The sequence below is a fragment of the Denticeps clupeoides genome, chromosome 19, assembly GCF_900700375.1.
Source record: "Denticeps clupeoides chromosome 19, fDenClu1.1, whole genome shotgun sequence".
NCBI classification, from domain to species: Eukaryota; Metazoa; Chordata; class Actinopteri; order Clupeiformes; family Denticipitidae; genus Denticeps; species Denticeps clupeoides.
The window spans coordinates 4,567,796-4,856,153 of record NC_041725.1 but is presented as its reverse complement, the minus strand read 5'-3'; the positions used below and the strand labels follow the sequence as shown (position 1 = coordinate 4,856,153).

General features: G+C 41.8%; 5 protein-coding genes, 1 long non-coding RNA gene, 1 other non-coding gene and 1 pseudogene across 11 annotated transcripts; 4 read left to right on the top strand and 4 right to left on the bottom strand.

Moving 5' to 3' along the window:
• Window positions 1-41,011: 41,011 nt before the first annotated feature.
• LOC114769607 (nuclease-sensitive element-binding protein 1 pseudogene) lies at window positions 41,012-42,079 on the top strand (annotated as a pseudogene).
• Window positions 42,080-88,775: 46,696 nt separating this feature from the next.
• Window positions 88,776-90,015, top strand: LOC114769304 (mRNA decay activator protein ZFP36). Its single transcript, XM_028962196.1, has 2 exons — window positions 88,776-88,892; window positions 88,976-90,015. Exons 1-2 carry the CDS (start codon window positions 88,863-88,865, stop codon window positions 89,876-89,878), a joined length of 933 nt encoding a protein of 310 aa, XP_028818029.1. The 5' UTR covers window positions 88,776-88,862; the 3' UTR covers window positions 89,879-90,015.
• A 17,719-nt stretch (window positions 90,016-107,734) lies between these two features.
• On the bottom strand, window positions 107,735-110,724 carry LOC114769489 (mRNA decay activator protein ZFP36L1). 2 transcript variants are annotated; one of them, XM_028962552.1, is made up of 2 exons: window positions 110,528-110,724; window positions 107,735-109,768 (listed from the first exon to the last, which is right to left on the bottom strand). In XM_028962552.1, the coding sequence occupies exons 1-2, from the start codon at window positions 110,579-110,581 to the stop codon at window positions 108,632-108,634; spliced, it is 1,191 nt and encodes a 396-aa protein (XP_028818385.1). In that variant the 5' UTR covers window positions 110,582-110,724; the 3' UTR covers window positions 107,735-108,631. The 2 variants fall into 2 exon arrangements, with proteins under 2 accessions (XP_028818385.1, XP_028818386.1); XM_028962553.1 differs by having other exon boundaries at window positions 107,735-109,765.
• Window positions 110,725-128,535: 17,811 nt separating this feature from the next.
• trappc6bl (trafficking protein particle complex subunit 6B, like) lies at window positions 128,536-134,250 on the bottom strand. Of its 2 annotated transcripts, none has more exons than XM_028962094.1 (7): window positions 134,094-134,250; window positions 133,871-134,015; window positions 133,620-133,687; window positions 133,417-133,534; window positions 132,263-132,346; window positions 132,047-132,140; window positions 128,536-130,143 (listed from the first exon to the last, which is right to left on the bottom strand). In XM_028962094.1, exons 2-7 carry the CDS (start codon window positions 133,955-133,957, stop codon window positions 130,112-130,114), a joined length of 483 nt encoding a protein of 160 aa, XP_028817927.1. In that variant the 5' UTR covers window positions 133,958-134,015; window positions 134,094-134,250; the 3' UTR covers window positions 128,536-130,111. The 2 variants fall into 2 exon arrangements, with proteins under 2 accessions (XP_028817927.1, XP_028817924.1); XM_028962091.1 differs by having other exon boundaries at window positions 133,871-133,981.
• On the bottom strand, window positions 133,160-133,266 carry LOC114769798 (U6 spliceosomal RNA). Its single transcript, XR_003743258.1, has one exon. It is a non-coding gene; the product is annotated as a U6 spliceosomal RNA (small nuclear RNA).
• Window positions 134,251-134,553: 303 nt separating the features above from the next.
• On the bottom strand, window positions 134,554-140,699 carry LOC114768810 (uncharacterized). Of its 3 annotated transcripts, none has more exons than XM_028961102.1 (4): window positions 140,603-140,699; window positions 139,535-140,000; window positions 138,603-138,863; window positions 134,554-138,095 (listed from the first exon to the last, which is right to left on the bottom strand). In XM_028961102.1, the coding sequence occupies exons 2-4, from the start codon at window positions 139,944-139,946 to the stop codon at window positions 137,572-137,574; spliced, it is 1,197 nt and encodes a 398-aa protein (XP_028816935.1). In that variant the 5' UTR covers window positions 139,947-140,000; window positions 140,603-140,699; the 3' UTR covers window positions 134,554-137,571. The 3 variants fall into 3 exon arrangements, with proteins under 3 accessions (XP_028816935.1, XP_028816936.1, XP_028816934.1); XM_028961103.1 differs by having other exon boundaries at window positions 139,535-140,065; window positions 140,603-140,683; XM_028961101.1 differs by lacking the exon at window positions 140,603-140,699 and adding an exon at window positions 140,411-140,527.
• A 50-nt stretch (window positions 140,700-140,749) lies between these two features.
• On the top strand, window positions 140,750-141,852 carry bloc1s3 (biogenesis of lysosomal organelles complex-1, subunit 3). Its single transcript, XM_028962489.1, has 2 exons — window positions 140,750-140,822; window positions 141,128-141,852. Exon 2 carries the CDS (start codon window positions 141,135-141,137, stop codon window positions 141,714-141,716), a length of 582 nt encoding a protein of 193 aa, XP_028818322.1. The 5' UTR covers window positions 140,750-140,822; window positions 141,128-141,134; the 3' UTR covers window positions 141,717-141,852.
• A 5,128-nt stretch (window positions 141,853-146,980) lies between these two features.
• LOC114769538 (uncharacterized) lies at window positions 146,981-252,358 on the top strand. The gene is made up of 4 exons (XR_003743230.1): window positions 146,981-147,074; window positions 178,384-178,416; window positions 250,228-250,309; window positions 252,246-252,358. It is a non-coding gene; the product is annotated as an uncharacterized LOC114769538 (long non-coding RNA).
• The last annotated feature ends 36,000 nt before the right edge of the window (window positions 252,359-288,358 follow it).

The following is a 288,358-nucleotide window of genomic DNA, read 5'->3' as shown; positions in this document are numbered from 1 at the left end:
TGTACTTCCCTCACCTTGTCTCTTGCATTCTTCACTTTCTCTAGCACACATATTACCATTCCTAATTTTCAGGTCCCACTAACTCACTCATTTTCCATATCCACTTGTAGTCCTGTTATTCAGGGTCACAGCTGCATCCCAGGACACTGGACACAGGGCTGGGACTCACACTGGACCCAATTCACGTAGTTTACCAACCTTTTGACAGTTGGAGGAATCTCTCATCAACACGGGGAGAGCATGCAAACTCCACACACACACAAGGTCTGGTTCAAACTCACAACATTAGAGGTGTGAGGCCTTGTCGCCACCAAGTGGCCAAGGTACATTGTAGAAATTGGTGCAGTGGTGGACTAGCGTGTAAGGAAGTGGACTCGTAATCGGAAGGTTGTAGGTTCAAATCTCGAACCGCCAAGGTGCCACTGAGGTACCGTCCCCACACACTGCTCCCCGGGCGCCTTTCGTGGCTGCATCACTGCTCACCAAGGGTGATGGCTTAAATGCAGTGGAGATTGTGTTCACCGTGTTTTCTGCATGAACAGTGCAGTGTTTCAGCGGGCAACATTCTGGTTATGACTCCGCTTCCTTACCCGCTTGGCCACTACTGCCTCCTATATTCACATGTACATACAGCTAACCAAAGCTCATGGCTGTAATGGCACACGATGCGCAGAAAATCCTTCTCCCTCTCGTTAAAACAGGAGGGTGAACTGAGGACAGATGGGAAATGCTGAGAAATATGATTGAGATCAGAAGGATTAACAGCAAACTTGCTGCCTCTCCCTTGTTGCCAGAAAAAGAAATGCTAAGTGTCATTCTCAACCAGGCACAAAAGTGGTGGCTTAATAATGCTGGAACAGAGGGGAAATGCACAGCTCTCCAAAAGCAATCATGGAGTGTGAGAGTGTGTGTATGTGTGTGTGTGTGTGTGTGTGTGTGTGAGCGTGTGTGCGTGTGTCTGTGTGGGGGGGGTTGTATGTAAACAGAATGTCATCATCAGTCATAGCTTCAAATACCACAATGGACATGTCCCACTTTGTAATGCAGTATGTTGCTTTTTGATGCCCTTTTGTAACCCTAGAGGTTCCAAAAAAAGCACATTGTTGGACGCTACTTCAAAACGTGGCCATGTGCCGAACAGGAACTTTGATCTCGACTGTTGTCATAAATTCCCAGATGCTAAACTAAATTATTCAAAAAAGGTAGACTGCGTAATTTCAAACAGCCGCACGCATGGATTAGCCAACAGGCAGCTCTGAACGGGACCTTCAACATACCAGTCTGCTCAGTGGTTGCAGGAGCAAAGCAAGCTCCTCAGCTGCCTTGCCAGGTTTCAGTGAGCGTGCATTTGCCGCACCAATTTGTCTCAGATCATTAGCATGCAGAATCGAATGCCACAGTGCGGGGCGCATCTGCTATTTACCAGCAAGAGGATCCTTTATCGTCTTCTGCATGAATTATGCGCTACACGTTGAGGGATAGGATTTCAATGAGTTAGTGTCCGGCGTGTGACCGGAAGATTTGAAAGATATGGCAGTTTAGCTCAGAAAAGACACATGCTGTTTTGCACTGACTAGAAGCCCCATGCCACATCAAGGAATTACCGGGACTAAAGAAGTGACAAAAATACATGAGATATTTAGAGAAGTTGATATCACCACTTAAGAAGCTCCAGATTGAACGAATGAATGAACTTACACACATGATGGTGATAAAGAAACATTGATACTAAGGGTCGATTTGCAATATAATTTTAATTGCTGTGTCATGTTTCCCCGCAAAATACCTTGTGACCGAGGGAGCAGAGGTTGAGATAAAATATCACAATGGGACAGTAGCAGCGAATAGATGATACTTGATGAAGAAAGAAGAGATCTCTGAATGGATAGAAAATTTGGCAAATCATGATGGTAGAGGTGGGACATGGGTGGGTCTAATCACCTTCTTGCCTGTGCTGTTGCTGGTGTGTGGTTGATGGCCAGGCTAAATATTGAAAACCGCAAGACTTTTTCCCACCTCTTAATTTGTGTAGTTCTAAATCGAGTACTTCAAGATGACCGGGCTTGTGACGAATCACAAATAATTATTTTTGTCACACTTAGTGGCAGTGGCTTGTGATCCTTAATATTTAAGAGGTAGCTGTGAATGATAGGCAGGGAACAAAAAATCTGACCCCTTTCTGTTTACAATTGGGACAAGAAGACACCCGTGAAATCAACACGGCCATCAGGCCTTAACTGAAGGCCATACAAAGTGCCACTGAGAGATAATGAGCACCCAGGACTTCATTAAGCACATTAGAATCACCAGCACTGTATCTAGTGTCTGCTTTGGAGCATGATTGATTTGAATTACACCCTGGGACAGGAGAATTAGGATGTCACTGCACTATAATATTGACCAACAAAAAAAAGGTGAGGACAATAAATACTCGCAAAGCTTTACTCCTAATAGGGTTTGACAAGAAAGTATTTATAATTGTAGATAGATACAAATTTACATTTACAGCATTTACAGCATTTATCAGACGCCCTTATCCAGAGCAACTTACAATCAATAGTTACAGGGACAGTCCCCCCCTGGAGTAGCTTAGAGTTAAGTGTCTTGCTCAGAGACACAATGGTAGTACGTGGGTTTTGAACCTGGGTCTTCTGGTTCATAGTGTGTTACCCACTAGGCTACTACCACAAATTCTACATATACATAAACATAACATGTAAGTATATAAACATGTACAATTATCATAAGAATGTGAAAAAGCACAGGGACAGATGAAGGGTGGCCATCAGTGATTGTATTGACCTTGTTAATCTGACTCCATTAATTATGAGTAATGTATTTAAACTAATCTGATGTTACAGTAATTAACAGTTTCTAATTTATTACCACAGGTAGATTACTACTGCAGTTAGATTGAAATATTGAATGTAAAATGGTACCAATGTTACAGAAAACCCTAAAATAAAGAAAATGAGAGAAAGAGAGAGCCTTATAGAAGCTGGACGGGGAAGAGGAGCAGAGCCCAGAAGCTAGGGGCGAATGAGGTGTGAACACCTTCCTTTTTAATGGACATGTGACTCCTAAAAAAGGTTGCCAGAAACCGATCAGATGGTCCTTTAATGTTTTTGATTTGTCCAGAGAGAACGCCTGATACAGGAAGGTAGTGGTCATCCACGCCCAATAAGACTTTCCCATCATGGCGCCCTGCTTAATACTTCTTGTTTGTTTGTGGCAGGCAACACCTTTGACAGCTTCACAACACATGAAAAGTCACGGACCAGCAATAATGGAAATAAAGAAAGAAAAAACAAACAAACAATAAATAAATAAATAAATAAAGTGATTACTCTTTCACTTTCCATAACTGCTGAGTCCAGATCTGAGTTGCAGATTCCTGGGCACCTGCCAACAGCAGGGCACACTGACACACAAACACACACACACACACACATCTGAACAGTTTAGAAGAGTCACCAAATCCCCTTGTGTCTGTGCCTTTGGGCAGCAGGATTTCAGAGAACCTGGAAGTAACCCAGGCCAACACCGATAAATTATGCAATCTCTGCACACAGTCTTATAAAATTTCATCAAATAAAACTTATGAAGGACCTTGGAAATCAAGTTGATTTCTTTATGGCAGTGTCACATTACCATCTATGGGGAAGGAACGTGGACCACGTGTAGCAGGTGGATGCTGGGAAGGAGAAACACACGGGCCAAACCAAAGTGCAATAAGTATAACATATACACTTTTTAATATATACGGATAAACCAACCAGTGCTATATACACCACCACAAAACCCTCAACCCAGAGCCAAACACACTAACAGAAGGGAATACACGCACATACAAATACACACAGGGGCAGAGGAAAACACAATGCACAGCAAACAACTCCACTTCTTTCTTTCATTCATTCATTCATTCATTCATTTATTCATTCATTCATTCTCTCTCTCTCTCTCCACCAAACAACTCCATTTCAAATTTCTCTGTGGCTTACCGTTTATACTGCCACCAGACCATGCGTGGAGCCGGCCACCAGAAGCCCCTCCTCCATGCCTAAAACGAAAACGCACACACACACACACAAACACACACACACAAGCAGAGGGATAACCATTAACACACTCCAATGGTGCTAAGCACTCAGGGATGTAACAGCGGGGTCAGACACTTGTATTGTAAATCCCAAGCTTTGAAAAGTGGCTCAAGGTTACCGGTAATATTACAATATTAATAAACTGCATTAACTTTATGAGCCTCTATTTCAGGAGTCATTTGTAAGCATTATTGATTGCTATTGTGAAATAACTGCAATCAAGGTAGACTCATTAATTAACACGTCATGACAAAAATTGCTGTAAATGACTCTCCAAAATCTTTATATTGCTCTATTCATTTTAAATGGATGTTCACATTTGTTGCCGGCCCCCAAACTCAAACCACATAGATTTTGAGACAGTCTGCAATACACACATACAGGTGACATGTGATAACATAACCAGAAACAAATTCTGCAGCATCCTGCTAGAAATACCCGGGTTCAATAAGACAGGAATAATAAATTATGAGATTAATATGTTATTATTAGTTAGTAAAGGGCACATGTTCTTTAATTAAAGATTAATCACTTCTTAACATTTTTTTAACATATAAAACAATGTATGTTTGCACAGCAATCTTCCTAAAACTTGGACAAGTACAATGAGGCATTTAGGCTGCCTGAGTGAATTGAGTTGACACAAGAAAAATGTCTTTCATGTGGTCAGCAAATTTCAAGCAAATTAATTGAAATTTGGGAAGTATTTTCACACTGTGCCAAGTAATGACTGCCCTGGTGTGATCTATGTTCTAATAATGTTCTAACTAATTATGCACAGTGTTCTTTCTCAGTTGCGCTTTGATGGATGTATGAGGCTGGTAACATTAGGTCTCCTTACCTTTCCAGTTTTACATGAATTACAGGGTGTTTTTGGTTTTTGTAGTACTGCTAGCGGCGGCAGTGGTGGCCTAGCGGATAAGAAAGTGGACCCTTAATCAGAAGGTTGCCGAACTGCCAAGGTGCCACTGGGGTGCCACTGAGCAAAGCACCGTCCCCACACACTGCTCCCCGGGCGCCTGTCATTGCTGCCCACTGCTCACCAAGGGTGATGGTTAAATACAGAGGACACATTTTGTTGTCCCTTTGACTTTTGCACTATAAATGCTGGGAGCATTTCAATATGACCATATCAATATTTCAGATTGTCCTTGAAGAACACATGAAAAATAGGAGGATCAAGAATATTAGCGATTAAATAAATATGGAAAAAGAAAAGTTATCTTGTGCTCTCCTGGTTGGCTCAGACTGCCTTGTAGAAAGACACCTCTTCAAAAACAACATTAAGTTTTTGGAGGCAGAAGAATTATGTTTCTGGTCTGAAAAATACAAAATGACAAATATTGGGTTTTCAATCCCTGATTACACCAACTCTCAGTTGACAAAATAAGCATTGATCAAATAAGATAATTATTTTATTAATCCCTCAATTACGAAATTTGCAATTGGTTTGAAGGAGTTGTAAGTAGAACAAATGGAAATTGGTTTGGATTTGTTTTTACCAGACTGGTCCTGCAGCTATCATCATCTGTGCTTACCTGACCCACTCCAGAGGTGCTGCTACTGTCAAACCATCTTAGGTTTCTGAATTTGTGAAGTTTAGATGAAATATTCTTTTTGATTCAGCCTCAGGCTTCACACATCAGTTACGCTTCCCCCATTTCAGCCTTCCACATAGAGGAACAATCATTACGCCGCAGTGTCCCCCATTATGGAGACCACTGAACTGCGGTGCAGGTGCACAATCTTTCACACCTACGAGCTGTCCATCAACACTTACAGCGCGGAATGCAAATTAGCGCCAGGCGCCCTGAGTAAAACAGTTTCTAAATGGCTCAATGGCTATATCATGGGTATGGGATTCAAATTCAATTATACGTCAATGTTAGGCTCCTCATAGCACACTTATAACAAAACCATTAAGTGAAATGAAAGTGCAGTTTTGTTAAATTTTTACTTTTGTTTTGTAAACCCCTTGCATTCACTGGGTTTAAAGACATGACCACTTACAGGATCACGAAAGCGTAAGAAATGGTGCCTGAATCAGCGTTTCATGACTGTTTTTCTATCTAAGATACACTCTAAAATATTGTGTATCTGGTGTGTGGTCACAATAAAAAGCGGTCCGGCATTTAAACCACGCTTTTACAACACCACTCTCATTTCAGCCTTCTTGGACGTCCTGCAGACGTCTGCAATTCAGCAGGCCAAAGTCCGGTTAGTTCATTAGGAAAGTAATGAACGAGCAGATTGCTTTAAATTGCAGGTCAGTTGCATCTCATTCCTGTCTTGCCAGCTGTGACTTCGCACCTCCGTTTTCGCCAGACCAGAATACTGCCTGCAGAAGCCACCACCGCCGCCATGAGGGTGGGTCTCTGCAGCACTGGAAAAAAAACAAAAGGTTTGCGGGTGAGGGACCACTGGGCACATTTTATTGATGCGATTTATTATTGATGTGCAGTTTGTGGGCCTGTCTGAGCAAATATTCCAACGGCCATGTGCAGGATGACCCATTTTATGGAGGTCGTTCTATTGTTTCGCTTCAGAAGGAACCTTGAAGCTACACTATTCCAAAGAGCAAGGGTGGCCGGGTGCAAGAAACTCCTGGGCTTCAGCCAAAAGAAATGCTCACGTCAAAATGATCCGAGTTTAATGGTGGTTTGTGCACCTGTTTATGTATTCCAATCGGTTCTTTCGCAGGCTGATGGATGGCGACTCGATGGCAATCTGACGAGCGGAGGAATAAACAAATCACCACAGTAATAGGAAGGACAAGCTGAGCAGCGGTGGGATTCTTAATCAGGCTAAAATATTCTATAAACAGCTTCCACTTCTTCTAAAGATGAGGTGGGAAAGTGTCATGATTTGAAACCCTACATGGCAGAGTCGCCATTAACAGAAATGAATGTGTTAAAGGGCACTTCACTAACATCTTGAGTGAACAGAAGGGCCTTTTTTCCCTTATTATATGTACATTAGTAGACACTGAGTAGACGGAGAAAGCTCAATAAATGACCCCTTGAGGTTAGGAATCATCAGGTATGGCTGATGGCTGATGGCCACCGTAATGTCAACAAATTCAGAATATGACCTTTTAACACTCGTCTCTTCGATGCTCAATGCTCAGTGTTTTGAAAGGATGTTGGTATTGTGTGCATATGTCATGAGACGTCACTGTACTGCAGTGGGACAGTAAATGAGTGGAATCTGGAGCATTGCATATTTTAATTCTACTGTAACCATATAGTCAAGATATAGTCAACACAAATATTGGTTTTCACACAGTTTTCTGCTTCCGTTTTTATTATGGCAGGTTGCATATACTCCAGAGTGTTATGAAGAGCGATCAGATGAATTGCAAAGTCCCACTTTTTTCAGTGATCATTCTGTCATGCTGATTGAGGTAGAATAGGAGAACGGATGGTTTAAAAGGAGGTCGATGCTTGAAATCATTGTTCTTTTTCTGTTAACCATGGTTAGTCAGTATTGCTGCTACTAAGATTGCACCTAAATCAACAATTTATCAGATCATCAAAAACTTCAAGGTGAGAAGCTCATCTGTTGTGTAGATGGTGTCAGGGCGCCCAAGAAAGCCAAGGAAGCATCGTCTCCTAAAGATGATTCAGCTGCGGGATCGGGGTGCCACCAGAGCAGAGCTTGCACAGGAACAGCAGCAGGCAGGTGTGAGGGCATCTGGACCCACAATGAGGAGAAGAATTTTGGAGGATGGCCTGGTGTCCAGAAGGGCAGCAAAGAAGGCACTTCTTTCCAAGAAAAACCTCAAGGACAGACTGATTGTTACGTCCCTGTCTAGGGGTCAGGAAACATGACAACAAACGAGGGGAATGTGTGCGGTGGGAATACACAGAACTCAAGCCCAAGTGAAATATTGTGCTTTTATTTTTTATTTTATTAACAACAAACCAAACCAAAAGTGCTATATACAACAACTACACAACAATTCACAGGAGGACAACACACCATGAAAGGAGAGACTATACCCAACAAAGCCACAATTAACCACACTAATCACTCTATTACACAACAAAGGCTTATCTGTAACTCTACAACACTCCAAAATGCCAACTCCAAAACTCTCCTCTCACTTCCTCCTCCTCCGGCTGCACAACAATGAGCCCTGAATGGTGGCCGGAATGGTCCTTATGTAGTTCTCGGTCCTGTGCGTTGATTGGCTGCCAGTTGACGAGGGAATTGGTGGGTGGAACCATAATCCAAATCTCCTCCCCCAGCAGACAGCCTAAAAGAGAACACGCACAACACAGTACACCCCAAGCCATTCTACAACCTAAAGGACGTAACACTGATATTCTGCAAAAAGTACAGGGATTGGACTGCTGAGGTCTGGGCTGAAGTCATGTTCTCTGATGAAACTTGATTCTGATTGTTTTGGGCATCTGGAAAAATGGTTGTTAGGAGAAGAAAAGATGAGTGTTACCATCAGTCCTGTCTCGTGCCAACAGTAAAGCATCCTGAGACCATTCATGTGTGGAGCTGCTTCTCATTCAAGGGAGTAAACTCACTCACAATTTTGACTAAGAACACAGCCATGAATAAAGAACGGTACCAAAACATCCTCCAACAGCAACTTCTCCCAAACATCCAAGAGGTTTGGTGAAGAACGATGCCTTTTCCAGCATGATGGAGCACTGTTCCATAAGTCCAAAGTGACAACTGTGTGGCTCGGGGAACAAAACATTGACATTTTGGGTCCATGGCCTGAAAACTCCTCGGACCTTAATTTAATTGAGAACTTGTGGTCAACCTTCAAGAAGCAGATGGACAAATAAAAACCCACAAATTCTCCCAGCACTGATTATAAAAAAATGGGTCGCCATCAGTCAGGATTTGGTGCAGACGTTGATTAATAGCTTGTCAGGGCAAATTGAAGAGGTCTTGAAAAAAAACAGGCAACACTGCAAATTATTGACTCTTTGCAGAAACGTGATGTAATTGTCAATAAAACCCTTTGAAACTTATGAAATGCTTGTAATTATACTTTAATACACAGAAACAAATGACTAAAAGATCTAGAAAAAAACACAGAAACAGCAAACTTTGTGAAAATCAGTCTATGTGTCATTCTCAAAACTATAACTGTATGTCAGGAATTGTCCCATTTATAGTTTGATGATTCTAGCAGATCATGCAAACTAAACAACTGAACTGAAAGCAAATGAAATTCTTTATATTTAAAGCTGAATTCATGCAGAATGCAGCAGCACCAAGTTTTCATTGGCAGGTTCAGGCTCAGAATTGCTTCATGTGTAGAAAATTATGCGTAGAAACCACATTTCCATAGGGGTCAATACATTTAGCAATATTTTTACACAACATTTGTGTAAAAAACACAGTACATGTGTGATCCATTAAACAGACATACCTGTAAACACATTTATCTGTGTTGGTGTATGATATATAGTTTTTGTCATGATATGATATGTCCCAAGTGTATATTTCTGCCACATGTTGAATATTAGATTAGAATCATCCTGCAGGCTTTCAAACCCAGTTCGATGTTTTTCTAAAGAGGAAAACAAAAAGAAAGGACGATGCATTCTTATTAAATGGATGATGCTTAAGTTTAAAACAGCTCATGGTTACAACTGTATCATCATTTGTAATCATCATGCATTGATGTCATGGGAACTGCACCATATCGAACCCTACAGCAGATAGTGAGGACAGCTGAGAAGATCATCTGATTCTCTCTTCCTTCCATAATGGACATTTACCACACACACTGCGTCAGGAAAGCCACCAGAATTGTGAAGGACTCTACACACCCCTCACATGCACTCTTCACCCTCCTACCATCCGGAAAAAGGTACCAAAGCATTCGGGCCATCACTGTCAGACTGTGTAACAGCTTCATCCCACAGGCCATCAGAAACCTGAAAACTCAGGGACTTTCCACTCTGGACTGAAACACTCACAAACACACACACACTACCTCTTTTATGTCTCATTGTTGTTTACATGTTCTTTGTTAAATGTTAATCTTGCACTGCCAGTTTGTCTGTGTTGCACCCAGTATGTGTCAGTATAAGTGAAAGTGAAGTGATTGTCACATGTCATATACAGCAGCACAGCACACAGTGAAATTTGTCCTGTGCATTTATCCCATCACCCTGAGTGAGCAGCTGGCAGCCAGGACAGGAGCCCGGGGATGTGAGCAGTGTGTGGGGACGGTGCTTTGCTCAGTGGCACCTCAATGGCACCTTGGCGGATCGGGATTCGAACCGGCAACCTCCTGATTACAGGGCTGCATCCTTAACCACTAGGCCACCACTGCCCCACCAACAGAGCATGTCAGAAGTGGGATATGAACCCACGCCTGTTAGAGTCTGGCGCCATAGACCGCTCGGCCATTCTGACTGTTTAGAATGTATCTACCCTGCGCCTTACCCGTGCTCTTTATGTCAGTATGTATCTTTGTCTAATCAATCATCATTTTACAAGTAGCACCAGGTTCTGGAGAAACGTTATTTCGTTTCAGTATGTGCTGTCTAACATGTATGTAGTTGAAAGGACAATAAAGCTCAACTTCAGCTTCATCCGGAGCATTCCCGGAGCACTGAATGCAAACCACGTCCCCCTTAACTCTTCCACCTCTATAAAGGCTTCCCAGCACCAGTGCACCGAGTTCAGGTTCAGAACCACGACCCACGGAAACTAGACAGAAAGGTTGAAGTCTTGCATTTCTCTGTGTTTTGTTTCATTTCAGGTTGACGTCTTTGGACATCGGAAGAGTGGAGTGTACCTCCATGTGAGTGTGTTCCTTTCCTTTTCCCCGTGTCCCAGTTCCGAAAATAAAAATAAGTGGCACGTACCATACCCGCGCTTGTGTCCTTCCTTTCATTTCTGCATCACCAGCACACTTGATTCTGGCAAATTTCCAGTCCTGTGCATATATAACATGTTTAAGGAATAATTTGGTGGAATGGAATTAAATTGATAAACAAAGAACGCTAGACGCCCTACATTCTGCTCTTTTGATACCTTAGGCCATGTGCTCTTGGAGGTGTGTACATACATGTGACACCTGTCTACACAACCTGAAAGCTGAACAATTCCGTTGTGTTGTACAGTTCAAGTTATAATTACTTTGATTAATAAAGTAGTCTTATAAAGGCTTAAAGAAAGTCTTCCAAATAAGAAAAAATTTAAGTGATACATGCCTACAAGGGGATGCTGATATTTTGCAGGTCTACTTTTCCATATTTAACCACAGCATCCTGCTAATTGCCTTTTTTCCCAAAACGTTTTGTGTGTGTGTAGGTGTGTGTAGTTCATTATTTATAGACACATTATTTATATGAAGCACCGATCCCATGAAGGAGCGAATCGGGAGGCACAGAAAAGAGCTCCGGCCATATAGTGTTCACGTTAATGTTTTGATCTAATTAAGCCCTAAAAGCATCATCGTTAAACTCTTTGAGTGTTTAATTGCAGATTAGAGCTGATGTGATGGCTAACAGTGCTCCTACTGGAGTTTTAATATGTCGGTGGGAGCTTTCAAACATAGTCTCACACAGGACATTTTCTGCACGCACCCAGTGTTGTCATCTTGTGTCCTGTCTCTCAGCGGCCTGGAGGTCACAATGCTGGCAATGCTGGCATGTCTGATTTATTTAAACATCAAGGATGTTTTTGTGGGTGTGTGTATGTGCCAGATTGGCGACCGTCTAATGTCTGCTGCTTTTCAAAGTGGAAGATATGCTGATGTAAACTGTTCAAGCTCTGTTCTTTGTATTATTTATTCTTTATATATAATTCTAAAAAATTGTCTTCACAAAGTAAAATTCTGATATGTTTACAAGACTTGGAGTTTCAGATTGATCAGCAAATTAGATCTACATTTTTATATTAATATATATCATTTAATTTGTTGCTTTATTGTTGTTTTCTCTCAAAAATGGCTACTTTTTGTCTCCAATTAGTTAATTTTTGAGTGATAATAAAAACATAAGGATATAGTAATTTAAAAAAAAAACCTGATGAAGACCCAAAAAAATATGATAAAACTGCAATAAATGTGTTGAAATTATTCATTGCTGTTTTTGTTAAGCTCCATCTGTTTTAGAATATCTCCCAAAAATATGGTCGTAAAAAACTGTGTTTTCTAAAGTCTACTGTTACATTACTATTAGACTATACATGAGACGGCTACATATACACTGAACAAAATATTTGCTCCCATTTTTCATGCTCAAAGATCTGAAACATTTTATACCTACACAAAAGACCCATTATTCTCAAATAATGTTCACAAATCTGTCTAAATCTGTGTTATTGAGCACTTCTTCTTGGTCGAGATAATCCATCCCACCTCACAGGTCTCGCATATCAAGGTGCCGATTAGACAGCATGAATACGTGCCTTAGACAACCCACAATTCAAGGCCATTCTGAAACGTGCACATCACATCGTGCAAAGCTCATATTTCTAATTCAACTTTGACCGGATCGGTCGTGTCGCTTTGCCAAGATCCCTCCTCAGGTGCGCATGCTGGTAACTTCTGGGGGGTCGTGAGGGTGGTGCATTCCAGTGTTGCTGTTAACCAGACCTACGTTCTGCTCTGAAGAATGAAGCATTGACTGGATGTTTGGTTTGAAGCTGACTTAACAGTGTTCAGCATATAAGTAAATTACATTGGGTGGGACCTGGGCATGGTTCAGGATAATTATTTGTTTTACAGGGTTGGGCACTCAACTAATCTGCAACGCCTTCCACATGCTTTCCATAGTTCACATAATTCCCCCATGACACGAATCGCCTCTATCAATTAATTATCCCTGCAAAAACCAAACCAACATAAAATCATTATTTTCACACTCTTGTTCCAGCTTCTTCCAAGTTTTTGTCTTGTGTGAGATTTTTACTGACAGTAGTTTTAATAAAGATTGGCTCCCATTCGTCACACTTCACCTGTCATGTCTCCTTGCGCGTTTCTTGACCGAAACTCTGGGTGCGGTCTTGTGAATACATTGTTCACTTGTGAGGAGACCGTGCCAAAACATCTCAGCCGGTTGACAAATTTTGGATTTTTCACCCATGCAACATCTTATTTACCCTGTGCCAGCTGATCCTGAGTTGGATCAACAGCACCTATAGTGGAAGCATCTGTGGTATGGTGATACCCGGGGGGCACCGTCACTGCAGTTTCATATTGATGTGGCAGTCCCCTGGCAGATAGTGTATCGGTGCATGTGCTCAGGTGTGGGTGGGCTCGGTGCCAGGAGGCTGCTGGGGAGGTCACTTTCGAGATGGCACTGAAGCCTCCTGAGATGACTAAACAAATGAGACAAGTGGCAGGGTCATATTTAGGGCATACTTAGTGTCAGTAGACGGTAGACGTAGAAAGCCTGACAGTAGTGATAATTAATGGATGATGAACCCCTTATTTCTATGCTCCTTTCACACAATGGAGACACAATGCTGTTTTCTTCATGACACTTTAAAGTTTATGTGAATCTGCACCTACGCTCTGGGAATAAATATAAAATCTCTCATTGCAGTGACATTTGAGAGCACAACTGAGTCTGATCAATGGTCAAACTATTGGTAATATGTAATCACATCACATCACACATCAGGTCCGCCATATTTGTATTTTGTTTGAAGAACAATTTGTCACATGCTGACAGAAAAGTTTCTATTTGTTTTCTCTTTATAAGTGTGAACCATATTTCTTGTCCATTTTAGAAATATGGTTTTAGCTTATTTATAAATTATAATATATATGTTAGCTGTTATATGTTAGATGTTCCTCTAGACTATGTATAATACCCTGATAGTAACATGTACAGCCAAAAAATCACTCCTGCAACTGTGACAATAAAGTTACAAAAAAATGTACTTTAAATCCAGAGACTAAATTACATTATATTTCAGAAGTTTCAGTCAAAGTCCTTTCAGTTGTCCACCTAGATCTGTACAGCCCTCACAATTCAGTGTAAGTTTAGCCCAATGTGAATTTATTGCAGTTGTGACAACAATGATGTTGTTCCGGTGAGTAGCAGAGTGTGTTGGATGGAATTTCTTTGTTCCCATATAGACTGCAGTGGAGGATGTGTAGCTTCTCCTGCAGTGGTGGCAGCAGACAGGCTTTGTGCCGAGTCCAAAGTTAAGCAACTGTTTCCTGTTGAAGTGGGCGAGATTGGGCTGTCCTGAAGAATGGCAGAAAATCACAGGTGGCAGACATGTGCCACTCTCTTCGAGGTCTATTATTTTATTGGTCTCTTGTTTTGTACAGGGCGCTGCGCTTCCTTAAGAACAGAAATCCATGCAGCTTCAGTATGTCTTGATGCTATATTTGTAGATAAATAGAAAATATGTAGATTAAAAAAAAAAAAGTGTACATAGTACGCTATCTCAAGAAGGGCTCTGGCAGCTTGAGCAGGGCCCTGAGTAACTCTTTGTAGTAGTGTAGTTGTGTAGTGAGTTAGTAAGTGCAAGAGTAAATATTTTTTCATTATATGACAATTGAGCATGAAAATGTTTGAGAAAGCTTTGCCTTGCCTTGGTGTGACTCTCTAGGTCGGAATTAAACTGGAACGGTTTTGTCTTCACTGTACCATCCATTTTAAGCTAAGGGTGCACTGACCTTTGTATGTCACAAGACTGAGTGATATGGAAAATATCCCACAAAACATAACAGACATCAAATTATTTCATTTTTGAATCATTTAATTTGGTTCGGAATGTACAGCTTTTAAACCAAACATGAATTTTCCATATAATTTTATACTTATAAAATAAATAAAAGGATCAGGTTCAAACATGCAAAAAAGTCAAAAATTATTTTCCCCTTACCATAACATGATGGTTAAAACTGTTGCCGGAATGTTCTCAGCAGCAGGTGGTAGTAGCCTAGTGGGTAAGACACTCGACTGTGAACCAGAAGACCCGGGTTCAAATCCCACTTACTACCATTGTGTCCCTGAGCTAGACACTTAACCTTAAGTTGCTCCAGGGGGACTGTCCCTGTAAATACTGATTGTAAGTCGCTCTGGATAAGGGCGTCTGATAAATGCTGTAAATGTCAACGGTCAATGATTGGCCTTCGCCGTATAATCACTGTTTACTTTTCTTTCAGTAAAAGTTCCCTGATGCTGTGAAGTGCATACAATAATGTGAAACATTTTAACAGAGATTGTAGAGATTGTCTCAGAACAAGTGAGGATGTGATTGCGGTGATGCTTTCATGGCATGGAACTCCTTGAAAGGCGCTGGACGGGCAAAAAACGTTCAGTTCGATTTTGGCAAAGCCCCCCAAAAAAGTGCCAGGATGTAGTGATGACGATGTTGGTTCTTGCTGCAATTTGCTCTAAATTATGGGATGGGTAGGGAAGAATCTGGAGCCACAGTGAGCACCACACCAACCATAAATCAGACTTTATTCTCACTGGCCGAATTGATGAACGCTAACTTTTGCTTTTGGTGAATAAATAGAGCAATGCACCCAAACAGTCTGATTGGCCTGCCTGGGGTGGCAGGAACCATTTGTCTGTGTTAGAAGGACCTTCCAAGACCTGTAGTTTGGAAGATGGCAGAAAAGTGATAAAAAGAAGTGGGGAATGGGGGAGGATAAGAGCTGGAGGAAAAGGAGATGATATTTATCAGAAGAGAGGAGCCGGGGTGAAACGTGGAATAGAGGTGTAAAGAAAGCGACGGCATGGTTCACGCAGGCGTTCTGGTAATGGCCATCTCCTGCATTCAGGCTTCACAGACGGTCTGTTCAGCTCTATTACAAAGACTGAGCTGACGACCCCGGTGTGAAGGTGATTTAAGACTGACATACGATTCCTTGCTGGTTAATTGAAGTGAAAGTGTGACTCAGTGTACATTTAATCACGGCTTAAAATTAGGGCCCTTTTGATTGCCGTTTGGCCTCTATGCACTTCAGAGAGTTGATCTGTTTGCCCTTGCGTTTCAGACAACTGTACTGGCTTTGGATGCCATACAACAGCCTCAACAGCCACTGACGCAAGTGCAAGCTGAAAATTCAACTTCAACTTCCATTGCTTTCAGTCTAACGCTTTGGAATTCTAAAGGCGTAACAGGACTGGTTTTAAAAGCATCTCTATTTGGCAGATAGTCGTTTGTGGCCATGCAGCAGTGTGGTGCTGTTACCACCAAAGGTTCAGTTAGCAAAAGATGAGCCGATCGCCAAGATAAGCCGATCATCGAATTTCTTTAATCACTTCCTCTTCAATGCCCTGCCCTGTCTGGACATAGAGAAAACTTCCACATGAGGCTATAACTACTGTTCTCAAACACTATGTACTTAATTACAAACGTAATTAAGAAAGGAAAATTGTAATAGCTTGTAACTTGGATTCTGAAAATCAGACCAATAGAAAGTTTAACTTGATGGAACACTTCCAACAGAGTACAGAGTAAAACTGCATTTTATTTTTTTATCTTAAAAAAGGATAAACATCACGTAAACATCACATTCTGGAGCTGTAACGCAGGAAGAAGACACTGTTGTGGGAATTTGAGACCGGAGTGACTCTTTGTTTTCTTCGTTCCACGTTGACTCTCTGTTCCTCAAAAACAGGGAAATGGGCCCAAAAAAAGAGAAAAGAAAGTAAGTATGAACCGCAATGCAATACCGTACAGTGCTCTAAATGCACCAATATCTCAATGCCTTCAATAATCTCAAACGCAACTGTGCTTCCTTCATGTCAACGTGCATCTTCATATCAACGAGCATTAATAATTGACTGTCAATGGCAGTAAACCTGCAAGAAAACTGGAAAAAAAAGGCCTTTAGTCAGATTCTGTCTCCATTGTGTCTGTCTTTCTATTCTTTCTTTCACCCCCCCCCCCTCCCCCTTGCCCCCTTCTTCTTTCCACCCTTTTGCTTTCTCAGGGCTTGCCTAACACTCATTATGCTCCCAAGGCGCACAGCGTCTCCCCCCCTCTCGCAGTCGTATAATTCTCACGCACACTTCAGACAAATTGCGCTCTGCATATTGCCAGCTATTTTTATCTGCAAGGTTAAAAACAAGCTTCGCTCGGCAAAGCAGAAGCCACAGAGGCTCACGGGTGGATCAATGCTGGATTACATCTGGGGTATCTAATCCTCATCTGGGTCGTGGAAAAAAAAAAGAAAAAGTGATTTAAACGGTCCAGCGCTGGATTCCGAGCAATGCCAGAGACATGCATGAAACTATAGTCTGATCCTCAGCAGATCTGGTTACGTCAGGATGAAACGGGAAGTCGTATCTGTTCGGTGTGGCCGCTCATAAGAACGTGATATTTCCCCTCCGGCTCTTCGTCCATGCAGTGTTACGTTACCTTGCCGCACGTCCAGGAGGGATGGACAGCGCTTCGGCTGGCCCGTACAGAAAACGGCGTTGGTGACGTCACCCAGTGTGCCGTATGCCACAACCAAGGCTTTATACGTTCGCCTCAGTCGCCTCATGGCAGAAAGCGATGACACTGTGCGCAGCCTTGGCGCTGTGGAGGGGGCTGGCATTTGGAACTGGTCACTGGTGCTTAATTGCTAATGATCAGAGAGATATTATGGGGTTTATCAGTGGTACAGTGACAGCTAATTGCCCCGAGGGACATTATGAAAAAGGGAGTTCATATATTTTGTATTCCTACTCATGTTGGCAAAAAAAAAAGAAGAAGGGCAGAGGTTTCATTTGTTTTAAGGCCGCTGGAGCCTTCTGCCTCGGGACGACTTGACATTTTAACGCAGCATCAGTTTTAATTAACATTTTATCATGTGGCAAAGAGCTTGTCAACAAACCCCAAATGGAAGACTTTTATGGCCATAGTGCATCTCTCTGCCACCATTTTACGGGGCCATCTGCTAGTGCTGATGTGTCATCATTGTAAAAAGTAAAAAGACCATGGCCTTTACTATACCTTTAAGCAGCCAGACAGTCAATCTCAATGTCGTGAACATGTCTGAGATATTTACACAATTATCAGGTCACAGTTTAGACGTTCTTTTGAGATTTAATGACATGGTAAAGTTTGTATTACATGCATTACCATTAGCATTTATTTTGAATGTTCCTTTTACAGGGTAGAATAAGCTTAAAGCTTTAATGATTTAATATACATACACACACCCACCCACACACACACACACACAGGCTGATACACTGATATTCTGGCAGTTTCCAGTTCATGGCAGTCTTGGGACTTCTTGAACTTTGGCAAAGTGGCAACACCTTTTAAGTTGATCTTATGTACACAGTTATTTGCAGACCTTGGGTGAATTTCCAGTTCTACAAATCTACAAATCTCTGACTGGGCTAATCCAGAGAGCGAATCCTCTTTCTCTGAAGCATTCCTTTGCAGTTTTGCTGGAATGCTTTGTGTCATTGTCGTGTTGCATAATCTCTTTTCGTCCAAGCTTCAACTTCCTGACTGATGGCAGGAGATTCCGGTCGAGAATATTTCGATATGCCAAAGAATTCACGGTTCCTTCGATAATATGGAGTTGTCTGGGTCGAGAAGTAGAAAAGCAGGCCCAGACCTTCACATTTACACCACCATACCACATACTGGAAGGAGGTTCTTTGCTTCATATGCCGTGTTGGCTTTCCTCCAAACATGTCAGTTTGGATTGTGACTAAATAATTTTTACAGAATGGACTTCCGGAAGGCCTATGGTTTGTCCAAGTTCTCTCTGGCGAAGTTGTAATGGGCAGCTTTCTTTTTTGAAAGCAGAAGCTTCCTTCTAGCAACCCTCCAATGGATGTCATGGCTATTCAATTTTCATCTGATTGTAGACACATGCTGCCAGAGAGGTCTGCAACTCTCTCGGCCTAGATGTGTGGGTTGGCCTTTACCTAATTTATTATTTTTCTGGTGATTCTAAGTGATCTTTTTGATGAGCGTCCACTTCTAGGCAAAGTTGTAGTCATGTAAATTGCCTGTCTTACAGTGAATATTTTGGTGATGGTCTCATAGCCCTCCCCAGACTGATGGGCTGTCCTCAGACATCTCCTTTGACCTTGGCATTGTTGGTTTCCTCTCTTTTAATTAACGCAGGTCAAACCCTTTCTCATTTCATTGGTCCGCTTAAATGGGTGATTAAGCACCCAAATGAGCCTGTCACCTGCTTGACTCACCCATGTTTCATGTAGTTTTTGGGCTACTTTAACAAGTCCCATTAAACAAATACATGCAATTGATAAACATATATGTGACATTTCATACATAAAAACCAGTGGTGAAAAATGAAGAAAATCAATTAAAAATGTATTTAAGGTTTACGATGAGTGTCCTGAAACTAACCACAACAGTATAAGTACAGTCCCAAAATCTGCATAGAGCTATGTATTAATAATGTTACCTATTGAATGCAAAATAAGATAAAAACACAGATTTTTGCAGTCCATGCAAAATCATAGACTACAAAGGAAGCGGAAGGCTAATGGCTTCCTGACCTGCTAGGCAGAAGAGATTAAAGTTAAAAGCCCCAGGTTCCAGGTAAATGACTAACTTCTGTACGCCATTCAGCTCCATTACTCACTTGAAACACCTACTTAATAGCTGCTGCGAGCCAGAGAACCAGCAGGTCATTCTCTCCACAACAGCAAAATCTTTTTATTATTACTGAGGTAGAATCATTGCACACAGGTTCGATTCAGTTGATGTTCAATTAAGGATATGGGGAAACTGTCCAGCACTGCATTGCTTTTATTTACGTGCACAGTGCACAGATGACTTTTTGCAATATTTTTACTTTTGACAATTACATCAATTTAAGTTCATGCAAAGAGTCAATATTTGAAGAGTTGTACTTTTTTTCAAGACCTCTGCAATTCGTCCTGGCATGTTGTCAGTCAATCAAATTTCTGGACAAAATCCTGACTGATGGCAATCTATTCCTTCATAATCAGTGCTTGAAGATATTTTCAGAATTTGCATGGGTTTCAATGTTTTGTTCTACCCGAGCCACATCATATATAGCCCAGTCATTGCTCCATCATGCTGTAAAAGACATTGTTCTTCACCAAACTGTTCTTGGATGGTTGGGAGAAGTTGCTGTTGGAAGATGTTTTAGTATCATTCTTTATTCATGGCTGTGTTTCACCCAGTCAGCATGACAGAATGATCTCCAGCCTTGTGCTGGTCAACACACTCACATGTGTTAATGAGTGGGTCACTGAAATGATCTCAGCAGGGCTGAAATGCAGCGGAAAAGTTAGTTTTAATGGCAAAGTTGGACTTTACAATTCATCTGATCACTCTTCATAACATTCTGGAGTAAGATAAGATAAGATCAACCTTTATTAGTCCCATAAGTGGGAAATTGCGTTTGTTACGGCAGAAAGTGGATAGAAGCAAAAGTAATAGCAGCAAAACAGTGGTAAATAGCAGCAGCAAAAAAAAAATATGTATATGTATATATTTACAAATGTACAATTGAGATCTACACATGTGCAATGGGTAAAGTAATGGGTAAAATGGGTAAAGTACAATGGTACACCTGTACAGTTGATAATTTCCATGATGTATTTGAAGTGTGTGTTTGTCTGTGTGTGTGTGTGTGTGTGTGGTCAACTGTGAGGTCTTTGTTATAGAGTCTGACAGCGGTTGGAAGAAAAGACCTTCTGAACCTCTCCTTCCCACATCGTGGGTGCAGTAGCCTGCCACTGAAGGAGCTGCTCAGTGCTGTCAGAGTTACCTGCATGGGGTGGGAGATGTTGTCCAACAGGGATGACAGCTTGGCCACCATTTTCCTGTCATTCACCACCTCCACTGGGCCCAGAGGGCATCCTAGAACAGAGCTGGCCCTCTGGATCAGCCTTTTCGGCCTCTTCCTGTCCCCAGTAGAGATGCTGCTACCCCAGCAGACCCCTGTACTCCAAAAGACCTGAGCCTCCGCAGCAGGTACAGCCTGCTCTGCCCTTTTTTGTAGAGAGCATTTGTGTTATGAGTCCAGTCCAGTTTATTGTTCAGATGAACCCCAAGGTATATGCAACCTTCCATAATAAAATCAGAAGCAGCAAACTGTGTGAAAACCAGTATTTGTGTCTTTCTCAAAACTTTTGGCCATGACTGTAGACCACACCAAATAAGACAGAGTCACACATACACAAGAAAGTCCAAACCAAATAAAAAAACCTCATGTCAGTTGTCATACTGCACCCTGGGAGGCTGTCACACACCAATCAGTCACCTACTTCAGTTCCATATGGCACTAACGCCACATCACCATAACATCAGCAAACTGACCTGACCTGATCTTTCTGTGTCTGTCTCCTGTGGTTCCTCCCTCAGGCACACTTTTACTTGCTGCATATTCCACATGCTATGGTGCGTATTAATATACGTCCAACCTGTCAAATTTTTGGACGTCCCTGTGTGGAGTATGGCGGCAGACACAATGCAGCGCAAACTAACAGTGACATGCAAAGGTTTAAGCACTTGTGGTAAATATCTGCTGCTGTGAAGTCACATAGATCTATTTTTTTTTTTGTATTTTCAGTATTTTAGTATTTTCAGATTCAATACCCCTAGTGTCACGACTACGGACTTACGGGGGAAGGAAGCGCAGAGGTCTGACATGTTGGGAAGGGGTTTTATTCATATATATAAACAAATACAAATAAACAATGGCGCGGTGGCCAAAAACGGGAAATAAAAGGGAAAAAACACAAACTAACCCGTAGGCGTGTGGCGATTGCCAGAACTCAAAACACATGAAACTAAACAAGGTCAAGTTCGTGCAGCGAGTTCACGAAAATGCCAGCGACCCCGAACGGGCGGAAACTTCCGGCATTTATGGGGCGTCAGGATTGGATTCCGGTGTGGAACCCAGCTGCAGGCAATCCTGACACCTAGAAACATTTTGCAAAAATGTTCACTGTACTTTCACTTTACTTTGCACATTTAAACACCTTCAACCTACCTGTTACACATATTTTATGTTTAAAAACATAACATTGTAATATATGGTTATTTTGGCAATATTTGCATATTGATTCCACTCTAATACTTGCAATATTTGCAATATTAAGGTCTATAGCAGTCGCAAAAGCATTTTACTGCTTATCATATGGTATGACTGTGTACGTGACAAATAAATTTTGAATTTGAATTACATTTTTTTTTTGTGGTGCATTTTTTCGTATGTGTGATGTTTGCTTCCAGATCATTTCGCAAAAAAAGAAATTCTTTTTTTGTTTTTATCAGACCAAAGGACTTCTTTCTAAATTGCATCAGTTTAGATGTAAAAAATGGTCCAAGTGCAAGTGCTCGAAGGAAGGCATGGCTTCTGATTAGGATGTTGGTGAAGGTCAAAGAGGGTATGAGGGACATATGGACATATTTTGCATGTGGACATATATCTGCATAATTTATTCCCTTTGTAGCTTTTCAGAATAAAAAAAAAAACACCCTCATTGCTACCCATTTTATTAAAAAGAACAGTGTGTACTGTTCTACTCCAAATGAACGTGCACCTCTACGACACTAATTAGACGATTTGAACTGCTGGTGCATGGCTGGTGCACGATGACGTCGGCGAGTTTCTGTCACCCACCGCACATGCACACGCACACATGGACGCAGGTAAATAGTCTCACGTCCTTCTGCCTTGCACGCGCCGCATCTGCTGAATCTGCGAACAAGTGGCACATTGTTCATCAACGTGGCGCAGAAACAAGCAGGGAGAGACTCATATTTCTGGCCCCGATTGCATCAGCTTTGTCCCGGGGACGCACGCTGAAGCGAATGGATCCGTGGCAGAAGCTTGATCGATTTGTACCTCTATAAATATACATCTGCCCCCCCCCGCCGCCACCCCTTCAGACATCTCGAAGCTGCTTAGCAGTGCGGTTTAAGATGCACAAGAACAGGCCCTACGTGTTCCAAATTTCTTGCGCACGTATTATATTCACGTTCTGCAGTCCTTTTTTTATTATTATCATTAATTTTTTACTTGTGGCGTGGCCTGCCTTGTTGTATGCATGTCCAACAGCCGATTACCTACCTTAGGGCTTAGTCCCGTCGGTTATTAGTGCAGCTAATGTGTTTACCGTGGGATGGAACTGGTTTACCCTCGACAGCTCAAGTCTCTTTTCTGCCGGGAAAAGGAAGGGGGGGCGACCGTAATCTAGTTCAGGGAGGCCGCGCGTGACAAATCGCCAACAGTGCGGAGCACGCGATCGTTCACCAGCCCAAGCTTGCGCGGCGTCTGATCTGTAAAAAGAGTCTAGATGACAATTTGCCGCCGGTATTCTCAGCGGCCGCTTATGCAGGCAGCAGCTGCTGTCTCTGTTCGAAGGAAGCGCCCGGTACCTTGTCACACGACTCCGGACGAAACCCGAAGGCAGACGCTCAAAGGCATCGTGCTTATGCTTTACCGATCACCGGGTCACGATTCAGCGGGTCGTTTTACTGGGCACAGATAGCGAGCAGTCCATTTAGGACGTGGACTATTTTCCACACAGTAATGATTCAAAATACGTTTATTTTTTCATGTTTTCTTTCTTTTTAAACTGGAAAAACCCTCAGAGCAAAGTTTTCAATATTAATCAAGGAAGAATTTTCTGCAGATCCTCCTGCCTAAAAAGGCGCAAACGCTTGCATTCAAATATTTAGTAGATGAGCAAAACGTCAAACTGTGAAAAGTACCCCGACCTTCGTCGTCGAACTGCAGAAAATCATGAATGAGTCAGCAGGGATTTTTATTTTTTTGTATTCTTTCCCGAATTTGCTGGGAATTGTTTATGAATTATAAACAGCATGACTGGCATTTGAAAGGCCGCCATTGTGAATGCTGGCATTGTTTTCCCTCTGAATTCCTCCTTAGCAGCAAAACCGTCTCATTAGTGAACGGTTCCCATTTTAACCCGCTGCACTGACGCGGCAAGATACCGTGCAGCTAGGACTCCAGAGGACTTGTTACATGAATTTATAAAGCATTCATAAAGGGCACATGTTTTGTCCAAATATTCTGGAAAAAAAAACTTCTACATAGTCAAAATAAACACGGGCTTTCATGTAATTCTCACTCACGCCTACTGTCACAAACATGTGGCAATAAAACCGGTTTTATTAAAATCAACGTGGCTCAAGGCCCAACCTGAGAGACGCATCTGCGATCCTGGTGGGAATGATGGAGGACAGAACCAGGAAGGGACATGGATTGGATACACATACTATTAATTATAGGTGAGAAAGATTAAGGTAAGTCAGGGAATCACAAGACAATATGACACGGGAATGTGACCCCTACGGACAACTAGTCGCCAAATCACCAAGTGTGCGTTCCTTTGGCTGGAAGGAGAAAACCACAGAAGCCTGGATGAAACTCGCTCTGCACACTCAAGGTCTGAGACAGGATTCGAGAGAAGAAAACAAAGTGGACAGCGCTATCCTGAAAAAATTTGTCCATAATAAACTATGTCCCACCTTTAGTGTATCCAACAAAATCTGATAAGGAAAAAATAAACGTGCGCACTCTTTAAATAATTACGGAAATCCCTAGAGGTCATGAATTTTTTTTTTTTCTTTTGCTATCTCAAGATAAGAAGTTTTTATCCCAAGATCACAACATCATCTTCCCATCACTTCACGAGAGGCCAACGTTGTCGATGTTACTGAACACGTTAGTGGAGACGTAACCCAGTAAGTCTTCTCCACTGATATGAAAATTGTCTTTCACTGTAAGAAACAATGCCATTTCAGCTTGTGTGCTGTATCTAGCAATGAGTTAACTCAAACTAAACAGAACAGAAAAAAAGTGAAACTGCATGTCCTCTACTTTTGCAAGTAAAAAATTTTTTTGAAGTGTAAGATGGGAAATTCTAGATCTATGACTTTAATGAAGACCCGCCATTTATCTTCAAGCTGTGACTTTTTGTTTGTGAGCAGAAGTCATCACTGGGGAGCGGGCAAATAGCCTGAGGTGCCATGACGGGAAAGTGTTGTTGGGGGTGGATGACCACTAAATAATCTGCTTGGACAAAGCAGAAACACCAAAGGACCATCTGATCGATCTGTGGCAACCTTTTTGGGAGTCCATTGCAGAGCATAATATATATATTTTTCTGTAACATTGGTACCATTTTTACATACAATATGTAGTTTTATCGCAATAGTAATCTAGTAATAATAATCAGTGTAGACAGATAAACAATTCTAAGCAATTTTTTTGATGTCTACCCCTTCTTCATCCACCGAGTTGGAGTTTCATTTAGATGCTTTTTACAGAAAGACCTTTTTTATTTAATTACAGTATTCAGTCTTCTTGGGGTCTATTAGTATGGCACATTATATGATATGACAAAGGGGTTTCAAATCTGTCAGACTGAAATGGATTTAGGACTGGACTGCAGCTGGACAGATCAGAAACTTAAATTTATCCTATGACGAAACCGTTCTTTTGCTGATTTGGTTGTATGCTTGGGCTCACTGTCATGTTGAAAGGCCAGATTCCTCTTCATCAGCTTCTTAGCTGAGGCCTAAAAGTAATTGTTATTTTGAACACTTTCTATTTCAATCCACCTTGACTAAAGCCCCAATTCCAGCTCAAAACAACCCAGAAGCAGGAAGTTTTTGCCTCAAACGTACCTTTTGGAAATGTGGCTCATATTATCTCCACTTTTTGATGTTCTGTGGTCTTTTCCACGGTATATACACCGTTCAACGTTGAGATCCCTTTGATGCTTTGTAAGCTTTCTGTAAACCAGGGGTTCTGCTGTAGCAGCAACTGAGTAAATGTCAGGAAAATCCTACTAGGCCAGCTAAACTGTATTTGTGGTCTCCATCAGAGTCTCTTTAATTCATAAGCAGACTGAACACTGTAATTAAATCACAAGGTGCTTCAGCAAAGTATCAGCTTGTAAAAGTAAAAAAAATGTATAATTTATACGTAAATGAGTCTCTCCCGTATAAAATCATCATAAACAATCCACACCTACATTTACTGAATTTGAATGTGCTTTTCTTATATTTTATATCCTCTTACGTTCTGAAGAATTACATCGGCTTAATGTATTGTTTGCCATATCTGCTTTCCTCTGCCATGCCACACGATGCTGGCTCCAAATTGAAAGAAAAAAAAGAGTATTAAAAAAAATCCATGGTTAATTTATGGAAAAGTGTTGCCAATTCTGTTCCCCATGATGCATTTCAAAACAAAAACCACATACTTGTTTTATGAAGCATTTCAGAGTTATGTTTCTGGTTTAAGATTTTGTTGGTTTATCTGATTTGGGTTTGTTTAGTGCCATTGTTTGTGGTGTTGCCTTGAGCCTGATCATGGTTCTTTCTGTGTTGTCAGGCCCAGCTTATGTAACTTATGTAATGTTCTCCTTGGTTTCCTTTAATATGTTCTTCTGGTCTTCTCCCAGGAAGCATGCAGGTCGGTTGAAAGGTCCGCGGTTTTTCTGCCTACTGTTGATGGATTTAATGGGATTATGGAAAAAAAGTTGAGCAAATTCAACTAATACCAATACTAAAACCAATATAAAACATGTCCAGGAGAGACGGGGTCTGAAGCATAAGCAAACAGCATTGATTAGCGTGTCCATTTTGCCACATCGACTAGATTCTTTGAACAACTACGAAAAAAAAAACGAATGCACCCTCAGTTTTTGAAAGGCCACTGCTTCAATATAATTTACTAATGCCCCACTGACGTTTTTTGTTTCTCATTTTGACCAATGTAATCAATACGCACTGACAATGTGCCAAGCAAAAAAAATTAAGAAAACAATTGCACCTGTCATTGTCCCCAGCGTCACCTCCAGGAATGCAAACAGCATGGTTTGGATGTCACCTTATAACAGCTCCTTTGCCAAATTTAGTTTGCTATGAAAAATCTATAAAAGCTAGGATCTCCACGACACAAAGCACGTGGCCCTGCAGTATGTGGACCGGAGGAACGTGGCACTTCCATGTATAATCTCAGGGTACTGCGCGTTATTTATGACGAGGTTCCAGGTTTCTCCTCACAGGTGCAGATGGTGCTTTCTCCAGTTGCATTAAAAGAGCGACGTGACGGGAAAAGCAGCCTCCAAGATGTTAGTCATTAACACGACAGATACGCCATGCATAATTACCCGCGCGGCGCTCCAGAAAGTTCTTCTTCTCTCCCAGTACTGTCTGGGAACAGTTTGTTTCTTCCAGCAAATTTTAGTCAAGAGACAAGTTTGAATATATTCTTCTTTTCCCGTTTTGGAGTCAGTTTTAGCATTTTCTTCTATTCATTATGCTTATGGGGCAGTGGTGGCCTAGCGGTTAAAGAAGCGGTTGCCAGTTCGAATCCCGATCAGCCAAGGTGCCACTGAGGTGCCACTGAGCAAAGCACGGTCCTCACACACTGCTCCCCGGGCGCCTGTCATGGCTGCCCACTACTCACCGAGGGTGATGGTTAAAAGCAGAGGACACGTTTTGTTGTGTCACTGTGTGATGTGCTGCAGTGTTTCACAATGACAATCACTTCTCTAATGCTTTGTGTCCTCAGTATAAATGCTTAACTCATGGTCCTGTCATCTTTGCGGAGGGCATTCTTCACTAATGAATCAGAGTTTATGTTACAGGAAGCACAGCTTTGGAGAAGTGATATCATTTCTCAAAGTCTGATTTGCATGGATGCTCTTCAGGACCTTCGGAGAGAAATAAACAAAAAAATATGAAATAAAGCATGCAACTGAGCCCTATTTGTCACTTTCATGTTCCTATTAATGTCTCTGTTTTATTGTTTGATTAAGGCATTACATTAAAAAATCTACAGTCGGGGTCAAATGCTGGGATTTCATGCCTGGTTAAAAGCATTTTAAAAAAATGAATGCATGAATGAATGATGTTCTCAATCTTCAGGCCCTTCCCCCCTGAAGCATCAATATTTGCTTGAATATGCAGGTCGTTCCAGCAGGTTGAGCGTCAATCGGATGTGTGCATCCTTGATAATACACTGTACTCACACAGCAGATCTACAGGGCTGCTGCATTTCTTTCATATGAGGCTTATTACATAAACACACCAACACTGAGGAGGATGTGCGGAGTCACAAAAACTGCATGACTGCGTGTGAGGTACATAAGAGTCCGGTTACCATCAGAGGTCTCTCTGGAACTGATATCTTGGCAGGGCACCATGAAAACATGTAAAGCGTTTGCTCAGCGAATCCTTATTTTAAAATGAATTAGAAGCGCACATTAATGTAATGTAATTATGACACAGTTTTCCACATTTCCCTTATGGAAGACACATCATGCATCAAAAACATGAATTGTTATCAAACCAAATAATCTATTTATATTATAGATCTAGTTTTAGAAACATTGAAAATGCTATTTTTTCTTAGAAAATGTTTATTTCTTATACCATTTTTGGTTCCCTGTTCTCCATTGCGTGTTACCTCAGACTATCCTGGTCATGTCCCAGATCTTATTAAAAGCATGTTGGGGATGGTAGTTGCCTAGTGGGTAATATAGAGTAAAAACTGTTGCATCCTTGCCATAGCATTTATGTGCCACTAGTGGCCACTATTAGAATGTTTTCATTAGCAATAAAAATATCAGGTCTGTCTGTGTCTCCCACTTCTAGTTTCCTGGTTCACCTGAGCCTTGTCTACCTCTCAACTTTTAAAAAGTGCCTTAGTTTCCTTAGTCCTTTTTTTTTTTTATGCGTTCTGGCTACATCCCTTCGATTGACTCAAATATTGTTATTGACTACAAATGTACCACAATGTCTATCACAGTCGTAACCTCAGATTAATCAATACATACATCATCTGGGCCCTAATAGACTAACGCCGCTGGTCACTGGGACTCTGAATGTCACTCTTTTCAGACGCTGGTAGCATCAGAGAAATTGGGCGAGGTAGAGCAGCCTCACCCACTGCTTACATAACCCACCCAATCCACAGGCCCTGGGAATAAAAGCCCGGATCGGCACAAGGTCATCATGGGTGAACGCGACGCGGCGAGAGGGAGGGAGAGGGGTTGGGCCGAGGGATTGTAAACAGGAAAGAGGGTCACTCTGGGTCGATGGCATGCAGATGAGGGGAGCAGCTTTCATAGCGTAAATGTTTCACGGCGGGGGGGGGAGGGCAGGGTTCCAATGCATTTGTATGAAGAGAAGGAGGGGTAAAAAAAAAAATAAAAATCATTTTTTAAATGTGAAGCGTGCAGGATTTTGCTGGAGAAAGGAACGGAGATTGGAAAGAAAACTCAAGGCAGACCTCTGAATGCACACATAAAAATAGTTGAAGGTTACTCGTATTGAATTTGTATTGAAGAGTCCCCCACCCCCCCAGTTGCTTATTGAATTCTTGCATAGGTGCAGTCCTTGGGAAAAATAATCAGTTCGCCTCAGACAAACAAAGTTGAGGTTTCACCTCTCGGCTTCATTCCCACTCGTCACTGCAGCTTGGCTGGCGTGTCTCCTCGTGATGTTTGTGAAGTTCTTTGATGCAAATGTGTCTTGATGCCAGACGTCCACCAACACCCAATGCTGCACTGGCACACATGCCCCAAGGCAGATGCAACAAAACGGTGTTTATTGTTCACCAAAGGCCATCTGCTTCAGCCCTAGATGAAAGTCGGCGAGAAAACATCAGTCATCCTTGCCCTCCTTTTCTCATGCTGCAGTCTCCAACAGACAGAGAAAGAAATGCATTTTGATGTCGTGGCAGGACACTTTGTTTCAGTGTCTTATTTTGTACCTAAGATAAAAAGATACTCACTATTCTTAACAGAAAACAGAAAACTCTCTTGATACCTTCATGCCACCTTTGATGATCTCCAATGTAGTTTTGATCAAAAGAAAAGAGACTTAAAACAGACAGCAGCTCAGATGGCAATGAGTGGATTATTACTGCTTTTAATTGACTCTTCTGACGTTTTCCTTCTTATCTGACAGTGACCTGCTCACAGTGTTGAAATCTCAGTTATATCATTTAAAATATATATAATAATTACATTCCCTTCTCTTTCTCCTGCTATTTTGTAGCAGATGTGCAAAATTCATTAAAAGTGAATGGCTTGGTGCAAAACTACAGGTAGGTGTACTGTAAGTAGTTGGATTTCCAAATGGCAATATATTAATTCAATTTGAACAAAGCAATATATTGTTAGATTAGGTTGTATTGTTTAACATTTGTGATTGTGATATACAACAGCACAGCCCAGAGTGCAAACAACAAAATATGAATCCTGCATTTAACCCAGGAGTAGTAGCCAGCCATTATGAATGTGCGGATTGATCCTAAATATCGACCCCTCACCAAGGGACACACCTTCTTTCCAAATCACATGTAGTTTTTGTATATAGTATCACTATCGGATCGGTACTTGGTATCGAATTGAAAAGAAAATCCATTGTATGTATCGCACATCCCTACCAGCCGTGAACAGTGTGTGCAAATGGTACCTTTGTCAGGGGTACCTCAGTGGAAGCTTGTTGGTTGGTGGCTATCATTCTGCAACCGTGTGGTGATATGGTCATTTCCTTAATCACCATGCCAGTACTTTCTGGCCCATTAGCATGATCGGGCTTCATTTATTTAATTTGTCCTAGAAAAAATTCCCGTTCAGTTCTGTCACATCACATATCCAAATAGGATATTAGACAATATTACATTTTTCATCAATGGTTTTACTCATTGTAGGAAATCAGACCTTCCTAGGTCAGTTTCTGACTTTTCTTCAAATATAAAGCTTACCAAACCAAAAGCGGATTTACAACATCCTAGACATATTCCTATTTCTGGCATAATTACTGATATAATTATACATGAGACAGACTAGCCAGTGAAGCTAAGATGACCACAATGCCATGGGGTCACTGCATTGCTTTAGGAAAGGGCAGTCACCCACTTCTTGTTTGTTTTTCATGTTACACGAAATGCCGCAACGCATGGCAAATGATGATCAATGCACAGGCAGTTCCTGACATGAAACATGCATGAACAGACCTTAAGTCAGTTTAAAACTCAGGGTCGCTCATTGGCTGTGATACCTGTCACTCAATTTAAAAAGTGCCATTGTAAGCCAATGGGATATATCTGTAGTAAGATCATGTTGCATTTTATGGAGCGCACATCCATGCAATCCATGTGTGTACTGTATTTTTATTTTGCATTCTCAGCCTATCAATGGATTCAAATAGGTTTTCGGACCCTTCATGGTTTTTTGACGGCAAAAATCCTGAGATTTTAATACTGTAAACATGTTTGAATGCTGACGGGGTCCTGCTCCTGTTAGATCTCCTCCTGTTAGACTTTGGAGAGTGAAACTCTGTTGAACCTGAATTGTATGGGGTGCTCCGGATCCTTGTTCTGGACCTGAGTTTTGTGTTTGTTCAGAATCACCTTCATTACCCGATTGTTGACACCAGACACCAGTGTTAATATCCAAACCAATCCCGATGTGTCAATCCTGATGTGTCATGTCAGTGTCCAGTCATTAATGTTTTATCACTGCCCTGCCCCAATGTTTCTATGTATTGGTCTTTTGAGTTTAGTAACTTTTTTGTTGGTTGAGCATTTACGTCCTTTTTTTTCCCCAGCCCTGCAACGATTCCTGGCATATTCATCACTGCTCAAATCAGCTTGAAAATTTTATTTGCAGGAAGTGAAGATAGATCTATAAACTGTGCCATTGGTGATTTTTGGTGAAATATACTTGCAGTGTTTTTGTGTACATCAAGAGCATAACAGCCAAGTATTATTTAGACACCAACCTTTTACACCAGGGGGCGCAGTGAACAAAAGGGTTAAGATTTGCGTTCTCAAGCTGTCTTGTGTCTTTGCATTCTCAAGTTTTAGACTAGACTTTATGAAATCAAACAAATATTACCAATTCATTAGCACGTAAAAAATCCTGCAAGATGTTCTCCTTGCTGCAGGGATTGCAATAAAAAAATGTAAAAGAGTGAACGTGTACCTTATTGAAGAATGAAGCATGTTTTACATTAAATAAAAAAGACTTCAAGTGAAATGTGAACAGTTTTCATTTCACTAGTTCATGACGCAGTTGATTTATTACATGTGTCAGTAAAGAAAGTCAGAACTAATAATTGGAAGTTCAGCATCAGTAATGAGAGCTTCATACCTGTTATGTGTGGACTCGGCCTAAAGTAGGTCAGCCAATCAATTTCATTTTTCTTTGGTTAAAGCGCACAAAATAAAACACCACTGACTCTTATTCAACTGCAATAAAACACATCCAGGCATCATTAGGCTTCTGAAGAAGTTAATAAAAAAAAGGTACTTTCTGTTTCCCCCCCAGGTCATGGTACCTGAGACAAACATAAATATGCGGCAGTTTTTAAATAATACATTGCATTTCTGTAACATCACATTATTACAGAGTACCCTGAGCAGATATGGAAAGTCTCATAGCAACTACGTCAAGTTCCAAGCCTGCTGAAACCTTCGGCGCAAAGCTGACCGCTGCCAGTGACTTAAAATAAATAGGGCCGCCCGCACACCATCATCAAACTCGCTCTACAGCAATTCCTGCATGATTCCTTCCACACATCACACTATCTGCATTTAGCCCCTGAACATGGTCATCCATACACAAATTATTTGATGTATTTCCTCAGAAGTGACAGAGTTTAAATACTTGGATTAAAAAAATACAGTTTTGCTACTAGGTGAAAGTGAAGTGATTGTCATTGTGAAACAATGTCCTCTGCTTTAAACCCACCACCCTTGGTGAGCAATGTGTGGAGACGGTGCTTCACTCAGTGGCACCTTGGTGGTTCGGGACTCGAACTGGCAACCTTCTGACCACGGGGCCGCTTCCTTAACTGCTAGGCCAACCACTGGCCCATACAGGAAAATGATTATAGTGTTTTTCAATTCCAATTTTCACTCACAGCAAATATATTAGATATTGTAAATGTAATTGTTATATCCAATACATTAATAAAGCACTGTGTGTATGCAAAGTGTCATAAGCAAAACAGCTTCCCCTAAAAAGGTGGAGAAACGGCTAATTTGTGCGTACAGACAGGGAGCCCAGAGAGAGTTTGCCATCCACAACCTCTATCCACAAGCTGCCATTACACCCAGTGACCAAATGTCAGTGACCAACTGTCAAAGCCCAGTGGTGGCCTAGCAGTTAAGGCAGCAGCCCCATAGTCAGAAGGTTGGGGGTTTGAATCTTGATCCGCCGAGGTGCCATTGAGCAAAGCACCGTCCCCACACACTGCTCCCCAGGTGCCTGTCATGGCTGCCCACTGCTCACCAAGGGTGATGGTTAAAAGAAGAGGACACCCGACAGCACCCGAAGAACATCACCTGATCACATCACACACAGGTCTGCAGAAGCGTATGTTTGTGTGTTATAGATCAGACTGTACCAGTATCAGCAAATACCAGTATAAGTAAATGCTACAAATTATTTGCTGCTACTAATCAGCTAGTTATCAAACTGTGTGCCATCATTAAAGGGCGCGTGCATTGCATATCATTTGATTAATACATTAATAAACTGTATGCAGAGATATCCTGAGATTTTTTACACACCATTATATAGGTATGGGGAAATATGATTTGAAAAAAAAACATTTAGTTATTGTAGCCACTGGGCTACTGAGGGACATTTTATTATGATGGTAAAAAGCTGGTAAAAAATAGCAGGGGGAAAGGGGACTATACATTGTTTGATGTTAAGGAGGGGAATGAAGCTCGGGGGAAGAATGATGGTACAGAAGGGGAAAAAAAATATTTGTGGAAAGGGGAGGCTGTGGGTGATAAGGGGATTGGGGAGAGATTAGGGCAAGGAAAGTATGAGTGAAGGTAAGGTAGAGGGTCAAATGAATTCCCATATAAGTGCAAAATGTCAAATATGTGCTATACATTAGAAATAAGTACTAGGGTGATGATAAATTTGTAAAATGAAGCTTGTGTTATAAATCAGGATGTAAATAGGTGAATACATCTATTTTAAAGTGAAATATATATATACACAGAATGTGAAATGTAGGATTCAGTTGAAAGTGCTAATAAGGATTGGGGTCAAGGGTTATGATAAGTGTATGGAGAAAGGTTTAGGATAACCTTAGTGTTACTATGGTTACTGCACCATTTTACACTTTTTCTTCCTCCATTAGTGGGACCCTAAGCATTCCAAGAACTAGTTAAATGACATTTTGACCTGACTTAAGTAAGAATGGGTCACTGTTAACAATGAGTTGGACAACCCAGTAGTCATCCTCATCATCCTGAAACGTCAGAAAAAATAATCATGGATGGTCCGGGTTCTGGACGGATGCTAACTCTATTGGTTTATGAATTATTTTTGCTCTGACTGTTTGGACAATGAAGTTGATGAAGAGATTTCCTGAATCAAAATTTTTGATGACTACGTCCGACGTGTCAGCAGTACAATGTCGACCTCTGCTTACAGCTTGAGAGGATCTGCTTTCTGGGGTTCCATCAGGGTTAAAAGCGCCTAGAGAGATTCTAAAAGTTAACTACAGGGTCAGACTTCAAATGCTCGTTATTCTTTCATGTTTTATAGTTCATAGTTCATATTGAACATTTAGAATATTTTATTCATTTGCATTCTTAGTGCTTTATTTATTTTTATTTAGTAAAAACTTTTCAGTTTTTCACTTTTAGTTTACTTTACTTTACTTTACTTTACTTTATTTAGCAGACGCTTTTATCCAACGCGACTTACAAGAGGAAGACACCAGCAATTCTCGTTCAATTTCTATAGAATATTGAGTTTACAAACTAAGAGCCCTGATATGGCTCAAACTTGTCAGTGAGGAGCATGTTCAGAGATTGTTAGGTGCTAGACGAAGAAAAATTATAATACATTTATGTATTGTTTGTGCAATGTGTACGCATGTGCGTGTGTAAGTGTTAGATTTGTCTCTAATATTTTTTGAACAAGAGGGTTTTCACCTGCTTCTTAAAAGTGGTGATAGTCTCGGCTAGTCGTGTGGAGGAGGGCAGGTTGTTCCACCAGCCAGGGACAACAACGGAGAACAGAGATGATTGGATTCGGAGACCCCGTGAAAAAGGAATTTTTCGTTTGCTGATCTGAGAGTGCGTGCAGGAGTGTAGCTAGGTAGTATTGTATTGATGTAGGAGGGCGCAGTTCCATTTACAGCCCTGTAACATTTTTTTTTTTTTTTAAATGTAGAAAAAAGACGACCATATTGTTCATAAACAAAAACGAATAAGGTTCAAAAATACCTCAAACCACTGGACAATTACAGGAACTGCGTCACAGACTCAATGATGCCCCTCCTCATACTTGCTCTCTCCATTCACAGTCTGCTGGTTTTGTAAGTTTCTGGAAGTCTTCTCAACTGAATGAAAAACATTAAAATTATGGAGCAGTGAAATGGCCCAAAAAAAAGAACCTCAGACTTCAGAATAAGATTTTGGTTTTTAAACAATTTTTGGTGTTATTAGTATGTAACGCTCACAAAAAACAATATTGGTACATAAGGCACACCCATTTTCAAATAACTAAACGACAATGCTGCTGCACCAACAGTGCATCATGTTATAGTACTTTCTTCCTTTGCTTAAGTTTAAATTAACTTTATATAATTTTACTTCTGTAATGGCACAACTTTTCCACAGCTCTCTAACAGCAAGTGCTATGACTGAATTTATGCGTCTCCTAACCACATAATGCATAATGCAACCCTTCAGGATGAGTCATTTAATGCGGCCATAAACAGAGCAGTGTGATTTCTTTTTCATTCTTTACAGTTGAGGAAATTATTATTTGAGCCCTCACTGTTTTTGTAAGTTTACTTGCTGACTAAGAAATGAACAGTCTCTGATTTTAATGGTACGTTTCTTACATTTGTTTTAAAAGCAAGAAAGAAAATATAGAAAAGAAAATCCATAAATCCCCTGTGGGCTTCAAGATCATTAATAGGCTCCACCAGTGTAGTTCTAGGCTGATCTCTCACCTTTCTCATGATCGTTGAAACCCCATTATCTTGCGTGGACCCAAGGTTACTTCCATTTTTGAACACCTTCCCCAACAGTTATCTCCTTCTCACCAAGTCTTGAGTGGCACAGGCTGACGCTGTTGCTTTGTGGTGCAGCATGCAGATATCATGGGGGACAGGTAAAGGTCGTCATTGACGAGCGTGATCAAGGTTTCTATGCAGAAGACTAGCGTCTCTGAGAACTAAATTCGCCAAAGAGTGGGCAGCATCCCACCTGACCACCTTCATGAATCCACGAAAAGGACAATACATTGTACTCTGCAACAGAACAAATGACGTATTATTAGGTTAAATGCCCAGATTGGTGGACCTACAGGCTAGAACAGGAGAAGAGGAGTCAACAACCCTGGTCTTGGAGGACACCAGCCCTGCACAGCTTAGATCTTTCCACATTCCACCACACCTCATTTAGCCCAAGAACTGTGCAAAAACAAGTACAGAAGTTGAATCAAGTGTGCCAAATATAGTTAAACACAAAAATATGCTATAAAAATGTGACCCCTGCTATAGAATATATAACAACTTTAATGTCTTAATAAAATGAAAAAAAAACAACAACCAGACTGATGGTTTATCAATGTGCTTTAAGCTTCTGGAGTCGGGGGCTTGTGAAGCATCTTGTCTGACATTTTAACCTACTTCACCATTGCCTGAGTCAATGACTTATATTCAGGTTCTTCAGGTTCACTGGCTGATCTTGCTTCCTCTGGGGGGCTGGAGGTGGTATGTTGTCCTCTGCATTTAAGGTGAGCAGTGGGCAGCCATGACAGGCGCCCGGGGAGCAGTGTGTGGGGACAGTGCTTTGCTCAGTGCCACCTCAGTGGCAACTTGGTGGATCGGGATTTAACCGATCCGCAACCTTCTGATTAATCGCTTCCTTAACCGTTAGGTCACGACTACCCCATTGATGCTCCCATTCCCAATGGCTTGGTCTACAGAAAGCATGAAGTGAAGTGAAAGTGAAGTGACTGTCATTGTGAAATACTGCAGCACAGCACACGGTGACACAACAAAATGCGTCCCCTGCTTTTAACTATCACCCTTAGTGAGCAGTGGGCAGCCATGACAATAACTTCTTTTTACGACAGGCACCCGGGGAGCAGTGTGTGGGGACGGTACTTTGCTCAGTGGCACCTTGGTGGCTCGGGACCCAATGAGAGGAGAAGTCCAGGCAGCACAAACAAAACCAAAATTCCACAATTCAGTTAATGAAAATCTTTATGCCTGTATATTTAAAAATAAACACAGGCTATAAACAGGCTATAAGAGATAAGATAAGATTGTCTCAAATAAACATTTCCATTTGCTTAACCAATCGTAAGTTTGAATTCCAGTGATAATGTCTTTTCTGTGAGTGAAGAAGGCGGGCCATCTTCTTCTCAGTGCATTTGGCATTACTGAATAATTCTGTCTACATTTTCTTTAACTCATCTTGTGGTTGATGGTTGCCAGTCCTGTCTTGGTGGTTGCCAGTTGATGCCTTCACTTGTGGTAGCCACACCGAGCAAAGAAAGAAAAATTTAAATGCTCGGAAATTTCAATAAATAATTAGTAATAACAACCAGAAATGGTTTGGAACAATGGACGCAGGTCCAGAAGATATCTAATGTTTAGTAGGAAGATCTTTGTTAGAGATTATTGTTAGTGACCTCCAGCCTCTGTCCACATTTGATAGGTTTCCAGGGATTTGTGAGAGCTCTTGAACCAAAATATAAACTCCCAGGAAGGAACAAACTGACAGAAACTTAACTTTTATATATGTTTGAGTGTAAAGGCAAAGTAAGGACATCTTTGCACAATCCTTTGAGTGTCACTGACGGGGACCATGCATGCAGGCATATAGCAGGTTTTATTAATTAAGCTAATGTCATATTAAGGTTCTTAAAAGCGGTCAAAAAAATAAAAATACTTAAAAATGTATTTAAATAAATTAGAAACATTTATTACAACTAAGAAAATCTACTTAACTAACCAAACTAACATAAACTAACCAAATATTTTATTCAATCTGACCCAACGAATAAACACACAGAGGAACATAGATTTCGTTTTCAAAACAGTTAAAACTCAGTCTGTAGTGTGGAAGGAAAATTTAGTAGGCCTGGACTCTCCATGTGTTTCACCTTTGGTCATGGAACAGTCAGAAGAAAACAACTGTGTATCTTAGGTCTGACCTTGTTGATGCAAAAGCTGGACATAATCTGATAAAGGAAAGGTTCTGTGACGCTGATGGGCGCCACTGTCCAAAGTGGTGCGAGCTTGTCATTACCAGATGAATGAATGCTTGTGAACTGTAATCAAGTGGGGGGAAGTTCTCTTGTGGGTCCCCCTGTGCGCCGTAAAATAAACTTGGATAATCAATTCAGTTGACTTCCTTTATTGCAGCTCCCCAGACGGCAGAATTTCCACCACAATTGGCATCACGAACAGGATCCGCGTGAATCCACCAGGACCTGACCGGAGTGGCTGATCACCCTGGGTCACCAAGATCCATCTCCAAAACCTCGTCTTGGAGTTCCAGAGTGACTGGGACTTTGGTCAGTGTCCTTGGCCGATTCCGCCAGGATTTTTCTCTTTTCTGTCGTCTGGGGACACAAACACGGTGAGCTAAAATATTCCACGTCTCAAACATTTAATGAAAACAGAATTTAGAAGATTAATAAATCCAAAATCAAATTGATAAGTGAAATTGCATATTTGCTGTATTCTGTAGTCAACTGAGTTGATCCAACTTTTTATTTTGTTTAATAGAGGTTAAAGTCCTCTGAGTAAAGGATCTTGGAGATCCAGTGTGGGATAATAGAGGTTAAAGTCCTCTGAGTAAAGGATCTTGGAGATCCAGTGTGGGATAATAGAGGTTAAAGTCCTCTGAGTAAAGGATCTTGGAGATCCAGTGTGGGATAATAGAGGTTAAAGTCCTCCGAATAAAGGATCTTGGAGATCCAGTGTAGGATATTAGAGGTTAAAGTCCTCTGAGTAAAGGATCTTGGAGATCCATTGTGGGATAATAGAGGTTAAAGTCCTCTGAGTAAAGGATCTTGGAGATCCAGTGTAGGATATTAGAGGTTAAAGTCCTCTGAGTAAAGGATCTTGGAGATCCAGTGTAGGATATTAGAGGTTAAAGTCCTCTGAGTAAAGGATCTTGGAGATCCATTGTGGGATAATAGAGGTTAAAGTCCTCCGAATAAAGGATCTTGGAGATCCAGTGTAGGATAATAGAGGTTAAAGTCCTCTGAGTAAAGGATCTTGGAGATCCAGTGTGAAATAAAAGTGTGAGCCTTCTTTACAAGATAAAAAATAAAAAGGAAAACGTGAAACGGGTAGAATTGTGAGCCATTATTTATCTGTGAGGTCTCTTAGTAAGAGCAGTTGTTTTCGTTAGGCTGTGAATTCCCAAACTCGAGAAAGCTGTGTGCGTAAAAAAAAAAAAAAAATGGGAAATAAAAGTGGGAAAAGTGACACTCCTATTAGTCCCGAAACTAAGTTAATGATACAGATGAAACAGAAATATGGTGATGATGTGTGTAATCATCTGGTGGACTGGCAAGAAAATTATGGTTTTCCTGCGGGTGGGTCTCTTAGTCAAACTCAGCTAAAAATGCTGAAGGAGGGGCTAGAGGGCAGCAGGCGAAAAATACTGCAGTCAAAAAAAGTTAAAAGTAAAGTAATTCGTAAAATGCTTATAATGGAAGACTGTTTTAAAATATGGGAAGCAGAGAGCGACCGGAAAGACAGACAAAACACCCAGAACGCTCTGACCGCGCTGACTGTGGGAAAGAAAACAGAAGGGGACACCACGCTGAACCTTGATACCAAAAAAAAATTCTCTGATGCTGCACCTGCCTCGTTGTATCCGTCATTACAGGGCGCGCGGGTCGACCTGAGTTTGGACTCCACCCCTCCGTCCCACCCCCAACAGCAACCCCCACTGGAACAGCAGCAAATCCTGCTGGAGGAACTGTTACAAGAACAGCAGAAACCACCACAGCATGATGGCGTCACTGCTTCAACTTCAGAGGGAAAAACCACCACCAGAGCAGCCGTCCCATATTCTCCACCCAAGACCTGGTCTGCCACCGCATCATCTGAACCATCAGGACCCTCAACTGCAACATGGCCTGCGTTTGTATACAGACCATGGACAACGGAAGACCTTCTGAACTCTTCTAAGCACCTCCCAAATGCAGATCGAGGGGGTGCGGCCCTGTCCAGAGCCGTGAATGATTTCATCAGAGAATTCACACCGACATCCACCGAAATGGCCCGAGTCCTGCTAAGGCACATGACCCCTGCGCAGTATGGTCAGCTACGTGAACATTTCACTGCCCATCATCAGCCCTGCACCCCTGGTTGGGCAACTGCTGATCGAAACGACGTTGGTGCAGTGCGGGGAGATGCAGATTACAGATGTTGGGCTGAAGGACTTGTGACCGCGATCGCTGGCAACTTTCCTACTGCCTGTGACCTTTCTAAAATCAGCACGTGTGCTCAGCAGCCTTTGGAGTCAGCAGAAGATTTTTTGATTCGACTCCAAGTTGTGTTTGATGACCACAGCGGCCTTGCTCGCCCCCATGATTACCCTGGACAAGGTATGACACCGTACGAAGCGCTCCTGAAAATTACCTTCATTGATGGCCTTCTCCCCCCCCTCAGTGAAGCAACAAAGACTTCCTGCATCATGTGGGCAGATGCTACAGTGCGTCTCGCTGAAGTTCTGCGCCATGCGCGCCACGCCCAGGCCAGACAGGCGGAAGCGAGGATCAAAGAAGACAACAAAAACAAAGATTCAACCCACAGGGCACAACTAGCTCTGTTGCAGCATGCTGCTGCCAACTCCACTTCATATCGCGGACCGGATGTGTGCTTCAGGTGTAACCAAAGGGGACACTGGGCACGAGACTGCACCAAAAGAGGGAGAGGACAGTGGAGACCACGAAGCGAGGAACAACCGGATGGGTGCTTCAACTGCGGCCAAAGCGGACATTGGTTACAAGAATGTCCCAATGAAGAAAGAGGATGGAGCAGAGGACGTGATGTTCCCTATGGCGAGAGACGTGGACACAGAGGAGAACACACCCACCATGAACAATCCCAAACAGAATGACGGGTGAAGCGGGGCGGAGCTCCAAACGAAGGTGCAGCTGCAGCCCTGAAGGAGGTTCCAACCAAGGTCATGCACACCCACACAGACACACTCACACACATTCCAACAAAGGTCCTGGGGACAGTGAAGTGGTTCAACGTACGCAACGGCTACGGTTTCATCAACAGGAATGACACAAAAGAAGACGTTTTTGTACACCAGACTGCCATAAAGAAAAACAACCCAAGAAAATACCTCCGCAGTGTTGGGGACGGTGAGACTGTGGAGTTTGATGTCGTTGAAGGGGAGAAGGGTGCCGAGGCGGCCAATGTCACCGGTCCAGGGGGGGTCCCTGTCCAGGTCAGCAAATACGCTGCTGACCGGAACCGCTACAGGCGGTACCCACGAAGGAGGGGACCCCCGCGCGACTACCAGGATAACTACCAGAGCGAGGGGCGGGAGAAGAGAGAGAGCCAGGAGATTGTTCCTGAGGGGGTCGCACAGCCACAGCAACGCAGAACTTTGTTCCCTGGCAGGCGGCGCTATCTACCGTACTTCGTCCGCCGACACTATGGCCGCCGCCCCCCATATACCAGCGCACCACGAAGGGAAATGACAGAAGGAACTGAAGGTAGTGACAACCAGGGTGGTCCAGACCAGAGCAAACCAATGAGGCAGAACTACTACCGAGGCTTCAGACCAAGGAGTCCCCCACGTCCCAGACTGGTGAGGGAAGGCGAGGAAGACAAAGAGAACCAGGGCGAAGGCAACCAGTACCAGGAGCCCCGCCAGCGGCGCTACAGACGCAACATCAAGTACCGCCCAGACCACCGAACCTCAGGATGGCAAAGAGAGCAAGACAGCCGAAACATCCGCTGAGAAAACGTCCGCTCCTGAGGCTGAGCAGGGCGGGGCTGAGTAAACACCGGCTTACCATCTCTACCATCGTCCGTCCGGTAAAGTCAACAAGAAGAAACATCAAAGATCTGAGCAATAAGAAACAGATTTGACTTGACAATCGTCTAAGCTTGCAACATGCATTTGACCAGATCGCCACCAATTGCCTGCAGAATCTATGCAGACCGGTTCTTCTCCATTATTTTTATGTGACAGTTAAACATTTTGGGGAAACGGCAGATATTTTTCTAAATCAGTCTTAAGTTTTTTACACCAAATGGTTTTTAAAGGGAAAAATAATTTGATATTTGGTCTGTTTTGAGAGTTTAAAAAATATATATATATAACTTGGCCACTTGCATTGTATGTTTAGGACCTCGCCCATTGTTGAAGATTGTCCCCACTCCACCTGAACTGAATTTTACCTGTCTTATCCAACTTATGACTGAAGATAACCTTGATTCTTTTTGCTCTTTTTGGGATCTCCATTTTCCTGTAGGAAAAAAGTGATGTTCCCCCTGTTTTTGATGCTGAAGTAGCTCGTAACAATTTTACTTGTTTTGTTAACCCTTCCCCTGGTAATATCCATGTTGGTACTGTGAATGTTCAAAAAGTTCCCCCCCTTCTCTATTTGCGACTCCCCCAACAGAACCCCCAAAAAAACCCCAATGATGTAACTCTTGTTCATAGTGGTCAATCATGCTTTGAATCAAACTCCTCCTCGGATGAGACCAATGCGGACATATAACACTATATCTTGATTGATATACTTGTTGTTGATTTTCATTTTAAATTGATAGTTTTTTTAATATTTTTTTCTCCTTTAGTTTTGAGTTTATATTTTAATTTCAATACAACTGCCTGTGATGAGTTACCTTAAACCCTTGATGGAGTTGTATACTTTGATGTTTCTGGTTGTATATTACGTTACTTTGTAATTTTGCATCAATTTGCTGCGTACTTTTTAATCATTTTTATAATCATTTTTTATCCTTTGAATTTTGTGTTATTATGAAATTATGTACTCCTCACCTTACGTACACATCATGTACATTTTTGTCCCTATAGTAGAGATCAATTAATCAACTCAAAAAAAAAAAAAAAAAGTGTGGAGTGTGGAAGGAAAATTTAGTAGGCCCGGACTCTCCACGTGTTTCACCTTTGGTCATGGAACAGTCAGAAGAAAACAACTGTGTATCTTAGGTCTGACCTTGTTGATGCAAAACCTTGATGCAAAAGCTGGACATAATCTGATAAAGGAAAGGTTCTGTGACGCTGATGGGCGCCACTGTCCAAAGTGGTGCGAGCTTGTCATTACCAGATGTATAAATGCTTGTGAACTGTAATCAAGCGGGGGGGAAGTTCTCTTGTGGGGTAAAATAAACTTGGATAATCAATTCAGTTGACTTCCTTTATTGCAGCTCCCCAGACGGCAGAATTTCCACCACAGTAGAACGCTCACTGGAACGCTCTCTTTTACACGCTAGAGAGGCTCTGTGAGGAAAATGAAGGCTGTGACCACAGCCCGCTGCCTTTCAATGCACAAAAAGTGCACTGTGCCGAGATGTGGGACAATTATCCCTCATTAAGCAAAACAGTTGCTGCGCTGCGGCCATTACAAGCAAGTTCATCTGAAAAAAACATTTCTGCTAAGTGATTCGCAGCACTCACGCACACGTGAGGCGAGGAAACAGAAAGGAAGAGCGCGTGTTGGAGGAGATGAGAAGCCCGGCATCACGGGACAGGAGGAGGGTCTAGCTACCCGGTACATTTTCTGCATGTTCAGTTTAAGGACCATGGATTTCGAGATCCATGGTCCTGGAACTTCACCCTATTTTCCTGATGAATACCAATTATCAAATGACCAAAAAGAAAAACACTGAAATGCAGGAAGTCCATCAAACAGGACAGTCAGCACCCACTTTACCTCAAAACACAACACTTACTGTTAGCTTTACCTCAGGGTCCAACCAGAGGAAACGTTGATTCCCCGAGATGAGGAGCCACTTGTTTGGTGGCAAAAGCTTGAACAAACCTTCCCAGTCCTAAGTAGACTTGCATTGAGATGCCTGGGAATTGTTGCTGCTTCTGTACCTGCAGAAAGAATCTTTACAAAAGTCAGTAGAGGTTGTGAAGCAGACTTAAGATGCTGTTGATCCCAAATAAAAACCTGTGAATGGTGAACCTGTGAAAGCTTGAATGCGTATATACCACCTGCCACATGCGCACCCACCGGCCCGAACCACCTACAGTTACCACTATATATATATATATCATGATATATATGTGTGTATATATGTGTGTGTGTGTGTGTGTGTGTGTGTGTGTGTGTGTGTATATAGAGGAGGCAGCAGAGGGACAAAAGTGCACTTCTGGCTTGCATTTCCTGGTCACTTAACTGGACCAAAAACAGAAATAAAAGTCTCAGAAAAGGAGTAGAATAATTCTTATTAGTCTCCTCAGCTGTTGAACAGCCTGTTTGAGTTGTCAGGAAATTGCCTACTTTTTAATTTTGGTCTCTTGCATTTTGATGATTTAACATCAGCCAACATCAGCCAATGCTGTTATATTGCACCATGAAATTATAGACCCATCTTTTTTATTATTATCAGGACTGACTGTAAATCCTACCCCAGAACATGAAGTTTTGCATATCGGTCTGAATCAATTCAAAAGATCTCAACTGGTTGCAAGAGTCAAAAAAAAAACCTTGCAAAGAAGATAAAAGAAAAACACAAAATCTGAAACCTTACATGCTAAACCCCTAGAGCAACTTGTTTTCATATGTATCTGGCATTCATCCTAAAGGCACAAAATAAGCCATGCAAACACGCCATAGTCTATTATCCAACATGCTCCATGCATTACAGATAAATTACATCAGAGGCAGCTAAGCAAGATAATCACCACACAATCTGCCTATGCTGCACAAGCATTCTGCCTATAAAAGGACATATAGTCTTGACTGTGAGAGGTTTTATCTGAGAATGGATGGATTTAATCAGCAATCTAACCAGCCAATGGAGGGAATCAATGGCGCATCACACCAAGTTAGTCTCTGTTCCTCTGTTCTCTGTGACACTGTTATTTGTGGATGGAAATGGAATTATTTTTATACATCGGTTGACAGCTTTAAAGTTTTTAGGCTAAGTTGAATAAGCTTGTGAAAGGTAGCATGAGAAAGACAAAACATGTAAAGCTCAACAACAATCTTTATGTATTTTGATCCTGAAAGGCATATAGCATGTAATGCCACTGAACACCCCATTAATACTTTCATTGTTCCCTTTAAAACTGTTCTACACCCATAAATGTTTTGTTCATACATACGAAATATCATCATAGCCCATAGCTGTTAATTTAACAATTGTAACTACATTGTCAAATGTTTCATGTAGTATCTGTATGAAAAAAAACTTGATTCATGTCACAGTGCACAGGAAGTCAGATTACAGGTGAAAAAAAAGGGCAAAATGTCAACTTTACAGGCAGTAAATATATATATATATGTTCTTATGTGCTTAATGTATTTGCCCTGTAATGGTTACACACACATAAAGACCATTCACTACTGTGTCCTACAGCGGTCTCTGGTGGCCGAGTCCTGCCAGAACAGTGTCATTGCAGTGTCTCAAAAGTACATGTACAGCCACTGCTTTGTGTGTAGGCATTGGCATGTGAACAACTTATCCTCACAGGAACCTTCATACAGCACAGTCAGCAAGGTTTTTACGAGGCTGTCTTGATTCAACAAAATGTGATAATTGGTATTCATCAGGAAAATAGGGTGATGTTCCAGAAATTCTGGTTGAAATAAGTGACACTAGCGTGATGAGGCGTCATTGTTTGGTGATGTTCCACTGTCCTGTTTATTACGTATTAAACCCCTGACATTGTGCATATGCGTCCCCCTTTTTTGCCATGTCCAGACAGAGTGACAGCACTATAAAGTTAGGATTTTACACAAAAATGTACAGCTCCATTTGCTTAGGTCTGGGCTATGTGGGCACTATAAGGCTCTATTAGCCACCATATAAAACAGAAACTCCCTGCTGGTCAGTAGGTACACGTCCCTTGAAAACTTTGGCCATCTAGATTACAATGTTTCACAATAATGATAATTATGCATTCAGAGGAATAGAGTTTATACAATTGATTTGAGCTGATTTAATCCTTTTAAGGTAGTTTTTTTTGGTACGAAAAACATACATTTGTGACCGCTGCTATGGCTTCATTATTTTGATAAAAGTTGAGACAAGATTGAAGCCATAGGCATGAATTGAATTTTTTTAAATTTTATTAATTCAGTCACTATCTATGTCATGTTGTTTTGAGACCGAGTGGCGGCCAGATCCGTACCCCGCGAGAAATGTGTTCTCGCATAAGCCGCTCACGGCATCTTATCACATCAGCTTTAAAGAGCCTTTGTTACATCTCACCTGACACAGAAATGTCATGGAAATTGCCAGCTGCGGGTCGGGCCCGGCTCGTGTTGATGCCGGCATCTCTGCCATGCTGTTTTTCTTCTGCCCACAATGCTGGGGTGACCTTGATGTGTTCCTGTCCCACAGGACCAGGAGTCAGGTGGAGCACTGCAAAGCAACTGAAGACGAGGTAACTCATGTAAATCACTCTGCTGTCATGAAATACTTCAGAGATGGTGTGTGTGTGTGTGTGTGTGTGTATGTGTGTGTGTGTGTGTGTGTGTGTGTGTGTGTGTGTGTGCACAAAATATGAGCTAGTTTCCCAGGGTTGATGTCATGGTTTAAAACATCTTGTAGATGCAAATAATCTGAATCCCACTGAAACGTTATTTGCAGGATGCGGAGAATAATATAACTGTCAGCCCATTTCAAGTTAGCATAAATTCACATTTCAATCAGTTCTGTAAGAAAAAGGTGGTGCTACAGATAACTCCAAGTTAACTCCAAGATCATTCTATGGATGCTGACAAGAAATTGGGAAAACATGGTATCATATCTGACTTTCAAGAATGCATGAAAACAGCCAACAGAAATAAATGATGCTGGATCTATGTGTGTCATTAGCTCTTGGACCTGGGACCTGGCGTTTTTCACTGTACCGCTGTTTATAGAATGCATGCATAGTGTTGGTAACACAACACAAGTGAGTTATTGTGTACTGAGCAGGCTGAGGATATGTACTTAAAAAAAAAAAAAGGTTAAGGAAACGGCCCCGTAATCACAAGGTTTCCGGTTTGAATTCCGTTCCGCTATGGTGCCACTGAGGTGCCACTGAGCAAAGCACCGTCCCCACACACTGCTCCCCGGGCGCCTGTCATGGCTGCCCACTGCTCACTCGGGGTGATGGGTTAAATGCAGAGGACAAATTCCACTGTGTGCACCGTGTGCTGTGCTGCTGTGTATCACAAGTGACAATCACTTCACTTCACTAGTACTTTAGAAGCTCTCAGTATTCAGGCATTTAACACCAGTTCTTTAGACTTCAATTTAGCATTTATCAAGAAGTTTCATCTGCTCCTGTACATCCCATCGTTGCTCATAGTGTTTTAGTTCTGGAAAAGCGACAAAATGGAAAACAATAAAAGCTTCTTATAGCAAGCGAGGAAGACGCCGTTTGAACGTAACCCTGTTCTGTGTTACCTGCCCGCAGTTTTTTTTATCCCAATTTTTTCTGTGAACTTCATGTAAAAGGATGTTTCTATAAAGGGGCAGTGGTGGCCTAGCGGTTAAGGAAGCGGCCCCGTAATCAGAAGGTTGCCGGTTCAAATCCCGATCCGCCAAGGTGCCACTGAGGTGCCACTGAGGAAACCCATACACTGCTCACACTGTCATGGCTGCCCGCTGCTTACCAAGGGTGATGTTTAAAAGCAGAGGACACTATTTGTTGTGTCACCGTGTGCTGTGCTTCACAATGACAATCACTTCAATTTCACTAAAGAATAAATAATTTGACCAGTGCCCTGACTGGTGAATTTAAATAAGTACGTTTTAAAACTAGCCCAAAGTGGCCTGATACTGGGTGCATTATTACGAGTAAAATATATTTGATGGATACTTTTTATATTTAGTATGTTTAATATTGCATTGAATAACTGTAAGAGGGCAGCACCCCAGTGCCCCCTATTGGCCTGTCACCACTACTACCTATAGTAAATATCCAGCATCTGACCCAAAAAAGGCTATATAGAAATGGGGGTGGGGCACATCTAAGAGACAGACGTGACTATAAGTGTGTCGGAAGTGCATGTGACACTTATACCAAGCGAGTGCAAGACATTTGGTCAGTCTTTGCAAAAATATGTGCAAACATTCTAGTGTAAACATCAAACAGTATGGACTGTTGTTTCCGTTGAATTATGGAAATATGGGGGCGGGGTGCAGGGGATCAGACACAATACTGGTGGATGCAACAAGAGATGCAATCCTTTTTGAATCCTTTGAAGAGCTCTGTGGTCAGAGGCATGGCAGAAACTATGGCAGACTCTCCTTGGTGAGGATGGCCGGGGGAGGGGGAGATTCTTCAGCCTTCTCGCAAAGTTTTGATGCTGCTCTTTTTAGGACCTATTGATGGTCCATGAGAGGTCTTCTGTGATATGAACACCCATGTTCCACTTGCTCCACTGTAGCATTGGAGTTTCTCTTCTTCAGAAAACAACTAAGTTGCAGATAAAAACCACATGTTTCTTTCTTGATTTATCCATTTATGTAAATCCTGATGCAGTACCAGTTTAAAAGTAATTCCCCATGTACTCAGGGGTGTATTCAGTAAGGATATTTTGTTATCAAATGCAGAAATCTAAATGGAATTTTTTTTATGCACATGTCTTGATTGCCCTGGGAAGCTTTAAGGCAATTGATGCAAATGCATGAACATTATCTGGTCATGGGAAAATAAAACAAACGCTGTAATGTAATCTCAGATATGTAGTTCAAAGGCAGACTTTACGCTTTACAGAATTTTCAGCTATATTCGCTAAAATTATAATGCCAATGTAGGAGTTTAGCAAGCCAGACATTAGCACAAATGGAATACATGGAATGAACCCCGTAAAATGAAATTGTATTTATTGTATTTCCAACAGAAATTGATATTAATGTTGCCATATGTGGTGTAGAATTCCACCACTTCATTGTCTCTGACTCTGAACGTTCAGTTTTTGACCAGAAATATTTTTGATGGTGTCCTGCTGCGATGGTAGTTTGGAGGTTTCTGTGTCTAATAATGCTGCATTCATGTATAAATATCTATGTAACATATCATGTCAGCATCATTTTGCTTCTTCAGACTTGTTATTCAGTATGATATTGACGCCACTCCATTGCGACGTTCCCTCCACTGGCTTCCTGGCTTCTTCCTGGCCTCAACTGACACGGTCCTGACTCTAGGGCAAGTTTGGCCACACCCGGCCCGTTGGTCTTTTAAATCCGGCCCGCTGAACATGGGCATAGAACTGCCGAAATAAAGTCACAATTATGACAGCTCTCATTTGAACTTGTCCTGCAATGCCAGGCACTCCACCAGGTGGCACATTAAGCGCAGACGGAGCTGAAGATCTTCGCCAAAACCCGGACTGACTGGCGCAGTAAATGAGCGGTCATGTGATGCGTTTCAACCAGTGAGAAAGATGCAAAAATGGTGAGGAGGTGCAGAGTTGAAACCGGGTCTAGCCTCTGGAGATAATATTTTGGCTAAAGTAAAGTAAAAGAAAAAAAAAAAAGTAAAGTAAAGTAAAAAAAAGTAAAAGAGCTGTGTGCATGCGCATATTTGAATCATGTGGCGAGCTTCTTCGCTTTTTCTGGCTGGGATAAGAGTTTTTTATTTGTACAAGCCGGTAGTCGAAGTCAACAGTACAACATGGCCGTTTTCTTAATGTCTGACACCACACAATGGAGACGGTGCCTAACCGTACACCTACTGTAAACTGTGTTTAACCATGTAACACACATCTCAAAGTGAAAAATTCAACTATTTGCCGACCCCTGCTCTAGGGGTTGCTCCAGCTCTGTTTTTCCTGTCTTTTTCAATGTCGTGTTTCCTGTTGTCAGTGTCTTTGTCCTGATATACAAATGATTTGCTGCAATTTACTGTAGTTTAACTATTAGAATTTTTTAATTCATGAACTATCATGAAAGTAGATAAAACTACTATTACATGTCCTTTAAGGATTTGATTGGGTTCCCATGTCTATACAGCAATTACTTTCTATTTATATATATATATATATACATATCTGCCACAAGGGGAGGAGAAAAGGCAGACAGGCCATGCCTGACTATATAATCACACATAGAACTGAGCCGCTGAGGTCTCACCTCTGCTGAACCTCAGTCTCTTATTAAATCATCCAACTAATCTGCAAGGAGTTCAGAAAGTGGATTTTTGGGGGGGGCAGGAGTCCCTTGGGATTGAACCTGTGAGGCACCATGGAGTTCATCTTACTCTCACAAAGTGACTCAATTGTGGCAACGTGGACAGCGCCGGGGCGTCAAGCAGCTTAAGACATGAATGGAAGCCCTGGCAGGAGTGGGAATACATAAATAAGCATGGGTGAAGAGAAAAAAAAAGCCTTTTCCCATAATTCCCTGCGAGAGCATGGGGTGAAGACTAATGGAGAGACCCTCGTGCTTCTATCATCAAATGGCAGCGTGTGGATTAACCCCCAGGTCCTGCTAATGGCAGGAAGTTCTCGTTCTAATCCCCAAGCACAGATCACTTCAACTCAAAGATATTCAATTTTTGGCCCGAAATGCTGTCGTAGAGGAGAAGATATTTCACTCCACTTGTCTTGATTTTGTTGCAGTCCTCCTCCCAGATCAACACATCTGTACAACAGCAGCACATGGGTGTGTGTGTGTGTGTGTGTGTTTAGCTACACATGAACAGAATTGATCCTGTGCTGGATCAGGATTCGTGGCCTCTGAAAGAAGGCGTCTTGTAGATTTGCCGGCTTGACAAACTTGCCCTGGGCTTTAGGTTTTGGACCTCATGGATATTATTCCCTGGGAAACGAACAGCGGCCATGTGCTCTCTCTTTCGGTACAGGCAAACAGAGGCATTCGCATACAGTTAGCACGTTATCCACGAATGGGTGTGAAGCAACTCTCCAACATTAGAGACGAGGGCCGGACATTTTCTGAGAGCACTCCACAGACTCTTCCTCCACTTCCCAGCTCTCATGGTGAGTGGACCAAGATCCGTCCCCTTGACTTGTTCGCCATCCTCCCCCTACTTGCAGTTAGGAACAAATTAGAGGACCCAGTCGTCTCTACGTTGTTAGGGAGATGGATTATGGGTAGATTCAGGAAAAAGAAAACTCCAAGGCAGGCCATCTGCTCATGGGGAAACCCAGGAAGGATGCTGCCAAAGCGAGACTCTTTCACCGAGCCTCCCCTCTCTCTATTAGCTCTCCACAGATGGCGAGGGGCACAGCCAAAAGTCACCCACACACACATGCAGTTTTCAGCAGATCTGCTTAAGCACCAGCAATTAAAAAAAAAAGGTTGAAGATGTGGATTTAAACATGAAAAAGCATGAAAAATACATATTGTAATGTAGCTAAACATCAGTAATGCCTGACAAGCTTTACAATACAAAAACTTCATTCAGGGTGGTCCCACTGAAGACATTTTATAATACATGTCAAAAGCATTTTGACACTGGTCATAAATTTGCATTGATGGATTGACTGACTGTTGGGTTTTAGTTCATTATCCTTTTTGCATCACCCAGTTTCATAGTTTCAAGATGACTGGGTTGATGTTTTCATTACATACTGGGCCTTGTTTACACCCGATGTTGTGCTGCATGTTCTTTCTTCATGGTGTCCTGCTATAGACACACTGCTTGTTGAATTTATTTACGTACTGTAGACTTTATGAACACAGACATTAGCCAGTTCCAATGTTGACTTAAATGTTCTGGATGTCACTCAGAGTTGGTTCTTTGTCTCATTGATGAGTCTTCGTCCTGTCACTCCATGGGTCACTTTGACTGGGCGCCCACTCATTGGTAGAGGAGCCACAGTGCCAAAGTATCTTCATTTGTACATTGTTAGTTTAACTGTAAAACTGGTGAATTCCTAATATCTTTGGAATTTCTTTTTTCTTTTAGGCTAGGCATGGCTTCTTATGTTGCGCAAATTAAAAAAGAGGGTATTTTATCAGTCAAAGTGTGGTCCACTACTCTGAACTGATTTTCATTTTCTAGGTATGCTAAAATCTGACTAGCTTTATTGAGGTTGTTAACTCAAGGGACATCAATGATCATCACATGGTTTTATTATTTTAGACAACATTATTTTGTCAATACCATTGAAGATCTGATCATATTTTTTGAAAAATAATGCAGAAAATCATGAAACTCAAAAGGGTTCACTTTTGAACATGTATGCAACTGTGATTTCCTCAGTTCATAAGCAGTATGAATATATACTACTGTATATGATGCTTATATTAAACCTGGTCAAAAATGTAATGTGAATACTTATAATGTAATGTGAAATAGATATGTCTATAAGTAGAATGTAAATAGTTATAGGCTAATGTTAAAGTGATTTAATATGTTATACTGACTTGCATCAAGCTCATGCCTGTTTAATACAGCAATAAAGTAATGTTAGTTACAACTACACATCTGTTGATTCTGTAGGTAAAATCGTGCAATTATTGTAAGGTGATAATTATGTTGGTAAGTTGGTAATTTTATCATAATTGCAGTGCTTTTTTTCCCCACTTTCTAGTCATTATTCCCAGTGGGGTATATGGGCGTAAACCCAACTCAGACTTCCCCATTAAAAAAAAAAAAAAAAAAAACTACCCATAAACCAGCTGGTGTTTAGTCTTGTCAGCATTACTAAATGTAAATTGAACCTAATTACATCTTTTATGACAATTTTGTCTTAAAACCTTATTTCTAACTGTAATTATGCCAGAAGTAAAAAAGTTTTTCATTAAGTAAATGCTCGAATTAAGCAGCTGTTTACTAACAATTTGCTACATTAACTTCACATTTCCATACCGCCAATAGATTGTCCAAGAGTTATGATTTAAACTTTACCAAGTGGTGTAAACACGAGGATAGATAATATCGCAGCATGATATTAATCTTAAGCATGCATTTGAAATCCCTTACCATGGTCACGACTTTTACTTCGGTTTATAGTTGTATTATTTTTTTGCCTTCGAATTCTTGAAACTCATCATTTTCACACATGCACCCCTAAACCATTCTTTTAACAGTTGGAGCCGGATGCCTGTAAAAATAGTAGTGAAAACCACATAATGTTGCTGAACTGACCAGCTGAACCAACCCCAGATCATAACACTGCCTCCACTGGCCTGTACAGTAGGGACGTCTTTCCCTGATAAATCAGGATAAATCTGGACTCAGCAGATCCCACGACCTTTATACATTTCTTCAGAGTGTAATCGTTAGAAAATCGGAGCCTTTTTTATGATTAGCCCCACTAATCTTATTCTAATGTTTGTTTTAGTGACTGTGGAAATGCGTTTTCATATGCAGGTTAAACTGTTGATTTTGTATGAGGCAGTGGTGGCCATTTTCTAGTTAGCGTATCCAATTTCAAGCCTTTTAAGTGTACTGTGTATTTTAGTTTCTGAATTTTTTAGCTAATGTTTAGCCGTACATTTAATGCCTCCAAGAAGCAACTTCATGATCTGTGATTTTAATATGAACTGATCTATGGACAATGAGATGCTTTCCCCCAGATCAGAATGTTCTATGTTACCCGCAAATTATTCACAACCACAAACATCTATAAACTATACCATAAGTCTATAAAATCACACTAATTGCATCAACTGTTCAGATTAAAAGGTTCTAGCACAGAACCGACCTTTTTGTACCCAACCCTAGATTTTACCATTGGTCTTCAGAACAATATCAGAACAATAATGGCAGTTTTTATTATTATTATTTAGTCCCTGCCTGCATTGATTTCTTATATGAGATGTGGCTATAAGTATATCTAACCACATCCATGTTAATGTCTTTAATGAATTTGTGTGCCGAGCAATTAATTCACCATTATTCTCTACTTGTCTGTGTATTTCAGATCTCAGCTGTATAAATATTTTCCCACTTTGCTCAAGGACACCGTGTGAGGTTTTTTTTTTTCCCTTCTCTTAAATAACAGGCCTGTTCTGGCACTCTGAGGGGAAAAAAAACACATACACGAGCACAATAATGTCATTACACCTCCTCCTGCACTTCTTCCGCATTCTCTGAAGACGGGGCTGAAGTGTCTCCAGCTAATGCCTGACTAACGCGCAAATGAATGTGTGCGCAGTGAGTCATGGTTCTGTAATCTCCTTGCGGCACGGACTTGTGGCTTCACAATGCGCTATTTCAGTGCGCAGTGGCTTTTGTGCGCTAATCTCAGCCGGTACTTACTGCTGTGCGGAGAGAAGCGAGTAAGGGAACCAGAGAGGGGGATGAGAGGGACGTGAGAATTGAATAACTGTCGTTAAGAAGTGACAAAGACGAAAAGTGCCAGAGTTTCTGTGTTTTGATCTCTTTCATGTTAAACCTGTGAAATTAATCACGAATACATTTGGGAGGAAGGGCAACACAAAAAAATGGGCTAAACACCCCCTCTAGAGTGCAAGATATTGTCTGGGATTAAAGAAAGTGGTGGTGGTGGTACTGTAACAGAGGGTTGGTAGGGTGGTAGTAGCCTAGTGGGTATGAACCAGAACACCCAGGTTCAAAACCTGAACAATGATGCTCCAGGAGGGGACTGTCCCTGTAACTGCTGACTGTAAGTCACTCTGGATAAGGGTGTCTGATAAATTCTGTAAATGTAAATGTTTGACAGGGCCAAGGTTAGAATTGGGGGTATTGGATGAGTCTTCAAGAGTCTTGAAGTATTTTGTATAGATTTGATTGAAAAGCTATGTGCTAAAATGACACATTGAGTGACTGGCTGAACAAAATGTGAAAGTGGTTTAATGTGAATGTGAAAGTGGTTTAATACCGTCATTTTCACACCACTTCTTTCCCAGCCACAAAGTACAATATGAAAGTGAAGTGATTGTCATTGTGAAACACTGCAGCACAGCACACAGTGACACAACGAAATGTGTCCTCTGCATTTAACCATAACCCTTGGTGAGCAGTGGGCAGCCATGACAGGCACCCGGGGAGCAGTGTGTGGGGACGGTTCTTTGCTCAGTGGCACCTCAGTGTCACCTTGGCGGATCGGGATTCGAACCGCCAACCTTCTGATTACGGGGCCGCATTCTTAAACGCTAGGCCACCACTGCCCCAGTAAATGCCGACATATATTTTAACTAAATTCAGGAGTCCCATATTAGATAAGATCAGGAAATTGTAACAGTCAATCCAATACCATCACTGGTATTTATTACTTCTGTAAAAAAACATTTGTACAATATCACAGTATCTTTTTATTGGAATAAAATGTGGTCAACAGTTCATAAAATACTAGTAAACATGACAATCTCACTCTTACAAATTGTGATGTTGTCTACCTGTGCATTTCATTATTGCTGCAGGGAGGCTGAACCTGTAATTAGCAAATGCATAAAAGCATCAGATAATGGAATAAATGTAGCTGCCTCAGCTCGTACGGGCTTTAACTGTTAAAAAAGACCAGAACAGGACAAAAATACTCATCAGATTGCTTTTACCCAAGAAGGAATTTTATGTCCCATTACAACCCATATTTTGCTAAAAATCACATTCTGTTTTAATTAATTCCTAGGGCACTGAGTGTCATTTTTTTGTAATGCATGCACACAAGTGCTGCTGAATAAATGAAAAAGTTTGATGAATCGAGCCACTGCCAGTTTAGAGGCAATTTACTCCACACAAGACTTTCAGTTAGTAGTGCGGTCTGCATATTAGATCCAATAAAAACACATAGGACCCTCCCCGCAAAGTTTCATATGGACCCCCATAGATTGTAAACGTCTACGTAATGGAGCCGCCTTCTATTTCTCACAATCAAGTACATTGCTCTGAGAGCAAATGAGGCAAGTTTACAGCACTTTACCCTTCCTTATGGGGTAATGTTTCTCACATTGCTGTGCATTATTGAAATTTGTGAAGGGGCTCGATTTCTGTGATGCCATTTAAAGAGACCTTGTTTATCATCATCGGTTTCTTTCAGCCATTGCCAGGCTTTAGAATATATTCAGTTTACGTCATTGTTGCATTTTTAGTTTTATTACTGTTGTCTTATTATGATTTGTGGACCCATATTTTTTTATGATGTGCTGATTTGTCAAATTGCACAGATACATCACTCACTTTATCATGCACACAAGATCACACACGTTTAGTCACTTTCGTTCCTTCAGACAAAGTTGAATGTGGCCAGAATTTCATGTCATCTGCTGACATCACGGCCTTTCCCTGAACTGGAACAGCGCCACCTGCTGGTCTATATGAACCCTGCAGACTAAAAGGCATTAAAGTGCTTGGTTATAAGAAGCGCAGATCTCATTAGAGCTCATTAAATCACTGAATTAGTCCAACACAAAATGTATTACTATTTCAAATGCATGCTAATGCTATTCATGTGCCCCAAGGTAAGACTAAATATAAACATATTTCCATAAAAAATACATGGATAGACAGACTGACAGACAGATTAAAGGTATAATGAATCACATTCATTACAGGGATACATTTAATGTCAATGTTCAAAAGTTTAGAAAATTTGACTAATACTTGCAAATATTTAAATTTAGATTTAGCTTTGCATAAACCTCATTGGCTGTATTGCATTATTGAATTGTGCACAATACTGTATCTGCTGAGCTCCATGGCATATTTAAAGTGCATACAGAAGTGCATCTGATAAAGTTGTGGAAAAGAGAGCAGGACATCTGAGCGCTCTCGCCTCTTCAGCTCACTGCATGGGATTGGGAGAATGAGACAAACCACGGCACAGGCTTGTTAAACAGGTGTGTGTTCATTTGAACATGTGCTTTGGAACCTAGGCCAGTATTTAACTGAATCCATGATGCCCTGCAAAAGAAGGGCCTTTGCAGGAAAAAACGCAACAGAAAGACTTTTTTATTTTACTGTTGGGATTTTTTTCTATCCCTTATTGACATCCTTGTTTTAAGAATGAATCAACCTTGAGAATAACACTCTGGATGATGCCGAATGAATTCATAAGTGGACGTATTATGCCTTCCTTTTTGGGTTTGTGTTCCCATGAACATTGCTTCATATTATTTTATGACTTACATACTTCAATCGATTCAATTGTTTTGTAATTCATTTTTTGTAAAACATTTTTGTCCTCTCTGAATTAACATTAGAACTCCCAGAGAGGGGAATTTCAGTTTTTTTTTACTTTTTTTCAGGGCCAGGTGAGGCTTCTTCAGGTTTATGAGGGCACTGTTTAATCCTGCGCTTAAAAAGCAGCCTGGATTTCCAGACTCATTACAAAAAATAATAATAATTCTCAATAACTAATATAGAAAATTTTGCTGAGTTGTTTGTTTGTTTGTTTGTTATTTTATATGAAATAGAATTTAATTGAGGATTATTGATTCACACTTCAAAGAGAGAGAATTATGTGCATTGTGCATTGAAACACATCTTGTAATAGTTTAATATCATGATGCCCTAGGGTACAGTCTGTTTCCAGTATGGTCTTTAGGGCTCGCTCCTGGTTCTTCATTTAGATGAAACAAAATAGATCCAAATCTATAGATAAAACTGCTGATCCTTCGAGAGTGCAGATCTGCTGCTTTTAATGTATTACGTTCATTGATCCCTTCTTGGAAACTACTCAAATGCAGACATCCACTTTACATTAATAATCCCTTCAACCTCTGTTAAGCTTGGAAACTAATCTCTGATATTTCCCATTTTAAATAATAAAGTGCTCTTGCACTTTAGAAAGCAATAATTCAAGTCACTAGCAAGTCACTTGCCACAACCAAGGAGCTGGATGCAAAAGCTGAAAGGAACGTTACTGCCATCCACTGGCAATTTCAGTATTATTCAAAATTTGTTTTTATTACATTCTTAAATGGTTTGCATTTTATTTACAGGTTTGCTGTTTTTCTGTTTTTTTTTTTATTTATATTATAATCCTAGAAAAATATTTTTTATTTTATAGGATTATAATATAAATAAAAAAAAACAGACTGCCAGAATATGCTGAGATGCTTTTATGTAAATATTTTAGCATATATTTGTAATTTTAATCCACCAATGCACTTATTAAAGGGTGCAGCTAGTGCCAAGTCATGTTGGTCATGTTTTTTTATTAAAAACAAAAAATCTGCATACAAAATGATGTCGTATTTTCTTCACACACATACAAAGAAAAAGAAGTCGAATTTAGTAATGTATTTTTTTTAATTTCAGAAAGAAATAGCTCAGCTAGTTCACCTCTTACTAAATTATAGTGACTAACAGCTAAGATTACAATATTCAAAGCCATTCTGCAATGTAATCTTACCAATAACTCGAAAGCACGTTGTAAGTCGCTCTGGATAAGGGCGTCTGCCAAATGCCGTAAATGTAAATGCAATAACAGTTCATTAAAGCGCTACCCTGACAACACACTTGCAAAACCAAAAGTTCATAGTGAAAATGCCTTAAAGTACTGAATAAACTCATTTGAGGCAACTGCAAGACATATTACTTAAGATAAAGTGGTATATTAGTTTTAAATTCTTACTTTTAATATATTTATTAATAATAATAATATTGAGTTAGGTGCTGCGTTTGCTATTCTTGTCAATTCATTTAGAGTTTGTTGTCCAGTTTCCTTTCACAGCAGGTTTATTTTAAGACATGCAAATGAAGTGAGTTGCCAATTGCAAAATTAGCCTGTGCATGTGTGTGCGAAGGTGTGTGTGTGATTCTTTGTTCCTACCCAAAATGTCCCAGGAGGATTTTTTTTTATGCATTTTGGGGACAATTGTCATTTAAAGTTGTTTTTAAGTCATCGTAAATTTTGCATAAGAGACAGGTAATCATTCACACAACTGTACTGTGTTTAAGTCAATACAAGTGTGTGTGTGTGTGTGTGTGTGTGTGTGTGTGTGTGAGCATGTATACTATTTTAGTGTAGGCCTGAGTTTGAAATGGCCTGACCATAAATATGGAATGCAGACAGCACGTAAGGGAACAGAAAAGGGCATTTTAGAGTAGAGGGATTACCTTGCATGGCGGAGGGTTACCTGGCGAGTTGGGGAAAAAGAGAGTGCGGGGGAATTGCCTGAACAATGGTGGCCTAGTGGTTAAGGAAATGGACATGTAATGAGAAGGTTGCCGGTTCTAATTTCGAAGTGAGGTGCCACTGAGCAAAGCACCGTTCCCACACACTGCTGTTTCTCTGTGTGCACCGTGTGCTGTGCTTTGCAGCGCTAATCAAATTCACTTTGCTTTTAACCAGCAGTATCATCAGAGGGGTGCCTTATGGTGTCGACAGGACAGTATCATGTGGTCCCAATCTTAAGATGGGAGGTATGCAAGGCAACATTTAAAGTGTTAAAATTTGGTCCTTGCCAAAGTCTATTTGTCTATTTCACTCTTCTCATTAACTCTATAGAGTGGTTTAGTTTAATCAGCCACAATATAATCCAGATAGGGTGTGACTGGTCATATTTCCAGCTGTTAGTGAGATGATTAGTGTTACCACTGTTGCTTAATGTCTCGCCAACTTTTAATGGTTCTAATGCTGTTGTTGATTTGTGTTGCTGATTTTAACAGATATGCCCTGGTCTTTGTGTAATACTGATTTATTTATTTTTTAAAAAATACTCTTATTATATTATATTGGTTATATTATATAACTTATTATATTAATTTATGTTAAAATGAGCATCACTGTGGGGTCTTGAATGGCACCTAGTATAGAATCCAGTATATTCATGACTGAAATCTAAATCAGTCTTATGGAGTGCATGTCTGAAAACACTCCAAAGGGTGAACATTTGTAACAAATGACCAACTTAAAAAAGGGCAAACTTAACCATGAATTGATTTTGTTTGAAGAAAGAGCCCAAGATCAAGGATGCGGATTGGCCTGCTGATAAGCTATGCAGGTGCCGAAAAGGAAATCTTTTACCATGAAAGTTTCTCAGTTAAGATTTTCATTGTCACACAGTGCCCACACACTCACTTCCACACCAGAATTCACCAGTGTACATGTCTTTTTTGTTGTGTGTTGCTGTATAATGTACATTTTTTAATTAATAATTGTAATAAATGTAAACGTGATGTGAGGACTAAATGTAACTACAGTAATGGTTACATGTCAGCAGAAGGCATGATTTTGCATTGCAAGGTCATGTCAACTTATAGAGAGCAGTTCAGAGCTAGACTAGGCTTAAAATAAAGTGTGGAATCCAACTAGATTTTTCTCCAAACTTCAGGGCAGAAACTGCACTTAAGTGTTTAAGATGAAGCCTATGGAATTATTTTTACAGTGTAGAAAAACCACTGACATCTGCCTACAGAGTGGAGCAGCGGAACGTGTCTGCACCAGCGGTCAGTCTCACCCTTTCCATAAAGGTTGTCAGCACCCAGTTGACTGATTCATACAATAATTCATCAAATAATTTTTTTTATAAGGGAAAAAAAAACATTGCATGCAATGCTATGTCATGTGAACCAGACACAGGAGCAGTATGTTTCGCCTTACAGCAGGGACAAAACCAGCCGCCTTCGTTTTCTGCCATTCTGGGTTTTGTGTAAGGAAGGGCACTGGGTTGCAGGTTCGGGTTTCATTTTCTGTTGTGGAAATTGCCGCTGGTTGACTAACACTGCTGAGCAGAAGAGGAAGTCTTGGTATGAATATATGGTAAGTGACGTGGCAGGGTGGCTGTAAGTGATGCTGTATATCACGAGAAAAAGAATCACTTTCGCACAGGTCCACAGACCCCCCCCCAAACATACAGACAAAACTGCAAGGTATACAGAACCACTCACACCTCTAATAATGACGTGCTCTATTGTCACTGTCACTGAGATGAGAATACATGCCACCGTTGGATGAGCCGAGTACGGTGGTGCCCATTTAGTGACTCAGATACTGTTTCTCACAAATTACGGTATTAAGTGGCTAACTGTCATGGAAATACCAGGAGGCAAAACTGTTTGTCCTTTTACAATAAATGACAGTTTTATGGGAAACATCCTATATTATGAATGCAGGTGTGGGGAAAAACCTAATATGCTATTGTCTCGCTGTTATATAATATGCGTATTATTATTATGTATTGGTTTCAATATTAGTATTACATATTACGTCTATTACGTATGAAGTTATTCGTCATGAAATGGAGAGCCTTACTGCAAAGTCAGTGTGAATAGACATAACAAGTAATATAACAGCAACTACATATATATTTGGAAACCAAAAAATGTGAAAACATATCATTTAAAAAATGATTGGTGATATATGAAATAACAGAATTTTAAGGACGCAGTAAATAATAATATTGAATTGTTTTACATTACTTCGTTAGAGAGTAAATTTTTCTATTAGAAAAAAGTTCTATTAGAACATACAGTACATCAATAAGGATATACATTTATTTAGTTTCTCAAATCATAACTTATAGGTTATGTAGGTGAGATACAGAGGACACCTTTGAAATTACTGGTGACTGTGAGGCAGAGGTGACTCCCTCAGGCACTCTGCAGACATGTGAGAAATCTCAGACCAGTTCAGGAACTTGGACTCGAGTTTCCCGTACACCGAAGTTGCCAGTGTGCTCATCGACAGGAAGTCTCATTATAGGCAATTCCAGTTGCTTGTGATGTACGTGCAGAGTGTACCTGAAACGTGAGAAGCCGTCTTTCACAATTTCCATTCTTAGCCACGCTTAGTTTCTGTCGTGGTTTTCTCTTTGTTGTATATTATCGCCCATGGAAAAGAACAAAATTTGAACTTATTCATTAACATCCAGATTTCAAAGGCAGAGGTCCAACAAGATTCAGACCAAGAAGGCTATCAGCTTTATATATCCAGTGCAAAAGTGACCCAAGGCGGACGTAATTTGGAGTTGTTTCATCTGGAGGTTTACATTTACATTTACCGCATTTATCAGACGCCCTTATCCAGAGCGAGTAGTTACAGGGACAGTCTCCCCCTGGAGACATTTAGGGTTAAGTGTCTTGCTCAGGGACACAACGGTAGTAAGCAGGATTTGAACCTGGTGTTACCCACTAGGCTACTACCACCCTAGGTTTCTTGTAGGACCTTTCCAGGTCGGCTTCTTCAAAGTTCATGGGATCCTTGGTCAGGTCAGGCATCCTTGGAAGCCTCTTCGAAGAAAGGAATTGGTCTTTAATAGAGTGTGAAGAATGCTCAGGATCCTTCCCTTACCTGCTCTGTCCACAAGGTGGGGATATATGCACGTCAACCCACGTCACCCATGACCTCCTGCTTTCTGTGGACAATTTCCTTTTTGTCTGAGGTTTAAATCAGTTTCTCCTCTTATTTCATCCTTCGGCACAGGACAGCTGCCTCTAGGGCATGGCCATCCACGCCGCCTTACTACATTACTGCAGCAGATTATGTTAATTCGGGAAGCACACACAGAAACTTCCAATTTAAACTCTTTACGTGCCCCCTAAGCCTTGAACAGCCCGAATGGAGAGGACAAAAGCCAGCGAAACCTACACGCTAATGGTTGTTGACTATCATGTTCATCAGTTTTTCATTCTGCCTGCCAGGAAGAAGCCAAAAACTCACGCTGATGACTCAAACTGTGACAATAAGTCGACTTCTCGTTCAGCCAAGGCCGGGAGAGGAAAGAAATGTTAATCAGTGGATAGGCCTTGCCAGAAGCCTCTGGGCTGACCATAATGATACCAGAGGAGAAGGCTGGTGGCAAAAAAAAAAAAAAAACAGAGGAAAGCCAGAGGTTTTGCCCGACACATTCACATTAGTGTCACGTCAGGGCCTATGTTTAGACATCCGCCCCTATTTCAGTGCAGCCATTTTCTTTCACTGCTGCCTTTAAAACGCAATCAGTGACGCATTGTCCCCCGTGCGAGGTTGCCTGCAAAAGCTCGCTGAGATAAATGTCACCTGTCTGCGGGGAGGCGGTGAGGTGGGCTCTCCCTTTCGGCGGGCAGTCGGGTCGGTCCTCACATCACTGGCACAGAAGCATGCATTTCCATGGCCTACAGCCTCACAAATGAAGATGAGTCATTAGGTTGATGGAGCCGTGCACAAGAAGCAGAGCGCGGGTGACAGTGATGACTGGGGAGGCACGGTCTCCAACTCTAGCTATTATATCAACATTTAATACAATTGCTTACTTTATGAATGGCTGTCATAACAAGAGAGACAATAGAAACAGACCGACAAATATATATATATACTTTAAAGAGCTTAAACAGCTTCCAAAGTGAAAAAAACAAGTCCCCGTGCGATCGTGCAGACGCTGCTGTTACCAAGCAACATAATAATGTCAGTAAACATTAAAGCATGCAGCCAGACAGCTTATATTGTTCAAAACGGTATGGTGTCAGCATGGTGCGACTTACAAAAACACAAGCTCGCCTGGAAATGTAGCTTTTGTGTCGCGTGATATATTGGATTCTCTGTATATTTACATTCCGATTTACGGCATTTAGCAGACGCCCTTGCCCAGAGTGGCTTACAGTCAGTAGTGACAGGGACAGTCCCTCTGGAGACACTCAGGGTTCTGTGACATGCTCAGGGAAGTGTGGTTTGAACCTGTGACTTTGCGGCCTTCTGCTTCATAGAATTGTGTACATATGCCAATGTTGTGCCTTTATTTGTCCTTTGGCAGAACATTATTCTCCATGAACCGGCAGTTTTGTGCAATTTGGCTTTCTCATCCATGCGTAAAGGCAATCCTCTTGTGTGATTCTTATGTGGCTGTTAAGGTGTCTAATGAAAATGTTACCGACTGCTGTACTAGCTGCAGGCTGCAACTATTAAGTATAAAATGTTTTTTTTTTTCGGTTTTTTCACAGCAACATGCATGCTCAAGCATGTCACTAGACAAGTTGTGCGCACCAGAAAATTGGGCCCTGGCGTAATTGGAACTACGCCTCTGAGGCCGTCACAACATGGCTATGGAACTAGGCCTGACTTTACTGAGCAGGCAGCATGAGCTCATTCTCTTGTTGACTCGGTGGGCAGTTTATTCCTGCTGGAAAGCAGAATTATTCTTGCTTGTACCCATTTGTTTCTGCAAATATACATACTTAATGTAAGATAAGCACACATGTCCCTGTAGCTATGTCAGGTAAATACAGGCCTAATTTGGTTGTATATACAGTCATTGTGCTAATGAGTTTTTCTCTCCCTAGTTGCCTCAGAACAAAAAAAAAAAGAGAGAATTTTTATTCTTCCGAAAAAACACTCCAGCAGCCCTTTCATTCTGCGGAGGCTCGTCATGTTTTCGGTGACTGGAAGTGGCAAGCACGATGGGAAAGTAGCATTTACACAACTGCAGAGGAAGTCTGGAAGGGCACACAGGCAACTTATTACCCAAGGCCAAAAAAAGCTTTATGATTTAAACATTTAAAGATAGATTATTATGTAGCTGTTTAGGTTGTTGCAGACAATGTCTGTCCCAGCTGGCCAGTTTAGTGGAGCCACCAATTTTTCAGTTGTCTACTGTTGTCATCATGTATTTCCTATAACTCCTAACCCCTCTTGCATAGTGGTTGAGACACTCACCTAAAAAATCAAACCCGACTTATTACCATTTTTTCCCAGAGCAAGATGCTTAACCCTGAGTGTCTCCAGGGGGACTGTCCCTGTCACTACTGATTGTAAGTCACTCTGGATAAGGCCTGCCCAATACCCTTATTAAGTGTAAAGGCTATGCTGACAATAGATGTGATATATGATATATGAGTAAGAGAAATGTATGTAGGCACGTTCAAGTTCACAGGGCTTGACACGGGGTAAATCTCTTTTTTTATTATTATTATTATTATTATTATTAATGGTTAACTCACATGTAAGGCGGTCGTCTGTGTTTGTGGGCTGAAGTTTTTGTCGTTGCACCATTACACCTGTTCAGAGTGACTTTTTTTGCAAAGTGCATGTTTTTGCTCCATTTCCTCTAAATGGTTTTGGATTTCCTGTTCTGTAATGTCAGCATGAGGTGATGAGGTGTGCAACAGCTCAATATGGTGGCAAAAATGAAAAAAAAAAAAAAAACACATTATTCCACTAATATATGTATTTTGTTTTCTGGTCTATACTGTGCTTCATTGTTGCCACTCCAAGTTAGCCAGGCTGGAATCTTGAGTGATTGCCAATGAAAAATGAAGGCTTTCTGTGGAATCTGCACGATAAGGATTTTGCCGGGAGTGGCCGCCCTCAGAATCACACCGCTGCGGCGGACTCAGGATGCCCAGGGGGCTAAAAATACCGCCACTTTTTACCACTTGTTTGGCAGGCGTTGAAGGCAACAATATTCAGCACCACCTGAAATGACAAAATCCGATCCAACAGCAGCACCCGGCCGCCCCACCAAGGGCATAGCTGGGATCATCACGGAAGCCTCATGAAAACGTAGCGATTGTTGATTTATTTGGTCTTCGGTCGCTCGCGGTGCAATTTAAGCCGTGTTTTCATAACTAGAAGCCTAATGTGCTGTGGATGTGCTTACAATGTCTGACAGCCTACAGAATGGCCCCCTCCCTTGGGGTTACCTAAATAAACACTGGCTACGTGCTTTCTGCTGATCATGTGACGCGTCCGACCTGCGGGCTGAGTCAGGACCGGTTGGACAGGAGCCAGCAGGTTGCTGCGGAGACCAATTCAAACGGGAGAATCTTCCTATATCCTATAGCCTTCCTGTATGCAAAAGGAGGATGTTGACTGCACTTGGCCACACAGAGTAAAGCAAGCCCAGGACAGTGTTCGACAAAAATTACACTTATTCACTTCATAACGTGGGACATTTCCAGCCATCTCCAGCCAATTATAGAACAGAACAGTACAGATTTTTCTTTTAAAATCATATTCAAGAAAAAAAATATGTTAATGCATCAACATACATCCACATTTTTTATAGGCCTGTTGAGTCGAATGCAGTTGCATTACTTTAATCTTTACTGGCACATTAATACCATGATGGTACAATGTTATTTGAAATAAGTCTATGCACAGTGGTTCGAATCGGTATTCAACTGAGGTGAGCAAAGCGCCGTCCCCACACACTGCTCCATGGGCACCTGTCATGGCTGCCCACCGCTCACTAAGAGTGATGGGTTAAAAGCAGCGGACACATTTCGTTGTGGGCACCGTGTGCTGTGCTGTGTATCACAATGACAATCACTTCACTTTCACATGAGCAATCCTGAAACTCACTGTCAAATATATTAGGTGTGACAGATGGAAATACTATGACTGTACTTTCAATATGCGTTTTATAACATCTATAGCAAAACTGGTTCACCGTGCAGGTGCTAAGACTGGTTGTGTGTGTGGGTGTGGGTGTGTGTGAAAGAGGTGGTTGATTAGAGATTACAGGCCCACGTGTGATCTGTGGGAAGTTAAACTAGTTTCAGCTCACTTTTTTAATCATTCTAAACTTTTTTTTTTTAAATAAGCACTGGCAATTTTGGACCAAAGTAAAATATTTAATTCATATGTGAAATCATCTCTAAGCGGTGTAAACTGAAGACTTCACTAAACCAAGCTTGGTTTCCGCCAAAACATTTACATTTAAATCGCCATCAAAAGTATATCTTAAGCTTTGTTGGTTAATCTGAACTGAAGACCAGACTTTTCTATTGAATTTCTGACTTCCTTTCAAACAAAAGCTCTCAAAAATGGCACAATCTGTGCACATGCCAGAAAGCGCAGCAGTGGAAACAGCTATTGCCGCGGGTTATTTTTAGCCCCGAAAACAAACCCTCAGACGGAAAGAGAGCCCCTACACTTTGGTATAGGAAGATCTCATCTAGGTCACTTATCAACCAGATCACACTGTACATCTCTTAAAAGGTCAAACCAGAAGGGAAACAAGGAAACGGTGTCTCCACTGGGCGGTCAAAAGCGCCTCGCCATTGTTTGGGTAGGAGGTTGAAGAATGGAAAATCTGTGGTTAAAATGAAACATAAAAATAACAAAATTAAAAATGGAGTCCTACGCGCCAAGTGCACATCTACAAAAAATCGGCTTTGTGGCTTAAAGAACGCATTTTGCGAACCTTTGCTTGTTAAGCAACGTGATATTTTCTTACACTGTTAATATTTACAGTCTGTGGGGGAGGGGGTGGGGGGGGGGTGTATTTGATTCGTTTATTACATTTTTTACATCTCCATGGGTATTGGACCTGCTTAAATATTTAGATGGCAAGTACCGTCCCCTGACATTTTTATGAGCAGACGGCGAAATCCGCTTCATTTATGCGCTACTTTAACAATGTCGCTTTCAGAGGAACTGCGTCTGGTCAGCCTGCAGTCTACAGGTTCTACAAGTTTTGATGAAGCCTGCAGCAGTCTGCGCCAGTTTAATACGCTCTGCGTGCACCCTGACATTTCACAAAAGTCCCAGTCTTAATCAGGCCTGAGATCCGTGTCAAAACACGTCCCGTGTCAGAGATCAGCCGCTCCAACAGTGAAAGATTAGAAACAGATGATGAAATAGTGGTGAAATGATACAAATGAATAATTGGGCCTGTATAAAAAGAGTAAATTGCTGTTGAGTACATCTACACCCTGCCATGCTGTAAAGGAAGAAATGACTCAGTGTCGTCAGAAAAACCTTTTGGAGTTTTGGGGTTAGTTATTTGTTAAATATGTTAATTTCTACTGGCCTATATTTTGCATAACAACCAGTTTGTTCCCAGAAAAAATACAGATATATTTTATATAAATTTTTTATATACACACACACACACATATATGTGTGTACTGGTTTACTTGTTACCAAAGTCATGTACATTTTCATATAGAGAAAATGATAACACCCTTTTATTGCTATTAAAATTGTTCTAATATTCAGCCTTTATATAAACCATTGAGATACATGATCAGTAAATGTCATTGGTTTAGCAGCATTTATGCAAATGTAGTATTTTTACAGTACCAGTCAAACGTTTGGACGCGCCTACTCTGTGGTGTTATGGAGACTAAGATGGAGCCATTTTGAAGAAACCAATGTTTATTGAGTCGCCTCTTTCACCTTCATGGATGCTTTGCTTGCTGTTGTCATCATCAAAAGCCGCTTCATGAGAAGGTAAGAAAGTGTTCAGGAACTGTTGTCGAACTTAAGGTGGTGGAGAGAAGTCAAGAGTGTGAAATGGTGCCATAAACAGCAACAACGCCCTGCTTTGAAGAGCCACTAATATTCAACTTTTTATCTTTTATTATTTCGTTTGTTACATAATCTCACGTGTGTTGTTCATAGTTCTGTATCTTCAGTTTTGCTGTATAATGTAAAAATAATGCATGACCCATAAATGCGTAGGTGTGTTCGAACCTTTAACACATTCAACAGCTTATCATTGCATTTTTTTCAGTCGTTATTACCCGTAAAATATACCGATAGACAGGGCACATGATACTACTGTTGATAGCTCATGACTTCTATAGGGCCCTCTGTCTTGCGGAGTGTTTACACGCAATTCGCATGTAAAGCTTAGGAAAGGTGTCAATGTCTCAGTGGCTGTGTGCTGAAAAGTGCCACTTGTGGGTGACTCAACGGGGAACACTCAAGGACCTGACACCGCACAATGTGTCCTTCACAGAAATCCAATTCCAGGGTTTCCTGTCCTCCGTAAATCTGCCTCTCTCCCCGTTCCCTTGTCAGGCCTGGAATTAATGCTGAGATTCGGCACATGTGGGGAATGTGGGCCGGCAACCAAAGCCACGTTTCCAACCACAGGTTTCCTCAGTGAATAAATGAGCAAGAAGGAGCTTTTCCTGTAAAAGGAGCACCTTGGATCAGCTGAAATACTCCCAGCGCTCACTCCTGCAAACATGTTCTCCGTCCTGTGTTGGAAACGACGTAGAGGACTTGATCTGAAGTGGAACCATATGGCCCTGGGTCCTGTGGAATGCACGTCCCCAGCACCCCTCCAAAAAGATGGAATGCCAAAGAAGAATAAAATCCATCACAGCAGCCGAAATGACATACAACTGGACTGAACAGCCGGGGATTTGCCATAAATGAGCCAGTTATGTCAATTCATAGCACACCAACGCAAAGAGGGAACGTGCCAATGCGCTCAAAATGGGAAAAAAAAATTCTCAATGGCCGTTATTACGTTATAATAAATAATTGCATCCTCTCGGTCAGAACGTTGTCAGGGTTCCGGGTAAAAATCTGCCTTTCGGCTCACCTGCTACGGGCGAGGTTCACACCAACCTTTTATAATGCCAATCTTTATCTTTCCGAAGAATCTCAAAAGTAAACACACTCGTGCTCGACCTCACATAACTTCCTACGGCGTTCCCCTATCCACTTTCACACTTTATACACACAATTGTCCTGAGAAACCTGGGCGCGCTGCGAAGAACAGTGACCTCCTTCAAGAAAAAAGAAATAGGTCGAAGGAAAAAGGCGCGTCCAGGCTCGGTGGTAGTAGCCTATGAACCAGAAGACGCAGGTTCAAACCCCACTTACTACCATTGTGTCCCTGAGCAAGACACTTAACCCTGAGTTGCTGCAGGGGGGGGGGACTGTCCCTGTAACTCCTGATTGTAATAAATACCGTAAATGGGATGAAGAGAGCTGTCTGATTTCTGCTACAAAGGGTTTGGCGGCGAACAATGGCGGCAGGATGCTGCGGCTGGCGCCCTGAACGCACTCGCACATACAGCGCCGTGACGCGAAAAAAAAACGCCTCCGGGCGTCACCCCCTCCCGTGAAGGAAGTAAAAACTTTCCGCGCCCCCGAGCACTCGACCAGAGTCACCAGTCAGAGTAGACAAGTCACCTTTTATTTTTTTTGCACGATAAAATGCACCTGTTTCCAGACAAGACGCAGGCAGGATAATAAGGCTAATTTTTTTGGACAAGGCCTCCACGCAGCTAATGAAATGAGGGCTTCCCTACATGAAGCCCACAAGCCGACACAAACAGTCTAAGATGGTTCTCCCCAGACATTGACGTCAAAATAGCAATAAAAGTTCCTGCCGTAAACTGAGCAAACCTAATAAAAGGTTCAATAAAAGGCAGAGGAGGAGACCTAAGTCCACTACCAAGGAAAAAATGCCTGGGTTTGACTGGGGTTTATCTATTATTTATCAGTGATTTGTGAATTCATCCTCCTCAAAAGGATTTAAACTCAATCGGAAGCGATTGTCCCTCTCGAATTCAGACGCTGCTGCCGTCACATGCTCAATTCAGATTTTATTAATGATCAGACAAAAGGTGTGGCATATCACAAAAAAAAAATCCCTTAAACATAATCCAAGTAGTTGTATGTGTGAGTAATAAAATGAAGGTGAAAATGATGAAGGAACGAGTCTGTCTGTCACGTCCGTCCGCATTCTCCGCATTGCCTGGTCATGGTGTTTTCGGTTACAATTCGCCGATTCATTTAAAGATAACAGACCACGTTTGGTCCAGCCATGATGTCATCGTACCTGGCCTGCCTCGCCACGTCCCGGTCCCAAGACGCGCCATTTCCTGTCTGAAGTGGGTTGCCCGTCCCAAACTGGGAAGGGCTAAAAGTATTTTTATTTAAACTCCATGACATTTCACTCTCTTGTGTAACATACTGGCTGATCATTAACAGCGTTTCATGCGTGACATTGGCACGTATCTAGGAAAATGAAAGAAAATAAAGACTTAAACAAACATTTATACCCTTTTTTCACCCTTTAATCGTGTTTTCCGTTGCACAACCCGTACACCACAGAAGACCTATTACCAAGATGGAGGTAAAATGTCACTTCAGAAAAACAACAAGGTGGCCCACAGCCACAGAAAGCACATGACAGCAGAAACCCAGCGCGGGAACCGGCACGGGAAACCGGCCGGTCGAGCGCCTTGAGCGGGGTTGTTCAGGCGACGAGTGCTAATGTCAGGCCGTGCGTGCGGGGCGTGTGTCGTGGGACTACGTGGAAGCCGGCGATTCACCAATGACTTGCGAGGGGACGGTGCCTTTGCCTGAAGAGGCTGCGGCCCGATAAAATGCAGAGACGCGAGGGCGACTCCGGCCTCAGCCACCTCTGCTCCATCCCGCTGGGGTTATTACTGTAGAGCCGTGGCTCAGGGCTCGAGACGCCCCTCCTGGCCTACTCACGCAGGGTTGAGCTGAGACATGTGACCGGTTTACAGCATTTACCAGACGCCCTTATCCAGAGCGACTTACAATCAGTAGTTCCAGGGACAGTCCCCCCCTGGAGACCCCTCAGGGTTAAGTGTCTTGCTCAGGGACACAGTGGCAGTAGGCGGGGTTTGAACCTGGGTCTTCTGGTTCATAGGCGAGTGTGTTACCCACTGGTCTACTACCACCTCTAGATGCTTGTTAAGCTGCTTGATCTGATTATTTAGAGAACGGCGGTTAAGAGAGAGGAGGGATTTTTTTTCTATTTTTTATACTAAACCACACGTCTATTTTTATTTTTTTGAGGCAAATCTAACCCTGCGCTAGCCACACGGAGGCTAACTTATTGAAGTAATAAAAGCACAGCGTGAAGGTCATGAATAAATACGACTGCATAGTATAGTGTGAAAAAAAAGTCTGGGCGGGAAGATATTGTCTGTCATGGAGGTGAAGACTGAACCATTTCACACTCTGACTCATTGTGGCCTGTTTTTTTTATTTTTTCATCTGCACTTCCGTGTGCTACTCGTGACTGTTTGTCACTGCGGTTTGGCAAAAACATGAGGCGTAGGTTTGAATGTAAAAAAAAAAAAAAAAAAAAAAAAAGGAGTTAAAAAAAAAAGAGCGATAACCCTGCTTGAGCCGAACGTAGGGATTGCAATAGACAGAATTGGGTTGATAGAATCCGTTATCCCAAAGACGACCATCAGTCGCTGTTTTTTTGTGTGTGTGTGTTTGCTTTTTGCGGTTGATGTTAACCCACGGAATTTTTTTTTTTTTTTTTTTTTTCATTCCAGAAGCCTAAGCACAGAGCGACATAACACAGAGCTGTTCTTATATGCAATGGGTATTAATAGAAGATTAACACAATAACCACAGCACGGTGCAGACACCCAAAATGAATCGCCGGTTTTGGTGTGGCCATGGCTATTTTCAGGGCAGGTTACCTGTTTTTTTGTTTTTTTTTTTCCCTCTCGAACATTCGGTGCTTTTGTGAACGCAAACACAAACTGCTCGGGCCGGTTCATCGCATGCGCTCCTTTCTAGTGTTTGCAAGCACCACGCCGCTGTCTGCTAACGTGTTGATTGCCCACAGGCCATGCGTCTGGGCCCTGGTTTCATGGCAGTCAGCACTTGTTTCAGAATAAAATTCACAAACGACGCCGCATACGGTAAATTCCACTGGTCACATTGCTACGCAGCATAATGAACTCACGAATTAATAGATGTAGCAGAATTATAAGCATTACAATTGGTTTTATTATCATCATAATTGATCGCAAAGGTAAGCAAAATAAATATCAATGGAAAGTTATTCGCTTGATCATCACGTGACACCAAATTTCCATGCAAAGCATTACCAGCAAGTTTGCCATTTTATGCTAATTAATACAGCCTTCTCTAAATCAAATCTGTATTAAAACAGATTTCACAGAGCAAAATGTTCTTTCCCACAACATCCCGCAAATACTTCCTCATTTGTGTGCACATCCCATTTCTTAGACCCCTTGCGCAACGGAACACCGAGTTACCAACAGGCGTACTGCAAAGTCATGAAATGACCATACGTTACTGCACCCTGCTCGGAATGTGTTATTTTTGCCCCACGTAACAGTCATTTTCCTCATCCAGGTAACGTAATATTGTTCTCTTTCCATCTTCCTGGTTCCCCCGTTTCACCGGAGCCCCCAGAAGACGTGTCGTTTGCGCCCAAGGCGATGTGGCACGTCAGCACAGCCCTGCATCCTATTCGGCATCCTCTGGGAAGTGTTTTCGCTTCCACGGGTCTGGGTGATGACTTCGTGAGATAGCAATAAACAAGTGTCCGAGCTGTCTGCGGGGAAAAGCTGGACGCGTCCTGTTTCCCTGTAAAGTCAAACATTAGGGCTGCTCAGAGCCCTGGCTGTTTCAGATGGGCAAACACCAGCCACCCCGAACCAAGCTGTTTACTGCAAACACTGTGGGCATGAAAACCGAGTTTCTAGGACTCATGTGTGACTGTTTGCTAATGACACATTTGGCACTGAACCACGAAAAACAGACTCGTACGGAGGTACGGAGGAAAAAAACGGCACTTCTTCAGAAACTCTTCGGTGATTTGAAATTGAATTTTGAAAATTGATAGTATTTGGGCAATGAGTCACTTCCTGTTCTTCACGGCCTCCTTTCTGATTTCAGTCACCCCCCTCCTCACCGCGGTGGCACTCCTGCGTTGTTCCCTGGAAGCGTGGGTCTGTGCAGGGGGAATGCACAGTTCAGGAGGGCGTGGAAATAGGCCGGCCATCCTGTTCTCTGTACAGACCTGAGATTTGCACAGAGAAGGCAAAGTAAAATGTTTTAGCTTCCGATGGAACGTCCTTCAAATATGTCAGTGGCACTTCTGGTATCAGTTCACGGAAAGGACAGACAGACAAACGTCCAACAACTGGTATGGGGGTTCACTGCTTTTTATTGAAATGGAAAGAAATTACACAATATGAGTCCTCTCACCAACAGGGAAGTATTATGAAAAGTTCTTCAAAGTTATTCATTTGCCTGTTCCTCTGTTACTGTTTGACAGTAGAAAAGATTAGCCAGATTAGCTCCAAGGAATGGCATGCTTAATAGAGTAACATAACCAGCAGGTTTCGTTGTTGATTCCAGGCTGAGAAGCGTGCTGATGTGAAGATGCATTTCACACATGAACTCACTTTCCATAAGAGGTCGGGGTTGCGGCTGCCGCAGCCCATCTCGGGGCGCTGGGCCCAGGAGGTCGCACACTCATGCTCAGACCCACAAACAAGAATGCAAAAGTTGCCCGTTCATCTAATGCACATGCCTATCGACAGCGGAAGGAAACCGGAGACCCCGGGGAGGACCTGTGCGCCAACACGGGGAGAGCATGCAGACTCCACGCAGATCAGGTCTGAGCCGGGATTACAACCTTGCTTGCTAACCACTGCAGTTTTCGGAAGGTTACTTTGGAAATGTAATTCCTAAAATGTAATAGTAGTGTAACAATTTCATTTAATATGTAAAAGTAATGTAACTAATTACATTTTATTACTTGTTGATTACTTTTGTAATTTTTGAATGAATATTCTTATCTGTTTAACCATTTTGAAATGTAGACTTCTGTCAAACTCCTTTCAATATATGAATTAACATCATTATAGGGGATCGATTTAATAAAGATAATATAATAACAGCCACCACAAGGTCAGACTTCAGGCCTCATTTTACTGTAAGATGGAAAAAAAAACCATTCAAAAAACATTCAATATATTGAATAATGTGAGGAATTTTAGGGTTGGTTGGGAGTCTTTTGCCCTTCTCCACCTCCGTCCCAGGAAAACAGCATTCGCTCATCGTCAGAATGCATCTGGCAGGCCTGTAGCCGACATTTTACGCCAGCAGACCGCCTTCCTTGCCGTGTCAAGGTAGGATGTATTTCAAGTTAATTAAATTGCTGTAATCAACCGCCACTATTATTATACATATCGACAAGTATACAATATTAAGATGCACTTAAATTGCAATGTATTTACATATTTCCTCCAGTAACTGTAATGGATTACACTTACAATCATATTTCTCAATAAATGACATAAATCTGTTGCATGTTACTCATTACTCCCCAACACTGCAGAGGAACCGAATGAAAGATGCTGCTCAGATACAACCAGTAGCTAAAATGACCCTAAATTCATAGATGGATGCAGTACCACCTCCATTGTTCCATTGTGCGTTCAAGGTGGAAGGAACATATCTATTTATTTTTCATTACTGCATCTTCTTATCTAGAGATACATGCTGAAGAGGCTAAACTGTTTCCTTTGAAATACCAATATTCTTTGTGTAGTGACACCTCCCTTCAGGCAACTGCACTGTCCTTGTCTCTGTGACTCATAATCAGAATGGAACGAGGGATTTTTTTTTTTTTTTTTTTTTTTGGCCACTGAGGAATCTCTTAAAAAGAAAGTGACAAATGAAAGAGTGCTTTGTCTGGAACATCTGGTGTGGATTTGAGCACAGTGTCCTCCACTGACCACATGCCAATGGGCTGTGACTAATGTTGCCCATCTGCATTTCTCTGACAAATAAAAAAGCTCTGTCGGATGATGGACAGAGAGTGAGAAAATTGAGAAATAAGGCACACGTGACATGTGACAAGTGGCAAGTTTTGACTGTAGCCTCATATTATCCAATGTCATTTTAAGGCAAATGCCAAAACTGTTGCTTTCCTGCTTTCCCATTAAGTCGCCTTATTTCTTTCCCCAGCAATCTAATGAAAGTGAAGTGATTGTCATTGTGAAAGACTGCAGCACCATGTGACACAGTGAAATGTGTGCTCTGCATTTAACCCATCACCCTGAGTGAGCAGTGGGCAGCCATGACAGGCGCCCGGGGAGCAGTGTGTGGGGACGGTGCTTTGCTCAGTGGCACCTCAGTGGCACCTTGGCAGATCAAAATTCTGGCCCAGTCTAGCAATGTGACCAAGATAATTTAACATTGAAACGAAAAAAAAAAAAAAATTAAATACTGTTGGTTCAGTCCTCACTACTTGACTGAGAATGCACAATTTTTTATCTCTTTCCTGCTTCCACTATGTCGTAGGTTTTTCAACGCCTCTTCCTCACATATGGCTGGGGTGACACACTTACCCCCGCTGATGCCAGAAGTCAGCATGTCATCAGTTTTACTGAAGCTGTGAGCTCCTGCTCGCCTGCAGGAGATGAAACTGGGGCTTCCCAAATCCACCCCGTGAAGCGCGATTTGTGTTTAGGCGGGAATGTCCTTAAATAAGCCAGGGGTCCGCATGTGCCGGGACAGAACGCCGCTCTGACTCAGAGGGAGCAAGAAGGGAGGCTGCCGCGGCTGATTCACACCACGGTGACTAAGCAGCGCAACTGGCCGCGAGGACCTCACAATTTACCCTGCCGTCGCTGTCCCCAGGGCAAACACTTCCCAGATGTTCCCGTAACTGTAACACTTAACAACACTCAAGAGCTTCTGAGGTAGACTAGAACGAGGTATAACTCTGACAAACGTCCTTTTTCTGCTGCCCTATTTCACAGTTTTTTTTTTTTTTTGGGGGGGTGGTTTACATCATTTATGACATTATGGCGCTCATCAAAGTGAAATTGGGTGCTATTAGCCTGGTGGGTAAGACACTCGCCTACCAACCAGAAGACCACAAAGTCACAGGTTCAAACTCCGCTTGCCAGCATTGTCTCCCTGAAAAAGAAACTTGATTGTCTCCGGGGGGATTGTAAATGTAACTAATGATTGTGAGACGCGCTGGATAAGGGCGTCTGTAAAACGCCGTAAACGGAAAATTACCAGGCTGCGCTGGGGATGAATTCCATTTGCTCATACTGGTTTTCTTGTCACGGTGCAGAAGTTGCCTGTGAACTATTACCTGCCCTGACATCGCTGCTTTATTCCAAAGTGGATTAAAGTGCAGTTTGTGCAATGAATGACACGCCCGTGTCTCATGTGGCCTTTGTTATTAATTGCAAGGAACGTCTAAGTCACTCTGCTTAAGCTTAAAGGCAATCGTGTTCAAAGTCATGTCATGCTGAACAGACCCAACGGCTCATCCAGAGATCACACCCGTATGACCGTAGCATCCAGTCCATCAATCATGTTGAGAACTTATAGGACGAGACCGCCGCGATTGCGAAAGCGATGTGTTGAGGCGTGTAGGCCAAAATCATGCTGACGCAGATGAAAATCCGGAATGGTGACGTCATCACAGTGGTCGTGTGGGATGTGTGAACGATGAAGCCTCTGGTGGAGTAAGAAGGTGTAATGTGACTATAATAACACACGTGCAGTCAAGTGATGTAAAGGACTGATCCGAAGAAAAAAAAAAAACTGAACTGAACTGAAATTCTTCGTTCCTGTTCTTGGCTCTGAATAATTGGCTCTGAAGCCATGTTCTAGCGAACAGAACTTCGAAGCCATACTTTTTTAAAACCATTTGCTGACAAAACAACCCATTGAGGCACAGACTGTCCTGTAGCATCTACTGTGACTTTAGCAGAATCTCCTTTAAGTCCAGAAAGTTGGGACGTTTTGTTTTCCAGCATGCTGAATTGAGGTCTGGGGACTTTAAAAGGTCAAGTCAACTCTTTGTCATGTTCCTTAAACAACTTTTAAATGGTTTGCAGCGTGACAGGGGGGCATTGTTCTAATGAAAGACGTCCCAAGCGGATTAAACCTGGTCTACAACAGCTATTGGCCCATGCCAAAATAACATCTGCATGGGTTTTCCAGCAGCCTTCCTTCTTCCCATGGTGCATCCTGCTGTCATCTCTTTCGCAGATAAGAGAAGCCGCACATGCCCACACGATTTAAACGGGAACGTGAGTAGATCCAGGCAGGTAGCTACAGTAGTTCCTCTGTGGGACTGAACCAGGTGGCCCAGCCCTCCTCACATGCATTAATAAGCCTTGGGCTCATATGACCTGTTTTGGTAGGTTCCAATTACCGTGTGCTGCTCGTGCCGAGTTGCCTGGCTTCGTCCACATTTCCCCCCCTGTCAGTCACACAAATCCTTCAGCTTGCTCATTATTTCTGCTGACAACACATCAGCATCAAGGACTCATTGTTCATTTGCTGCCGAATAGGTCCAACGCCTCCACAGAGCTGGTCCCATAGGCGGGACCGGTTCTACTCTGGGGCGATGTCCCCCTACATCAGACTTTGAGAAGTTGAGAAAGAAAATAATAGCTTAACCCCCGAACTGAAAATGAATAAGATTTAATCGAGTAGCTCGGTTTTGGTCCTCACTGCGAATGTGCGAACACAGACCTGATGTTCAAGAAGCAGCTCGTGGAATCTCGGCTCGTCCCGCTGTGGCAGACGCCAGAGAAGCTTTTTAACGTGGTCTCACCTGCTCATCATGACCGGAACAACGGGAAGGAAAAGTTATTTGTAGTGGAAGTTTCGCCAAATCTTTTTTGATTTTTCTGCGCACCAAATGGCCAAAGCAGTGCTTTTTGACAGTTTGAGCTGGGTGTTTAACTCACGACAGGAAATGACCAGGGAAAATTGCACGGTGATTGATCACTGTAAACATCAGTATTCGGTAACCACCATAAAAACTGTATTTTTTTTAAATGATAACGTTATTTATGTCATCCTATTATGACCATCCCACTTCTGAAAAAGATTTTCTAGGGCAGCGGTGGCCTAGCGGTTAAGGAAGTGGACATGTAGTCAGGAGGTTGCCGGTTCGAATCCCGAACTGCCAATTTACCACTGAGGAGCCACTGAGCAAAGCACCGTCCCCGCACACTGCTCCCCGGGCACTTGTCATGGCTGCCCACTGCTCATCAAGGGTGATGGGTTAAAAGCATTTACATTTACATTTTACATTTAAGGCATTTGGCAGACGCCCTTATCCAGAGCGACTTACAATGATCTTCAATGTTACAATCAATGAAGTGATCAGTTCTAGTTCAAAAAAACCCCCAACTAGGACCCCCAACTATGAATACAATCTTTTTATTCACTGTTGTAGTTTCTATACAGAAGTCAGACAATGAATATTCTCTAAAGAGGAAGGTCTTGAGCTGCCGTTTGAAAGTACTCAGTGACTGAGCTGTTCTGACCTTGAGGGGAAGTTCATTCCAGAACGAGGGGCCAAGACAGAGAAGAGTCTAGATGAATGAATACCTTTCACCTTCAGAGATGGAGGGACCAGGCGAGCAGTACTGGAGGCTCGGAGTATACGAGGTGCAGTGCGAGGTGTAATAAGGGCTGTGAGGTAGGATGGTGCTACTCCATGTCAGTAAATGTAGAGGACACATTTCGTTGTGTCTCTGTGCTGTGCTGCAGTGTCTCACAATCACTTCAATTTTACTTTCATTTTTGTACATTTCTAAATTTTCTGGAGAGTCACTGATGTTCCTTGCAACTTTTTATCAATGACAAGCTAGAAGTGACATTTTAAACTGACACACATTGTTGTACCTAAAATGAAGTAGAAGTGCACATCCTCATTTCTTGGCTCCTCGCCGTGACAGATTGCTGCAGAATCTTTCGGTGGTTCCAGAGACAGCAGGCTTTGTGATGGCCCTCTGTGACACATACCACTTACCACATGTCCTGGTTTAATGCTAGTACTAGTCTACATACTTTTCACTGTCCCCACACTCTGCTACCCGGGTGCCTTTCATGGCTACCCACTGCTCACCAAGGTGATGGTTTAAATGCAAAGGACACATTTCGTTGTGCACTGGGTGCTGTTCTGCAATGACAAAAACAATCACTTCCAAATCCGCCGTGAAAGAGTTTTTGCTTAATTACCACCGCAATGTCAGTGTTCATCATTGTTTATGGCAGTCTGACTTTTGTTAGTACTTCCTGTACATAATTTGTGTAGAAACACACAGCCCTATAAGAGCTGTCCAAGCTACTGAAATTAAAAACAGTGCTTATACAGTGCTTAATAAATCCTTTTAAATATTCACGTGATTGTTTATCCACACTGAAAGTGCAACTTTCCTCATATCGTATATGGCAAGTGACCGCAACAACTAAATTCTGACAAATGCAATCACGGACGGTTTAGTGTGGAAAAGGGCCTTTAGCATTACCATATGATATAAACTGCAAGGTAATCAACATTTCACACTCTATAAAATGGCCTGAGTCTGATAAATGAACCATGATGAATATGTTACTGCAAAGTGATAAACTCTTCTATTATTTTTTAGCACTTTTCTTCAGTCTAGAGCTAATATGTCTGGTGACTTCAGCACGTCGCGGACGTTTCAGGTAAATCCAGGTAAAATACAAGGCAAGGAACGTTTACTGAGGATTTTAAAATGCATGAGCCAAACGCAAGCGCATTGCAAAGTCGTTAATCCCAGGTAAAAAATGGCAGTTGAGAAGACCTGAACCAGGCCTCCATTTCATGTGTCGGCCCGAGCCACGGGTTTAGCTGCTCACACGCCACGTTTTCCGGCTGAGCGGCCATAGCGCCGAATGCGAAGTGGCTCACAAAGAAATTTATTGATTCATCATCATGGCGACTAAACAGCCACCTTGCTGGACTCCAGAGAGGATGTAGAAAGTCTACAAGGCTTAAAAGTGAAAATGATTTATGATGACCAAAATATATAAAATCGGTAACAAAAAAAATGTAGAGATATAACTTTAATATTACATTTAACTTTAAGAGATCAAAACAAATTTACAAGAATACTTGTCTGCCAGCAGACTAAATTTGGCTCTAATAAGGTTAATAATCTCCAAATGGTGGAAGCATTTACTTAAAAAACCACATATCATGGAGAACCAGAGGTCCAAATGAGACATTTTTGGATACAGTGGAGATTTCAAATAAATGCTTTTCATGATCATTAATAGTCCCACTACTGCAAAAACAGATTGACGGTAAACTCTTAGTCAGTATACAGTACACTTTTATGGCATTTAGCAGACACCCGTATCCAGAGTGACAATTAGTAGTTATATTAGTAGACTTGACTAAAATGAATATGCAAATTAAGATAAGATTAGATAAACCTTTATTGGTCCCACAAGTAAGAAAATTTGCTTCGTCACAACAGAAAGTTGACAGCACACTTTTAAGAGCATCAAAAATGGTGAAATAGAATAGAATAAAGTACTATATCACTTTACACACACACATATATATATATATATTTATATATATATAGAGAGAGAGAGAGAGCGAGCGAGAACTACACACACACATATATATATGTTGTATATGTACAGTCAAAAAATATATATAATATGAATATCTGTAAATATATGCATATATATATATAAACTGTAAGATCAAGCTACTGTCATTTTTTTTATGCAAAGAAGAATAATCACTCACACCACGCTGTCTTGTGTCTATATGAATTCTGTTTTTCTAGTTAATATCTCTGCACTTGGCCAAAAACACTTATATTTTATTAATGGAAAGGTGTAAGAGCCAGAAATCAGGAGCACAACAGAAACATTCATATATATAATGTTCATATTCAAATTAGAGTGTTTGTTCACTTAGTGGACTGCATTTGGATTGTGTGTTTGCATGTTAAAATGATATGCATGTGCAACAGGACAGAGTGTAGGATGGGTGTGTACATTTTCTGCATACGGCGCCGTTCCTTTTAGCTGTGAGTGTCAATAGAGTGCTGGTGGGAAATACAGAGAGTACATGAGAGTGCCACTGCACTGACCAGCAGCTGCAAACACAGACAGAGAAGGGACTCGAGGGCAGAAGAAAGTCACTTGTCACCGGCAGTGTGACATCCATATGACAGATGCACTGTACGCGGCCAGAAGCAGTGATGGGCTCAATAGTGAAGTTTAAAAAAAAAAAAAACTCTAAATTCTGCATGTGCAGAAGTCGTTTTTTTTACTTTTTTAGAAAGGTCAGTGTGGTAACTGCAAGGGGAATTAGGAACAGAGTTTCAGGTGTTGTAGAAACAGAAAGCCATTGGGGCCAAGTAAAGAACTAAATGTGACAGAAAATCACAGTGTAGGCACCGCTAAATTCATTACATTTATACATACAGTCATGGGCAAAAGTTTTGACAATGACACAAATACTGATTTTCACAAAGTTTGCTGCTTCAGTGTATTATTTTTTTGTCAGTTGTTTCTGTGGTGTATTGAAGTATAATTGCAAGCATTTTATACGTTTCATTCCTTCATAATCAGTGCTTGGAGTTTGGGTCTTGTTAATATCGGCTGTAGTGAGAAGGGTTATTGTTGGGTTAAAATATATTTAATATATTCTATCCGATTAATATACATGTTTTTTGCTAATATCTGATCAGGAATATTTTATTTTTTTGTTTCGCCACTGAGGTATTGCTGCCTTGTCGTGGCCGAGGGTTTGTGTGTCTCAGTGACCCTAAGGTCAGCCTTCAGGTGGGACACCCAGGTTGGACTGGACTTAGGGTAGAACCCTAAGTGCAATCCAGTTACATGGCAAAAACAGTTATCCAGAGCACCCCACCCCACCCATTTCCCCATTGCCACCCCCTTCACATTTCTGTCTGCCCCCTAAATTATGTCTGTCTAGAACCGGCCATGCCCGTAGGCATCATTGCTTTCTGTAACAAGTTCTCATAAAACCCTTAGTTTGTCCACCCACCTCTTGAAGATTGACCACAAGTTCTCAAGCACGGTGCACGATGCTGGAAAAGGCATCGTTCTTCACCAAACCTCTTGGATGTTTGGGAGAAGTTGCTGTCGGAGGATGTTTTGGTACCGTTCTTTATTCATGGCTGTGTTCTTAGTCAAAATTGTGAGTGAGTTCACTCCCTTGGATGAGAAGCAGCTCCACACATGAATGGTCTCAGGATGCTTTACTGTTGGCACGAGACAGGACTGATGGTAACACTCATCTTTTCTTCTCCGGACAATCATTTTTCCAGATGCCCCAAGCAACCAGAAATGAGTTTCATGAGAGAAAACGACTTTACCCCAGACCTCAGCAGTCCAATCCCTGTACTTTTAGCAGAATCAGTCTGTCTGTCATGTTTTTCTTGGAGAGAAGTGGCATCTTGCTGACCTTCTTGACACCAGGCCATCCTCCAAAAGTCTTCTCCTCACTGTGGGTGCAGATGTCCTCACACCTGCCTGCTGCCAATCCTGAGCAAGGTCTGCACTGGTGGCACCTCGATCCCACAGCTGAATCATCTTTAGGAGATGGTCCTGGTGCTTGCTGTACTTTCTTGGTCTCCCTGAAGCCTTCTTCACAACACTTGAACGTCTCTTCTTGAAGTTTTTGCAATTTTAGTAGCAGCAATATCCCCGCTTGTGAAGGCCTTTTATGTAACACGATGACGACTGCATGTGTTTCTTTGCAGGTAACCATGGTTAACAGAGGAAGAACGATGATTTCAAGCATCCCCCTCCTGCTATTCTACCTCCATCAGCGTGACAGAATGATCTCCAGCCTTGTGCTCCTCAACATTCTCACTTGTGTTAATGAGAGGATCACTGAAATGATCTCAGCAGGTACTTGTGTGGCAGGGTTGAAATCCAGTGGAAATAGATTTTTGAGATTAAGTTCATTTTCATGGCGAAGATGGTCTTTGCAATTAATCTGATCGCTATTCATAACACTCTGGAATATATGCAACCTGCCATAATAAAAATGAAGCAGCAAACTTTGTGAAAACCGGTATTTGGCCGTGACTGTACATTACCTTCATAATTACACTACTGATCAAAACTTTTCCAATAAAAATACTTTTGAATGATGACTGAACCCACATCTGCCGAGGCACTGGATACAGTACTAGTGTGAATTTGTCTTTTAATCACTTTTTTAATAAGTGCAACTGTTTTATGCTGTATTAAGATTGATGCAAAGGGTTTTGTTAATAATAATTTAACCTTAGTGACAATTAACTTGGTGAAAAATGGCTAATTAGTAAACACAACATCATTCCATTGGAACTTCAGACTAATTGTTGCTTATAATGTTCCTTTCTATATGTATGCCTATATTCCATTACTTCCATTTTACTGCAATTCATTGGTAAATTAATCCACAAAATAAATGATTTCTACGAAAAATTAGCAGACATTATTCTCCTAGTTTTGTAGGAAATATTTAATGAGTGTGGATCTCAATCATCTGTGGTACTGAGTGTTTAAGCCATTGCACTATGGGAACAATTACAACCGTTTATTACAGAGTACCCAAGCAAGGTGGGTGTCAGCAGCTGTTAGAAGGGCAGAAAAAAAATGCATTAACTGTAGAAACGTTTTTCATCCTTTGTTAGGATCATATTAATTAGACTGAATATACTGTGCATTTGCTCTAAAACTCCACATGAAAAGCTGGCTGTAAAACACTTCTCAAGTTTTCTGTAGCACAGAATCACGTTTGATCCATTGGATCACCTACGGAAATACAGACTTTGAAGACTTTCATTCTATGCATACTGTATGTGAGTATTTAGGACGTGTCCTAACAGCACCCTTTTCCATTTGAAAGGCACCCACAGCGAACATCAACTTGAGGCCGCTGTAAGGGCACCTTTTAGGATGCTGGATCCCAAATCCACACTTTTGTCACAAGGAAAAACTGGAACGCGCGCAACTCTACGAAACTATGACAACATTTTGTCCTGAACTTTGTCCTTAAAAGGAAGGTGCGTGTGATTGTGAGTGTTTGCAAGATCGAGGGAGGGAGGGAGAGAGACGGCCAGAGAGAGGCAGGGCCTGTTATCAGAGTGGTGGGGAATGTTGACAGACAGGATAGTAGAGAGATAGCGCCTGGACTTCAAAGAGGTCAGAGGCTCGCCGTGACGCACAACAGCCTTCCACGCCCCACTCCTCATTTTCACTCAGCCCCCTACACCTCCCTTACAACCGAATTTTGCCCTTTTTCCTTTCCTCGGTCTTCACAGGAAGTTTGCACCTCCACACTCATGCAAAAACGTGACTGACGAACTCGTCTTAGAGTTGGTGTGATGATGTGGGATTATGACATAATATGTCATTATGTCATTATGCATTGAAAAGTGTCAATTTCTACCTGAACATGTACAAATATTAATAATAATAACAATAATAATAATGGGGGCAGTGGTGGCCTAGAGGTTAAGGAAGTGGCCCGCCAAGGTGCCACTGAGCAAAGCACCGTCCCCACACACTGCTCCCCGGGCGCCTGTCATGGCTGCCCACTGCTCACTCAGGGTGATGGGTTAAATGCAGAGGACAAATTTCACTGTGTGCACCGTGTGCTGTGCTGCTGTGTATCACATGTGACAATCACTTCACTTTACTTTACTTACTAATAATGTAATTAATTATAGTTGTCATCTGGATCCATTTTAGAGTGAGACATCACTGTTGGTCAGCAATGCCATGGCATGCAATGTCACAATGCCAGGCATCCTGAGACTCGTGTGGTGTCTCTCTCAGACCTTTTTTTTTTATCGTTGTGTCCTCAAGGACATTATTCACAGCTGGCTGTCCTCCGCCAGCCCCTCTCTGACACCTCAGGACTGCGGAACTGCGGAACCCAGGTTCAGAACTCAGCTTCCCACAAGTGACAGCCTCCTGTTCTCGCTTTCCTGCGCGCCTCCATTCCAGGCAGGAAGACGGAGGGGGAAACGGAGAGGAGAAGTGAAATAGTCAAAGGGAGTGGGTGGAGAATTACGAGCATGGTGGGAGGGGTAGGTGCAGCACTGTTTACTGTCAAAAGTCAGAGAGATTGATGGAATATATATCGGTGACACACGTTAACTTTCAATCTACCCGTCTCTGAATGACATTACAACTCTGCAGAAGAATCTCAAAGAAACATGATTACATAAAAAAAAAAAAAGTGCAAATCCCAAACAATTTACATGGTGAACTTGAACACTGAGAGCTTTACCCTGACCCCCCGGGCTCGGTGTGGGTGTGTGTGTGTGTGTGAGGGAGAGTGTGAGGGAGTAAGGCTCCCATAGCTGAGCTAAATACTACAACTCACTGGAAACTGGGAGATTCTGCACCCAGCCTTGACCACAATACCGCGCTCGTCTGTGATTGTACACATCCACTGTTCCCACGCAAAGCCGGCACACTTTCCACTGTAACCCGCGGGAGACTAACACAGATATTCTACGTTTATATTGAACCGATACTGGTGAATAATGCGCTACTAAATGTTATGTACAACTCTTGTACTGTACAATAAACCCAGATCATTCATAATGATGCATTGACTAATTGGGAAAGTGTAATGCAAAATAAATTCAGTTCTTGGCAGGAGAAATGACCACAAAATTGAGAATGAATGAACCGGTTCATCCTAATGGTTCTGTACGGCAATGTTTCTGAGCCATTCATCCCTGCCACCTGTACCACTAATGTGAAGTGTTGCAAACTCTCCTGCATCTCTTCTCATCAGCGGGCCTGGAGTCGAGGTGTGGAGACGTGCGCTTCCTTCGTCCACACGTCATCGTCTCAGCTGGCTAGGACTGGAACGCCACGAGATTCTGCGATTACGGATTCAGCCAGATACCGCCGAGCGGGGCGATGGTTTCTTTGAAAGCCTGCCAGCGTGACATGGGAGTTTAGAGGTGACTTCCTCCGCACGACTGAAACCGAGGCTGGCGCTCCTTTAAGTGCCCTTAACAGCACACAGAGCTCCAACCATGTCGGCGCACAGCGGACAGCTGGCTGTTTGAGGAAGGCCTGGGCTGCATAAACAGCGGGGCCTGCCAGGACGAACAGACCGGCAGTGTGAGAGGAGGAGGAGAGGTATTTGGTGTGTGAGTCCGAGTCTGCTCCCGAGGGAATATTTCTCACCGAGAAAATGTGTTTCAGGTGGACGTGTAAAATCTGCTGCTCCGCGGTGAAAGCAAAGTCAAAGGAACCCGGCGCAAAATGTACATCCGCACCGCCAGTTCTCTGTGGAGGGCCGGAGGAAATTAGCTTTTTGGCAACACTGGCCATCTTCTCTAATGATTCAAGGAATTAAATTTTTTCACATCACTGACAGAGAAAAAAAAAGTCTTTTGAAAAACACAAATGATTAATTTTTAGGCCAAATTACATCATCAGTTGAACAGTCTGACCATATCTGGTTTGTTCCGGAACTGTAAAAAAAAAAAAATACTGAACTGTTTTGTAATACACTGTGGATTGTCATTATAATGCACCCAAAGTGAAAGGAGCTCGGAAGTAAAAGTAAAATGAAGTTGCGTAAGTGAGTCCACTTTCTTACCACTCTCTTCCTGGAAATGCACACTACAGGACAGGAGGGTGGAAGGTTTGCATGAATCCACCACAGGACACACCACAAAATCCTGACCAGATGAGGTTCACTGAACCTCTCTAAGCAGATCGGATACCATGTAATGCTAGCAGAGCCTGCAAAAAAAAAAAAAGAAAGAAAGGAAGGTACTTTCCCTCCACGGGATGGGCCAACATAGGCTCACACTCGCCACCTATGAGTTCATAGGTGTGCAAAGTAAATACGCCGTCCCTGGAGCTGATTGAGTGCTATGCGCAGAAGGGAATCTGAAGCCTGGTGAAGTTAAAATTGTCATTTGTGTATTTGCAAGATAATTACATGCAAGATAATTTTACACACACACACACACACACACACACACACACACACACACACACACATATATATATATATATATATATATGTGTGTGTGTGTATATATATATGTATATGTATATATATATATGTATAATTATCTTGCATTAACCAATATTTAAATGAAGGGCTTATTAGAACGGCCAGTACTCGGGATGCTACACATTAGCACATGCAGTGCGTGGGGGAGAAACAGGAGCGATCCAAGTAAAGAGCGTACTTGGCTGAGCTGGTGAGCGATGATGAATGTGTTTTAATGTACACATCCTGTTCCTCTGAAATATCTGAACCCACACGGTTGAGTAACGTTACACATGTCACCCGGCCGAGCTACGCGCTGTCTGGACGGCCGGAGGAAACCCCCCCATCGTCCCCATACGGCATCCTGCATTCAGGCTCTTTGTCACATGCCCCTAGAGTACATAATGATGTTATGTGTGTGCTGTGTGTGACAAAATATGCTGAGTTGTGTGTGTGTGTGTGTGTGTGTGTCAGAAAGGGAGAGAGCAGAGTGAGTAAACACACCCTACCTCTCCCAGTTATTGAGTTTCTGAAAGCCAGAAAGGAAATTTAGAGTAAGTACTAACAAACCTGACCAAAGGCTTTTCACTGACTAAAGTGGGGTAGGTGGGGCGGGGGCTTCTTTCCATTTCTCAATGGCTATTTTTAAATATCATTTCCAGCCAAATTAGACAAACAGCTGGGCAGAGGAGGTTATTTTTACGTGGACCGGAGTGGCCGTGCCTCTTGCCTGCCAGGGCAAATGACGCTTTTCATGGCAAAGACGTAGACTGGGAAGATGCAGGAAAATCCCACCACCACTACACTGCAAGAATCATTTTGTTCGTGGAATCAAACGGGCAAGGTGTGTTTACGTCACAACCCACTCGCATCAAGCTGTCAAAACCATGATTATTACTCTTGAATAGCATGTGTGAGATATTTATATGTACTTTTATGCTACGCAGACAGTAATGGGCGTGATTATAAAGCCAACTTCAATATTGGTCCATTACATCATGTGGTAATATTCATATTTCCAGAGGCCGCATTAAAAAATAATAATATAGGTGTCACATTAGGCAATCTCGCCCACGTCCGGAATTTTATACATATATATTTATGTTTTTTTTTTATTGTTTTTGTCCTTTTGTTAAAATAAACTGCGTTATGTCACCAGTGTCGCCAAAACCAAAACAAAACGTGAGTCCCGATCCCGTGCGAGCGTCCTGAACCGCGAAGGCAAAAAATAATAAAAAAATAATAAAAAAAAAAAAAAAGACCATTAAGCGTCTGACGGCGGGGACGCCGAAAAGCAAGCGAAACCGGCGCCGCTCGGCGGGGGTCAGGGTGCCTGGAACGCGGGGTGGGCGTGGCGTCCGGGAAGCGGCCCCGCCCCTCGCGGGCATAAAAGGCGCGGCCGCCGCGGCGCGTCGTCGCTCCTCTCTCGCCCTTCTCCGCCGAGCCGTGCCGTGCCAACCTCGCCGAGACAAGCGCTCGTCCGACATGTCCGACATGATCGAGGACATTGTTAAGGTAGGACGCGGCGCTCCGTCCCCGCGACGTGGTCTATTACGGTGTACTTGTACTATAACGCGCTTCTCCTTTCCTCCCAACAGAACCTCACCTTCTGTTTAGATGACCCCTTCGCCGAACAGCAGCTGAAACCGATGGTACCTCCCTTCACTCGGCCCTTCTTCGGCCCCAAGTCCCTCAGCCTGAGCTCGGAGGACCTGAGCGACCTGCCCGGCGACATCTGGAGCGAAAAAGGCCCGTACCCCTTCCGGCCCGACCGCTCCATGAGCCTGACCGACAACAGCGCCGCCCTGTTCGGCAGAGCGAGGCCGCTCGACGTGGCCCCGCCGCCCGGCTTCCCTCCCCTCAGCGCCCCGGCGCACTCCAACCGCTACAAGACCGAGCTGTGCCGCAGCTTCCAGGAGAGCGGCAGCTGCAAGTACGGCGGCAAGTGCCAGTTCGCCCACGGCGAGAAGGAGCTGCGCGGCCTGCACCGGCACCCCAAGTACAAGACGGAGGCGTGTCGCACCTTCTACAACTTCGGCTACTGCCCGTACGGGACGCGCTGCCACTTCATCCACGAGGAGAAGCTCTCGGCAGCTTCGCCCAACCCGCGCCTGCTGCGCCAGAGCGTCAGCTTCGCCGGCTTCCCGGGCTCCCGCGGCTCCCCGGCGCCGCCCGAGCCGCTGGGCTTCAGCCGGGCGCCGTCCGTGTCGCCGCCGCCCGCGGACCTGCTCCTGTCGCCCGTCTTCCCGCCCAAGGCCGCCCGCTGCGTCTGCGGCAACGGAACTACTTTCCCCTCCGCCGCCGCCGCCGCGGTCGCCGCGAACGCGCCCTTCGGCTTCGCCAGGCAGCCGAGCATCCACCGCTTCTCGTCCGAGGAGTCGCTCTCGGACCGGGAGAGCTACAGCAGCACCAGCAGCCACAGCGGCTCCGAGTCGCCCACGTTCGACGTGTCGGGGAGCAAGCGGCTCACCGTGTTCGAGCGGCTGTCCGTGTCCGACTGAACACGTACTGTCCACAGGCGTCAATGCCGTTCCGCAGAAAGGACGTCGATGCACAGCTAGTAATCTAAAGTATATATTTTTGTAATTGTGTATCCATTTAAAAAAAAAAAAAAAAAAAAAAAAGAATCTTTGTCTTCCGTATGCTTTTTGGCAGGACAATGTCAGGCCAGCCAGTGCCACAACTCAGTGCCTTCTAAGTGTCTCTAAAATGATGTAAAACTACGAGGCACAAAGTGTTCAAGCTTTGTTTTAAGACGATGTACACCATTCCTCTAGTCATCAAACGTAATTTTTTCTTCCGTCAATGTTCAAAGAATTGTCAAACTGTACAGAAATATTTACATGTCAATGTGACAAACTTGAAACGCAGAGAACTAGACATTCTGTGTCATGCACTTTAAAATTGGTATTGGGAGAGGACACGTCTCCATGTAGCAAATAACCAAAGCATTATACTTTCTTTTTCTTCTTCTTCTAAATAATACTTTAAAGTTTTGTATCTATCTTGGTCAGGGCGGTTAAACCTCATTCTGTCGCGAATGTGAGACCGGACCGGTGTCTGCCAAAAAGAAAGCCCTGTTTTAAGAAGCCCTGTCAAGTTGTGTCATTTTGACAACCCTGTTTGTATTCTTGGTGACTCAGCAGGGACAGTAATTTGCAGTATTTCTGTACATCCTAGGTTACTTCATTCGTGTTTTATAATTGTATGTTTCGTGTCGCTTTATTTATTATTATGTATTTATTGAAGTGAATAACAATGTATTTTGTACTTATTTATCAGATGCCAGGGTCTTTAATAATGTGAGAAGTATACGAATGCTTTAAATCTAAATGTTGGAGATGAGAAATAAATGCAAATCACGTAAAAAAACTGTTTCTCTTGCCGAGTTCAGGGTTGTGCAACGCGGCCGCATCACGTCTGCCATCTAAAAGAAAGCACCATATTGCCACACTCCCAGGCACACATGAGAACCGGCCTTTGCACGTACTTCTCACAAACCTCGATGGCCCTCCACGTATCCGGCGTCACGTCCTTGTCCAGGGCTCGGCCTCGAGTCCTAATCTGGAAAGCTCAGTCAGGCCCTGAGATGTGCTGATACGCTGCGATGTCAACACGGTGACACAAATACGGGCCGCGGTTATTTGAAGTGCTTACAGAAGTGATAAATTCAAGGAAACATTGACCCGTCCCATCTACACCCTTCCTGGCGGAGTTACTATAGGTTAACACTCAGGACGGGAACTGAGTCCCTCTGTCTCAGGCATATTGAGGATTCTTTACTTGGGAAATGGTAATCGTATGCTCTTGCCACGTTATGACTACAGACGTACATGTTTTACTACAATTTTTTTATGTGTATATACTACATAGTAGATATGTTGTTACCACACGCACATATAACGTAAGAGTTTTTGTGATAGTGAGACAGGTAGACAGAAATCACGTAGGTTTGTATGTAACTATTAGTGAAATGTCTGAGAAATAGTTGCTTGCTACTTTCACCTTTGCCACTTTAAATACTTTTAAGTTTAATGATTTAAAACATACGTAGGGCGATGTGACGGATGTTACATTTACGGCATTTATCATGCGCCCTTATCCAGAACACCTTGCAGTCAGTAGTTACAGGGACAGTCCCCCCCTGGAGACACTCAGGGTTAAGTGTCTTGCTCAGGGACATGATGGTAGTAAGTGGGGTTTGAACCTGGGACTTCAGGTTCACAGGCGAGTGTGTCACCCACTAGGCTACTAGCACCCATATACATTAGTATACATGTTATGAATGTATATGCATGTGCCAGATACAACTTTACGAGAAGTTTACTATACTTTCGCCATGGTGACCGGTGCACCGTATTCCCTTTTGTGACTATTTAACATATACACGTTTATTATCTGTCAGGGCCTTAACCTACACCACTGTAACCCTGAACAGATAGGAAGATGAAAGCCTGCATCTCGTGCTGGGTAGATGTACCCCACATCTGCTGACCAACTACAAATGGCTCCATTTAAAGAAACCGGACGTTCGCTCATTCGTTTTATCGCTTATGTAATTGACACGTTAGTTGTCATAAATAATCAGGCGAGATCGTCCGGTCCTCGGATTCCCGCAGACATCGTTTCACGTCGTCTTCTAGCGCCATTTTCACTGCCCACCTGCCTTACTTCCGACTTTATTACTGCGGTGACTGCTACCGAGGGGTTAAATTCATCTTAGAGTCCATTAGCCGCTCTCGTCGCACGAGTCAGAATGGACAGGATGCGTTACCATAACTACGGCGGCGCCTTGGCCGTAACAAATAAGCTGCAGAAAGCAGAAACGGGACATGGGGACGACCGGTGGATTGGCTGAGCCCCCCCCACCGCCGCAAACAGTGACATCTGCTCTGTGGCTCGCCTCCGTCAGCTCTCATTCCTCTTTTCTTTTTTTTTTCTTTTTCTCCCTTCCTCTGTCTCTGCGCCGTTCTGAAAAGCGGCCCTGCCTTTTTTTTACCGGACGCATTTCCTCTTTCAGGGTCTGGGCTGAACATGAATATGTTCTTTAATGCATCAAAACAGGTGCCGCTTGAGTACGATGCCTGAGCGAGTGTTCAGAATGAATCTTCAACCTTCAAGACCGGGCCTGAGCCCTCCGGCCCGCCAGGGAACCCGCGTACGCCGTGCAGCACGGCCATTACGGTGGGCCGTAGAACCTCCATGGTGACGACGTGCCAGGGTCCTGGCGGGGACAGGAAACCGCTCACAGTGGTCCAACATAGCGTTTGGGAGGCACTTTCTGCTGTTACCAAATGAGATATGACATATGCGTCTTTGCTCAATTGATTGCTTGTGTATTTTTATTTTTCTTTTCCCAGAAAGTGCGTCGGTGCAAAGGCCGCGGCGGGTTTTATTTGCTCGCAGCTTTAACAGGGAAAAGGGTCGTTGTGTAACCCGGCTTGCGCCGCCACGGTAACGTCCGAATCGAGGATCTACGGGCCCTGCCAGAGGCTCGGCCCGAAGTGTGCGCAACACGTGCGGCCAGGGCCGCGCTTAAATGGAGGGGGAGGTTTCTTAAATCCCAGCCAGGGCCTGCCAGAGTTTTTGCATATGCGGTAAAGTGTTTTTTTTTTTTTTTCCGCTGCCGGCCAAGAACGCCCGTCGCTTGATAGCAGACCTCTGGCAGCCAAGCGGCTCGTGAAGGAATGTTCATTTGTGCGATCACAATAAAAAAGGAAAAGCACCGGGAGGACGGCCGAAAACCAGGTTCACCTATAATGCGGTAAAAAGAAGTTCAGTTTGTGCAAATCTGCAATCCCCATAAAAAATGGCGCAGGAGCCACAATTCAGGCTCATTAGGTTTAATGTTTCAGTGCCATGTAACCAAAAGCACATTTCAAAGCTTATGGTGAATTAGAAATGGAATTTCTTTGTATCAAAAAAAGCTCTGAAATGATAGTTTTATTACTTCTTAAAGAAATTAGTTTTTACCGCTTCTTAAATAATTGATGACTAGAAGTCCCAGGTTCAAATCCCACTTACTACCATTGTGTCCCTGAGCAAGACACTTAACCCTAAGTTGCTCCGGGGGGGGGGACTGTCCCTGTAACTACTGATTGTAAGTCGCTCTGGATAAGGGCGTCTGATAAATGCTGTAAATGTCCATGTAAAATGTAATATATGCAGATATTCCATTCCTCAACGCCATTTATAACATTAGCAGTGCTTGAATAGGATTGTTGATCGGTTTTATGACAAATTTAATGCCTCTGCAGGGTTGCATGCTGCAGTGGTGGTTGCATGGTGCAGACGGCGGTGCACAGTGTAGAGCAGAACTGTAAAGGGCCTAAAGGTCCGGACAAATTACCGATTTTCCAACCTTCCTCCGTCTGCGAGCCCGGTGAGATCTACCCTCATGGAAGGAGTTTAAGGGGAAAAGTGGTCCAGAAATGAACGTGACCCTTGGTGAAGGCAGACAGGTGATCTCTGGATCTCTTCGTGCACGTGCGGGTCGACTTGATCGAGAATGGTGGCCTGCGTCCAGCACTAGTTATTGGGTGGAGGCACCATGCGAACCGAATGACGGCAGGGCCATGTCGCCATCTGACTCCACTTTCTCTGCCCTCTCGTTCTGTGGGAGGGTTTCCTGGAGTAGTAGTAAAAGCTAAAAGAGGGAATTTTTCGAGCTTCCCCCCCCCAACCCGCCTAGGCCGCGGCGGGCGGGTGCCAAGTTCCCTGAGCGAGTGCGTGTGCGTCATTGTCCGGCCCTCCCTTCTCCCCTGCCGCGGAGGATACTGCGCCGTTGTAAGGAATGCGCTCGCGAGCAAACGTGGCTATAAAAGGCAAGCACTTCCACTCTCGGGGCGCTGACGTCAGCGGCCAGCTATTTCCCCCTTTCCCCGCCCCGGCCCGGCCTGCTTTATGTTACCATGGAGCAAAACCCAAAGAGACCCTGTGTGCTGCGTCTTTAAACAGCGCTAACAAAATGCGAACGGGTTCACCCCATCAGGAAGCCCCTTAAAGTCGTCTCAGCTTCCGGAAAAAGGAGGCCTGGGGCCTGAGACTTGGATTTATTCTTTACACTGGGTGTATTTTAGTTTTTCTCATTGTGGAACAAAGATAAGCTAACGCTAATGCCCAGTTCTGAATGTGTGTGTGTGTGTGTGTGTGTGTGTGTGTGTGTGTGTGTGTGTTTTGCATGAGGTCGTATCATGCCTCGAGCCTCCGACTCGTACAAGCAACTCCAGCTTCCAGCTTTCTTTGTTTATCAAGATCATGCTCACTTTAATACTCCTAAACTGCTCATTTTTTTTACGGTTTTCACACAGGAATGGGAAAAAGTGGAAAAACACCATAAAGATGTCTGTGTGAGTGCGGACATCCTTTTTTGTGCATTTTGCCAGAGTCAGTAAAAAGTATTTTTTTTGGATGCTACCACTTTTCCACAATGGCCGATATGCTGCTTCTCTACATTCTGTAGTCGTGGCCAAAAAAGGACACAAGTACTGGTTTTCACAAAGTTTGCTGCTTCTGTTTTTATCACGGCAGGTTGCATATACTCCAGAACGTTATGAAGAGCGATCAGATGAATTGCAAAGTCCCTCCTTGCCATGAAAATTAACTTAATTTCCACTGGATTTCAACCCTGCCACAAACCCTGCCATTTCAGTGATCCTCTTGTCAACACAAGTGTTGAGGAGCACAAGGCTGGAGATCATTCTGTCACGCTGATGAAGTTAGAATATCAAACTGGATGCTTTAAAAGGAGGGTGATGATGGAGCACCAGCATGATGGAGCACCGTGCCGTAAGGCCAAAGTGACAACTAAATGGTTGGGGAAGTAAACATTGAAATTTTGTGTTCATGGCCTGGAAACTCCCCGGATCTTAATCCAATTGAGAACTTGTTGTCAGTTCTCTAGAGGCGGGTGGACAAACAAAAACCCCACAAATTCTGACAAACTTCAAGCACTGATTATGAAGTGTTTTTGGTGCAGAAGTTGATTGACAGAATGCCAGGGTCAATTACAAAGATCTTGGAAAAAAAGGGCCAACACTGCAAATAACCCTTTGAAATGTATAAAATGCTTGCAGTTGTACTTCAATACAGCACTGAAGCAACTTACAGAAAGATCTAAAAACACTGAAGCAGCAAACTTTGTGAAATCCATGGAACTCCAAAGTGTTCAGAATTATATAAATAATTATGACATAATAAACCAAAACATAAGAAGAAATAAGAGAATGAAATACAGAATAAATGCAACATACAATTTTTTATATAGAGCTAATTGTTGTGAAATATATTCCATTCTGCTATCTAAATGTACTTATTATTGTGAAATATTATTTCATTATTTTTACCCAGCAACACAGATTGTTTCAGAGGCTTTTTATTTAATTTCAGCAGTTTTTATTCCAAAATGTCATTTTATTTGTTTCAAAATGACATTTTTCCCAGTGGTCTTTTTTAATTCATAATGCGACTTTTCAGCAGAATGACTTCATCTGTAAATCAGTGCCAGTGGGTTGGACCTGCACACCTATTGGCTGATCATTCTTCATCTGTTAGTTCTCCTGGATACCTGCTGGCCAGTCTAGCAACAACGTGCTAGTTCAAAAGTCACGGAGGATGGCGGACTGGCATGAACTTTGCTCAGTTCCGCGTATTTTAGCAGCTCAAATAGAGAGGGATCATTTACAGGTAGATGCCGTTTTAAGTCATTTAGATCACTGTGTCTGAGTGCGAAACAAATGAAACAGCAGTCGCAGGCTATATAGAGTCTATATAAGAGCTGTAATAGGCCCTAAAAAGTTAGACCCGACCTGGCCCGGGATTGACAGAGTTCAGCCTGAGCCCGACCCGACTGTCATGCCATGTGGCACAGTCAGCATGGGTTTTTCGACTCCAACTTGACTGCGCCATTTCCATACGGCCATGACCCCGTGAGCCATTTGTAACAGTTTGGGTCGGTGTGTGGTCGGAGAAAATATGGCGAAGCACGTAGAGAAGGGATTCTGGTCAGGAACAAAGACAATCTCACACACCCGCTTGGGTTTCTCTCTATATATTTGACCCACATCATTGCAGGTCCACCACAATACACGTACCAAACTTACGTACTTACACACATACTGGTTTATGTGTGAGATAAAAGGAAATAATAAAAAAAAGAACTCAGGAGCTTGTCTACTGGGTTCCTCTGATTGGTGAAGAGTCAATCTGCAGCAGGACCGGGGCAGACAACTAACTGTAAGGTCTAACTTACAACGTGCAGCTTATTTAAAGCCCGACTTTCTTTGCATGCCTTACAAGTGTTAAGGGGAGGAAATGTGCGGTTTGCTCCCATTTCAGCTCTTCAGTATTGATTTTCGTATCCCTCCCACGATAATAAAACGCATCACCTGACAAAGTTCATTTACCGCACGAGCTGGACTCGACCAGAGCTGAACCCGAGCTCGACTTAGAGGGTAGAAATTGAGTATGAACCCAGACAAGATTTATACAGAGTTTTGATGATCCTATTGGGTGTGTTATTGGGTTTTTAAAAAATCTAATTTCGGTAACCTTAGCTCAGATGAATATGTGCAGACCACCGGGGATCTCTGGTTTGGGAACAACAATTCAAAGCTCTCCGAGTAACTCAAAAACAGACTTTTGTCCTGCAGCCATGACCTTCACAAACGTTATTACACGTGTATTTTCCTGCTTACATTTTTTTTTCAATAAAATATTTATTGTAGAGGAGAACGCATTGCAGCAGAAGACCTACATCGACACTTCATGTGCTATTGCTCATGTTTGATCAATCACTCAACTAGCGCCGCCCTGTCTCTGACGAAGTCATTCTGCTGAGAAGTCGCATGGTGGAAAAAAATGGCATTTTGAAATAAAAAAGGAATAAAAAGTGAAGTGAAGTGAAATAAAAGGCCTCTGATCTAATCTGTGAGGTTGGGTAAAAATAATGACCACGAAATAATATTTCACAATAATAAGTACATTTACGAAGCAGAATCCAATACATTTCACAATTATGAGCTGTACATCAAAAAATAAAATAAAAGAAATAAATATGACGTAATGAAATAAATTACCATTTTGTTCCTATGGTCATTTATTTAATTAGACATAGACAACCAGTATTTGTGTGATTCTCAAAACTCCTGGCCATGACTGTAGTAGAGGTCTGAATGATTAGGACGAATGTTACGCAACCAAATGCTCGTTCTTGGAAATGAGACTAACAGATGATTTGCCAGCTAGTCTGCAAGGTCGGGTGATTCTAATATGTTGATTCTGGTTGTGGTTCTTCGGGAAGGGCGTCTGAACAGCATGCAAATTTTTCATGTCCTGATTCACATCAAACTGTGCTCATCAGAAATAACTGTGCATGAATGCAGTTGCTTCCAGGATGCTGGCATGGACGCCATTTTACTGTAAAACTGGCCAGCTTCACATTTTAAGAGTCTTTGCTGTCAGCATGACTTAATCAACAACTTATTTATTCATTTTTATTCAAAACCTTGTTCCGTAAAAAACACCACGCTCTCAGCTTGTTTCACATCACTTTATTTAGAAAAAGAATACCTTGTGCAAGCTAATATGAGGAACTGCGAGCTTCGGGCAGTTCTTTAAGTTCCTGTTTCAAGTTCCTGAAATAGGACTGTATGATTCTGAGACACAAAGGAAGCACGATCCCCCGTTGCAATCTGCCGTTTGACAGAGATGTGAAGGTACCAGTTCACTCGTTGGTTTGTTTGCCGGGCCTGTTGATTAAGCTGGTCGAAATTCATGGAGGCATGAAATGGTTAACTCAACGTTAAGCTGTCTGAGGGGTTTAGTAAAGGCTACGGTTACTATGGTTAAGTGTCAGCATTGGCCCCTCTAGACTTTCAATGAAAATTCACCAGAGGTTAAAGGACGGGGCAGCTTCCATCAGGCTGCTGACATATAGAAGGTTGACCTTTTGTATCCTAAGCATGTGCCGGCAAGTAACAGATTAGCAATCAGCCCGGCAAAGCCGACCGATCTGTTCAGTTCACCCGAGCGCTGAACAAATAGTTTCGCTCGATTTGGATATTTCATTGAAAGCTTGAAATGATCCGCTGAAACACATTCTTCTCAATGACACAGACACTACGGAGTCGAAATCCTGGGAAAGAAGTAAAAGTCCTGTCAAAAATCAGACCCTGGTCCGAAGAGACGCGTCAAACAATCACGCTTTTCATGCACACACACACACACACACACGCAAACACACACACACTCGCGCAGCTCTTGCTGAAAGCGCAGTTCTGTAGCGCCCTTGATGAAAAACAGCCTTGGCATGGCACAGATGGTCAAACTTTAAAGAAGTAATTACAATTCCCTGTTTTTGTTGAGTCTAAAATAAGTTCCCACCGGCTGGTTATGAATACTGCACATGACGGTGCAAGTGCGCGCCGGCGACGGACAATTCCCCTTTATGGGCCGAGCGGTCGGGCCGAGTATTTGAACAGGTGTGTGAATTTTGCGAGGGAAGTATGAAAGTGACTGTGGTTTGAACGGAATACCCTTTTCGCAGACCTCCCCTGGCATACCGGGGCAATTTCTCTGCCTAGGGCAGCAAAATACTGGCCTTCCGCAGTGAAAATATTTTTGCTGTGGAAAATGAGGTGGGGAATAAAATGTGAATCTCAGCAGAGGACGGAGTTTGTCCATGACTCTCTAGTCTGTGCCATTTGCGATGTTCGCGTTCGTTTTTCCTTTACTAATGCATGTTCTGCCTTGACATCACAGTGTTATTTGTCATATTTTCTGACAATGAGCTCTTTTAATTTTATCCGCATCGAGTGAACTCGGGTGGTAACAACAGGCTGCCCTGAGATAAATCCCACACTGATATACCATCTGAAGGACTGTTCATAGGACCACAAAATAAAAAAAAAATGAAGTGGCACCACATAACAGTGAACTAGTGTGACTCACGCCACAACATGTGATTTGAAAGGTCAGATCCTTCCACTAAAATAGGCTACAATGTGTTGATTTAATGCTGTATATTGGAGTATATGAAAGAGCACTTCCTCAAAAAAAAAAAAACTTACTTACCATGGAGAAATGGGTATTTTAACACTGCCAGAATCACATGAACGGCCAGAAGGCCTTTTCCTGCTTGGCCTCTCCACAAAACGAGTCTCAAGCCAATATATATATAAATTAAATACAAACAATTATGAATGGCACAAGATTATTATTTTTATTGCTTATACAATAAGTGCATTTCAGCTAAACAAATGTCTTTAGGGGAAAAAAGAGACACATTAGTGACCACAGCATCCTTCCACTGGAACTCAGGACATATTGTTGTTGACAAAGTTCCTCTCTGCATGTATGCAGATTTTCCATCATTAACAGAGTCATTTTACCGCTGTCTGGCCAGGACTTCATATTTAATGGACAATGGCATTTCCATCCATAACTTTTCACAGGTATACTTTATATGTAAATACTGGCGAAACCGGATAAATTAGGAGCTCGGTGAACAAGGTGTGATTGTGCAAATGCTGACGTGAAAAAAAAAAAAAAAAGCCCGAATATCCCCAATGAATGAGTGGAGTTGAAGTTGCTAAAGTGAGACTGGAATGCCCTGTCTTTGATTTTTCAACATCTGGTCGGCCTTTGCTGTTCTTAATACTTATTTCTTTTTAGGCTTCACGTTTGCATGTGGATCTGCATACGAAGAATGTTCCAAAATATTTTCTTTTCCCATTTCAGCTCCCCCTTCCCCTCGCATGTTCTGGACGAGACGCAGCGACTCCTTTCTGAGCAAAAAATCCATTAGGGGCTGATTTCTTATCCAACAGCCAGAGTGCCAGACTCTCTGGGGAGAGGAGCCGCGCAAACAAGCCCGGTCTCGCCTGCTCCGTCAAGTGCTCTAAACACATGCCACATAACTCTCCGCTGCAGACCTGGCGCTGAAACTGGAACCAATTCGGCAGGACACGGACATAGGAAAGTATGTGCTCGACTTCGATGCAAGGTTGGCCACTGCGTGCAAAAAGAAAAGGAGGCCGAGCGAAGCTCAGCTGAGATTTGTCTGCAGCGCTGTCTGTGGTGACATTTTTTCACACCAGGGTGTGGCCAAATCTGCTGGAACGGAGTTGGGGAGTTTCAGCTGCTCGACGCGTTTCTACAGGAAATTCCGTTTCAAAGGAGAGACGTTTCACGCGTTTCTTTTGGAATGTCTGCCCCGGTCCCCCCAAATCATTGCTGCTTGTTGTGGCCCAAGCCGTTCAGAGAATTCCCAACTGAGAGGGCATGCCTTACTGTTCTCCTCGCTTATCCCACTGCTTTGAATTAGACCCAGTCAGCAGTTGTGTGTGTTTACGGCTTGCGAGAACATGAGAAATGTGATGGACTGGGTTTTACTTTTTCACGTGCACATTTACATTTTACATTTAGGGCAGCTGGCAGACGCCCTTATCCAGAGCGACTTACAACGTGCTTCCATGTTACCATCGATGAAGAGATCAATTCTGCTTCACTAGGACATATCCACTGATGTGTTGCTGGTTTTTGCTTGGTTGGTTGGATGGTGGTTTATATATGCTTCATTTCTGTCAGAGTGCTTGGTTAATTTGGCCTTTCCCATTCAAGTAAGAATGATACCATGGTACTAATTGGTACTAATCCTTGGAGGGGTTAGTTGTGCTTGTGGCCAACAGGGGGCATTTACCTTGTGATCTCGGTGGATCATGACTCCCCCGTAGACTTTGCTTATCAAAAGATGTTGTCCCTAAAATGGGGGCTGACCTCTTTTTTTAACATACTAACAACCTCCTTCATCACACACTGCTGAGTAACCTGCTCAGGGTCACGGCTGCCAATCCCAGGACACCGCGTGCAGGGCAGGGGCTCGCCACATGCACAGTCACCAATTTGCCTGGTGAGGTGGGAGGAAACCGGAGAACCCAGGGAAAACCCATGACAACATGCAGAGGGCATACATACTCACACACACACACACACACACAAGCTGGGTTTGCAGTTGTACTCACGACTACGGAGGTGCTTGTAACCAGATCATGTTTTTCTCCAGAGCCATTGGCAGAATACAATGCAAATGATTTGATTGTTTAGCACACTGGAATCAACCACGGAAGTTTGCAATCTGTTCTAATTTATATAATAATGTTGCAATGCTGTTGTTTAAACTAAGTAATAGCTAAGGTCTTTTCTTATTATCACAATCGTTAATTTCAGTATGCAAATATTTAAGGGAACCACAGGGAAATATTTTGAAAATCAAGGAAATAAAGTTCGATCGTTAAGCAGCACGGACGAAGTGTTGGAAAACTAGCGGGAAAAAAGAGGTGTGGCTGAGAGAAGTTCAACTTTGCCCCTGCAGGTTCGTGGTCAGCCCGATGAAAGAGCTCTCAAATGGCACCAAAGAGAACGGAACACAGCACATGCCCGGGGTTCTGTTAATCATGTAGACAGACGGAACACAGGAATGCATTACACTTGGCAAAACAAGACCTAATGGTCTGGCGCGTGTCCAACGGCTCTGAAAAGGTCAGTCAGTCTTCTGACGGACCATCATTTCAAGCCGAGGTCATTAAGGGGCTAACCGCATTAGGCTGCTTTTACGTACGCGCGCATGCAGTCAGCTGAGTTCTGAGTTCCTTAAGTTCTTAAGGATCCTTTGGCCTTTAAGCTCTCATTGACGTACGGCACATTTACAGCAGCATGTTGGTCATTTTGTGAGGCTGCGTGAGCCACACTTGGAATCTGAAATCAAATTATTTGTAGGGACTGATGCAACATTTGCTAAAGAAGATAGAACTTTTGACTGCATGGACAAAAGAACACTGGCATTCTCAGTAAAAGGGGCGGGGCACAACAGTCGCTTTGGTCATTTCGTGTAATAAAATCAAAAAATCCAAACGTCAGCGGTTCAGCAGCAACCGGGAAAATGTGAAATCTGGAGAGGGTGACGGAAACAAGCCGCGCCAACGTCAGACTCTGGTTCCAGGGGAGAAGGCGTGTGGGGACGAGTCGGCGCTGGCAATGGCCTCCACGCCTGCGGCTGAGAAGCCCGGCTCCCGGGGACGCTCATCCGTCATAATAGCTCATCTCCAAGATAACAGTCCTTGTGTTGTATAATGTGCCGCTTCGCTCCTCTGACACACGCTGGAGCAATACCTGCTGCTAAGCCCCGATGGCCGCTAATCACGCTTGCGCCACATGCGTGTCTAGAACGTTCAGCTCGGCTAAGACACGTAGAGCGGTCGCGAAGTGGCGAGCAGTCGGATTTTAAAGCTCAGTTCCTGCGTCCGTGGCGGGAGAGACGCCAGACGGCTGTTTTTCGCTCACTTGTTTGGGCCTTTTCGAGGCAGCCCAGGTCTTTGCGTAAATGTCGCTACGGCTGTGTTTAAAAAAGCCCAAACGTCAGCATTTTGGTGCCTAAACAACGTGACCTACTTAGACGGCGTAGCGGACGGGCTGCTCGCTACACAGATATTTCTCCGTTTACGCAGCGACACTGGCCTGTCTAAATAGAACGTCAGCATTGTTAGCATTGCTAGGCAGCGGGATAGAACTTGCCTCACACTCTTGCACAACCAGGCGGGGAAATAAGGCCAAGTTTTCTCCGTCGACATGGTACGCCTATACTAAAAAAAAGATTCATTATTAATAAATGACAGCTATTAATAAAAATGCCTTCTGGTATTGCTATTGTGTCCTTGTGTAAAAAAAAACAGAATGCTATTAACATTCTTAAAGCTGGGTCCACAAAAGGGTTTAAGCTCTCTTTGAGGCTTTGAGTTCTAAGCTCGTTCTCGTACAAGTGCCTTTTAAATGCGCCAGAACTCGAACTGGCCCTTGGCATTCTTTCCCGGTTGTGGTTCCTCAGTAAATATTGCTAGCACAGGCTATAGCGGACACACGTCCTTGATAAGTAGGTTTAGAACGTGCGTAATTAGAGCTGGGTGGGTTTAGAACGTGCGGGGATGAATGGTCCGAGGAAAGCCACATGCACGGTCGTACTTGTGCACTTCACAAAGCCGGGGTTGGAGAACAGAAACGAGAAGGCCGCTTACGTTTAAAGTCTAGATTAGTGGCTCGACGCCAGTAGATGGCGCCAAATGTGATGTTTTTTGGGGGGGATTTAAATTTACATTTACAGCCTTTATTTACATTTACATTTGCAGTATTTTTCAGACCCCCTTATCCAGAGCGACTTACAATCAGTAGTTACAGGGACAGTCCCCCTGGAGACACTCTGGGTTAAGTGTCTTGCTCAGGGACACAATGGTAGTAAGTGGGGTTTGAACCTGGGTCAACTGGTTCATAGGCGAGTGTCTTACCCACTAGGCTACTACCACCCAGATGTCATCCTATATTAAGTCCTGCATGGCAAGATTTTGTGTGGAGTCAAGACGACAGATCCACAGCCACAGTTTTCGACCCTCTCTTTCTCTGGCGGGGTGTGTTTCCAAATTCCTCGCCCCCCGTCTCCCCTCGATCAGGTTAACACGCGGACGGGGTTCTTTGTGCTTATCTCTGGCACGAAGTGGGAGTAGAAGTTGAATACGTGGCTGCTCCAGGAAGGGACGTCAATGAGCTGTTGCGCAGAAACCCAGCCCCCCGCAGCACCGCTGGGGTTAGGCAAAGAGCGCCGTGTTTTTCTCAGCGTTTCAGGAACCGAAAAAAAACAAAAATAATAATTGTGCAATCCGTCAGTGGAAAAGTGCCCGGGGTGCCGGGACAGATCCACACATGCCAGGAGTGGCTGTGCCAAGCCGGCTCTCTGCCTGCGGCTCCCTGGGGTGATTCTGAGACACAAACAAAAAAAAAACAAAAAAAAAACAGCGATGAGTATTCATTATCAGACGCGGCGAAAAGAAAAAGCGCCTAATCATCAGCTTGGACCGCTTCCTCTCCGGCCCTGAAAGCTGCGCGGCAGAATGTACCCCTCGCAACACTTCCCTGTAGTATAAAAAGCTCTGAGTCAGTGTGTGTACCCTGCAATTACAGCCATTTTCTGGCATGAGGCGGCTGGCCCGGCCCCGCCGCGTTTCGCGGCACGGATGCGTGTGCTCTGGGGAGCGAGGTTCCCAGCTCCCGTTAGGAACATTTTGTTCGAACCCCCCCACATTAGTAATCCCTGGTACTAAACAACACCTGGCCAGCTGCTGCGTGCTCAGACGTCACCGTAGCACCCGCCTTAGAACCGGAGGACCACCAAATCACAGATTCAAGTCCGGGGGACGACACTGTCCCTGTCACCACTGAATGGAAGGTGCTCTGGATGGTTTTCCGTTTTGACGGGCTGCCTCTGTCCTGATTTCTGGCCAAGCGAGCCCCAGATCGCATCCGAAACGGCTGTCAAACCCTGCACCACATCACATGGCGGTGGGTGGGTGTTCAGGGAGCTTCCAGGAAGTCATTGAAAAAAAAAAAAAAAAAACATTGATGTGGCCTTGCAAAACAAACCGTTGCATAACTCGCGGAGCCGGCGATGTTGCAAAACCTCGCTGAGTTAAAGACGGGAACTCCCGCCACCCTCTGACCCCTGAGGCCCAACACCTTCGGAAGCATGAAACGGCACGGAAGTAAAGTAAACCCGGCGCGGCCGCTGTGCTTGACCCAGGGTTTCTCTGGGAGTGGGGACAAAAGAACGGATCAGTGGTGGCGCGTCGCGGGGGAAGTACGGGAAGAGGAAGCGAAATAGGCTCGGCGGGACGAGGCATCTTATGCGCGCGCACGTGGGACAGGGGCGCCCTGAACCAGGTGTACCGTCCCCGACAGGGGCAGAGGAAACACGCCCGAGGCGAATTCCACCGGCCGGAACGGGCCTGACTAACCTGCACAAGCATCTACACACGTGCAGCACAGCTGGCCAGATGTGTCACTACAATGCGAGCAGAACGGGGACGTCGTGACTCGAAACACATGTGAAACACAGCAGCACATCACACGGTGCACACAGTGAAATGTGTCCTCTGCATTTAACCATCGCCCTTGGTGAGCAGTGGGCAGCCATGACAGGCGCCGGGGAGCAGTGTGTGGGGACGGAGCTTTGCTCAGTGGCACCTCAGTGGCACCTTGGCGAATTCGAACCGGCAACCACTGCCCCTACTGAATAAGAAGGCCGTGAATACTTATTTCTCACGCTGTCAACTCTGCTCCGTCCCCATCCGTGCAACGGGATCTGCACGACCTGCCGACCAACAACTACGCCAGAAAAGTCTGCAGTGACATTAATAGAACTTCGCTGGATTGTCTTTTATTCTTCAAACAAATATGTAGAAATCCCCACTTTCACAAAGTCATGTATGTCTGTGAACTCACACACACACACACACTGTTTTTTTCAATCGCTGTAGCCGACGAATTGTGAAAATGTGAAATAATACGGCCATTCTTCTGCTCTTTTGGCGGCATGCAACGTTTCAAATTAAAAAAAAAAAAGTTCCCATGACTTTACACACACACGACTTTGTGAAAGAGGAGATTTGGGGGTTGTTGTTCGATGAGTAGGTCTGTCGAGCACAGAACTCCGCTGAGGCCACCGTATAATGCACGGGGTTCACGTTGCCACTCGGACCTGACGAAGGCACGGCGAACTGTCGGCAAGTCAGCGGGCCCAATAAGCTGGGGGGGTGACGTGCATGTGGATGTAACGAAATGCTGGTGCTGACCGCCACCTGCTGGCGGGGTGGAGCTCTGCGCTGCAGCGCCCAGGAGAAGCCTAATTAAGGCCTGGTTACAGAGGCAATTCCGGGCAATAATGACTTCAAGTCATGTTGTCCGTGTTTAGGGCTGTTTGTTTACCGCGGCGTATTTAACTCTGTTTGAGAAAAGAACCGTTTCGAGTTGCGTGGGACAACACATTTCCACGCGCAAGCGATATTTTCTCAACTATGAACCTCTATTCAGCCGCATTTGGTTAGCAGGTTAATGCACCCCCCACCCACCACCCGCCTACGCTTAGAGTACAGTACCGTGGCCGGCAACGACGAGACACGCCCCCACACCCACACCCACACCCCGAAATGAAAGGAAAAAAAAAAAATTTTGACCCTTGCCCTCCCCCCCTCTCCCACCCTCCTTCGGAAGATTCCTTTCTGCGAGGGGAGCATATGTTTGACCCGTTGTGTGAGTGAATGAGGCCATCTGCCCGGGCTTCCAGATGATCCGGGGCCTGTGTGAGGGAATGCGGGTTGGCCTTTTGTGCACGCTCACTGGGCGATGTGGGAGAATTCCGTTCCACAATGGCAACAAACAGTAAGACAAGTTTAACCCCTACCATCCCAAGAGGCCTCTTCAATGGGCCGCCATGCCCGTCCTTTATTTTTTTGTCCCCTGGGCTGACAACTGAATGATGAACTGTATCGGTTTTCCTGTAACTGAACAGAACCCCAGTTCGGCCCCGCCCCAGCATTATTTTTTTGCCTGTTCTTCTGCTGACCCACAGCTATCAGCGATGGATAATGGCGGCAGGCAGGTCAGCATCATCACTACTATTGGTAAGAAGAGATATGGAAAGACGGCTCCTTAGGATCAGATCACAAACTGTTCACTGTTCTTGCCGTTTGGTGGCTGAAACCATATACGAGTAATTATTGTATTGCATAATAATTAAAAACCTACAATGTACATTGAATCATAATATAGATTGAAGTACACAAAAAAAAAAAAACATTTATAAAAATGTTAGCTTTTTGGGCTTAAGCATCTGTATAGAAATCAACTACATGAAAGCATAATTATGGTTTGCATTGATTCGGCTATTTTCTAGAACAGGAACGGTTCAGGACAACAATCAGCAGCCATCTGAAGGTCTTGCCTTTCATTGAGAAGCAGGAAGGAGGTGCTGTGAAAGCAGCACAAAACAAAGACCATCTGATTTCCATGTGAGTTCCAACCTGTTAACTGCCCCCAACCCCCCCGCTTTTAGTTCTGCTTGGTGACAAAGAGCCATGCATCCAAAAGAAGGAGCAGGCCCACAGGCACAAATGTAAAGGCAGTAACGTCTACAGACAGTCAGCCATTTTCTGAGATGCCTCTAGAGACACTGCTGTTCTAATGCCCAGCGTAAGCAGCAAAACCACCAAAAGGAGGTTTCAAGTCGTGGTTTCCTGGTTGCAGGTCTTATCATTTCAGCAAAGGCTCAAATGTTTTATTATATAAAAAAAAAAAAAAGTCCTCTTTGCATCTGAACAAAATAACATTGAGTGATATGGGATTACAGTAAATGAGTTTAAAAACCTCAGAGCGCAATAGAAAACCACACCTAGATGTGATAAGAAAAAAAGAAATGGTTTTATTTTCAGTACAAAAAAGAAAAAAAAAATATATTAAACAATGGAACAATGCTTGTTTTCTATAAATAAAATAAAATAAATAAAAAATTAATTTACTAAAAATCTCACTTTAAACACTAAAGCACGCAACAAGTCAGCCACCAACGGGCACTTTATACAATCAACTGGGACCCATTTTTCCACAAACATCTACAACTTTTCCAGAAGGTGTGGGGAGCGGCGCATCAGAGGACACACCCTACAGAGAGACAGATTAATGCTAAACGGTACAACACTTAATCAAAAACAGGACATGGTCTCGTTCAATTCCACGGAGGTCCAAACTTTGGTCTTTGGGCCCCCCCCCCCAAAAATGAAGGATTGTTAGAATTCCTTTGAGAAACAGTCCAGTATAAATAGTTTTACCTGTGGAGAAAACTAGATTCATCCTCAACGCAAAGTCAAAAGAAAGTCAGAAAAGGACACATATATATGTATATAAAAAAAATGGTCCCATGACAACTTACACTGATATTGCAGCTTATCACAACTGGTCAAACACATAGGCACTTTAGTATTTTTAAAACGGCAGCCATATTGGAACGGGCCTCCAGCTTGGGTACGCGTGAACCAGTACAAAATAGAACAGCAAAAAGCCTTTATCCAGCATATAAAAAGTAGCACATGGGAAAAAAAAAAAAAAAAAAAAAAAAACTAACTTTTGGACAACTACGGAAAACAGTCTTTGGCTATATGGTCTCTTTTAGAACACGGAACACTCCGTTTCGGAACGACGCGCCTCCTCGGCCGCGACTTCAGTGCTTGACACCTTACCGGGGACCTTGAAATCACAGCATACAAAAATTGCTGCGGTTCAGTAAGTGTTCGGTTCGAAGCTTCTCATCGAGTTTACCGTAGAGTTATAAAGAGAGGAGAGGTGAGGGGAAAAAAAAAAAAAAAAACGAAACACCGCGGGATCTACAGGAAGAAGCTGGTGCCGCCGCCGGGGCCGCCGCTCTCGCCGCAGAAGGCGTCGTCCGGCACCGAGAGCTGGCTGAAGATGGGCAGCCTCCGGCCGGCCCCCTCGTAGCCCGAGGCGCAGGAATCCGAGCCGCTCTGGCTGCTGGCGGAGCTGCCGCAGCCCCCCTCGTGGTCCGAGAGCGAGGTGTGGGAGAGGCTCCGGGACACCAGGGCGGGCGGTGCCGCGGGGCTCCGCCTCAGGCACCCGTCGAGCGGGGTCGGCGCGGCCTGCGGGGGGCTGGGGAAGGTGGGCGTCAGGCCGCAGCCGGAGTCCGGGGACGGCAGGAAGTGCGGCTGGGGGTCGCGGCCGGCGTCCGGCGTGCCCTCCATGTCGGGGAAGGCGAGCAGGAGGAGGTCGGAGAACTCGGAGGAGGGGACGCGGAGGAAGGCGGAGGACAGGGGCGGGTCCGGCGCGGCGGGGTTTGAAGGGAAGCCGGCGAAGCTGTAGCTGTGTCGGAGCAGAGGCGGGCGCTGGGGGTGCGGACGGGGCGCCGCGGCAGGAGCGCCGGCCTGGGGTCGGCCGTGGGCGTGGTCGTCCTCGTTGTTGTGCACGAAGTGACAGCGGATACCGTAGGGGCAGAACCCGATGGAGTGGAAGGTGCGGCACGGCTCGGTCTTGTACTTGGGGTGACGGTTGAGGTCGCGGAGCTCCTCCGGGCCGTGGGCAAACTGGCACTTCTCGCCGTACTTGCATATTCCCCTCTCGGCGAAGGTGCGGCACAGCTCGGTTTTGTAGCGAGAGGAAGTGCTGGGTGCGGCGCCAGAGGACGTGGGGACGGACGCGGCGGTGCCGCCCGAGGCCTGCCGGGTCGCGCCGGGCTCGGCGGAGGCCCAGCCCAGGCCGCCGGTGCTGCCCTCCACCATGCTGACCGATCGCTCGGACCAGAAGGACGTCTTGTTCCAGCCGGGAGGGAGGGACGTCTCGCCGTGCTGCTTCCAGTGGCCGGAGGACGCCGGGGCGCCGGCTCTGGAGGTGCCGGGGAACACAAAGTCTGACGAGGAGAAACCGTGGGACCTCAGCTTCTTCTGGCCGATGGGGGAGAGCGGCAGCGGCGAGGACTTGGGTGGCTCTCTGAGATCAAGACTGAGGAGCTGCTGCAGGGAAGAAGTGGAACAACAAAAAAATTTATAAAAACGAATGAATGAATTAATAATAAAAACACACAAGATCTAATGCATGGGTGGTAGTAGCCTAGTGGGTAACACTCTCGCCTGTGAACCAGAAGACCCGGGTTCAAACCCCACTTACTACCATTGTGTCCCTGAGCAAGACACTTAACCCCGAGTGTCTCCAGGGGGGGGGGCTGTCCCTGCAAGTCACCCTGGATAAGGGAGTCTGATAAATGCCGTAAATGTAATACATGAGTTTTGCACCATTTCCAGCAAGAAAGACAGAATACAGCCTAAAGTATCATTTTTGGGGGGGATTTGTGAAACTTGGGGCTGGGGGGGAGCTCCTCTCCCTCCAAATATTTATGTTTTTTCAGCAGAAAGAAAACGGGAGGAGGGAAAAATAAAAGAGAGATTTCAAAGAAAAATGCCAAGCGCGGCCGTAAAAAAAAAAAAAAAAAAAAAAAAGTCATGATACCAGCCTGCTAAAGAGTATTTTTCAAACCAGACCGTACGATGCGCGAAAGCCGCCGCAGAACAAGGAAGGTCGACTTCCAGCAGCCATCTTTACGTCGGGTTGCAAAAAAAAAAAAAAAAGTTGCAATCCGGTCGCACCACGCGATCGCTCGTAAACGCGGCTACAAAACTTGACGTAAAAAATAATACGACAGTCCGATGAATTCATCCGACGGAAGCCGAAACGTGAAACTAGTCGAAACGAGTGCAGCCAGAGGGTAACGTTACCTTGCACAAAACTTCGTCCAGGTCGATTAAGTGGTTGAGGGCGTACGACGGCATGTTCGCGCTTGGCCGAGGCGGAGATCGGAGCGACCTGTTCCGAACCGAGACGCTCCTGAGCCGGACCCCGCACAACTTTTCTGGAGTTGACCTGAAAACTTGTCCTCGACCCACGTGTGGTTTTAAAGCGGCACTGTCCAGTGGCCACGCCTCCCGCAGCGCCGAGCTGTGTGCGCATTCGCACTGGCCGCCCCGCCCACTCCGCGGCTTTTCAGAAAGCTGTGTTGCCAGGATTGACTATTTTAAACTGCCTCGAGGCTCGTTTTTCACAAGTTATTAAGTACAAAGATCAAATCAAATATATATGCCAAACATATATACATATAATAAATACATTCGAAATACAGTGAATTGTCTGTTCTGTATATATTTTTGTTTGTTTTTGTATTTCCGCTGTAATAGTGTTCAATATCAAAGGATTTTGCACATTGTTTTCTAAAACGAAATCAATAAACACACATGTAAAACAAAGTTTGTGCTCCCGTAAATGCAGCAAAATTAAGCAGCCTTCTTTCTGCCTTTCGGTCTCCCCAATTTCAGGGTTCTTTTGACTGACAGATAGCCTCGTCACCAGACCTGGCAACCTGGCAGATGACGACCAGGCGGCGCAGATGTTTCCTGCAACGCGACTCAGTGTGCAGGCATGCTGACGCACAGCTTAGCCTGCAACTTGGTGTTTTTGGTCTGTTTGTTTCTCAGCACGCTCTAACGTTTACGTGTATCTCAACCTCTTGTCAGTTCGTAATAAAAAAAAAATGCGTTTCTTATTAACACCTATCACAACACAGGAGCCACGATGGCTCTGTTTCAACAATGCATGGTTGTGTTGTTTTCATTCAATTTAAAAGTAGGCAAAGTACCGGTTTCTAAATCCATTTTGTATGGTTTACAACAACATTTTCAGATATTTACTTTTTCTACAACTATTATTATTATTATTGTCATTGGTAGTAGTTGGTGTAGTTTCATTGGAACTAAAGTGTGAATTGCACAGGCAGCTAAAGAAGAAAGAAAGTTTTGGGTCACACAGTCTGACCCCATCACCGCAACCGCCCGAGATGCAGACCCCGGTAAAACGCCTTTGATGAGACCAGACTAACAGTGTGAAAAGTTTTCTTTTCCTTCAAAAGTTGACAAGTGACATTAAAGGGTCTTTGTCGGCACCCCCTCGCCCTCAGTTTCCCTTGGTGATTTGGTGACACGTTTCATCTCAGCTTCTCAGCACTGTATGAGAAGAGCAGGACAGAGGCACTGGCACGGATCAACAGCTGCCTTTTGACAACAGTCAGTTTATATTATTCCTGAAATGGCACAGCCACTTTGAGCATCTTATATGTTGTTGGCCTTGTTTAGCGTACATAAAGTTTTTATAGTCATTATAGGGTATTTAAGTTTTAGTTTGACTTCAGTGCATTTTCTTTTTCTTTCGCGATCGGACTGTGGGGGGTCTGTGTGAAACAGCATTTCAAGACACCATATACTGTCTATACCCTTGTACTGACAATAAAGCTCGTATGCAAGATATGTAGTTTTGTATGAGATGTGCTGTTTCAAAGCCTTATGCATTAAGTAAAGAAGTCTGCAGACAGAGAGAGAGAGAGAGAGAGAGAGAGAGGATTCCCGAAACTTGTTAGTGGATTTTGAAGACTGTAATTTTACCCCATCACCATGTTGAGCCCTCCACTAACAAGGTTTCTTCTTTTGTTAAAGGGAAAGAGAAAAGCCAGTCGAGGTGGAGGAGGGGCTGGGCCAAAATGTCAGCGCACTAAGGGGCTTGTTCAGACACAAGGGCTCTTGTGAACTAGCTGACTTTAGTTTGAGTCCTGTGCTCTGGAACCCAGAGCAGAGGACCTCAGCTGGAAAGAAAAGCCACCCATTGTCCAACAGGCCGAGCACCCATGACAACAATAGAACACCATTAATATGGACTGTTACAGTTTAAAGTGTAAACAACCGTCTTTTGTGTGTGTGTGTCAGACTTATAAACTCTTTTGGTTTGATTTGCATTACATTCCTACTGAATAGTGACATACTACACAAGAGGGCATAAAAATATTACTAAACCATGCCATGAAAAACCAGTGAGACCTTTAACGTTTTTACAAATCTCCAGAGCGTTTCTGCACTGAGTCACGCCGAGCTTTGGACCATGTCTGATCAGAAACACAAACACCTTAAGGCCCCACGCTTCCATTAATCGTTGATCTTAAGGCCATTAAAGAGCAGTAAACAGACATCTGGTAGGTTTGTTTTGGGTGAGCTGAGGGGAACATTGAGGGGTTGGGCCAGTGTGGAAGGGTGTGGGTGTGTGTGTGTGTGTGTGTGTGTCAAAGATGGCCTTTAAAGCGTAATGAGTAAAAAGTTCTTGGGCTAACAAAGCCACCCCCCTCCCCATCACCACCTCACAGGCCCAGGCAAGGCGAGGGGGATGGGCTTGTTTAGGGGGGGGGCGGGGTAGATGGCCATAGGCCCTTAATCACGACAGTGTCAGGAGGCTGTGAAGGACCCGTTCCTCCCCCTCCCACAGTCACTCACACCAGAGGGCCACACAGCACAGATTTTTTTTTTTTTTGGGGTGGGGGGGTTAATATTCCCGATTGCCCATTCTACACTTTCAGTGATGCCCATTCATATGAAAATGAACAGATTCATCAGGTATCAGCAAATCCTCTGGTCGTTTTCGGCTACCGCAACAAAACTGACGTACTATCCCACGTTTCAGGACTAGCCAACTATAGCGCTTGATGTAAAATGAACTGTTAAGTCAGCAAGCCGGTAGCCCCTGACAAAGCACATAAGTTATACAGCCCTCAAGCAGGAACTTCGCATTAAAGTGTAACTGCAGTGAATAACAAGCTGCAAAAAAAGCTCTCTGCCCATAAAATACTAAATAAATAAACCGCACACAGCCAAACAAAAGAATCAACACAGGCTCGAATTGACAGGCATCTACGTTCCTGTTCGTAGCATGAAAAGGCCATTTCGCACCCTCCACGAAGCGGCGTTCTCATGCTAATGAGCCGTGCCTGGGAAAGTAGGGGTGGTGATGTGGACAGGCCCATCATGACCACACTCTTCCGGGGAATTTGGGGGAGTGCTGGTTCCGACCTGTTGCTGATCTATTGATTTTGTTTTGTTAATTTGTCAATATAATAAGACAGCAACATATAATAATATATTCGAATAGAATACATGTGTAGAATAGAAGTCTTTATTGTCACTGTTGCAGGAACAATGAAAAAGAGTTTGTTAGCTCTTCTTCCTGGCAGCATAATAATTAAAGACATAAAATAAAATAAAGAACTTGTAAATATACAGAAACCATTACAAAAAATGCACAGTAAGAAGTCTGTTCATTGTACGTAGGTTTCTTTGTATATATATACATACATACATACATACACTATATATATATATAGTGTATGTATGTTTGTGCGTTTGTGTATATATACATAATTCTCATTATACATAATTGCTTGTTTAGTAAATATTGATTCGGAGATTAAATAAAGTTTACTATTTGAATTTGTATGAGCAATAATATACCACGGGAAGGTTATTGATCTTGTCCAAAACCAAAATGGCGTGAGAAGGCCCTTAAGGAGGTCCCACTCATTGAACTGTAGATTCATTTGTCATGTTGAACTCACATCCCAGGCGCTCACCAGTTGATCCCCAAAGAGCCAGAAAGCTACGGGTCAAAGGTCAGCCCCCTGTGATCCTCTAGTGAGCCATTTGCATGGGTCCGGAGCAGGGCCGGCGGGTCTGCTGCCATGTTTCGTTTGCTCTCTCCACGGTTAAGCTGTTTTGATTTCATTTGCAGGTGACGAGCTGCACACCGATTTGCGATGCCTCACTACAGGGGAGCCCAAAGGGGGCTGGGGCTTTTTCGATGGGGAGGGATAAAGGGTGAAAGTGCCCCCCTAAACTCCACAAATCCAGACTTAGGTCATTCACCCATCTGGTCACGCTGATGCCCTTTGCTTTGGACGCCAGCACTGAAATGGGGGTCCTGTGTGTTCAGAGATCCGTGCCGAGGCCTGGCTAGATATAATCTCTCACACACACACACTAAATGATACAGACTATGGGAAATGTATGGTACATGCACAAGCCTTCAGAATGTCCCACAGTATGAGTCAGGTCATTACCCCAAAACTTTGTGAGAACCAGCATTGGCCATTGTAGGGACATTCCCTGTTAACCTCAAGGTCACACTTCAAGCTTTGAAAGTTTTATTTCCCCTTCTGTAGACATGATCATAGTTTTCATTCAAATTCTACAAACACCGTTCAGACGAACCTGAAAGGAAATGGTATATCGCTGTGTTGTCATAAATCTCCTGGTTTCCTGAGGTCTGACCTAGAACAGAGAATGCACCAGAAAAGCCCCATCAGTTTACCCTCGCACTATCAACGTGTGTGTGTGTGTGTGTGTGTTCATAGACATCCAGGTGTTCTAAGTTAATCTACAGCATATGAAAAGGGTATGTGTGTGTGTGATAGATAGGGGACGGGGGTCTAGTTTACTCAAACACAGTCCTGGGGGGACGAGGTGTCCAATTACCCAAAAGGAAAACAAACGGGCCGAAGGCCAGGGCGAGTCTGCAGAAAGCCACAACAGGGGCCAACTCAGCAAAGGAAACACTGCAACAATAGGAACCACTTAGGTTTGTCAGGGAGTTACGGATGACTTACAGAACGGCTGCTAATTCTGCCCGTTCGTCTTTGGCCTGGGCGGATGTGCGTTTCCACCCAGGCGATGACATACGGCAGTAGGATGGCAGATGCGGCCCGACGAGCCCGGCTGAGCGGTCGGAGGACGTGTGATCCGACACTGTTTGGAGTTGATGGTAAAAGCACATGGCCTCCAAGCTGCTGGCGCACCCAGACGTATTATTTTCGCTTAGGATGTCAACCTGGGGAAAATTAGTCAGAAGTGTCAGTCGCCTGAGCATGCCAGAGATTGGATAATGACCCGTCAGCCATGCTGCTGAAACCGTAAAACTTTTTCTTTAGCTAAAGAGCACCTTGGAACATAAAACTCTGAGTCTGGTAAGTGACGTTGACCAGCACGAAATGGCAGGTCATTTCTCAAAGGTGTCCGAACGGATCAGTAACCCGACCCACAGGGTCAATTGGGCAGTTTGGAGCATTGGTTGAACTCGACTCTGGGCAGGAGAAAAGGACCAGAGGGCCCTCTAAAAAGACATTAGTCTTTTCCCAAATTCCACCCTTATCATGCCAGGCATTTCAATCTTCCTCAGCCAGGATGAAAACGGGATCTCTATATTACTTCTATCTGGACATTTAAGGCCTGGTATATGTCACAAGCGTTGAACCCTTCAACTCTACAGTGGATTGCAGTCCTGTCTCAAGTCAAGTCAAGTAGGTTTTAGTGTCCTGTACGCTTACAGGAAATACAGTTATGTACACAGGTACAGAGTTATGTTCGTGCAGGTCCACAGGTAGGGCAATAGATAGTTCCAGGGCTGAAATGCCCATGAAATGGAACACAATAAAACTTTACGTAACATGGAATAACTTTTGATTCAGAATTGTTCTTTGAGGGACCATGTGGACAGAGGGACAGTCGGTTTCACAACAAGCATTTGTTTCAGTATGTGTATCAAGTGTATAGTAAGTTTATTTGGACAATACTTTTTCATGCACAGAGGACAAAGTGTAGAAATGTAATGCTAGATTTTTGCCCACGACTATCTGTATGTACAGTTTTGCAACGACTAAAACTGGGTGACAATAATTCTATTTCTGATACGTATTCAAACCTGTTTGATTATCAACTGTCTGTCTCCCAAAGTCTGTTGACAATTTCTCAGAGCAAGACCTTCATTTCTGCTAGAAGGTACCTGTATGACCAAACTAGACTGCTATTTCCATTGGACAACGATAAAACGTGGATAGATCAAGGTTCCAAATAAGCTAAGGTGATAAAAAAAAAAAAACTCCACTGAGTTTGACTACTGATTGGTCAAAGAAAACCATTGCTGGGTGGGGGTGTTATAGTAGCCTGGAGTTTAACACACTCGCCTATGAACCAGATGGCCACAAAGTTGCAGGTTCTCCAGGGGGTCTGTCTGTCTGTAATTCATTGACTGCAAATCACTAAAACACTTTAGTATGTTACAAATCACACAAGCAGAGTGCAGCAGAGCTGGTGCGGTTGCTCCAGGATCGAAATGAGAGGAATCCTAAAATATATAGAGTGACGTTCATGCTCTGAATGCAAATTAGCACACTGTGCGTGTTTTCTGATGAAAACATTATATGTAAAAAGGTAAAGTTTCTCCCTCGGGCCAGCGAAGGAAGAGAAATATAAGTTCATACGCAGGTGATTCATATGTATGCTGCTTTACAGTGCCTCGAGGAACCCTGAACCAGATGGTTTTACGGAATAGAAACACGGGGGAGAGGCGGGGGCAAACCCATTCCTTATGACTTCTGAAGTATGGAGAACGGGAAAAGCCTGTCTGCCTTCATCCTTCCACGAGCTGGCGAGTGTTTTTTGATTTTCCGGCCACGGCCCCACAGGAAGCCTTCTTTTGGCCGCGTTATTGTGCGCAGCAGCCCTGCTCCGCTCCCTGCCGGGGGCCCTATCTCGCCTCTCATCGGGCAGATTCGCTTTCAAAGCCTCGCCCCTGCTGGTCCCCTTTTTTACAGCCGCTCCTTTAAGGGCCATTCAAAAGCATGGAAATGCGCGCTTATAAAAAAAAAAAAAAAAGAGAGAGAGAGCGAGGGGGGGAGTAGGTGGTGGGGGAGGAGCTAAGAAAAATAAAAATAGAAAAAAAAAAACAGCAAAGAGAGGGGTGCAAAGCCCCGCTGAGGGGAGGTGAGAGGGCAGCGTAGCCACCGCCGCCGCGAAGGCTGTCCCTGTTTATCGGGGCCATGTTGGGCCAAGGAGGAACATCTGCTGGCTGCCCGAGCAAAGCACTAGGTCCTCCTGTCCATCCTCCTTGTCCCACCTCCCCCAAATCGCCTCTCCATCGGACTTTTAGGCCTCCTTCCGTCCCTTTCACCAGTCCTGGCCAATCATAATAAACTTTAGAGGCTCTTAATGAGATTCCCCTCGTTTCAGTGAGCCCGGTCTTTTGGTGCATGCCTAAGCACCGCGAACAAAGGAGCCGCAACTTCTGCCGAGGCCCCGCCTCTTATTAACGACTGTGACTGTCGAACCTCCTCTCACGGAAAAAACAAAAAAAAAAAAGTCTGAAGGCCAAGACCTGAAGAGCGCTGGAGAGGGCGGACAGTGGCCGAATCCCGTCCCCTTCGCTGGCGGGGACGCGCGGGCCTGTTTCGGCAGGAAGCGGGGCGAGCACGTGGGGATTTATCTGATGGTGTGTGATGCATCGCGCAGAAAGTGAGTTGGGAGATAAAGCAGCACTTGTGCGCGGTTGTCTCGATCTTTACTTGCATTTCTGTTTCAGAAGATAGAAATAAGTTAAATCGCCAGGGAGGAAGAAAGGAAGGGAGGGGAAGGAGAGGTAGACTGTACTTTTTTTTTTTTTAAATCCACTTTTTTAAAAGTGGAGTCATATTTCTCTGTCGGGGGGGGTCACAGTTCTGTTGGTGAGACAAAAACAGAAGCAGGGAGAAAGGGGGGGGACGAAGAATGATGGTGACAGGGTCTGTGAAAAGTCCAATTGGTGACTAATGAGAAAGAGAGCGAAAGAGGGTACTTGCACCCAGAGAGGAACTGCGGCATCACAGAACATCATGACATTGCCCCCTTCTTTTCACAGACTGCTGTTTCCTGAACAAGGAGACACCTTCTGTTCGAAACGGGAGTCAGATTTTAAAACACTGGCGGCTAAGCAACAGATTCCTGCACTTGAAGGTATCTTCCACGACCTCAGCTGTATGTCTGAGGTTGTTGTCCCGCTGCAGACTACATTTGGGCTCAGCCACACGCAGCCCTGATATTGCAGGACGGATAAGTATTCGCCCGTATTTCTCAGCATTGAGAACACCATTAATCCTGACCAACTCCTTTTTGCAGCCTGCAAGGAACCTCCATCCACCACTGTTGCCTGCAAACACTCGTTATTGCAACGTTCTCCGGACCCTCAGTGAACAAGCTGCCCTTTGCTACGGTCAATTTTTGAACAAGAAATCAGTCCAGAGCGCCTGCACCCCTGTTCCTCAGTTTTTGTGCATAGTTGAGTTGCTTCCATGTTGAAGGAATGGCTTTGTGTCTTCAACATTTCCACAAAGACCACATTAGGCCAGTCTTCTCTAAACAGTAGATGGGCGTATCTGGGTCTCAACCGAAATGATGAAGTCTGTTTCTTTGCGCTTCTTTAAAAGCAGCCTACTTTGAAATCTTTGTCCAGGAAACACCTTGCTGATGCAGTGCAGCCACCTCGTGTCTTGTTGCTGTGTCCAGTCTTGCCATGGTGTATGTCCTGTGCTTACCGCAACCTCACCTTGGCAGCAGAGTCTCCTACATACACAGCAGTTTCTGTTTCAGTAAATGACTGTGTTTCATATTGAAGATCATCAGAACCTGGTTGGTATAATTGACTTTGACACACCTTCTTTGTTTGCTCTGTTTGCATTTTATTTTTGCATTATTATTTAGAATTGTGAAAGCTATCTTACAATTTTTTTACACACCTGCTTAAAACATTTTCACAGTGCTGTATATTATTTTACAATTTATGTGTATATCAGCTATTCTGCTCTGCATTTTAGTTCATCTTTTGCATCTTCAAATGTATCTATATGTATTCTATCCTAATTTTGTGTTTGTTTTACCTCATCTTTGCAGCTTACAATACCTGCAGCCTGTAGTACAGGGTGGCCCATTTATGTGGATACACCCTAATAAAATGGGAATGGTTGGTGACATTGAACACATTTTATAAGTGGTCAGAAACATGTAAATAACTCATGAAAGAATAAAGTTTTTCTTGTTTTTCTTGTGAAATTACCAATAAATGTGATGTGTCACATGACCCTCTTCCTACTGAAAAAACAAAAGTTGGATCCAAGATGGCCGACTTCAAAATGGCCACTATGGTCACCACCCATCTTGAAAAGTTTGCCCCCTCACATATACTAATGTGCCAGGACATTAACAGGACGTTAATATCACCAACCATTCCCATTTTATTAAGGTAAATCCATATAAATGGCTCACCCTGTACTTTTCATTCAACTTGATTTCGAGGCCACACTGCTGATGTTATCCAAGCTACGTTTCTGGAATTTACCACTAGTCATACAAGTAGAAGTAAACCCCATGAATTAACTTAAAGACAGAATCAGTACAGACTTTTCTCCAAGCATTGTTTTTTCCAGATTTAACTTTACTACTATGACGTTACTACTATGTTATCTCAAAATGCAAGAAAGTGACCCACAATATAGGAGGGTTCAAAGAAAATTATGGGGCATTTCAGTAAGGTACCAGACAAATAAGTGCTTCAATTCTTCCTGTCAAATTATCCAGTACCTGTTGGACTGCTGTCGGGATGGACCAAAACATATATTACATGTCTTCCAAAACATATATTACATCATTTTGAATTTTCATAGTGGTGGAAATGATGACTTTTCATGCTTTCATACTATATACAACGATTCATGTGCCGCAGAGCATCATCAACCCAGCCGACACTGCTCCCATGAGGCTAGAAATATTTCATCATAGGATGAAAGCGACTCTAAGAGGACCCTAGTGGGCCCAAACCATGCAGAAAAATCTATTCAACTTTACAAGAAACAAAGCCACTACCAAACTCCTTGCAGCCCCTTATACAGAACTCCTGTACTTTCAGTAGCTTTCAGTTCTGAGAGCAGTGTGTGTTAAGCAGATGTATGGGAATGTGTGACCGAGCAATTAAGTTATGTGCACAGCATTTGGTTCCTAGGTGATCCAAACGAGACAAATCCTCCAGTCCCTCCCCCAGCCCCAACAAAGTGGACGACCTTTAAGCAGCTCCAGACCTGCTCTGTGCAGGCTTATCCTAAGGCCCTGTTGTTTATTCCTCTCAGGGAACACTTGACAAATAATCTGGTTATTGCTCTGATTTGTGGTTCCTGAGGGTTTGGAGGAAGGGCCGGGAGGGTGGGGGCACACCGCACCCGAAACCCCCAAGCACCCCCCCTCCCCTTCCCCAAACTCGCAACCACACCCCACCTACCCCCGGCTGGGTTGTGAGGATAGGCCGTGGATGAAAACATGTGGCAATGATTATGTGTTAATATGCTGTCAGAAAAGCAACCCCCAACCCAACCTCTTTCTTTTTGCAGTGTGAAAAGATCATACGTTTTCCAGAAAACAGAACCACTTCATAAAACTTTATTGTAGTGGATTGGTCACAAACCATAGACGCTCCAGCAACTACACTTCCTGGCAGAACTGCTCGCAAAACAGCTTGTCCGGGATCTTGAATCTCACTGCTGCATCTGCATGCATAACTGAATATGAACACAACATGGAAACCTGAACAAGACTAATGTGCTGCCTTAAATGTTTACAAGAACACACACGCGCAGAGAGGGGTCCTCGCCGTAGTACTTTTAATGGACGGATCTCCTCCACAATTCTCCCAACACTAGAAAAACAGGCCTGGTTTCCAGCTGGGGTCCATTATCCTCCCAAGCTGAATTCATCCCAGAGCTCAGGGCTGCCCATCCGTCAGCCGTGCCCAGCAGGTACTGCGCCGGGGTCAGGGGTGACGACCCCTTCTCTCTTGCGCTCTGACAGAATTGCTGTTGATTCAATTTAGAGATGGAGAATGCTGCGATGCTCCCCCACAAAGAAGGGCACTACGACAAGCCAGGGACAGAAGGGAAAGGGAGGGGGGCAACAGGGATCTAGCGGAATGAAGGAACAAATGCACTGTTGCCATGGTGAGGGCAAATGGGGGCAAGGAGGGGCTTACAATAAATGAAAAAGAAAAAAACAAGTCTCAGTATTGTCTAAGTAGAGTCCAAGTAGATGGACCACAATCCACAATCAAGGTACAAAAAAAAAAGTATGAAGTATAAATGTCATTCCATTTTCTTTGTCTGTGTCCAGTGCCATTCATTGTCTTCAGTCCATCTCTTATGACGAATTTTAAGGCCCGCTTGATGTTGACGGGAGTTGCATGAACCATGAATAGGTTAGAGGGTCTGGAAACCTAAAGCCCTCACCCTGCCCAGGTAAATTCGCATTCTTTTGCGAGGTGTTCCTGACACAAAGCGCACAGTATCTCCAACTGAAATCAAGCCTTCAAAAACACACCTCGCAGGCATTCGGCCCCATTGTCTCGCTCGCATACAACAAACAACAGCGTGCACTGCTGAAAACTGATAACAGTTCATTTGGAGACGGCCGAGCCACGAAATCCAACACTGTAAGCCCCAATTACCTTAGAAGCAGAGGGAGAAAGGTAAGACTAGCCCAGAGACTCGGAGCAGAGTGGTCATGTGGTGATTAGAGCAAAATATCCACTTTTCTCCTAATCCAGGTGGACTTTCCTAAGACCCCAAGGCTGAAACGAATGAGGGATAGATAGTGTTCTTTCATGCTTGTGAACCCCTTCTGCTGCCACAAAGTTAGAATAATCCACTTAAATTCCTTTCGACCCAACTTCCAGTTTCTAAGGCATTTCATTATCTTATGTGCATGTGTGAAGGAATGCACCGAGGCCAATTTTTCTTATTAAAATGAATATGCTCGGGTTTTGTAAAGCTTATTGGACAAGTATTCATTGGAGTACAGGTGTGCCTTATATTGGGGCCAATACCAAGAGACAACCTTTCTTAATGTGCCACCATTCTGTGGGTATTTAAAGCTGGTATTGTTCCAAGTTCATCATTTAAATAGCCATGAACACACAAGGTCACTTAACGGACGAGCAGCGTCACCTGGACATGGCGTGCCTTCGGGTCGGTGGCAGGCAGTCAGATGTTGCTTGTGAACTACTGGAAGTTCATGACAGGCCCATGAGTGGAGCCCCAGGAGTGACAGACCGCAATGATGTACCTGAGGACCTAAGGATCGATATGCAACTGCCACACAGCTGCAGGCCCGTTTACGAGATGTGGAGGTACTGGGGTTTCCAGACAAACCATTCGCAACCGACTCCGCCGCTTTGGCTCGAATGGCAGATGACCGTTGCAGGTGACTCAACTGACACAGAGACACCACCGTGAACATTTGCAGTGTGACCTGGACAATGCAGCCGTGGTCTACCGTCCTGTTCACTGATGAGTGTCGTGTCGGCGTTGCTGGAGATACGCTGAGGTCAACATGGTTTGCTTTGGTGGAGAAGGTGCAACAGTCTGAGGAGGCATCACCAGTCACCGCAAAACAGATTTGGATATTGTACATGACTCAGTCACTGCACGTTCTTACCTCAGAGACATAATAGAACCCATCATGATCCCCCAATTCCACCAGCACACCCCCAACTTTCTGTTCATAGATGATAATGCTCCACCACATTGTGACAGAATTGTCAAAGGAAGTTGGAGTGCCTCATATGGTGTGGCCATCAATGTCCCCTGACCCGAACCCCATTGGGCACGTCTGGGACCAATTGAAGCAGAGACTGAATGATCGTACCCCACCCCCACGTGACCTGGCAGAACTGCGTGTAGCACTTGTGGAAGAATGGAACGCATTGCCATAGAACAACATCATAAGGCAAGTAAGGAGCACAAGATGTGTGTGAGAGAGACATAACATCTATTTATTCCCATTCTTATTCATTTCCCAGTATCATTCTTCTCACCGCCAACATACTATGAAAAAATGTAGGTCTCCCATTTGTGAGAAAAAAACGTTTCCAGCCAATAAAAACCAGTTTCAGTTCGCATTTTCATTCTCATACAGTGCCCAAAACACGTAAGATTAGCTGCTATGTCTTTATGGCATTAAGCACAATGAGTTAATGGCAAAATAAAGCAGAACATATACTGAATTAACCGCTCATAAACTCTGAATCTTTTCCAAGATGACCTCTCCTTAAAATGGCTAATTTTACGGCACTATGATGCAAAGGTATAGCGCAAGGGGAGTGTTTGCTAATGTCACATATCACGTTCTGCTGGTGTGTAATTATTTAAAGAAGGGGAAGATCCCAGAGAGATGACTGACAGCTCTCACGCACCCTACTTCCGCAGAAGTGTACCCCTCCTGTCTTTCTCTAAGCGTGCAATACCACTTGTACAGTCTCCCCGGACCACGTCCACGACCAAACCAAACATTCATGTAGATTCCAACGGCATTCTGGTCTGACAACTAGTGAACCTGACGATGGTGAGTTCAAGGCCAGTGTGAGGTATCCTCAGGATCTCTAACGATCGTACCACATTTGTGACGTGTTGATCCAGAATAAAGAAGTGGAACGTGTGTGAGCTGTCAATCAAAAGCCTCGTCCCATTTTAAAATCTGTTTATGAAAAAAAACCTCATGACCAGGGCTCTGGGCCCAGCAAGAGTATTTTCAACTGAGTGCTGCATGGCAAGGCTTTGCCCCCTGTGCGCCAACCTCAGTCCTGAGTTATGAGCTGCCCACCGCTTTCAGGCGGCAATCTCGCCTTCTACTTTAACCAAGAACGAGCGTGTTGATTGATGACAGCCGTCTTCGGCACAATCTAATTTATCATGGCGGCGATCAGCTGAGTTGCACTCAGCCTCCTATTTTGCAGAGACGTTATGCTAAACGGCACCCCGCAGTCAGGCCTCTCTGAAGCTTTGTTAACTCCCTGGCTCTCAGCTATTTCTTCTGTAATAATGAAAAACACGGCCACGCTGACCCATCAGTCAGAGTTTCCAGCAAAGCCTTTAATAACCTGCTGCTGCTTAAGTATTTAGCACTTTGGTGCCTGATGTACCTTCCAAAATGCAAAGAAGTTGAACCAAAGCATCAGGGGTATCATTTGGAAACATCCCACTAATTAAAATGTACTTGGAACAATTGGGTTATTTTAATATTTTTAAAAAAGCCTGTCATTGTAATTAAATTAGAAAAAAATGAAAGTACAATATGAGCTGACCTTTGGATATCGGCTTTGGCCTATTTCACACTCGCTGTGTAAAAAACTTTCCAGGACCAACACCACATGAGATGCCTTCACCATATTATTATAAATGAACGCAATCGGTGTTTTATTAATGCAATTGTCTTGCAATATAAAACAATTATAAAGAGAACCAAGTTTAACAAAATATTTTGCTATCAGCATCGTGGCAAAAGAGCTGAACCCGCTGGTAAGGTCTTTTGGTGAATTTCCAGTTTGCCCAACCATTGAACCTTTTACTAGCGGTCAACCTGGGCAAATATGCACAATTCGATCCCCCATACACTGGGAGCTGCCGTTGCTCGGGCTCGCCCAACAATCACACTTGCGTCACACCCAGTCACACCTTTGACCCTAACACACTTTGGCTAGACGTGTTTGGCTCAGTGATAAAGCCTCCTTTGACCGCTGAACCTTTACGCGAAAAAAGTAAAAAGAAAAAGCAACGAAAAAGAGGAAAAAGGAGGAGAAAATGTCCGCCCCAACCCCCACCTACATAATGAGCTCTAAAGCCTTGGCTGTCAGGTAACCTGCGCCCCCTCCCATCCCAACTTCCGTATTTGGCCCATACCCTTCTGAGAACCCCCCCCCCACACTTTTAATCAAGAGGGGGGCCTTACGAGGGGAAGTGATTAGGCACAGGGCTTCAGGTTCTCTTCTTTTTTTTTTTTCTTCTTCCTCCCCCTCCATCTTAATCCTTTCACTAAACGAACAGAGAGAAAGAAGGGAAAAAAAGGGCTGCACAGATGTCTCCGCATTGTGGACCAATTTCCCCTTCCTTCGGCCACAAAGAAACTGTCATATTTAGCTTTCGGGGTGGAATTAAACCAGGCAAATTGAAAGTTCTTGTTACTTTTCTTGCAAGCTCAGGCCGCGCCCTGCCCTCCCGCCAGACGTACGACAGTCTCTCCCAACGCGAAAAACCCCCCCCCAAAAAAACAATGGGAGGAAAGTTGCTTCACCTCCACCCGCCACGTATTTCAAAGAGTTTATGGAAAATGTCAAAGCGGGGGCCGAGGCGACAGAATCCCGCAATCGCAACAGGACAACGTCGTTAAGACGTCCGGGCCCGTAAATCTGCCCGTTGGCTGCGGCCGCCGGTGAGAAAGGGAAATACCTGCTTGAGGAAGGACTGTAAATTTCACACGTATGAGCGTGTTGGCTTTTGACGCCCGGCTGGCTGCAGAGGTAAATCTGTAGGGCAAGGGTTCGGTGGGAAACGGTCAGGAAAACACGGCCGGGGTTCGGGCTCGGCCGCAGTTTACTTGCCCCTTTCTGGACGCCCGATATTTATTTTTCATAGTTTTCGGTGTTTTTTCAGGAGACACAACGCCCGACTGAAAGCTTCGCCTCGCACTGGGAACCTGGGGAACGTCTGGTCAGGCAGCAGCAGTAAAGCCTCGACACCATCAGGCCCTGTCGTGGTGGAACGCACACACACACACACACACACACACCCTCAAACAACCCCAGGGAGCTGCTTGATCATTCAGGCGAGATGTCTGATAGCGACGTGACAGCGTGCTTTGCCGCGAGAGGCCAGCTCTTTTGAGGGGGACCTTCGTCTTCGTCGCGGTGGATGACTGCGGTAATTGTCGCTTTCGGAAAAATAAAAGTCCCCCCCCCCCCTGTTTGTGGTGGCAGCCTTGCGTGTTTGTGCGAGTTAACAGAATAGCACAAATTGGTGTGATGTGCCAAATTCGCAGAAAGATGCGAGCGGCTGGGTGTGGTGAGTAAACACCAAGACCTTTGAGCGGCTCATTTGAAAACTTTGGCTAACTCGCCGTCCTGATTGTCGGAGGATTATTTTGGAAATTCATCCAAAATCTCAGATTTTTTTTTCTTTTTGTGAAAGTGACACATAAGGCTCAGAATAAAACTACTTTGGTTGGTTTCCATCCGTTGCTTGTAGGCCGTTACACTAAAGGGACACGGGCCATCCAGGAGGACAATGACCTAATTCACTGGATGGCGAACGGACGAGCATGAAAACGTCGATCATATGATACGGCCTCAGTCACCAGCAAATTAACAGACACGGGACACTTTGTAACACTGAAGCTATTCTAGTGCCTCTTGGTGGCCCAGCACACGGCTGAAACCCTTTTACACCTGGTTACTACACGTTCTGAGGAGAGCCGGAAGACCGACAAAGATATCGGTTCAAATAGTGAATATGAGCTCTGAAATGCACGTTCAAAACAACGGCCGGCGGATTTGTTTCTATTGTGTTTTTGAATTGTTGAGCCATATGGCTAAAATCGTATTTGGATGCAATCAAGATATGCCAATGCAAGTAATACTAACATCACGTCGATAGTGTCTGACTTGAGTCTTAACATGAGTGAATGATAAAGTGTTCAGTATAAACCTTCAGGACTGTTAGAAGGCATCCCTGTTGTCTAATTTAAGGTGGTGGACAGAAACCGAGAGTGCAAAGTGCTGCAATCACAGCAAATGCTCCCTGCTATGAAGAGACGTTTTGCCTTATATGCTTTTTTTTGGTTTGTTTATTACATAACTTTGTCATTTTTTTGACATATGTAAAAATGTAAGACTAACTAATGAGTAGGTACATCTAAATTTTGGAGAGACAGAATGCAGATCAACAGGTGACTTTTTACTAACTATCACTGCTTGGGCTTTTTATGAGAATATGGACTATGGAATATGAAGCTTGTTTTCATTTATTCTGTGGTTTGCTTGGAACCGCCCATGAGATTGTGTAACTAATAGCAAAACAAAAAAACACTACAAGGTTAGTTAGTTTCACCTAGCTAACTAAACAACAAAACACACTGCAATTGTAGTTAATTTCTCCAAAATCCCAACTATCTATAAAAAAAAAAAAAAAAAAAGGAAAAAAACTGTGAGCATAGTTTCTCCTAACTGCCAACTAACTAAAACACTGCAATGGTAATTCGTTTCTTCTAATTCCCAACTAACGTAAAACAAAACAAAAACACTGTGATGGTAGTTACTTCCTCCTAACTTTAAATTAGCTTAAAACAAAACAGTGTGACGGAAGGTAGTTTCTCCTGATTCCTAGTTAACTAAAAAAACAACACAAAAACACTGTAATGGTAGATAAGTTTCTCCTGGCTCCCAGCTAACTCAAAACAAAACACTGCAATGGTGATTGGTTTCTTCTAATTCCCAAAAAACCTAAAAAAAAAAACAATGTACATAGTTTCTCCTAACTCCCAACCCACTAACTCAAAACAAAAACACACTGTGAGGGTAGCTAGTTTCTCTTAAGTACCAACTTAATAACTAAAAGGAAAACACTGTGATGGGAGTTAGGAAAAACAAACTAGCAACTAACTAAAAACTAAACAAAAACACAGTGAGTGCAGTCAGTTTCTACTAATTCCCAACTAACTAAAAACAAAACACTGAGCAGGTAGTTAGTATCCTGTTATTCCCAACTAACTAAAAGCAAAACACTGTGAGGGTAGTTAGTATCTACTAACTCCCAACTAAAAACAAAACACTGTGAGGGTAGTTAGTTTCTTCTAACTCCTAACTAACTAAAAACAAACCACTGTGAGGGTAGTGAGGAGGAACCGTGTTTTTTTGTGTAACTATTTTTGACAGGCCATCAGTCTTGTTATTGTCAAGACCACAGGAGTTGTAAAAAATGGATTTATAACTCAAATGGATTTTACAAATGGCAAAAAAGTTATGTTTTTCTAGCAGGAATTACCTAAACTCATATTGGACAATCAGGTGGTTGACTTATCTTGAGGAATCCTGTTAGAACACCCACCCACATCTGCATCAAAAAACACAGACAAATTATCATCATGTTAATTAGAGCATTCTATTTTATTAATCCGGCATTCGCAACCCCTCCCAATGCACTACGTTTTAAAAATAAACCCCAGAATAAAATAAAAGTTGAGAAACACAACAATTTGTTTTCTGCATTTATTCAGAATTCAAGTCCAAAAAAAGTTAATTTGCACACTGATGACAGGTCCAAGAAAAGTTTACGTTTTGTCCATATCAAAAATGCATAGCTTAGAAATGGAAAATAAATTAAAATATAACTTCTACAAAGTAACAACGTACACAGTGCTTACAAGTACAACCTTCAGTGGGAGAGACAAGTAGTTAGTAAAGTACCACTGAACTTCTCCTGAGCTAATGGGTATTAATAGGAGGGCGAGGGGAAAAAAAATCTCAATGTAAGACTAATAAAAAAAATAAAAAAAAGATGTTGCTTGAATGCAAGAATGAGGATTTGTGTGCCTGTTTGATGTTGGTAAGGCTTCATTCTCAGGCGCCCGGCCCATTCCTGCACTTCTTTTATGGTTTTGCAAAGGAGAAATGAGACAGCTGGGGATCTGACCAACTGCATTTATTTACCTCCACAAAGGAGCACTGTGAATGGAAGCACTCTTGGCAGTCCTTTCCTACTTCTCCTTTTGTGCACCTTTGTTCAGTGCCTGGTACAGACGTGGACCGCTCATTTGTGTCCCCAGCCAGGACAGAAGTGTGGGTGAGAGGAATTGTGGCACACTACATGGCATTTGGGATTGAAAGTAATGCTTTACTGCTCAATAGCAATGGAACGTGTTTTTCTATTAAGGAGAAAAGAGCTTAACTGCGGTACATAAAATTACGCGCAAAGAGTAATAAAGGGATCAATATCCAACACCCACGTTGTACAGTATTCATATAAGAGAATCTATCACACACAACGACCAAATGTAACTACCCCACATTAACAGCATATTTTTGGCATGTACGCTCACACCATATAGTTAAATGTTGTCTGTTATGACATTTAGGCTGCTGTTATATCACACACATACACATGTAAGAAAACCTGAATATTTTTTTTTTTTTTTTTTTTTAATTGAGGTGAACTAATCAATTTGTTGACGAATAATTCTCACAAAAAAAAAAAAAAAAGTTTGCCTCAGGAAATTACTACATGGTAAGAAGCAGAGACTGCCCTCTTATGGTGAAGAAAGGAACTTTCCTCCAACATCACACCAGGTGTTAGAAAATCTTAAATATGAAATATAAGCAAAAATATGGCTTATATTTACAAATTGTTCATTTTGTTTTTAAACATGAATGTGGAGTTAAGCAGCATTTTTGGCCACTACATAACCCTGGCAATAGTTTTTTTGGAGAAAATGTGCCAATAAAGCACACAAATATGTCTTGTATGTATTGTTATCCTGAAGAGCAAAAAAGGTGACGAGGATAACAATAATGCCACTACTGACAAAAACAGGAGTGGATAGCCACTGTCTATTTGGCAACAATTGAAAAGATTTTACAGCATATTTTCATTAGATTAAATACAGTGGCTTCATTAAATATATATAGTGGACAATTTAAAGGTTCCATGCAATTTGCATTGGAGCATGAAAAATACATGTAAATACAAGTAAACCAGCATTTTCTGTAAACATTCAGGTGCTTTGTGGTGACATTCATTTTACTTGAGTTGGTGGAGGTGACAAAGGTTGATTCTAGTTCTTCTGAATCACAACTTGAAATTTACCTAGAAAAACAAAACATAACATGGAATTAAACATTCAGGTTAATGTGCATCTCTGCATGTTAACAATGTTCTAATTTCACTATACAGAACCGTAGTGTAAAATGAACATAATCATGTGTGGTGCTATATAAGTTATACAGGGAGTGCAGAATTATTAGGCAAGTTGTAGTTTTGAGGAATAATTTTATTATTGAACAACAACCATGTTCTCAATGAACCCAAAAAACTCATTAATATCAAAGCTGAATGTTTTTGGAAGTAGTTTTTAGTTTGTTTTTATTTTTAGCTATTTTAGGGGGATATCTGTGTGTGCAGGTGACTATTACTGTGCATAATTATTAGGCAACTTAACAAAAAACAAATATATACCCATTTCAATTATTTATTTTTACCAGTGAAACCAATATAACATCTCCACATTCACAAATATACATTTCTGACATTCAAAAACAAAACAAAAACAAATCAGCGACCAATATAGCCACCTTTCTTTGCAAGGACACTCAAAAGTCTGCCATCCATGGATTCTGTCAGTGTTTTGATCTGTTCACCATCAACATTGCGTGCAGCAGCAACCACAGCCTCCCAGACACTGTTCAGAGAGGTGTACTGTTTTCCCTCCTTGTAAATCTCACATTTGATGATGGACCACAGGTTCTCAAAGGGGTTCAGATCAGGTGAACAAGGAGGCCATGTCATTAGTTTTTCTTCTTTTATACCCTTTCTTTCCAGCCACACTGTGGAGTACTTGGACGCGTGTGATGGAGCATTGTCCTGAATGAAAATCATGTTTTTCTTGAAGAATGCAGACTACTTCCTGTACCACTGCTTGAAGAAGGTGTCTTCCAGAAACTGGCAGTAGGACTGGGAGTTGAGCTTGACTCCATCCTCAACCCGAAAAGGCCCCACAAGCTCATCTTTGATGATACCAGCCCAAACCAGTACTCCACCTCCACCTTGCTGGTGTCTGAGTCGGACTGGAGCTCTGCCCTTTACCAATCCAGCCACGGGCCCATCCATCTGGCCCATCAAGACTCACTCTCATTTCATCAGTCCATAAAACCTTAGAAAATCAGTCTTGAGATATTTCTTGGCCCAGTCTTGACGTTTCAGCTTGTGTGTCATGTTCAGTGGTGGTCGTCTTTCAGCCTTTCTTACCTTGGCCATGTCTCTGAGTATTGCACACCTTGTGCTTTTTGGCACTCCAGTGAAATATGGCCAAACTGGTGGCAAATGGCATCTTGGCAGCTGCACACTTGACTTTTCTCAGTTCATGGGCAGTTATTTTGTGCCTTGGTTTTTCCACAAGCTTCTTGCAACCCTGTTGACTTTTTTTAATGAAACGCTTGATTGTTCGATGATCACGCTTCAATTTTAAGAGTGCTGCATCCCTCTGCAAGATATCTCACTATTTTTGACTTTTCTGAGCCTGTCAAGTCCTTCTTTTGACCCATTTTGCCAAAGGAAAGGAAGTTGCCTACTAATTATGCACACCTGATATAGGGTGTTGATGTCATGAGACCACACCCCTTCTCATTACAGAGATGTACATCACCTAATATGCTTAATTGGTAGTAGGCTTTCGAGCCTATACAGCTTGGAGTAAGACAACATGCATGAAGAGGATGATGTGGACAAAATACTCATTTGCCTAATAAATGTATATAATGGGGCAGTGGTGGCCTAGCGGTTAATGAAGTAGCCCCCCCTTAATATGAAGGTTTCCGGTTCAAATCCCGATCCGCCAAGGTGCCACTGAGCAAAGCATCCGTCCCGGGGAGCAGTGTGTTGGGACGGCGCTTTGCTCAGTGGCATCTTGGCAGATCGGGATTCGAACCGGAAACCTTCTGATTAACCGCTAGGCCACCAATGCCCCACCATCGCCCCTGTCAGACACACTTACATGCAGGCATCAAGGACACCTCTGCAGTCACCACACTTTCCAGGCCCAGGTTCGAGAGAGCACCTCTCAACAAGCCACAGGAGAAAGCCAGAAACTGCAGAAGAGAACACAGAACATTCATGCTTATTGAAATAAAAAAAAATAAAAAAACAATACTTCTGCCGAGACATTTGCAACACATACATTATGGCCAAAGGAAATATTTAAATCTCATACTTTAGGGGCTTCTTCCAAGTACTGCTTCCCACTGGATATCTGTGTCAGGAGTGCAAATTTATTGTCTTGCAAGACATAGGTGCCCTGTGTTAAGATAAAGTTAAATTAAATAAAGTTATGCAAATCGCAACAAGCATTTTACGTCATTGAGGCATTTATCCCCCATCATGAAAATGTCACATTATGAGTTCCCCTAGCCTGTCTGTGCTCCTGCAGTGTCCAGAAATGGTAATAGGTGTAAAGAGTGTTTTGGTCATTCTGCCTCGCCATTCAAAGAGCGGCAGCTCAGATGGAATTTGATGTCATCATAAGGGGAAAGGTTACCTCCCCTTTCTTATGCTTTCTCCGCCCAGAGAATTTCCCACCCCTCCCCTAAAACATTATCTCCACCTACTGTCATGGCTTCCAAATGTGCAAAGCATTGTAGTTGCTCGGTGATTGGACGTAAAAATGAGCACAAATGTATTTTTTAGTTCAGTCATGCGAGAATCTGAAGAACCGGTGGGTTCATTTTATTTTTTTCTGGAAAAACAACAGCGTGACTATGTCTGTGCCAGACAGTGTTCCTGGTGAACGGTGTTAATGACGTCATTTTCGCGAACGCCCGCTCAACGTCTATCGACCGCTCTCCCCCTCATTAGCATTTAAAGCTACAGACATTGAAAGAAAGTGAAGTGATTGTCACTTGTGATACACAGCAGCACAGTGCACACAGTGAAATTTGTCCTCTGCATTTAACCCATCACCCTGAGTGAGCAGTGGGCAGCCATGACAAGTGCCCGGGGAGCAGTGTGGGGACGGTGCTTTGCTCAGTGGCACCTTTGGCGGATCGGGAATCGAACCGGCAACCTTCTGATTACGGGGCCACTTCCTTAACCGCTAGGCCACCACTGCCCCAAAAATATGGAACGCTTCACGAATTTGCGTGTCATCCTTGCGCAGGGGCCATGCTAATCTTCTCTGTATCGTTCCAATTTTAGTATATGTGCTGCCGAAGCAAGCACATTGTGGGACTGGATCAACCATGGCTGAATTTTGGAAAGAGGCTTCAGTATTAGGGGACCACCAAGAACAATATAAAAGCAAAAAAAAAAAACGTAAAAAGTTTTTAAAAAATTTAAAAGTTCATGTCAGGGGACCTTTAATGCACAAACCTGATGATTAGTCCTCAGATTGTCAATTTGCTTTCTGAAGACGTTAGTCCAAAAATCTTTACAGACGAACTTCATGATGTCCAGGTCATCTTTAAAACTTGGGGAGTCTTTTGTAAACCTAGACAAATAAAAAAAGAATGACATGAACATAAGTGTCTGTCCCTACGGGCTTTACATCGAAGCTCCAGGAGTCGGCACCGTACTTTTCTATGAGGCCTTGTCCCACCCTGAAGCCCATACCCTCCAGCGCCGAAAGGGACGAGCTCCTCTCCTGAAAAACGAAATGGCACATTTACAGCATTTACCAGACGCCTCTCTCCAGAGCGACTAACAGTCAGTAGTTACAGGGACAGTCCCCCCCTGGAGACACTCAGGGTTAAGTGTCTTGCTCAGGGACACATTGGTAGGAAGTGGGGTTTGAACCTGGGTCTTCTGGTTCATACTCGTCCCTCACCTTCTCGGTGTCTCCCCTCTGCGCCTGCTCCTTGTAGACGTGGGCCACGATCTCCGTGTGGAGGAATTCGAAAAGCGCGTCGGCCATGCCTGAAGCGACGGCCGCTTACATCTGGATACACAAAAGCACAAGATGTCGGCGCCGCCTGCCCACGGATCGCCTCGTTAATCGGGCGCAGCTAAAACTCTGTTCCAGGACGCCAGCAAGAGGACCGGGTACTCACTTGGTTTCGGTGCGTCCGCGGTTTAAATGTCGGCGACGCGTCCAGACCCTTCTCGCCCTGTCAGCGTCTGCGTCCTCCTGCGCGTTTCACCGTCGCTTCCGTCGCCGAGCTCGTCCGCGTCGCCATCTGGTGTTCGGGGGGAACGGCGCCCTGCTCTACATGCGGAGAGCCCGGCTTGGGCAGGAAAGCCGACTGCGCATGCGTGCTACTCCATCCGTCGCGCATGCGCAAATCGTTTTTTAATAGTTTTTATTTCGCTGTGTATTTCTTCCACTATTAAGGTGTTTAAAAAGAATACAAAAATGCAGAACATTTTGCTGCAATTATTTTAACTTTAACAATTGCTTAATCTGCTCGGGCAATTCTTCATTCCACATTTACAGATAAAGAACAAATTGAGCAGGAACACACACACACACACACATCATTTTCAATTGAACAAAAAAATGAAATACGTTAGTAATATATAAAAATATTTGTATTTATTGATGTTGTCATCACTGGAGAAATTACCTTCAAAACACAGGTCAGTGATCAAATATGTCTAACATTAAGTATGAAAGGTACGATGGGCAATAATGAGGAATGAGGTTATCACTAAACCAATTTACATAATGCACATGCTTTATTTGCTGTTTACGACATAACAACGTTCTCCTTCTGTGTGATCCTTTATTACAACAGTCGGTCACCGTCAACTACAGCAGCACGGAAACGAGCCATGTGCCCTAATTCCTAAAATGTCAGGTTATGAAACGGTAATAAGTCTGAGTTAAGCACCATGTACATTCAGGTATAGGCATAACTTTCCTATTGCTTAGTCAGTCTAAACAGCTATTTACGAAATAATTACACATCAACTTTGACTTCTTAATCGTTTCTTTTCTTTTTTTTTTTTCTCATTTGATATCAGCGTCTTTTTGCATCCAAATGGACACAGTGACTCAAAAAGTCAAGAAGTCTATTCTCCTTTCTCAAAGTCCACGCACATGATACTCCAACCAGGACATCATCCTAAATATGAATCTCGAGATGCTTAATGCAATGCAATATATACCAATCAGCCTTAACATAATGACAACGTGCTTACTACTGCGTAGTAGCCAAAAACCGGCCTGAGCCGTGGGGGGCACGGCCTCCATCAGAAGGTGGATCCAATGGATCATGCAAGTTCCCTCCCCCTATTGCAAATCCCACGGATGCTGCCGTTTGGGAATTCTGTTTCCATGGAAGTGTGTTCATGTAGGCGGTGGAAAAGAACAAGTCCATATTCAGCCTCCAGCGGCTTCCCTGCTTTCTATATGGCCTCCTGGTGCAGGGTCTTCCCCAGGTAAGCACTCGTCAGTAACTCAAGTTCTTACGCTCGCTTCTTCTGCCTCTGATACCACAACTTACTGGACAAGGAGACATAGAATTCCACCCACTGAAACAAGATATTCAATTACTGCTCACTTCACCTGTTATAATGTTATGGCTGATCGGTATACATCTCTGGTAGAGGTGTGCAGTTCCCAGTATAGAGGGATCTGAGAACGATTGATTTCGACCCAATTTAATATTATCAGGCATCTGGTCTAATTTCCAACACCCGGGCTTCAAACGATATATGGACAGTATCGTTTCTGCAGTCCAGTGTTTATCACCGCCATTCCACACATTATTCAGTCTGTGCTAACTGTAACGTTCCATTATAGTTCTTAAACATTAATTTGACACATTATTGTAATGAAGGTGGGGTTACAATTGGGGATGAAATTAATAATTTCCCTGCTCCATCTGGAAAGAAATGACGCCACTTTGTCCATTTTCAATCCTTTCTTCTTCCAGTCAAAGTTTTAACCAAGTGATAATGTTTTCACTCATGCCAAAGAGTTGATACCACTGATTAAAACATCAGGGCAATAAATACTGGAAGAAATTGCATGTGTTACCAGTTTTCTTTCTGACCAATGGAAATGCAGTAAATGCGGACTATAATATGAACAGAATATAAACTTTTTATAAACAGAAGCACCGTGTAGAAGACTGTAGAAGACTGCGTGTAGGTTCTGTTTTTTTTTCTCTTCAGTAATCGATTATCAGCATAATCGAAAATCTAATCATGGTGCAATGACACCGACAACTGCAATTTGGGAGTTATTTAGGTAACAATTTCTCTCCTCAAGCAAATCACACAGCAATGCTATACTATTTATATTATTAAAATATATCATATCCTGTCGCTGTTTCTTTCCTCTCCATACAGGTTCAAATGACTTATTACATTATCTGTTTTGCACATACAGTAGTGCATTAGTGCTATTACTATTCAACTACATACACTATCCAATTCAACTCTTGGCACATGAACTATTACTGTTGGATTTTTTAGTCAGCTGCATGGTGCGTTGCAGTGTTTACAGTTAACTGGATTTAACGTGTAATCTTCTACCATCGTAACACGGTCCTCATTGTGAAACACTGCAGCACAGCACACTGCATTTAACCCATCACCTTGGTGAGCAGCCATGAAAGACACCAGGGGAGCAGTGTGTGGGGACGATACTGTGCTCCTTGGTGAAATACTGGTCCGTTTCCTTGCCCACTAGGCCAACCACTGTCCCATGTCCTCGAGGGACGTTATCGGATTTAATTGGGTATATGGTTGTAATGTCAATAAAAAAATTAAAAAAAACTTATATTTCAAAAGCCATAGTCTACAGGTGACCTACTGGAACAAAATGTGCATAATATTCATTAGCTAATGAACAATTGGAATAACTGGATGTTGTTGCATTTTGAAGTTGTAATGGAGTATAAACAGCTTCAACATGAAAAAATTTAAATATTTTGAGCAAGAGTGTCAGAGCTATTCAATCTGATTTTACAGTGGCAAGGACTTTCATGGTTTTCTGCATTCATTTGTAATTAAATATTATCTTATCTAAGTCAAGGGTATTGACAAATATAATATGGGAAAAGTATGTGAACCCTTCAATATTTACCTAAAAAAAAAAAGGCTAAAAAGAGGTCAGGTGTTGGAATACCTAGAGGTCTACACCAGAATAGCTTCACAAAAACAAAATGGTTCTTTGGAGTGGCAAAGTCAGAGCCCAGACCTCAACCCAGTAGAGATGTAGTGGAATGACCCAGAAGAATATGACAGAGATACAGCAGTCCTGCCAGAAAGAATGGGCTAAGATTCCTCGTGAACGATCTGCAGGTCTGATCCACAGATTCAGGAAATGCCTGGTTGAGGTTATCGCTGCAAAAAGGGGTTCAACCAGTAATTAATTCCAAGGGTTCACGTCCACTGGCAATATGAGTTGTTTCTGTTGTATTTCCATTAAATACACAAAAGATCAGCTTTTAGGTCAATACCCTCGACTTAGATAAGATCACATTTTATGACAAATTAATTTAGAAAAACATAAAATTTCAAAAGGGTTCACTTTACCAATCAAAGAAGACCTAAAGGATCATATCCTCATCTGTACCATTAGTTGCCATAGTTGGTTCCATCTATACCATTTACCAATACGCTGCTACTCGGGGAGGTTGGGCACTCCGAGTCATTAGACTGGCCAGAACTGCCTTCATCTGGTGCCTTCGACGCCTCATTTTCACTGATTGATGTCCGCTTGGTAGATGGTGATCCCTGGTGGACTTCCACAACAGACAATGTCCATGATGGAGGAGGGGTGGGGTTTGAAGGTGAAGGTGGGGTTTTGGACAAGCACGGCTGCAGGGCCTGAGCCTGGGCGTGTCCCATACTCTTTAAAATATGAACCAGAGCGTCATGCACCTTTTGGTTAATTGAAGAGTCGCTGGTGTCCATTGAGTCTGGCTTAGGCTGGTGGACCCTGGTGAAGTTGGACAGCTGCTCCAGGACTTCGATCTGCCGGTCCATCATCCCTAGCATGCTGCAGTGAAAGGAGCGCTGTTCAGCGAGCTGCTCACTGAGCTGGTGGTTAAGAATGGTGAGTTGGTGGAGGATGAGTCGACTGGTGTCCTCGCAAGTACCTGTAAGGCATCATTTTTGATAATTTCGATAATCTTCTACAAACACTTATTCGGGTCAAGGTCGTGTTCCAGAATAATCTAAGAGACGTTTAACATACTAAATTTTCAATACATTGGGCTCAATCTACTCTGCAAGAAAAACAAGTACATTTAAGTTTGTACATGTATTCAGATGCAGGGATGTTTAAGGTAGCATGCTAACCAGTTAGCTGTTACACAGCAGTATGAAATATGAATATATTTCATGAAATGGGTTCCGCAACAGGTGTTGGTGTGTTCCTTTAGTGCAAATTCTACCATTAATCCAACTTCAGAGGAGAATTAACACTCTAGTAGTTTCTTCTCATTGAAGTAAACAGCTTTCTGTTGAAATACTGCCCCCTATTGAATGGAGTTGATATTCTTGACACTTTACGCATTGCACCTTTAAGAAAACTTGCATTCATATATTAGAATTTTGCAGGCCATTTCAGAACTTTTAAGATTAATTCAAAATTCACTGCTTACCTTGAAAACCTTCAGCCCTACAGCTGATTGGCTCCCTGAGGTCCTCCAAGTCATGCAGAGAAGAGTCTGGCACTGGCTCTGCTTTAACAGAGCAAAGGTATTCCCCAGAAAGGCCAAGGGTCATCACCTCATCCGTCCCGGGTGGCCAGCCTAGTTGACCCTCGGTTGTCTCATCCGGGCATAACTTCTCCTGCTCATTCAATTCGAGTTTCGGAATGAGCGTTCCCTGCCAAGAAGCAGCAGCGGGCTGAGTGCCTTCGCCTAAGGAAAGTGATATGAGAATGAGCCAAGACTATTCTCTCTGCTGAATTAAACGATAACTGGAATGGATATCATGTTTTCAGTAAGCATATATTTGACTGTCTTCATTTATTAAAGGTCCCCTGACATGAAATGTATTTTTGTTTCTATATCGGTCTTAATGGTCTCCTAATACTGTTTCTGTAGTCTGTTTCCGAAATGCAGCCTTGGTGCAGAACAACAGACACTTTTAGCCAGTCCCACAATGAGATTTCCCCAGGACACACCATTTTGGGGACTGTAGTTTTAAATGCTAATGAGGAGGAGAGCGGCCAATGGAAGTTGACGTCATCAACACCATTCACCAACCACAATGTTTGGCGCAGACAGGAAGTCATGTCGGCGCTTTCCCCACAAAACAATACAATAAACCCACTGGTTCTTGTCTTGCATGACGGAACAAAAAAAGCTAATTTGTTCTCGGGAGGTAACCTTTCCCCTTATGACAACATAAGGGGACAAATTGCAGATCATATCGGCATTTCTAGCCACTGCAGGGCCATAGACAGGCCAGGGGAACTCGCATTAATGTTAAATAATCTCACTAAGTGAAAATTTCATAATAGGGGACATTTAATGAAACTTTTTACTTCCTGCATTCAGAAGAAGCAGCAGTAAAATGGCACCAGTACTGTCAGAATGATCCTCCAAGTCTGAAGGAGACAAAAGCACATGGCCATGACCCCCTTCCATGCCCTCTGCCTGGGCTCCTTCCCTGGGCCTGCGAGCCAGCATGCGATCCAGCCTGCGGAAGTAGCGGAAGGACTCGATGGCCGAGAGCCGGGCTGCAGGGCTGCGGTAGCTGGCCGTCTTGATCTTGCGGTACTTGTGCTTCAGGCTCTTCCAGCGGTTGCGGATCTGGTTGACGCTGAAGTGGATGCTGCGCTTGGCCAGGCTGTGCCGCAGCCGGCGGAAGTGGGAGTCGTTGCGCTGCCGCTTCTTGTCCAGCTCGTGCACCAGTTCCAGCTGCTCGATCAGGGCCAGCATGGTGAACGTGTCCGTCTCGGTCCACCACTTGTTGGGCCGCTTGTCAGTGAGGTTCATGGTCCGCTCCCTCAGAATGCAGCCTATGTCTTCAGCAGCCCCTGGGCCACAGCACTTAATAATAAATGCAAAGAAACAGAATCTTATGAAAATGTTTCACGCATCAGGTGTCCCACAGCCTATGGGATCACAGAAAATGGGTCATATTACTGCATTTAATACGGTTATTAAGCAGATCATAAAAAAAAAAAAACACAAAAACGTGTGGTTCACGTGCAGAAACATAATTCATTACTATTGCATGTAACGAGACAACACGCCACTTATAAATATTCCAAAGCTGTCGGATGCATTGATATCTGCATCGGTATACGCGGGGAGAGTTTATTGATCCTCATCGCTTGATGGATGTTGCAATGCAGACATTCTTTTCGTGGTAAGAGTATTTTTTAAATTAAAGTATTTAAAAAAATGTTTTGGTAAGCAATTCCACCCGACAACATCTTAAAATGTACAAAACTGACCAAAAACGACGCCAAACGTGCCGGCAGACGACACATTTACTTCTTTAACCTGGAGCACGCTAGCACGCTGTGTGAGAGCGGGGCTGCTACTTGCTATCTAGTGAACCTCGCCGCCCAACGCGGTCCCACCGGGCTGCGGCGCGTCCGCCCTCCCCTTCCGCGTAGCAGGAAGATAGTAAAAAGCGCGCTTACTGTAGCCAGCTAACAAATTCGCTCATTCCCCTCGCCGCAGTTCACGCCGCGCTCTGCCTGCGTCAGACACCATATTTACGCACCGTATCATATGACCGGAGCTTGCTGACGCAGCCCGGTCACGTGCTGTCGCGCCGCGATCCTGATTGGCGGAGGGCGGGCGAGGCGGCGCGCTTCCGCGTCACGTGACAGTCCTTCGGCGAAGCCCTGCGAGCGAGGGGTAACTATGGAGTAACGAAACGAACGTTTTGCACACTGGAATGATAAAAAAAAAAAAAATCGACCCATTATTTGAGTTCGTATGTATTGTGTGTTTTTATCGACATGAAATGCGGTGCAGCTCTTCAGGTTTCCGGTGGTTACATGTCCACGCCACTGCTGTGTTATTTAGAGCTGCTTGCGTAACTCTGCTTAAGCCAAATCTGGAGCGTGGGGTTGAGGATTCGGTCTGCATGTAACAGCAGAATAACCTGGGTTAAGATATGCCAGCCACTGAGATTGTGATATTTCTTTTTCACCCTGCAGTGGCACAATGGCAAGCAGCAAATTCAAGATTGTGGTGCAAGGAGAAGCGTCCGAGACAGACTCCGATGAGGAGGTCTACATCACCTCCATGCCTTCGGTGAGCACGTCTTCTGCCGGGCTCAGGGTCCCGGGCGAGGCCTCGGAGACCGACAGCGAAGGGGAGGTCGAGAAAGCATGCAAGCAAGCCTACGCCGCAAGCTCCGAGAACGCGCAGTCGCTACGCAGAGACTTACCTGCCCTCATCGTGATCAGGAACACCCCCGAGTCCCCTCCTGTCCAAGAGGACAGGTGGTCCTTGAAGCAAGAATGCCGAGATGCCACGCTGCTCCAGCAGAAGCTTCAGGAGAGCAACGCGCGGCTCTCCGCCGACGTCGCGCAGACATTCAGACAGGTTTACCAGAACGCCACGAGAGACATCCGAATGGCCACAGCCTGCCTCAACAACTCGCAGAGCGGCATCATCAACGCCTCCCACAGCATCCGCCTGCTGCTGGAGGATTTGAAGTCTGTCTCCGAAAAGGTGGACATTATTACAAGTTGCAATCTCCTTCCAGACATTACTATTCCACCTCCCATATCGGGGCAGTAAGGTTCTTCCTGTCTGTTGTGTGCAGGCTACTGTACTTTAAACATTTAAAGTCATCTTGCTGTTTGTTAAACATTTCTACATAATCAAATCAATCTGGCAACGTGCCCTTCAATAAAGTACACTACTGTATTTTTAATTAATATCATCATTACTTCTATTAGTGGCCAATATGTAATTATATGTGTGTCTGTATGTATGTATATTCATTAATGCTGCCATTTTGGATTTTTATGGTTCCCAGTATTCTCAGATTGCGCATTATTGTTTGGGATGGTGTAAGATGTGCTGATTATGGGTTTACTCCCCCCAGTTGCAGGGTTGCTAGTCTTCTTTCTGGAGATCCCACATCATTGTTTAATTAACAACCTTACATCGTACGTGGTGAGTTGAAGGAACCGCAGGTTGCAAGGAGCCATTCTGTCATCATATCTGTACCTTTCCACGTCCATCTGGTACGGTTGGTAATGTTATCCATCCAGCTCTGATAGCTCAGCATGCCCACAAACTATGCCATGCGTAGCAATTGTGCGGGTCCCCGCAGGGCGCTTCTTTGCTCTCTGCTGCTCTACTTATGTGCCGCTTCTGTCCAAAACCAAATGCAGATTGTTATCATGAAAGTCCTGTTAAACCACTTGGTATCAGCCCCCTTAGAAATTCAGTTCATTGAAAGACGCTCAAGTGCACGGCTGATTGTTTTATCCCATAGGGCTGAGGCAGCAAGCGCCGAGGTCACTAGATGGGCCTGCTTAATCTTGTCCAGATTCCCACATCTTCACACTCAGGGCTGCTTGTCGTTCAACAGCTTTATTTCATTTATTCACGCTTCTGTCTGTTGATGAAAAGGCCTTATTTTTATGTATAAGCCCTTCTCAGGCAGTTCATTGCAAATGCTTATGCTGTCTGCAATTACTCGATGCACACTAATGCCCAATACTAAATAAATCTAATACTAGTCCACTTTAATATGATTCACTAAGTAGGTAACTTTTTTCCAGTACTAGTTTGAAGGTTGCCATTGTGTTTCCAGTTGTGCGTTAAAATGATCTGTTAGAGGTCTGATTTCCATTTAAAGTTGACAATTTGAAGATGCACTTATTCATTTATTGGACTTTTAACATTATAAAACAAAACTGAAGACTGGCAACTATTAAATAAGACATATGAGGTTATGTAATAAACAATAAAAAATTAGTAAACATGACAAAAAAGTTTGACATTTGAGTCTCTCTAAAGCAGGGAGTTTTTGCTGTGATGGCACCTTTTCACACTCTTGGTTTCTCTCCACCACCTTAAGTTAGATAATGTGAAAAGTCAAATTGAAAGTAAGTTTATTTTGTCATCTCCGCTATATACAGGTACAGTACACAGAGAGACGAGTCAGTGTTGCACCAGGCACGCAGAAGAACTCTCTCTCTCTCTCTCTCTATATATATATATATATATGTGTGTGTGTATGTGTGTGTGTGTGTGTGTGTGTGTGTGTGTGTGTATATATATATATATATATATATATATATAGAACATAATGTGCATGGTTCAGTACAGGAAGTCTTATTTTATAACCTACGGTCTACTATGTGCAAGACTGTTTTCCAACAGTCCTGAAACTGAAAGTGAAGTGATTGCCACTGTGAAGCACAGCACACAGTGACACAGTGAAATGTGTCCTCTGCGTTTAACCATCACCCTTGGTGAGCAGCGGGCAGCCGTGACAGGCGCCCGGGAAGCAGTTTGTGGGGACAGTGCTTTGCTCAGTGGCACCTCAGCGGACCGGGATTTGATCACGACAATAGTGCCCGCTGCTCACCCAGGGTGGTAGTAGCCTAGTGGGTAACACACTTGCCTATGAACCAGAAGACCCGGGTTCGAATCCCACTTACTACCATTGTGTCCCTGAGCAAGACACTTAACCCTAAGTTGCTCCAAGTCGCTCTGGATAAGGGCGTCTGATAAATGCTGATAAATGCTGTAAATGTAGTAAAAAGCAGTTATGAAGGTAAAAAGTGGCAACTCTGAAAAAAAAACAATTCATCAAACATACTTCGCTTTGTCCTGATCCTAAAATGTTAATTGTGTTTCTTGCATTGACTCCATAACCACCACAGAGTATGTGCATCCAAACGTTTGTCTGGTAGTGTGAAAATGAAGGTGATATCATATGACTTCATATCAGTCACCCATCTAAATGTCACTGGGAGATTGATGCAATTTTCTTTTGCATTCGTGAAAATGCGGACCAAGCATTTTTCTTTCCAGCTTCCCAAATCTTCACCTTATCCTAAAGCAATCTCAAATGAGCTACATCTTCACTCTCAGGGTTCATCATCACCAGCAAAGAAACAGGGACGACCTTTCAACCCAGGTTTGCTCATTTCTTTCTCAGTCACATTACTGTATTGCAGTGATACGGCACATTTTCACCATTATTTCACCATGGTTCAGTTCTTTTATGAGCTGAAGAACTGAAGTTGTTTGAAATGAGTAAGTCTTCTTATCCAGGTCAGTGCATCATGGATGCTGGGATCTGTCCCAGAAGTACTCAGACTGCAAAACATTATCAACCCCGTGGACGGAGTGTCAGTCCAGCAGACTGGTCCACTCACGTCAGGGCCAATTTAGTATCAATTATGCATCAATTTGCATTAATTTATTTTGTACTTGAACTGCAGGAGGAAACCGACGTGCCCAGAGGAGCAACTGGCTCCAAAGTCAGCTTAGCGTCTGCCTTAATTTGCCAGCCAGCACTGGATGTCTGATCTTGTGCCCATGGACCCAGCCGTGAGGGCAACTGACCAAAGACATTCAGCTTCAGAATTTCCATCTCGACTGGAATGAGAAATTGGTTTATCTGTCAGCTCCATGTTTCTTTTCAGTGTTACTAAGGACGGGGAAGAAAAGGACTTCAAATCCAATATCCATCTCCGCAAAGTGTGTCAGCAGAAACAAGTAAACAAATACTTTTGCCTGCAAATCAATGTCTTCAAAGTGGATAAATAGCACCGCTTTCCCCTCTGTGATGCAGAAGTAGAAGGCCTCGCTATTGCTTTAGTGTCTGTCAGGCTTTGAAAGGTTGTTTATCCAACATCCGAGTTTTGCTCTTCGTTCCGGAATGATGTTACAGTGGCTGCGTATAGAGCAGGACTGTCAGAAACAGACCGATAATTTAACCGACTTCAAAAGTTTGATTTTGTGTATTTACCTTGGGTTGTCCTGGAAGGTGTCACCTTATTATTACGTACAACATCCGTGCATGCATTAATGATGTTTTCTTAAATCCATCCCAACCCCTGACGAAAATGAATCAGCCCAGCCAAAAAAAAAAAACCATGGCAATTCAGCTGTCAGGGCTGGGTGCAGCGGGGTCAGCAGCCTGCCACGATCAGCCGGAGAGCAGGGCTCTAATCATGGACGGGTGCCGCCTATTATCTGTCCATGATTAGGGCCCTATTCAAAGGGACAAATGCTGCTGCATTAACGTAGTGGGATTTGAACCTGGGTCTTCTGGTTCTTAGGCGAGAGTGTTATCCACTAGGCTACTATCACCCGATCCACCGTTAAGCACCGTTTGTGGTTAAATTTGTGGTGTCAATTTTTTTTATTTTTATTTTTTGAGCTGAGCTCCGCGCCGAACGTGGTGACTTGAGCTGAACTTGTTGATTTTTAAGAAGAAGCATGTCACGTTTGGGCTTTAGATTTGCTCCAACTAGCAGAAAAAAACGCGGACTGAAAGGCTCATTGTAGCAAATCAGAGCGTCCACACGGGTGAACGAGACCTTAACTCTTGTATTTGAAAACCTTGAGTGATGTTGATAATCGCAATCGAATTATGAGACCAGTGAAGGTTCTCACCACTGCTCTTCACCACGTTGTGCATCTGCACCTCCTACCTCACCCAACGCAGCACGATATTGTGCTTGTTAAGTTTCTCTAACCGGGATTTGGTTTACATTGCGTCATTTAGACATTCGACCTGCCTACATTTTTCTACCTGCAACCCTTTGCCTTTACAAGCTGGTTTCTGCTGCAGAGGGCGCATATTAGTCCTCAGCCTGCCCATCGTTAGCTCATCATGGAGGTTTTTTTTTTTTTTTTTTTTTTTTTTTTTTGCTTACTCAACTTAAATGCATTTTCTATTTAAATCCAGCCTAGCTTGGGTATTTTTCCCCTTGCTTGAATCGATTCGAAAGTGGGGAAAGGAAGGTGTGAAAAGTACACGAGCTTTTGATGACACTTAAAATCACATACTACTGACAAACTGCTGCGCGCAGCATGTTTAATCATGGGGAAACGTGTGAAACGTTTTATGCATTTTTGGTCAATCTTGCCACATGAAATTATCCCGGCTCCGACCTTGTGTGTGTGGAGTTGCATTCTCTACCTCTGTTTTAAATGACCGCTATTTGACTGTGGCACCCATCCTACTAGAAGTATTGCATTGATCATGTTAACCATGTCATCTTGCCATTTCAACAGGGCGCCTGTCACGAAAGCCTTGTAACTTCCGACAAAACATAAGACTGAATGGACCCCCATTTTCCAAGGTATTAAACACGTTACAGTTCCGAACACATTTGTCCCAGCAGCACACACTGTCCCTCGGCAGCAGACACAAAAATATTATTCACCTAAACAATCTGCTCTTACTGTGGAACAAAAAGTGAGGAATGCAATGCAAACAAAAGCATATTCTTTTAAAGGATTTAAACACATTATTTGGTGTGATTTATCACGCAAGATATAATATCACACAGTGGTCTGAAGTAAAAAAAAAAATCTATTCCTCCCTGGTATTACCTTTGGCCTAGAAAGATGTATTAACCGTGCCATAACATAAAAAATGGATGCAAGCAGGCTCTAAAACATCTATTCATCTTCACATAACCAGCCTCCTAAGATTAGAAGTTTTTTTTTTTCCAATCATTGGTCCTATGTTTATTCTGTTATTATTCTGTTGCCACGCCCGCAGACCCCTCTAGTTTCGGTACAGATTCTCCAGGTTTCCTCTGGTACTCCTCACACCCGCCTGAAAATATTTACTACTACAGACTACTTCAATTTACCTTTAAACCCATTTTTTTATTTTATCCAGGGTTTGTGATCATGGCTGCTCAGCAGTTCCACCTCCTTTCATAAGGGGGCGCTGTTGAACCACTGCTGCCTCCTGTGCGCTGTTGCTAGGGCTTCGCTCAGTCCTGTGGGAGTGTCCACGATTTAGTGAAATAATGGCTTTTTTTTTTTTTTTTTTGTGGTAAACTCTTGTTCTCCTACAATTTGTATGCCGCTGAGTGGACTAGGTGAGGCAGCCAAATTAATTCCCACGATGAAGGTCACGTACACACAGGCCATTTTCTGGGGGAGGTAGGAGACTCAAACCTGTTTTATTTTTTTTTTAATATGCAAGTTGTGTTTTGTAATCTTCTTGGTGGAATATTGATGACAAGATGGTATGTGGCCCCCTGTCCCGGAAGGGGGGATGTAATTATGAACAATTCTCCTGAAGCTTTGCTTTTTTCCCCCCTTTTTCTTCTCCTTTCAGGTATTCAGGTATTCTGTAGTCATGGGGGGGTGGAAGGCCGTGCGTCTTTATACTCGGTTAATTGAAACGAGGCGTTCAACAGTTCACCAACTTCCACACACACACACACACACACACACACACACACACACACACACACACACACACACGCGCTCCGCTTGAAATAGGGACGTGACATAATCTGGTACCCGTAGCAGAGACAACATTACCACACAAGATACTAATGACTTCAGTACAACATTACCCCCCCGGGTATTCTCACACAGTAAACCATTACATTTGACAAGGGGTGCTGTGGGACCAAAAACTGATCATTTTTCAGTCAGATGATATATACATACATATATCCACATGTGTTCATTCATAGTTGTGATGCCTTCAGTGAGAATCTACCAATGTAAATGGTCATGAAAATAAAGAAAAAACACACACACACACACACACACGCACACACACCCTGGTGTATAATAATACACAGTAGTGAATGTCGTTTATACTTTAGTCCGCAGGGCATGAAGTAAGTGTGAGATATAACATACGATACAATATGCGACGCAAAATACGCATTGTTCACCATTGTTCATTTCATCATGGAATAGAAAAATGTTGTTTTCTGATCGTGAATTAGGCTTTTAAAGTGACAGACGTGAATTTATGAACACAGTATTCCACTGGACGTCAAGACTAATTGTTGCTGCCAGAGCTCCTCTCTACATGTTTGCAGCTTTTCCGACATTTCCAGGCACCAGAGGCATTTACAACTTGAGCAATGTGTGGATTGGAGTTGTCCTGTCATAAAATACAACATTTGAAATGACCCTGAACTTTACACCCTGTATAAGTAGTTAATTTATAGTTTTCTTTATCCAGGTCTCATTACTTGTATTCAGGCTTTGTGTAATTCTGTGTAATTTATGGAACTTTATCAATTAATGTTACTTTATGACAGTCCTGCAACATATTCAGTGCTGCTCCTACCTTGGTGCAAACACAAGCGTGCTTTTTAATAAGTAGCAAAATGAGAATGAGAGGTATTTTCTGTTACTCTGATCATTACCGTGCATTTAAGTAGCATTTCAAACAAAGTCCTCTTGTACTGACTGGCTGCTTTCATGGTGGCAGAGTGCAGAGCAGGTATTCTTATACGGGAGCACAATGGGGAATGCATAGAAAAGATCCCGTGCGCTTCATATGAAAACCTTGCATAATGGCCACGTTTGTAACCATAGTTCGCTTCACTTTGACGAAGACGAACGGAGCTGTCATCGTTACACAAGTCACTATCTGCACAGCGAATTAGACCATTTAAATTGACTGTATTCAGACGTCTGCGCCACCCCTCACCCTTCAAATCAATTTCACTATTAGTTTTGGAAAACTGAGAAATCATCGTAGGATAAATGCCCCTGCCCTGCTCTGCCCTGCCCTGCTCTGGTGTGTGCGCTCGTCTGGTACACAGATGATGGGTGTGAACCTTGGGTCTGGTCCATGTGACAGGTGGCAGGGACACAATTTCTGCACTGATGCTGTCGGGTGCGCATAGCTTAGCTGAACATCCTGTTCTCCTTCTCAGCCTGCAGACGCTTCGTTCTTTCATCTGCTGCTCGTGTCCAGGGTGATTTCTGTACAGCAAACACTAACACAGGGTTAAAGACCCACAGCACAGCTTCAGAGGAAATGTATTTAAAAAAAAAAAAAAGTTATTATGTTTTACAGATGCCGGTGCATTGGGTACTGTGAGGTTTCATTGATTGGACATTTTAAGGAATCGGATCAGATTTGTTTATTCGCCTCATGGAAAATGAAAAAGAAGCATGAAGGAGCATTTAAAGGCAGAATAGCTAGGATGAGTAGGATTGCAAAGACGTGGTGAAGGTACATAGATGTCTGTAATTGCAAATAGAAAATACCCAAACGTCAAAAATCTTTTCAGTTCTTATGCAGAATTGAAAATTCAGCTATAATTTCCTGAAGCCACAGTTCTTTTGTGAAATTAAGGACTATAACATCCCAAAAAGCCATCATATGCTCCGACATATAGCCATTTGTCATAAAATGTAATCATATTTGTCAAGGGTATCAACAAATATAATGTATATAAAATAATAACACCTAAAAAATTATCTTTCACATCTTTATTGAGAACAACCTTATATTGCTGGTTGAAAAAGTATGTGATCTTTTGAGTAAATTGTGTTCTAAAAGCTATTTGGTTTTAGCATACCTGGTGGCTTGTTAAGAAAATGAACTTCGTTCTCTAAATCTAAATGATTCTGGGTCCATCCACCCATGTACAATCACCACTGATTGTAAATGCAGCAATTTCAAAATTGTGTTTTACTTCATTTTGAAAATATCTCTTTAGTTTTTAAATCTGTAATGGAAACAGCAATGCTGTCTGAAGAGCAAAATGAAGAAAACTTGTCCATGTGTGGCCATTCAGGTTGCCATTGTTTCATTAACAATGCCATATTACACTGTAAATATACTGTATGTACTACAGTATAAGAGCACTTACACTGGTAACTGCACACAAGTCCTAAAAATAAGGGGTAAAAAAAAATGTTGAGGGACGTGTTTCTGACACAACACTGACAAATCACAAAATCGTGATGAAGATATACTCATGAAGTAACAAAACAAAAGCAACAGTGCACAGCACAGCATTTTGAGGGGATTAAAAAGTCGTCTCGCTTACTTCGCTATGATAGAAATGACGTGACTGGTAAAAAATAATTATTGTTGCCCAATGCATGCCTAGGGACATCACCAACCACACCATGAAAAACTAGGGCTCATTGAGGCTGGGCCCTTACAGCATGGTAGCTACTTGCTATAATTGGAAAAAGGGAATAGTCATAATGCCAGATTGGCCCCAGTTTTGTGGTTTAATATAACATGTGTTTACACTATGTCAATCTAACTTAATATGAATTTTGCACTGTTATCTGACAAAAATGACTCCATGTATTTTAATACATGGTCAAACATGTAACAAAATTAATAAAAAAAGTCATTATCACTTCCAACATACGAATAAAATCCCATATGAAGGAATAAATGAATAAATAAAAGAAGTTGCAGTTATCCAAAACACAAAAAGCCACAGGAGTACTTTGGGAATGTTCACAAATGTCAGATTCATTAGCTCCGCCAGTCAGAAATATTGAATTATGCTACAGATAATCTATCTGCACATTTATATTGGTAGATTGGTAGACTGGTAGAAAGGAGTCAAAGGGAAAAAAGGGAGGATATGGACTCTGGAGCTATTTTAAATCACCCAGAATGAGGGAGTAGAGTATGTGACAGCTGTCACTCATCCATGTTGCATCCCTCGTCTTGGTCAAGAGTCGGTGTGAATTCGAGTCCGGGGTATTTTGCAACATTGCTGTTGTCTTGTGTTTTCAGATCCCATTTGAAACAGAACGTAGGAGAGTGGTGTGTGTGTGTGTGTGTGTGTGTGTGTGTGTGTGTGTGTGTGGTGTGTGTTTCCCCCAAGTGTGATCCTTCCCTTTCCACCTTCTCCTCACTCAAATATTACCCAAAGCTTGGTTTCTGTATGTTTGTTTGTCCATCCCTTCATTCTGTATCGTGACAAGCACCATCAAAACTGGCTTCACAATGTTAGTTTGTGCACCATTTTTCAAATATTGCAGACTATAAATTTTCTTCCGGGATTTTAACTGTATTAACTTACACCACAAATAAAACCCTGCTCTTCAAATACCCATATAATCGTCCTTTATATAATCTATAGATTGTGTATTATCTGTAAATATTAGACAAGTTTTTTATTGTTTTATTGTATTAATAAACCAAATTCTGAATCGGTGCATTTGCCTGCCTTGAGTGAACGTGTCTGGAGATGATACTGAGGGGTCAGATGAAAGAGGAGCCGTATCTCTGGGCTAGATTAGCACAGAGAGATATCCCTGACCAAGCTTTAATGACCACAGGGATGGAACCAAACACCCCCCCCTGAGGCGAGAGCAGCATGGGATGTACAGGAAATGGATGGTGTCTTCATCTAGAGCTTGTTTTGCTTTGTTTCAGTTTTTTTATTCAGTTTTTCAAGTCAGTTGCAGATCACACCAATATTCTGTTCACCACTTCAGATAAACGACAAAATTAAGAGGCCACTCTACATAGGCTCGAACAAAGCCATCTTATTTCAACCTAAAATTATTCATTGTGAAGCACTGTCACAAAACTGTTTTTTTGGTTTATTTACAATTTTTGTGATTTTCAGAAATTAAGGTGTTGGATGACATTTTTTTCATTGAGATTTTGATTAAATTGGAACCATTGAAGATTAACATGCTTTAAATAGAAATGTAAAGTAAGCAAGGACTGAAAATAAAATGTTTCTGTGGTCTGTATTGTATTTTGTATTGATGTAATTTAATAGTTTGGAATCGTGATCTGGAAGCTTCATGCCCCAGTCTCCTCAGAACAAGCCAAGAAACCTGAAGGTTAGGTTAACCTCCAAATAGCAAACTGACTAATTGGTGTGTGTGTTCTGTGACAGACTGGTGGGATGGACTTCATCTTCCACATCACGCTGACCTGGATCAGTAGGTTCAGAAAATGCATGCATGTAGGAAATCTCCAAAGATCAAATCAATTGGACCTCCCGATCATTTGCATGCAACTCCCTCATAAAGATCCAATTAAGTGAATGAGCGGGCTGCAAATCTGATGAGACACAGAAACCTCCAATTAAAGCAAAGATCTGTGTACTTTGATGGGCGAAAGAGTGTTGAAAGTGGGTACAGTATTTTTTCACAGATATTCTCCGCACAGTACTGACTGCCGCCATTAACCAACTTGTGATGAAGTGACGTTATGAAGATGTCCACTGTGCGACTAGATGTAACATATTCATAGTTTCTCCAACCCCATATTCGCCATATTCGCATGGCCCATGTGGTTGAATAATTTGCAGGACCTCGTGAGGGTGCGGGCAGCCGCTCCCTCTCTCCCGCAGCGCGAGCGTGTGAGGTCCTTTACATCCCGTGGTGCGGCAGCCTTTTGAAACACCACGGGCTCTGCTGACCTGTCATCTCTAAGCACCCTCTTCATGGGGTAATGCAGTCTCCATGGAAACCTTCCTTTTCTTGCAAAACTCCTGCAGCCCACCGGTGATACCTTAGTCAATCTTCTTGCATGTTGTCGGCTTCCTCCCAGGTGATCGGGTTCTTGTTTGTGGCTGTGCGCATGTGGAGGGTGAGATCTGGTTCAATTTGAGCCTGACAGGCTAAAAAATAGTTCAATGCCAGTGAACCGGAATCTTGATGTGGGGGGAAGCTGTCATTCATTTTTGTAGTATGTAAATGGACTCTTTTTTTGCATATATGACCACAGGGTCAATAGTGAAATGCTGACCTCTGACCCCAGCCTCCTCTTGGAAATGTAAAGAAACAATGTCAGCGTGGCACTGACCGTAACATTGACCAATGAGGTGACGGTTAATCTTTACTTACTCCAATGCAATAAAATGTAGGAAGTAAGTTGGAATGTTGTAATGAGCAGCAATGAAGGCAATCCTCAAATTCACCTTTGACCTTATATAAGCCCTTATCTGCGAAAAATAGTTGACTTTCAAATAGGCCAGGCAAACAGCTTCTATTGATTAGTATGACAAAATTACAAAATTTGTCACTTAATTTGAAAAATTATTTCTATTTTGCAATAATGTCACATCACTATGCAACTACGTGTACATCCATCCATTGTCTATTTAAAAAAAAAAAAAAAACTGTTAATTTGCTTTAAAGAATTATTGACAGTTTAAATCTGGGGGAGTCCATAAAACAATAAATGATCGCATCAAATAAATAGATCTGGATTTCACTGAATTATTTCACCAGTGTTGCACTGACATCAGATGAATGAGACTTTCAATCTAGGTGCAACAGAAAAAAAGCACATGCCGAGCAAGTCTCAAAGTTGTACAACCTGAAGTAGCATGCGTCCCCATTCTGTTGTCAGTCCAATTTATAAAATACTTTATCTGAGCCCAAACATAGACATTGGGGGAACATCCTCACCACCCCTGACCTGTAGCACATTCCTGGATGTTACGTTTTCATTTGCTTTGCACCAACTCACTCAACATCTATGAAATGGAGAGGGGATGAGAGATAAAGCCTTTTCAATGACTCAGAATACTCCGATTATTACAGCCATATTGGGATTGGGAGCCTGCAATTCCTTCATAAAACAACAAGGGATGTTTCCTCCTCTGCAGGATTCTAGATCCCCAGCCTTACATTTCATCTGAACTGCCAAAGGGCAGCACCTTTTTACAAAGCAAATGAACCAAGTGCACCACAGGTTGCCCCTGGTTGGCAACAAAATTTGTCTCTTGAATGTGAAGTGATGGTCATTGTGAAGCACAGCACACGGTAACACAATTAAATGTGTCCTTTGCTTTTAACCATCACCCTTAGTGAGCAGTGTGAGGCCATGACAGGCACCCGGGGAGCAGTATGTGGGGACGGATCCTTGATCAAGAGGACCTCAGTGCCAAATTGACAGTTCAGGATTCGAACCGGCAACCTTTCGATTACAGGTCACCTTCCTTACCCGCTAAGCCACCACTGGAGTGCGTTGGCTGGGAATCGAATCCAGAGGTAATAATTAAAGAATGACAGAGGTGACCGAGGTAATAATAAGAATAATAAGAGAGAGCCGTCACGGCACTGTATTTAAAAACACTCCTCTGATGTTAATATAGGGTGGTAGTAGCCTAATGGGTAACACACTTGCCTATGAACCAGAAGACTACCATTGTGTCCCTGAGCAAGACACTTAACCCTGAGTGTCTCCAGGGGGGGACTGTCCCTGTAACTACTGATTGTAAGTCGCTCTGGATAAGGGCATCTGGCAAATGCTGCAAATGTAACTGGCATGAAAGAGGCATGGCACAATAGAGGTTACAAGAATGTAAATGTAAATATTGTATGTAAAAATTGTACCAATGTTAAAGAAAAACCCAAAATAAAAGAAAGGAGGAAGGGGTAGAGGAAGAGAGAGAAAAGCCAGGAACCAAGCACTAGAGCGGCAGCTTGGCCCTCGAGAAACAGGGAGTGAAAGCAAGAGGAAGTGATGCAGAAGGAAGTGAAGAGACCACAGCCCACAAGAGAAAATTACATTTACGGCATTAATCAGATGCTCTTATCCAGTGCAGTGGTGGCCTAGCGTTAAGGAAGTGGCCCCGTAATCAGAAGGTTGCCGGTTCGAATCCCGATCCGCCAAGGTACCACTGAGGTGCCACTGAGCAAAGCACCGTCCCCACACACTGCTCCCCGGGCGCCGGTCATGGCTGCCCACTGCTCACTCAGGGTGATGGGTTAAATGCAGAGGACAAATTTCACTGTGTGCACCGTGTGCTGTGCTGCTGTGTATCACATGTGACAATCACTTCACTTCACTTTATCCAAAGCGACTTACAATCAGTAGTTACAGGGACAGTCCCCCTGGGATCAACTTAGGGTTAAGTGTCTTGCTCAGGGACACAATGGTAGTAAGTGGGATTTGAACCTGGGTCTTCTGGTTCATAGGCGAGTAGTGTTACCCACTAGGCTACTACCAGCCCCGGCTGTTACCCACCAGCCCCGGTGTTACCCACTAGGCTACTACCAGAAATTTATTTTATTCTCGACATTTGACTCCCAAAAAAGTTGTCAATGGCCAATCAGGATTGTCCTTTGATGCCTCTGCCTTATTCAAAAAGTAACAGGAAGTTACTTCCCCTGACAAGGACTTTCTCATCATGACACCTCAAGCCATTTGTATATATTGACACCCTTTGACACCTCTTGTTTGTGGGAGGTCGCCGCTTGACACAAGATACAAGCGGGGGACCTTCACTGAAGACAAAAGCACAAAATGCCATGGACCTGGGATTTCCCATATTACAATCAACACTGGTAACAATTTTAATTTTACTAAACAAGTTGCATAAGTGGGGTGTCTGTTGTGAAATAAGTCATTTTATAATTTAGCTTTATGTAATGTAGCTAAAAATGTAACATTTGTGACTGTTCTCTCATACCACATATGCTACATGGCACCCAAACACACAAAGACGTTTCTTTTTTTTCACTGTTGTTCTGCCGTAGTGCTCTTCTTCCTCCTTCAGATGTTATGAAACTCGCATTTGTAGAACCAGGATGAGAACTCTGTCGCCTGCCCCACACAAACAGTGGGCAGGGAAGACTTCAGTTCGTTCCCGCTCGAGTCCCTGAAAACATTGTCCACGGTCCTGCCCACACAGTTATGAAACATGGCTCCTTCTATATGACAACCAGGCATCGATCTTGCCATTTGCAGCATGCTATGGCCTGAAAAGGGCCATTAAGAGTTTGACATTTAAGAAAAATCACATTAAAATGACTCAATCGGTAGATTTTATAAGAGATGCTGAACTACGAGCTTGAAAGAATGCTGTTGTTGCCGTTGTGTATTTAATATTCAGGAGCAAAACGCTTCATGTTATATGAACAATTAAGTAAATTCATATCATATCAGTTCAAGTTAATGATTAACAAGTGATATTAGAAATAGAAGTGCGATATCTATAATGTCTGCATAGCTCTGTCATTTGTGTCTTCCTCTTCTGTTTCTGTATGTTTGTGTGTGTGAGAGAGTTAAAACTGTAAAACTAGTCTGGGGACATGGGACATTAAGCACAGTCATTTATTACACTAAAGCTTGAATACCTTTAAATGGAAAGAGAAAACGCACCACCCCAGATTTACATAATGGTCTACAGCACAGAAGTAAGAATGAGAGAAAATGTCGTCTCAAACCATTAAAAAAATCTTTAATGGAGCTCAGTGATTTTTACCATTTTTTTCTTTAAGCCAGACTCTAAAAGAACAGCAATGAACTAATTCGGCTAATTTCGTCTGCAGTCATCTCTGAAGAAAAAGGGGCGAGATAATGGTTAGAGACATACATTTTCCGCCGGCCACTTCTCACTATATGGGGCAGGGGTGTGGGTGGTGGCTTTCACAGTCTCCTTCAAACAACCTGTCACATTCAGCGCGACTCCATTAAAAAAAAGCCCAGTGTGTATTAACACAGCAGGGGGTATATTTAAACAGAAAAAAGCAATCAAGTTTGTGCACTGAATGTGGCCACATTATAAATGTGTTGCCACTTGTTTTCATAATCTAATATCATCATGATTGCCCTTATGCATTTGTAAACAGTCACAGCGGTTTTAAAGACTAACAAAATGTGAAAAGATATATATTTATATATAATCTGTGCTCAAGCAAATTTTTTTGATAGTAAATAAAGTCTAGCAAAAACTATTGAATGTTAATAAGTATATGATTTATTGGTAGTTAGGCCCAGTTTTTAAGTAGGGTCACGTTCACCGGTGTCACATTTTCTGTCTTACTGGAAATGGCCAGTGGTGGACAGTGTGTAAATGTAAATAGTTAAATTACACTAAACTCAGAGGCACAAATACATATAAAACATATAACAGCTATTTAAATGACACTACTTTAAAACTAAAAAAATATATTATTTGCAGGAACAAAATCAGAGAGGCATGACACGCCCACCCTGAAGCAGTGGCTCCCGTGCCACCTGACAGTGACAGTAGGAGCATGACAGGTCAGCGAGTTGGAGCAGAGTAGAAACATCTGCATAGATCCCGCTTGGCTGGCAGTTCAGCCAACTCTCTGTTTTTAAAGGGGTGCTATACTGTGTCTTTTCATCTGTAAATGATATTAAACACACCCGTTCTTGTGTTTAGATTCATGTGTATAAAGTTTTGGGTTGAAAAGGCCTGAAATATTCTGTATATTGGAAATGATGCCATAAAGTGGGTGGTCCGGTATGTAATAAAAAATGAAACTGGAAGCAATGTAACACTTCAGCTCAACTAAAAAAAGTGATTGTTTTAGCACACATACACCATTTTGCCAAGAGTATTGGGACACCCCATATTATTGAATTCATTGGATTAAAAAAATTCCTAATTCCTGAACCTTGTGGATAGCCTTCAAGACGAGTTGAAGCTGTTACAAGAGAGGTCCTGAAAAGTGTCACATTTGATTCCTTGCTGTAAGCCTTTTATGAAAGATCTGGAATATTTACCTTGTCTTGAATAGTTATTTTCAGTGCTGTAGCAATGCTCACTTTATCCTTCAAGTGTCATTTACAAGACAACGTTGAATTTTATTTTTCCTTCAGCTAAATTACACAGATCTGCAGCATGTACATAAGATTTTCTAAGTTAACCTTTTTCACGTTGTCATTATGGACTGTTGTGTGTGGAATTCTGAGCCTAAATTTAATTGAAAAAGTAAGAAGAAGAAAAAACAAAGAATACATCCACTATATCCTAACAGCACTCCTCTCACCAAAGTCATTTGCAGACATCTTTCAATAGACCCTGTTCATGGATTTACGCTCTCTCAGGAGCCTTCTTAGGGTCTTTAGTAATTAGCCAGGGAATTTGCTATTGTGCTATCTGACAACAGCTTGCTTTTATATGGATCCAAAAAAAAAAGAAAAAACACTAATCTTTGTGTTTTGTGTGAAAAGAGCCGAACAAAAGGAATTAAATGACTTTTTCTTCCCTAACAAATTCCATGTCCTCCTCATTTTTGGGTACAAAAGGCCAGAAAAACACACACAAAAAACTGGACAAATAGAAAAAAAGAGAGTGAAAAAGAAGTTACTAATAATACGACTCCTGAGCCCAAAACAGACCCTTTCCAATAACAGCTAACAATATTACACCAGTCTCATTAAATGACTCCTGGCCTTTGGGGCCTTTGGGTGGTTCTCTGTGTTGTTTAGTCTGGAATGGACAGAAACAGATGGGCAACTGCAGTGTAGAGATGCCAACTTCATGAATAAATGACAGCAAAAAAAAAAAACTATGCATAGCAATGGGTTTCGTTCAGTGCTGTCTTGCCATCTCTTTAGATTATGAGATGCTCTAAAATCTGAAATGTCTGGGCTCGATATTGATGCATTTTTCATGCACTGACAAAACGCAATGTCCTGATGGTTATGTGGCACGAGCCACCCTATGGATTTCACCCACTGAATTTTGTGCCCTGCACCTTCACACCAATAGATAAATGGATTGTATAAGCATTTGTTTGTTAAGTCAATAGCGTATGAAATACTGAGACGGGCAGAAACTCTCAATGCTTCTGTTTCTAATATAGTCTCATTTAAAATGAGTGACACAGATTCAGCCTTCCCAAGGGTCCATTGACTGCTAAAACAGGAAAGAAAAGAGAGGGAATGGTCAGATGGTCAGAGTTCAAAGAATCAGTTGACCCAAACAGCAGGCCAGATTCACAACATAGTTTTTTCTAGTAAGTACAATAACTTCAGCATGGGGTTTGATGCATCTTTCTGCAGCTCTAACATTTACCACTCTACTTGGGAGGCTTTCCACAAGATTTTGGAGTGTTTCTTTCTGTAGTGCATTTATGAGGTCGGGCACTCGCTATCAATCTCCGTTCATCCCATGTTGAGTTCAGAGCTCTGTATGGGCCAGTCAAGTTCCTTCTCACTGAACCCATCAAACCAGGTGTTCAGGGACCTTGCTTCTGCTCAGGTACTAGTCATGCTGGAATGGAAAAGGCTCTTCCCCAAACTTTGTTCATGAAGGACAATGCCTGGCTATAGTCATGCATTAAGGAAGCCCTTCAATAAAAGTATTTTTTTTTTTCACATTTCACAATACTTTTGGGCATATAATATAACTTTGTATACAAAGAATACATTTCATTCTGGTCTCTATTATTCCTGACTAAATTAACTGAAAAGTCTACTGAATAAATCTGTCATATATGTATTGATCAGTAATCAATATATAAAACTCAGGGAGGGCTTTTGAGGGCTGTATGTTTAGTGGTGCTTAGTTTTTTTTATTAAACTCTCCATCATGAATGATGCATACAAATGCATGATGTGCCAGAAACAGTATAAAACAAGGCAGCTAATTAGACAAAGATTCGGTTGCGCTCATTTTCAGTACGAGGGATGCTGAAGCCAATTTGCCTGAGGCCTCTGAAGGAATGTAGATTACTCTGTGACCAATCTGGTTTGGGCAACTGGAGGCAGTCAGTCAGCAGCAGTTACAGAGGGAGCCGAGAGACTTTGGCAAGGGTCATTTTGCCTCATGAGCAATCTGCAGAGCCCTATTTGACATCTGCTGGTGCAAGATTCACCAATTTCTCACAACGAGCCATGCCAGCACTCCAATTAGAGACGCTGTTATGAAAGTTTGTATTGGTTTCATTGGGAAGGCATGGTTTCAATGTGAACATGATGCATTTTAAAGAGATTCAGTATTCATTTAAAATATGCAAAAATGTGGCATATTAAAAACCTGAAATTAGACAACAGAATGGAGAAAATAAGCTTTGTTCTCCCTTCATGATATTGAAGAATGTGCCATGCAAAGATCAATTGTAAAAAAATATTTCAAAGAAATATATCTATCAATGTAAACTAAATCTACATTTTGAGCAGCTGAAGGTAACATTCCTTCCTGGACAGGTCCACATCATCTTAACACCATTTTTTTCCTTCTGAAATCCACTCTACTCTGTTGTAGCTTTGGGCAATTCCAGGTCACTGACCTTACCTTTCTGAATCCATTGCTTGGCTGAGCTGCCTTGGTTGGTTGCTGTCATGTTGAAAAGATGATTTTTCTTTTTTTGTTATTTGTTTTCTTTCTTTTTGGCAAAGGCCAATGATTTCTTGTACCAAAAATATCATGGTATTTGGAGCATTTCAGTGTTCACTTATCTTGGCCAGAGCCTTGATTCCAGCTGGAAACCAGCATCATCGTGAGTAACAGTGCTCATTGTTTTATTTGGGAGAAAAGTGCTTGCCTAATAGTCCAGCTCCAATAATATTATTCTTTTTTATTCAAGATATTCAAGGAAACATAGTTCCTGTTCCCTGGGAAAAAAAAAAAAAGTTCCATGGCATAGCTCTGGGACCTGGAACAATTTCCAACACTCTTAAATATACTGCTAAGAACGGTTTCCCATATAAGTTCAATAGTCAGAAAGTGGGGGCATATTCATTAAAAACCATGTGCTTTCAACATTATAAAAAATAATGCTCACTTGATTATCCAGTGACATCGAACACCACGCTGAAATAGATCTTTCATGTGTAACAGTGGAGACAGATTTTAGAGCAGAATGTCATCCCAGATCAATTTTCTTCTTTCCTGCTCATCCGCGCCCCGGTAATTCCCGCCAATTTTTTATACCTCTTGCCCTCTATCGGAACATTCCCTGCACACCTCGCACAGAAAGAATGGAGGAGGTTGTTGGCCGCAGCTCCCCCAGCCAATGTTGAATGGCTCAGTGTTTTACCGCACAGATCCATGCTAACATTGTGACCACAAGCTAGACTGGGTTCAAATTTAAAATCCGTGAGCCGTGGGCCGCGCCTCGGCCCCGTCATTACTCCAGCACTATCGATGTTCTGAGCACACATAAATGTTAATCTGTAAAAAGAATCAGATTCTTAATGATCTCCTTTCCTATTCATCCCAGTAATTTTGCTTTTCCAAACAGGAAAAAACTTGCCTTAAGCAGAACTTAATAGAGTAAGCTCTTAAAACAAATTAGATGGTGAGTGAGTTTGTCTTCCCTACGACCGTTAGTTGATAGCCTGGTTAACGGGCCATTTTAGCATCTCTCTTGCTTAAAGTCCTTTCTGAAATTAGAGAGGAGATGACCCTCTTTTAGAATCCAGAGCTGAAAGGATGGAGGCTGCTTGCACACATTTTAATGCCCTGGTGGCCTTTGAAAATGTAGTTATGACTATCTCCATTTATTGCGATAGGACTTGATCTTGTTATTCTGAATTTACCGCCTAGGGGCATCACAAGATGACTGCTTAGTAGCAAGACTTGCCTATTTGTATTACGACTGTGTGACAATGACCATTTAAAAAAATGTCTTTAATTTTTTTTACATAAAAAATGTATCAGTCATTGGGCTCTATGTTAACATAAAATGTTAAGATCTTTTATGGGAGTGCAATGGAAGGTACAAAATGTTTATCCTACCATGTCACGGTTCTACTTTATTATAACAGTTCAGTGAACAGAATGTAAATTAAGGATGAAATAAAACAGGATATGAACCTGTCAGGTTTGTTTTAGGTGAATATTTATAATAAAATGCATAGAAACCTCCAACAGCAAACATGTTGGAGGATCCACTGCTTGACGACCAGTTGCAAGGACAGACTACAGCAAAGGATCATGTGTAAAAATAAAATTGGTGCATCTCTGTCTGAAAAAAAAAAAAAAAAAATAGCCATGAGCTGTGATGCGGCCAGCACAAATAGTATCGAGTGAAATCTGCTTTTGTTGTTAAGAATTGGCGACTTTTGCCAATTATTTTGGAGCTGGAGAAAATGATGCTGATTGTTGTCCATGAGGATGTCCAGTGCTGTCATGAACCTCAGTCCTATGCTCACTCTGTTATTCCCATTTTTCCCTTGTGGTCACATGGCAGCATCAGTCATTTCCACGAGTGCGGTTCCGAAGGGTGTGTTAACGGTGCTCCAGTATTTATTATATTTAATGGCGGTGGTGATGCTTTTGGTTTGCTCCCTCTTTTTTTTTTTTTGCATGACTGTGTTATCTTGTTGTTTTCCTCTTCGTCAGGTTGCTGCTTGACATATCGGGGAATCACACGCACATACATACACACATGCCCCTCAGCAGTGATGCATGAACACGCTTCGCCACTATGGCTGTCACATGAGATTGTGTGTCCGTTCCTTATGCATTTGGAACACGTCTCCAACTCCGATTGCCCATCCTCTCAACCTTTCTAAATGACAGGAACAAGCCACGCTATCTGTCCCCGATGTGTATTTTTGTCCAGTTCCTCTTTTGAGAAATGAGTGGGATGATTCCTTTCTTTCATTTTTGACAAGACAAATAACTCAGATACTCAGGTCAGACAGAGGCGTGGTCTTGACATCTTCTGTCATTGTGTATTTTACAGTTAAGGAACCCAAAGGAGCCTATACCTCACCAGCCATATACAGAATCTGTCGAGGTTGAAAAGTCTCAGTAGGAGACATGCTAGGAATCAGACAACTGCTTTGTAATGAAGTCAGTGGCCCTCCGCTTTGCGTAGTTCAGATTCTTCCCTCATTCCAGTGGACTGGATAAAAACCATCAGTTCAAACCCGAATATCAAGCCTGTCATGAGCTAAATTAGCTGGCCCATTGAGCTCCAGGCCAAGATGCTAGATGTGCAGCCAGGTTATGAGTTGAAGCAAATCCTGAAGTGCAAGTGAGCAAAGAAACAAATTTTTTTAATGGCATGGGAATAACTGTGATGAAATTTGAGAGCGTTCCAGGATGATGCAGAAAAATCAGATGATGAACCGTATATGAAACTGCTGCGGATCATGTGAAACAAGAACCTCTCGACTCAGCTGAAGATTTTTTCGTGATAACTTCTCACAGCATAATCTTCCATTCCCCCAGCATGCCATGCTCCAAGCATGAATTTTGAGTGCAGTGCAGTGTTATTGGAAAATATGGCTTGGAAAGGGGCTTGGCGTATTTTAAATCTAATTAGGTCTGCACCAGCGAAGTTGCTAAAGAAGGAACAATGATTTGTTTTCAGCATGGATGATCTCGTGGTGCTACTTCTACAGCTTATCTACATTACGGTGTGGAATATGAAGCTTGTGTAAATATCTGCAGAATGCTGCCATCCTGGCCAACCCAAAAATGTCTGCTAGACAATTCTGATGAAAAAGTGAGCCATCAAGAACCATCACTCTCCGCTGCTTAATAACAGCGACTGGAGAAACTGTGACAAACAGCACTGAAGGTGTTTTGATGCCCAAAACACTTTATTATGAAGGCAGGGCAACTATAAAAGACTCTGCAGGATCCACAAGAACCGCTCTCAAGAGGCTATTGATTGACTGTCTGAAGCTGTTATTTTAAGTCTAAGGTGTCTACAAGACAACATCTCAGGTCTTTGTTTTCGAGCCCCTTGTATGACGGACAGTGAAGCCTCGCATTGTGGGCCGGAAAAAGCGGTTTTCTTGATGCCATTTTCCTGAAGCACTTTTCTGGGTTTAGGGACCACCAATCCTGCTCGCTATAGCTTGGTAGAGTTGTCTGTAGAGGTAGCTGCCTCCTGTCCTTGAGGAAACCGAGTCAAAGGCAAAGATGGGGACTGTTATTCTGTCAAATATGTTTAAAGTGCACTTTTACTTTGTCATTGGATCAGTCAACTAAACATTTGGCACAAGATTTGTTAACAAGTGGCCAACAGACAACTTTCATTTAAAACTTTCATTTAAACTCAGCAGACAAAACACTGGAGGATTTGCGTTATTACTTTGGTCCTGATTCATTTTAGGAACCTTGTGTTCCTAAAATGAACCGCAATTCCTCCCAAGAGACCACGACAACAATGTGCAAACGTAGCATTTGTTGCTGAATCAAGAAAAAAAAAAATATATATCTCCATATTTGATTATTTTCGGTTAAATGGACAGGAAGGGAAAATCTTTGTGTGGACAGCCAGACCGGTTTGTCTGCTCTGGCGATACCTGACTGACGAAGCAGAAAGTAGACAGCAACAAAAGAAATTCAAGCTCATTCACCAAAAAAAAAAAAAAACTGGCGCAAGGTCACATTACACTGTGTTTATTTCTGTCTCTTTCATAGAAACACTGTTCCACTGTTCGAATCTAGCATTGCACGGTTTCTTGTCACCATGGTAACCACCCTTTGTTTCAGAGCTAAGCTTCTGGGGAAGTTTAAATAAGGAGCGGCGATGGAACAAACCACTGTCCTCAGGCCCCAAGGTGTGTCTTTTAATGGATGTGTGTAATATGATGGAAAATGTGGCTCCGTGCTGTTAGGTGCCAGGGACGTTCCCCTGGGAGTGATGTGCGTGATTATTGAAGGGAGCTGCTGAGGGCAAAGCTGAAAGTGTGATAGTCATGATGATAGGGTTGTAGCCATGAGTCTAAGCAATCTGTGTTCTCCATTAAAGCTATAAAGCAATACATTTACACACACTCGTTATTTATTGCCTAAGAATATTATGCTGCGTCTGTTATGAGCAGGTACGTTTCATACAAGCTTTGCTAATTTTCAATACTATGTACAAATTTGTGAAATAGCAAGTTTAATCATTAACCATCTACTGCTAATTTAAAATGTGATGATATAATCATTTTTCTACGAACATGCCAGATTTATGCTGCGTTCAAGTGCATGTTGCAAGCTCCTACTTCCCAGTGTGGAAATCATAATTACAATATATTGTGCATTCATGTGATCCACTTGGAAATTAGCTCAAATTAAGAGGTAGTTTTTTTAATAATGAACCTTGGCAAGGTTACAAAAGAAAAAAAATAGAGAACACTCATCAGCTGTAGCATGTCATTAAAATAAAAATTTAACAATGAATTTAGGGTGGAATAATAATAATATTCATAACAATAATAATAGAAATCATATTTCCACATCATAGCTCAGCATCTTGAGTTTCCCCACTTGTAAATATGACATCATTTAGACTGTTGATGACTGTTGGGTCATTTATGTTCCTGATGTCCCATCATGGCACATCAGGGACAACAATGCATGGTACAGCACTAACCTAATTAAGAAAAAATTATTAAGTTTCAAGTCTGTTACTAATCTTCTAATAATAAAAGATATTTCAATGAATATAATTTAGACTATTCTAAAATATCTTTACTTTACAGTCTTTATTGCCTTTGGTGAGTTCTGTGATGTATTATATATGCAAAGGTGACCTACCAAGTTCGGCCCTTGGGTGTTACTGCTTTTTAATTTTTAATCAATCATTCTCTGATAGCATAGCAAGAAGAAGGAAACAGAAAAATGCTAATATAAACATCATCATCAGCAGCAGCAGCAGCAGTCACTTCTCCCTAGTTTAGAATGATTCATATTTCATGGAAATGCTCTTATAACAGCAAAAACCAATTGTCGGTTTCAGAACAACAGCTGCATAGTTGCTGTTGCTGCGTACATTATACAGGAGGTGGTTATGTATTTAATGAAGTCTTATTCCAATAAGTGTCATGCACCAGTGTTAACAATGGTTGTGCAAAAAACTGCAATAAAAACATTTAGCCTGTAAAAGCCTCCAGGAATGTTGTTCAACTGAAAATAGCTCAGATGTGCGAAACATCCTGTGGGACCTTACATGACTTTCACTTCCTTTGGATTCGTCACACAAGGCTATCAGCCTCTGTCACCCTCAGCATGTAGTGATATTTCGTTACAAAAAAAGAAATGGCTCATTTAAATTAAAAATTTATCCACAGTTGTTAATTTGACATGTCTATATTATTTTCTCTTTTAAATAATAGCTTGAATCTTGCACCACTGAGCAAAGCACCATCCCCACACGCTGCTCCCTGGGCACCTGCCAGGCTGCCCACTACTCACTCAGGGTGATGGGTTAAATGCAGAGGACAAATTTCACGGTGTGCACCGTGTGCTGTGCTGCTGTGTATCAAAAGTGACAATCACTTCACTTTCTCTTTCTCTAGAAACCTGTAAAATGTGCATTTTTAAAACAATTAATAATCACAGGCTTTGTGCAAATATGCTCATTAGATACCATGTTGACCGACATCCCAAACACTTTGTATCTTATTTTCCCGGCCTTGTGAAATTTAGTCAAAGAAATATGAACATTAACATTAAAAGAAATTTATCCTCACGCTCCTTTCATATATGCTCCCTACGGCCACTTTTTTTTATTTTTAATTTCTAGCTCTTTTCAGTTAGGCTGAGATCAGGTTTGATGTTGCATTACAATTTGAGAGTTTTGCAACATTCTCTGCTCTCCGTGGCATGGTTCATCACATCCACCAAACCACTCCTGACAGAAGCCCACTCACAAAAATTTTTTACTTAGTATACTCAGCCAGAGAGCTGAGAAATCGGGTCTGTGTCCTTTATGCTGTCATCCAAGAAATTGGAAAACTCAATGTACTTTATGACCACCAGTCCACAATACATGATTAATGTATTTGTCTTGTGAATACCTTTCTTGGAGTACGATTATGCAGTCCTAATCAATGCACTGCAACTCAGCTGTTTGCTGTGAGAAATTGCAATTCACCGCCAAGGAAAGCTTGAGATTTGTCGATGATGCATATGACCACAACCAGTGGCACCCAGGCCTCAGGTCCAGTACATGCAGATAATGCAGTTTCGGAAAGAAGCTTGACATTAGAAGATTTTTTTTCCACTGTCAAAAAATTAAGCTTTTACAGTCAGCAAACAGAACGAAAGGGGTGGCCTTATTGTTTAGGGTTTAGTTATTTTGCCGTAAGGATATTTTTTATTTAGTTAATATTCAGGAATAACCATGAGCATTAGTAACAAATACGACAACTTCCTTAATCACTAAATTACGCCATGTCACCACTTTGATCACAACTTGATCACCACAAATATTTGTAAAATGTGAGACCGGGCATAAAAATCATCTGAAGTTACACAAGTGGTGGGGCAGTGGGTGGCCTAGCAGTTAAGGAAGTGGACTCATAATTGGAAGGTTGTGGGATTGAATCCCGAACCGCCAAGGTGGCGCTAAGCAAGGTGCCGCCTGTCATGGCTGCCCACTGCTAACTAAAGGTGATGGTTAAAAGCAGAGGACACATTTTGATGTGTCAATGTTTGCTGTGCTGCAGTGTTTCTCAATGACGATCACTTCACTTTCAAGAACTGAACGTAATTTTGAAATGTTTGGGCAGGTATGATTGTAATGCTCGGTTGTCAATGCTTCTCACCAATGTGGGTGGATCACACAGGTAATTAGCATATTTGACCCAGCAGGTTTCTTGTTCTTTCATTGCTGAGCACTTAACTTGGAACCTGAAAGATGTGTTTTTTTTCCTTTTTGACAATCTTCACATGGTGGAGAGGGTTCTGTGGTTAAAGGATGGGTAACAGACGTGAAAATCGTATCAAAGCTGCAGCATTGCTGGAAAGATCCTTAGATTCTGTGATCAGACTAATTTATTCCGGTTTCTTCACTTGAATTTATCACCATACATTCAACTGCCACATTTTTTCTTTTCCTTCCAATTGGCTCCAACATAAAGCAACTGTAAAAAGTGTTTATAGTCTTCCTACAAGGAAATTGGAATTAAATAAAATTTCTTTAATCAGAGCTCTGCCGGAAAGTTAGCCAAGGAAATGAACTGACAGTATCAATAACCATGGCTAGAGTAGAAGGGGGGAGAGAATGACACAGCCATATGTTACTGCATATGTGAAAGAAATGCATGGGTGAAATCTGCAACTTGTGTTGCTTTAGATAATTTTTTGGTAACAGCAAATGGTACAGATAACATATGCATATTCTGATCAAATTTGCATAAATATGCCTAGGCAAAAAGACAAACACCCTGTATTCATGGACGTATTGTATTCAGGCAAGCATTCTTTTCTCCAACAATTTATATAAATATCAATAACAATATAAAAGAAGAATGTATTTCATAACATATTTGCATGCTTGCATATTGATACCATGTTGATCAATATTTGCTGAAACTGATTTGGGTTTAATGTAATGAGGTTCAGAAAAAATGTCAATGTCAGCTTGAGACGAGGCAGGTGAACGGAGACGATGACAAAACAAGGAAGAAGGACGCAATCGCGCGACCTCACGAAACCGGGTTTAAACAGGACAGGGGAGACATCCAATGACACTGGTAAACATGTAACATGTCAAAGATCTGACCGTGAACAGAAACGAAACAGGGCAGCTTTATACATTCGACACAGGTGAAAACGATTAGGGAACATTACACAGGACAACAGTGAAACTCCGGTCTGGATCCCGGACCTTTCGGACCGGATAATGACATATCACCAATAAACGGTACAGGGCATACAGTGAACCAAAGCTTCTCATGCAGGAGTGGTGTTACAAAAACAATAAACATATATGTATATAAATGATCTATATACATAAAATGTGAAAGTGAAGTGATTGTCAATATGTTCCACTGCAGCACAACAACACAAAATGTTTTCTCTGCTTTTAACCATCACACTTGGTGAGCAGTGGGCACCATGACAGGCGCCCGGGGAGCAGTGTGTGGGGACGGCGCTTTGCTCAGTTGCACCTCAGTGGCACCTTGGCGTTTCGGGATTCGAACCAGTAACTTTCTGATTACGGGGCCTTAACCGCTAGGCCTTCACTGCCCCAAATGTATATGCAACAGCAACCAGAATTATTTTGCTCGGTGTGTTTTATCAAATTTTCAATGTTTACATTTTAATGCCCAGGTAGCATGTATAGATTCCGGTTTTCTGCTGGAGTTTAGCTTGACACTCCATCAAGATTCTCTTGTCTTATCCACTTGAAAAGCTCCCTCAGAAACAGCTTTGTAAACATTGTTTACACAAAATCTTGACACAACATTACATAACATAAAAGGTTTGTCCATATACAAAAAATTCAAGAATTATCTTGTTAGGAGTTAATTCCACTCGTTATTATTATCATTTCTTGTGTCTCCTGACCATTCCCACAAATCATGGCATTAATTTGATTTCTGTGTCTGGAATAGATGTTGAGTATTTTTGAATCTATAAGGGTAACAATAAAATAATTATAAGGTAACCTTGTTTTAATTATGTTGATCTTGTCTACTTTACTAGGTAATTGTACTAGATTGACTGTTGTACTATACTGACTGAGTAAATGCATTATAAAAAAATAAACTAAAATACACTTTTCTTTGAATAAAACAAACAAAAAAACTAAATATAACTAAAATGCTCAGTCATTTAGTCGACTGAAACTTGACTAGACTAAAATGAGTCTGGACGTGACGGACTAGTAAAAACTAATATGACAGATTGACACAAAGACTAGCCTAAAACAAAAATGAAGACAGACCAGCAAAAACAACTATACGAGCAATGCAACACACCTCACATTTGGTGAGGCCAACAACCATGACAGATATTCCTCCATCATTTAAATTTACGGCATTTATCAGACGCCGTTATTCGGAGCAACTTATAATCAATAGTTACAGGGACAGTCCCCCCCTGGAGCAACTTAGGGTTAAGTGTCTTGCTCAGGGACACAATGGCCTTCTGGTTCATAGGCGAGTGTGTTACCCACCAGGCTACTACCACCCTCCCATCAATGACCAATTGCATCACCCTCTATGACCTGCCCGTCTTGACAGATAGTAAAAAATGTCTGTCTGAGAAACTAAAGAATAGCATGTTGTCACTTATTATTGATAAGGCCACTGATAAAAGTATGAGCTGTAAATCGGGATTTGTTGAGTCGGGTTTCAGGAAAAAAATGTATGGGAACAACTGTTCTATGGGCCAGGGAACCCAGCACCAATGCTCCGTGCTGGACATGTTTGGAGAGAGTTTCTTAGTACCTAGGCCCGCTTGTTCACTCCCAGTCGACTTCAGTCCTTTCCGTCTCCAGTCCTTGTTGGTCATATTTTGTGATCCATTTGACATGTTAGTGGTTCATAGTGGACTATAAAGGATTTGTATGAAGGTGACATGTTTATTTCATATAATAATTTTGTAATGGTGCCTCTGGCCCACCAGGTGTCAAGCATTCACTGTCTTTGTCTCGACTAATTACCGCCATGTGTCCTCCTCCTGTCAAGTACACATTTCGCAGTGTCTCACAATGACCATCACGTCACTTTCACTTTACTTGCTATTTCTACAGCTTGACCTTAGATTCACAAAACCTCTTTACTCGTCCCTTACTCAGGTTCCTTGGATTACCCCGCTATAGATTCATTCACCTGCCCCACATCGCATTTTTAACAATGCGGATTCTGTCTGACTTACCCTGCCGCTGTCGTACTCTCGCCATCGGACAACCTGTGTCACCTTTCTCTCGCGGGGCACCGCCACCTACGTGTTCACTGCCAGAAGTAAGAGACCAGCCACATCATTAACACCACATGGTCACCCTCATCACGGTCCAAGTGGGCTTGATCCTCCTCCGCTGAATCCCAGGAAGCTTCCACAATGTCCATACCCGCTTCCTTTAAATATTACTCGCCTTTCCTCTTTCCTGTGTCACTTGTCTGCTTGGCCAAGTTCCGTTTTCACACAGTGTACCATGCTTAAGACTACTGCCTTGCTTAAGTTTTGGCTGTTTGATTTAAGTTTACTATGAAACTTCACTATGTCGAGCACTTGTGCCTCCTGTCTCGTACTCGGTGGCATTACAGATTTATTGCAAAATCATGAACATTCTTCGTTAATAGATTGATGAGGAATATTAGGCACACATCCACATCAAATCTTTTAAATTTTGGAATGTATTAGGTTTAGAATTAAATTATATTGCAAAAACAGCAAAGAAAATGTTTCTTGAGAGCTATAACTGAGACCCTCATATTACAAACAACAACTTTGCGGTACCTCTGCAAAAATGTGCAGGAATTATATTATGTCACTGTTCAAGCACATTAAAGTTTTGATGATCCAGGTGGCATGCTTTAAAAATATGCTTCTCACATCTGTTGGCAAGAATCAGAATTTTGTGAAGATTTGAAATCTAATTGAAACATGGTACCTCATTGCTGTTCTGATATGGGGTTTTTTTTGTATAATGCCAACCTGAATGCCATTTTTATACCTATTTCAGCTTGTTTAAATTTATAAAAAGAAGTGAAAAAGTAATCTATTTATTTATTTGTTTGTTTGATTGTTCATGTTCCTTTCTTGCTCACAGTTTATGCCGCATGTCATTTTTGGGCCAATTTCCTAGGTTTGGTAAGAAATGTTTTAATTCTTGTTGAATTCAAATCACATTTATATTCCAGCATAACCTATCCTGACATAATGTGTCAGTATGGCATCATTTTATATTTTATCTTTGATAACCATTACAACCATAACTAGGGCGCCCTCATTCCACCAAAACTGCTTCTCGCGTACTGAAGCTTGAAACAGGTCCACCCTCTCTCCTATGATGAAACAGTATGATGGTGGCTACCCCCCATGTGACCCCCAGTCGGGATGTGAATAGAAGGCAAGGAAAGGCTTCTCTTAAAACAGGATGCCCATCGCAGACGACCCCCCCTGTACCTAAATAAAGAAATCAGTGGGAGTTCTGCTCAAGGGATCGGAGCCGGAGAGAGAGGAGATGCTGCACTGTTTCAAATTCCAAGCACAATGTACACTTTCGGGACTTCTTTCTTTTTTTCTCTTTTCTACCGAGGAGACATTGGTGGAAAAGGACAAGCCAATTTTGAGCGTAGGCGGATCTGCGTGAGCAATGAGATGCAGGGCTTCGGAAATGTATTGCTTTTATTTTCAATCCGTGTTTTATTTTTCTTTCATCTCCAGTAAAATACAGATGGAGGGATCTGTACGCTGATTTTTTTGTTGTTGGTGTTGTCTTATGAAGCATAAGGCGGCAGTGATAAAAAAAGGAGGTTAGTGTATTGTATTGTATTGTACTGAAGAAGTTGCCGTCGGGCTGAATGCTAAAAGAGACTGAGCTGCAGTGTGGCTTGGTGCGTACCGCCTCGCAAACAAACCTCGGGGTCTAATCTGAACGTCCTGTTCCCAAGTACAACAAGGTGGGCCTGCTTTGATACGAAGCGCCAGGACTGCTGACTGTACGTTGAAATTCTGAAACGGACCCACATGAGACGGGCCTGCCTTTTACTGCCTTCCTTGAGTCATCCTACAGGGACAATAGGCCAACGCTTGTTGAAGAAAAGCCCATTTATTTTGTGGGCTTGGAGTGATGCAATCTGAAGTGCCCTCGGGTCCGAGAATAAGTGTTAGAGCTCGGATTGTGTAACTGAGACATAAGATCCTGGAGCCAGTCTAAATGAAAAAAAAACACAATAGAGGAGATGAGATAAAAGTTGAGGCTTTTACTTCATGTCTCACCGTTTCCTTTACACGGCTCCTTTCGATGAAGAACATCCCGACACAAAAAGGAGGAATATTCAGGTTATTTATCTCTTCTCCCTTCTGTTCGATGCCTCCATTGTAAATCCCACCCAATTAGAGTTTCTCCATTTGGCTCTTGTGTGCAAGAGACAGAGGTTTCGAAAGAATAGATTTAACTTGACAGTCCCATCGCTTCGATTTAACCACACTCTGCAGGATCGTGGGGTTTCTGAACTGTAATTGATGAGGACAATTAAGTTAATTAAGGTAAAAAGGGAGAAAAGAACAAATGTACTCACCAGAAGCAAAATCAGCTCTGTGTCAGGTTCAGCTTCATCAGTGACTATTTTAATTTCATCAGACCACATAAGTAATGGGTAATATTCATGACCAAGTTCTGATCAGGGATATTTGACCCATGAGTGACCCTTCGACCCAGAAATCTGGAACTGGTTATCTGGATTAGCCCAAATGCCGGACATGGATTGACAGCAGCACACAGAATGCTGCCTTTTTTTTTGCATGCCGCTTATACAGTATTTTCTGTATATTCTCAGGATAGCTTTGCTCTGTTTAACGTGTTTTATGTAAACATGCTTTATTTGTAATGACTATTTCCATACTGGTTTATAGATTCTGTTTCCCAGTTGTAATGTCCCCTTGCATAGTACTGCAACCCACCATAATAACAGGTCTTACAGTTGGGCAATGCATGCTGACAGAGTCTAAGCCCTTGACCTCCAGTGTAAAATACACTAATGATGAAAATAGAAGTAGCATGGGTTGAATCGGCCCACTGCAAGCCTATATACAATGATGCAAATTCATATCACTTCATACATTTGATTTACTTGTTAAGACTACATAACCAATATTCATTATTTATGCAAATCAATATGAGTCCAAATGTTTGAGGCCCAAGAGCAACAGCAATTATTCTGCTACCAACAGACATGTGTGCCATCAGTTTTCAATGTAAGATTAAGGGGGAATTTTCTGGGAAGAAAAATCTCGATCATATTTGCACACATTAAAAGAAGGTTTAAAAGAGTGGTCAAAAGCTTAAAATATATTATTAATGCCACTCTTTTTACATTTGGCCTTTCTTTATAAATTATTTTAACTTTAATAAGTCAGAAAATTCATTAGGTTACATACACAGGCTACTAGAGTAAATATCACCTGGCATTCCATTAAATATATTATTTGAAATAATGGGCCAAGAATTTAACGGTCTGTTTTTTGTTCATGCATTAAGCCTAGTTTAATAAAGTTCTGAATCAGTATAGGCCACATGACAGAGCGCTCCGCTCCATATCAGGTTATGGGAGGGCTTATAGTTATTCCAGTCCAGTGCTAATTAGACCTCGAGTCAGAGCAGAGAGCCCTGCAACATCTAATACAATAGACCTCCATGTCCTGAAAAATTTCCACCGCAAAGAACAAATGTAGCAAAATGTAGAGAACAAATGTAGCATTCTGTAATAACAATTACTTCATTTTTTTTTGTAGTAGCAAAAAGATTTTCAGCCATTTAATTATTGTAAAGCATTTACAATACTTAAAAGTAATTAAGTTACACAAAAAATAGTTGATGTAGATGGGAAGTACATTATTCATAATTCAGATGCTTACTTACTCAATCTCTACCCATTACCACTTATTCCTATTCAGGGCAGTGAGAGTAAACTTGCAGACTTGCAGACTTGTCTTTTATTGTTCTTTTATTGCATTTAAAAACAGTAGCAAGCAAGCCCACTGCACCAACTGGCTTTTCTTTCTTACCTTTCACAGTACCATTAAAATACAGACCCATGTCTCAAGGCTGCTGTCTGCCCAGGTTTGCTAATGAAAAAAAGAGACTGATTGAATACATTTTTGAATGCATAAGGCAAATTCAAATCATTAAAGGGCATGCATATCCGAGGTCTGCGGCTCTTTTCTTTACGTGAAATATGCCAGTTTCATGCTGATGAATGTGTTTTACATGCATTGAAAATGAACGCTGACCTCTGAGAGCAAGATAGTTCGTCAGTGAAGAAAATGAATAAAAACATCCCCTTTCCTTCAAGGACACACCCGATCGGCTTTCCACCACGATCCAGGGCTGGCGAGCGGACTGTCCTTCCAACCGCACTCCAGTGTGTAAACAGCAAGCAAACCCAGGCCTCTTCACATTGCAAAAATGTGTCACAAGCCAAAAAGACAAAATACTGTTTCATTGGTTCTGGAATGACTGCAGAACATCGAAAAGCACTACATCTGAATAATGAGAGGAGCCAGGCCCTGTTTCACTTGCCCCTCGATGGTAAGAATTTATTGTTGAAGAAATGTTGAGGGGAAAACAATGAAATAATTCAAGATCCTTCTCTTTTTCTTTTGGCCTATCCAAAATAATTTTTGATATGAACTGAATATGAAAAGGTTTTGTGTCAATGCTAACTGGCGTTGATTGCATTTTACATTTACGCCCTTCTCCAGAGTGGCTTCCAATCAGTAGTTACAAGGACAGTCCCCCTGGAGACACTCAGGGTTAAGTATAATGCTCAGTGACAGAATGGTAGTACATTTTAACCTGGTTTTCTGGTTCATAAGCAAGTATCTTTACCACTAGGCTACTACCATGACAAAAAAAATAATAATTATTAATAATGATAATAATAATAATAAAATATTAAGAAAAACACAAATAAATGAAATTTGTCAATGTCAGAGCCCTGCAACATCAGTGCTGAAATGTAGGTTGTTCACAGAAAATGTTTTTTTCATGCATTGTATGCACATTAATATACAATTTCCCAGGACGTTTGCATTATGTTCCATCAAAAGAAAAGAGTGCTTTCCCCACTTATTCATACCCAGTATATATAATGAATCTTCATTATTTCAAAAACAGGTCCTGACCCTGTACTGCACTGTGCAGAGTATCTATTCTGTTAAAAAAATGTCCCCCAGCAACAAACACAGAAGCATAGACTGACACAGACAAATGGGCTCCTTTTAGTCTGTAATTTATAGACATACGTCTAGTGTTGTGCAGCTCAGAAGTTGGCACAATGACACACAATAAGACCTCAAAAAAATCACACAGGTTAAAAAATTAATGGTGGTATGGACTCTGCATAAATCATTTTTCCATGCGGAACATATATTTGCGGCTGTGGGCCGTGCTGGACCCACCTTGTTCTGCTGGACTGGGCCTGCGCACTGTCTCCCCAGTCTTTCCCGCAGTGGCCTGCAGGGGGGGGGTTGCTGCTCAGGTGTGGTCATTGGTGTGGAATGAAGGCTAATGGAAAGGGGAACAAAGGCAGGCTCTGTCGGCTGCTTTCTCCCAGCTTCCCCAAGTTCATACTTCACTGAATCCTGGAACAACACACACTTAAGAGCGTTGTTCCACTGGGACTGAGCAAATATAAACTTGTGTTTCAATGCAACAATGGATTTGAACAATTTTGCTCCTTGGCAGGCAAAACCTGCCTGCTATTTTTTTTTTTTTTTCAATTATTTCTAAGGGTTGACAAAGTATTTTTGACCTTTTGCGGATTCGATGACATTTACAAATTTAAATATTGGCTAATTGTATGTCATATTTATCTAATTTAGTTGGTCTTCTGTTTATTATTGGGTGGTGATACAATATGAAATTCATAAGCCTTGCTTACCTGACATTCAAAGTCTTAAGTGATTATTAGTTTTAACAATCAAAGTAGTTATTAAAAAGTTTCATTATTATAAAAGTGACTTATTAATCCTTACCTGAAGCCAACTAGAGAAAAAGTTGGTTTTGCTATTCTAATCTATTTTGCAGTGGCTTCTGAAAGTGCTCCATTATTTTTTTTTCCTTCTCTTCAATCTACACTGTAGAACCCCATAATGAAAGTATACATAGTCACACCCTTTACTCTATACTTTTTTGTGGCACTATGGCAGCCATAGTTTTTGTATCTTTCTTTCAAGCTCAGCCAGGTTGGATAGGTATCATCAAGGGACAGCCATTTTCAGGTCTCTCCAGAGACGTTCAATGGGGGACTCTGAACGTCAACTGAGTTATCCCTAACCCATTCATGTGTTGACTTTACTGAAAGAGAGTCAAAGTGAAGTGATTGTCATAGTGAAACACTGCAGCACAGCACACGGTGACACCATGAAATGTGTCCTTTTAACCATCACCCTTGGTGAGCAGTGTGCAGCCATGACAGGCACCCGGGAAGCAGTGTGAGGTCCCACTGTGCTTTTCTCAGTGGGACCTCAGTGGCACTTTGGTGGTTTGGGATTTGAACCAACAACCTTCTTTCCTTACACACTAGGCCGGCACTGCCCCTAATCCTGGACTGTGTCCTTAAGGTCATTGTCATGTTTGAAGATGAACCCTCAGCCCAGTCTGAGGTACTGAATGCTGTAGAACAGGTTCTCATTGAGGACTTCTATGTATTTTTGTGCATTCAGCATTCCCTAAATCCCTCGCTTAGTCCCTGCTGCTGAAAACAAATCTGCACACCACCATTCTATATGGGATGGTTTTGGGAAGGTGATGAGCTGTACCTAGTTTCCTCCAGCCATCATATTTCGAATCAAGGCCAAACATTTCAATCATGGTTTCATCAAACTTTAAGATTCTTGTACCTCACAGCCTTCAGGTGCCTTATTGCAAACTCCAAGCAGCCTTTCATGGGTTTCACGCAGCATCTTTGGAGCTTAGTTTGAAGTTGAAGTTGAGCGTTACTGTCACTTAAGCTACATCCATGTTAGACAGCACATAGTTAAACAAAATAACGTTTCTCCAGAATCTGGTGCTACATTTGAACAATTAGACAAAGTTACATACTGACATAAAGTGCTCGTGTGTGACACAGACAAACTGGGCTACGTAAAGGGCAACAATGAAACAGACAGCGCAAAAATACTGAAATGAATAATAAATGTGCAAAGTAAAAACAGTGCAAATACTGCTGTGCAAAATAGAACGGTCCATTAATAGATAATATTGCTCAAAGCTACAGTGACCATTGTGTTCTAACAGTCTTCCGCCTGGATCATTCAGTTTGGTCCTCGATCAGCTCTTGGAAGAGCTCTTCCATTTGAGAACTATGAAGGTCATTGTGCTCTTGTGAAGATTCAGTTCAGAGGAATTTTTTTGTAGCTTCCGACAGATCTGTGCCTGGACACAATTCCTATGACCTCATGAACTCCACAGAGAGGTGCGTGCCTTTCCAAGTCCAATGTCCACATTGCTACTCACGCCACTGCTGTAGAAATAGCTCACAATGATCAAGAAAAATGGGTGTGCAAAAAGGTTGTCTCGCTTCAAAGGGTCGAAATTTGTGTTTTGTCTTTTTTATACATTTAAAAAATATGATTCCCAATTGTCTGCAATTGACATTCTGTATACAAATATATCCTCATGTTGGGTCATTTTATGTCTGTATGTGCTTGTACCCTGTCCGATGTGAACTGCCATAAGTAAATCCCCTGTTGTATGTGAAATCATGTGACTGCGTCCTTCCCTGTCCCGTTGCTGCCATGCCAAAAATGTAAGGTTCTCAGTTCACTTCAATTATGGGTGAATACGATTGAATATTAATACCTTGGGGAAAAAAATAAATATTGTAGCATCAGGATAAAATAAAAATAAATTGTACATGTAAATTGCAGATTCAGCTTTTAGCAGTACAGATTCAGCACTGTAATGTCAGCTGTGTAATTTAAGTTTACAGTAATCTTAGAGAATAGCCCCCTGGTGCACACAAAAAAAGAAGTTGAAATCAGAAACTGACGTTTCTAAGTGCTTGACTACGCCCACAGTGACTTTGAAATATGAAAACTTTGTCATTCTCACCATCAGCTGAAGCTGATAGACAGACACTTCACTTTTCCGAGATGATCACTTGTGACAACAAATTTGGCCATCCCCTCGGTACGTACGTTGGGAGGCTGAAGACTGACATGACCCAAAAATAACTGTCCTCTGGGCTCGACAAGTTTGTCAGGTTTCCCAAAACAAATTGACATTTTCCCTGCCCCCAACATCTATGTCCAAACTTGTTTTTTAACACCTTTGTCAGTTTCTGGGAGTTTGTGTCTTCACTTGTTTCCATCTCCTGTCCATCATAGATAAATATTTACATTTTTTTTTTTTTTTTTCATAGACGCTGCTTGACAGGATAAAGAGCCTCACTGAAGTGAGTACAACTACTGCTCACATCGACAAAACTAAATCTAAATTCACCTTGCATTTAGTAACCAGTCACTGTAGACAATGCCATACATGCATGAAACTATTGCATAATTAGAACTGAGTGTCAACCATTGCAAATGGGGTAATATTTTTTAATTACTATATAAAATGAATGCACTTGATCACTGCATCATGATGTCATTTCAGCTGACATCTGAATGCTGGCTATAATAGTTACCTCCCCATCAAAAAAACAGGTTATTATTTTAGCAAATTAGTCCAAACTATCAACTACATAACTGGAAGAAGAGCACCGTGGTTATTCTTTGTGTTTGAAATGTTGGTGCATAAACTCTAACGTGGTTAACAGGGTTCAAAAGCAAGCCAATTAACTACAAAATGCTACACACACAAAAAACAATTTACTATGTAATTTGAAGGACAAATTCCTGAGTTCATGAAGTCCTCGATTCATTAGTGCTACATCAATTATGAAAAAAGAGATCTACATGGATTAAATAAAAAAGAAACTAATTATTTTTTTAAGGCTGTGAAGGTGATTGCATTGGGGGAATCAAGGTAACGCTGAAGAAAGTGCGCACATCAGACATGAACTCAAACTGCCGCTGCCTCTGTTCATCCTTGCATCTGAAACTGTGAGAACAAAATTACTTGCTGCAAATTGGTCTTACATGTGTAACGACCATGGGTATTTTATATAATTTGAGTTTGGGTGGGATGGGGCAGTGAGGAAGGAGAGATTGTATAATTCTCTGCTCTTTTTTTAATTTAATTTGGATTTAACAATAACCTAACTAGGACACAGTATGGAGTTCGGGTATCTAGGTCTTTGGCGGGTGTTTTATATTCTGTATGACCCGTCACTCTCTGTCTACCATGTCCTGCTCCTTTTCCTGGAATTATTTAAGCCGACAGAATTTTGTCTGTTTTCAGACTGGACCAAATTCCAACAGCACAGTATTGCATTTTGATGTTTTTTTTCAAGGTAGGGTCGTTAAGATCTCTATACTGAGGGGTTGATTATTGCAAGAGTGTGACACCCCAGCCAATCAAATGGCACTAATTGTTCAATTACTTATCTGTTTTAAAGAACTGATGTTTGGAACACATTAGAAGACATTTGGCACAATGTGAATTAAAATGAGAATTAAAGTCTTGGATGATGAACACTGCATTGTTTTTCAATAAATTAACAGTAAGTTAAAGTCTACATGTGGTTGCATGTTGGTACAGTGGTAAGCGATGTGGTCTCATACCTTACATTTACATTGACATTTAAGGCACTTGGTAGACGCCCTTATCCAGAGCGACTTACACCATGCCTCCATGTTACATTCAATGAAGTGATCAATTCTGGTTTACTAGGACCCCCAACTATGAATACAATCTTTTTATTCACTCTGTTGTAGTTTCTATATATAAGTCAGACAATAAGAAAGTTATAAGATAATCTAAATATTCTCTAAAGAGGAAGGTCTTGAGCTGCCATTTGAAAGTGCTCAGTTACTGAGCTGTTCTGACCTCAAGGGGAAGTTCATTCCACCACCGAGGGGCCAAGACAGAGAAGAGTCTAGATGAATGTCTTCCCGTACCTGGAGGGACCAGGCGAGCAGTACTGGAGGCTCGGAGTATACGAGGTGCAGTGTAAGGTGTAATAAGGGCTGTACCTTCCTGTATTTGCAGACTTTACATGATTTTCGTGTGTTTAAGGTTTTCTCCTGCCGTCCAAAGGCATATACAGTAGGTTGATTAGCAACTCTTAATTGGCCATAAATGTGAGTGTGGGAGTAAATGGTGTGTTTGTATGTGTGAACCCTGTGGTAGGCTGGTCCAACAGCCTAGGAGAGTCCCCGCTCTGTGCCCAGTGTCATGGAATTGGCTCTTAGCAACAGGACTAAGAGGTTACGGATAGGGTCCTAGTGAGTGAGGATATTATAAAAAAAGTCAACACATTTTTGCAAAGCCAATGAATAATCAATCAATAATATAATAATAATATTCAAATATTCCTCAACATTTTTGCTTGTAATATTTATTACATTAAATTTGATCAATTTAGACATAAAATTGATCAAGACAAAAGTCTTGTCGCTTGTGTACAAATTAATCTGAAGTGCCGCTGAAATATATTTCTAACCAAGATTTTTTACAAGAAATTGCTTAGTTTATTCCCAACTTTGTAAAGGTAATTGAGTCGGTTTTTGCAAAGACATAAGTGTCATTGAAGCTTCACCTGGGACTAATAATGGATCAATTAGGTCTCAGGTGTATAAAAAGAATCCCACTACACTAGACCTTCAAATCAACTGCAACTAGACCTCTGCAAACATGCCTAAGATTCACCCTGAGACTAAAGTGTTGATTATCAAGAGGCTGAAGACCAGATCCACTGCTGATGTGGCAGAGACCTTCAATGTGTCTCATCGTCAAGTACAGACTGGAGACGTTTTTGACAAGCCCAGGTCAGGCAGACCCCGCAAGACAACTGCTCGAGGGGACCGTTTGTTGGCTCGAAAATCCATGGCCAGCCCATTTTCCACTGCAGCAGAGCTCCACGAGACCCGGTCACTTGAAGTCCCTGTGTCAACCAGAACAGTTTGTTGAATTCTCTCTCGAAATGTCCTCCATGGTGGAATCAGAAGCCAGAACTAAACAAAAGACAATTGAAAAAAACGTGGCATTTTCAAAGGCCCACAGCCTGTTAAAAGGATGGATGCTGGAAAAGTGGCAGAAGGTGGATTTTTCAGATGAATCTTCTGTTGAATTACACCACAGTCACTGCAAATATTGCAGGAGACCTACTGGAGCCCGCATGGATCCGAGATTCACCCAGAAAACAGTGAAGTTTGGTGGTGGAAAAATCCTGGTCTGGGTCCTGCAGGGTGGAAGGCAACAGCAATAGTCTGAAATACCAAGATATCTTAGCTACCTTTTATATTCCCAACCATAAAAGAGGCCAAATTCTGCAGCAGGATGGTGCTCCATCGCATACTTCCATCTCCACATCAACGTTCCTTAAGAAGAAGAAGATCAAGATGCTCCAGGATTGGCCAGCTCAGTCACCAGACATGAACATCATTGAGCATGTGTGGGGTAGGATGAAAGAGGAAGCATGGAAGACAAAACCAAAGAGTTGATGAACTCTGACTCAACAAAGAGCGGGCAGCGTCCCCCCTGGCCACCTGACCTTTATACTGGACACTGCCTGCTCTCACTTCTGCTTCTTGGTGGGCTGGAGGTGGTAAGTTGGCCGTGACAAACTTATTACTTTGGAGATTGGTCAAATTTTGTCGTAAATAGGATATTCCGTAGCCGCAACCATTTTGCGATGACGCTGTTATCCTTCCGCCTCGTTTTGGCTTCCCCTAGTTGGCCACCCGCAAACCCCACATCCACTGGCCACTAGTACCATTTTAGGATGGGGGAGGCAGACCAAACATCGGCTAGAACCACAGCCACCATAAACCTGATGTGGCCACGCTCTGTCTCGCTTATGTCCCTCAACCCATGCCTTGCTCCATTCCTCGTGCCATGCCAAACCAAGCCACGCCCACAACACTGCAGGGTTGCCATGATCTCGGAGACTTTTTTGACAAAGATAAGGCTGCCGTACGATCTGGCCATAGAGCTTTCTCCAGACCAACGAGCCCCCTCCTTGCACATGCGTACCATTGGCAATCTGAACCCAGGTGCTGTAGTGGGGCCACCATGACTCAGTTGTCGACGCAATGCACCCAAGAACTCATTCAATGCTTCTTTTGATGGCCGGGCCTCTCCGACAACATCACCCACTATGTGGCTGCCTATGCCCACTGGCGCTCACGTCTTTTGTCATTTGACTTGTCATAATGTTTTAATCAGTTTGCTTTTATTTGTGATGAAAAATGAATTGCGCAGTGACCTTGCTCCATGTATTGTTTGTGCTAGTTACTCAGAAATGAACAACAAATCTCAAAGGAAATATGTAGGTTTATTCCATGTTGTTATTAATTAGACTAGTGTCAATACAAAGACATTTTCCTTCATTTGAAACATCACATACTGTCAAAAGAAAGGGTATAGCACACAAGCAAAGTTTTAAGTACAAAAAAGAAAGCATGAGAAGAGAAACAGTCTTGACCCAGGTCATAGCACATAACTTTGCAAACTGAAACTCCACAGAAGCAGTAAACAAAGGCGTAAAACAGAGCTGCTTGGGCTGAGATGAGACACTTATATTTCATGATGTCAGTATTTTTTTAAGCGGTACGTAAGTCTCAGTCACCAAAGAGAAAATGAGAGACCCAGACAGCCTTTGAAATTGCTGTGCACAGAGTCACATCCTTGAACTGCTTACAAATGTGGAAAAGTTCACAACCCATCAATCATAGAAAACAAAATGGAATGGAAAAGTTGCTGATGATTACTGGTTCACGTGGATCTACTGAAAGCGGCTGCTTTTCTTCACACATTTCGTCCAAAATCAGGATTTTTGCTCACCCAAGTATGTGGCCCTGGGGATGACTTACCTCCAATTACATTTAGGACCAGATACCTCATTTTCCAGTAACCCCCTACACTGTGACATTTGCTGAAATAGTAAAGTGTTAACAAATGTGGTTATTTATTTGCATATGAATGGCCTAATTCACTGTATGAACGTTGACCATTAAAATTGGTAGAATGGAGTGTTGTGAGTAAAACATGCATTTGTGTGTCCTGTGTCTTTTGTGTACCCTAATTTGTCACCTGTAGTATGTTTAAATGTTGCTGTATGCTTCTAGTCCACGTGCAGGCATTATCTCTGTTACCATGTTCTATTTTCCTGCCATGTTTTATGTGTACTTATTAAATCCCTGCTTTTTAAAAACGTCTTCAGGTGTGGGTCAAGGAGACAAAGGGGCTACGGGAAAGCGGTGTGGGTGGCAGGCGAAGAGATCAGGAGCATCGGGGTCCAAAACGTCAGGCAAGAAAAACAAATCTAGGAGAGACGTCAGGCTTCCATTCAAGGCAACCGCACGTAGGAACGGGACCTAAGACCTTCATTTTTGCTGTACTCTATCCTCTTGTTGGCCAATGTTTCAAACACCAGATTAACACTTGAGACAGTGTCTTGTCTTCAGTAAGCCACTGCTTTACCTGAGCTGTTGTGGTAGATCTCCAGCATGATCCGTGCTGCCTTCCTTCTTGAATTGTGGCAGTGGCGTTAGTGTGTTCTTTGCCAGGTTTGTGTGTGATTTGGTACGCGTATGCTCTCAGAAATGCTGCCTATCTTTAGGTCAGTGGTCTTCAACTATTAACACTCAAAGAACCATTTTGACCCGATTTTCACAAAAAAGAAAGCATAATGAACCACAATTCTTTTTGACATGTAAAATGAACACTACAAATGATTATTTAAACTTCATGCTATGTATAAAAACTGGGTTAGTGTGTTACTTGTGAAATTTTATGCAAAGAAAATATTTGCAAGGGTGGTGCACTCTACATGCTGCATATTCTTCCCTCTACACCCCCCCCCCCCCCCCCCCCCCCCCCCCCCCCCCCACCCTTTATCCATATATGTAAAATACAAATTACCTCATGAATATTTAAGTCTGGTGTAAACCTGAAAAAAACTGCATCATGGCTACTGAGGGTAAAAGTAAAAGAGTAGTTTTTCGGAAACTGAAAGAGAACTGAAAAGCCAAAAAACATGAAAGGCAGTGAGTGGCAACAGCGAGAGTCTGTAGCCTCAACTTTTACAGCCTGTTCACCAGCAACCCCGGTTCAGAACATGTAGTCTCGGCCATATTTCGTTATCACAGGATGACTGACATATTCTCACTTTATAATCATTTCTCTCTCTCCAAACAAGCTGAATCAGTTTATTGACTTGTCTGTGCCATGTATCAAATTATTATTCATTATTAAAATTATTACCTGCCATTTCATTTAAATGTATGTTTGTTTAAATTTTAAAAAATGTCTTAGACAAAGCTATTTCGTTTCTTTTGAGTATATCTACACTAGCAGTGAAATTAACTGCAATGCAAGGGGCGCCACCTTAAATCTTGCCTAGGGCTCCAAATTTTGTAGGCTAATTTTATACAGACAATATGTTACGCTACTTTGTTCTAATAAACTATACATGGGGATGGGCTGTCAGGTTTATCGTCAATAATAAATAAATTATAATAGAATGACACATGAATGTTATGTACATTTGATAATAAATGTTGTCCGCTCCTAGGTTTTTGTTCCTGGACTTTGTTTTTCCCAATACCAATGAATCTTAAATGGTTTACATGCATCCTTTATAATTACGGTCTCCACAGAATAAGCATTAAATGTGACCAAATATTTAAGTAGGTATCCCTATCGCAGTCATTCACAGTGGATTTCATTAACATTTGGTTTTGCGGCAGTACAGGCAGTTGGGGTCTGAGGGACGAGGGTGTCTCATAATGCCGCTGCAGTCATATTTTTAACAAGCTTAATGACGCTGTGAATCTAGCACATGTTTCGCGCCGCACTGATGAGCCTGCCTTTACTTACATGTCTGAGTCTTGACATCTGGCAAACAACTCTGAATACATTTACATTTACAATATTTTAAAGTTAAAGTTAAAGTGAAGTGATTGTCACATTTGATACACAGCAGCACAGCACATGGTGCACACAGTGAAATTTGTCCTCTGCGTTTAACCCATCACCCTGAGTGAGCAGTGGGCAGCCATGACAAGCGCCCGGGGAGCAGTGCGTGGGGACGGTGCTTTGCTCAGTGGCACCTCAGTGGCACCATGGCAGATCGGGATTCGAACCGGCAACCTTCGAACCGGCAACCTATCAGACACCCTTATCCTCAGCGACTTACAATCAGTAGTTACAGGGACAGTCCCCCCCTGGAGCAACTTAGGGTTAAGTCTTGCTCAGGGACAAAGTGGTAGTAAGTGGGATAGGCGAGTGTGTTACCCACTAGGCTACTACCACCCAAAAAAAAAAAATAGAAGCACATGGGTTACAGCTTTGCAGCTATACCCATTGGCCCTTTTCAATGCATCCATGGGTGTATGTAGTCATGTGTGGCTTCTTACTGAGGAGCTTTCAGGCAAAAAAAAAATTGTTTATAATAATTGCATTTGATTGCAGTGGAAGAGACAATTGTGTGATTCACAGCTGCGTGTCTCCCTGCTTCAATTACAGCTGACTTTGCAACTGCAATAGAGAGCTGTTTGCATAACATGGAGAAGGTGGCGGCCTCATCAAGGCACTGACAAAAACAGACTTTGTTTGGTGAAATGAAAGCAGGTAGAAACCGATGTGCACACCACACATTTAGGCAAGATTTGCATTGAACATGGATAGATACGAACTAACACTAAAACGGAGGGGCTAATCAAAGGCATATAAATTGATGCTGGCTACCATGATGAGATGTTCACACAGTATGCATAAACAGTTTGTTTATGATGAACAAATCACAAAAGGCACAAAGTGAATGATGACTTTTAGGCATTTTATTTATGATTTGTGCATTTTGGCATAAAAAAGGGAACACCATTCATGGAAATTTAATTAACGTATTGATGTGGCTTATTCACAGTCATCGTTAGATGCTCACAAAGCAGGATGAGGTTACAAGAAGACAAAACAAGTGTCTTCAGCAAGATAATCTGAAACACTCCTCATAATGTAATACCTCAAGCAGCGCAAGCTGAAGGTCTTGTCATGGTCTTCAAAGTCCCCTGACCTAAACCTCATTAAAAATCTGTAGACAGCCAAGGATCTTGCAAAAAAAAACTTTTCCAAGGACAAACTGACTAAAAAGGGCTCCAAATAGTGTCTGCAAGTAGTGCTGTTGTGTTTTCATGTTTCCTTTGTCCATCGCTTGCAACTTTGCAGAAACCTGAATGTCCATGTTTCATTGGTCCCTCAGCCTCACAAAATAACCCTAACCACCAACTACCAAATGTAGGATCACTTGAAACTGCTTTTTTTTTTAACCAATCAATCAACAAACCAAAAACACACGAAAAGGGTTTGAATAGAAAAATACCAACAAAAAAAACTAATTAACAACAAATAATAATTAACACGTTAAAATAATGATTTAATCAAATATATGCTTATGCACTAAATACTGTACTAGAATGAATTTTGCCAGCTTTATTGCTTTATATAGTGCCACTGTTTATATAAGCTTTTAAACTGGCTGACTTGGGTTAACAAACACAGTATTCCACTGGAACTCAAGGCTAATTTTTTGCTGATAAAATTTGTGCAGATATTTCATCAGTAGTCATTTCCACTGACCAAAACATGAACAACTTTTTGACCTGTTTGATGTCAATTTAATGCACAAAACAAAAACAATAAAACAAATAATAAAACAAGAACATTTCCAAAAGACTATAAACCTTTGAATGACAGTGTTAATACTCACATGGGACATCAAAAAAAGGAACTGAAAATGGTAAACAGCAAATGATTTACCAATTATTACGTTTTTACAATTCAATTTTGTCGCAGCAAACCCAGAAACTTTCAAAGATAAATATTAAACTTCTCAATGTTATTTTTTTGTTAAACTTATCCAAAATTTTTTCAAAGTTTCAAAGTGAAGTGATTGTCACATACACAGCAGCACAGCACATGGTGCACACAGTGAAATTTGTCCTCTGCATTTAACCCATCACCCTTGGTGAGCAGTGGGCACCTCAGTGGTACCTTGGCAGATCGGGTTTCGAACCAGCAACCTTCTGATTACGGGGCCGCTTCCTTAACCGCTAGGCCACCACTGCCCGCTAGGCCACCACATTTGTGTCAGTCTGACCTTCTGTGTTGTTATACTTTTCATATATAAAAAAATTGCAAAGATTGCAGAAAGGTGGAGGAAAATGTTAATATTCTTAGTTCAAGCTAAAACTAACTACATGAGCCATTCTTGTGCCAAACTACCTGTCATTATGGCCACATTTTGTCATGAACTCTGCTGACTCAGCAGATCCAGATTTATTGAACTTGTAGACATTCTGGAGTTCTCTAAATGGATAACAGGTAATCACTGTATATCAATAGCTGATAGGAAACCCTTTCAGAACAATCCCAAATCAAAAGTGCATAGGCTGGTTGAATTTATTCACATTTGTAATGCTTCAGTCTAAGGTTTTGAAGCAGAAGCATTATTTGAAAAAAATATATACAGGTAATCACTGTATATCAATAGCTGATAGGAAACCCTTTCAGAACAATCCCAAATCAAAAGTGCATAGGCTGGTTGAATTTATTCACATTTGTGATGCTTCAGTCTAAGGTTTTGAAGCAGAAGCATTATTTGAAAAAAAAAGGTATATTTCAGATGTGTAGGGAAAAGGAAAGGCAGCAGTGCAAGAAACCCCTCTTGCATCCTTATGAGATATATGCAAAGCATGTATGGGACTTAGAAAGTGTAACAGCGAGAGGTTCAAAAGAATAAAAATTCCTTCCTTTACATATTTATTTATTTAATTTTTGTTCACACGTGAATGGAATGAAAATTTGGTGATATCAGGGAAATTTCATATATTCCTTAATTCAGTGAATGCAGAAACCATGAGGTTAGGGTAGACATAGATTGTTGAAAGGAACAATAAGAGAGCCTTGACCTGTTGATCTGCAACAAAGGTGCATTGTTCTTTTTTTCTTTTCTTTGACAATTTACTGATAATTTGTATTTTTGTCATTCTGAATTTTATTGCACTTCCCATCCTATTATGGGCAATTATATTTTAGTTTATTTGTGTGCGCATAGTTGTAACATTACACAATATTTAATGTTTTGTTGTGTAGATATGTTGTATTGTCTGTTTAGATGTATATACTGTAAATTTTTGTGTCTAAACATTTAAGTGGTCACCATTCAGCATTCAATCCATAAGATCCGATTGTTTCCTCCTTTCTGGTAAGGGCTATTATCTGCACACTTTGCCAAGTCCAGATGTTGTCCCTGAACATGTGCCTGAACTAGATTTGAAACAGATTTCATTATAATAAACGATCATCTTAAATATAAGCATCAAGGGAGCATTGTACAAACATTAAATTAGAATTTCATTCTAATTGTAAGCAAAATTCATTGTATTATTTTTTTTCCACTGTCTTTAGATTCAACAACAACCACTGCTGAATATATATATATATGGTGGCTTGGAGCTTCCGGGTAATTGGAGTGCGTTTTTATTTCAAATGACAAAAGGGGACTGGGGAATCCTGCAGCTCATGAAACGTGAAATGTGGAGCATGAATATGGTTGCTTAAGCATAACGTCTATTGCAAATTACTCTGTGAAAAAGCCTCAGTTTAGGCCAATATAATGGCAGCTGACTAGATTTACCTGGCTGTTGGGAAATCAGAAGCATCAGAACTAATAGATTTAATAACCTTTGCTGAAAATTTTAATGTTAATTACAATGATACAATAATGGATAAGATATGATATATTTCAGGCAAAATACAAAAAGCATCACAATTTTTCATCGTTGTTCTATAACCCATGAATATTATTGAATTGAGAGTTAAATGTATATACTTAAATATTAGTATAAAATATAGAAATGAATATATCCCATATCTTTTGATCACAAGTAGATTACTTAGATTAACTATATTTAATAATTGCAGTAGCTTTATGAAACCAAGATATTGGATGTGTGTGTGAACCTGCTGAGGGGTTCAGTTAAAATTAAATAGCTGATTATATCCTCTCAGCAAAGTTCACCATGCACTGAAGCTAATTAAGGAAAACCACACCTCCAAACTTAAATTTCATGGTTTCTAATTGGCCTAACTCATCTGCTTGTGGGGATCTAATTGGTGTCCAAATGACACTACTACTGTACCCCATTTATTTGTATGATTAATGAGCATAGCACAGTACTGAAGCTAGTGGTCAGCACTTAATTGCCTTTATGGTGTTTGTTTTACAGCAGTTTCGTCTGCTTGAATGACATTTTATGCTAAATCACTACGAAAAATACCAAACTGTTGTAAATGAATGCAAATTAAAACAGAGCTACTGATGCAGGCATTAACAAAATGTATTTCCTGTTCATTTAGAAACTGCTAACATGGTGTAAACAGACAGGCACAAAATGTATTAATGCCTTCTCACGTTCGTTCCTGTAAATGAATGCAGAAACATGCAGAGCATCCATGTGAAGATTTGCAGGGATTTGACATTTTGATGGGTTTCAGTTTGTACAGTCTGCCGCACGTGTGGGAGTTGTGGTTCCGTGCATAATCATTATTTTAAACAATGGCACACGTCTATGTGTTCATGTGTCACTTGTACACCTCGTAACAAGGACAGCTCTTGATCTCGGCCTCATCCTCCGTTTCTCAGACGGCTCCGTTCGAATCCACGTCGTCTCTGGGCCTCTGTCGCGAGTCCAAAAGCACAGAGCCACAGAAAGAGCGCGGTCTGTCATCTCACAGGTCTCCAAACACAACAGCAGCGCACAGCAGCGGGTAAAGTTGCGTTCCCGAGGACTCCGAATCGCCGGCGTTCTCAGATGTTGACACAGGGCCGGCTAGGAAAGGAAACAAATGATGCATCATTTATCTGGCAACAATAAGCTGTTGAATGTTTCATGTGAAGGAGAGAGTCATTAGAGCAGAGCGATGCACTGCCATTTCAGAGCACGCGCCCCTCGCCAGATGAAAGGGGCAGGGAATAAAGTGCGATGCAACTAGTCGGCAGACATAAGTGCAAACACGGGCTCTGCCCGGCGGCTTTGGATTGATAGCAAGTGGCTGTCAAACTGGAACACAGAGGCGTGACTGACCGAGCTTGTTTTTCACTCGTGCCAATATTCAATATAAGAATACTGAATTACTTTATTGGTTGAATTGATAATAATTTGTTGCTTTGTTCATCTATATTCTTTTTAGTGCCTGCAGAGAGCCTGTTTTGTTCGCGCACATTGTATTTTAATGGAAGTGTCACAACGGGGAGACAGAAGACCCAGACGTCAGTGTAATACAAACAGAGTTTTATTAGCAAAAACTGAAAGTAACATGGGACAAGGCCAGACAAAGCAGACAATCAGACTGGCAAGGCATACGGGAACATACAGACTAACAGATCACAGACACAGATGGGCCAGTCACCAGACTTTCCCTCAGGGTTCAGAGTCAGATTGGCACAGAGATTAACACATGAAAGAATCAGCCAAGCAACGAATGAAGAATGGAGCCATTTTGAAGAAATTAACCTAAGATACATATTTAGTTGTACAATAGCAGGAGAAATGTAAGTATTTTTTGATGAATCTGTTTTGTCTGAGTCACAATACAGGGAGTGCAGAATTATTAGGCAAGTTGTATTTTTGAGGAATAATTTTATTATTGAACAACAACCAAGTTCTTAATGAACCCAAAAAACTCATTAATATCAAAGCTGAATGTTTTTGGAAGTAGTTTTTAGTTTGTTTTTATTTTTAGCTATTTTAGGGGGATATCTGTGTGTGCAGGTGACTATTACTGTGCATAATTATTAGGCAACTTAACAAAAAACAAATATATACCCATTTCAATTATTTATTTTTACCAGTGAAACCAATATAACATCTCCACATTCACAAATATACATTTCTGACATTCAAAAACAAATCAGCGACCAATATAGCCACCTTTCTTTGCAAGGACACTCAAAAGCCTGCCATCCATGGATTCTGTCAGTGTTTTGATCTGTTCACCATCAACATTGTGTGCAGCAGCAACCACAACCTCCCAGACACTGTTCAGAGAGGTGTACTGTTTTCCCTCCTTGTAAATCTCACATTTGATGATGACCACAGGTTCTCAATGGGGTTCAGATCAGGTGAACAAGGAGGCCATGTCATTAGTTGTTCTTCTTTTATACCCTTTCTTGCCAGCCACGCTGTGGAGTACTTGGACGTGTGTGATGGAGCATTGTCCTGCATGAAAATCATATTTTTCTTGAAGGATGCTGACTTCTTCCTGTACCACTGCTTGAAGGTGTTTTCCAGAAACTGGCAGTAGGACTGAGAGTTGAGCTTGACTCCATCCTCAACCCGAAAAGGCCCCACAAGCTCATCTTTGATGATACCAGCCCAAACCAGTACTCCACCTCCACCTTGCTGGCGTCTGAGTTGGACTGGAGCTCTCTGCCCTTTACCAATCCAGCCACGGGCCCATCCATCTGGCCCATCAAGACTTGGCCCAGTCTTGACGTATCAGCTTGTGTGTCTTGTTCAGTGGTGGTCGTCTTTCAGCCTTTCTTACCTTGGCCATGTCTCTGAGTATTGCACACCTTGTGCTTTTGGGCACTCCAGTGATGTTGCAGCTCTGAAATATGGCCAAACTGGGGCAAGTGGCATCTCAGTTCATGGGCAGTTATTTTGCGCCTTGGTTTTTCCACACGCTTCTTGCAACACTGTTGACTATTTTGAATTAAACGCTTGATTGTTTGATGATCACGCTTCAGAAGCTTTGCAATTTTAAGAGTCCTGCATCCCTCTGCAAGATATCTCACTATTTTTTACTTTTCTGAGCCTGTCAAGTCCTTCTTTTGACCCATTTTGCCAAAGGACTAATTATGCACACCAGATATAGGGTGTTGATGTCATTTGACCACACCCCTTCTCATTACAGAGATGCACATCACCTAATAAGCTTAATTGGTAGTAGGCTTTCGAGCCTATACAGCTTGGAGTAAGACAACATGCATGAAGAGGATTATGTGGACAAAATACTCATTTGCCTAATAATTCTGCACTCCCTGTAGTTGTTCACTATTGTTCAATTTGTTCACTAATGAGAAGAAAGTGTTCAGCAAAATCCTTCAGGACTCTTGGAAACCATCCCCGTTGTCTAACTTAAGGTGGTGGCGAAAAGTCAAGAGTGTGAAATGCTGCCATCACATCAAATGCTATACTTATTTTCAAGATTGGTTTATTGTCAGTACAACAGTATACACAGTATACAGCGTAATGTGTGGAGAGCTTAGTTTATTAATAATACAACCTCATGAGTGTTATGTCTAATTCTTGTGTCTTCAGATTGGTTCCTCAATGTGAAAAAGAGTAGGGGCTTCCAAAAGAGTGGTAACTATGGCAGGTGACTGTCAATGTCATGTCCTCAGACCACCTGCCTTGTTCACAAACATAACTCGCTTGAAAGTCTTTCCCCCATTACCTCAAAGTTCAGGCTTAGAGCGATGATGGATAGAAGGATGGATGGATAAGTGTACATCTACAGTGTCAGTAAATTTAAGTTGAATATGTATTTCCGCTATGCGAAACTATGCTCTTTGTATTTTATATCCTTGGTCAAACTCCTGAGGATTTTTCAAAGACGGCATAATGCGTCTTCGCATTATACGTTAATGCAATTTCGGGCTCAGTGTAGCTTGAAAATGGTGCCTACTAACACTGCCTGTGCAGATGTCTGATTGAGCACATCATCCATATAACGCATCTGTCCCACTGACCCTCAGACTATTTCGGGTCAGAGATTTCGAGTTTGGTGGCTTGTTTTACATTTTATTAAACAAGCAGAGGCATTAACCTCTACACAAGGAACAAAACATCCCTGGCTTTCTGTGAAACGCTTCATCACTTTAGGGTGTTATGGGTGTTCCCGGCTCATGGCTGAATGGTCTTCCAGTGACAGGTTTATCTCTTAAAAAGTGGCCTTGGAACAAAAATATCTATATGAAAATAGTATAACCAGATAATTGTTATACAATTGTAATAATATTTATTTTCCCATTACAAATTCAGTAGTTCAGCCATTAGACGTTTGGTTGTTATCCCAAGATCTCTTTTGCAAAATTGTGTTTATGATGTCAACTGAGATCCACTACATATACTGTGGCTCGGAATACTGCTAAGATGGAGGCCACTCTCTTTTAAACTTTGCATGTATAAATACCATTGCATTGCATATTCGGGTATCAAAAACATTTTGGCAGGAAGTCAGTTACAAATCTCAAATAAGAAAAAAGTTCTTTCTTGTTTATATTTCCATTTATTGTATGATTTGCTCTATGCATCCTTTTTTATTTTATTTATTTGATTTTTCATTTTCTAAGACTAAACAGAGCATGTTTATAGCCGTCCTCTTCTTTTATGTTGGTCATGTTTGAAATAACTAACCTATCTCCCCTTCCATTCTTGCAGCATGACAGAATGTGTTGTGCAAGACCATTTCATAAAAAAACAAAGACCTGAGTACTTGCTTTCAAAAAGACACATGCATCTAATTCAGGGGTCACCAGCCCTGGTCCTATAGGGCACTTGTCATGCACATTTTTGTGTTTACCTTCAATTAGCTCACCTGATTCAACTGTACTCCTCATCACCCAGTTCCTGAGTTGAATGAGGTGTGCTGCAACATGGAAAATCTAAGCTGTGCAGGACACCACCTCAGTGGCACCTTGGCGGATCGGGATTCGAACCAGCAACCTTCTGATTACGGGGCTGCTTCTTTAACCGCTAGGCCACCACTGGCCCAGGGTTATCTGACCAAAGCCCAAGCCACTACCCCAAAAAATACCCATTACATCTTAATGTTACATTATGTGCACAGTTTTTTATTTACCTGAAATCAAAATCTCCACACTTTCAAAACCAATAGCTTGGTGTGAGGAGTGTTAGTGTACTCTAGTTTTCCCATTTGTGTTTCCTCACCACCCTTCTAGGCGCATAGTCTCAAAATTACAGAGACATTGATGTTTCTCTGCGAGGATTGCTTTGGAAGTGTGCCTCTAAAAATATCCTGCTCTATTTCATCTATCTATGCATATGCTATTCATTAAGTCCCACCATGAAAAGTGTGTGAGTTAGCAGAATAAAATTGGTATGTGACAGAGTATATAAGGTAAAAATAAATAGGAAAGGTAGACCTTTTGTGTTCTTGAAATATCTTCAAAGCAGAATTCTTAATACAACCAAATGAGGGCAGTCTAACTATACTGTCCCTCTGTAATCAATTTTGGCTTGAAAAGCTGCTCTCCTGACTTTTCATCTGCTGTAACTGGACATCAATCAATCACTCTTTATTAATATGGCACTTTTCACAATGAAAAAACATGAAAACCATGAACCTAGACTCCGCAAGGGGAATGCATCCTCCTCTGGTCAGCACTGGACAAAAATGAAATACATCCAGAAAATTATAACATATGAAGATTGTAGCAGTCTGTGTGTGCATGATGAAGTAGCATCCAGGTAGAGTGTTAGAGTCCCAGCACGTGACTATCAGATGGGGTCAGCAGAGGGCCAAGTAGGACAGTCCATGGAGGTCGGTCACATAGTAGTGAGAAGTTGAGAGTTTCTTTTCTGGGACATTAGTTAGGGGGGGGAACTAGAGACTCTGGGGCACCACAGCCACGGTTGCTGGAAGGACATACTTTCAGCTAGGTCAACATCGTTGGTTGCTACATATGGGAATTAAGCCAAACCCCCCCCCTGTCGGGAATGCCGCTCACGCAGCCGGCTTTTAGCCCAGCTAACAGGATTGTCACTGGACCACATCCGCCCCATTGTTACTTTCTCACTTCAGCATCACAGCCACAGAAAACACCACCTCAACTGCTTTTCTGGTGCTTTTTGCTGATTGATGATGTTTCCAAGTTTCCGTAACTTCTGCAGCGAGACCCTCCATCACTTCAGTCATCAGGCTTTGACTTTGAGGTTTTCAGGGTCATTCTTCTCATATGTCGGAAACGTCTGGAGTTTGAATACAGGGGTGCTCAGAGGATCTGACGAGAAGGGGAGGCGCGCCTCTTCGGGCTGGGCTTTGAAGCACATATACAAGTGCGGGCAAACGGAATAATAGAGATGTTGACCCTCACTGCCTCAAAATCAGTTGCTTCCTGCAATATAGAGCCTGCCGGGTTTGCTGTACACCTGAGAACATCATGATCTTTATTCTCTCATAAAAATGCTGACATTTGTATTTTAGATGCTGGTATTTGCTGATTCTAATGTCCGTGAGCCACGGAATTTGTTTTTCTCACATTGAAAAGACCTCAGGCCAGCCAACTTAAATAGTTTTTCAATTGTCAATATAATTTGAATGTAAGGACAAGCTTGACACAGCTAATACATCAGCCTTAATCTTTTATCCAGTCCTTTAGACTTTCACACATTCAATCTGTACCCTGTTTATTGTCAGAATTTGTATTATCATATATTACTCTCACACACACACACACACATATACAGAGTGGGGCAAAAAAATTCAGCCCACACTTTCATTGTCTGGGCGATGTATTTCAGATTGTTGTCATGCTGGAAGATCCAGACACATTTCATCTTCAATGCTCTCACTTGGAAGGAGGTTTTGCCCAAAATCTCACGATACAATTCCCCATTCATTCCTCTGTGGTTCAAGCCCACCCAGGGACGACTATTACAATTTCTGCCCTTTTGGGGCAGCGGTGGCTTAGCGGTTAAGGAAGTTGTCCCGTTATCAGAAGGTTGCCAGTTCGAATCCCGATCCGCCAAGGTGCCACTGAGGTGCCACTGAGCAAAGCCCGTCCCCACACACTGCTCCCCGGGCGCCTGTCAAGGCTGCCCACTACTGACTAAGGGTGACTAAGGGTGATGGGTTAAAAGCAGAAGACCCATTCCGTTGTGTATCACAATGATAATCACTTCAATTTTACTTTTTCACTAAGCTTTGCAGAAAAGCCACCCCAAAGCATAATGTTTCATAATGTGCTATTAGGATGCAACTCAGCATTCTTCCCACTCCAGACACAAATTTTATTTTGGTCTCATCTGACCGCATGACATTCTCCCATTCCTTCTCTGGATCATCCAGATGGCTGCTGTGTAATAGGTGTAGTGTGGTCCCAGCTCTCTTCAGGTCATTGACCAGTTCCCCCCATGACGTTCTGGGCTGTTTCTTCACCGTTCTTAAGATCATTTGTACACCACAAAATGAGATCTTGCATGAAGTCCCTGGTTGAGGGATATTTTAAGTGATTCCATTTTCTAATAATTGCTCCAACATTGTTTACTCTGTTTACCAATCTGCTTGCCTGTTGTAGATTGGTTCGTCCCAGTCATGTGGTGTTCTTGTCCCTGGTGTCCTTAAACAGCTCTCTGGTCTTGGCCATGGTGGAGGTTGGAGTCTGACTGTTTGAAGGTGTGGACAGCCATCTTTTATACAGATAAGTGGGCGCCCTTAATACACATAACAAGTGAAGGATGGAAGAAGAGGTGTTGCCTGTTTGTAGGATTTTTTGCACCATCCACAAATAAATTCTTTGATTCAGATCAAATAATGTGATTTCCTGATCATTTTTACAATCTGCCTCTCACAGTTGAAGTGTACCCATTATGAAAATTACAGACCTCTCTCATCTTTTTAAGTGGGACCACTTGCACAATCGGTGGCTGCCAAATGTTTTATTATATAATATATATTTATTTTATTTTATTATTTATTAATATAGATTCCTAATCAGATCCTTTTGCCGTGCGGGAGGGGGAAGAAGCAGTCAAAATGCTGACAGGCTTTCTTTTGTCAACATTTGTGAACGTCATTAAATACTGCTTGTTAGGCTTCAGTCTTTTGTGTTGCGCCTCTGAAATTTGCACGGGCATTGTTAGAGGCAGTTGTCAGCAGTGTCACCCTTTCATGCAGATGAAGCCTAGCGAAGGGAGTTCTACTTAGCAAAACTGTCACCCTAATCAGGAGCTTGTCACAGCGCTGCATTTCTGTGTGTTGCCACCCAAACTAACAATTGCAAATAAAACTAAGCAGAGTATTATTACAATATACAATATTAGCTTGCAGATAAGACAACACTGAATATAGAATGGGACACATTAAAAAGAACTCAATTTAAAAGGAAGACAGAAAAAAGGTGTAACAGGACAGTGTAATTGGGCAAACACAGACGAACACAACAAACCAACATAGACAAATAACATGAGAAGTGTCTGTGCTCCCAGTTGCGGCCTCTAGTGGCTGGGACCCGCTACAGCCGGGGGGTGCCACAGCTCATGTGCATCCCAGAGAATAACAATCCTTGATTGTTCTAACGGTTTATTAAATTATTAGCCTCAGTGAAGTAATATAATTCAGTTTATGAGTTTAAGACAATCTACATTTCATGCAGCTACCCTGTCCTTATTATTATTATTATTATTATAATAACAATTTGTTAAAACTTGTCATGCACTGTTCATGCAGTTTATTCTAACTTATTCCTCATTCTATGTCTCTTTGGAGAGCATTAACTTTTATAGTGCAAAAATAGTTTGAAGTGCTATAACTGTTGTGCAGCATCACACCTCTTTACATTTTTGCTCTATTGTTTTCTTACCTGTACTTTAATCCACAGATTACTTTAAAATGTACATTTCCTATACCTGTATCTTTTATTTAATTTTTTACTTATATTTCATTTATTTTTGATGAAAAAAACCCTAGTTTAAATCTGCACCAGCTGGTTTGCTCCAAACGTTATCTTGCTGTTCCTGTAGAGTGACAATAAAGGCATCTATCTATCTAAGTTAAGCATGTGGAACAGCTCCACGACTGGATTCTTTTTCTGTCTGAGTTACCCATCAAGTCTCTTGCAAAATGCAACCTCCTCCATGGATGTAATTAAAAACCTCTCTCCCTCTGTGTGACAAATTAAAGTAGAATAGACCCGAATAGACAACGTTTGCAGGGTTTATTTTGTTATTTTTCACCTTACGACAAACCATTTCTGTCCTACCAGGATGATGATGATGCCCCCATCTAAGGTGCCATTGAACGATGCTCATAATAAGAATCTGCCTGAAATAATCTAACTTTGATCGTATGCTAGTCACGTTGAGCAACAGCATCCTTGCGTGTCTCAGCAAAAGCTGTGATCTACGCGTAATTAGCAGGGCGGCACAGCAGATGACAGTACCTTTTCCCAGGCACCTTGGCTCCACGGATAAAACGCTCCATTACAGTTATGTCAACAGGCAGAGCCACTTAATCTTGTTGACAGAGGAGAACATACAGCTGTGCACTGATAGCTGAGCAGCTTTAGACAGTTAGCATGACCAGAATATAATTTGCTTTCAAAACTATATCTGGAGGAGGGAGGCAATAGGGAGAAATATATATATATATATTTCACCTGTCTCTTTGCAAATCTAGGCTTTGTCGAGTTTGCATGTTCTCCCTGAGTTTGCGTGGGATTCTTTCATGTTCTCCGGTTTTGCACTCTTGGTGGATTTTTTGCCTTTTCTGAGTGAATGATGTGTGTGTGCTGGTGCGCCCTGTAGTAATCTGGTGCTCCACCCTGTGCCCAGTGTCCTGGGATGGGCTCCGGAAGCGATGACCCAGATCTCCAGATCTAGATTCAGCAGATATGGATAGTCAATGAGTAAGAGTTTCCAAAAAGATTTATTTTATTTTAGCGCATATTTTACTTTTTTAATTGGATTCAAATTACATGAATTAGTGAATAACCTTGATTGCATTGGTTCCAAGCAGTGGGTGGGACATTTTGGTCCTTGACACTAATGTGGAAGCACAAAAAACAGGAAAAAGTAAGGATGGGAAGGAGGTGAGAGTGATGCATTGAGCAATGTTGAGAAATGCTTTGTGGGAAACTTTGGGTCCTACTTTTATGTGGATGCTACTTTGAAATGTGCCACATACCAAAACATAGCAGGCCAGGGCTGTTTTGTTGGATCTGCTCAGTACATCAGAATTTTTGGGAAAAAAAATTACACTCAAACAAACCAAAAGAGCTGAGTGGGCAGTTAGCATCTCTTCTCCAAGAGACAAATCATTAGCAGGCTGTCATGATTAAAGTGGGAGGGAGGACAGACATCGACGGTTGTGAAAGAAAAACAATGTATTTACTGAAAATGTCTCAAAAAACATACAACAAATCCAATGCGTCTTGGCGCTGAAGTGTTCTGACAGGCTGCCACCTGAAGTCTCTTGAGCTGTCCGTGGGTCACTGGGGAGAACAGGAAAGCTGGAAAAGACGCATGCACAGTGCCACACCCCAGTGTTAGTGTTGGTGGACGACTCTGTAGACTTCCGGATCAGGCGGGGATTTATAGGGGAACCATTAGCCTCAATCAACCTTACTGAACATGTCAGCCACCCACCCATCTGTCCACCCACGATCGGTTTTTGACCAAAGGACCCCTGTCCAATCATTTTACAAGCATCTCTACTGAAATGAATGGCAGCTGAAAATGCATGCACTGAATGGTATAATGAATAAATATCAGATGATGTGACACAATTAACTTTTTTAATGAACTGAAGCTGCCACATGGTTTGTAGCTTTAAAGACTTCTCGTGTACTGACAGTGTTTTTCTTGGGCTGCTTCTGTGAATGTGATTACAGCTACAGTGCTGTCATTGTCTCACGATAACACAACCGAATGCGGAATATACAGCACAGTCCTCACAAACATTAGTAGCAGTTTCTATGACTACCACCACTTGAATGCATTTGGAGCTCATTTGTAATTCCTGATATGATATGCATATTACAGTAAATAAACACAATACAATGAGACCCCTAAGTGAGCCACAGTCTGGTCTACAGAAAGCACTGATGAAGCTTGTTAGTGGCCATTTTCTACCGGTCATTTTATCTGCTTGCTCTGGCAGGATGCTGCAGAGTGTTGAGATTATACAGGCCTGAAATTAGAATGTCACACGCTTCAGAACTGGAAGATGTTATCTGGATGTCCATTTGGCCACTGGTCAATATTCGGTTACAGTAAACTGACAATGACACCATTCCAGGAGATTCCACATTTCCAGAAAATGAAGGGTCTAATGTCAAGCAATGAATAAACATGTTTTTCTTCATTTGTGTCTCTGGTACTATTGAAATGGTGGAAATGAAGTATTACAATAAATATAGCTGAAATTTAGGTTTTCAAAATAACAAAAAAACAAAACCTGTTTGTTCAACAAAGAGACTGTTAAGAACAGAACAAAAATATTATTAATATTGAAGCTATTATTATTCCATACACAGTAAAAGTATTATTCAGACATGACTGTGCCCTGTGTCTCAGACTGGGTTGCGTGAGTTGTCCCCTTGTTAAATTATATAATTTATTTTCAATAAAAATAATATAAATAATAATTTGCCCTGGTCACTTGTTTCGTCTACATGCCCCTATATGTATTTTCTCAGCTGTTCCCATAAAGTCTTTTCTTTTCATTATTAAAGTTTCATGTTGAAACTTTAGGGTTAACCCTAAATAGGGTTAACCCTAGGGTCGTCAGTCATGACAAATCCTACATTCAGAAACATTTTCGGTGTCTGCTTCACTACAGTGATCTGCATTTTCAAGAGCTTTCTCACAGCATTTATATATTGGCACTTTTTATATGAAAGAATAAGTCCAGCACAAATGTTCCCCTGGATGGATCAAACTTATGTGAACACGGCCTGCCTATACAGTTCTCTTGAAGGATAAGAGAAACATTCAACCTGGCCAGTGATGCACAAGCTCATGCACAATTTTTCAAACATCAGACCCGATCTCAGTCCTCTAGCTTCTGACCAAAAGGCCTCAGAGATTTTATGCTGAGCTCCTTTAAGGTATTTTTATTCTGATTTCAATGTTCTGCTCCACAGTTTACAGGGTTAGGTGGCTGTAAGGCTTTATGGATTTTGCTTCTACATATTTCAGAGCTTCTGATTTATGACTTTTGTATTACCCTGTATTGAATGCTGACGATTGATAACACTGCTCACCCTGTATCCATCTTATCAGGTATTCAGCTTTCCTGCCTGTCCATTATCTGCATGTCTGAGTGATCATAGCCTCAGATGCATGTTTCTAAAAGTTGATGTTGAGATTATTCTGGCCATTTGCTTATGACTTACAAATCATGACAACATTTATAACAACATTTACATTTTATCGTTTTAATGTTACATGTATTTTGCAATACAGGGAATGATCATGCATATACATTGCATCAGCTGGCAACCGTGTCTGACCCGGCCTACTACTCCATAAAAGATGGGGACTTTATCGACTGCAATCTAAAAAAAAAAGTTCTTCACAAATATTACCAGGAAATGTCAGTCACCCCACTAGAGGGAATAAGATTCCTGACCAAAGGATCATAAAATCCAAATCTGATCTGCCTTTGGGCAGGCCACAGGAAGTGAGAGCAACCAGCAGTGAGAGAATCCGAATCCTGGACAACAGAACATGAATCCCAACTCAAGAACTGATTAGACTCAACAGATTTGTTATCGATTCCTCCCGGATTTGGAAGAGCATGCAGACTCAGTGACAGACTCAGTGAGAGGGACTGAAGGACCTTGTGTGGATTCTATACCTTGCTGGACAAAAGCTGTCAAGAAACACATAGTGCTGCCATGTTGTTTCAAATAGTCATTCAACTAAAAATAAAAAAACACTGCTGCAGGGTTGTTATTTTATTGTCATTGTTCCATGTAAAGTTCTGTTAAGTGACAATAATGAGATGAGAAGGCCTGACTGCATGGCGCCATGGCAACAACCTCTCAACAAGACGAAGGAGATCATCATCACAAATTGCTCGACTGCGTGAAGAGTCAGGAGCACATGCACATAATACCTTGAGAAATCTCTCAGTGTATTCTCTGGGATGGTGCACTAATCTTCGTCACGAGGGCTTTCAGGAACCTCCAGGTTTTCAAATGAGCCATGTCTGTCAAATCAAGTCTGTCATAAAGTGGGTAACACACTCACCTATGAACCAGAAGTCCCAGGTTCAAACCCCACTTACTACCATTCTGTCCCTGAGCAAGACATTTAACCCTGAGTGTCTCCAGGGGGGAGACTGTCCCTGTAACTACTGATTGTAAGTTGCTCTGGATAAGGGAGTCTAATAAATGCAGTAAATTTAAATGTAAATCGAGACAGGATCCGGAGGCATTTGTGTCAGTCCCAGATTCTATCCGGTCACATGCACACGCACGCAAACATATAAAGCCCATCATTAATAAAACAAGCAACAAATCATTTGTAATGTCTCTAAAAACAATACACTGCGCACCAGCCGTGGGAAGATACAGCAAGTCGTTAATGCAAAGTATCCGCAGTAGTCTTTCTTTCTTGTATCCTCTCTTCAGAGACGGTATGCAAAGAATCATCTATCACCTGAAGGGAGAATCCATATCACTGTCTCATGTTTTCTAAGGGCAAGTCGTACGCCATTAATTCAACAGAGCCAACATCAATAATACAGCGTGACAGCACGGAGAAATCTTCCGGACGCTCGGAGCAGAAACCTGGTCCCAAAAAAAAAAAAAATGTTTTTTTTTCATAAATAATTGATGCCCTTCAAAATGAGATCAACTTATCAAGAAGTCAACGCAAAGCTGGGGAGACACAGTGTCACCACGCGGGAACTAGACGTACGCTGGGACTTTCTGGCCGTCGGCTCGGACGCTCCTGACTGAAAAGGCTCGCGCTCAGAGAGCTGAGCAGCGTATTATGATGTACAGCCCGGGGTCGGGTGGGTAATGCGACTCTGACAACTGTTTCGTATCTCCGCTCTGTTACTCACGGAGAGGAGCCCTGATTGAGCCGTTAAATAAAGCGCGTGCGCCTTTTCTACCCGCCCTCCACAATGACCTTTTACCAGAGCGCTGGCTGGGAGCGCGGGCTACCTTGTCTTGACCAATGGCACATTTTGCACATGAATTATATCCAGCTAGCTCTAATTTTCCACGAAGGTGACCTCTCTGGGGAGCCGAGTCGAACCGTGGAGGGCAATTGGTGTGGCCGCATAAAAAATACACGCTTTAACATTCTCTTCTAAAGCGGAATCTCTTCTGATCAGACCCGTCATCTCTGCACCAACCACACATGTTATTAATGTGGTTCAGGTCAAGAAACCTGACCTGTCTCTGTCCATCATTTGATCCTGTGTTGTATTAACATTTTGGCATCGATTGAAAATGTGATTTGTACCTAATGCATTCAGAAGCACAGATGAATGCATTTTTTTAATAGAAATTATTAGACAGGATTAGATTACTATCATTTAAGGGTCAATTTGTTTGGTGGTCTAGTGTTAGTGCTGCCCCCTCATAACACCTGGGCCTGAGTTCTCACCATTCTCTAAAATTTGAACACAGTTCGAATAGGCAGAACCAAAAACTCTTTATTCATGCTCGGTTTATCACAAGAGAACTTCACAAGGTAGCACTGAACACGGCAACACTCTAATGACAGCTATATGCAGCATTTAACAGGAAGGTGAAGCCATGCTTGAACGCAATACATCACAATGCCTCACTCCCAGTTACAGACAGTGGATTTGCCGCTGTTAATTGCTTATGAAGATGTTTTTTTTTTTTGTACCTCCAGAGAAAGTTAGTCTGTGATCGGTGCACTGAGGAAAACAGTAACTCTCATTATCATGATTTTCTGAGACGTTTTTGCACTTTCTGCATAGAAACGGTATTCATGCATAATGCTTGGGAATGTTATATTGTGTGCAAACGTAATGTTTTTTCTTTCAAACTGTAAAACTAAAACTATGCATACTTTATAACATACATCATGTAACATGTAACCTGTATAACCAGGTTGCTGCAATTGAAGCACAAATTAATAAACATTCCGTTTGTTCTCATCTCTGGAAACTTCTATCAGTGGTGGCCTAGTGGTTAAGGAAGCGGAAGGTTGCCGGTTCGAATCCCGATCTGCCGAGGTGCCACTGAGCAAAGTACCGTCCCCACACTCTGCTCCCCGGGCGCCTGTCATGGCTGGCCACTGTCCACCAAGGGTGATGGGATAAATGCACAGGACACATATCGTTGTGTCACCGTGTGCTGTGCTGCAGTGTATGACAATGACAACCACTTCACGTTCACTTCAGAGTTTTCTGTGACACGAGAGCTCCTTTAAGAAATGAGTTCTGCCATATGCAATCTCAGCGGATGTGTGTGGATGAGGGAACCATATTCTTCACATTTAATGAGATCGCGGCACATGGGTCAAGTATGCTTCAGAACGGCCCTTGTGGGAAACTAAACAAATAATTCACCCACTCTGAATGGGTAAATGCTGGTGCCGTGCCTCCCTCATTATGCCTTCTTTTGCAATTCATCACTACACGTAGTCGGTGATGCCACCCATGTAAATATTTAGCAGTCTGCTGCCTGTGAGCCCTGCTTATGTGACCATCTGTGTCTTAAACTTAACTTAAAGATGTCATGAGCCTCCCCGAGGTTTGCTTCCCAATAAATGAAAGCAGCAATGCCACCGCTCAAGAGATTATGTGATTATAGGTTTTCTTGTGTAGAAAAAAAAGCACCATTATGCTCATGGTAGCTGCTATGGAAATGAGCTCCAACAGATTGCATATGCAGAGGAGTGCATTTACCATAGCAGAGAGTCAAGCCCACCTTCGATTTTAATCAGCTCCTTGCTGGAAATGCTCCCTGCCAGGGGAGTAAAGGTAGAAAGAAGGAAAGTGAGTAATGACAATGGGTAGATCTGTCAATCTGTAAAATAGATAGAAAGGGGGATCAGTCACTGTAATCCTTTTTTTTTAACTGTTTTTGTGTATTTTGCAAGTGAAACATGCTTGTTTAAGGACTCCCCTATCGCCAAGTTTTTTTCCGTTTCGCCCACGTTAAATGTAGAAGCCATTCAGTTACACAGCCTCTGCATGGACTTGACATTAGCATTGATCTGGCCAATGTGAAATTTTCATCTGATCAACGGCTACTGGCTTTCACACTATTTTCTGTGATTTTATTGCATTATATATAATCTGCAGAGATTAATATGTTCAATTAATAGCTGCTTTGTTTTATATTTAACACAGTAAAGTGCCAGAGGTCATTCTTGTAAAAATTGGTTCTTAGTAAAACTTAACTAGTAATGAGTTTCATTTTCGTATTGTTCCTTGCCAACATCTTATAAATATAGTGAAGTGAAAGCAAAGTGATTGTCATTGTGAAACACAGCACACGGTGAAACAACGAAATGTGTCCTCGTGAGCAGTGGGCAGCCATGACAGGCGCACGGGGAGCAGTGTGTGGGGACACTGCTTTGCTCAGTGGCACCTCAGTGGCACCTTATTTGGGACTCGAACCGGCAACCTTCTGATTGCGGGGCCGCTTCCTTAACCGCTGCACAATAAATACTGTCCTCAGCAGAGAGGGGCACGGCGCAACCCCCCCAATGGAGCCCTGTACTCCAGCCATCACCAAAGAAGACCAATACTACTGGTCAGGGCGAGGACACTAGTTCTCCCAGTCTCAGTACTTCACGTCCACCTGCGACTGCGCCCTCCCCTCTCACACTGACACGACATAATTTTTGGTAGTGAACAGAAGCGATTCGTAAGAAAAGGAGTTTATCACGTTTCCAAACCGGCACTCAACAACAACAACAACATTTATTTCTTATATAGCCAAAATTCACATACAGTATGTCTCAATGGGCTTTGACAGGCCCTACAGTTGACACCCCCCACACTTGACCCTTCTGCACACTCCACAAAAAAAAAACTCTAGGAGAGAGAAAAAAAGAAAGGAAGAAACCTTGGGAAGGAGTGATACAGAGAGGGACCCCCTTCCAGGGTAGAGTGAGCCTGCAAATGGTGTCAGTGCAGGGTTGGGGATGATATAATAATAAGTCCTACAGTTGTAGGGTTGGAGAAGTCCAGGATGTAGTCAGTGTCATGGTCTAGATTACGTGTCCATAATGATGTTACTGGTCCATTTGAAGATCCCTATAGCTGTAGTTGGAACGGTGGTGGTGGATGGTGACCCTCTGGTTTGTTTCATGGTATGTCCTTGTTAAGCAGTTGTCAGGAACCAGGATTTATTTGCTGGTCTCTTCACTGGGGTCTGCCAGTAGTCTGGGTGCTTGATTCTGTGTCTCGGAGAAAAACAAACAGAAGCAGCGGCAGACGGTTGCACTGTATGACCGATACTGAAATATGTGGTAATAGTGGTATATTGGTGCTACAGTGGCCCGGTACCCTAACTAGGACAGCCTAACTAGAGTGAATTTAACTTTGTCTATGTCTAACAGGGGGACTCTGTGATAAACTGGACTTTATAATTGACACTGCGTCAAAATGAAGTGAAATGAGGGTCTAGAACTTTAGCAAAAAGCCAGAGAAAACAGATTTGAGATTGGATTTAAACACTGAGACTGTGTTCGTAGTCCCGGACACTGACAGGCAAGCTGTTCCACAACTGCGGAGCTCTATAGGAGAAGGATCTGCTCCCAGCTGTGACCTTCTGCACCTTTGGTACCAGTAGTGACCCCGCACCCATTGATCGAAGGGGACGTGGCGGTTCGTAAAGAACCAAAAGTTCACTCAGACCATTTAGAGCTTTATAGGTTAAAAGTAGGATTTTGTAGTCAATCCTAAACTTGATGGGTAACCAGTGCAGTGATTGTAAGACTGGGGTGATGTGGTCACATTTCCTGGTTCTGGTTAGAACTCTGGCTGCAGCATTCTGTACTAGCTGAAGTTTACTCATGCACCTACTAGAGCATCCAGACAATAATGCATTGCAGTAATCTAACCTTGATGTAATAAATGCATGGACCAACTTTTCTGCATCATTCATTGAAATGATATTTTTTTATTTTCGCAATATTTCTAAGGTGAAAGAATGCTATTCTAGTGACATTATCTATGTGCGAATTGAATGAGAGACCTGCATCAATGATGACACCTAGATCCTTCACTTCAATACTCGGTGAGATAGAAAGGCTATCCAGGGTTATTGTGTAGTCAGCCAGTTTATGCCTGGCTGCTTGAGGCCAGGCAAGTACAAGCGCTTCTGTCTTGTCAGGGTTTAACAGGAGAAAGTTGGTGAGCATCCACTGTCTAATGTCCTTCAGACAATTCTCTATATTGTTCAGCTGCTGCCTCTGATCTGGCAATGCTGACAGATACATCTGTGTGTCGTCAGCGTAGCAATGAAAGCTAATACCGTGTTTGCGGATGACGTCGCCTAAAGGTAACATGTATAGAGAAAAAAGTAACGGACCTAGGACAGAACCTTGTGGAACACCAAACTCTACTTTACTATGTGAAGACAAAACACCATTGATGTCAACAAACTGATATCGGTTGGTCAAATATGATCTGAACCATTCAAGGGCTATTCCCTTAATCCCAATAACGTTCTCTAACCTGGCAAGGAGAATAGCGTGATCAATAGTGTCAAACGCTGCACTCAGATCAAGCAGGACAAGGAGCGAGATGCATCCCTGATCAGAGGCCAACAGCAGGTCATTAACCACTTTAACCAGCGCTGTCTCAGTGCTATGATGGGGTCTAAATCCTGATTGATATACTTCGTGGATATTGTTACAGTCTAGGTATGCGCTCAGCTGCTGGGCTACGACTTTTTCTAAGATTTTTGATATAAACTGAAGCTTGGATATCGGTCTATAATTTGAAAGCTGACTGCGATCAAGATTCGGCTTTTTAATCAGGGGTCTAATGACTGCTACCTTGAACGAACTTGGTACGTGGCCGGTGCTAAGCAACGAGTTAACAATTTTGAGGATAGAATTTATAATATTGGGTGCTATTTGCTTAAGGAATTGGATCCAAAGCGCAAGTACATTGATTTGACGACGAGATTAATTTGATTAATTCATGCTCTTTAATAAGGTTGAATCGATCTAATCAGTGGTCGTCTATTAGAAGATTATTTTCCATGGAAATATCGGCGGAGCTATTTGTTGTACTTTTAATCTTCTCTCTATTTGCGACAATTTTAGTATTAAAGAAATTCATAAAATCATTGCTACTATGATGATATTGAGTGGTAGTATCCGTTTCTGTCTTATTCCTGGTTAGTTTGGCTATAGTTTTAAACAGGAATCCAGGATTATTTTTGTTTTTGTCTATTAACGAGGACAGATATGTTGATCGAGCCGCGCTAAGAGCCTTCTTGTAGTTAAGTAGGCTCTCCTTCCAAGCTATTCGGAATATGTTTAATTTACTTTGACGCCATTTGCGTTCTAATTTCCGGGCGGTCTTCTTAAGCGAGCGTGTGTGATCATTATACCAAGGAATGAAGTTTTTATATCTTACTATCTTCCTTTTGAGGGGAGCGACTATATCTAACGTACTACGCAGTGTTAATTCTAGACATTTGGTCGCTTGGTCAAGTTCAGCGGGGTCTGACGGTGAGTTTATCAGCGTTGATAAATCTGGTAAGGTATTAATAAACCTTTGTGCCGTACTTGATGTAATTGTCCGTTTGTCTCTATAACAAGGGGGATTGAGTTTGTTGTGTCTGAGATATATTTTAAAAGCGATGAGGAAATGATCTGAGATCATTTCAGATTGCGGAAGAGTAACTATATCTTCTATATTTAAACCGAAATTCAACACAAGATCGAGCGTGTGACCACCTTCGTGAGTAGGTCCTGTTATATGTTGGTTAACTCCAACTGAGTCTAATAAAGACAGGAATGCTGTTCTTAGTGAGTCTTCTAATTTATCACAGTGGATGTTAAAGTCGCCGACAATTAGGGCTTTATCCACAGATACAACTAAGTTGGAGACAAAATCTGTAAATTCACTAAGAAACTCAGAATAAGGTCCAGGGGGTCTATAAATAATAATCAATGGAATGAATTTAGGATTTTTATTTTGTGAGACTACATGAGTTATATTGGTATGTAGAATCTCAAAAGAGTTAAATCCTTGTCTCATGTGCTTTGTTCATCTTTTTTGGTTTTGGGCAAATTCAACCTTCTTTTTTTGTTGCCATGTGTTTCTGACAATCACTTTTATTTTTGTCATTTTGTTCCAAATTTGGAACACTCTGAAAAAGAACTGTGGCCTAAATCCCTGTACATTCTGTAGAATAACTGTTAATGTACAGTTGACATATCCTGCAAAAAAATATCAACTGATTCAGTTCAGTCATAGCACTATTTGGTGTAGATGTAGATTCTGCAATTCTCAATATTTGATCAGCTTGTGAGACTCCATGTTAAATACAGCTGAGATCATAAACCCTCAGGGCCAGGGCCACGGCTCCTTGGCCCACCCTTACAAGTGCTAAGCTCCCTGGCAGTCATGCATTTATAATGAGCTCAATGAGGAGAGCAGACACTGTGGGTATGGGATGACTGATGTGGATGTAATAAAGAAGGGAAGGCAAAATGCCAAGCAGCACAAGTTCACCCTCGGCTTAACTTTAAATTAGATCACACAGATGTGTTTCCTTTATTTTCATGACCATTTACATTGGTAGATTCTCACTGAAGGCATCAAAACTATGAATGAACACATGTTGAGTTATGTACTTAACAAAAAGTGGAGACCTGGCCTCCACGGTCACCGGACCTCAACCCAATCCAGATGGTTTTGGGTGAGCTGGACCGCAGAGTGAAGGCAAAGGGGCCAACAAGTGCTAAACACCTCTGGGAACTCCTTCAAGACTGTTGGAAAACCATTTCAGGTGACGGTTTTTGATGCCTTCAGTGAGAATCTAAAATGGTCGTGAAAACAAAGAAAACACATGAATGAGAAGGTGTGTCCAAACTTTTGGCCTGTACTGTAGACATATTTCTTCCACACAGAAACTGCATGAAAACATTCAATCTCAATAAAAATCACATTAAGATACCAGTTAAAAAATAATTAAATAATTATCATGATTTCGCTAACTGAGACCATCTTTAAATGAGATGCACTGGCTAGAATTAATTTCTCATTCGGAATGCAAATGACTTGGTCTATTGACATTCCCGGAACTTTCTTCCACATTACAGCAAATAAGAAGCATCCTTTTAAAAAATGTAGCCCTCTGGAAATAATTTGCATTTTTTTCCAGTGGTACTGTGCAAACACTTCATTTAATTTGTTTAACTAATGCATGTTTTTTTTGGTTGCCTTACAAGCACCAGAGACCATCCCTCTGACACAGCACCAGCCATACATAAAACCAAAGGCCATTATTTTACAGCTCTCAGTCTGGCAGTTGAGGACAATATGTATTTTTAATTACTGATGACGAATGGTACTTAGCTGAGGTCCCAGTCTGAGCCATATTAACTATTCTGATGTAATTGCTTTGCTGATGACCTATAAATTTTCCATTTAGACCAGACACAGTAACATCTAGCACCTTAAAGAACTGGCTTAATGGTATATTTTTTGTGTCAGTTAATTGAAAGTTAAATAAAACTTTTTGTTGCTTTTTGTCACTTTTTTTTAGTGATCTGGGCCTTTTATCCTTGTAAGTCACATGTCAAAAATTGGTGTTTTTTTACAATTCATTCAAATTTCATAAGCAAGTGAGTTGTGCAGTCATGCTTTTTACAAATTTTCCATACCTTTTAGCTATCGTCTTTGAACAAGTTATTTATCTCTCTATATCTTGGCCTGGACCAGTCATCTATACTGTACAGGCCAAAGGTTTGGACAAAAGTTTGTGTTTTCTTCATTTTTATGACCATTTAGCACTTGGCCCCTTTGCCTTCACTCTGCGGTCCAGCTCACCCCAACCCATCTCGGTGACTGTGGAAGCCAGGTTTCCACTAACTCCACATGTGTTCAGTCATAGTTTTGAGGCATTCAGTGAGAATCTACCAATGTAAATGGTCATGAGAATAAAGAAAACACATTGAATGAGAAGGTGTCCAAACTTTTGGCCTGTACTGTACATCGTCTCCAACTCATTCAAAATGCAGCCGTGCAGCTGCTGACTAGTAACTCCGGTATTAGCCTCTCTTCACTGGCTTCCTGTTATATTCAGGATACAGTTTAAAATTCTGCTTATTGTATTTAAATCTTTAAATGGTGTAGCTCCATCTTATCTGTCTGAATTGTTGACTATGCATGCTCCAGCGAGTACATACTCAGCTAATTTTAACCATTCCAAGAACTAAGCTAAGCGTGAACTAAGGGAACAGAGCATTTGCTGTGGCAGGCCCCAGACTTAGTCAGAAATAGTCTGCCTTTGAATGGTAGAACAAAACACTTTTAAATCTTTATTAAAATCTTTATGGACTGGCTTTTAGGTTGAAGGTTGAATTGAAACATTTATTTACTCAATGTTTTTTCTCTTAATGTTTATATATGTATGTATATACAATTATATACATATATAAATACACACACACAATATTATATATAGAAAGCGACTAGTTTTAAATTAGCTATATTAATATATTTGACCTTTGACCTTGACCATTGTTTGGTAAAATGACTGCTAGATATTTAAAACCATTAAAAAATGGGCCTGCTGATCTGAGAAAGTGTCATTTCAGAGGAATTTAGCAACAAGGTTCATAGACTAGTTTGGGCCTTTTCATTTTGCAGAGCATCTTCATCAGTGCCCTTTGTTTTTGATTGATTTTCTGACCTTAAAATATCAGGCACAATCAAGGACAACTCTAGATCAAAATAGTCCATTCCTTGATTAGAAATAGTCCCCATTCCACCAAGGGAGACTCTAGAAAAACCTATTATTTATCCTAATTTAAGGAAGGGGGCTTTTCAGCCTCAATCTCAGTCAATGAAATTGTGCAATCAGGAGCTCCATCTTGTTGGATGGATTTACTTCAAATTGCTGTAGTGTTCAACATCAATACCCTCAACACAAAGAAATAGACAAAGCAGAACATTAATTACTAATATGGTGTTAAACGGGCTTTATGGTTTCTGTGTTAAAATAATGACAATATTGAAAATAATGACGATGCAGTTCTACACAAGTTGTCTTCATTTTTGTCTTCAAGGTTCAGAAAAAAAAAAAAACACAACTTGAATCCTCTGTAAACAGAAAATACTTCTCATTCAAAGCTTACAATTATTTTAATGACCTGTGCCCTGACTGCAGCGATAAACCTCTGCTCAAGACCAAAGGTTAAAGCATCATGCATAATGCACACATGTACACATACACACAAAAACACGCTTGCATTAAGGCCAATTGGAGAGCGCAGTTTTTGCTGCAGGACATGGGCTCATGATAAAAGCATTCATGCGGCCCTAATAGAAAACTACCCAATTGCACATTGTGATAATATGGCATTATGAGCCATTTATGAATATTCTATGACACTCCTGACTTTTGTGCAAGCAGCACACAAGGGTAGTTATCTTCTGCTCTCTATATTTTAAACACCAAGATGGATCAGGCTCGGATTAGGTTTAGAATGGACACTTGGCATTAACAAACAATTGGCAATTATACATGTCATGATGGCATATTTTTATTTTGCTATAATGATTCCAAATGTCATGTCCCGTTCATTGATTTGAGTTTTGGCTTTACAATTCTTGTTGCTTTGGAGATGCAACTTGAATGAAACCTTCTTCCCCCCGTTGTATTTTTCAAAAGTAAGCCCTGCCACATGTCTCAGGCTGAAATATATAGTCATTAGGTTTTTGATTTATTCTGCTCAAAAGAGCACTCTCTGCAGAACTATATTTTGTTTGGATTGTCACAAAGGGAGATGGCATATTATCAAAGCAGCAACACAGAACAGAATTAAATTCATGGACTGAGTGTGCCTTTGCTGAATCCTAACTATTACCACTGCAGCCCCCCAGAATCCGGTTTGAAGCCCGGTCCTCATCCATGGTGCATTTCATTCTGCAGCTTGTTTGTCCTGCACTAAAAGGTTATTTGACAGAGGAGATTTTAAATTTCAATTGGTGCATGTTTAATTTATGACCTTGGGTAATTGCCTTTATAAGCTTTACTCATAAACATCAGCAATATTTTTTCACAGTATTGATTATATGCACATGAATTGTGGATGTCTGCTCCAGGTTTTGACACACTGCAATGCAGTAAACATGAACAATATTGCCCCTTTTCAGCGTAGCATGAAAGTTTGGGTGTTCCGACAACACTGCAAATCAAAAGTAAAAATATAATAGAAAATGCAAAGTGGTGGACGCACGGCTGAACTCCAGACACTCAAATAGCACCCGGGGGCTTTTAAGAATTCATGGCCCAACCAGGTGAATATGCTGCATAGTCGTATAGAGACCCTATTAAGTTCAAGATGTGACTCATGCCCGAGAACATGAAGTGAGGCTCCAGCCTGGGCTACTCTCACAAACGTCACAGTGTGTTCAGATCACCCCAGACTGGAACCCAGAATTGGACCTTGGAAGTGCAGATAAAATGCTTCAAATATCATTCACTTCCAGTGCCATAACGCACACCCTAGCCAGTATTAATTAATTTTTTTCAGTGAGGTTTGGGATGCCAGTATGAACTGGGTTGCCAGTAATCTCAAGCATGTAGAGCTGAAAAGCATCAATTCTACCAAATTTACTTGAATGACACTTACTTAGGCTGATCAACACAATTTAAGGTTTATTCATCATGTAAAATGCCTGATTTGCTACCCCAGTACTGTGAAAGTCGCTCTTGGCATTGACAATATTACAGTAAGGTCTTTGGAAATTATTAATGGTTAATTATCTACTGTCTTTTGTCACGATGAGGTTATTGGTTTAAGTCAGTAAAAGGAACATTATTTCTTTAATTATGTTTGCTGTTGCTCGGGTCTCGTGGGCAGCACTAATTATGGAAGATAATTGCATGTTCAGTTATCCATGCAGGCTAGACAGAGTGAAGAGTGTTTGCATCTCGCCATAACTCATCGTGTACATACTGGACACCATTAACAGTACAATAAGTGCAGATTTGCTATTTTCATGACAACTGATTGCAAAACAACAGTTCAGGTCAGAATTCGTAGCCCCCTGATGAAATCACACAAAACCCTTAATATTCCAATGGAAGTGGGACTGTTCATAATCATATTACATCTGAAAGAACAAAAACTAAATCTCCATCAAGTTTTATCAGTATATTTTATTAAAAATTACACAGCCACCACAGATTCTCAATTTGATTGAGATCTGGGCTCTGTGAAAGCCATTCCAGGGTCCTGATTTTGATGTCCCTCATAAAGTCTGTGACCAACTTGTAGGTATGCTCCCAGTGGCAGTCTAAAGCAAGATGTGCAGCAAATATGTTGAAATTTTTCTTCATAATGCCTTGTTTTTTTCAGGATCCCAGCTGTGTTTTTGGTGTTTTAAGGTCTCTCACTTCCTTCCCCCAAAAAAAGCAACTTAGGGTTAAGTGTCTTGCTCAGGGACACAATGGTAGTAAGTGGGATTTGAACCTGGGTCTTCTGGTTCAAAGGCGAGTGTTCTACCCACTATGCTACTAGTCTACTAACACAATGGCCTCAAACTCCACATGTGTTTATTCATAGTTTTGATGCCTTCAGTGAGAATGTAAATGGTCATGAAAATAAAGAAAACACATTTAACGAGAACGTGTGACCAAACTTTTGGCCTTTACTGTATGTAAATACAAAAGTCAATAAAACAAAATCAAAAGGCTTATGGAATCTAATATGTAGAAACAACATAATTTGTAGAAACATGAACAAGCATGTGACTCAGCCAGGTATTGGTAATTTTTCATCATTAGTTATGAATTTCAGTGCTGGCCGTTTGGGTTTGCAATGCAGTTTTCTAAGAGTACAAAACATCAGAATGATTCAAGAGCAGATAACACTGGAACAATCAGAAGCCTGCAGTATTTTTCTGTCACATTTTTATCATCACCTGTTCTCCTTTGGCATGCTGATTGAAGTAACTCTCTGAAAAGTAGGCGGTGGAAAAGGGCTTTTGTTTCTGTAGTAACTACTGTACCTGGATAACAAATGTCCCAAAGTAAGGCCAGTCCAAAAATATGTTCTTTTTGGGAAAGCTTTTGGCTTCATATCATCTCATCTTTAGTTGTTCCTGATAAATTATATTTTGTTGAATTCTCCTCCAATCATGACTAAGCTCACAAAAAAACACATTAATGAACCATCAGGCTAAGTGACTAAAAGAGGACCTTGACATTTCCTGCCATAATTCAACAAGATTCCTGAGTTTGTCAAATGTAGACCTGTTCTCAGCTCTGTGCGATGAGGAAAAGGTAAAACTGTTAACATTGGGGAAATTTCAAGCCAGGATCATCGGTGATGTGGAAAATGTACCACTGTTACCCACTTTCTCTGTGTTTCAGATTCACACACGTTTTCCCAAAAACAACTTCACCGCCTTTCACTTGGTAAATTAAGATTAGATAATTTTAGATTAGATAATGTGTTCAAATGGTAATAATTGTTCTTTGCTGTCAGGTATGTTACATCCATAATCCTGATTGCCTGACAGCTATGATTAAATCTGCCACAAACCCTTTACTTGGACGGAAGTTTGATTGCTCATGGCTAAATGTGTTCAAGAGAAAATAGCTTTTAAATATTACATTTAGAAGCTATTTTCAGCAATGAACCCCAAGCTGGTTTTAGCATAAATGCTACTAAAAACCAGCACAAAACCAATAGTCAGCTGCACCATTAAAAGAGTGCTGAAAAAGAATGTACAATAAAGTGCAAAACTGCTGAGAGGTGAATGTCTAGTTCAGGACATTGCTCAGGACATTGTCCCTCTGGAAAGAAAAAAATTATAATGCACTCAGGAGGTGCATTTCACATTTTTACATTTCAGACATTAAGGACATCAAAAGGTAGCTATTAAGCTAGTAATGATCCATAAACATGATCATCAGATTATCATAATGATCAGGTACACTCATACCATGTTTTAAACCATGTCAGGTATATGAACCTACACATCCAAACAGGAAATTGAGACCTTGGTCTGAATTGAAGTAACAAAGTGATCAACTTGATCAATCAAATTTATTTGGTATTTTGATGCATTTTACATTTATGGTTTTTACCAGACTCCCTTAACCAGAGCAACTTACAATCAGTAGTTACACGGACAGTCACCCTGGAGACACTCAGGGTTAAGTGTCTTGCTCAGGGACACAATGGGGTAAGGGGGGTTTGAACCTGTGATTCTGAGGTATTCTGGTTCTGGTGTTGCCACTAGGTTATGTGAGCTTGATTATGGCCCTCTGTCCAAACATTTGACTGCCATCACTGAGATTTCTCTTAATAATATATAAACAGGACCACTCAACAATCCATTTCAGCCTCACACGACTTGGAACAAGGAACAACCATCGGGTTTGAACTGGTTCTCAGGAGTCATTCAGTAAAAGGCCTGTTAAAATGATAAACACTTCCAGAGTGGTGGTAAGCAGTAGGTCAAAATGCACTCAGTGGCAGGTTCAAGCACAAAGACAACTAAAGTTGTGCTTTTCTCCATCAGTCGAAGAGCTTATGCTTTCCAATATCACGAAAGATGACGTATTGGTAGTGATTCACTGCTTGAGAGACGGATGAGGTTCATTGAGTCTCCTCGGTGGCATGTTTATTTTTCAGCAAGCAGTTTGTACTCTGGGGAACGCTTGAGTGATGAACGACACTTCACACCATCGGGAGGCGATGAGGGCAACTTTTATTGTAAAAAAAGTTATTTTGTGTGTTTACCAAAGAAGTCAGTCCAACTTTCTTTCAATCAAAATTCCTTCACTGAGATTCACATACAAATGAGTACTCGGGAAGAGAACAATGAAATTATGGTCGAAATGTGTGGACGCGTGCCAGGGTCGTAAGCACGGAATAAAAGCTCCATACGAGACACAGCGATCCGAAGCTCATTTAAATAAAATTATTTCCATATGTTAAAAATACTGTCACGTATGGGACCAAGGGAGTAGCGATGTGGCATATTATCCCTTTGAAACACTGCAGGTACAGTAAGCGGACTGAGACAAAGGAACAAAAAAAAATTCATGGAAAAAAGTTTAAAGGGAAATGAATATAAAATGCTGAATTGACACTGCAAAAGGGAGCATAAAAAAAAGTGAATAAATAAACTGTAAACCGTATTTCTTAAACAAACCTGAGCTACTTGGTGGCTAAAAGATAAGCCATGGCTTTCTCTGAATGGCGCTAATCTGTCAAAGGTGCTCTAAAAATGATTTCATACCCAACAACTCTGCCGCGCTAAAAGTTTTAGGCGGGCGTGGGGAAAAAAAAAATCGCTATAAACTCAGAATGTTTGTGCATTTGCCCTCAAAACCATCATTTTAGACGCTTGCAGGTTTTGGAAAATAAATAAAAAAATAAATGTGCTTCCTGCTTGGCACAATGTGACCTCCCAGACTCCATGAAGCGATTTGCAGCTAGGGAATTCATTGGCTGGCACTCATTTGAACAGTTTAAGAAGTGCTTCCTCAGCCTTGTTTTTGAGACTCGCCAGCAGCAGCAAATGCATTACACTCTCGAGCTGTCAATAGCACCTTACCTTAATATGGAGGCTGCCCAGAAAATAAATACAAATGCGCTTATGCAAAGGATTACCTGAAGCTTCATAGATTTTGACACTTTTTCTCATGGCTTCAGATTGATTTGGGGAAGGGGTCTTTATTAATAAAGGGATTTCTTTTTTGTAATAGTTTTTCTCAAAATCAATGTTCGCCTGAAAACTTCTTAAAGCTTGGAAACAGATTCGTGCTTTGGATGAATGACATGTGCAATGTGGTGAAAGGGTGTGTGAGCTATTTGCAATCCGCTATCCGTTAGAAGGGGTTGTGGCTGAGACACTGGGAGCAGGGCGGGGCACCATCCCACCACAGGGCACACACACACACACACACACACACACACACAGCATTCATTCAAACACTCACACCTATGGACAATTTAGATTTGCCTATCCACCAAGTATGCCTGGGAAATCCAGAGGAAACCTGACCTTGGAGCTGTGAGGCCACTGTCTCCATGGCAAAAGTTCTCGAATCAAACCATGAATCACACTGGTTCTTGAGGTAGAATGGCTAGTCGGCTGGGTCAGAGCACCTCCAAAGATGCAGCTCTTGTGGGATCTTCCTTTCTCGCAGTGGTCAGGACCTGGCAAAATTCATCCAAACAAGGACTACTGGCAACAGAGTCACGGACATCTAAAATGCAATAATGCAGGGGTGTCAGGAAGCAGGACCTGGGGAGCAATTGCAGGGGATGAAGCGATCGGTCCGGAGCAGCAGCGGGTCACGTGTTGCTGTGGATGGATCGCCTGAGTGTTCGGACGCTGCACGTCGTCTGGGCATCGTTCTGGCCGCCATCTCCACGGCGGGAGCGAGTCCATGCTCTCCTGTGGAGCAGTGGGTGTGGGGGGCCAGGGGCTGGAGAGACGAGTTTGGCAGAAACGATCGGTGGCACACGGGAGGCGGAAGCAGGAGCAGCGTTGTGAGGGGAGCGAAGGTAAAAGGTCATCGGTAGCAAACAAGAACACGTAAGGAGTATCGAAGGTAGTGTTGAGTTCAGAATAAGCCCCCTGGGGTCCCGGCGGTTGAACGGCAGATGTGAGAAGGGAGGAACATAGACTGGATAATCAAGATAAACAAGATAATCATTGTTCAATGTGTAAATGTTACTACAATCGTAAAAACTTTCCATCGTAAACTTCTACATCATGTGGAAGGACGTGTGTACATGGCACCAGGTTGCACAATGGGAAGAAGACAGGCCGACAGAGGCAGTGTGATTCTTTGGGTGCAGCGTTCTGCAGGGAAACAATAAATTCATATTCACATTGAAAAAGGGTTTAAAACCAGTGGATTAACAAAAGATGGACTTGACTCTGTGTAAGACTCCAAGGTGCATCTGTGCTCCTCTGCTTGGCCTGTGGATAATATAGAGGATAATAAAAAAAAAGTCTACCAACACACATTCAGAAATCAAATAATCCCTCTTTATCCTAACATAAATAATTAAAACAGTTTATTATGGGATGCCAACCTCAGTTACCTAACCATCACAGCACAGAATTAGTCCATAAGAAAAGTGAAATACATGAATTAGTGCACAATTTGGATCACGGGACCACACCATTGGTAAATAAAGGTTGCCAGGACGTCATGATGATGTTCCATTTTATAGAATCATTAAACTTTACCCACCCATTTGTCTTTCGTTTCAGCTGTTGTACGTTCTGTCACTCCTTTTCAGATTTCACAGAGATTATGGCTAGAAAAGAACCAAGTCATAGATTGAGGGCAGTGGTGTCACAGAGGTCCTCTTGAGCAAGATATTGTCCCTGGGTGCCTTTAAGGGTGATGGGTTAAATGCAGGGGACACATTTTTTGAGTGTATCACAATGACAAAAACAATCAAGCCCACTCTATAGAAAATCACACAAGTGAAGCTCACCCACTTCCATGTTCAAATTGAAAAAATAAATCCAACTTGGATTTTCCAGATAAGGCTGTCGATCACTTGAACCAAAAGTGTTGAACCACACATTCTTACAATATAATAATGTTATACAATTTAGAAAAAAGAAATATTAAAGTAAAAATGGCTTTTGGCCTCGTGACGATGACCCCAAAACACAAATTCTCATATCTCAGGTTAGAGCTCTCTTATGTATTATTGCTTAATTATAGCACAACTGTGGAGAGTGAATAAGAAATATGGAAACAGGCCACCATGAACACACAAACAAACAAACACACACACAATTCCCGGAGTTGTAAGAGCCAATTTGTGTGATTGAGCCATGCATGGAGGGCAGTGATGGGTCTTGCATCTATTGCTCACTGAAGTATGGAACAGCTGTGTGCTTGAAAGATGATGGTCTTTCCCTCCATACACACACACACACACACACACACACACAGATACATACACACTCACTCAACCAGCGTGCAGGCCATGTGGCTTGTCAGAGTCAGTCAGATTCATCTAGGAAGAATGCTGCATTGTCTGCTGTTGAAAAAATGTCTGCAAGGCAAAGCATCTTTCTCTTTCTGTCTTTTCCGTTTCTCCCAGTAAATATTCAGATCATACACATCTGCTGTGGACACTGGAACAGAGGACAGTTGAAGAAGCAGACGCCTTTATATAGAGTGACTTAAAATCAGTAGTTACAGGGACAGTCCCCCCTGGGACTCTCAGGTTTGTCTTGATCAGGGACACAATAGCAGTAAGTACAGTTTGAACCTGTGACTGTGTGTTTTACATGGTAGCCTGTCAATCGGCCCACGATGCATATCAACAATTCACGTTCTTTTCCAAATTTAACAAAAAAAATGTACAAACGTATTTTTATTCAACACAGTTTTTGACCATTTTCTGTGGGTAGAAGAATCCACCAAGCCATAGTAGCAATCTTGTCAGTGCTAAATAATTTATTAGTAGATATATGAGTATAATTTGTAATCTTGTTGAGAATTGTGGAGGTTTTGGAAGTCCTGCACAATTGGCAGACAAACAAAGGACTCAACAGGAGTGCGAGGATCTCATCATTACATACAGGTTTTGCAGAGAGTGGAGCATATGACAGCAGACAGTTGCATCTGCGCAACTGTAATCCGTAGCTTCAGGTAATCCGCATTGCACAGATGACCTTGGCGTGCACACAAATGAGGAGAACTGGGACAGTGAAGTAAGTTCACCCTCATGTACTTGGAGCAGTATGCAAACTCGTAACTGTACGAGGACCAAAAGAAGTAAAAAAGTTCGGGTTCACAGCGGTGCTTGCAACTGGTGGTGTTAGAGGGAGGATAGTGGAGTGAGCAATTCGATTTTTTATGATCTGTACTCACATGTATATCTCAGACCTGGGCAGTGTGTTCAAATGAGAGTCGACTACATACAATTCTACCCCTGTTTACATCAGCGGGACAATATGCTTACTTCAAAACCAGCATATATGCAGAAGCAGTAAAAAAGCAAAAGTGGGATGTTACTTTTAGACTTAATTTTCACATCACATTCCTCTTATCAGAAAATAAGAATGAAGACCTGATTCAAATAGATGAAATGGATCAAATTCAAAATATTTTGTTATTTTCTTGGTTGTGCAGACACTAGTGTTATTTAAAATTTCAAGTGAAATATTATTAGGCAAATAAAGAAACAATGACATGGCATCTGTGTGTATTAATCACATGCCAACTGCATTTCTTCTTTCGTACATGTGTTATAATACAAATGATTGAATTAATGTGTATTCAGCACAGACTGACAGGGGGTGACAGAAGGTGACACTTGCAGACATCACAGCAGGTGGGTGTGTTCACAGCGGGTTGAAAGTCACTGGACGACTGGTGGGATTTGAACAGGCGTGCAGAAGGTGGTGTGGCACGCAGAGGACTGGGAGAGCTCCGTCATTCCAGGCAGGGATTCAAGATGGCGGCCGACCTTTATATACTACGTTGACCTTGCCCCCATCTGCTTCCGGTTCTCAATCCGTATGCCCCCCTGTGGTCAGGGGGTTGGGGCTGGAACTGTGACACAGACATTACCTTTGGAGATGTCTCTAGTCAGGTCCATAATTGAACAAGTTTAGCTTTCCACACTGAGCTGTTAGCTCACAGGCCACAGCAAGCTTTCACCTCCAGAAAAGCATCAAGACAAATGAGTGTACGTTTCGCAGGTACCAGATTGGAAACAACCCTCAGCATCGTCAGATAATGCACCCACTGTTCGGCTCATTGTTTCAGCTCAATGTTTCAAAAGGGCCTGATTAAGACTACAGTCCATTTGACTAACATCAATAACAGCGCTGTCATATTTTCTCCAGCAAATTATTTCAACTGAAGCTGCACTTTAGATCTTAGAAAACAGAATATCCAGGTATATGTGCCACAGAAGAACTGCACAATTCTTTCAATACAGGTCAGGTGCCAAAATGTTCATTATTTTGAATATTGTTCATTGACTATGGTATGTACTGCATTGCAAGTTAAAAAAAAACCTTTAGTGATTAAAACTACCCTAAACTGCGATAAAGTCGACAGGATGGGAGGTCAGGACCTCTGGCTGAGATGCTGATAGACCACTCATGTGTATTATGACAACTGATCTCTCCCTCTGTCATTTCATATTCATCAATAGTTGTTAATTGTGACAGCTCACTGCCATCACAGCAGGCATTTGCAATACCAAGTGTTGCTAAATTTAGCCTTTTGCACGCATTTAGCATGAAAAGGCAAGTGGAGTTAGCCATTATGTCCTTAAATGTTATTTCTTAACAAAAAGGCTGTCATGATGTGAAATGACAATTCTGAGCTGCAGGGCTGAGGTCATGTGTGAGTAAAAAATGCTTTTGTTTTCATAGCTGCTCATCTGGCCACCTCTGAACCTAACTGTAACCACATGGCCCATTAACCAGTTTTTCACTGAGCATTCGGCTCTGCCCTTTTTATCCCAAGCATGCCATTACATGCATATTAATCAGAGGCAAACCTCTTACAGTGTAAATGTCAGACGTTGTTCAGTGCAAATTTGTGGGCTTTCGCTGTATTTCTCCAACATTTTCAGGTCAGGAACCCCTTAGAGGGCAAAAAACATACCAGTTCAGCACTGTACAGTTTCACAGTGCCGAACCTGACATCTTTACATCCTGTGCTCGGTTACAAATGTACTACATATATATTGGGAATACATCATAAAATTCACCAATTTTCTGAGTGTTAAAGGTTCGTTCCCCCAGGCAGATGAAATCCTCACAGAAATCCTCAGGAATGTTCCTCTCCTGTATGCTTTTCTTCATGGCCTCATTTGTTCAATGCACTGTAGTCAATCTGTTTATCGTCTTTTTCCCAATGCAATGTGATTTTTCCCAATGCTTCAAAATATATGTCCTTCTCAAGAATTACCAAACTTTATTAACTATTGGCATGTTGAAGAAATAAATTAATGTAAATTGTAAAAGACTGATTGGTCATTTGTGGTAATCCCTGTGGTAATAGAGCCAGCCTAATTGCAGTGTTGTTTTGGAAGAGAGACAGGGTGCATTTATGCCCTTAAATAAATTTGCTAATGCATAATTACCCTGCATCAGAAGTATTAGCTGTGGCGCCTTAAGTTGGAGCCACATCTCTCAGTGCCCACCATCTGTAAGCCACTCAGAGGCATTAGAGGGTTTACTAGAAAGTCTTTCAGTTGCTCACGGCTGCTCGTAATTTGCTTATAATGCTTGAGCTGTCCTGACAAACTGAGTTTTATAGACCAATTTGGAGTGGACGGAATGCTTATGTCAGTGTAGTTGAGTGTGCATTGAACTGGCAGAAAACCAGTGGAAAAAAAATGAATGGAAATGGGCAAGACAAAAGTGAGAAAATGTCACTGGATGCCAGACTAGGAATGTATACAGGAATGGATATCAACGAAAATCGTACCTCTGTCCTTCACTTCCTGATAAAACACAGTCATAAAAAAAAAAAAAAAACATATGAGCATGACCCTACCAGTTATACAATAATTAGATGCCAACAACAGATCTTGATAATGCCTACACATGTTTAGAGGGTGTTCTGTAATAGGCTTACAATTACAGCACACAATAATACAATATTTACATTTACGGTATTCATCAGACGCCCTTATCCAGAGCGACTTCCAATCAGTAAGGGATTACTTACAATCAGGGACAGTCTCCCAGGAGCAATTTAGGGTTAAGTGTCTTGCTCAGGGACACAATGGTAGTAAGTGGGGTTTGAACCCAGGTCTTCTGGTTCATAGGTGAGTGTGTTATCCCCTAGGCTACTACCACCCCCTTTTTTGCTGGCGGAAAAATCCTGGTCTGGAGTTACATCCAGTATGGGGGTGTGCGAGAGATCTGTAGGGTGGAAGGCAACATCAATAGTCTGAAATACCAAGAAATCTTAGCTATCTTTTATATTCCCAACCATAAAAGAGGCCAAATTCTGCAGCAGGATGGTGCTCCATCACATACTTCCATCTCCACATCAAAGTTCCTCAAGGATCAAGATGCTCCAGGATTGGCCATCCCAGTCACCAGACATGAGCATCATTGAGCATGTGTGGGGTAGGATGAAAGAGGAAGCATGGAAGACGAAACCAAAGAATATTGATGAACTCTGGGAGGCATGCAAGACTGATTTCTTTGCTATTCCTGATGACTTCATCAATAAATTGTATGAATCCTTGCCAAACAGCATGGATGCAGTCCTTCAAGCTCATGGAAGTCAGTCATGATATAAAATTTGGATCTCACAGTGCCACTACTTAATTTGCTGACATATTTTTGCATTTGCAATAAATTTGTCATGCCAAAATTGTACCTTTCTGTTTTGATTAAATGATAAATCTTTTTTCAGTGAAACTAATTCATTTCAATGCATTAAACATCATTTGGTAGGATTTAGCTTTTCATATGAGCTATTTCTAACACCAACTGATTAATATTAATTAAAAGTCAGGTTAATTGCAGGTCTTTCTACAAAATAGATAAGCGACAAGACTTTTGTCAGGGACTGTATACATACCTTTTACACTGGGCATAGCATTATCAGGAATGCAGCTCATACTTCCGCTTTAATGAGGCTGGGGAAGTCTTCAGAGATGGCCTTTTGTCAGCAAAACTTTCATGTCTTCCTGGCAGGAAGTGTCCATCAGCACATACATCTGAATTATTTAGACCAAACAGATCCTGCAAGCTCACAGGTTTTTCTCCATCGCTGGCTTTCTTGTTTAGACGGATAAAACTCCTATCGTTGTTGTGTCAATGACATTGTTGCCAGCGCACGTTGTTACAACGACAGTTGCAAGGAAGGGGGGTGGCCCAGCCGTCAGCCTTCTCAGATATCAAGCAGCTACACCACAGAAGCATAGGCGTCAAGCGGCATGAGGATGGCATTACTCTCTATTTTTACACACCAAAATTGCTGCCACAATGTAACCACATTCACCAAAACTGTCCCCAACACATCTGTGCATTCACAGACACAGTGATAGAGATGGGGCACAATGGAAACTTCATTTAAGCATTCATTTAAACATGGATCATGACGACACGTTTCGATCATGATCGTATGATTATGTATGATTGGCTTCGGTTACTTGTGTCCTATGTGTCAAAATGCGCAGCACAACCACACACAGTGTCTGATAAATTGATTTACTTACAGACAGCAGAAAGGGGGGCTTCAGATTTTCTGCAAGAGCCACTGGGACACAGTGAACCAAATTTGATTCATGATTCTATTTATCTTGCTTCTTAAATTGTGCAGGGCTGGAAATTGTACACTCCTTTACTGACAGCAGGATACACAGGGGTTTTACATCTTCTAAATGTTGTATAATCTGAAACAACATTCTGAAATGCTTTTAGACTTTCTCCACAGAGCCCATCTGCCTTTTCGTTGCTTCAGGTAATGTTCGTGTAAACTCTTGCCAGGGTACTGCAGACAAGTATTTAGCAATTCACAATGTTTCAAATTTCTTGCTACTTCATGTAGGTATTCCTGGAGGATGCCTGAAATCGAGGAATGGTGATCAGTTTTAAACAATGAAGTCTGTTGTAGCAGTACAAGCAAGAATTTTAAACAATTTTTACCACTGGATTGAAAAAATAGAGGATATGAATATAGCTCACTCATGAGTTCGATGCTGCAATTGCACAACAGTGTGGTTTATTTGTGAATTTGTGTAAAACGAGGTGTGTGAGTGCCTTAGTAGTCTTGTTTCCATTAATCTCCAAATTGTGTAAATTTAAATGCAAAAAATGGTAATCGGTTAGTAATATCGCCTCACACCTCCAAGGTTTTGAGTTCGAATGCCAGCTCATGTGTGTGTGTGTATTTTACATGCTCTCCCTGTGTTACCATGGCTTTCCTCTGGGTTCTCCGGTCTGGGTTCTTCCAAAACATGCACACAAGTTGAACTGGCAACTCTGAATTGTCCGTAGGTGTGAGTGAATGGTGTGTGTGTGTGTGTGTGTGTGTGTGTGTCCAGTGTCCTAAGATGGACAACCCTGATTAGAACTAAGCAGTAAAGCGAGTGTGAGAAATACAACAGTATTGTAATGTGTCATATACGGACTCTTAATATTTTTGAATACAGTTTTAAAGGCCTTAAAGGTCTCAAATTTACTTTACTACTGTAAATGACATACCTTGCTTGGGTTTAAACTGTACAAACGGCTTCATGTCTTCCTCTTTCGCCATAGCAGATGAACCAACCTGTCCGCACAACTGACCTGGTCAACATTTATATGATGGATGCCCTATCCTTCCTTTTCTTTTCTTTTTTTTCCCCAGCCTGTCAGTAACACAGCTGACACATGAAAGTGTGTATGTGCATCTGTGCTGTCATCATTCACTGCCTTTTTTTTATTATAAGGAAAATATTTTTTCTTTTTCCTATTTAACTTGCTACGATCATGACAGACAAGACCAGGGGGCCGAGAAAATAGTAAGAGAAAAAGAAAAGTTGGAGGAGGGAGAAAATAAAATTTGGAAGAGGAGGAGGATCGAGAGTGATCACCCACAATCTGCTTCAGTACCTGCTTAAACAAAACAACAACAAAAGAAACAGCAGAAAAACCATAACCAACAACCAACATCTGTATAATTCACAGTAAATGTTGAATGTGAAATGTTATTAATCAGCACACAGTGGCCTCCCCACTAACCCGGGATTGGAACCGGCACCACACCGTCACGTGTGTCCCCAGCTACCGGGTTTGCAAAATGTTTGTCATATCATGACGGAAATAGCATAGCTTGTATTGCTAGTTGCATTTGTGTGTAAATTACATCTACAAATATGAAATACGAAACAGCACTATGACAGGTTGCTTTTAAATGGATCTTTAAAACAAGGAATGAGTTACAATATTTGATGTCTGACAAATGTCTCCGGAACCTGCCACAAGCTTGCACATTATGTAATGAAGAGCTGATTCAGATTGTTTTAGAACATCACCCACGTTAAATGGATTCTTTCATCATCAGGCACTGTGCTACCATACAGCTATGGCCTGATCAGTTTATCAGGGGCTGAGGACCACTCAGATGGACTACACAGCTCTACACATACAAGGAGCTCCTAGAGTGTGGGTGTTTGTAATAAAGTGTATGGTGGTTTTGTATTATTAACGCACTCTCATAATAATATGCCAGTTTGTAGTTTTTTTAAACAAACAAACAAACAAATAAACAAATGGCTAAATGATTGTGGCTGTAACTGAATGGCCAGTGAATCACAGTTCGCTTCAGCACTGTGTAATTTTGTCTGATGAAGAGCCTGCTGAAAAAACACACAAAAAAAAAAAAAACACAGGACAGAGTGGTCAGCAGGAGCATAAAGTGCTCTGCTTTCAAATGTCATTAGAAATCAACAGTATTCGCTGCTAAGGTACTTTGATTAAACTCAGCCCCCCCAGGCCCCAACTCAGCTTCCAGACAAATGTTACACTAACCCCTACTAAATAAAGGCCATTAAAGTGTGCCTTCGAGTGCACAGAGTGAGAAATTAAAATGGCTAAATTATGTATTTCCACACATTTAGCTGGAATTATTGTATGGTAGCACAGCATTAATAACGGTGACATTTCATTTATAACGTTAGGTCCGTAGTGTGCAGTGCTTGTAGCCTTTGCACAATTTAAACATGATGACTGGGGACGATAAAACAAACAAAAAAAAACAGCTCTGGGTACGCTGGGGCCTGGAAAATGCATTAGTGCTGTGAAAGCAGAAGCAAACACACTGGGCAGATTTAGCCCATCCTCCATCTAGTGTTCTCCCCTAATGAAACGCTAGCTTTGTTCGCAGTACATGCAGGCATGAGTGAAAATGACAATGAACAAGCTGGTGCCTCCCTTTCTCATCCTTCTGAGCTGAAGAACGTGGTACGTTTCCTGGCATCATGGCAGATATAAGCAGGCAACGCTTTGAAGTTAGCAGAAAATTCAATTACTTCCGCTTTTCAATCACAGGTTGTAGCACTTGGTTAATATAGATGCATTACTGCCTAATCTGACATGAAAGTGAGCGAAATGTTGCAGCACACAGCGAAGCCCCAGAGCACATCGTGTTTGTATGCAACAGAATATAAATCCGTGGCGAATACAGTGAGCCCGAGCCGGGGTTCCACTCCCAGGTGAAACTGACTTCCTGTGGCCCCACTCGAAACCTGTCAATCAACCTCAACACCGCAAAGCAGGCTGCATCGTCTATTCAAAACGGACAGTGTTCGTTTTCCGTATGTATTGGAGGGGGAATGCTTTATCCAATGCACTTTGTGACTATCTGTTTTATATATATATATATACACACACACACACACACACACACACACACACACAGCCATATTTGTTGGACCATACAGATACTGTGCGTGGGGAATGCTTTATCTTGTGCCCTTTTGGATCAACGGAAGGCCTGATATTTGGTGGTGGGGGGATGCTCCCACATGTTCTGTGTGGCTGGCTGTGTTTTTGTCCCTGTCTTTTTCAAGTTGACTTCGTGGGAGGAGTTGAAGCCAGCCGGCTCCACCATCCATCTGACCATTGATCACCACCGCCTATATAAAGTTCCTTCAGACAATCCACGGAGTTCCGATGCTAGTTCTGTGTGTGAATGGTTTGTGCGTGGTTTGAGTTATACCCTCTGAATGGTGGTAGTAGCTTACTCGCCTAACACACTCGCCTATGAACCAGGTTCAAATTCCACTTAATAACATTGTGTCCCTGAGCAAGACACTTAACCCTGAGTGTCTCCAGGGGGGGACTGTCCCTGTAACTACTGATTGTAAGTTGCTCTGGATAAGGGCGTCTGATAAATGCTGTGTTCGGAAACCTCTCTGTCACAGCCAATACACCTCCAGCCCACCAGAGAGCACCAGACCAGACAGAGAGACGGCGACCCGGAAACGGAAACGAGAGCGGGCAGCGCAGTATAAAAGTCAGGTGACCCAGAGGAGACGCTGCCCGCTCTTTGAGTTGAATTTATTACCAGAGACGCTAGCTTTAATTACCCACACCCCGCTGGGAATGCTGGGGAGCTTTTTAATTTTGCCGGGCCGTGGTGCGTGCAGTGTTGGTGAGGTGCCTATTTTTCCTCGTGTGGAGCAGATCTATATGAATGGGGGTCATGCAAAGCTTTCTGCGCACATTTTCTTAAGAGACTGGATCGTCCTGAGAGATTACCTGAAATTAATGAAGGTGACCTCATTGCAGACAGATACAAAGCACTGGGACGCTGCCCGGAAAGCCCCCCGAGTCGGCCACGGAAGAATATATCTTGTGGAATTAAATTGTCAGCATGTAAATCCATTGAGAGCACATGAATAACTGCACCGCGGATTTGAATGAAGCAGGGTTCGAGGGCGACCGTTGCTCAGATAGGTCAGGCATTGTTCGGAAATGGTCATTCTTATCGCTGTCACCCCGAAAGGATAACATGGTATTAAGTGCTTGCTGTGGGACTTTCTTGACACTCTGTGTTAGGAAATGATAACTGAACGAGGCCTTTAGTATCTGCAACAGTTTAAAGAAAAAAAGAGGAAGATCCAGGATCTACTTTTCATGAAAATAATTTTGTCAGGGCCTGCTTCAATTTAATGACTCGAATGTGTAAAGGTTTATTTTTTCTCTGCATCTCTACGGGCTTCCTTGAAGGCATCAAGATTTGCATGCTTGGTAAAATATAAGAGAAGAGGGACAAATGTCTTTGCCTGCCAACTACTGTCGTCTATGCGGTACATGTTTCCATTTTCGGCGGAGTTGATGGCAGCTTGATGTGCTTTTCGCGTCCCTCCGTGTTTTATGAATTATGCACCTGGACGGAAGACTACACATGCACACGAATCAAGCACCTGAGGACAACCTGCACTGTTAAATATTAACGACAGCATATTAAGGCTCAGCAGACGTTCCGAAACGCTGCAATAAGGAGAACGTGTTGCGGATCCACACGTTTGATTACGAGGCCTTCCGGGTCTCCGATTACAGTCATTGATGTCACTACATCTGGAAAACAGCTTTATTCGCCAACAATCTAACATTCTGCTTGCTGTGTATGCAAACACAGGATTTGAGAATGTCTACTGTCTACAGATGTCCTAGTCACCAAGCAACTGGCTTATAATGCACAATCAAATTAAACAATCTATGAAAGAAAGTCATGCAGAATTGTTCGTAGGATTTTTTTTTTCTTTGTTTGTTCATACAGGGATTGCAACACACAATTTATGAGGTCACATTTCAAACCGTGATGCCTTACACCTCCGGGGTTGTGAGTTTGTGTGTAAGTTTTACAGTGATGCTTTCTCGATCCCACAAGTGCCACTGTCAGCCTGTATGTTGCATAGAGCCGACTGGAGGACCCAGACACACTCATTACAGCTCATCCACTTTCCACCCCAGCAGCTCACAAAGGGAAACCTAATGCTGTGAGATGCATCCCTTTTTCAACTATGCCAACCCTTCTTCAGTTTTGTTCATATCGGCAGTAGTGAGAAGGGTTATTGTTGGGTTCAAATATATTTCATATAGGCTATCCAATTAATGTAAATTTTATGTTTTTTAGTTATAATCTGATGAAGAATATTTTATTGTATTAGTTTCCCCACTGAGGTATTGCAGTGACACTAAGCTCAGTCCTCAGGTGGGACACCCAGGTTGGACAGGTCTTAGGGCAGAATCCTGACAAAGTGCAATCCAGTTACATGGCAAAAACAGATATCCACAGCACCCCACCCCACCCATTTCCCCGTTGCCACCTTGTGCCCCCTTCACATTTCTGTCTGCCCCCTAAATTATGTCTGTCTCGAACCGGCCCTGATTAAAAATATTTTTTTTATATATATTTCTGTTCTTAGCAAGGTTGTAAAATGAACTACATCTGCCTTCCATCTGGCCTGTGTGAATTCATCTGGATGCTTTGTAGCAGAAGTCCCAATTCCGACAACACTGTGCAACGACTCTGTTGCAGTGCTGCTGTCTGGTATGATTGGTAAAATGACAAGGTCACACAGCATTCTCAGATCTTGGTTGAATTTGAGTTAATTGTTGAAATCACTATTTTATAAAATCCTGAGGAGACTGACTAATGAAGGGAAGCCTATGTGGTTAAAGTAGTGATGATGTTTTGCTGTTTTGTACAATTAACAGTTAAATAATTAATTAACTGTTCACATTCTCCCAATCAAATGTTATAGACATTTCAATACCGAACTCCCTTAGGGAAACTAGCGTTATAGACACACACACATCCTCGTACAGCCAGAAAGTTTCAGCTTTAATGCGGCAAAGCATTTCCTTCGTACTGTCGGAGGGTCCCCCTGTGTGCTTTCCGCTTGGCTATAGGTGAGATTTAATGTGACTTCTCTCAATAAGGCCTTTTCTTTCAGCAATCCTCCCGCAAAGCCACAAGATTTGCGAAGCACTGGGACTGTTCCCATGCAGTTTTTCCCATCGGACTCACAGAAAACTGTAGCTCCTTTTGTATTCGCCACAGGCCAATCTGGTAGATAATCTGACAAGCGTCTTTTCTTGCATGCACAATCAGTTTTTGACAATGACCTGTTCTGAACAGTTTCATGGTCGTGTCAAATTTTCTCAATTCCTTTCCGGGTGCCTGAGGGGACATGTAATGTGCTCATATTACTTTTCTTTATTGGCTCTCTTTCATGGACAAAACACTGAATTTGCTCTGAAAATGCTTTGGCCATAATTGGGTCATTGGGGAAACTCTGACTATTTCTTAAATCTGACAGTAAGGTGAAACAACAAAAATAGCTTAATCTTAAATGTAAAATTCAGTGTCCTGGTATATAATATTCTTTGCATTTTATATGTGCACAAAAGTGCATAATAGTTAAATTTCCTGTAAATTTGTCCAGATCTTTTATTATACAATTAGAAAATATTTATTAATATGTGTGACCCCTGTTTGCTGGACCTGTTTTTCATTCCCATTGTGTGCAAGCACAGCACATGGTGACACAACGAAATATGTCCTCTGCATTTAACCCATCACCTTGGTGAGCAGTGAGCAGCCATGAAAGGCCCCCGGGGAGCAGTGTGTGGGGACGATACTTTGCTCAAGGGGACCTCAGTAGCAAACCGAACAGGCAGCCTTTCCAATTATGGGTCTGCTTTCTTACTCGCTAGGCCATGATGATGATTATTCCAATTCTAGAACTAAAGACATACCATGTAGGTCCCTGGCTCGAGAACAACCTCTAGACATGGTGTCAACCCTCTTTAAGGCAACACACTTATAGATTCCATGTAGAGTCACCAGGTCATCTAACTGTGAGAGAAAAATGGAGCAAAAATTATGTTAGCATTATTAATTTGTAGCAGTATAGTTAAAGTTCATAGCTATAAAATACTGATTCTACTTCATACCACTTTGCCAGTGCCAGTCGTGTTTTCGAGCATCCAATCACAAAACACCCAGCCTACACCAGGATTCCTGAGCGTCCTGACATTTGCCAGCTCCAAATGAGCCTGTAAAAGAAATTAGACTTAATTTTTCCCCTGTACCTGCCCTCATCAGAGACACAATGATGGTTCCCCTCTGTCAGAATGCATATAGCACATTAGTGTCTTAGTAGTGTGAAATAGTAGTGTAAAGGTTGAAACTGGTGTCCTTGGTGTCCTCAAGACGACTTTCCTGATCAACTGATGAATCTGAGGAAATTGCCAGACTGATGTGTACGTTTCTATGTGTCTGTTAACCTTCAGATATCAATGATGTTCATCTGGACCGCTGCTCAGATGTGTGGGTTGCAAAGAAAGTGGTTGCATTCATTCCAAATCAATTGCACACAGAAGTCTTTCTTGAATGCATTTTCCAATGGATAGTTTCACAAACTGGTGTTACAGATGTCTCAGTTCTCCAGGGAAACCCAGAAGGAGCCTGAGTCAGCCTTTATTTCATGATGCAATGCTCTACTAAAGCCTTCTGGCCCGAAAGGCCCAGTGCATGGAATATTTGGTGCGCATAATGAAATAATTTGTTAGACCTCTTAAGCCGCAGAGAGTTGGGAGGTGTTGCTTGCACAAAAAAGGAATGGGCTTTGATGAAAGTTGCTTTGGGATAAGACAGAATTTTAATTCAAAATTTGACACGCAAATGGTAAAATGTTTGGTTGCATGTTTGATGTGGGGTTGACATAAGCCGACAAGCTTCTGCCCTTGACCCAGGCAGGGGAGTTGTGGTTGTGTGTCTGTGTGTGTTGGGGGAGTTATTGTAAAAATATGCAAAAAATTCTGTTTTTGTTCATTGAATAAGAAACTTTCAACAAACCAAGCTTCAAAAGGGCCTGTGACTTTTCTATTGTGGCTTATTTTACTGATGAATTTAATTACATTGGCCATGTGATGAAGGTGGAAGAGTGCACGACATGGCAGGAAACAGAAAAATATGCTTAGCATAGCATTCATTACCAGTGTATAACTATAATATTACTATAATAGTATTAATTTATGCCTCTTCAATAAAAAAAATAAGAAAATGCAGTACTTATTGCCATCTTACTACTGTTCTCAATATACCTAAATATATTCTAGGTATGGCATTTCTTTCTGGATTTCCATACCAACCCATTTGTCTAGGAAAATCCAGTGATGGATTAAAGGAGGAGTATATTCCATAATGTCAGGCTGGCGACGCAGGGTCTGGGCACTACTGTTTCATTGATTTCTCTTTGCAATAAATATGATATGGATGTTCTTGCATAGATGATGAAGGACGTTCGTCTACAACGTCCTTTAACCTTGCTCTTCCATTTGCTTTTTTACACGACAGCTAAGTTTACATGAGCTTTTTTTTTTTGTGCCTGTATGAAGAGGGTTCCTGACCTGCGCCAACAGATCAGTGGGCGTGGAGCTAATCTGAATGAGCGCTCGCTGCTGCTGCAGCTGCATGTTGCGTTGGTCCTGGATCGTGCCGTACTGCAGCTGCAGGGACGCGATCAGCTGTTCCAGTGTCTCCTGCATGAATCCTATGTCCACTATGTCAGGAGATGGCCCGCTCTTACTGTCACAATGGGAATCAGGTGACGCACTTGCAGACATACTATGGGCGTGGGGACAAGCCGTCGTACCGGGAGAGGACACTGGATGCGCTGGGTAGGAGGACTGGACGCGTTTGGTCGGTGAGGGAGAGACTGGCGGGGAATGAGAACAGGAAGGAAGCAGTGGATGTGCTGCAGCGCAGCGGGGAGTGAGTTCGGGATCTGTGGGAAGTACCGGGGCAAGGGAGAACCAGAAGACAGGGGGTTTCAGGATGGTCCGGGAGTGTGGACTGGACGGGAGTACGTCTTGGGCGGCAGGAAGGTAGGGGAGTATGGAATCACGTCTTAACCGGAGGATCAGGCAGGCTCAAGGTCAGGGGCAGGCAGAGGTCATGGCCAGGAAGTTCCAGTCGGGGTTCTTTTGTGGTTTCAAGGGGGTCAGGCAATTCTCGAAGTCGGGGGCAGGCAAAGGTCATATTTCATGGATCAAAAGTATCTTGGTCATGGGTGAGAGAGCTAGCGTCTCTGGTGAGTAATCTCATTCAAAGAGCGGGCGTGTCTCCTCGGGGTTACCTCACTTTTATACTCGCCGCCACCTGCTTCCATTTCATCTTCCAGGTCGTTGTCTCCCATGCTGGTCCAGCGCCCTCTGGCGGGCTGGAGGCGTGTCGGCCATGACACCTTCAGTATTCAGTTTATGTGCTGCATTATGTGTTTTATGAGGTTGTCCACTGAGGTGACTTGAGTCAGTGCTTTGAAATATTTTATAATTATGGTAATGGAGATGTGAGTAGTAATATAGTCATATAGTTGCTTCAATGAGTTGGAATAAAATGTACAATTTAGCCTACAATCTGAATTGTTAGTAAATGTGTAGAGGTGTTGGAGAAGTGACTTTGAATCTGAGTGAAAAATATATTAATCAGGAATGTGCATACTATGTCCATTCCAGCATGGAAAATGAGGCTGATTTATTCCATCCCCTCTCCACCACAATTTTTTTTGTGTAACTTTGGAGATGCCAGGTAATCTAGGTAATGTGATTGCAGTGTGTGAATAAAAAATTGGATTTCTGGTATGCCTTTTTCCCAGAGGATTTTATGTACAGTTGGAGAGTGATTCGGACCTTCAATTTTCTGAAACCCACAGTCAAAAGCCTGTCAACGGGCGGACGTCGCAGCACGGTGAGGGAATTCACAGCGCAACAGCGCACCAGTTTTCCCTCTGGTCTCAGGTTTTCTCTCAATAGTGCCTCTGATCTGCATAATGTGTCTGTGAAAAACATTTGGTGGATGTTTGAGGGCTTGCGGAAGAAACACAGAGGCTTCTGGGAATTTTTGAATAAACAGGTGTGTTGATGAGCAATAACAACATCAGTAAGGTTGTTTTTTTTTTTTTTTTTTCACATTTTTTTTGTTCCCGTCTGAGATGAACACAGTGACAGCAGCTGAATAGTAAAAAGACTGTCACTGGAAGAGAGAAATAGTGGAACTATGGGAAAGTGGGCAAGTACGTAATAATGGTTTAATAAAAAAAACAGTACTTTGAAGGACATTGTTCTATCTGTATGTATATAATATAATCCAGTATGTATATAAAATACACACCATTCACTCACACAATTACAAGACAACAGAGAGCCCAGAAGAGAACCTGTGCCAGACCAGGACCAAAAAAAACTCTCTCTCTATATATTAAAATATATTATATATAATAAATATGGCTTGGACCATGACCGTGACAATATATTTAATTAACATCATAACCAAGTGTCTTCATGAAAATGAAATACCTGTTACACTTTCCTGCAGTATTATTACAGAAGAGTGAAGGTGTTTCATTTTTCACTTTATTACAATCACCAGAACTGCACCAGAACTGTAGCTGTGAACCAAACAGATTAAAGAAATCCAACTGAGGTACACCTGACAACATGGCTGCACTGCCATGCCCCCTGCACACAATCCCAATTTTACCAACTCAACATCAGTAGCCTCTAACAAGGTCAATGTCACTGCTATGTCTCTGGTCCCACATTTAGAACCTGTCCTCTCAAACATGTCGTTAAATTCGATTTATAATGGCACAGATCATTAAACATATCTTGATAATGACATTATTAACCATTGCAAACATCTGATATTTTATGGAGAAGTAAATGCTCGGCATAAACAGATGCAGCAGTCTGTTTCAAAACCACAGTGAACGTACACAAGTGATGACTCACAACTTTATTGCTTAAACAAATCACATAATTTCATAAAAAAACATTCAACGAAACATTCACATCGGACTTCATCAACCGAGCACTACAGTTTAGAACAGTACTAAATCACACTCGACAGGATTTATTAAATGGGTTATTAAATGCAATTTATGCTTCAAGATTTATAAAACATACTACATATGTATTTAACATTAGCAGGGAAAGCAAATTACAGCCAGGTGCAATTTTCATATAAACTCTAGACACTCTAGAAAGCATACCAAACTACAACAAGCAGAGGTTAATAAAAAACAGGAACAAACAAAGGTATTGCAAAATAATCATCATGTTCTGTGTTCCCTTTTTAGAGCTATTTCATGAAAAATGTTTTGCATTGGAACTGCTCATGATTGCACTGACTTTTGCAATTGAATAATAAATGCCCAGAATATAACATTTTAAAAGAGAAATTATGTATTCTCATCAAATGGTGAACGCCCATGCCCTCACACACCAGGGAAATTTGAACATTACAGGTGCACATAACACTTTTAATGCTGCGCTTTAAACGCTGTGCTTTAGTCCATTCTAATAGGTCACATGTGACAATGAGTGTGTAGGCTCTCAGTGCATTACTCTGTATGTGTGTGTTTTTTGTTGTATGCAATGATTTCAGTTTATTTTTTTTACAATTTTTAGACAATTCATATCACAGAACAAAAATGTCACAAACTACTTTGTTCAGATCTGGAAATGCATATTTATGCAAGTTACATTTACATTTAAGACATTTGGCAGACGCCCTTATCCAGAACGACTTACAACGTGCTTTCAAGTTACCATCGATGAAGAGATCAATTCTGGTTCACTAGGACCCCCAACTATGAATACAATCTTTTTATTCACTCTGTTGTAGATTCTGTACACAAGTTCGACAATAAGAAGGTTACAAGTTCATCTAAATATTCTCTAAAGAGGAAGGTCTTGAGTTGCTGTTTGAAAATACTCAGTGACTGAGCTGTTTTGACCTCAAGGGGTAAAATATTTCAATATATTGCAGTAAAATTATGACGATGACTTGTGTAATAAGAGCATGTTAATTGCATTCCAATATAAGACCTTTATTTTGCATGTGTAGGGATTGCTTCTTGGTGTCCGTGGCCCTGTCCGTTTTGCTGAACAAACGATGAAAAAAAATTATTTTCTGGAATCTGTTAAAAGTCAGGTGCCTTTAAACGCTGGTTTAATGTGTTTTGGAGAAAATGTGGATATTCTGTGCTGGAGCTTTATTGGAATTGCTGGTTCACTGGAATGGCTGCCTGTGATTGGGTGTATGGCTCCATAAGGCTGTGTGGTCCTCTGCCACCTGAGAAGCCTAAGTCATGCCTGTCCCGTCCGATATGTTGGGCTGTTTCACTGGTGAAAAACACAGAGAGAACCGGCAGAGAGCGCCCCGTCCAGTATACGGTGTTTCGCGGCATCAGGACGCCCCCGGGGTGGAGGACCGGGAGAAAGTTTCTCTTGTCAGTTTATGGAATGTACACGTTTCTGGGTAATTAGTGCGGTACAGTGAACATCCTGCTAATCTGTTCTTTCTGGCACCTCGACACACACCCTCCACAAACAAATGGGGATAATTACGCATCTTGGGAATAACTCTCTGGCAGACGACTTTACCGGAGAACAGCCATGCACAGTCGAGATCCTGCCCACAGGGCAGAATGAACAGCTTGATTTGTAGCGGCTTAACTCGGTTCTCCGTTCTCGTGGCTTCCGCGTCTCGTCCACATGCCGTTATTCTTCCTCCGTCGTCAACGAGGATCCTTCTGGGATGCAGCGCTGTCAAAACTGCGTGCCAAGGTTATGTGGAGGAAAGGAGGCATCCCGCCCCGTGGAGAGCCGCGACCCAGAGCGCCCCGCCCGCTGTTGGGCGTCTCCCCTGGAGGAGGTTCCCGTGTGTGGTGACCCCCATTAGGACCGGATTCTTCTCGCACCCAGCAGGAGGAGGGCCAAGCCTGATTGATTTGCTCATGATGGATGGGCCCGAGGACGCGAGTCCCTACCAGTGTAGCCTGCATGGGTGCCGCTGAGCGGGGCAGCGGCGTGAGGCGCGTTTCTCAGAGCTGAAGTGATCTAAAGCTGTTTTTTTTTTTTTATTGGATGACACTGGTCAGATTCAGCATGTTGCCTAAACTTTTTCTGCCTGCAAGCCAAGTGACAGTCACTGCCAAAAGGAACATTTTCAAATCCCCTTTGGAAGGCCTGGCTTAACTTCCCGAGCCAAGCATCAGAACCCATTCTACAATTTTTAAAATTTTTTTAAAAGCACTCCAATTTCACCACTTAACGCTCAGTCGAAGTGGTCCAGGGAGAAAAAGCACAGCTTCTGGAGAAGGCCGACGTTTGTTTGACTTACAAGACAAACCGCAGCCTCTCTGGCTTATCGCGGCGGCAACACACAGCTCCTCCAAATGCCAGTGTGGGAGAGCGTCTGTGTGATGGTACAGGAAAAGGAGCGTTTCTTTTTTCATGACAGGACGTCCGTTTAATTACAGGGCCCACTGTCGTCCCCGCCCGGCCTTCCCACAACGTGCTGAGGGGAGCAGCAGGAGCTTTCTTCCCACCACACGGCGACCGGCACGGCTGTCTGCGGCACGCAGAACGGTGGGGCATCATTAAGCCGCCCAGACGTTACTGATTCTGCTAATTTGAGACGCCTTCGTGGTTGTGGGATGTTGCATAATCTTATCTCCTCTGCGTCATCCACAAAAGGACTGATGCACGAACTCAAACATGACTCATTTCATAGGAGATTAGATGGGAAAAGATAAGCGATTAGATCCAAAAGCGGGGCGTTGGTGTTCTCATGTGCACTTTGATGAATAGAGAGGCATGGATATCATGTGAAATTGGAACAGGGATGGGAAACCGCTGCCTAATTGACCGGACTCCAGATCAAAGTGCAAAAAGGCAAGAAGAAAGGTGCGGAGACTCCCATTCGCTGCATGGCATTATCTGAACCGGGACCATTTACAAATGAGAGTAATTACTCTCCACACTTACATAACAGCATGAAACATGCGAGATGATAGCGCGCCTCACCATGTGTTCATTCTCCACTCTCTTTAAAGAGATTTCACATTCGGTTATGGGGATGAAGCATATATAAGCATATAATTAATCATATTCCGAAGAGGTCTCGCATGTTTAAAACCACAAAATCTGCAAAAAAAAACAGTACAGATTCAGTGTACAGTCATTATGGGAGATAATGACCTTGTGCAATATCAGTTGGAATAATCCAGAATCTTGGGCCTTTTCAAAAGTATTACAAAAAAGTATAACTGACTGTTCTGGCATGTAATGCAACACCACATATTTTAAGTGTGTATTAATGAATGTGAAAGTTTATGAGATTCGTGAAATAACCTTTCTTTTTGTCAAGGCAGCACACGCTGATTATATCCATATATCCATTTTAACATGCAAAGTGAATGTCATTTCAATAAATACACACCTGATATGGCGTGTTAAAAGTCATTTTTGGTTAAATAATGTGTTATTATTACAGACGTTAAGTCCAGTCAGACCAGTCAGTAATTTTTGTTTAAAGTATATCTGTCTTATGTAATACAAGATGCAGCGCACCAGCCCGAGGGTGTTTACAGTGCCTTTTTTTATTCAAGGTTAAATTTACATTTATATTTAGAGCATTTATAACCTTTATCCAGAGTGACTTACAATCAGCAGTGACAGGGACAGTCCGGTTTAAGTGTCTTGCTCAGGGACACAATGGTAGTAAGTGGGGTTTGATCCTGTGACTTTTTGTTTTTCTGGTTCATAGGCGAGTGTCTTATCCCCTAGGCTACTACCGCCCCTTTCTTTCTTGGTCTAGAGCCACAATAGATCTGGAGACAGTACTGTAAACCGACAGTAAACTGCAGTCTCAGAAAGGATCTGCTGTGGTGTTGTGGTCATCTGACTCTGAAATGTGGCCTAATGCATGTGCCAATCGCCAAATTGAGGCTCTATATTTTAGGTGATAATATTGTAACTGATAAATGGATCATTGTTTTGCACTCGCAATTTGTATGTTTTTTCATTGTGTCATATATAGAAGTGAGAGGGAGGGAGCCCTTTAGGTCTGGCTAGGGTATGTTTCATGCACACACTTGGTAATGGTACTGTAGTAAAGAGAGGCGGAACGTGAGCACCAGATGTTTAACATTTACCACAAATTCAAGCTCTGAAGTACCTGACAACTTTGTAATTATGTTCTGCATAGAACGGGTAATTATCTGAGCATATTTCACATGACAAGTACACTTAAATCTAATCCATCCATCCATACGGCGAACCCACTTAGAGTCAATGTCTGCAAAACTGGAGCCTATTACAGCAATCAACAGGCACAGGCCAAAATATTTTGTGTTCACTAGAATACTGTGGTATCCGCACCATAGTTTAAGTCATTTATAGTGATGCACTACAATATTTTTGATAAATTATGTATTATCAATATATTTTGGTTCCATCAGTGTAGTCGATAGTCTATGATAACCTAATTAAATTTTAGTTCATAACCATATTAACATGGAATTGCATAACTGCAAATTATTAAATGTTCTTGCAGCCAACTGGACTCCAAAACATATAAGCACAATATAGAAACATCTGGTCTATGGAAAAATACAGATTCCTAGCTTTTCCTCATCATTAGTGTTGGAAAATAAATTGAAATGTTCATACTTCTTTATTTCCTTTTACGTCTATTATACTTAATAGCATTGCTTAGATTAATATCATTTTCTTCATGAAATGAAAGAAGAAAGAAAAAAGCAGACCGGCAATCTTGGTTAGTTTTAATACCCCTCACAGGGAGTATTTAAATCCTCTGGGGAGATATAGAGTAAGCATGGCCTATGTTCTTATAAATGCTTTCACCAAACCCTGCGATTGGTAACTGGTAATAAAAGCTATAGCTGCACACATAACCTTCAAAACAACCATTATGAGATAAAGTTCTGCTTGTGATCCTGTCGTGATTATAGAATGGGCTGTATGGAGGAACACATAAAGAACCTTTGTTATCTCTGTGTCTAGCACACGTGGTTCCAAGCGCAGTCTTGAAGTGTACAGAGACAGACACTTTCAAATGAAATAGCTTGCAGCAACAGAGACAACATATGCTCCATATGATACCGCAGGAGGTTGTCTGTCCTTCTTTGAGGTCAAAAGCGCTGTTGGACTTGTTCATTTTCCCAATGTGCAGATGCCTCTCAGTGGAGAAACAGTAAGCAATGCACTTTCAGGCTATTGCTTTGCAGCTTCCGGTTTTTGTTCAGTCTGAGGTCCATGCCAAGCATAAGCATGGCAGCCAGATTTGGCTCAGGACATTTTCATGCCTTGCTTCTGTAAAAAGGAGATAATCCACTTTACTAAATCAATAAATTATCAAAAGATTTCTTGCCTCACTGTGGGCTCTTAGCTATCTCTCTGCTGGTCTACATTTTAGCTGAACGGATGAAGCAATCAAAGTAACGGAAGGAACATGACAAAAATTCTGTCTCGATACAACGGCACAATGCAGGTGTTTCATCGGTTTGCCACTCAAAATCGGCACAATGCGATGAGCTAGTTGTAACTTTCCCGATAACTAAGATAAACAGCTGCAATAGGTCATTTGCATGGGCTTCTCTTGTGCACTTGCTGCAACATTCATTTTATGCTCTCTCTCTCTCTGTCCTTCATGTTCCTGACTTTGAATAGTGGGTAGATGAAGATTAATGCGCAGTCTCTCTTGTGGGTAAAGAATGTTGTCCGCAGTATGTCGTGTGATTGAACATATGCTCGTTCAATATGGCCTTATTTTTACTGTCACTATAAATCCTAGTGCACTTTAATTAATTTTTTTTTTTTTTAGTATTATTTTGCTCCAAGCTGACAACCGTGCTCTCGAAGGAGAAGTATGGAGCCAGAACACTGACAAATATACTCAACGCGTACTTTTCAGTTTGCACCCTTCGCATGCGTGCAGCAATCCAAGCGCAGTTGCAATTACCAATCTGCATGTTGGAATTCAAACTTTCGCATACAAATAATTTTGCCACGAATTTTACTAGCGCTTGAGAAAAATATTTGCTTCCAAATTCTGTACACAGTTTCAAGAGTTGCTCTACAGGTTTGTATATAAAAAAAAAAACATTTCAAACAAATACAGATCACTTGACGCACATATCTGTTCTGTTTTTTGGGAATGCAAAATGTTTTCAGCGCAAGCAAACTTCTTTTTACGGGCACAAATTGTATGCATAAAATAATGTATGAAACTATTTTGGCTTCATAGAGAAGACATTACACCTATCTGTACTCATAAAATAAATAAACTAATAATTGTTTTAGGTATTTTTGCAATATACGTTTTTTTTTCACCTCACCTTGCAGCAAGTAGGTGGTTTTGAAATTTCTTGTGGTGCGTTGCTCATTTTCCAGGCCATATGAATAAATATAATCTAAATAACAAATGACTGAGCACACGTTACCCTCTTCACAGGAGAGGTGTCTTACAAATGCTGCACGGCTGCATCTATTGTTGGTTCATTGCTTTTTTAAGGCTGTGAATTTACATTTTGGGTAAACAGTATTTAGGCAGCACACTTTAGAAACATGTGGATGGATGCATGTCATTTTGGGCTAGATCATCTTAATCAGCTCATTGACTGAATATTTTTAAAATAAGAAGTAACCTGACTAAACCGATGTGATCTACACTAAATTTTGTTTCCATTTCAGTTACTGAAAAAAGACCTGATAATCTTCCTCACAATTGTTTTAAACATGCTTTACAGCAAGCTTTGGTTGTAAGACTTTATTGTGATTAATTGCAATATGTATGATTAATGAGTTAATATTTTTTTATTGATATATATCCCTAAAAAAATTGTATTGGATATCTGCATTTCAGCACTGAATATGAAGCCTCTTAAAATGAAATAAAAAAGCTTCTTAATTAATGTGAGACTTCAAACCACTACCCATAACCAAGAAAGCAATTTAGCAATTCATCATTTTATTCTGGTGGAAAATTTAAAGTGGATGTTCTTGGAATAGACATGGTTCTGAAAAGTCTTAAAGTCTTAAATTGAACCTCTGATGCTTATGAAAATAGTGAAGAGTTACTTTTGCTGACTTTGTTAATGGGTGCTGCTTGTCTTAAAAAATGTTGAACCCTTCTGCGCTGATATCTGAAAATAACTACGCTTTTGGCCATTTAAGTTTTTTGTTTTTTTTCTTCCTCTCTCTGGCCACAGATAAAATTGAAAATTGCTTTGGGTATTTAAGTATTTATGTGTCTGGGCAAGCATCCACTGGATTATAATCTGCCCTAAGAGACAAGCGCTGATGATAGTTTAACCTTTCTCCTTCCAGCACACACATGGAGCCAAACCATGACCTTTAGCTCTTCCTCTGCAGCTGCTTTTAAGTGATGCTTTGACTTGTATCTGTTGAGGTTTCGGAGATGCTGGGACCGCCAAGGGCTGTTTCTCACAGATAGGAACTAGGAACCCCTTCAATAGAAGAGGTGTCTCAATGACATTCATGCAATGACATTCATGCAATGACATTCTTTCATGCATCCAAAGGCAACATTTGTAGACTGGATCACTTATCCAGATGCACAGACTGAACAGCAGTATGACTGGGTGGTAGTACCCTAGTGGGTAATAATTTTGCCTGTGAACCAGAAGAGCCAGGTTCAAACCCCACTTACTACCATCGTGTCCCTGAGCAAGACACTTAACCTTGCGTGTCTCCATGGGGGGACTGTCCCTGTAACTACTGATTGTAAGTTGCTCTGGATAAGGGTGTCTGGTAAAACACCCATGCACAAAACCACTTTGCACTTTGCACAAAATCACTTTGCGCAAAATCACTCTGCACTTTTTACTTTACTGCTCTTTTTTTTATGGCACTTTTCTCTTTTCTTTAAACATTCTTTCACTCATTTGCACACCTTCACCCTACCAGTTACACATATTTTATGTTAAAGATGTAAAAGTGTAATATTTGTCTATGTTTGCAATATTTGCATATTGGTTCAGTGTATACTTGCAACATTTGCAATACTGTGGTCTGAAACAGTCGCAAAAAGCATTTCACTGCATATCATACCGTGTATGACTGTGTATGTGACAAATAAATTTTGAATTTTGAAATGCCCTAAATGTACAACTAGAGAAAACAATCATTGCACCATGGCACCATGGTCAGGCTGGGTTTCAGTTGGACCATACTGGGGTCAATTTTGTCCTGGCCCTTTTTTAAGCCTATGCTTCCAAAGATTGTTATCTGTAAAGGACTAATATTGCTATCTGGAACACCATTCAGTCAATTCACTTCTCAATCCAAGAGAGTGTGCGAGAGCCAGTGTGCTTTTCACCTGACCTTGAAGGAGAACCTGTAAAATGGGGCACATAATTTATATCGGTTCATCATTTACTAATAAACATTTATGAATGACCTTCTATCAGGATTTTGGTACTGCCATTAAAATAAATTGTGTATGGGACAAGAGAACCTTGTCCCACCAAGCAGCCAAATAAAGAACAGTATAAGCTTTGACAAGGCAATAAAATGTAAAATGAACCAAAGGGAAGGCTCTTTGGGGTCACATGACAGATTAATACTATAAATATTATATGTTTAGTTGCTGAAGCCTAATGTGGGCTTTTTTCCTTCCTAAAAGGCCATTCCTCCAGATTCTTCAATAAGTAAACACCATTTTACCAGTGTGTGGTTTTCTGTTGTCTTTATAATACATTAAAAATAATGAATAATGTATGTGATACATGCAATGTATATATTAAGCAAGGGACTAACTGAACTCAAACAATTGTATATATGATTATGTATAGAAAGATAGATACTCAACTACACACGTAAAATTTTTCCCAGTGTCTAGGTTTTCTTCTCCCACATGAAGGATTTGTACATGATCAGTCGAGTCTGTAATGCCCAGAAAGAAACAGACGGTCTGACACCGTATTGTTTTTTAACACAATCAGCCATATGCTTCTCACACGTACAGGGGGCATCGCTAACAGGACTAAATGAGGCATAGCTCCCTTGAGCTCCTCACTGCTCTTCTTCTTCCTCCCTTTGCTCCTTCAGCACAAGCGTCCAGCCCTGGTCTTATGCATGCAGCAGCCTATTCATCAATATTACGTCATCTTGGGCAAACAGAAGGACTGTGCAAGAAAAAGCATCAGCAGCGTGAGAAATGACAATTCCCAAGATGGCAGTTTTGCACTGCTTTGAACGTAGGTGTGCCTCAAGGGGAGGATCAAAATGGAAGCAGCCAATTCTGGCAGACTTGGCCAAATTGAATAGCATTGTCGATTCAAGTGGGGAACTATAAAACCACAGACGTCACAGGGTGAATCATGCATAAGTATGTGAATGCGCACACATCCCAGTGTTTAAAAATAATAGCTGGATAAAGCAACTGGTTGATGTGGAGATGAAGTGTAGCAGCAGCGGAAATTGGATTTAAACAAAGGAGTTAAGGATTCCAAGATGTTGAAGTCTTTATACAGAGTTGTTTGAAATGTACAGAGCTCAGCAGGGAAAGTGTCTCATAAAAAGCATAACATTACCATAATGTTTAAACAGGTTTCTGCAATGCAGGCTCCTGCATAAATTCATTTCCCTTTCTAATCATAATCATGTCATCAGATTAAGTGAATGCAAATCAAACACACATTGAACAATAAATGGATCATTGTAATTAGCTATATGCCATGACTGCAAGGCAGGGGAAAAACGACAGCAATCGTACAACTAACAGAATGGGGATTTACTATACAAAAAAGAAGGCATGTGCAGATGCAGGAGAAATGTGCAATGACCAGTCGAGGACATGATACAATAGGCTAACTTGAATACACAGACAAGATAGACAACGTAAAACTCCGGAACGCCCCCCCCCCGAGAGACACTATGACCACACACTTTAGCCAATTTTGACTGATGATATGTATTGTACTACAGTTTATACAGTGGCGTGATATATAATGTGGATATATTGATAACTGATATGCTCAATATGTCTTAAATATATATTTTTCATACATTTATTTCAGCCAACGTTTAAATAAGCTGCGTATGGGGTAATGCACAACTCGATCATTTGAATATATGTTTTATGCATGATCTTTATGTACAGTACCGTACTGTCTCTTTCAAAGATGCACTGTCTCCCAATACTTTTCCCGGTGGAGCAGAAGTCTGCCACCTCACAGTCTTCTATCCCGTCATACTGAGGAAAGCTATTCACTGCAGAATCAACTGCACTGTAAACAACCAGACATCTTTCTTCTTACAGAATAATGAGCCCAGTTTTAATACCAGGAGTATGTGGTACTCCCCTGAAATTAAGGGATCTTCGGTTCGAGTTTGAAACAGAACTTTGTTTCATATCAAACTTTCATACTGCATTCCCAAATATACTCCTGTTGTCTGTGTATGTAACTTACATTTAAATGGATTGTGAAATGCAAGTAATAATATTGTAAATAGTGATTTATTCCGCTGAAGCAGGCAGAGGCTTTGTGCCATTCCTGCCAAGGAAGGATATAATCAGAAATGGACAAAATTCTGAAGTGCATTGTATGTATGTGCATTGACATTAGAGGGCACTTTTTATTAAACCTGAGCTTGTTCACTTGTCTTTACACAAATACAAGAAAGAGCCTCTTGGAAGTTATTTGTATATTAAAGAAGAGTTTAAGATTGGACCAGCAGCACATACATCAAATGGCCAATTGTTTTCTTGTGCGCCTTATTTATTTCTGTAAATTCTGAGACTTAACCTTAAACGAATGAACCAGCCCCATGCTTATCGCAGAGCGCAGCGCTAACTGCTAGTGCCAAAATAGTGTCTGTGCAGCATGTGCAATCAAAACAAACTTAAAGTAAAAAAAGAACAGGTCGAAAATCAAATAAGACAGTTTTTTTTTTGTCACGTCCAGCAGATGCACTGGCATCATTTCTGGAGCTGTACTCGGTTTGGAATGCAGTGTGTGGTGTTGCTATATACAGTGCACAGTTGGAGAGCAATGCAATGTAACCAGAACAGTACAGTGCTGTTTTGGGTAATGAGAGCTTATTGGAAAATGGCTGTTCTTTAATTTGGTAGTCAAAGTTCTGATGCTTCAAAACCATTATTTTGCTGTACCAGGAGCTCCGGTTAATGGATCATTTGTCCCTACGAATAATTTTGCAGACCTCACTGCACTCTGAATGTAATTCCTGTTGTTCAACCGTTTCATAGAAGCAGTGTGTGGGGACGGTGCTTTGCTCAGCGTCTCTGTGTGAAGGACACATTCAGTCAGTAGGTGTCTCTGCCTACATACCCCGGACATCCATATTAGTAATATTTTATCATTACCACACATTTTAGAAGAAAGCATCAGGACCTGACAGTACTGACCAGGTGTCCTGCTTTGTCCCACATCCCACTTACAAAGATAATGTCCTATATATTCAAAATGCGTTGCTTGAACTGTGTACGTTTCATCACCTTGACATTTTCCTACAAAAAAACAGTTGAGAGGGGAGCGCTGAATGTGCTCATCAAGAGGACATCTGCATGTGTGTGAAAAGGCTGTGGAATGTATTCCGGTTATGTAAAGAATCATGTCCTGTCCCACATCCGTCCATCTGGGCATCCAGGAGGTTCACCAACATCAGTTCAGCACTTCATGCATTTGTGCAAGAGAACAATTCTGGTTAAGATAGCTGCAGTGGAAGTGAGTCAACTGGCTACCAAATCGGCAATTTTCCTGATCATTTTCATTCCTCTCCAGTACAGGCCAGACACCCCCCCACCACACACAGTTCTATTAACATACACACCAAAGTCTGTTTACACTAAAAATGCGTGTGTGGATGGGCTTGTGCAACACTACAATGGTAATAATTGCAAATCTGCTGTCATTTAGAATTAAACGTTCCAAGAGCTGAACGCTGTTTTACATGCAATTTACATGAACGTGAGGTATGTGCTTTATGTTTGTCTCCCAGGGCAGTAAAACCGTGATGCATCCAAAGAGCAGCGTGACAGCTGTGTTTCAGTGGAGGGACTGCGTCTCATATTTTAATACCAAGCATAAATCCAAAAAATAAATACACATCTGGAACGAGTTGGATTAAAAATGTCAAGGCTGTATCTTATCATGTAGACAGCACTGCATCAACATAACGTCCTATCATCATCGCACTACACCGCGAGGATATTAATATGCCCCTTGTCCCCCTGAACAGAAGCCGGGCCGTCTCGGTTTACCTTGCCGAGAGGCAGAACTGTTATCATCAGCAGCAGTACACGTCAATATGCCAATAGCCGCCATGTTCAGCCATCACCTCTTCTGCGCCACAGTTCTGCTCAGCGGGGAGAGTTGATGAGAAATTATTCAGAATGATCATCGCCCTCCCCTCCCTTCTCTTCCTTTCCTTTCTTTCTGTTGACTCTGGTCTCAGGGGACACACTCGGCTTGTGTGTCGAGTGCAGGGCCGTGCCTTCTATCAAACGTGGAATCCTGCTGCGTTCACCTGCCTGGGCCGCAGAGTCGCGGGTGAATGAGGGGAGCTGCTCCCCTCTCATTCTGCTAACTCTCACATTCCTAAACTCAGCATGGGGCCGTGCGTTAAAGAGACCGTGGCGGAGAAGCAGCGTCAGAAAAAAAAAAAAAAAAAGACCCATCCTGTTTAGTTTCCAATCGGTGTAGCTGTAATTGTGGCAAAAGGGAACGGCGCGTTCAGAGCATGATGACCCGCTGGGCCGTGATGGACTCTAATGCAGAACTGCAAACTAGTGCCGAGTAAAATATTAATGCCGAAATTTTCCACCTCCTTTTCATTCACTTGTTTGACAACAACTATAATTTCGAGATTTGCAGTATTCTCCCACTTTGGATCCGTTTACAGGCTATTTTGCGCAATCACTGTGAATGATGAAGGGGTGCGTGCTGGGGCTTAACGCACATTACAGAGCTTTGAAAATTATGCAATTTGTTGGGCAGTCAACTGCTTGACCAGAAGGACACTGCTTGACCAGAAGGAACAAGCAAGGTGCCATTAAGGCCATTATTTTTTAAGTGGCATTAAGTTCAGTATTCAGTGGTGTAAGTTCAAAAACAACTCAGGATTTACATGAACAGACAAAACAAATAAGTGCAAGTGACATATTGAAAGGCATGAGACTGAATAACCTAGAAAGAAATAAAATGCAGGGGTCATTTTCACATGCAGTAACTAATCACTTTCAATTTAATGTGTTAATGTGAACATTGGTTTGGTTCTGGTTCAGGGGTCGGCAACCTTTGGAAGACCCGGTTTCCACAGAAGAGAAAGCACCGGGAGCCACAAATTCTTTTTGACTGTAAAAAAATTAAGACAATCTGTAAAACAGAAGTTAACACTGCTGGAGATAACTCCACATGTGTTCATTTATAGTTTTGATGCCTTCAGTGAGAATCTACCAATGTAAATGGTCATGAAAATGAAGAAAACACATTGAATGAGAAGGTGTCCAAACTTTTGGCCTGTACTGTACTAGAGCATTAGAAACAAAAAAGCCTGTATGCGACATCAGAGTCACAAGTTTACACCCCCTGAGAGAAGTTGACAGGTTGTGTGTTTTTTCCTCTCTGTTTGTGCTCTGTTGCAAATGACTCGCTCCATAATCGAAAAATGTTGGACAGCGTGTGCAGCTGAAACTTGCCTCACTCAGAACTGAACCTGTCGCATGCCACAATCAGGGAGGAAGAGGCATTGGCAGATGATGGTGAGGTTGGTAAGCTGAGGTAAATACATCTTCTGTTTCCTGCAGTGACCTGGCCAGCATGGATTATTCCACCCCACCAGAACAAGTGGACTAAATAAAATTACGTGGACAACTGTGATGTCAACCTGTGAGTAAGACTATTACATTATTGATGAATAAGTCTAGCTGAACAAAACATAATGTCTCTGAAAAAGACAATAATTCCATACATATTACATATTTTGCTTGGGTCCCAAAATATGACGCAACGTGAACGGTAGATCAAAATGACTTCCAGCAATTAACCTGCACGTTATATTTATTTGGAAAGAAGTCTCCTACTATATTCCACCAATTATTGTCCAGATGGCTAGATGGCTTTACTAACTTTATATTTATCTTCTGCATTTCACATAGATTGGGCACTATGTAGCATGCTATGTAATAATAGTACAGATTTCATGCTGGACAGTGTTATGAAAAAATAGCTTGATAGCATTGCAAATATGCTTAAAAACACCCTTCATATTTCATCAAATTCATTTGCCTGTTTAACTGTCATGGCTGTCATGTACACTATTCTTTGGCTATATTTCAGTTAACTGGGCAAATGTTAACATTTTTCGTTTGAAAATTCATTGGGATCTCCAACCTGCAAGTTGCACTTGTAACATGTAAGTCGCTCTGGATAAGGGCGTCTGATAAATGCTGTAAATGTAAATGCACTTTAGATTTGGCATGACTTTCTTATTTAAAAAAAGAATGAAATATGGTTAATAATAGATAAAAACGCTCCATTAAAAAGACAGCCATTTTAACATTTTGGTCGTATTATTAACGCTTGTGTAGTTTTCAGGTCTGTGGGACCAATTCCATTGTTTGTCAAATCGTTAAAGATGCTATTTATTGTTGTTAAAACCTTTGGTTAATTTTCTGTGAAGAACATAGCATAACATTACACGTTTTCAATGACTTCACACTGTAAATTCCCCCAGTCCGCACTGGGGCAGTGGTGGCCTAGTGGGTAAGGATGCCACTGTGCAAAGTATCGTCCCCACACACTGCTCCCCGGGCGCCTGTCATGGCTGCCCACTGCTCACCAATGGTGATGGTTAAATACAGAGGACACGTTTCGTTGTGTCACCGTGCGCTGTGCTTACTGTGCATCGTAATGACAGTCACTTCACTTTCAAATGGATTAATCTGCAGAGGCCCTTTTTGGCGCACCGTTCCATGATGTCTACATGTGAACTTTATGCTCCCAAGACCCAGTTTCCTGCAAATGATACTCTAGGATACGCTCTGGAAATTTTAATGCATCGAGCCCAAACTCTAGTTTAAAAAGCAATATGATTTTTGTGGCAGAATGCCCAAGGCTCCATGCACTGCACTGACTATAGATGAAAATCTGTTTTTCATCTTAGTGTTATTACTTTTAATATTCATATTGTACATGTATACTCGTGATTAATTAATGCAGATTTTAGCAATGTAAAGAGCTTGTAGGAAGTTTTTTTCTGCTATCTGTTATACCCTCGCTCTCATTTTTGCACATCAGAGCTCACATTGCATCATCCATCCAGATTCCTTTAAGCAGAAGGATGTGAATCAACAAGCCATATTAAGAGAGAGCGAATGTTGCCTCGGCACTCCAGGCCAAAAGAGCCCCCACCCATGCATCACCACACTTATATTTAGCTTCTTGTTTGCCAGTCTATGGAGGCCTGTTCTGAGGAACACCCACCTTCTGGCTACTCTACCAAAGAACACAGAGAAAGACGGTTTTGTTATGCTGTGCAAACAACCCCCCATTCACGTTTTGTCTGAAGCAAACATTTCAAACCCATGCTGTTTGGAAAGCACTTTAATGGACAGAAAAAGCGGAAGGGGTGGAGAAAGTAATCAATCAGCTTTAGAAATGTCTTTTGATGGGGATTTTTTTTTTTTAAAGGGGGTTCAAAAAAACGGTGGTCTTATGTCCAGCCCTTTTCTGTTCACACGCTTAAATCCTAGTGTAGCGGTTACTGCAATCAGACGGTAACACTGGTACCAAGCAGTCTTAAGTCTTTTTTTTTTTTTTTTAGACTCCTCTGCATCTTCCCGGAAGCTAGAAAGGAGGAGACAGATAACACTAAGCTTTTATTCTTCCACACCCCCATGAACCCCTGTCAGTCGACATCATGTGCAGCTCTGTGGTGACCAGGTGAAGCCCGCAAGGAGAAAAACCCACCCATAGCATTCCAGCCTCGACCCGAGGCGCAGGGATGTTAAAATTCGAATCAACGGAGATGAAATGAACTCCATAAGCAAGGCTTTCGTACAGAGAGCAACTTTTAATCACAAGCAGTCTTTCCTCCCCGCTGACACCCTAGACCTGATTTTGTCGAGGTGGGGGGCAGAGTGCAAAATTGCTGTTCATACGAACTTCTCTACTGTACAAATAAAGCATCTTTTGAACCGACATCACATTGTGGTTACTGGGAGTGGGGTATTCATTCTCAGCCTTTTCATTTTTCTTGTAATATGTCTGTGGCATAGATATTGAACATTCCAGACAAATAACAAAGCTTTTTCCCCAGAAAGATGAGTTTTAGGCTTAATCCTTGACAGCGGGCTACTGCTGATCAAAGCTGAACCTCCCTTGACTTTTGTGTGCAGACCTAGACATTGATATGCAACAGAAGACGGTGTCTGATTCCAGGCCCTCTCAAATTAATGAACCATCTGCCCGAGCCTGGCCTCTCACTCGAACAGATTAAACAAATGCAACTTTGTCTTTTTCAGTCCCCTCAGTGAAGTGATACCGTGCGCTGTGCATTCAAATTGCAATCTATTTCCGCACACAGTGGGCATTGAGGATGCAGCTGCCTGTGCAAGTGGCACATCAAAACACGATCATCCTTTCCTTCTCACTGCTAAAATAATAGTGGGAAATGGCAGATGTTTCCATTTAGCACATGATGGTTCAGAAATGTATTTCATTTGTGTGCGTTTTTTTGTTACTGGGGCATAGCTGTGTCAATTGATCTTCACGCTAATGCATGTGTGGTGTGTGTTTGCGTGTATTTTGCATTTGTGAGCCAAATGTACACAGGTAGACATACAGAATTGCATTTCCACCAGGAAAATTATTATTGGAAGTATAAACCTACATACAATCATTCTGTAAAAAACATCCTTTCACTCTCATTTGAACGACCTATCTCTGTTTTATGGTTAAAATGCTGTTCATGATCTGTTTTTAGCCTATGCATATAATCATCACACAACTGTGTAAACATTCAGATATATTGATGCCTCAAGGAAAACTGGGACAGCATGATCTTTCTTTTTCTTTCGTCAAGGGTTGTCCAGTAAACATCATACTAAAGGACATAGAAAATGAAGCAGTAGACTCTACCACTTAGAGACATGCAAGCACAATGTTGGTGTCAATATGGAATTTTATTAAGAGAACTCAATGTGAAGGGTACAAGGGGAACAAAGAGCATTACAAAAACAGGAGGACAATCTCAAGACACCAACCAAGAAGTTAACATGGTAGCCACTTGTGGCTTGGGATTCAATACTAATACACGGATCTGAATAGCAATTTAGAAATGTCAGTAATTACCTTATGCCAAATAATTTCTTCACATTGATTTTATAAACTATAAATATTAATACAACAATGTAATATGCTTAACCGTCAGATTTTTTATTTAAATTGAATTGCTGTGCTGTCACAGTCATGACCTTTAGCACTTAATAAAGAAAAATGAAAAAGCAAAAACATAAATGTCTTACAGGCGAGAAACAGCAGCTTGTTAAAATGCTAGGCTGAGTTCACCCATTAACGAACTGGACGGCTGCTTATGCATATCAACAAACTCTGATTTTAAAAGGGACAAGCAACTAACCCAACAAGCAATGCTGGCCTCAGACTGGAATTTCAGTACAAAAGCAACAGATCCTCATTAATATGAAGCATTAAAGTTTTAAAAATACATTATTTATTTCGAAATTATACTGCATGTCTGTAAATACCCATATTCCAAATGCTCTCAAAAAGACAGAGAAGTGCCTCCATAACATGTATTAAATATTACATTACTTTTATGAATACTTTATGAAGCACAAATAGTTTCTATGGAATACTAAGCCTTAATGTAATTTTTTTCCAGTTCTCATTCATTCCCCTTCATTTTAATGCTAATTTATAAGTAAATACGACTTCTATTACAGTGAAGGAGGTAAACATATTTTAAAGATCATTTAAATAGTGTTCCTAGTCAGTCTTGGAACACTCATCCCAGTTTGTGAATAGGTTATATTGGTTTCTGGTTTACCAGGTCCATGTGTTTCTGAATATACTATGAAACACTCATGTACGTTTCTATGAACTCACCCTTAAAAAAATGATGGAATACAATAATCTCACAAAAAATACTAATCCTTAATGTAAGTGGGTGTGTTTGTCTGTGAAAGACAGACAGGTGAGAGAGATTACTATCGTATGCCCTTGCTGATACAGCTGTGCAAGACAGGACCACACACCTTGCTGGATTTCGCTTTTTTCCATCTGCAAGAACCAAGTGATAGATATGGAGGACAGAGGGCTGCAGCAGGCAGATTTAAGACTCAGACAAGACAACCTGGGTAGGGCGAGATTAGAAAATGGCTTCAATTATGGTTAGTTTCTATATCTTGTAAATGCTGATACTAGAAAGCTGTTTCAGTTGACATGAAAAGTTGAATTCGTCTGAAATCTGTGTGGTGTTCTTATGCTAGAGATGTCTTTTTGGCATGCATGCATTTCTGTTGATCTCCTTTCTCTTCATCAGATGGTATCCAATGATAAATTTAATCTCAGGATGAGATCAGTATTGACTGATGAATGTGTAACAAGCAGCTTCATGTTAGCATTGCACTAGTTTTATTTTAGTTGCTAGAAGCAAGCGGAATATAAAAAAACACATTTTAGGTTTAGAGAATTTAACTTTAAACCTCATGTCTGGAACTGTGACATTATTTAACTTCTTCCAAAGTGTAACTCTTGAGGTTATTTGTTGATGTCCACTGCCTTTCATTAGAGTTTTTGTCCATTTTTGGTAGTCTATAATTTGCGACAAATACCATGCAGATAAATACATTTAGGTTTTACAGCAACATTAAATGTTGCTGTAAAACCATAATACATTATTTTGGAATTAATAACTGTGTAATTTATTTAGTTTGTTCATGTTCAGGAAGTAACTCCTTACAGTCCCTCTAGCTGTTTGATTTATTACCATTTTCCTGTGCAGCTCTAAACGAGAGAAGGCAATTCTGGCACTAATATACTTAAGCAATAGAGATGGTGAAGATACAGCCAAGGGGAAGACCAGAAGAACCCAAATTGCAGGAGAAGGTTTTCAATCAACTAGAGGGATTTAATGTTGTGTCAAACCATTGCTTAACAACCATAAGGGGGTAGTAACCATGTGCATAACACACTCAGGATTACAAAGTCACAGGTTCAGACCCCACTTAATAAAGTAAAGTAAATAAAGTAAAGTACTACTACTGTGTCCCTGGGAAAGACACTTAACCTCGAAATGTGTCCTTTTAACCATCACCCTTGGTCAGCAGTGGGCAGCTATGACAGGCGCCCGGAGAGCAGTGTTTGGGGACAGTGCTTTGCTCAGTGGCACCTTGGCGGATCGGGATTCGAACTGGCAACCTTCTGATGCCCTGAGGTGCCATGATGGGAAAGTCTTGTCGGGGGTGGATGACACGGGTTCCTATAGCAGGAGTTCTGTTTGGACAAGGCAGAAACATCAAAGGACAATCTGATTGGTCTGTGGCAACCGTTTGAGAGTCAAATGACAAGTATAATGACAAGTTACTGTCACTTCTTTTCCTCCTGCAACAGGGCTTTCTCCACCTCAGCTGCTGGAGGAACTTCCCCCCTTTCTTGGCTCTGCTCCTCTTCTCCCATCCTGCTTCTCTAAGGTATAAGCCCACTCTCTGGAGCTCAGTCCCCTGCTCTCTGTTTCTTTCCCTCTCTCACTTTCTCCTTTCGTTTAATTTAGGTTTTGCTACAATATTTCCATGTGACTGCAATAGTAATCTCCCTGTGTTAATGAATTGGAAATTGATCATTCCTCCAACTTCTTTTGTACCATGCCTCTGTATGTCCAGGTAACATCAGATGAGTTTAAATACATTAATAATAATTAATGGAGCAAGATTAACCAGGTCAACACAATTCTTTGTTCTTTCCGTTCATCACTAGATTTTCTACCTGTTCTCAAAATTCTTGCTCCTGCTTAAGACCAAGAAATTATTTAATCATTCATAATTTCAGCTTGTTGCCAACAACAACCAACAACTTTAGATAAAAAGGATCTTCTATAATAAGATTTGAGATGAAAGATATCAATATTCACATTTATTATGATATATATAATCTTCACAGCTTCACAGAGATGGTAAAAATTATTTCCAACTTGTCTGAACATAAGATCTTACACATTCCCATAGAACAAAATTAAATGACAGGGAAATCAATCCAATGTATCATACCGATGTTACTCACAGCACTGGATAAAAAGAGTTCGTAGTCTTTTCTTAATAGTTGTGGCAGTGGCAGTCTAGCTGGTGCAGTGGTGGCCTAGCAGTTAAGGTAGCGGCCCCCTAATCAGAAGGTTGCCGGTTCGATTCCCGATCCCATTCCAGTGCCACTGAGCAAAGCACCATCCCAACACACTGTTCCCTGGGTGCCTGTCATGGCTGCCCACTGCTCACTAAGCATGATGGTTAAAAGCAGAGGACACATTTTGTTGTGTCACATTGTGGTGTGCTGCAGTGTTTCACAATGACATACACTTCACTTTCACTTTCATGTGTGAGAATGACTGAATTTAATGAGTGGCATTTTACCTTCTCTTTTGTATCCTTAACCCAGATCACTTTGGTGGGTAATTACTGACAATGGGTAAAGACCCTTTGGTCTTGCTATAGTTTAGGGCTCTGGCTTTTACAGCCCAATGTGAGAAACATCCTCTTCTCATAGCAGATGTGAGCTTTATAATGGAAATTTTTTGCGATAGGAGATATTGAGTCAATGAGAATGAGACCAAACACCCTGAATGTTTTGTCATAATACATGTACCCAAATCAATAAACCTAAGGAACACATATGATTGCCCCAAGTAGGAAGTGGGGCTTTCCCATCCTTGTGTGGGGATGAAGAGTCTGTTGGAGAGATCTCATCTTGTTCACGTGACTATTTGGTGACGATGGTCTGTGAGGGAGATCACCTGTTCTTGATTCTCATGACCATTCTCATTACATTTCCTGGTTTTGTTGCCCTTCAAAACAGGATGTGCCCTGGTTGTACCAGAACTCTTATACTACCAAGAGGCTTTGTAATGGTATCATGGCTGTTGCAATGCACAGTTCTCACTATTAATCATAATTAATATGAATATGTGAATATTTTGACGTCAGCAAACTTTGAAGTGATCTTTGATTGCTATCATTCCAGATCGACTTTGACAGGGGAGAGTGTAATACAATAAATATAATCAACATAATCAGCATAATAATAATAATAATAATAATAATCAACATAATAATAATAATAATATGTCCTTTAATATCTACATGCTGTTAAGCCCTGGAAAAGATGTAGCTGAACACAGCCTCCTCAGTCTTCCTTTGATTATCAGCTAAAGTAAAATCCTACCCTGTGCAGTTTGAGTCGACCTAGTTAGCCATTATTTTAGCCCCCCAAACACAATAAGTGTGACCTCCCCCCCACTGTTTGGACCAGCCTTGGCTCAGCCAGTGAGAGTCACCCCCCTAGGGCAGTGTAACAACTTCAAGTCCTAGTGTCTGATGCCTCTGACAAGGACGGAGTTGTGTCCTGCCTCAGAGGTAGGCTGCCTACTGAAGCCGTAGTGTATCACACACCGCTGCAGGCGCACTCAGCAGGTGTAAGGCTACTGCCTGGCCACACAAGATCCTGAGCTTCAAGCCAAGTCATACTGACAGGTAGGAATGCCCACTGCGTCTTTGGGGATGGTTCCTGTCACCGCCAGGCAAGAAGGAACATGCAGCCTTATAATTGGAATAGGGGTCGTGACACTCAAAAGTGTGCTGCCACCATATAGTGCATACTGGCTGATGTGCTGTCTGTAAATAAAGGCTGCTTGTGTGGATTTGCTAGAAATGATAGAAAATAAAAATAATTGCTGATACTATGAATACTATATAGTCACATTCACCATTCATAATGCAATATTTTGTGCTTAATGCATTATGTGTTTTCAATCTCATAGGGCTCTGAATTCAAGCTGCCTCGTGCAATATGTGATTTAAGCGCTCAAGTGCTAGACATGAAGAATTATTGTGAATGTCATGGAAGAATCATCAGATGTAAGATCTGACAGTGTAAAATAGTCCAGTGTGATGCAGACAGTATGCCCCTGTAAGAATGGACATCGCAGGAGCCTGTTTTTGCATTGCATAACAGATGTCTGCAGGGGGAAGTGTGACATTCCTGTGTCGATGGTTGAGGGTGAAGATTCGACACCCCGGTTTTTACATGTCTTTTGTCCGACATCAACGTGCGAAGTATCAGCCGTCAGGACCGCCCACCCTCTTTGTCTTCACCAAATGGGAGGCACCGGGGGCGTGACATCAGAAACAACAGGTTCTGATTGGTCAGTGACAACTTCCTGTAGGCCAGTGACAACTTCCTGTAGGCCAGTGACAACTTCCTGTAGGCCAGGGGTATAAAAGCCTGCGCACATGTGGAAAATGGGACTCTGGGCTCTCTTGCTCAGAGGTTTTTTCCATCGGAAACCGGAAGGTTTCTGAGTCTTTCTCTCCTCCTCTTTTTCACTTCTCCCTCTTTACTCTTTCTTCTCATTTTTACTTTCTCTGTAACCTTGGTACCTTTTTACATTCAATATTCACATGTAACCACAATAATTATTTACCGGTGTTAATAAATTAGAAACTGTTCATTTTTAACCTCTATTGTGCCATGCCTCTTTCTGCCAGGTAACATCAAATTGGAGTGGTTGAATACAGTGCTTTGTGTGGAGGGAGAAAGAGTTTTTTCTATACACTCTATTCTCTTCTCCAACACCACATGGTCTTCATGTGTGGTTTTTTACACCCCCCAATACACAAACAAAACAGCATTGGATGAATATGTAAATTTTTTGTAGATTTTTTTTTCAGTAGATTAATAAGACAATCCATTAATAAACAAATTGTTATCATACAGGTAGAGTAGAGCATTTTATCATTACCAATGTATCACATTTAATTTAATGCCATACAGAATCAGGGCTGGATTATTATAACATACTCATTGTAATATTCATCCTAATAGGCATTTTATATCAGATTTCTAGTTTTAAGGAATGAGGACTTTACTCGTTTAATCGTGCTATTTTATTGAAATCTTTACTGACTTGTACGGGAAAAGGATAATTTCTTTCTCAAGAACTGGCTCGGTTGAAATAGCTAATTATTTTGGGAGAGTACATTTGAACTCAAAAAGGTCAGGGGTAACATATGTGTATGTATAAAAAAACTGCAGAACAGAAGAAAGAGCTCCAATTTGATCCTGTTTTTTTCCCGTTCGCTGTGATGGAGAGCACTGCCAATTGCATTTCAGTGAAGCTTGACAGCAGTGATTAAAAGCAGTCAGGACTTAATTGATTTTTCCCAGCTTTCAAGGATGTGCCAAATCCATAAGGACAGCATGGTTACATTCATAGATAATTAAATTAACTGGAATAGTGGAAATGAAACAAGCAGAAGCCGTTCTGTTTTTCTCCCATTTTCTATCTGTTGGATGCACCATTTGGGTTTGATCCCCATCACAAATCAACATTTTACATTTTATTCAAAAAAAAAAAAAGGATATATAGGTATTGACTGAATGTCAGTTTGAATCACCAGGATCTGTGGAGTGCAATCGTTGGATTAAGATTTGGAACAGTCAAGCAGAACAGTCATGTCAGAATCATGTTTCATGAAGATTCAGCAACTTGGCCTGCATCAAAAAAGTGTTTGGAAGCTTTTTTTTAATCAAGGCCATTCAGAGTTGCATGTTTCCATGTTTGCACGTTTGCAACGATAAAGTTAATGATCATGAGTGGGTCCTTACTTGGACTTGACAAGTTCAACAAGTTTTATCTGAAGCAAAGCCTGAAAGGGTTTAGGTAATGTGAGCTGACCTCTGACCCAGGTGACTCCAGGTGACTTTGCTCAGTCATAAAGATTAATGCGAAACCAGACAAGCATAATTGTCACAATACATGGCACAAAACCTACTTTCATCTCCAGAACATCAGTATAATTCCGGAAATGATGCCTACAGATAATCGGTGTCACTTGCGGCTCCCTGCTGGGGTGACTTCAAAGCTTGCTCTAAAATTACTCCCCTCCACCCAACAGTAGCCCAGATACCAAATGATCGAGGGACGTGTCATGTTTGGGGGGATTTAGTCAGCCACGTGGTGGCGCAGCAGTTTCTGCCTGCTGTCTGTCTGGACGCTCTTCCCTGCAGGTTGGGGGACCCAGCGATGCTGAATTAGCCCTGGTACCCCATCATGGACTGGCACCAGGGCTGGTTGTGCAAAGTGATTGCTGCCCTGCTTCTCTGACCAGGATGAGTGGATTTAGAATATGCAGACATGTACAAATCACAACATAATTTGCTCTGTTCATTGTACACCTATTTGTTTATTAATTCATTTATTTTAAAAAGTTCTGATTCCTTTAACAATTTCTGACTGAGGCACTGATTACATTAAAAAATAATCAGGTCAAAAAGAAAATCAACCCCTCCCCCTTCAATTAATGACTGAAGTATTTTTTTTACATTAAGTACAAATGATATGCTGTATATTTTAAGAACGTATGCAGGCCTGAACTTTGTCATTCCTCCAGTCTGTTCAGTCTGAAAAAATTTTGCAATCGGTAAAAATGTTTTGAGGCAGGAGGAGTGTAGTAAAAAAATAAAAAAGCTAAAGCTAAATTAGCTTGGAAAAAGATTGTGAGAATTTGAGTAATGTATTCAAGGAGAGGGCATATGTCAGATGGTATAATCTCAAAAACTTACATCCTGAATCTTTTTGTGGCTGTCGTGAGTGGAGTTGGAGAGCTCAGACTGGAGTTGGAGAGCTCAGTGTTCATTCTGGTGAATGTTTCTGCCGACTTTTGAGCGTTTTTTTTTGCATTAGTCTTTTAGAAATGCTATAAGTGGGAGTGGGAAACACACACACCGGCCAGCATTCATATGTAGTCAACAAAAAAGTGGTACAAATGATATTTTTTAATAGACAATATAGGTGGTGGTGTGTGATGAAGCTTTCTCCAGTGACGTACACACACCCCTGGATATACGATTATGATCAGTTTAAGATGCTCTTAGGAGGACAGCCGGTTGGAAATATAAACTCATCTGTGCATGAGCCATGCCAAGCCATCACATTCACATGGAAAGACAGAGACAGAGTTCATGCAGGCTATATTCCTGGCCTTCAAAGTCAGAACACAGAACCCAAAAAACTTTTTGGCTGGACAGTTAACCATGAGATGTTAATATGGGAATCTAATAAATACCATGCATGTAAATGTAAATATCCACATTTAACACAGTATTTCATGGAACAAATACGGTTTGTTAATTAGGGCTTTATTCTTTCTTAGAAAAGCTTAAACTAGAAGCTTCATAATCTATGTGTCATGATTTGGGGCCAAAGGTGGAAGGAAGTGTAGAGATGGGACATAAAAATGGGGCATAAAAGAAATAATAAGAAAGAAACAAAAGAAATGGGACGGGTGCCAAATCACAGGAAAACAGAAAACAAACCAGGCACAAAGTCAGGAAGATAAACTAACACACACAGGTAAAGTTCACGTGTCCACATTAATGCAGCAGCCATGTTCTGTGGCTGCTCTGTCTATTTGAACAGGTCCTAATTGCCCCGTCTGGAACAGACATGTCGATCATCACCTGTAATAATTAATGGGAAACCTGTTATGTGAAATCTCATAAGAAATCTAATTTAATAAGAAATTAAATTAGATGATTAATACTGTCTCCTAAGTTATAATTTGCACACTGATGAATGAGATCATTCAAATCAGATACAATGTCAAAGAAGGATATGGGCAATCTGCTCATTTGCATGGATTTTACTTTGACATTTATATATGATGTATGTAAAGAGTATTACTCACCACAAACACCTTTTCATGGTAATAGCAAACCCTGAGGGCAGTGACCTATTTTAGCAAGGTAATGTATTGATCGAGCATCTGTTTGGTGTCAAAAATCAGGTCCAATCCACAGAGACCAAACTGCTTAACTTACAGTCGAGGCCAAACGTTTTGAGAATGCCACAAAATTTTATGCTTCTGTTCTTATTAAGACAATTTATGAAGAGCGATCGGATAAATTGAGCACAAGGCTGGAGATGTAGACTGGATGCTTTAAAAGGAGGTCGATGCTTGAAATCAGGTTACCTGAAGGGAAACACGTGCAGTCATCACTGCGTTGCATTAAAAAAGATTCACAGGCGAGGATATTACTGCTACTAAGATTGCACCTAAATATGCTATTTATCAGATCATCTAAAACTTCAAGAAAAAGCCTTCGGGGAGCCCAAGAAAGTCCAGCAGGCGCCAGGACCGTCTCATAAAGGTGATTCAGCTGAGGGATCGGAAAGGGGCTTGCTCAGGAAAGGCAGCAGGCAGGTGAGAGTATGTCTGCACACACAGTGAGGCTTCGACTTTTGGAGGATGGCCTGGTGTCAAGAAGGGCTCAAAGAAGTATCTTCTCCTCCCAAAAAATTCAAAGACAGACTGATATTCAGCAAAAAGTACAGGGATTGGACTGCTGTCATGTTCTCTGATGAAGCCCCTTTCTGATTGTTTGGGGCATCTGGAAAAATGATTGAGATAAGAAAAGGTAAAGCTACCATCAGTACCAAAGTATCCTGAGACCACTTATGCTGCTTCTCATCCAAGGGAGATTTTGCCTCGGAACACAGTCATGAATAAAGAATGGCACCAAAACATCCTCTGATAGCATCCTCTTCCAACCATCATAGAACAGTTTGGTGAAGTACAATGCCATTTCCAGCATAATGGAGAACCGTGCCATAATGCCACCAAAGTGAGAACTAAGTGGCTCCGGGAACAAAATATTCAAATTTTGGGTCCACGGCAACGAAACTCCCTGGATCTTAATCCAATTGAGAACTTGTGGTCAGTCCTCAAGAGGCAATTGGTCAAACAAAACCCCACAAATTCTGACAAACTCCAAGCACTGAGTATGAAGGAACAAGTGGCCATCAGTTCGTATTTGGCCCAGAAGTTGATTGACAGCCGGCCAGGGAGAATTGCAGAGATCTTGAAAAAAAAAAGGGCCAACACTGCAAATATTGACTCTTTGCATTAACTTGAAGCAATTGTCAATAAAACTCATGAACAACTTTGAAACTTAGAAAACGTATGAAAACTTATAAAATGCTTGGAATTATACTTCGAAACACCACAGAAACAACTGACAAAAAGATCAATAACACAAAAAAAATAAACTTTGTGAAAAACAGCATTTGTGTAATTCTCAAAACTTTTGTAGACGACTGCACATGACTGAAAATAATATTTTGCTTGGTACCAGATGCTACAGAAAACCTTCAGAGGTCTTGTGGAGTCCATGCCTCAGAATATCAGAGCTGTGTAAAATTGAACTATTTGGTTTTCTAAACAAACTATTTTAACCCAGCCCAGGTAAATGGAGAGGGTTGTGTCAGGAAGGGCATCCAGCATAATTTTTTGCAATTTTTGGTTAACATTTGTGACTGCTTCCCTTGGTGTGAATAAATGTCAAAAAGGAAACTTTATATGCAGACCTCTAAATACAATTCGATTTCACTTTTTCAGAATGCAGAGCTTTATTGCTAACCTTACTAATTTGTTTCCATTAGAAAGGACTAAAACACAAAATCTTTAATTTCTGCATCAAACACTACCTACAAAAGTAATGTGTGCATGTTAAACATGGCTGTAATTACGAAATAGATTTCATGTTGATTGATTTTTTTTTAATTCTCTTCTCCCACAAGCATTTGTTTTTTGCAAAGGTTGCATAGTGCCAGAATAGATGCAGGCCTCACCTTTCCTCAAATGATTATTATTCTTTGTCTAATGAATAATTGAATAGAATCTCAATAAAGCACAGCATCCTTTAGGTGGAAGGTGTTCTTGTCCCACTAAGTGCACCAGCACGAGTTTGATGGACCTTGCACAAATAAATCCATTGTTCATCTTGGACCTGGCAAGGGGAACTGCACATTCCTTCTTCCTGCTTAAACATGGCCAAGGTGCCAGATTTATGTCATAAACCAAACATTTAAGAGTAGATGGCCTTGCTAACAGATCACACTGAGACTCCAGAACAAAAACACTTGAAGAAGGTGGATGGAGAAACACTGAAAGCCTCTAAAATGCGTCAGATCTCAGATGTGTCTAGGACAATAGATATTGTATTAATAGGGTTCAAGGGATTGACTGATGCAATGCATAGAATCACATTTAGAACAATACATAGATTAACACATAGAACAATTATAAGATTCCAAATTACGTTACAACAGATATAATGGAGAAGCCTTAAACTCTGCACATTTCTACAAAAAGAGTAGAGACGAACTGTTCAGGTCACCGTTATTGTTGCAATGATATACCATTAATTGTCTTTAAGCACATTCTGTAAATCTCAGATTTTATTCTAATTTTATGGAACATATAAAACACATCCATAAAAGGCCTTACCTTCCTTTATCCTGAAGAATAAACTGAAGAAAGAGTTGTTTTAAGAGTCCTGAGGATTGGTCAATAAGTTGACACCATAGTCTTACACCTGCTGGAACAATGACCGTTTCGCATAAACCTGCTGAAGAAGGACAACAATTTGCTCTGGAGCTTACAGACACCGTTCATGAATGGTCCAAGCTGAAAACTTTCCATCATAATCAGAGAAAAGCCTGTAAAAAAAGGTGGGTGAACAACATAAGTGTTCTATAGGGAAAAAAAGATAGAGCATAATAGACTCTATTAAAAATAGAATAGAATAGGATTAGAATTTATTTTTTAGACTCTATTAGTGTATTATGGAATTATTTGGTTTTCAACCAAAACATCATTTCAGTTTAATTAAGAACAAAAATAGAAATATACTGTTTTTCTTGTATACAGCAATCACAGATATTTATTTATGTATGTGTTTGTTTATTTATTTATTGATTTATTTATTTATTTACAAAAAAAATAAAACATATTTGCAATAGGTAACGGTCACTTTTCAGATATGTATGGGTCTGTGGTGCACATAATAGAATTGTAGTGCACACATGTGTGCACCAGTGTCTTTTGGATTCTTGACAGCTGCACTGACGTAATTGGAAGGAGAGCAATAACTGAGCATAATTGTACAGTCAAGTAGCTGGAGCGTGTTCACTGTATTTTTTTTTTTTTTTGACCACCTGCTCTCCATTTGCATCTACATGTAAAATTAGCTTGTCTGAAATACTCATCTGATGTTCTCCCAGCAAGTGTGCATGACTAAACTCTTCCATGGATCACAATCCTCCGTGGAGTGGGCAGGTGTCTTTATTTGGCAGGTACGGTGTAGAAATGTGTAAAAGCAGCAATGAAATATATCTCAATGTAGAAGGGCTTTAACATGAAAACAGGAAGAATTAGGTATATTTGTAGACAAGCATACTTTGGATTAAATATATATTTTTTCATTCTTTCAATGTTTTTTCAACATTTATGAACATGGAAAAGAAAGAAAGTCACCTCCAAACAGACCCTTAAGCTCATTTAAATTTACAACATTTGGCAGAGGCCTCTGTGCAAATCTGTATGGCAGGTAGTACGAAAGCCTATTCTTGTTGAAAAATGTGATGCATCCAGATATATTCACCATGAATCACTATTAACAAAAAGTTTTCTTGAGGCTTTGGCAAATTTATTAAAAATAAAAAATCGAGAAAGCACATGTACATAAGACTTCACAGCCTTTGGTGCCTCCTGTTTCCCGTGGTCATCCTTGAAATATTTCTGCAGCTTATTTGAAGTCAACCTGTGGATAAAACAGTTAATTGGACGTGATTTGGAAAGACACAAACCTGTCTATATAAGGTCCCTCAGTTGATAGTTCATCTCAGAGCACAAACCATGCATAAAGTCAAAGGAATTGTATGTAGACCTCCAAGACAGGATTGTCTCAAGGTACAAATCTAGAGTTCCAATCCACCAGGACTTTTCCTAAGGTTGGCAAGCTACCTTAACTGGGGGAGAATGGCCTTAGACAGGGTGGAGACCAAGAACATGATAGTCATTCTGTCAGAAGGACAACCATCTCTGCAGCAAATACACCAATCAGGCCTGTATCATAGATTGGCCAGACGGAAGCCCCTCCTTTGCACATGGCAGCCTGCCTGGAGTTTGCCGAAAGGCACCTGAAGGCCTCTCCAACCATGACATTCCAGGGCATTCACACTCTTTGGTGTGAATGCCAAAAACCCAGGCACCACTCATCACCAGGCCAATACCATCCCTGCAGTGCAGCATGGTGTAGGCAGCATCCTGCTGTGTTGATGTTTTCAGCTGCAGGAACTGGGAGACTAGTGAGGATAGAGGGAAAGATGACTGCAGAAATGTACAGACATTCTGGATGAAAACCTGCTCCAGAGCTATTGAACTGGAGTGATGGTTCATTTATCAGCAGGACAATGACCCTAAGCACACAGCCAAGATATCAAAAGAGTGGCTTCAGGACAACTCTGTAAATGTCCTTGAGTGTCCCAGCCAGAACCCAGATATGAATCCAATTGAACATTTCTGGAGAGATCTTAAAATGACCGACGCTTCCCATCCAACCTTATGGTGCTTCAGAGGTGCTGCAAAGAGAAATGGGCTAGACTAGACAAGGATAAGTATGCCAAGCTTTCAAAAAGACTTGAGGCTGTAATTGCTGGCAAAGGTGCATTGACAAAGTATTGCAAGAAGGCTGTGAATACTTATTATGAGCAATCAGGTTCGGAGCCATGTGAAGCCTGCAGAGGTGAGCTGGGACTGGGACATAGACTTATCCTTGTTCTCTCATCTGTTAACCATGACCCAAAGGCCTTACTACTTGCAATCTTCTCAGCCCTCCGCCATTGTCTCAAAGAGCGGCAGTTTGAGAGCCCTAGAACTGCCAGTGGGTTGTAAAGAAAGTTGTCACATTACTGACTCTGCTTCTCTTGACTTTTTGACACTTACTATGATCACCACAGAACTCAGAACACAGAACTCAGAAAACAAAACTCAACATGCTTCTTTGTCCCGTGGTTATGCTTTCTTGCACATTCCACAAGATGCAAGCTGAAGTGTTGGTACAGGAATAATGTCCCTGTCTTTGAATTTCTTTCCCTGACATTGAATCTCTTTCTTTGAATTCCATGCATTTGAAGTATCCTCCCAAATCAACATCCTCACCTCTGTCATATATGCAATCCTTGACTCCTGGAACACGTTCATGAAGAAAGCGCCAGTCTGTTTCTGCCTGCTTCTTTATTCATTCTCAAAACTGCCTTATACAAAAGCTGGAAACCTGTGCAAACTCCACCTCTGTCCTGTGCAAACTTCATCCTACTCTGTCCTCCTAGACTGCTGCAGACTTTTCTGACATTTTTGATGGAAAGATTAAGCAAATCTGGCAGTAAATTTTTCCCCCGACACATCTCTTCTTCATATTAAGCATTCCCACTTCTAGGGGTAAATAGGATCCCACCACTTGCCCATATATCTAATCCAATCCTCTCAAGACCTTCTTCCCTTCATCACCAATATCATCAGTAGTCCTTTCTAATGGAAACAAATTAGTAAGGTTAGCAATAAAGCTCTGCATTCTGAAAAGGCATGTACCTGTGACATTCAAAAGAATGTCTCCAAGGCTCTTGTCATCATTAAGAAACCCCATCTGGATATCATAGATATTATCAATCCACTGTTTACAATCAACATTGCCTCTAGCCTCCTAATTTGTATGACTATAAAGTGACACACTGCACAGACTGCTTTTTGGTTGTATTCTACCAGATCGGCCAAAATGTCATCTCCTTGACATTCTCCTTGACATTTCAGGATGGAACATCATCATCTAAAAATCAACCCCTGCAAAACTGAACTGCTATTCACCCCAATTAATTCCTCCTTTCATCAGGATAGTTCAATCTCCTTGGAAAAATCTGTCATGTCTCCTTGGGTACCACACAAGAAACCATGTACATGTGGGTAACCATGTGGGTAACCATGTACAATCACCTGTCTTTTTCTTCTCAAATTGCTAATCGTTCTCTGTCATGCAGATTTCATCCCTCCAATATCATAAGAAGTCATCCAATTCTTTCCACAAGTTCAGTCACTTGTTCAACAACTCGTTCCTGGCAGGTAATTTTCATGCGATTCGATGTAAAATGACGTTGTAGCACAATGGTGAGCCGCCTCCTTCATGTTGACTTTGTGGACAGATGACTGGATTCAGAAAGATCTAAAATGAATATCAAATATTGATTTTTTTTTTTTTTGCTCCTGGAGGCTCATAAAGCAGTAGATGGCAGTTTGCTTGTAGAATGGAATATTGTGGAAACATGAACACTCTTACCTAGAAATAATATATAAAACCTGCATTGAAATGTCCCTGAATTTCTTCCTGGATATTTATTTCCTGTTTCGAGATGGGAAATATGATACATCCTTTAATTGATTCTTCATGCAAACTGGGCATTGTGAAATTCTGTCTCCATATCTTTGTTCCAGCTTTATTAAAGTATACATCGGCGCTCCATCACACCATTTTAGATGAAGATGTTTAGCCCTTCACAGAAGATTGTTTAAAAGAAAAAAGAAACTTGTCATGCTCCATATCACTAGACATACAGACAAGCCAAAATGTGACCTGTGGTGAAAAAAAGGTTTTGCAGCAACATAACACAGACTTGCCAAAAGCAAATCAATATTTTTTACTTCAGAGAAAAGCATTGAAATTAAAGCTGAAAGCAAAGAAACACAAGAGCACTGAGAGTAGAGCCCTTTCCCAGCCATTGGTCAGATTGTACTTTTTCCTTAATAATAAATCCCTGCAAATAATAAATGATAGGATTCAAAATAACCCAGCCACTGGGGACACACTTGACAGTGTTTTTCTTTGCGCCGGTCCCGAACTTGGATAGATGTGGAGGGGTGTGTCAGGAAGGAGAATCCATGTAAATGTATATGCTATGGGGAGCTCTAACTGGAGAAGCTGGAGAAAGACAAACATTAAAAATATAAGAGGTAGATTTATCAAACGAGTCGATTGTCATTGTTAAACACTGCAACACAGCACACAGTGACACAATGAATTGAGTCCTTTTAACCCATCACCCTTGGTGAGTGTGGGTCAGTGTGATTACTGATTGAATGTGCAGAGTTTTCACCACAAATTCAGACATGAATGCCCTCACAATAAAAAAATTCTGCTGTTTTCGGTGAGCCTGGTAGTGAATATTGTCATTGGAAATGATTGCTTGGATACTGTGATCACTGATATTTTAACGACTGATATTTTAATGATGACTTAATTGACTGTTGCTCAGCCCATGCTGCAGTTCTCTAAAGGGATATTTAAGTTCTGTTGAAGTTCACCTCATTTAACACCAATTATACTTTTGACCTAAAATATATTAATACCTCCAGTGAAAAGCTCATTGTGAGTCTCCAGAAGAGTTTGCAGTTTTTTTACTTTTAGGAATATGGATTTTAGTAGAGGAATTTATATTTTGCGGATTTTTATTATTGTGATTTGATGATTGTGTGTGTGTGTGTGTGTGTGTGTGTGTGTGTGTGTGTGTGTGTGTGTGTGTGTGTGTGTGTGTGCGTTTAGTTTGGTTTTTTATGACTTTGGTTGATGATGGAACAATAAATAAAAAATCTGACTAATAATACTGGGCATGTTTGACTACATATGGGACAGGGGTGGAGACTAATCCAGACACCCACACACAAAAATACTATCATTTTAACTCAACAGGGTGCCACCACTGGCTTCCCAAGGTGCTTTGCGGCCTTGGAAGAATAAACAGGTGGTTGTGTGATCACCCTCTCCTCCACCTTTACAGTCCCGCCATCAATCTCGCCGCCTTTAGAATCCAGCAGGGCTAACGTGACCTGGCAGGGGAATGTAAATCTCTCCGGCTCTAATATACAATTGAGAAGCAGGACTTTCAGGGTCCTCCACACTCTAGGTAATGTCAACAGCATTGCGAGGCTGCTAATCTTTTAATATTCTCTCTCTACCAGATGTCCTTGCTATGGGCAAAAATAATGCAGTGCAGTAATGGGGAAGAAATGAAATCGAGCCACTGTAAGGTTTGCCACATGAGCCCTGACCTGACGTCTTACTACGTGACCTGAGCTGAAACCTGCACTTTATATGCAGCTCTCTTATTGCAGCCAATGTTGAGACACATTTAGAATTAGTAATTTTGCACACTAGCAAAAAAATAAATAAAGAAGACCAATTTTAACGCAGCCACTGAGGACAGAGGGGACATTTTATTTCTGTCCCAAGCCCAGGGAGGATCGCGTCAAGAAGGGCATCCGACAAAAAATAATAAGAGCAAATTTATGTTGTCTGAGATAATAAGAAAAGCTTCTTCAAAGTAAAACCCAAGTAAGCACATGTGGGGGATGTGGTGGCCTAGTACATTGTGCATTGCATTTTGCTGTGTACTTCAAAACTTTCTCAGCATGATAAAAAAAGAAAAAAAAAATCCAGAAAAGTTTTCCAAAATGCAATAAAAATAAAAATATGATCAATGGGATGTCATCAGCTGCTCATCTGTGCGTGGTCGCTGTTGTCTGGTTCTCCTTTTTATGATGCGCCATACATTCTCAGCTGGAGACTGAGCTGGACTGGTGGAAGCTTTTATGAAAACACTTTGTTGTATAGCCTGTGCACAATGAGGTCTGGCATTATCCTGCGTTGGGGTGCCAGCATATGTCGCTCTTAAAGCTCAAGACACACCTCTACATGGATGTTACGTTTGCGCACATGCCACTCACTCATTCCATGGATCAGACGTATCAGACCACCGCACCTTCACAAATGCAGGCTTTATTCATGCTGTGTAGCCTGAGAGCTCGAAAGTAATGAGCATTCTGCAATGGTTTCGGACCTTGCCCTGAGAGTCTATGTTTTGATGGATTTAAAAAAATTCTAAATTATTTGCAATCTTGGATTGACAAACTGTATTTGGCTGATGGTTGAGTGTTTGGTGCCATGATACGCTTGCCTGTTACCAACTAACCTGTTAATAGTCCATCTTACAATATGGTTGTATTTAAAAATTCTTAAATGTAACATTTTGAACTACAGTTTTAGATTATGTTTTTTGTAATACAGTTAAGTTGAACTGCTGAAAAAGATTCCTTTGAATGTTTTGTTTTTTTGTTTTGTGTTTGTGTCACTTAAATAAAGTTCTACATGAAGTAGCGTTCCCACTCATCCTGGTACGGCGTGTCCCGGTACACGTGGAACAGAGGGTGGGGCCGAAAGTCTACTGCAGAGAGATAATAAATGAAAACTTGTTGTCTTGTTGCATCATGTGTTTCTGGAAATTTGGTGTCATCCGCCACCCCACTCTGGTCCCCTCTGGCCTCTGGATTCAAAGTGAAGACCTGAGTCCCGGGGGACCCCCTCTGTGATAACACGCGTCTCCCTTTGGTCAAATTCCTCAATAAAACATCAGACGCACATCACAGCCGGGTTAAATAATTCAGCCCTGGAATCATAAAGAGCCCCTCTTCAGAGTGCCCTTTTGCATTTGCACTACAGTGGCTTCCCAGAGGCCACATAAACACATGTAAGCTATCTGAGGAGAGGGCCTATCAAAAATTTAGCACTCCTCACAATGGAACAGATGCTTTGGAAATGTTTAAAATATAACAGAGACCTAAAAATACTGAAGGAGTGTTCTCAGCATGTTTTAAGACCACACAGACATATCATGAAGCAAAGGGACGGTTTTATGATGGAATATGAATTGTTTTGGGAGCCATGTGACGTGAAAATCATGCTCCACTTTTTGCCAAAAAGTCAAATAGCAGGCCTAGTTTTTCAATGTGCTTTTGGCACGCTTGGGTACCGAGCGCTCAATACAGTGATCCATTATTTTTTTGTGCAACACTGACAAAGAAAAGAGTCTTAGCTGGATTCTTCAAATTTATTTTTAAAACCAACAGCCACCTAATCTCTAGCACCCTAAAGAATAAAGCAGCTTGTGCTCACAAAGCAGAGGAAGGCTTTAAGAAGACAGCAGGTAGCGGGTTCCTCCGTCTTGTATTATTATGCATTGTATTGTTATTTATGGGTCTTAATTTTTTTTTACATTATAGAGCAAAACTAAGGACACAGGACGATGAAATAACACTCATGAGATTATGTAATACAGAAAAGAAATTGTAAACAAGGCAAAAAGACCGAGCGTCTTCATGGCAGGGCACTTTTGCTGTGATTGCTTATCCCCACCACCTTAAGTTGGACAAATGGTATGGTTTCCAAGTCCTGAAGGTTTATGATGAACACTTTCATATCATTCCCTCACGTTAATGAGGATCTCATAAAGTGACTTTGATGATGACAATAGTAAACAAAGCAGCCACGAGGGTATAAAGAGGAGACTGAAAAACTTCACCTTCTCCTTCTACAAAATTACTAAACATGTTTCTTGCATTGGATTCTTTAAAATGGCTGAGTAGGTGTCCTGTCTTCTGACTGGTAGTCCATATCTTCAGTGGTGGAGGTGCAGTAACAATACCATAGATGCAATCTTTATGTTCCTTTGTCTAGACATTTACATCTAGACAAAGGAAAAGGAAAGTTTTGTGGACTAATGGACTCAAAATAGAACTTATGATTGTTAAAATGCTTGTTTAAAAAGGTAGCAAAACTTCTGACCATAATTAGTAACCACTGAATGCAAAACTGGAAACATGCATCACACCATCTGTACAGGACAGATACTACAACAAGAGCCAGAACCAGATATAAGCAGAACTAAAATATAGTACAATCATGATTGCAGAAGAATCTTGCAGAAAGACTAGACAAAGCATATACACGCAAGGGTACTTGTGGGTACCCAAACTTTTGATGTACACCCATTTTATTCATTTAATTTTGTTTTGTACCAGCAAATGACAGAAGTAAAAAAATTCTCTTTATATAGCTATGTGCCATGTGGTCATCAATTCATCTTTTGTTCACTTAACTATTAACAGTAACAGATATTTTAAGCTGGCATGACCAAACCATTACATGCCAATGTTTAGTCTATGATTATGTAAAGATTGAAATATTTCTGTCCTAGAGCTTTTACCAGCCTGTGCCGTATCTTTGATCTGTCACTGAAAATCCTGGGGAATGTAACTAACCAAGAACATATTTGATGTCCCAGAGTCCCCAGGAAGAACATCCTGGAAAAGGTCGGCCACCACTGGCGAATGACGTCATGTTCATGAGCTGGACAGTGGTGGTGGGCTGATACATAGGACAGTGTTGGAGGCACATGTCACATTCTGCCGGGTCAGGCAGAGAGTAGTGCTGACAGATGAGTCGACCAGGCCTTCCTGTGATTAATGCGTGACCTTTTTTGGAGTCACCCTGACATTGGCCGGTGGTTATGACTCTGTTTGCTTCAGGCAGTCTTGTAAGATGTCGCAGCTTTTCTGATACTTTGTTTTTCCTTTATTATCTACCATGGGTACTCAATATATGAAGTTAAAGGTTATAAGGGAGATATACCATTAAAGATCATGTATTACCGATTTGTGGAAATCCAATATGACATACTTCCCAAAATAGGGGGGGGGGTGGCTGCTACATTATTGATTTTAAAGCGGAGGGGTGGTGTTAATTATTCACCCGAGTTAAATCACTGCGCACGTTTCTATTGCTGTCTTGATTTCAAAGTGCTTCTTTCATAATGCATGGAGTAAGAAGAACATCACCGAGTGCGGTTCTAATAATAATATGTTAAACCTCCCGTGCTGCCCTCCCAGGGTTCACTGCACACACTGAGAGAGATCAAGCTGATCTGTGTCAGGCAGCGATTATCTACTTTATCAAGGTGTCCACGAGTTGTAGAAAGGATTAAAATAGTTGCCAGTCATTTTCTTTTCAAGTTGCCTATCATCCGACGATATCAGCACACACTGTATAACGTGACCCCCTTTTTTACATTTACATTTACAGCATTTACCAGACGCCCTTATCAAGAGCAACTTACAACCAGTAGTGACAGGGACAGTCCCCCTGGAGATATTCAGGGTTAAGTGTCTTGCTCATGGACACAATGGTAGTAAGTGGGGTTTGATCCTGTGGCTTTCGGTCTGTTTCATAAGCGAGTGTGTTACCCACAAGGCTACAACCATGGAAGAATGTTACAAAATATGATATGGACCGCAAATTGAAAATGACAATTTCTTCAAACATATTGTCAGTAAAAAAGCCTTATATTATAAAATATAGTAAAATTAATGAATGCATGTCTTTCTATGATGGATCAAATTTGACCTATTAAGATACTTTAACAGTGATCATTGAAAATTACTAATATATTAGTTATTTTGTAATTTTTTTACTTAGAAGAAGAAGAATCAGGATGGAGTGATTATTTCAATTAATTATGAGCATGTCCCAAATTTTGCACTTGGCATGACTGTTAAACCAATAATTACATTTTCAAGCCCTTCAGATTGTATGGTGTGCACAGTCAAATTTTTTAAGGATATAATTTTTTTTGGCCCTGCTCACAAATTTTAATTTTTTTGGGGATTTTTCATAAATGGATTACAACTCCCGTGGAATATTTGGATACATGTAAACAACCCTCCAACAGATCAAGTGACCTCACCTCGCCAGTGTGCACGACAGCGCTTCATCAGAGCAAAATCTGTATGTTGGCAGTGATGTAAGAGTGACGAATGTCAGATCTGCCAACTTTTCTCCCCCCGCCCTGGTTGTTTGTTGCTCATTATGCCCCTGATAGCATTGCATGATGGGAGAAGCCATTTCTATAAATTAGCATCAGAACTATTTCTAATGTTTGGTATGCTGTGAATTAAGCAGTAGTCTTTCCTACTCTCATTATTTGTATGCTGAACGACCCTTGCATAAACCAAAAAGCCATTAAATTAACCCACAGTCCAGCAATTAACGTATTTCCTGCTTTGTAATTAAGTCGGCAACAATTGCAAACAACCACGGCACCAGGTTGGGATGGTTTCATTATCAGGCTGTTTATTACCACAGAGAGCCCAGGATATTAGCTGTCATGGAGGTCACTGCTTATTAACATTCTTCCATTGAAATCCAGTTGATTAAGGCTGAAATTGTACTTGAACGCAGAAATAGCCATACCTATTAATATGGCCGTCCAGTTGCCAGCTGAAGTCAGAGTTCCGCAGACAGTTACCTCTTTGGGAGACAACTTGTCCCAGTGGAGAAAGGCCTTAGAGAGAAAAAGAATGGAATTCTCACACCGTATCTGTCAGCAGGAATCAGACATGACTGGATGAACTGTAGCGGGGGAGGGGTCTTTCATATTCATTTTATCCTGTCCTACAGTTCCAGTTCTTTGTATCTTTGCATGACATTGGTGTTCTGTCTATTAATTTTTCTTCTTCACAAAATGTATTGATTGAATGTCCTTTTGTCATCCATCTTCTTATAAGTCAAACTGATTATTTGTCACATATTTGACACACCACAGTACAGCTCCCAGTGCACACAGTGACATGTGGTCTCTGCATTTAACCCATCACTTGAGGGAGAAGTGGGCAGCCGGACAGCAGTGTGTGAGGACGGTGCTTTGCTCAGTTTCTATAAAGCCAGTTCAGCAAAAGTATTGTAACATATAACAGTCATTGAGACAATGCATCTCATAGTCATACCACTCTAAATATTTCATTACGTGAAATAAGAGACATCCAGAGATAAGTCTCATAAGAGACTCATCAATTTAGTTGGGTCAGAAACATGGAAATGAGCTAGATTAAGGATCAAAGTAACTTTTACAGAACATGTGATTAGGGTACAGAGAACTGTGTTATTGAATATGGCATGACAAGGCAGGTGAATGGAGATGATGACGAGGAAGACGAGGAAGTAGGAATTAGCGCGATGTCATGAAACCGGGGTTTAACGAGTGAAGAACAGGACAGGGTAGATATCCGATAACATGGTGAACGTGTAATACCCAACAGCAAACAGAAATTAACAGGGCAGCTTTATATAATAAGACACAAGTAAAAACAATTAGGGAACATTACACAGGACTAACTTGAAAGTAACCCCTTCCGGACCGGGTCATGACAGTACCCCCATCCTAGGCACGACATCCGATGGGCCCACCAAAGCAGTCGATGAAGGAGGGACAGTATAAGTCTTTATGAATCGAGTGGACCATGAGATGAGTTGAGAAGAAGAGAAGAGATGAGAAGATGAACAACTGAGATGAATGGTAAATGAATGATGACTGGTCCGGTATTCACGATGGACGAGCGGCGGTAGTCCTGTGCAGCCAGTGTGGTACCGGCACCTTGTCTGCCATCCGCAGGCGCCCACTGCTCACGGTCAATCTCCGTCTCATCCGCTTAATGGACGCTCCTCACCTTCATTGCCACCAGACACTGAATTTTTTGGGAGAAGAGGCAGTTGTGGTGTCTGGCAGTGCAGTTATTGATGCCTTTGAACCTTTACCTAGACAAGAGAACATTTCATGGAGAAAAAACTGGCCAGGGTCTTCAGCACGGATTGTTTGTGTGGCAGATATAGCATTTTGTATGTTCTTTGGGTTTTGTGGAGCAACAATGGAAGGACCTGGAGGGGGATGTCTGGTCTTGCACAGCTTCCACAGGAAGGCCACTAGGTTTGGGAATATTGGGCGCATACCACCTACCATGCAGACCCCTTCATGGAATAGGTATTCCTTAATGGCAGTGACCTTTATCAGCAGGATGATGCACCCTGCCATGCTTCAAAAACATCCCAGGATTGGCTTTTGGTTCAAAGCTTTAGCTTGACCTCAAATTCCTCTATTGTCAATGTAGCTGAGGGTATGGGGGATGTGTTGGAACAGAACCATGGTGGGCTTCATCCAAAGAACAACATATCCATACGTTACATTAGTTCAACATCTAGACTTATAAATGCAGATGCATTATGTATTGTAACTGTAATGAAAAACATTTCTGTTTAACCACCCCATCTGCCAACCAGATCTGCAGAACCAGACTTTACAAGCTCTTAGTAAAGTGAATTTTTGCTTTATTGATACAGCAGCTATTCAGGCATGTGTGCATTGATCTACATTGCATCTTTTCCATCTACTTCCATTTGTATGTCTGTTTGAAGAAAATTATATTTATGAATTTATCAGCTGTAAATGAGCAAATAACAAAACACTTGAGGCTGAGGAAGAATGACAATTCCTATCCTCCTGGAAAAACGGCATCAGAAATGCATTACAGCACTTATTTCACACCTGCAGCCTCCTATGGTCTAACAGCATCACATGCTAGGGTGTGTTCTGCTGTGTTCTGTTATATTTTAGCACAAGACAATTTTATCTGCAAATGTATTGTTTTAAAATGCATATAAAACCCTTATACTGTTTTATATAATATGTGTATAATTCTGTTATACATGCCATTGTTATACCAGGGCTGCACTCTGGTGCGGTGCTTAGTGACATGGTCTCACATATCCAAGGTTGTGAGTTTGAGTCCTGGCTTGGACCTTGTGTGTGTGAAGTTTTACAGCTCCCAGTGTTGCCACGGTTGTCTTCCGGTTTCCTCCTTCCATCCAAAAGAATGCACTCTAGATGAATTGGCTACTCTGAATGGTTTTTAGGTGAGAGTCTGTGAGTGAATGGTATATTGTGGCCTGTTGTGGGCTGGCGACTCCCCGCCCATGCATGGGCGTCCTACGATGGGCTCTGGCGTCTGAGACCCTGGAGTACTAGATTGTTCCTGTTGGTGTGAAGCCAGAGCCAGTAGTGCTGACACACATTAAAACCCCTCCATGCCAACAGCTTTCAACCTGTCTATTTCTCTCCAATCTTTTTCACATTGTGCTTCATATTAGCCTGAAGTGGCTTTTTAATGATTCGTGGCAGTGTAACAGTCTGATGGGACTCAACTTGTGCCATGTAAGTAAATGTGATTAAACTGCAGTTAGGCTGACAAACAATGCCACTTTATCACAAATCACTTGGCTAATTTTTGCCTGAGGGGGTACATAAGAGTAATAAATAAACGCTGGCGTGTTGCTGAGTCCAGAGAATTTTAACAAAGGCCCGATCATTGCATCACGTGACCTGTCTGAAAGAATTTCTGCTCTACTAAGAATTACAATTATAAAAAAAAAATAATAATAAAAAGGTGATTTTGCTCATTCGAGAACACCCTCAATAAAAATGAGTTACGACAGCCGAACAGGTGTTAGCAAGTTGTGTGCTGGCTAGGCATAAAAAAAAATGGCTGACTCTCGAGTCAGCACAGGCTGGAGAAAGTCGGGCGGAGCAATGCACTCCAGTGCACCGTGAAGCCTCGCAAACGTCCGGAGACGGCAGAATTTGCAGCGTTTAGAGAACTGTGCACTGAAGACTGCCACTGAAAAGGCCCTCGCAGAGCCAAAGTGTAGAAAAATACAGGCTCTTTCCTCTAGGACACTTTTAGCCACGAGTGAAATAGTCAGCGCAACCCCTTGGGGTGACGATTTTATGAGAGATTTTTTTTTTGTGCTGGACAGCGTGAGCACTGTGGTGCTGCTGTTGCAGGAGAGGTTTTCTTCAATATTTTAAAAGGCATAATAATCTGCTAAACCCTATGCCTTTTCGGACCCCTGCTTAGAAATGACATACCCATGTAAATTGACTGCATCATTTTGGCATAACAATGAATGTAATACTTGCTGCAAAAGTGTAAAAACTACATGTATCAATAGTAGATGCAGATGACACACAACAGATATTTACAAAAATGCATTTCATGGTAAAAAAAGAAAGGATGATGCCTTGCTCATTTAATGTTTTTAGTGTTTTTGTTAAAGTAGATTTTTGGTTGTAGGATTTTGCAGCATGTATTTAATATATTTAATGGCTGTATGCTTCTGGCCTGGGCTGCTCCCAATACCGAGGTCACTGAAGAAAACATTTCTACAGCCCTAATTGGTTTACCTTTTTTTTTTGATAAGGAGTTTGTCATTATGATTATTCTACCAGTGAGAGACGGCCTTGATTCCACATTAGTGTTGTTTCACAAGTGCTCATAGTGTCCTGGATCAAGCTAATTCAAAGCAGATTATCGTAATAATTAGATGAACTGTGAAGGGCTTCCTTTTATGAGCTCCTCACACAACGGAGGCGTAATGACATGTCCTGGGTAATGTGGCCATTTTGTTTACATTATGGCAGGACCTAATCCATTCTGTTAAATCTTAGCTGCTTAACTTCAGAATCCCTCATAGTAACACGTTAACATCCAGAGTTAACTATTTTTTGAACACTAGTCATATTGCTTTGGTTTTACTTCAAACAATGAGCTTCTGAGGCAAGAGAGACAGCCTAGGCTTCTACAGAATTGATCCTTGTCTATTATTAGCACATCATCAGTTGAAGTTGAGCTATGTAACATATATATAACATTTCACTGGAACCTGGTGCTACATGTAACATTTGAACAATTAAACAAAGTTACATACTAACATAAAGTGCACATGTTCGACACTGAAAAACTGGGCTACATAAAGTGCAAACAGGGGAGATTAACATTTAACAAAGAAACATGTAGACAACAATGAAACAGACAGCACTAAACAGGTGAAACGAATAATAAATGTGCAAAGTAAAATAGTGCAAATACTGCTGTGCAAAATGGAACGGTGCATTAATATGTAATATTACAGACAGAAAAATCATGGAGAGAAAAAAAAATGAAAAGGGAGAAACTGTGTAAAGGGAGTGAGTTTGAGAGGGACCCGCTTCCAGGGAAGTCTGGAAACAGCTATGGTGCTTTACAGCTGTGGTGGCCCTCTGGTACATTTCATGCTGGCATGTCTCGGCATCAGCTCAGCTGTTTTACAAATAAAAATCCAGATAGTTTATAGTTTGTTAAAGAAATACTGATTGGTGAACTAGTGCACCTGGCATCCAATGCGTAACGTTTTACGTAACACTTCGCAAATGCAGCCCTATGAATCTATAGCCTTACACATTTGCACCGTATTCAGAACTGAATAATCCTGGTTTAACTACAATTCTATAATCACAAGGTCTGTAACACATGGTAAGATACATCCTGCAGACAGTAAGGGCAATTTTATGCTTGAACATCTTGTGTGTGTTCTAGAACCTGATCTGGACTATAATAAATAACATAATTCATTTTAAAGCAGAGGCTTCTAAAAAGATCAAAATGTTCTGCAGAATTTATCAACAAACAATACAAAAACATTATGTAATTTGTTATTGAAAATTCTGTATTCTGTAAGTCATGTAAATCTGTACAATCTATCATTGTACTATTACATTGTTTCAATAGAGTCATGTGATTTTAAAGCATAATGAACAGTGCAATGAATTTAATAATGAATAGATATCACAAATGTAGCATCTATAATCTATAAGCAGATAAGATGCTATCAACCAACTTTGCAAACGTGCTGTTAATAGACTGGTGTGGGTGTTTGCAGGAGTTGTTGCCATCTTTTGGTTTTTAACCTCTTTTTGAATCGTATTTCTAATTACTTGGTCAGTCTTCACACCCCCCAACATTCTCAAGGGTAAAGTGAAATTTCTAGCCATAATTCATGAATTATTCAGTACCACATTCACTCCTTGGCATGCATATAAGCATGACAATCTGCCAATCACACCACAGTCACAAAAGTAAGGACATAGCGAATGCATCTTCATAATCATCTACCCACTACGCACACAACCCTGTGGTTTTTCAGCTCAGTGTGAGTCTTGGGGGTGCGTGTCTCATTGAGGGTTTCAGCCAGACAGGCTCTGCCAATCAGCTCTTTACTTTATAATTCTCACAGTTATGTTGTCATTAAAATAGTCCGGCAGGGGTTAGATAGCTCCTTAGACTCCAGGATTGTTTTGTAGCTTCGGTTCAAAGTGAGAGATCCAGAGGTAAACTGACTGTAGCTTTACTAGTTCTGTGTTAAATGCACAAAACTTGCACTTTTAGAGTGGAATTAACCCAGCCACTGGGGATGCATGTGACAGGCCCAGGTAAATTGTGTCAGGAAGGACATCCGGCATAAATCTTTTGCCAATAAATTTTGTGTAGTGACGTCATAAAGGAAGAATTTGAAGTGGAATTGTTGAACCTTGGTCTCATTTTGTGTGCTACAGGTGGAAAGAACTGGAACACAGAACCAATATCCTGTGTGTGAATTTCAAGCTGCTGAAACGTTTGCCAAAAAAAACAAAAAAACAAATGCAACAGAAGAAGCATGAAAGATGTTTAACACATGGAATGTAAAATTACAATGTTTTTAAGACATTTTTTTAGACCTTGAACTCAGATTGCATCTTACCATGCATCATTTTAAGAAGTGATATGTTTCCCATTGTGCACAAAAAGACACTGTATGTACTGTGCTAGAATTGTATATTTCATGCATGCAGGAAAAAAAAAGAGAGAGAGACCTACCTACTGCTGTTGTCCAACACATTTGATGTTGTGAGTAATGGACCCATTGTCCACCCATTGTTGGTTATGTGAATAAATTAGTCATTAGTTCCTGGCATGTTGCGGTGGCTGGCCGACCAGACATTTAGCGATGTCAGAGTTGCCAATAAAGTAGCGTGAGTCATTTTTTTACATTCTGCCTGTGCTCAGAGACTCTTTGTTTTTATCCCACTTTGGCTGTTGTTTAATGGCCACTTATGGCTCACAGGCACAGCCGTGTGCTGAGGTCTGGTGAACGATGGATGGAGAGGCAATTTACCCAGCTGTGTGCACCCTCCTGCCCTTTTCCTTGAGATGGAAGACTGCTCATAAATGACTTCCTAGCAAAATGTAAAAAGCTGGGGAAGAGTTGGTTCACTGTGGGTACTCGGCTATTGGCGGTACTGACGCTAAATTAAAATATCAGTTTCCTCAGGTGCTTATGTGAGCAGATGGGTTTGCTGACCGGCCTCTCACCTGGCCTTTAATATATATACAAAGAGAGAGAAAGCGAGCGAGAGAGAACAAGATGACACGGACCCATTCTGTGTGGTGAAACGACTGAATAACATTTTGAGGATGGTTGCAGATCCATTTGTTAATCTGGCAAGTGCATTAATCAATAGCAAGTTGTGATGAGGATGTGTGAAGGATGCAAGTGCCTGATAACATTTAACCAAAACATAGTAAAGAGCTGGAGCAAACCATCTTCAGTAAACAAGGACATTGGATATTCAAATCTGGGATTTACACAAATGAGATAATTTTAAAAAGTCATCGGTTCAGTGTCATTAACCAAAAACATTGTAATTTTAAATATTTATTTGTCTCTGATGAGTTTTGGTATAAGCTGATAAGAATTTTAAATAATTGAAATTATATTTGTGATGGATATGCTGAAGTGCTCATACATTGAAAATTCAAAAACATCCAGATAAAACTCTGGCTTTAATGAAAGGAGAAACGTAATGTATTTCTTGAAAGTACTGTATATTAAGTCATTTATCAGTATTGTACTAAAGTATTTCCATGAGGGAAAATAGATTAAATATTTTAGAGAGAAATACTTTCTACTCCACTAATACATTATGTGATATCTGTAATCCTTTTTTTTTTAGTTTAAGAAAACTGTTACTCCACTCTTTCGTTTGTTCAATGCATCTGACAAAGCTTCACATCTGCGAAAAAAAAAAAAAAAAAAACCTCTTCTTTTATATATAACACTCATCCTTATTTATTTCTAGATTATTTGTTTATAGAGTGTACTTTTGTATTATACTGTTTGCATAGTCTTTATGCAATTTACAGTATTTCATTCTTTATTTTGTACTGTCTACTTTCTGCAGTGACAATGGAAATTTTCAAATCCTTTCCAAGGATTATTTCATGTTTAGCAGGTGAACACAACACCTACTAACACATCATGCATCTTTCTTAACTTCGACTGTTTTCAAACCCTTAAGCTGTTTACAAAAGTTATAACAGGACACCAGAACCAGAGTCAATAACTGAATTTTTACTTTATTTTTGAAGGCAAATACTTTTGTACTTTTATGGGAGGACGTATCATGAATGTTCAACTTCAGCTCATTTGAAGCAAGGGGTGCTGGTGCAATGGTCTCAAATGTTGTCCTGAAACAAGCTGCAGCAGATGGTCTTGGTTTTGAGAAACATATCTATTTTACACTGTTTACACTGTGATTCTGCATAATTTTGTTACTGCTGTGATCAGGGGGATGTGCTGAGGAATCATTATGAAGTGAGGTGGGTTATGTATTATGGGTTATATAACCTTCCCTGGAGCTCCCCCTGAGCAAAACATCTTCATCAACCTCCCCTTACGAAACTTCTTGCCTCCTCCTGAGCTCCTGTCTTCTCTTTCTCACTCTGTCTCGGTCGGCCTCTAGCTGTCTGTCTTCACCTGAGGTGGTGGTAGTGTCTACGACTGTGGGAGCGTGTGATGTCTGCAGGGCCCTCTCCACTAGAATTGTGGTGGGATTAATAAGAAGGGAAATGAGATTGTCACCAGAGGGAGATGAGCCAGTGGTTACGGCTGGAGTCACTCAACCCTCTCAGAGCCTCAAAGCTGATTTTCATATTCTATAGTTGGTGAAGAACCCACCTGACAAAACGCAACACTGCCAGGTACCAATCAAGCGGCGCTAACCAGCTTCTTCAAAGGCTTCTGGAGGCCTCTTGATATTGGTGATCCCAGTGGTTATATAATCTCACTATCACCTCAAAACCAATGGGAGATCAGCCTAATTAAGAGTCTCTCTTTGGCACTGCTGGGCTGAATCAGCGGCTTCTTAATTTGTGTGGTTTAAAACTTATTCGATGTAAAAAATTCGAACAAAATAAAGATTCTTATGGCACTACATCCTCTGGTGTGTTATGGTGTTTTTAAATGTGGGGAGGACACATCAAATGATTAAAATACCAATTTATAATCACTTCAGTAATTGATAATCAAGTGTTCTTGTTCAGTGGATTCTTGTTAACAAACCAGAAACTGCACTGGTCCCACATTGCCACATCCTTGACATTCTCAGGCATTACATTCTGATGCCCAGCCATGCCCCATAGACCCCCCCCCATCTCTCTCAGACACACACACACACACACTCTCTCTCACTCACTCACAGGAACACTACAGTAGGTCAGGTGATTTTCACGGCTTCTAGGTAAAAGACATGTATTGGATAATTAGCATGTCTCTTTAGCTTAGAGCTACGAGTAATTAGTGAAATTTGCTGGCTCAAAAGAGAAAGATCTTCCTGAAATGTTCTCTTTAGAACATAAACTTTCAACCTGCTTAGGGCACATATTCTTTTGAGTGAAGGCTGCATTGCTAGATTTATTAGTAGAATCATTCACTTGTTTTTGAAGTGAGCATTTATGCATTTTTCATTTAAAAATTCAAAATTCTGATCATCAATTTTTTTGTAGAGAGAATGCAATTCTGATGAGAACTGTTTTTTTTTATTTACACTGAGAAAATGGACATAGCCAGATATGGGCAGTGGAATTTGGGTATACTCAAACAGACACAGGACAAGGCAAATCAAACAAAAAGAACTCAATGTAAAAGGTAGGAAGGACAATAAGGAAAAGTTGACGCTAATCAAGAGAACCAAGATCCATAGCAATGCAATAAGATAAGTTCAGAACACCAAAAGCCATTTAGTAGCAAGATACTGTAAAAGCCACATTTTGAAGAATATATTGGTAACTATCAGGTTGCAAAAAGGCAAAGTAATGTGATTCCAGATGTGAAATTGAAATGTGAAACTAATAAATATTGCTAGGAGGATAGGTTTATATCATACTAGTATTAATAATCTGCAAATTGAAACTTTGCACACACAAGGCTCAAACCGAGATTCAAACTCGCAACCTTTGAGCCCACGTTAAATGACATGCTGCTGGGTGACCCCTCCATTCAGATGATTTTCTCTTACATGTTAATTCAACGATTTTCACATTTTTTAATTCCAGGCCCACGTTTAGGCAAATCTCTGTGTTTAGTAGAGAGAGACTGTTACTGCACGTCCTACCTGTTTTCTTGAAAGACGAGCATATGACTTCTGAAGGAATGATTCCTACTACAAGTCTCAACACAGCAAGATGCCATCATTCATGGCAGAGAAAATAAAAGTATAGCGCTGAGCGGACGAGCAAACAATGAAAGGCGAGCTGAGCTTGCGTAAAACATTAATGTGAGAAACACACTTTCCATTCAAAACGTATGTATGGAAAACAAATTACACTATGAGCAATTATTGTTGTTTTAAAAAAAAAAAAAACTACATTTTTTTTTTAAATGGTGCCAGTTTTTGTTGCAGGACTCAAAGGCACTGCCAGAATGCTCCATTCCAAGACAACAGATGCAGTGTATTAATGACCACGCCCTTGAGCAGTTGCTACACTTCCAGTCCCTTGGTGCCAATTCGGAAAAGGCTCTCCAGTCACACTGGGTGCCCTTCAGCCTTCTGCTGGCACCGCGACAGCCTTGTTCACCCAAAATGTATTCTTGGGACCGGTTGCCAAACGAGGTACATGTTCAACCCGAGGCAGAAAGAGCCTAGCTGTCCACCCACATTAGGATATCCAGTTCTTCCCTCGGTTCTGTGTTTACGTGGGTTTTAGTGAAGAGAGACATGAAAGGCTCTGCTTGACAAAATATCAATCTTCATCATTCTCGTCAAGTTGATTTCTGAGGTCAACAGGCTTCTGAGTTCACATGAGCTGTTTGAGACTCTTTGATTATGTTTTAATTCGTTGGCGGCCATGGACCTTGAGGACACTTGTTTTTTGTTGTCACATAATTGAAAGAAATGAAAGTGAAATGATTGTGAAACACTGCAGCACAGGACAGGGTGCACACAGCATAACGTGTCCTCTGCATTTGACCCATCACTTTAGTGAGCAGTGGGCAGCCATGAAATGCGCCTGGGGAGCATCGTGTGGGGTCAGTGGCACCTCAGTGGCACCTTGGCAGTTGGGGATTTGAACAAGGAGCCTTCCTATTACAGGTTTGCTTCCTAACTGACTAGGCCACCATTCCTCATGTTGTTGCATTAACATTAGCCCCATTTTCACCGAATAAATTAAAAAATCGAGATCTGTTGTTTCTGGAATAAATTTTTTTTTGGGGTAATACAGGGAAGGCAATCTTGATTCTCACAGAAGGTGTTCTCTAGTCTGATATTTATATGGGTATTTTTTACAGGCTTATGGGTACAATTTTCAGGCTCATAAGTAAGTCACGGTAGGTGTCTGCAAAATAAATCAATTCAAATGCAAAACTCCCAGCCTACTTCTCTTGTATTCTCCATAATGACTCACACTAATGCAATTTCTATGTACGTAATACATTAACCCACTTTGATAATAAATTCTCTGTTAATCCTATTACCATCTTCCTAAAACCCTAATATAACAGCAAAAATAAAATATTGACCATATGATTATTTAGCATGAAAGGCACATTATCTAGATGTTTGATGATGTGATAAAATCCTGTGAATTTTTAATTAATAAGTAAGTTTTTTTTTTCTTTGGTAATCAGGACTGTGTGTTAAACTGCCACATGAGTCATGTGATTGCACCATTGGCATATTTTTTTTGTGCCCGAAAAGATGAGCGGAACAACATTAGCGGAAATTGAGACCAATTAGTGGCCTTTTGCAATTATTACCAAAATGAAAGTAGAAGCAGGGATCCGGCAAGCAACGCTGCTCGTACAACTCAGCGGGGGGTGGGGGGTGTGTGTGTGTGTGGGGGGGGGGGGAATGTGGACTCGTCCAAAATGTTCATTCAAAATGAAATGAATTCATTTATTTATTTATTTTTAAAGATGGCCTTTTTTTTGAAGCCACAGATGATTAATTATGACATTTCCACTTGACGTTCCAAGAATTCAATAATTTTTAACAGTCATCATTCATCTTAAATTTGTGGAAAAAGAGCCACACAAAGAGTCCTGCCGTAAATTGTGTTATGGGCGTCTGTCTGTGTCAGCTAGCTATCCGAAAAAGAATGTTCTATTCCATCAAAGTGATTTTGCATGCGTGTCAGTGTTTTCCATGCTTGTCGCTGTTAATACCCGCTGAAGCGAAATGTGTTCACTGGATACCATTGATTAATGACAGTTTACAGCCTGATCCTGTCATTGTGTATGTCTCTGTTTGGGTATGCATATTTGTTTGATGTCATGCTTAATTGCTAATCTGCTATTTACGCCGCTGACTGTGAGAGATAGCCAGGTATTATGGAAAGCGTCTGCACCGAAAGTGCTGCTTCCTCTCTAAAAAAAATGGTGTACGGCACAGAAGAACTAAGCCCCACTCTTCTATGCGATGCGTAATACTGTACTCGGCATTCTTTCCAGAGCAAGGAGAGGACCACTCAGTCACCAGAGAATCATGCCCTTCGCAGGCCAACCTGGAACCTCTGCTTCAATTCGAAATGTACATTAAACTTGCACGGGTAAAAACAGCACACTTTTTCCATACCCTATAGAAATAGAGTGTTATTAAAAGGCAGCGCTCTGTAAGCTCCATTCTAATTCAGTAATTCAGAAATTACAATTTTGCTAAAATGAGAGAGGCATTTTTGAACCTTGCTATTCTTCACTCCAGTAATAAACTGCCTTAAATCACTTATTACCTTATGTTATCACAATACTTCACATTATGTATGGAAAAAAGATGCAAAATGAAAGAAATGTAAGGTCCATATTTTGATTCTGGTCCAGTTATGTATTCATGGTCAGATATTCACAAGAAGGAATACAAGCATTAAAGATATAAAATGAAAATGAATGACGTTATTACAATAATTACAACAGAAT

Bases quoted from the DNA above. Each gene is read 5' to 3' on its own strand.
- LOC114769489 (XM_028962552.1), bottom strand. From the start codon at position 110,581: ATGCCGTCGTACGCCCTCAACCACTTAATCGACCTGGACGAAGTTTTG. The intron at 109,769-110,527 runs GTAACGTTACCC...TCTTCCCTGCAG, and splicing joins TGGACGAAGTTTTGTGCAAG to CAGCTCCTCAGTCTTGATCT.
- LOC114769304 (XM_028962196.1), top strand. From the start codon at position 88,863: ATGTCCGACATGATCGAGGACATTGTTAAG. The intron at 88,893-88,975 runs GTAGGACGCGGC...TCCTCCCAACAG, and splicing joins TGATCGAGGACATTGTTAAG to AACCTCACCTTCTGTTTAGA.
- LOC114768810 (XM_028961101.1), bottom strand. From the start codon at position 140,446: ATGTGTCGTCTGCCGGCACGTTTGGCGTCGTTTTTG. The intron at 138,864-139,534 runs GTACTGGTGCCA...CACTTTCCTTAG, and splicing joins CTTGGAGGATCATTCTGACA to GCGAAGGCACTCAGCCCGCT. The intron at 138,096-138,602 runs GTAAGCAGTGAA...GATGCCTTACAG, and splicing joins TAGGGCTGAAGGTTTTCAAG to GTACTTGCGAGGACACCAGT.
- bloc1s3 (XM_028962489.1), top strand. From the start codon at position 141,135: ATGGCAAGCAGCAAATTCAAGATTGTGGTGCAAGGAGAAGCGTCCGAG.
- trappc6bl (XM_028962094.1), bottom strand. From the start codon at position 133,957: ATGGCCGACGCGCTTTTCGAATTCCTCCACACGGAGATCGTGGCCCAC. The intron at 132,347-133,416 runs GTTTGTGCATTA...ATCTTAACACAG, and splicing joins ATCTGAGGACTAATCATCAG to GGCACCTATGTCTTGCAAGA. The intron at 132,141-132,262 runs GTATGAGATTTA...TCTCTTCTGCAG, and splicing joins ACTTGGAAGAAGCCCCTAAA to TTTCTGGCTTTCTCCTGTGG.